Source organism: Eurosta solidaginis, chromosome 1 (genome assembly GCF_040869045.1).
Source record: "Eurosta solidaginis isolate ZX-2024a chromosome 1, ASM4086904v1, whole genome shotgun sequence".
NCBI lineage: Eukaryota > Metazoa > Arthropoda > Insecta > Diptera > Tephritidae > Eurosta > Eurosta solidaginis.
The window spans coordinates 394,559,440-394,847,797 of record NC_090319.1 but is presented as its reverse complement, the minus strand read 5'-3'; the positions used below and the strand labels follow the sequence as shown (position 1 = coordinate 394,847,797).

Genomic DNA, 288,358 nt, shown 5'->3' with positions numbered 1-288,358 from the left:
GCTCAATCAAATTTTTTTTCGATCCTGATTATTTTGATATATGGAAGTCTATATCTATCTCGATTCCTTTATATATGTACAACCAACCGTTATTCAATCAAACTTAATATACTCTGTGAGCTCTGATCAACTGAGTATAAAAATAGGTAGGTAATCTGTGTGTGCATGTAAAAACTATGACTACGAATCACGTATTTCAAAAATATATGAAGTAAACGTAACTATTTGATGAAATTTGATGAATTTTGAAGCTTCTAGCCGTAAAAAAGGGGCAAAAATTGAGTTTATATGGGGTATATAATATGTATACCACCGATCTCTATGATTTTTTCAGACAACAATATATGCTATACACGTAAGCATTTGGTGAAATTTGAAGCGTCTAGCTGTTAAAAAGGGGCAGAAATTGCACACAGTTTCTTATCTGAACAATCGGTTGTATGAGATATATACTATATATACCACCGATCTTTATGATTTTTTCAGACAACAATATATGATATACACGTAAGCATTTGGTGAAAGTTGAAGCTTCTAGCTGTTAAAATGGGGAAGAAATTGCGCAATGTTTCTTATCTGAACAATCGGTAGTATGGGATATATACTATATATACCACCGGTATCTATGATTTTCTCAGACAACAATATATGCTATATACGTAAGCAATCGGTGAAATTTGAAGCTTATAGCTGTTAAAATGGGGTAGAAATTGCGAAAAGTTTCTTATCTGAACAATCGGTTGTATGAGATATGTACTATATATACAACCGATCTCTATGATTTTTTCAGACAACAATATATGCTATATACGTAAGTATTCGGTGAAATTTGAAGCTTCTAGCTGTTAAAATGGGGCTAAAATTTGCGAAAAAAAATATATATATATACTATATATACCACCATATATATACTATATATACCACCGATCTTTATGATTTTTTCAGACAACAATATATGCTATATACCTAAGCATTCGTTGAAATTTGAAGCCTCTAGCTCTTAAAATGGGGCAGTAATTACGAAAAGTTCCTAATCTGAACAAACGGTTGTGGGGGATATATACCATATATACGACCGATCTCATCAATTTTTTCAGGCAACAATATGTGCCATATACGAAAGTATATGGTGAAGTTTGAAGCTTCAATCTGTTAAATTGGGTAAGATATTACAAAAATCCTCTTTTTCTGAAAAATCGGTTGTATAGTGGTCCGATCCGGTCGGTTCCGACAAATGTCTAATCGGACACCCAAATACACCCGCTCACCAAATTTTATCAAGATATCTCAAAAATTTAGGGACTAGTTTGCATACAAACAGACAGACGGACAGACGGACATGGCTAAATCAACTCAGCTCTTCAACCTGATTATTTCGGTATACTTAATGGTGGGTCTATCTATTTTCCTTTAAGGACTTACAATTTTCGGTTTCGTGACGAAATTAATATACCATTTCATTTTCATGAAAGGTATAAAAAGTAGTACAATCTCAAATTTTAAATTATGCGCAATAGAAAACATGTACTTAATTAAATATTTTCGCGTTTATTTTTCAAATGAAACTACAATTTGAAAAAAAAGCGAAGTCTTTATATTTTATCTTGCATTTCCGAGATTCCGATATGACTCGCCTCCAGTTGAAAGTTGCTGCACTTTTCTTTTTGTTATTGCCTGCTCGTTTTTTAGGTAAAAGTCTAGTTGAGGGGTCGACTGCTAATACGTTACCAAAAATATCGAGAGAGGTATCAAACGACGGGTCTTGACAACAGTAATAATACTCCGAAGGCGGAAAATAAAAATTTTAGCTCGTTCAAAAGATATTAACGAAAAACCGAAAAAAGACCCGCGGGTACCTCCGAAACCGGGGGTGGTATCCATAGTATTTTTGAGCAAAACACCTTTCTGCGTTGGCGGCCTTCGGCCGCGCTTATAAAAAATTGCCCTGGGTGGGTCCAACACCGGTTTGGAGACCAAAACTATATCCGCACAAAACACTTATGTTCACAATTTTTTTTGTGGGTACACCAACATTACAACAACCACATGAAAATCGCCAACTTCAACTGCAAATATCTCCGCACAGAGATAAAATTTTTATTTTCCGCCTTCGGCTCATATTGTACAAGTACAGGTACACTTTGCTGCGGCTTATTGTTCTCGAGATTAATACGTGTCTTTTGACACCACTCTCGATATTTTTTGACGCGTATTAGCAGTCGACCCCTCAACTAGACTTTTACCGTTTTTTGTTTTATTTATGAAATTAAATCCTTTCGACGTTGCTGTGTTCCAGGCTGAAAAAAATTCAGAAGTCAAAATTCAGAAATTAATTAGACAGCAAGAACACATAAAATTTTGCGCATATTCGTTCCTTAGCTCCAGAGTATTTTTATACTCAGTTGAGCAGAGCTCACAGAGTATATTAACTTTGATTGCATAACGGTTGGTTGTACAGGTATAAAGGAATCGAGATAGATATAGACTTCCATATATCAAAATCATCAGTATCGAAAAAAAATTCGATTGAGCCATGTCCGTCCGTCCGTCCGTCCGTCTGTCCGTTAACACGATAACTTGAGTAAAATTAGAGGTATCTTGATGAAATTTGGTATGTAGGTTCCTGGGTACTCATCTCAGATCGCTATTTAAAATGAACGATATCGGACAATAACCACGCCCACTTTTTCGATATCGAAAATTTCGAAAAATCGAAAAAGTGCGATAATTCATTACCAAATACGCATTAAGCGATGAAACTTGGTAGGTGAGTTGAGCTTATGACGCAGAATATAAAACTAGTAAAATTTTGGACAATGCGCGTGGCACCGCCCACTTTTAAATGAAGGTAATTTAGAAGTTTTGCAAGCTGTAATTTGGCAGTCGTTGAAGATATCATGATGCAATTTGGCAGGAACGTTACTCTTATTACTTTATGTCTGCTTAATAAAAATTAGCAAAATCGAAGAACGACCACGCCCACTTTTTAAAAAAAAATTTTTTTAATTCAAATTTTAAAAGAAAAGTTAATATCTTTACAGCATATAAGTAAATTATGCCAACATTCAACTCCAGTAATGATATGGCGCAACAAAATACAAAAATAAAAGAAAATTTCAAAATGGGCGTGGCTGCGCCTTTTTCATTTAATTTGTCTAGGATGCTTTTAATGCCATAAGTCGAACAAAAATTAACCAATCCTTGTGAAATTTGGTAGAGACTTAGCTCCGAGGACGATAACTGTTTTCTGTGAAAAAGGGCGAAATCGGTTGAAGCCACGCCCAGTTTTTATACACAGTCGATCGTCTGTCCTTCCGCTCGGTCGTTAACACGATAACTTGAGCAAAAATCGATATATCTTTACTAAACTCAGTTCACGTACTTATCTGAACTCACTTTGTATTGGTATAAAAAATGACCGAAATCCGACTATGACCACGCCCACTTTTTCGATATCGAAAATTACGAAAAATGAAAAAAATGCCATAATTATATACCAAATACAAAAAAAGGAATGAAACATGGTAATTTTATTGGTCTATTGACGCAAAATATAACTTTAGAAAAAAACTTGGTAAAATGGGTGTGACACCTACCATATTAGATAGAAGAAAATGAAAAAGTTGTGCAGGGCGAAATCAAAAGCCCTTGGAATCTTGGAAGGAATACTGTACGTGGTATTACATATATAAATAAATTAGCGGTACCCGCACTCCTTTTTAATATACTCATTAACACCTTTCATTTGATACCCATATCGTACAAACAAATTCTAGAGTCACCCCTGGTCCACCTTCATGTCGATATCTCGAAAAGGCGTCCACCTATAGAACTAAGGCCCACTCCATTTTAAAATACTCATTAACACCTTTCATTTGATACCCATATCGTATAAACAAATTCTAGAGTCACCCCTGGTCCACCTTTATGTCGATATCTCGAAAAGGCGTCCACCTATAGAACTAAGGCCCACGCCCTTTTAAAATACTCGTTAACACCTTTCATTTGATACCCATATCGTACAAACAAATTCTAGAGTCACCCCTGGTCCACCTTTATGGCGATATCTCGAAAAGGCGTCCACCTATAGAACTAAGGCCCACACCCTTTTAAAATACTCATTAGCACCTTTCATTTGATACCCATATCGTACACAAAAATTCTAGAGTCACCCCTGGCCCACCTTTATGGCGATATCTCGAAAGGGCATCCACCTATAGATCTAAGGCCCACTCCCTTTTAAAATACTCACTAACACTTTTCATTTGATACCCATATCGTAAAAACAAATTCTAAAGTCACCCTGGTCTACCTTTATGGAGATATCTCGAAAAGCCGTCCACCTATAGAACTAAGACCCACACCCTTTTAAAATACTCATTAGCACCTTTCATTTGATACCCATATTGTACAAACGCATTCTAGAGTCACCCCTGGTCCACGTTTATGGCGATATCTCGAAAAGGCGTCCACATATAGAACTAAGGCCCACGCCCTCTTAAAATACTCATTAACACTTTTCATTTGATACTCATATCGTACAAACAAATTCTCGAGTCAGGCCTGGTCCACCTTTATGGCGATATCCCTAAATGGCGTCCATCTATAGATCTATGGCCCACTTCCTCTTAATATACTCTTTAATACCTTCCATTTGATACACATGTCATACAAACACATTCCAGGGTTACCCTAGGTTCCTGTTACAACATGGTGATTTCTCTTACTTTGTCTCCACAGCTCTCAACTGAGTATGTAATGTTCGGTTACACCCGAACTTAGCCTTCCTTACTTGTTCAATATCGTTTTTAAATATTTGGACAGTTTGTAACATGGTGCCAATTTAAAATTAATGTTGTTGTTGTTGTAGCAGTGCTTCGCCCATCCAATAGGTGTGACCGATCACAAAATGTCATCAATATCGGGAGCCCAAGGAAACTTGCTGTTTCAACAGGGTGGACCATAATGAGAGGGGTGTTAGAGGCGTTGGTTCCCCAATACAGTTAAAGAGATGGTTGGTGTCATGTGGGTTTACATTACAAGCAGGACATATGTTTTGTATATCGGCGTTGATTCTGGATAGGTAAGAGTTTAACCTGTTCCAGTATCCAGATCGAAGTTGAGCTAGAGTGATGGGGGGGGGGGGGGGGGGGGCTAATGCGCAGACTACGGGACGCCCTTGGGCGTGAATAGGAAGGAGCCACAAAAGATGTATAAAAGTTACGAGGACGTCTGGTTTCGGGATCTAGCCCAGAACAACCTCATAGGAGTGTCCGGCTTGTGAATCTTTGGTAGCTCAATCAGTGGAGGAGCCGAAGGGTTCATTTGGACCAATCTATGTGCCATGTTAAAATCTACTATATTGTTGCATTTTTTATAGCATCATCCGCGGGATCCTATATGCTTTATAGCCGTCCGATTTGACTTTTTTTGAAGTTAATGGAAATGCGGCGGTCAAATGTAATGAAATCGAGTTGGTTCTTATGAAAGGAACATGGGCAGGTGGTCGGCTTGAGGTATCATTGTCTAAATTTCCTGCCACACTTCTGGAGGGCGCCGGCAATCACCGCGCTGAGCGTTTAATCGTAAACTTGTTCCCCTGGCTGTCTACTGGAAAATCGGAAGACCAGGGGACGTGATGGGCGGGGTTGTATATGAGGTAAAAGCTATCTAAGATAAATTCCAGGACCTTTGCCTTGTTCAAAGTCGATTTCATAGGAACTGCAATGGGGATACCCAATTTTAATTTTACTTCTTCCTACTTTGAGATAAATTTCCCGTGACTTACCTTGTTATTGTATTATTGCATTTAAATTTACGAAATAGAGAATTAGTTCATATATTTTTACGTCTACAAAAGTGCAGCATGATTCAACAGTAAATTTACATTTATTTTTGTTGTTGTTGTAGCGATAAGGACACTCCCCGAAGGCCTTGGGGTTACGTCCACTTAGTCGAATTTTGTGAAATTTCGACCATACTCAAAAAATTTAAAGAACTCCTTTCTGAGGAATTTTTTTCGAAAACATTTTTCGATTGGCTTGCATTGTTTCAGTTACAAAATTCATAAGACGTTATTTCTTAGTCGAATTTTGTGAAATTTCTAGTGTGTAATTTGATTCAAATCAATAATTTATTTAATACTCTTTCGAGGTTGCTTGATTTTGTGTTTGTCGATGAGAATTTAATATTTGATCTCTCTGAGAGTACTCTTCCTGTGTGTCCATCCGATAGATATCACTTGCCGCTTGTCATTCAATTAAATATCTTTGCTGCTATCCCTACGCTGATGCCATTGGATAACTCACCTTTTAACTTTCGATTTACTGATTTCAGTGAGTTGAACAATGTCTTACTTGCACTTAATTGGGCAATTATATTTCTTTCTAATGACGTCAGCATGTGTTATGATCTTTTCTTATCGAAGTTGTCTGACATATTTCACAGTACAGTGCCTCGTTTTAGGCGTAGGTTGCATAAATTACCTTGGTATAACATTTAAGAGGTTGAAAAACAAGCGTAACAAATTCAATAAATTATATAAGGCAAATAAGGAAAACATTTCTCTTAGGGAACAGTACTTTAATAGTGTGCGGCAGTTTAACGTTTTCGACAAATTTCTTTATATTCGCTACATGCGTAGGCGCGAAAATGAGCTTAAAGGAAATCCAAAAGCCTTTTGGAACTTTATCCGCTCCAAACGTGGTTCAACGAATATTCCGATCTGTTTGACCTTTAACGAGGTAAGCTCCCAATCGCTAACTGAAACAGGTTTGGCTGGCTTTCATTCGCGCTCGGGACTTTGTGATCAGATAGATTTTGGCTCCCTCATTATCTCCGAGGATGATGTTCGCAATGCTATGCTTTCCCTTAAACCCTCGCTAAGTTGTGACACTGATGGCCTCTGCGCCTTTGTACTGAAGCACTGTAGTTTGACTCTGCGCCCCCATTTGCCATATCTTCAATTTATCTCTGTCCTCTGGCACTTTTATCGATAGATGGATAAAGAGCTCAATTTGTCCTATTTTCAAATCCGGTAATAAAAATGACATCTCTAACTATAGGCCTGATGCCAAACTCACAGTATGCTCAAAGCTTTTCCGAAAAAATCATAAAGGAGAAGTTGTCATTTGTCATTAAAAGAGTGATTAACCCGCGTCAGCATGGGTTTGTTGCTGGTCGCTCTACTGTTACTAATCTTGGGTCGTTTTCTGATTTCTGCTACCAGGTTGATACCATATATACTGACTTCTCAAAGGCTTTTGATAAAGTCTCACATCAAATCTTATTATCTAAACTTGAGTATATTGGATTTCATTCTGTATTCTTATCTTGGTTAAAATCGTATCTGTCGGTCTCTATGTGTTAAAATCGAGGGCTGCAATTCCCTTCCTTTTTATGCAACGTCCGGAGTTCCTCAGGGTAGCATTCTCGGACCTTTATTGTTTATGCTTTTTGTAAATGATATTGGTTCCTGTTTTTTGTCGTCCTCTTTCCTTCTATATGCAGATGATTTAAAGTTATTTCATAGAATTAATGGCGAGTCGGATTTCCTACTGCTACAAAATGACCTAAATAATCTTATCGAATGGTGTAAAGCCAATAATCTCTTCCTCAATGTGAAGAAATGTTTTCACATGTCTTTTGCTAAATCATCTAACTTACATTCCGCCCTCTATGATATCTCAGGTACTCGACTGGTTTCGGTTAATGAATTTAATGACTTAGGTGTTGTTTTTGATACCTGTTGTTGTTGTTGTAGCAGTGCTTCGCCCTACCTAACAGCTGCGACCGAACACAAATTGTCATCAATATCCTCTAACGGGAGTCGAAGGAAACTTGCTGTTTCAACAGGGGTGGACCATAAAGCCGGAGTCATTGGTGCCGTATGTCGTATCGCTGTATCCGTATCCCTAACGTAATCAGCTGTTTATCGTTACGACGGTTAACCAAAACCCAATTGGTTGGCTACGATACGGTTACGACCTTAGCGGCACCAATAATCGATTGCATTGATTCTCATAAGATTGGTCGAATCAGCTGTTATAAGGTTACCGATACGGTTACCGATAAAGCACCAATGTCTCCAGCTTAATGAAAGGGGTGTTACGAGGCGTTGGTTCCACATTACAATTAAAGAGATGGTTGGTGTCATGTGGGGACACATTGCAAGCGGGGCATACATTTTGTATGTCGGGGTAGATTCTGGATAGGTAAGAGCTTAACCTGTTGCAGTATCCAGAACGAACTTGAGCAAGAGTGACACGCGTTTCCCTTGGGAGTATGCGTTCCTCTTCCGCAAGTTTTGGGTACTTTTCTTTGAGTACTGGATTCACCGGGCAATTCCCGGCATAAAGGTCCGACGCTTATTTGTGGAGTTCACCAAGGACCTGCTTGTTTTTTTGCTTCATACTGCTGGGTTCTCAGGTGCCGTATTTCCTCAAAATGCTTACGAAGATGACTCCTTAAGCCCCTAGGCGGTGTTGGCTCATCAATCAGATGTCTGTTGGGATGCGCAGGTTTCTGGGTATTCAACAGGAACTGTTTGGTTAGCATCTCATTTCTCTCCCTGATGGGGAGTATTCTCGCCTCATTATGTAGATGGTGTTCTGGGGACATAAGAAGACAGCCCGTGGCGATTCTGAGAGCAGTATTTTGGCAGGCCTGTAGCTTCTTCCAGTTTGTAGCTTTTAGGCTTGGCGACCATATGGGTGACGCGTAGTACGTAATCGGCTGGCCAATTGCTTTGAATGTAGTAATGAGCGTTTCTTTATCTTTTCCCCAAGTACTGCCAGCAAGGGATTTGAGGATTTTATTACGGCTCTGGATTTTCGGAACAATTGCGGCTACGTGCTCACCAAAATGTAGATCCTGATCAAACGTCACACCCAAGATTTTGGGGTGTAGGAGTCGGTAACGTACTGCCATCGACGTGGATGTTCAAAATGGTCGACATTTGGGACGTCCATGTTGTAAATAAAGTCGCGGAAGATTTATTCGGTGATAATGCCAGGTTTCGCGAGGCGAAAAAACTGGAGAGATCAGGGGGGTAGCCGTTTATTCTGTTGCAGAGCTCATCGATCTGTGGGCCTGGGCCTGTGGCCATTATTGTGCAGTCATCGGCGTAGGAAACGATAGTGACTCCTTCTGGTGGTGAAGGTAGCTTAGATATGTAGAAATTAAACAAAAGTGGAGATAGGACACCACCCTGTGGGATCCCTTGTTTAATTCTTCTTGGTTTTGATGTTTCGTTTCTAAACTGCACCGATGCCTGCCGACCACCCAGATAATTTGCGGTCCACCTTTTAAGACATGAGGGAAGGGTAGACCCTTCCAGGTTTTGCAGGAACGAGCCAGGGTTGACGGTATCAAAAGCTTTTGGTAGGTCTAGCGCTACTAGTACTGTTCTATGGTGGGGATTTTGATTTTTTCATACCTCTTTCTCTTTTGTCAATCATATCTCTTATATGCTTCCCAAAGCTTACAGAAACCTTGCCTTTCTTCGTAGATATGCAAAAGACTTTAAGGATCCTTATACAAGGAAGGCTCTTTATACCTCTCTCGTTCGTTCAAAACTAGAATACGCTTCAATTGTTTGGAATCCTGTCTATAGCAGCTATGCTGCCAGAATAGAAAGGGTTCAAAGAAAATTTATTCGTTTTTGTTTATTCACTCAACTTTGACGACCCAATTCCATCCTATTACTCGCGCTGCATGCTTATAAATCTCCAACCTCACGAATCCAGAAGGGTAGTACATCTGCTAATGTTCGTCTATGATCTAATAGTTGGCTCTCTTGATTGCCCAGCTCTGTTAGCGAAGGTGTCATTTAATGTACCTAATCGGAGTCTTCGAACATTTTTTCCATTTTACACGCGTGCTTGCAGGGCTAATTATTGTAGTTTTGACCCAATTTTTCAGGCACTTACTGAATTGAATAGTCTCAAGGTTTTTTTATTGATTTTTCTTTGTCGAGAAATATCTCCAAGTCAACTCTGGAAGAGTACCTCTAATCTTAACTTGCAATATCTTTTTTGTTTTTTGATTATTTGTTTTAAGTTTTTAATTTACTTTTGTATTCTAGTCTGTAAGATTATTTCTTATCGTAGACTGAATAAATTAAACATAAACATAATCTCTACATAATAGAAAACAGCATTAACACTAAAATGGGTAAAATTCAATGAAGCTTCTCATGCTCTCATTTGAATTACATAACCTAATGACTAATTATACTAGGACTATTGAATTAACTCACAATAACAAATATGAAAACACTTAACTAATATACATGAAAACAACCCATTTTAACATTAGTTTTCTAATATATAGAAATTTTAATAACATTTATTTCATAACCTTTTAGCTCATAGCAATTTGAATATAATAAATTCAACAAAATTTCAAGAGAACGTAATTCATATAATTAGTTTGAATAATTCAAAATTTTACCTACATATATAAAACATTTAGTTAATTCATAGTTGTATATTTAAAACTATGAATTAAATAAATGTTTTATACATGTAGGTAAAATTTTGAATATTTTAAACTAATTATATGAATTACGTTCTCTTGAAATTAAAAATTAAATATATTTGCGTTTTTCATAACAATATACCAGCATACGCCGTCTAGCTTTATAAATTCTGCAGGATTTGGCCAAATGCGAATATGTTGCAATTTTTGCTAGTTAACAACAATGTCCAGGGAGCATAACAGATCATGTTAAGACGATAAGTTAAAAATTACTTGTTACTTCTGTTCAAACATTTTCGTTGGCTTAATGGGCAGTCGAGCTTGACTGTTTTTTTCTTCTAATTATTTACTGTCTTGCATTGACAATTTGTACGAATTCCGGCTTTAAAGATGCGCCACCTACCAAAAAACCATCAATGTCAGGTTGTTTGGCCAACTCTTTGCAATTCGCCCCAGTAACTGAACCACCATATTCAATACGAAGGGTATCAGAAACATCTTTGGATATGTTTTCCGTTAGCCATTGCCGAAGGTACGCATGAACTTCTTGGGCCTGTAAATACAATAAGATATCAGTCAGTATGTATTTACTATTACTATATATTTATACTTTAAACAAATTTTAAGACTAACACAAAAGAGCACTAGCACCTGAGTTGTTGTTGTTGTAGCGATAAGGTTGCTCCCCGAAGGCTTTGGGGAGTGCTATGGATGTAATGGTCCTTTGCCGGATACAGATCCGGTACCACAGCACCATTAGGTGCTAGCCCGATCATCTCGGGAACGATTTATGTGGCCACATTAAACCGTCAGGCCATCCCCTCCCTCCCCACCCTCAAGTTCCATGTGGAGCTTGGGGCGCCAGAGCCTCGTCTGTTAATCAAACAGGATTCGCCGCGGATAGGTGAGGTTGACAATTCGGTTTGGAGAAGCTATATTTTGCGCTGGCAACCTGAAGGGTTGCGCTACACAGCCCCTTGAATCTGGTATTTTAGTCGCCTCTTACGACAGGCATACCTACCGCGGGAATATTCTGACCCCCTAACCCGCTGGGGTACAACAACAACAACAGCACCTGAGTCACTATATAAATCTTAACTTAACTTAACCTATGTTCTTTGAGTTAACCTACCTGCTCTGGTGTAGCAGTTTTGCCTGTACCAATAGCCCATACTGGCTCATACGCTATTACCACGTTATTCCAATCCTTAACTTTTTTAGCTATCGCACACATCTGCCTCGCAACTACCTCTTGTGTCTTATCGCACTCGCGTTCTTCGAGTGTTTCACCAATACAGGCAACTACCTTCAAACCGGATGCCAGTGCGTGTTCAACTTTCTCAGCAATAAGCTCATCACTCTCCTTGAAGATTTGACGACGTTCCGAATGGCCTAAAATTACCCAACAAGCACCGGTATCTTTAATCATTGCTGGTGAGATTTCGCCGGTAAAAGCGCCTTTTTCCACTTTGTAGCAATTCTGCGCAGCCACGTTAATAGTGGGGGGTAATAGGTCACGTACGAATTTAAGGTAAGGAGCGGGCACACCGACATACACCTCAGTATTGGGATCCAATGGTCCTTCTGATAGAACTTTGCATAATTCGGAAATGGATTTTTGATCGCCATTCATCTTCCAGTTACCACCGACACAGAATTTACGTGACATTTTCTTACTTCCTTTGCCTTTATCGCAGCTGCTAAGTGACCGTGAAATTCGCAAACCAATAAACTAAAAACGTTTTTTATTTATTAATATTATTTTAAACATTTACGCCAAGAACGAAAATTTTGCACTTACTTTGCAATGCAATGTACGATTGAATAACCTTGCAATGACCGCTCCGCTAGCTGTCACCATTTGCATATTCCTCTTTGTTCTAATATTCTTAAGAAATGTGCAGTGCTGCCACGCAGTCAGAAATATTCTGCACACAGATGTCACTACTGCATTATCAAAATCAACTTAGAAATGAAAAAAAAAAAAAAAAATTGTTGAGTGGTTTTTCGTTGTCGAAATATAAAATTTTTTTTTTATATTTTCAAACAAGTATTTACAGGGAAGGTGTTTGTTTGCAATTTGGAGGAATTATAAAATGGGTCAAAAAAGTTACAGCTACGTATAGGTTTCAAACTATTTGTCGTTTTTTGCAACGTTTTAAATATTTTTCGGACTAAATATTAAACTCTCCAATTTACTAGGTACAACTTCTTTTAATTTCACCGTCTTAAATCGTAGTTTCAGGCTCATTATCTTCCTAGTTTGGGGATGCTATTATTTTGTGGTAGAAGTTGATGCTGAGGGGAGCTTTTTCTTACAAGTCTCGCAACTAAATATGGATGTAAATACAAGGCGAGATATACCTCCGAAGAGAATTTAGGCCGAACTTCTAAACCAATTTGCATCGTACTCCTTTGTTTGCAAAACCACTGCCGGGCGGACCCGCTTTTTTAATGACCAAATTGAAAAACTTTCAAAAACCAGGACCTACGTTATTAAATCCATTTCTAGATCTGATAGCTGTACCACTCATAACAGCTGGAGTCTCAGAATGGCGAGCGCAGGACACAAGCACAAAACCTCCTCCAACCCGCCCTTCCTAAATATGTATGTTATCACTAACTAGGCCTAATTTGAACTCATGTGACGCCGAGGCAGTTGCCAGTCAGAATACCCGTCATGCACCTACATTTCTTTCTTGTGAAAGATACCTTTTTTGGTCTAAGGTTGTAAGACCTGCACCTGACCTTCGATAGTATCCCACACGGCAAACAATATTGTCAAAATATTGCTAAAACATTTAGGCACAATATACACACTTTTGGATTTTATGCTCTAAGGGATATTGCCTTAATTGCTGCTTGGCTGTCAATGTAAAAATTGAAGCGGCTGTAGTCTAAGCTTTCAACTTTTCTACTGCTTTGGCCACCGCGGCCGTTTTAGGAACAGGTTTTTCAACTAGAAGACAATTGAAATTTCAAAGCAGGGTCGCCCCTCGGCAGCGTTTGGCAAGCACTCCGAGTGTATTTCTGCAATGAAAAGCTCTCAGTGAAAACTCATCTGCCTTGCAGATGCCGTTCAGCGTCGGCATGAAACATATAGGTCCCTAACTGCCAGTTTGTAGGAAAAATTAAAATGGAGCTCGACGCAAATTCGAAGAGAAGGTCGGCCTAAAATCTCTTCGGAGGTTATCGCGCCTTACATTTTTTTATTGCTTTGGACGGCTACTACTTCCATCTAAACATAAAACTAACTCTAAAACCTGAAGTTTTAGATTAAAATCTAAAGACTTTCTCGCGTTTTCTGAACATTGCGATTGTTCGAGTTGATCGCTGTTTTAATGTAGGTGCGTGATATATTCGCATTGCTCATGCATTCGGTCTGACAACCGCCTTGTACTGTCAGGGAGCAGATGTGAAAGCCAAAGTCATTGTGGGTAATGTGTGTATACACAATGGCCAAGATGCTTAGTACATGACAGGATGTTGCGATTGGGACTGTTCGCAGTCTAAAAGTCCTTGTGTATTTTGTTGTACACTTTTTGCAGCTGCGACGAGATAGTAATCTGACTCGATGTCGATCGTGCAAGTATTTAAAACCTTTTTCGATCTGGGAATAGCCAAGTATCTATCTTGACTAATTTGGATATGACCCGTTTCAACTTAACTGTCAGGCGGGGTGGACCTCAAAATCGCCAAGAATAAGGTGGTTTTCGCCTCTATGTAGTACACTGAAATCAGGACGATAGCATCTTTTACAGCAGATTTGTCGCTGTGCGGCTGCTGCCAGTGTACCATGTATTATTGCGATTTGTGTTATGAACGCCTCTACCACCAGCAGCAAGGGTACAGCTCTGTTGTAACTGCAAGCTTCCTTCGATTCCCGTTGAAGGACTTAGATGACAATTTTTGAGTGGTCGCGTCTATTGAATGGGGCAAAACCCTGCTAATACAACAATAACAACTACTGTAGTGATAGCATCTTTTACAGCAGATTTGTCGCTGTGCGGCTGCTGCCAGTGTACCATGTATTATTGCGATTTGTGTTATGAACGCCTCTACCACCAGCAGCAAGGGTACAGCTCTGTTGTAACTGCAAGCTTCCTTCGATTCCCGTTGAAGGACTTAGATGACAATTTTTGAGTGGTCGCGTCTATTGAATGGGGCAAAACCCTGCTAATACAACAATAACAACTACTGTAGTGAATAACATTTGTTTTAATGGTCTTGCTTTTATATTTCGTCATCTCACCAGGACATTACCGAGCGGCCCCATTAAGGGGCCGGACATACTACGTGTATGTCCTCAAATCGTCAAAGCGTGGACCTTAAGACGTTTACAGTGTTCATTATCAAAAAAAGAATTGATTTGTTACCGACACTTTTTGCTTCTTTTTACTGCAGTGAAGTTTTGCGTGACGGGTACCAATCTCGGACAACCCGCTCTGTTGGGATGCTCGCTTGCTGCCGCATCTCAAGGTGCATATCGAAACCTGAATCCAAATAGCAACCAACTTAGAAAAAAAAAAACAAAGCGTTTAGAAAAGGGCCAAAACCAACTGCATCTATCATCCACGCTACAAGAACTCTTAGTTCTTATCAAGCTTTCCCGATGTGTAGGCAATTATTGAAATAATTTTACAAATCGGTCAGTATTAGATTGAGAAATTAAAGATTTTTGAGTTAGCTTTGTTTAGATACAATTGTTTGTCATGTAAAGACATAATTCACATTTTTTTATGAAATGTGAGAACCACGAGGGCAATCCCACATTTGGCGACACTTTGTCTTTAATGCAGATAGTTGAGCTTATGGGCTGTGAGTTAAGTAATGTAATGCACATAAACACATACATACAAAAAAATTTGTCATCGGCGGATGTATAAAATAGCGTATCAAATAAATTCAAAAGTGTGTAAGAAAGATTTGTATCCAAATGTTCTAAGGCTCCTGGATTTATTTCCATTAAAGCTAAGCGGTAGGTATTTTGTTCAATAATGAAACATATTAATTTAAAGTGATAAAATCGCCTAAAAGATGCCATCAAATAAGAAATAATGGAAAAGCGTGATACGCGGTTTTGCCAGTTCAAAATGTATTTTTATATTTAAGTATGCAAATGCAGATGTTTGCCAGACTGCATTTGTCCATACTTCACCCATCGTCGCACATAGAATTTAATATGGATTACATTTTCATTCAAATCTCTCGAGCTTTAGTTATACCCAGTAGTGGTAGCACTATATTCTAACGGCGAAAGGTTTCTGGGCTCAGTGCGCATGGATTAGGCGTTACAATGCAAAAAACCCAGCAAGTTTATTTACTGCTGAAAATCTATGAATAAAAATTTTTACTTGTGATAGTTCTTGTGATATTTCTGTGGTCACAAGCAATAATAGCCTAAGTCGTGAAATGTGCTTCCGAGAAAAATGACGTTTTATACACAGAAGAGCTTTTGAAAAAAATAAAAAAGGGTTTAAAAAAAATGCAATGCAAAATTAAATATATATATACGTAGTATGCTTAGTTCAAAAATTAGAAAGAAACTTTTCTTTGTTTAGGAGATAATTAATAAAATTAAATGAAAATGCTTAAGACAAACGTAAAATATGAGATAGGAATAACTATGTTGACTTAGGCTTTAGGCTTTTATTGTAAAATAATTTTTTGCTTTTTTCCCGACACATATTGATTTAAGCAACTATTGCATATTTTAATTGAGCAAGTCAACGACTTAAATCACTTTAAGATAATAGTAGTTTATTTAAAACAAAGTAAGTTAACAAATTCATTATTTTAAACTTAATCAGATTTAAAAAAAATTGATCATATGCTATATGAACGGCCAGCGATGAAAATGGGATTTATTTTAAGGCGAATAAAAGTAAAACTTATTAAAGTATTTGTAAAAATGTGGGGAAAAACCTGGACTTATCGTTAAAAAAAACAACGGCAAGTCCAGTTTTATAGCCCTTCTTTTTTATTCCACACTTTTACAAATACTTTAATAAGTTTTACTTTTATTCGCCCTTAAAATAAATCTATTTTTTTTGCTGACCGTTCATTTATAATGAGAATTTTACGTGAATATTAATAGAATATATCTATCTAAATCACTCAACTTCTGATTCGTCTTCGACTAAGTCGGGATGTATATCTGAAGATTTATCGGTTTACAAACTTTTATGAAAAGGATGAAAACATGGATTTACAAATGGCAGTAAATCGAGCAGATCTTTTTTCTTTTTTGAACTGATTTTAGCATCGTCTGTTAATAAAGGTAGGTCGGCTTTAACTATTGATTTTACTCCACGTTTCAATAAGTTTAATGTTTTAAAAGGAGCATCTTCATCTAAAGTAGTTTTATAAAGAATTTTTGCAAAATTGGCCTCTTTAAATCTAAGCCATCTAATATCTTTCCAAACCAATTTTTCCCCATTTTGATTTGTACTTCTTCACACTAACTTTGTTTTTAGCAAAAGACGATAATCAAAGAAATCTTCTAAATTCATTTCAATTACGTTGAATGCACTCCTGGAACGTGCACTTCTCACAAAATTGTACCAGTCATGTGGATGGTGTATTTGTGCCTCAGTTCTTTTCTTTTTTCTTTCTATCACAGAGTGATCGACATCGCATTCCATATGAGTGTGCCTCGGTTTTAAGAATTTATGATCAATAGTTTCTAAAGCCGAGTTAATTTCCATAGCCAGTATGAACATTGCGCAAACGAAAGAATTCTTATTTTGTATACAAGAATGACTGTAAAAGAAGGCGTGATTAACTTCTGAAAGGTTATTTATATGACTAACCAAACGCGAAGCGATTTGGTTGCCGCCACGAGCAGATAGTGCCGCATGTCACATAAAACAATGTGGGATACCAGTTGTGCAGTCGTGCATAGTTATATTATACGTCCATAGCTGTCTTTTATAGAAATTTATTGAGTTTCCCAAGAACGGGGTAGGCAAACACTGCTGCAAATCAAAAGTATACACTTTCGCTGTGGGATCATCGGATGCAGAGGTTTTGTCATTCCTTTTCGATTCATATGCTAAGCCCGCTTTATTTTGATGAGCTGGGAGTGCATTTTCTAAATCACCTAGAAGCATACTATCGCCTTCTTCTTTTGCAATACCAATTTTAGCTCTCAATTTCTCACATGAAGAACAAGTATCAAGTTTTGGCTTCTTAAATTGTATATTCATGGCTGTAAAGTATTTCTAAATTAAATAATTATAAAAGGCGTTAAAGAAGCAACTTACTCTTGAAAATACTACTGTATGCCGAGATGCTAATTGCGTCGTGCTTGTATTTATCGCAAAATAAATTATACATTTGGCTCAGGGATACATCGGCGTGGAAATATTCTATACTTGTGTCTCCCCTGGCGTAGTGACTTTCATATTTTGGAAAGCTGTTTATGTGGTCAATTATATCTAGGAATAACAACTAACAACTTATGTGGTCTTTTACAAGTTGAATTTTTTCATGTGTGGGTTTATTTTTTCCTCCACCCGACCCACGCTTATTATCAGGATAAAATAATTTTTTCTTCAAACCAGTTTTGACAAAACTGGCACTTTCATCAAAGCATTGCAGAAATCACTTTTGGCATACTTGGACTCTTTGGCCTTCATACTCCACATAATAAGCAGTTTGAAATTTTCGCTCACGAGGTTTTTCAGGGTGCTTTTGTATATTTTGTGTTTTTTTGTTGCTGATGTCAATTAAAGAACTAATGAACAAAATTCTCTGATCGTACGTGCCCAAAGTCCAATATTTCTTGAAGATACTTCTTTGAAGCTCAAGCGGTACCTTCGTCTTACACTTCATGGGGCAATAAATCACAAAAGGTCTTAATTTTCTTTCTGGTACAACATTACCCTTAACGTTTACATACGTTTTTCCCTGGTTTCTTCTTGTATATGAGATTTTCCGTTAGTAAGCTCTTTTAGACGTAGCTGGTGCTTCGTTGAGCAGTTCATCATTTTCTATATTAGTGCTATTTATATCCTCATCAGAAATTTAAGCTTCGTAGTCGGGATCCTGGACAGAGTTGTCACTGTCGAAATGCGTACCTTCATTACGAGATAATTTTTCCTCCTCATTTTCATCTCGTTGGCGAGTATCGGAAACATTTATTGTTAAATCGCTGTTTTCTAAAAAAGACATGTGGCTGCGTTCATTAAAACCTAAATAAAATAAATAAATAAAGGCAATGCATTTTGTTTTCTATTTCTTACCTGTAACGTTTCTTTCATTACCGATTTCATCCATTTTATATACATATGTTCAGTAATTAATTTATTATATTATTTATTTAAATTAAGAAGACATTAAATTTAAATCGCACAATCACTTTTCTCCTTTCCAGGGCTCTTATAACCTCTTCATTAATAACACGAAATTGCTTAAGCAAAATAATTTTAAAACGGTACTTTAGTTATAATAACCTAGTTGCACTTAGTACTCAAACAAAGAGAATATTTCATTCACATTTTTCGCTTACGTTGACATAGCTCTCTTTAAAATGCACCAACAAACACGCATTAACGGCTTTTGTAGTGATAGTGTACGCCATTTTATATTCTCAATAATGAATGATGGTCTATCTTCTCTTAGACTTTTATGTAAACTCTCTTGTTTATGGCAAACTATTAAAAAATATAATGTGCAAAAACAGCTTAAGTCTTTGTAAGGCATTTTAGTAAAACAATACTGTGTGGGTGAATTTTATTAAGTGTATTTTAAATCCTATTGTAAATGTAACAGGGAGTGATTAAGAGTTAAGCTTATATGTCTTTTTTCACATTTTCTTAAAAACGGAAGTTAAAGAGTCAGGACTTTCACATAAATATAAAGTTTTATCAGGGGAATATCGTAGAATATATAACTCCATTCATTCTTAAGTCGACTTAGGCGGTTATTGCTTGTGACCACAGATTTATCCCCTATAGTCCTGCCTTCGAGTTTATTACGATCGGAGTAGATTTTGCTTTACGCTTAGAAACATACGTAATACCTCTATAAACCTCTACCAGAATCTCTTGGACAAAAATTTTAACGTAACTTTGTGTTCCACAAAAGAATATCGAAACAATTTTACAGAAAACTAATTTTTTTGAAGAAATTTGTACGAAAAATTAAGCAATCAAAATTGCAATCCGACCCAAAAAGTGAGGTTATGTTGTTGACACCACCTTTAGAAAGAGCGCCCGCCCTCAAATTATACTCGAACGTCGACACAAAATGTAAGGAATGTTCGCACCCCATAACGACGCCTTAAATCTCTCACTATGAGTTTCCTTCTATTCTTTTACGTGTGGTGTACCGAAAAGCAATGTTAGCTGATGGATCGACGATTGATGTTTCTAAAATATTCTACTGGGTATACTACTGCTAGTTCAGCGCGACCTTGGCTTGGCTTAATTTTTTTGAATATACATTTTCTTAGTTTTATTCTTTTAACCGATCTGTTTAGCCTATATATACATATAAATATGACAGCTATATGCATACATTTATATTTTGTACAATTAATATTAAATGTATGTAGGTGCTACTTTATTTTGTTCTGTTATTTGTTATTATTTATGTTTTTATTATCTACTTAATGCTCGTAATTAATACGATAAACGGTTGAGTGCGGGATACGGGTGCGCAGTTTACGATCAACCCGCTTTGGCTTAAGATGTGTGGCGCACAAAAAATATTTATTATTATAATCGGATGTCAAGGTCCATCTTCGTAGTCGGAAGCTATCCAAACAATTAAATAAAGAAGTACAACTTTTTCTATTTAAATCATGCGTTGGTCCCAGAATATTTATAATCAGTCGGGAAAATCGTTGGATCCTCCAATTACACTTTGAGAGGTCCAACATTTCGATAGCATTCTCCAAATTGACATACATATTTACATCACGATTAGTTCAGATAGCCGGTGCACGCAACCAGTTATCTCATCATCATTACGATCGTCAATCGCTTGTTGTTGTGCCATCATCCACAATGTGCTGGTGTTTACGCGTCTATTGGACCGTTTTGCATAATTTATTCACACGCTTCATAACAAATGTGATCAATTCTGTCTACAACAGCGACTTATGTTCGTGTTTTTCGTGCTGCTCTCACTCAGAATGTTGTTCTTGTGATTACTGTTTGGACTATAAACAAACACAGCGTGTTCCAGACCAAGAGAATGAGATCGATTGCAATGAAAGTGAACTCGATATTGGTGGAAGGGGGCTAGCTTCAACAAGATCATTGTCAACATATCAACACCACGATTACGTCATAGTTGGTGAGTGACCTCAGAGGGTGAAGCAATTTGTTCTTAAATATAAGTTAGAGATATCTGTTAAACTTTTAACATATAGCCCCGCTTATCGGTCTAAGCCAAAGTTTGAGCCAGCGGGTTTATTGTTTTTATACCCAGCTGTACTTGTACACAGGGTATTATAACTTTGATTGGATAACGGTTGTTTGTACAGGTATAAAGGAATCGAGATAGATATATACTTCCATATATCAAAATCATCAGTATCGAAAAAAATTTGATTGAGCTATGTCCGTCTGTCCGTCTATCCGTTAACACGATAACTTGTGCAAATATTGAGATATCTTCACCAAATTTGGTACACGAGCTTATCTGGACCCAGAATAGATTGGTATAGAAAATGAGCGAAATCTGATGATAACCACGCCTACTTTTTATATCTATACCATTTTGGAGAACACAAAAAACCTGATTATTTAGTAAATAATACACCTAGAATGTTGAAATTTGACGTGTGGACTGATATTGAGACTTGATCAAAATTTGAAAAAAAAAAATAAATTTAAATGGGCATCGGACCGCCCACTTGTGATAAAATCAATTTTACAAATATTATTAATCATAAATCAAAAATCGTTAATCTTATCGTAACAAAATTTTTGTTCAGAATAGAACCATATGTATATGTATTATTGCGCAGCCTTGTAACACTATTAAGCGCACAAAACAAACAAACAACAACAGCATTTCAAGTGTACAGCTGGGTATGTAATATTCGGTTTCACCCGAACTTAGACTTCCTTACTTGTTTTTTTTTTTTTTTATACATTTTTTTAATAACTTGGTGTAAAATTGCTGGACCTAAAAAAAGATTTTCTGAAAAAGTTATGCCAATAAATAATCAAAAGCTTAAGTTTCTTTATTTCAAAGAAAAAATTTTATATTTTTATATCCATCGGCTTTTATATAAACTCGTAACCATTACCAGATTATTAAAACAAAACTTACTCAGTTGGCGCTTAACCGTTTAAATGATTAAGTCGCGCCAGTCGCTTCTACGTTCTGCCAACTGGCGCTAATTGGTCATACCAAAGGAGTTTAAATGGTTTTCCACCTGGTTCTTCCAGCGGAGTGGGGAGGGATAAAAATATTAAAACAAAAAACTTCAAAAAATATTCAATTAAAATAAAAAAAATAATAATAATAAATTATAAAATAAATTCTTTAAAAAACAGTGAATTGAAAAACAAATTCTCAAGTCGGACAATTTTTCCCCAAGTTGCCAAAAAAAGATATTTAAAAAAATACCGAATTTTGTAAAAGGTAATGAGGGAACGAAAAAATTTAAATGAACTCATACAGCCATGTTACGGAGAACTCGATTTGATACCGCTATCGAAAACCAATTTCACTCAAATGATGCTTATGAATCTGGCAACCTTTTCGTAAAAATGATTATATTATGAGTGTATAAGTACTTGTAGGCACTATTTCACGTACTACTTCAATCCCAACCACCATTTCAGTGGTACATATTCCGACTTAAGAAATCGAATTCGATCATGAATCGTATAACACGATACGGGCCCAGTTATGGCTTCTCAAAAACGAGAAAAATTTCGATATACATAAATTCAAAGTATATTGAAAGTAGTTGAATAATTGGAATGCGGGTGCCAAATGAAAATAGTACGAAGCGGATTCAATATTGACTAGAATATTTTTGTGAAAACCAGATCAGTAAGTCGATCGTCTAACCAAATTAAACAACATACATACATATATAGTTAAAATAATTTAATTTTAACGAGACTTGAATTTAAGACGCATTTTTCGCCTGTGATGCCACATTTCAACTTCCTAAACAGTAAGCAAAACATTATTGTTAAGAAAGGATTAGGGAATCGCCAAGTTGTTAGTGCAAACGAAAAAATTTGTTCACTAAGCTAACTGCATTTTTTATTGTTAAAGGTAAAATAATCGACTGACAGACCGGCAAGCTGTTTCTGTAATCGATCATCGTCGACTATGGTGACAGTAAATCGAGTACTTTAAAATGTTTTAATCGAGAATTTCGATCGAGTAAAGTTACATCGCTCTACTGATAGAAACATTTTTCAAAGGCTTCAAAAAAGCTGTCCAAATTTCAGAGAAATTGTGATAATTAGGCGGTTGAGGTTGGCATGGAATGTCCCATATCTTAATACATAAATACTTACATTTACATACTCATTTATAAAAACATTTTTTATATTTATAATTTGTAGATGACATCGATGCGAATTATCTTGAGATTGAGCAGCGCAAAATAGAAACGGAACAATATTATCGGCTCGTTGATAGAGCGTCTGCTGAGGATATTTTGAGTGGAAGAGATGATGGCTCATGCTTAGTACGGCCTTTCAAAGAAACGGTATAGTTTGAATTCTAGAGCTTCCATATAAAATTTATTAGGGAAAAAATCTGGCTGTCAGAAGTTAATACTTTCGACCCAGTTTAATGTAATACGGTATAATTATAACAAAATTATAGGGTCCTTAAAAAAATTGCAACTAGGAAATATTTATTTTTATTTTTAAATTTTGTTTTGGGGGATCAAATTAGATTGTTTGCGAGTTTTACATATCTCACTAAAATTCAATCACTTATAGCTCTGTATGTACTGGTAAAACAGCTCAACAGGAAGAAAAGGTCGAGTTTTATACCCACAAAAAATATTTTTTCTATATCTCTGAAACTGACTTCGTGGTATTGCCAAATGTAAATGCAAATGCTATGCAAAAGTCTCAGGATTTCGACAAAATTGTACATTTGGGCTTTTTTACATAGGAAGTGGGACATAAAAAATTTCATTTCCGTTGCTTCTATGTTATATATTGTGACAAAATGCATTTTGTCAACATATACATCGGAAAGATAACATAAGAAATATACTACATGTATATTACTAAAATGTTACAAAAACTACAACAACAAAAATGCTATATCTCCTGAAATTCTTAGAACACGAATATCTCAAAACATAATTTTCATAGAAGATCCCTTTTTGCCTGCAACTCCTAAATTAATACCATTGTCGGAAATATAACACACAAAAATTGTTTCCTTTTGGTGAAAATTAATTTTAAATTAAAAAAACGTATCATATACCAATATATATGTATATACCAATTTGTCAATCAAAAACCTGAATTGAAATAATTGAATTGTATAAATATGAAATATGCCATGGTAATGGAATGAAATGAAATCCTACGAACGAATTTTTTTTTTTAATTTCCATATTCCATATTATTATTTTATTTAACAGGATCTCTCAATTAAATATATTGTGACCGTATTTGCTCAACAACAATATTTCCATCTCTTCATAAGACAAATCAACGGCAAAAATTTGTATGGCATTGGGCAGCAAAAACCAAATGAGAAGACTTTCAATTCACCAAGTGATATTGTGGATTTTTATAGCTGTAATCCATTACAATGTACAAATAAAAATTCAAGTATAAGTTTATTATTAAAACCAATAGTTTCATAAGAAATCTACATTCTAAGCATAATTTTATAAATAAATTTAAATTAATTTGTATATATGTATATTTATTATTATATCGTTAGCTTAATGTGAAAATGTGCTAAGTCACTTTTTTTGAATTGTATTTTAATGCAGTTTTAAAACTGAATTCAAAATACATCGATCAGAAAAAAAATGTTTTAATTTTTCATTTTTACGTGCTGTGGGCAATGATGTGTAAATGTGCTAAGTCGTCAGTTGTTAAAAAGAATGTGCTAAGTCAACCTGTCAATAATATCAATCTGATTTACTAGTCATTTCTTTGTGCGCGCATTTTATTTATTTAATTCATTCAGTCTAAAAGTACATGCTTTGTTGTTGTTGTTGTGTTAACGATAAAGACACTCCCCGAAGGCTTTGGGGAGTGTTACCGATGTTGATGGTCCTTTACCGGATATAGATCCGGTACGTTCCGGTAACAAAGCACTATTAAGGTACTAGCCCGACCATCTTGGGAAGTATTTATGTCTATGACCACATTAAACCTTCTAGGCCATCCCGCCCTCCCCATCCCCTAGTTTCATGACGAACTTGGGGTCGCCAGAGCCTCGGCTGTTATTAAAACAGGATTCGACACGGTTAGGTGAGGCTGACAATTGGGTTGGAGAAGCTATATATGGCGCTGGCAACCCCTTGAAATTGGATTCACCCAGTTGAGACATGCCTTTGGTGTTTGATAAATGCTTTACGCTGACCATAATCTACTTAAATTCTTACATGTCGATAACCACATGCTTTCTTACAGACTAGTGAATAGAAAACAATTCAAGCTTAAACTTATATAAGCTGTTATTAAAACTAATAACACTACTGAATCGATTTGCTATATCTATAGTCCGAGTTATAAGTTCATTCATAGCATAATTCGTTTTATGAGTTATTTCGATAAATAATCTATAATGCCGAAGATCACGCAGTGGAATATATGGAATGAACAAATTTGATAAATCAGAGCAATTCGTGCTAAAGTTTATTGCATTATAGGCAAGCATGAGTGAGATAAAAGTTCTTCTGTCATGAAAAGCCTGAAGACCAAGCAATTTGTGCCTGCTTATATATGATGGGATGTCGTCTGGCCAGTGAAGCACACGTAAAGCAATTTTTGCAAAAATGTTTGGAACTTTCTCAATTTTATAGGAGTTAGATTCATAGAAAGCATTCCATATTATTGAGCAATATTCAAGACCACTTCTGACCTAGGATATAGTAAGTGCCTTCAACGTCATAGGGTCCTTAAAGTCACTGGTGTTACGTCTACTGAACCAAACCATTGCAACAAATTTTGAAACATTGAAGTCGATGTGACTAGAAGACAGCATTTGTTTGAATTTAAAAATAAGTTATTGTCTGCGCACCATCCGGCAAAAGAGTCCAGATCAGAACCGTTAGAAATAGTTTGAAAAGTAAATAGTATTTTTTGTGAAATATATAGTTTTAGTGTTATATTTCAATCATTAAAGGGGAGGAGTGATGAGGAAACATATTGAGTAAAAAGTGCTAAGTCAGGAGAAAAAACTTGTTTTGAGTGCGGAAATTGCGCCAAGTCATAAAATAGCTGCTGGGTTAGCAGACATGATTTTTATTTATCTTATTTCTTCGTCTCCTGTAAAATTCGTAAAAGTTGACTTAGCACATTTTCACATTAAACTAACGATATATTTCTTAATTAATTTATTTATGTAAATAAATATTATAATTAGATTTATGGACAAATTAATTAGAAGAGTTTTAGGCACTATTGAATGATTTCTATTTATGTATGTATTCCGCTGTTTGTAGGAGAAGTGCAGGTTCATGGATCGGACTAAGTAGCAACAATCGCTTTGAAAACGCAACGATTATTTTGCATCAGCGCTGGCCATATGAATGCTTTAATCAGATCGGAGCGGCGATCGGACTGTAGGTGTCGCTCATGTTTCTCTGGACGTAAAAATCCTACAATAAGTACAGAAAGAAATTTAATAATATTTTTTGTAAATTATATAACGTAATATGTATATTTTACCAAGATTAAAGTCACTGTCAAGATAATAAGGTGACTTCTGATTGACCATACGCCAAGCTAAGCGCACACAGGTGCTTACGAAGTGTGTTAGAGCGGGACAGGAATGCAAGCAGGGATATTCGTGTAACGTAGAAAGTACCTGTAAATTGATAAATGAAAACTGATTAATTGGAAAAAATCCCAGATGTCTTTGCTGATACCTGATTAAAAACAGAACGCTCGATATCACCTAGTGGAAAGGACTCAACAGTTTCGTTCAAATATGTTCGCACCGACCGATCTAAGCTGAGCGTTGTCTCACTTGATGCGTCTAACGGACAATTTAATATACGACGCACCTCCAGTACTTTTCGTTCTCGCATACCATGACATAGACGAAATGATAACTGAAAAAAGAAGAAGCAGAAGCTTTATAATCTTTGGTGAAAGTACTATAAAGCATAAGCAACATTCGTAAAACATCGAGAGTATATGTGCTTAAACCAAAGAGGATAAATTATAATAAGAGCCACCAGTTTACTACGAGTGGCGCGTAACTCGCTGGAAATCAAAAAATTTATGTCGAATGTTTTCTATGAGGGACATTTTTGTATTGTCTCCAATTTATCCATGCGGTGTAGGAACTTTATGCAACTGTGATTTTTGGAAAGATAATTAATTAATTAATTAAATACAGTCGGTAAAATAAACAAAAATACCCCACGAAAATGTATAGAAGACATTTTATGCACATCTCGCCCAAAAAAACCAGCGACTTCCTCATAGAAAACATCGAGCAAACTGCTACGAGTAGCAGATTGACGTCTCTTATTATAATTTATCCTCTTTGACCAAACACATATTAAATGCATTGGAGTAAATGGGTGAACAACAGAAAAAGAGTTAAAAAAAAGATAGCACTTACACATGGGCTTCGGATAAACTTGTCAATTTGCTTTTAAAAAACTTGCAGAGGCTTTTATTGCCAGCTGCGGTAGATTTAGTAGCTACATATATCTTACACCATCTACCTGAAAGCGTGCTTGTAGGGTTACAACTATTTATGGATGTATGTACCTATTATATGTTATAAATTATATATTTCGCTTTTCCATATACATATACATACATAAGTGTAAAAGCTCATATACACTTGTAAATTAACAGTCTCCCTTTAACACTTAACAATACTTCTGAGAATATAAGTAGGTGCGACAAAAAAAAAGCGTTTTACCGAAACCGCCTAATATTAATAATATATATTCGATCTTTTACTGAACTACAACCAGATCACTTAAACAATGTTCAATGACCACCACTTTCGTATCGACGATAAATGAATTTATAAATTCCTACCTTTTGGCAATCGCCGCAAATGCAACATTTCGAACACCTTACATATTTTTTTTTTTTAATTATAAATTATCAGTATGAACTTGAAAATAAGTGCGTATCCCAAGGCGTTTGCAATTACTGCTTTCTATCCTATTTATCAGCAATAGTTTTTGTGCATAATTTTTTTTATTGAATGTCTTTTTTCCTTCAAATTAAATTTATAATTTATACTAACGGGCGTGTTCAACTTAGGCATTTCAACCGAATTCGGGCACTCAATTGAATGCCAATCAACGAAATGGAAGGTAAATTTTCTTGCTTATAAAAGCTCACTTAACTGTTAAATGCACTAACTAAAGACTTTTGTTGCATAGTTATATACGATAGAATGGCCCGTTGAAAAATGGTCAAATGTTTTGGGCCTTAAATGAATAGGTCGATCCTGCCAGGAATTATTGAATCTCATTGCTGAGCTGCAACAATATTGTTGTTTTTTTTTTCACAAATTTACTTTTGTGTCACTTACACCACATAAAGCCTACGAAGAAATGGTGTCCATTCATAACAAATCATTCAGTAACAATTTCAAGAAAGTTCAAGATAAGCTTTATCGATATTTATCAGATAATATTTGATTGCCCAACTGCAAATATTTTAGACTTACCACAATGATTGAGAAAAGTACTTTCATTTTTAAATTTTGAGCATTTTTCAGTTGTGGTAACCAATCTAAAGCTTCCAACGTATCCACTCTGTCCTCCATGTATAGTCTACGATAATACGTCACCATTTCACTGTAAATACCGTGATAATATTTAACTTAAAACCCCGTAACATACGCAGCTTTTCATATAGATGCGTTTAACTCAATCTTATGCATTATGAGTAGAATGCACCTATTTTTATGGCAAACGGGAGATTAAGGATCACTGGCGCCATCTGACATCAAAAAGTAGCCAAGCGTAAGAACAAGAATTTGACATTTGCTTTGGCTAAGGGTGCACACTTTGGAAGTGAAATAAATTTTCCCACTCGTTGGTAACTTTTCTAAAATTTTTCGCGATTAAAATTAGCAATATAACAAATGAATACGACACAAAATATGTTGGCAAGTATTTTTGTTGTATAGCGAGAATGTTTATAACAGTGCTTCGCTAAATTTTGTATGTGAATGAGCGAGGCAAAATAAACTTTAATTGACAAGTCTTAAGTTCCTTCATATTGCAAACGCAAGATCTTCGTTGATCTTGCGATGTTTCTAGAATGCATAAGCTTGTGTTCAACGCATCAATATGAAAAATTTCATTGTGCCGCGGCCTTTACATATGTACAAAACAATAAACGCAACCACATTATACCTTGTTTCTTCGTTGGCGGAATCATCGGAGTGATATCCATCACTGCAACTGCTGCTGCCGCCAGCAAGCATTCCCATCGGAATAGCAGGTACGCATTCAGTTACCATCAGCTGTAGAACTATTTCACAACCTCGTGAGAAATTCATTAACAAACCCGCTGCTGGTCGTTTTTCTATACTCGCTTGACCATCCAAACGTTTGACCAGACCAACACATTTTAGCACTTCTTTATCGTTTTCCACACGTTGACTTAGATTTTCCACAAGGCTAGCCAGTTGCTTTAAAGCTGGCTTGTCCACCATGGTAAGCAGGGTTTTATTTTCGATAAGTCTTTGCTGTATGTCGCCATAGTTGATGGCTAATAAACGCTGATGAGAAGAGTTGGCCGGATCTTGATGCGAAGTATTGATGCTCAATTCTTCAAGTTTGTGTATGGCAATTTTATATGTGTCCACATGTCTTTGAAGTTCTGTTTTAAGTGCAACATGTAGTGATACAAACTGTCCAGTGGGATCTGTTGTGAGGCCATGCACTCCTAGTCCTTGAACTGCATTATCGAAAGATCTTCGGCGCTCTCGCAGAGTTTTTCGTAAATTTGGTTCGTATTGTGATATGGCTTGTATAAGCTTGAAGCATCGTTGCCGCATTCCCGATTCGTGTGTATGTGAGAAGAGTCGCACAAGTTGCCAAACAACTGACTCGATTGGTACCTCAGGCATTGGTGAAGGATTCACGGTGAGTAATCTACGGTTGTTGAATAACAGAAGCTTTGTTTATATAATAATTTCTTTAAAAACCTAGAATAGTATATATGTTTATACTAGCGTACCCATCAGACGTTTTTCGGCTCGGAAATTGGATTTCTTATATTCACTCTCAATCCAGTCGCCTGCTTTGTCTTAAAAAACTCCTTGTATTCCCTTTTATTCAATATTTCATTTCTTTACATTCGCTTCTCCGTCGGTCTCACCTTCCCACTCCCATCGTCACTCCCATTTCCTCTAAAACTCATACTCCCACTTCCTCTACCATTTTCGTTTACTTCACACCCACTACCGCTCCCACCTCAAGTTTCTCATATAAGAACCTATATACCTGCTTAAATCATGACATTACCCCTATAAGTAAAAATTTAAATTCGCTATATATCCGCAATTGATTTAAGCAGGTATATAGGTTTTTATATGAGAAACTTTTCCCAAATTCAATAAAGATTTATATATAGAAAACATCCGCAAATATCAATAGTTGTAGCCAAACAGACTCGGATTTTTGGTTAAATGAAATTTCTATTGTTAACTCTCCGAACAACATTTTCCAGTGGACCAAATCTGAACCATTCTCATATCCCCATAAAGGCACTCAAATAGTCTCTTCAAAATCGGTCCAGTCGTCAAGAGGAGTTCAAAGACATATGTACATACGCAGACAGTATATACATACATAATATGTAAATGTACATTTTTTTAAAATTACCTTGTGAAAAACGATTCCAGCAAATACGCACTGTGTGGTAAGTTTTCCAAAAGCAAATCGATTGGCAACTCTGCAATTACTGACCGCAACACGGATGGTCCCAGACGACCAACCACTCCCGCAGCTTCCCTATATTGGCGCCCTTCAGAAAGCAGCATCAAACGACGCAACACTTGCCTGGGGCTGGTGAGAAATTCACGCCCATCTCGCGATGGTCCACGGATACGTTCCCGGCTGTCGGCCATTCTGGCAATTAATGTAACTCCTCAAATTTTTTCAGTAAAATCTTATTTGCTCCAATAATTTTTATACTAAGGTTCTTTCTGATGTGGTCCTGAGTAATGTGAATTTTAGCAAAAGTTGTGTGGACGTCAAGACTATAATAAAAATTTCAAATAGTATATTTCTGAAATTTGATAATTCTACCTCACTAATTCTGTATTTTATATTAGCTTAACTTAAAACGAATGTATAATTTCAATTACGAAAACAAACTGCCAACCTTTTAATAAACGTACTAATCCTAAACAATAGAGCAATACTTATAACGAGGACGTAGTGCTCGCAGTTCACGAATTAAGCTAAAACTGAAAAAAAACGAATATGTTAAATAACACAAGGTTACAAATAAGAAAAAAACTGAAAATACCTGGGAAGTGATCCCATTTTTCTTGTAGATCTTGAAAACCTAATGGACTACATACAAGACTTTCTGAACACCTGCGAAATCGTTAGTTACGGTACCGGTTTTCGAACCTTTTCAGTTTTACAAGCCTATAACTTAGTTGGTTATCAAACGATTCTTAGTTTCTTTCGGATCTTTTAGGAAGCGATGTAGGCCTTTCCAATGATATTTATAAACTAAGAAAACAACACAAAAAAGGTGAGGAAAATTGTTTCATTGTTTCCTATTGATATGCATGTATGTATGTATGTTGTTTAAAACTTCGCAATATCTTCTTATAAGATTCGGAAATAAACTGAGAATCGGTTTATAACCAACAAAGTTATAGGCTCGTAAGGGTCCAAAGGTACGAAAAACCGCCTTCTACCAGTAACGCACGAATTTGGAGGTGTCCGGGGAAAATCTTGTATGCAGTCATTCTGATCTTCAAAATTGCAATTACGCTAACTATATAAAAATTTTAAGCAGAACTCGTATAAAAATTGTGTTGAAGTAAACAAATGAAAGTATCTTAGAACGATGAACTAATTATCGGAACAAACAAGCCAGTCGTAACCGCGATTCACATCGTAATTGCCAATTGTTTAACAATAAACGTATGTATCAAAACGTACCACTAGATATGTAGCCCAATTCTAAATATTCCCCCGGAATTTCGTTTTCGTCGATTTTGTTTATTCCCGCCGAAATAAACAAAATCGATATTTCTTCATGAAGCGATATTTCTTCACTCGATTGTGTTTACTTTTAGCTAGTTTGCTCTTTCAGGCGACGTTATTTTGAATTGATATTTTTATAAACGACGTTTTGATCTGGTTGGCTGCGAAAATTTGGTTGTATTAATTTATTTAAAATCTGTTTTAATACCGAGTGAAAGATGACGGAAAATTATAGTAAAAAAATAAGTGAAATGTTACAATTTTATGAGCCCATAAATGAAACGCATGCAAAGCCCGATGATAATTGTAAAAGTCCCCGTTCATATAAATATTTCATGAAGTGTATAAGAGAGATTAAATGACTGAATTTTTTCATTTTTAATTACAAATGACGCCAAATAGACCTCGGTCTTTAGACTCGGTCTAAGATTGGTTGCCTGTGCAATTCCTAAGTTAATACTTCTAGGCAGTAGCCGTTAGCAGTTTTATAAAATTTGTGTTTTTGATGGAAAAATAAAAGAATTATAGAAATATATATCACTCGTCTTATTGTAAACAGATGTAACTCAAAATTTAAGTTTTTTGGGAGAATGCATTTCAAGTTTTCTCATATTATATGGTTGGATTCTCCGGCTAATTTCTAGGGCACTGAAATGGGTGGCTAATTTTCTGTTAAAAAATATTTTTATAATAGTTTGAAGAATTTGCTTTATTTTTGCTCTGCATTTTTCATTTAAAATTAATTCACTTTACTATAAAAACAATATGCAGCCAAATACAACTTTCAGAATAAATTCATACGGAGTATTTCGGAATACATCGGTGTAGTATAAATATAATATTAAATAAATCATGTTTTATGGTGTTACATATACAGATTTATTTCGGATTGATTCATCTTACATTAAAAAATTAAAACATTTTCAATTAGAAAAATTTATAAAACAAAGATGCATAGACATCTATTTCCGCTAGTTTCTTCTCATTGAGTGTAATACGAGACTGAACATAATCTCGTCAGCTAGTTTCACATTACATCAGTTTACAATAAAAGGTACATATTTTTTCTTTTATTCCAATTTTGGTTCATATATTCTGTATACTAAACTAAATTAATGTATAACATTCAATCTACTCCGGTAAACAAACTTAAACATTACTTTTTTATATCCAAGTATACAAATTGCACATTCGCTTATTACAAATAAATTGAAGCGATCGCTATAGCTATAAAAAATAGCCGCGATTCAAAAATCGCCATCACTATTTTCACTGATAGTTCAAAATCGCTATATCGGCCATCACTACTTCGCAGTAGAAAAGAAATTGAACCTAAAACTCCATTAGAATTACTTACTTTTATAATCTCGTATGGCGAAGATGTTGTTCCAAACTTGTGAGTGGCACTTCAAATACTCTTGACTATCGCAGAATCAAGCTGCGAACGTTCATTCATCAAATTAAAACTGACGAAAGTGACCTAACATTATTAAGTGTGGAAAAAGAAAAATTTGAAATGATAAATTTTGATGATGTCATTGATATATTTGCTTCCTCAAAGGCAAGCGCATATTAGTTTTACTAATGTATTATAATCAGATTATTATTAAATATGTATTTGAGTCTACTTGTAGATGATATCTTCAGCATACGACTTTATTGGTTTATTAATAATATAACGGGTCGTGTCTGTCGTTTAGGACAGAATTAATGTATCATTGCATAGCTCTTTTGTCTACATGCGGATTTAGAAAACTAATCAATTTTTTTTCTGAAATTAAAGACTCAATTTCGCTCGGAAGCAGATCGACAGCCAATCGAATCGAGTGGCAAACACACGGAACGAAAACAATATTAGGTCGAAATTACTTTAATAAAGTTACTGAGCCTCGATTTCTGCCTACCATAATGCTAGCATTATCTGTCCCTTAGCCCCTCAAATTTTTAAAACCTAACCCGAATTCATTCAGTGTCTTTAAATTGATCAAGATACACCAAACTGTCTATCTAGATTTTCTAAAATTTTGATCTAAAGCTAGAAAAAGAGCTCAAAAATTTCGGAAAAAACAGAAAAAAGCTAAGCGGGGAAAAAAGCTTAATATAGCTTGAAAAAAGCTAAAATGGCAACACTGTTTGTATGTTATAAAAAACCCGAGCGTGCGTACCAAAAGAAATATATACATACATACATACACACGTACATATGTACACATGTGCATTAACAAAATAAAAATTTAAATAATGCATCATAGTGTACAAGTACAAGTGTGTTGACTTCTTTCTGACAGGTACTCGCTTAAGTGGGCATAACGGGAAAATCTGGGTTGCCATTGTTGTTTCGGTTGAAAAAGGTCAATTAGGGTTCTGTGCAGAGACGTAAAAGATTGAAACATGGTTTATGTAGTCGCAAAAGTGTTGCTCCTGTTCCACAGCATTTTAATTTTATATCATGGCGAAAAGTGTTCAGTTCAGAGTTATTGGTTTTCATTAAGTTTAATTTATTACGGAGGGTTACTCCTTTAATTGTAAAAAGCAGAGAAAACGTAGTTTTTCAAATTATTGTGAAAAACTTTTTAATTTGAATTTCTGTACCCAAGTTCACTATGAAAACTGAAAAATGTGCACTTATTGAAAACTCATTTGCACACAAAACGTCAAAACTACAAACAGCCTCGCTCACCTGATGCAAATCTCAGGTCTAGAGTTACATTTTTGGTACCTAAGAGTACTTCAAGCTGAGTTGCATTTAATAGTTAAATAAAACTTTGTAGTATTTACAGATGTAATAGTTGCATATATTTCCGCGGAAATAAGAATACTAGATTTGTAGCCTGCAACAATGCGGAAACATACGGAAAGCAAAATTTATTTAAATTAGAGTCAAAATATAAAGCGCCACACGTGTAACATGGAAAAATTTCACTTCTAAGGCTGTTTACACAAATGCATAAGGGCAAAATTATATAAAACGCTTTGGTCACTTCAAAAGCATATATGGCACTACTTTATTTTTGCTTGGATTTCAAGCTAAAAAAACTAACGAAACTTTATCGGAACTTCAAAACACAAAAAAAATTTCTATCATGAAAAAGCGAGACCACTATTCCCCCATAATTAGCGAGTTTGTTGTGTTTTTGTTTATGTTTTACATTTCATTCTTACATTAACATTTTTAACAATAAAAAAACGCAAATAACACGCGCAAATTATTTCTTTCTCTAATGGTTCACTTTTTTCACAAGAAACCTGATTCTAATTGTGTTTTTATCTCCAAATTTTCAAACTAAGAAAAAAACTTTCATTTGTCTGAAAAAAATAAAGAAAAAACGGCCGAATGTCAAAAAAACTTATCGAAAAACAAACTGGCTCGTTTGTTTTTAATGAAAGGTTGTATTTTTCTTATATTTCGTTAGTTTTTTGAAATATAGTTTAGCGTAGGCACGCAACCAAAGCATTTATGTAAATTTTTCGATACTTCGCTCGACAGATGAATTAATGAATGCAACAAAACCAAAGCGTCTGTTTAAATCCGCCTTAATTTTTGTAGCTGTGAAAGCCTCCTGCAAATATAATGGTGCTGTAATTGCAAACAAATCAAACTCCTATATGACGCTTCTTTATTTTCTATGTATTTTTCTTGTATTTTCTCTTATATTTTTTGTCGAGTGAGCCAATAAGGTTTCAATACTGGTGAAAGTATGTGAACTATATTTGAAAAACTAACGAAATACAAGAAAAATTCAACGTAGTTCATTAAAAACAAACAAGCCAGTTTGTATTTCGATAGGGTTTTTTGACATTAGGCAGTTTTTTCTTTATTTTTTCTGACAAATGAAAATTTTGTTTTTAGTTTCAAAATTTTGTGCATAAAAACACAATTAAATTCAAAGTGTAAATTGTGTGTGCAAATGAGTTTTCAATAAGTGTACATTTTTCAGTTTTCATAGTGAACTTGGGTACAGAAATTCAAATTAAAAAGTTTTTCACAATAATTTGAAAAACTCTACGTTTTCTCTGCTTTTTACAATTAAAGGAGTAACCCTCCGTAATAAATTAAACTTTTAATGAAAACCAATAACTCTGAACTGAACACTTTTCGCCATGATATAAAATTAAAATGCTGTGGAACAGGAGCAACACTTTTGTGACTACATAAACCCTGTTTCAATCTTTTACGTCTCTGCACAGAACCCTAATTGACCTTTTTCAACCGAAACAACAATGGCAACCCAGATTTTCCCGTTATGCCCACTTAAGCGAGTGCCTGTCAGAAAGAAGTCAACACACTTGTACTTGTACACTATGAACTTTGCTCTATCATTTTAATGGAGTCCAGAAATCCAGTACAAGGTGTTATCAGAACAAATTTAATCATAACAGTAGGACACTAAAACGAACTGAAAGGTGCTTCGCATATATCGCACCACCAAATAAAGAAGGAAGCGGAGTATATGCTGTACTCAGAGCAAAAATAATACATATTGTCACGGATATTAGTATCACTAAGCTATACCATCACTAAGGCGATGCTAAGGCCATGCCAAGCAGTATTTACGTCAATAATCAAATCATGTATACACATATATAAGGCAGCCGAAAGAGATGTCACACACAGATGCATTTACCTATACGCCAAGTGTACTCGAGAGACTGTAAACTACAAACATTCACATCAATAATTCAATCATTATGTATCTACATAAACGAATAAATAATTGCGTCTACACATATGTACGTCAACCTCCAACACAGTAAGGCGTTGTCGAGCGAGCTCCTCTTTATTATTGAAGAGGATTTCCTGTTCACTGGTTCATTGTCTCTCGAAGTTTTCATAAATCTTTAATTTTCCATCAGCCACTATTAAAGTTTCGATTTTTACTGAGGGTATGGTTCCGGTGAAATAAACTAATGGTAAGGTAATGTCAGATTAGTGCCAAAATTCGGCAGATAACTCCCACAAAATTATTCTGTATTAAAGTATAATATGTACTACCTTGACAAGATTTGTCTCTAGGTAGTTTGCGTTATTGTTGTGAGAATGGTCATTAAAAAGTTACAGAATACAGAACACTGGTGTGTTATAATATTTGGATTCGCATTTGCTCCATCGACGTTTTTTATAATGCACAATCGACGGCATTCATAAAACGTGAAAAAGTGCAGTGAATTTGCTATAAATGGAGGAAAAAATTAGAGAAGAACTTGATTTATATAGTAATTCATAGACTAGCACGGAATTTAAGAATATGTTAATGATTATTATATTATTACGTTTTATTCCAACTTTGTTTTTGTGTTGCAATAAACAAATCAAAGACCTAATGGGTCAGAAAATAAAAATTCAATGCTGCTCAAATCAATTTTACATGACTGTTAGCGAGATGGACTTTCTATTGCGGCTGATATTATAATAAACTAGAAGACCCGGCAGACGTTGTCCTGCCCTAAATTTGGCCAATCTGCATACATTTTAATAAGCTTTTTCCGTCTGACTCTGCCCTCTCCCCTCTTCACTTTTTCCTAATCCTTTTATTCACTCCTCCCTCCGTCTTTTTCGCTTCATCTATCTCCATCTTCGTCTAATTCTATCTCTTTGTTAATCCCCTTCTCCTTCTCTCTTTTCTCTTCTCTCAATTTCTTCTCATTCTTCTGCATCACTTATTGCCTGTTCCAGAAGGTGGTATGTATTTTATTCCAGTCCCAGTCCCAGTCCCATTCCGAGTCTCAGTCCAACTCCTAGTCTCAGTCCCAGTCCTAGTCCTAATCCCAGTCCGTCTATGGATAATATATTACTCTGTACTAAAGCACTCATCAGCAGCTTTCATTTGATATCCATATTGTATAAACATTGTCTAGGCATTCACTGGCCCACTTTTTGGCCTATAGCTCGAGACCCTAGTCACCCAGGGGTATGAAAATTACACTCTACTAAAGCACTCATCAACAGCTTTCATTTGATATCCATATTCTATACACACATTCTAGGGGTACTCAGGTCCACGTTTTGGCCTATATCTCGAGTCACCCAGGGACATGAAAATTACCCTCTTCTAAAGCACTCATCAACAGCTTTCATTTGATATCCATATTCTATAAACACATTCTAGGGGTACCCGGGTCCACGTTTTGGCCTATATCTCGAGACCCTAGTCACCCAGTCACCTATCCTATATTTCAAGTTAGATCAAGCTACACACGGGGAGCAAAACAAATTCAAAATCGGTTCAGTAGTTTAGGAGTCCATTGGCCTCAATTGTGTGACACGTGTTTTTTATATATTAAGGTTTATTAAAGATACATATCTACGTATATTCTACAAAAATCTTATATATGTATGTATGTATGTAATATTTGTGAATTGAAGTCGGATGCACAGTAGCCTAAAACTCATTCAAAATTGTATTCTTAATTTTTTGGTGTATGTTCTTTCTGGCCGTACCTGATACATACTTAAATGTGTGTATGTTTGTATGGTTTTATTAAGGCCATGGAAATTTATTTACTATCCAGGTGTGCACTAACGTAGAATTCTTAGTGATTGAGTTGTAAAGCGTGGGAAATTATTTTATTCCAGTCAATGATTATATTTTCGTGTCAGCCAACGACAACGAACAAGCACTAAGAAATAAGAACAAAATATTAAAAAAAGATTAATTGATTCGAGTCAAGTTTACATTGCCAAGTCATTCACGTGTGTATTTTCAAATCTAAAGAGAGAAAAATTAACGCGATTTTTTTTTTATTAAGAAGACTTATGTATGTGCGTTTGCTGTTAATCATAACTCAAAACTTTGTTCATGATATTAACTATTATACAATTATTTAGAGTTTAGAACTTTTTCTTCGTGGTCGTTCTGCTGAAAAGAAGACGCACATCTGTCACTGAGTGTAAATACAATTACATACACGCGCACTTACGTAAATATGTATATATATATGTATATATGTAAATATTTACAAATACTCACCATATCATTTTCACTTCTACTTACCTACATTCATGCCTAAATGAACTTTTCTTAACATTCTTATCTGACTTCCATTTTATTTAATATAGATTAAGTCAGGAAGCTTGAGTTAGAAAAAATTGTGGTTATTTACCCAGCTGTGAAGAAATGTATTGCGCTGATTCCTTCTGCATGAGTGGCGATTATGATTATTTATGTCCAGCAGGAACGTTAACCCAACAAGACCAAGACCATCATTTTAAATTATGCACAATAGATCTACACAAAGGTCGCAGTGCTTCCAGGTCTAATAATAATAATTTAAAATTTGATGTGGAAACAAAAACTTTGCCAGCAACTTTCTTTTGGTTCAACCCTGTTGGATGTGCTCTGAAAATGCACCAAGATGAACGCTATTATCCCAAATTGTTTATTAATAATGCTCTACGGCCAATTCTAGCTTTATTAACATTCACACTAAAATAAAAAGATCTGCTGGCAGTTTTCCAACTCCGTAAGCTCGAAAGAAAACAAAATCCTGGAAACGTTTGTATTGAATTTTCTAGATTAATAAGAATGGCCCCAATATTTTTCGGACTAGTTTATTATTGGCTAGAGAATTCTAGTTCTAAACAGACCAGTTTATGGTTTCAATGTATTTTACTTACATGAAGGCATATAAGAGGCGCCTTAATTGCAGTGATGTGAATAACCATAATAATGGAAGCAGCAACCAATTGGCGACACATTTAAGAGTGTTGATAATTGTCAACAAACAGTAAATGATAAATAAGAACTCTATATAGAAACAAGTAATTAGTGAGATAAGCTTGGAAGAATGATGAAAGTAAATAAAATGAGATTACATAATTTTACTTTTTATATGTTAGTATCAATGCAGTAGGCATCTCTTCACATTCTCACGTGTACATGTAAATACATCTGTAATCTTGCGGTTACACTCAACTGTAAATTATATAGGTCATTATATCTACTGCCAAGTATAGCTCTCGGGCTGCCCTATTTCAGTCAACTTTTGAAAAACACCTTAGATCAGAGTTTGAACAGAAGAACCCAACTCAGATTATAAATTCAAATTTGAGCTGTCTACTCAAAACCACCCTTACTCAGAATTTGTCCCACAAACGCGCTATACGACTTGAATTCAAAACGTTTGAGCTGAGACAGAGCATTCTTCTAACAATTTTTTTTAACTTTTTTTATCGATATCGTGCATGTCCTGTCGGCTTCAACACGATCTGTCAGTTTAACGCCTATGAGTGCCCTTCAAAACACAGCCTTTTTGGCCTTATTGAATAAATGATGATCAGGCATCATATGTTGACATTGTTTACTAATACTGAGTGCGATATACTGAAAGGTGTGAATTTTATTCCAGAATGTGTGTTTTACTTACTCACTTAATTGGCGCCGAACCGTCCAACAAGACGCGTCAGTCGCTTCTTCGCTCTGCCAACTGGCGCCAATTGGGAGAGTAAATCGTTTTCCACCTGCTTCCATTGGCGGGTTCCGATAAAAATACTTTCTTAGCCGGAGTGTCATTTTTCATTCGCATAACATGGCCTAGCCAGCATAGCTGCAACGATTTAATTCGCTGGAGTATGTTCATGTCTGCATAAAGCTCGTACAGCTCATCACCGTCGATACTCGCCATCGCCAATGTGTATAGGTCCGTAAATCTTTCGAAGAACTTTTCGCTCGAACACTCCCAAAGCCGCTTCATCTGATGGTCATGGTCCATGCTTCTGCGCCATAAAGCAGGACGGGTACGATAAGTGACTTGTAGGGCATGCTTTTCGTTTGCTAAGAGAGGACTTTATTTTCAATTGCCTACCAAGTCCAAAGTAGCATTTATTGGCAACAGTGATAATTCGCTGGATTTCAGAGCTGATGTTGTTGTTTGTGTTAATACTGGTTCAAAACGAAATCTTTTACTAACAACTTTGCTCGATGACAGCAGGAACTTCGTTTTGTCATCATTCACCATCAAGCCCATCTGTTTCGCTTCTTGTTCCAGCAGAACTTACGGCGCAGGTGTCCACGCCGATGATATCAATGCCATCAGCATACGCCAGTAATTGCACGCTTTTATAGAATATTGTTCCACAGCGGTTAAGTTCTGTGGCTATTATAATTTTCTCCTCTTTTTTTCTGAAACCTCGTTTAGTTTTCAGAGAGTTCGTTTCCAATTCTGACTGAGCTGTAAAAGAGTAAACTTTTCAGCATGATTTTATTTCTTCTAGTGGGATTCTTACCGAATCTATAAATGTGCCCCATTAATTTATAAAATAAGGCGTAGTATGTATAAAGGATGTCGGATATAATGGAACTACAAAGAAAACATCAATTCCCATATTATAATCTACTTGAACAAGGGAAATAAGCTTAAATGAGGTGCACATTTTTTTTTGGTTTGGAGCTGCATACATAAATACTTATATACTTATATAGTAAGAATAAAATAAACATTAGTAATCTCAATGTTGGACTTTGCATAATAAAGGAAATGGACTCATGTAAATAGTCCGCATTCGAGCGTAACCTGAGTGTATGGAAAATGAGCCAGTTTACCATTGTTAGAATTTAACTACACACCTAACTCTGTAAAAAAATATACATTAATACAATATATAAGTATGTATGTATGTATTCTTACTACTGTATGACTAATTAACAACAACAAAAAGTATATTTACAACTAGTCCTGCACCTAGATATTTCCGTATCGTTCCGCTGTAGTAGGCAATGATATTTTTTTATACTCAGTTGAGCAGAGCTCACAGAGTATATTAAGTTTGATTGGATAACGGTTGGTTGTACATATATAAAGGAATCGAGATAGATATAGACTTCCATATATCAAAATAATCAGGATCGAAAAAAAATTTGATTGAGCCATGTCCGTCCGTCCGTCCGTCCGTCCGTCCGTCCGTCCGTCCGTCCGTCCGTCCGTTAACACGATAACTTGAGTAAATTTTGAGGTATCTTGATGAAATTTGGTATGTAGGTTCCTGAGCACTCATCTCAGATCGCTATTTAAAATGAACGATATCGGACTATAACCACGCCCACTTTTTCGATATCGAAAATTTCGAAAAACCGAAAAAGTGCGATAATTCATTACAAAAGACCGATAAAGCGACGAAACTTGGTAGGTTAGTTGAACTTATGACGCAAAATATAAAATTAGTAAAATTTTGGACAATGGGCGTGGCACCGCCCACTTTTTAAAGAAGGTAATTTAAAATTTTGCAAGCTGTAATTTGGCAGTCGTTGAAGATATCATGATGAAATTTGGCAGGAGCGTTACTCTTATTACTGCATGTACGATTAATAAAAATTAGCAAAATCGGAGAAGGACCACGCCCACTTTAAAAAAAAAAATTTTTTTAAAGTAAAATTTTAACAAAAAATTTAATATCTTTACAGTATATAAGTAAATTATGTCAAGATTCAACTCCAGTAATGATATGGTGCAACAAAATACAAAAATAAAAGAAAATTTAAAAATGGGCGTGGCTCCGCCCTTTTTAATTTAATTTGTCTAGGATACTTTTAATGCCATAAATCGAACAAAAATTAAGCAATCCTTTTGAAATTTGGTAGGGGCATAGATTTTATGGCGCTAACTGTTTTCTGTGAAAATGGGCGAAATCGGTTGATGCCACGCCCAGTTTTTATACACAGTCGTCCGTCTGTCCTTCCGCATGGCCGTTAACACGATAACTTGAGCAAAAATCGATATATCTTTACTAAACTCAGTTCACGTACTTATCTGAACCCACTTTACCTTGGCATGAAAAATGAACGAAATCCGACTATGACCACGCCCACTTTTTCGATATCGAAAATTGCGAAAAATGAAAAAAATGCCATAATTCTATACCAAATACGAAAAAAGGGATGAAACATGGTAAGGTAATTGGATTGTTTTATTGACGCGAAATATAACTTTAGAAAAAACTTTATAAAATGGTTGTGACACCTACCATATTAAGTAGAAGAAAATGAAAAAGTTCTGCAGGGCGAAACAAAAAACCCTTAAAATCTTGCCAGGTATTACATATATAAATAAATTAGCGGTATCCAACCGATAATGTTCTGGGTCACCCTAGTCCACATTTTGGTCGATATCTGGAAAAAGCCTTCACATATACAACTACCTCCACTCCCTTTTAAAACTCTCATTAATACCTTTAATTTGATACCCAAATCGTACAAACTCATTCTAGAGTCACCCCTGGTCCACCTTTATGGCGATATCTCGAAAAGGCGTCCACCTATAGAACTAAGCCCCACACCCTTTTAAAATACTCATTAGCACCTTTCTTTTGATACCCATATTGTACAAACAAATTCTAGGGTCACCCCTGCTCCACCTTTATGGCGATATCTCGAAACGGCGTCCACCTATGGAACTAAGGAATACTCCCTTTTAAAATACTCATTATCACCTTTCTTTTGATGGCCATATCGTACAAACACATTCTATAGTCACCCCTGGTCCACCTTTGTGGCGATATTCCGAAAAGGTGTCCACCTATAGAACTAAGCCCCACACCCTTTTAAAATACTCATTAACACCTTTCTTTTGATACCCATATTGTACAAATAAATTCTAGGGTCACCCCTGGTCCACCTTTATGGCGATATCTCGAAACGGCGTCCACCTATGGAACTAAGGATTACTCCCTTTTAAAATACTCATTAACACCTTTCTTTTGATACCCATATCGTACAAACAAATTCTAGGGTCACCCCTGGTCCACCTTTATGGCGATATCTCGAAACGGCGTCCACCTATGGAACTAAGGATTACTCCCTTTTAAAATACTCATTAATACCTTTAATTTGATATCCATATCGTACAAACGCATTCTAGAGTCACCCCTGGTCCACATTTATGGCGATATTTCGAAAAGGCGACCACCTATAGAACTAAGGCCCACTCCCTTTTAAAATACTCATTAACACCATTCGTTTGATGCCCATATTGTACAAACAAATTCTAGGGTCACCCCTGGTCCACCTTTATGGCGATATCTCGAAACGGCGTCCACCTATGGAACTAAGGATTACTCCCTTTTAAAATACTCATTAACACCTTTCATTTGATACCCATATCGTACAAACGCATTCTAGAGTCACCCCTGGTCCACCTTTATGACGATATCTCGAAACGGCGTCCACCTATAGAACTAAGGCCCACTCCCTTTTAAAATACTCATTAACACCTTTCGTTTGATGCCCATATTGTGCAAACGCATTCTAGAGTCACCCCTGGTCCATCTTTATGGCGATATCTCGAAAAGGCGTCCATCTATAGATCTATGGCCCACTCCCTCATAAAATACTCTTTAATGCCTTTCATTTGATACACATGTCATACAAACACATTCCAGGGTTTCCCTCGGTTCATTTTCCTACATGGTTATTTTCCCTTATGTTGTCACCATAGCTCTCAACTGAGTATGTAATGTTCGGTTACACCCGAACTTAACCTTCCTTACTTGTTTGCTTTTGTTATTGCATAAAATGCAGGTCCGGTCTGACGGGCATGTGATATTCCAGTCAGCAATGGATAAAAAAACTTTGATTCTTCTGCGTGTAACATAATTTCGTGGTACTAAGGATTTTTCTGACTTTCTACCTCTCTTGCGTTGAAACAAATGGAGGAAAACTAAAAAAGTAAATTTTTCCCATTTAGTTGATCAATTAATTATAGATAAGTTTCCACCTACTTTCAAACAAAACTAACAAATATTTTAATTTATATAAATAAAAATGTGTGAGTACCTTAAATGTACCTAATTCCGTGGTAAAAAATGGAAAAAATAGTTATAATTGATTTTAAACGCAAATTCCTAAAGATATACAAATTGATTTACTGAAATTCATATTCGGAAATTTAAAACAGTTTTTTTTATTGTTATTTTATTTATGAAAAGAAAGAGTTTTAAGACCAAAATAAATAAGTAAAAAAAATTTTGTTTAACCCTTTCACTACCGCCAGCGAGTACGCATTACAAATATATTTCTAAGTAATGGTGATTACTGTAAGCAGTTTCGGAAGCACTTTAGTGAAAGCAAAAATCGCCTCCTTATATGGGCGTCCACCTGAGTGGACATGGGTAGCCAAGGTAGTCAACTTAAATGCAGTAAGGTATATGAATATTCGAAAAGAGATAAACAATTGAAATAATTTTACAACCAAATTCATTTTTATTAGAGTAAAAATAACAACCAAATTCATTTTTATTAGAGAAAAAATAACTATACCTTACAGTTTATGAGTTTAACGGTTTATTTTAAATAAAAAAAAATTTGAATGGTATTCATAAAAACAGTCAAAATTTCGACGAATGCAGAGGTGGGCGTTGCATTTCGTGAAATAAAAGTGCGTGTTTTCCTTGCATCCTTCCATTTTACAACGAACTGCATTGGCCGTGAAGAATCAAACTTCGGTAAATGGCCGCTTTGATCATAACGCGTATCAATCAGTGATTGGTGGAAATACATCAATGTCTTCGACGTCGTTTACTTGCATTTTGAGTATATTGAGGGTATGTGCATTATATTTTCAAAAGAGTATAAGCCAATCTTTTTCTGAAAGCAATAAAATCCATTTGTTTGAAGCACCAAAACCAAGTTTGTTTATAACATTTACATTTACAATTAAATTTCTGTGGAGGACCCCTGCTACGCAACGAAATGATAGGCATTCCACTTTTTCCACAAAGAACATAAAGTTTTATTCCCCATGGACAAGGATTACCACGTATATATTCTTGCTCCAATAACCGTTTCCGAATAAAATCCATTATATATCTTACGCTATATAATTTATCTTGGGTTTGTGGGGGTAGTCTATGGGCGCTGATGGATTGCCTGCGGAGCTATTCAAGTACGGCGGCGAGGAGTTGGTAAGGCGCATGCAGCAACTTCTTAGCAAAATATGGGCGGACGAGTGCATGCCCGACGGTTGGAATCTAAGTGTTCTTTGCCCAGTCCACAAGAAGGGGGATACTGCAAAATGCACCAAATATCGTGGAATCAGCATTCTTAATATCGCATATAAGGTCCTTTCAAGTGTATTGTGCGAAAGATTGAAGCCCACCGTGAACCGGCTGATTGGACCTTATCAGTGCGGCTTCAGACCTGGTAAATCTACCATCGACCAGATTTTCACAAAGCGCGAAATCTTTGAAAAAACCTTTGAAAAGAGAATCGACACACATCACCTCTTCGTCGACTTTAAAGCCGCCTTCGACAACACGAAAAGGAGCTGCCTATATGCCGCTATGTCTGAATTTGGTTTCCCCGCAAAACTTATACGGCTGTGCAAAATGACGTTGAGTAACACCATCAGCTCAGTCAGAATTGGGAAGGACCTCTCCGAGCCGTTCGAAACTAAACGAGGTTTCAGACAGGGTGACCCCTTATCGTGCGATTTCTTTAATTTGATGCTGGAGAAAATTATACTAGCTGCAGAACTTAACCGCACTGGAACAATATACTATACAAGTGTGCAATTACTGGCATATGCTTATGACATTGATATCATCGGCCTAAACACCCGCGCAGTTAGTTCTGCTTACTCCAAACTGGAAAAAGAAGCGGTAAAAATGGGTTTGATCGTGAATGAGGACAAAACGAAGTACCTGCTGTCATCGAGCAAAGAGTCAGCGCATACACGCCTTGGCAACCACACTACTGTTGACAGCCATAATTTCGAAATAGTAAAAGACTTCGTTTATTTGGGAACCAGCATCAATACTAGCAACAACATCAGCACTGAAATCCAGCTAAGAATCAATCTTGTCAATAAATGTTACTTTGGACTAGGCAGGCAATTGAAAAGTGAAGTCCTCTCTCGGCGAACGAAAATCATACTCTACAAGTCACTTATCGTACCCGTCCTGCTATATGGGGCAGAAGCATGGGCCATGACAACAGCAGATGAAGCGGCTTTGGGAGTGTTCGAGAGAAAAGTTCTTCGAAAGATTTATGGACCTCTACGCGTTGGCGAGTACCGGAGAAGATTTAATGATGAGCTGTACGAGCTATACGCAGACATCAACATAGTCCAGCGAATTAAAACGCAGCGGCTGCGCTGGCTAGGCCATGTTATGCGAAGGAATGATGATGCTCCGGCCAAGAAAGTGTTTCTATCGGAACCCGCCTATGGAAGCAGAGGTAGAGGGCGGCCCCACTCCGGTGGAAGGACCAGGTGGAAAAAGATTTAAACTCCCTTGGTGTGACCAATTGGCGCCGGTTGGCGGAGCGACTGGCGCGCCTTGTTGGACGGCCATAACCGTTTAGACGGTTAAGCGCCAATTAAGTAAGTATGTTGTGGGGGTAGACTAGTATCCACTAAATGCAAATGTATTCACAGCCAATAAGAAAGATTACGTGTTATATTGTTAGCAAATAGTGGTAGTGCTGAACTTCGGAATTTTCCCAGGACTAGTTGGTCGACGGTTGGATTCTTTCTGCACACGATAAAGATTAGTGAAGTTGGATGCGTCTTCGAAAAATTGAAATAGTCGTACTCACTTTTGACCCCACAGATGGGGTAAAATTAAAATTATCAATTCGGTCATTACTGCGGGAGTGCCTCCATTTAATATCACTTTTCTGAGTTCTATATGGCCAATCAAAACATTCATTTCCCGCGTCTGCTTCTAATGTACTTATTTTCCTAGTAGAAACTAAAATTGAACGCAATACTCTCACGAAAAAAACTCATTTTGTGGAGCATTCTCTTCGCTCTTTATTGAGGATGGTGTTGATAAAGAGGAAAATTGAGGGCGTGCCTCTGGTTGATTTTCAAATGCTGGACTCAGCTCACGTTTCATTTCACTTTCCCACTTCCCACCTCTTCATCTTCTTCATAACGATTCCTAGTTACGAATCAATTTCATCACTCATCGCCGAAATCTAAGAAATTATTTAGAAGGTCAAATATCTCGTTTTCTTACAGCACTCTGTGCCTAGCTGTCGTAACTTTTGCCTACAAAGTAATATTATCTTCCCTTAACTCACAACTCTTGACTACTCATGTCCATTATAAAGGACATAAGGTTTTATGTTTCTAGAAAACTTACCTGAATTCCAATCATCTCCCACTTACAACAGTTCAAAAAGAGAATTTAGAGCTAAAAAAAAATCGTTGACACAAGTAAACATAAAAACTTTGTATGATAAAGAATTAAAGAACAAACACACCAAATATAATATTTAAACCTTCCTTCACAAAAGCCTGCACAATACCGACAATTTTTTAAAGCAACTAGCGGGAATATGATTTTAATACTCGCAATAAACCACTAGGCCCGTTTTCACTGAAAATAATGCCTAAAGTTTTAAATTCTTCAAAGTCATGTCCACTGCAGTGGACATCAGCAGCGAAAGGGTTAATGTAAGTACTTTTCAAACACGTTTTACTTATATTTTTTTGTTTTTATTTTCTTTTTGAATTTTTTTTGTTTTTTTTTATTTTTTTATTTTTTTCATTAAATCTAAGAGTTCTTAGAACTTTAGACGTTATTGAAATGAAATAAGTAACATTAAATGAAAAAGGTTTAAAACAAAAATAAACAATAAAAAAAAATTATTCAATTGATATAACTTGTTACTTTTCTAAAAATTACTTTTATTTATTAATACCTGTAAATCCGAATACTCCGCGGCTGTTGAGTGATACTGACGGCTGTAATTGTTTCAAGACATCGTAAGCATCATAAAAGAGTACATCCACTTTGTCAGGCCAGCGCCAGTTTGCCGCACTCATCTGCATAGTTTTCACCTCGAACCTTTTTCTTGATGGTCCTTCGATTATTGTCAGTCCCACACCAGGGACATGTTCTTCCTCTTAAGTTATGAGGACATAATCGCCAACTGCGATGTGTTTATGTGAAACGGGGCCTATATTAGGTGATATATCTTTTTAGCGTTTTTTTTATTGGATTTTGTTTGTGTTTACTTGGGTCGGCTAACTTGGCTCTTCTTTTCCCGTCTCTGCGACGTTTTTTCTAATTTGATTTTTTTCTTCTTCGACACGGCGCTGATGTTCGGTGAAGTCTGAAGCTATAGCCACTGTGGGTGTTACCCTTTTCACATTTCTTTTTGCCACAGATCCTGTAGGTGTTTGGGGCCTCAATAAGGCATTCTTGAACGGGGTTGGAAACCCTGCTTTTCTATCATCGTTATTATTAGCATTGTGATTAGAACTTGGTTGTGCCACAGCATCCCGCATACAGCAGACTCAATATTTTGAGGACTCTGTTCATTGATAGTTCTTCTTTGGTCAGTTGCCAGAGTTGAGTATGGTGTACCTTTGGGAGTCGAGCTAATCAATGAACCAACAGGCTGCAGTGTGAAAATCTCAAATGAACCATTCTCCGTGTTTAGCAAATCAGAGATCTGTAGTTCAAGGGAAGCATCTAGGGCGTTGTTAGCCGCGAGTGTAATGGCACTAAAGTTCAAGCCGTTATTAACATTTTCTCCCGTTTTATTGCGTATTTTTCTCCAAAAGTGAAACAGATTTTCTTCCTTTATGTCACCCAGCCATACCTGATCTTCGCATTCTTGAAACGACCTTATTTTTGGACTACCTACGAGCTTCTCAAATTGAGGTATAAATTCCTCGCCTGGGGTTTCTGGAGAGTTGCTGTCATTGAGAGCATCTGGCAAGGCTACCGAAGTCTCACTAGCATGTGGTTTGACAAGCCGTTCGTAGTTTGGAGCATCAGGAATAAATGGGTAAAGTCCACAAGCTTTAAAACCCTGCTTTATAGTTTCCGTTTTTACTGCGGAAATGCATTCCTGCAGAAGCGGCGCAAACTCTTCTCGCTTAATATGACTTCCACCGTTCTGTACTCTCCAGTCGTGGATTCTTTTCATTCAGGCTACTTTAAGAGGATGGAAAACAGCTGCGGCTGCAAAATATGAGTAGAATTAGCTGCCGAAGCAATTAAAATGATTCCCTTATATTTGCAAAATTCGCTTAATGCAAGTGACAAATGGGGCGAGTGGCCGTCCATGAAAAGTATCACTGGCAGCTTAATTTTCTCTTTTACCAAATATTGGTAAAATACATTCGTCATATACTCGTAAAACGTTTCGCAAGTCATCCATTGTCGGACTTACCAATGGCCCAATCTTTTGGGTATTTATTCAAAATATTTAGAGGCATGCGTTTATAAGGAAACAATGCGAAAATCGGCATTAGTTTTCCACTTGCAGAGGCTCCAAAAAGCAAGGTCAGGTTTTCTTTTTCGTCATTCCCTGAATTAATATAAACAGTTTTGGCACCTTTGTGAGTCAAAACCTTCTGATCTTTTGGGCACATAAAAAATGCGGACTCGTCGCAGTTGAATATTCTCGTTGGGTCATTTAGAATATCCAGTTCATTATGTTCTTGTAAATAATGTAAGACTCTGTCAAACCAACCTCCTCGGTTGCTCCGATGCGTGCTGTTGTAAGTGGCTGAGCCACCCTGAGAGATATTGATGGATTTTGCATTAAAAAGCCTTCATACCAACGTCTCCCAGGTACGCCATTAGTAAAATCAATTTTTCGGTCAATTTCTTTTGCTAGTCTACCAACCGACCTTCTGCTGGTGCTGGTCGCCTTGTCGCTGGCGAGGGGGCTTAAACGACTGCCCGAGGAATCTCTCTTTTAGAGAACCTCAGACGGTGGTGAACTAAGAGGAAAGCCTATCGTGGCTTGCAACCGTGGGATTGTAAACAGATCTCAACAGGTCATTTTACGTCTCCTGCGACTGTAAGCGAGGGGAGGATTGCCGCACCAGCACCACCCCAAGCCAAAGTGTTGAGGTACCCGTGCCGATGGATGAATGGTCAGCGGGTGGGTTATTAGGATTGCTGATCCCGAACGGTCCCATCCAACGCCCGGGCAAAGTCGGTTGTATAAGTGCCTTCTCAACGACCGGCTCTGTGGACGAGTGACCAACCCTTTCTGGCTTACTCGTGGGACCAACATGAACGAAAACATAACTAATAAACAAAAAAAACAAAAAAAAACATAAACTCGGACATAACGACAATGGACATAATCGACTCCGCAACGGACGTAACGCTGACGGAGACGGTGACGACGGTAAGGACAATGACTACGAACTTTGACACTCACAGGGCCCCGTTGCCACATGCGACGGAGTCTGAAGAGGAGCAGTACTTGCGGTAGAACCATCTACAGTACACCAAAGGCGCAATCGATATCAGTGACAACAACAACAGAAAAAAAGGTTCAGATGGGTACCAACCACAGAACCCAGGGACCAACTCCTAACTGCAAGGAGGCTGGCGGTACCGTACTGTGGTTGGTACCAGGCCTCCAAAGGAAAGAAGAAAAAGAAAAGCCAAGGACAGATTAGGCGTAATAGGTACCAGCGAGCGCTGTATACTCTACGGAGGATACTATCTGGCGAGATCGCAAGCGGTTCCGCGGACGTCGCATCCCTCACATAGGTGGTGGAGGAGTACGAACGCTTCCAAAGGGAGCATCCGACTCCTCAACAGCCAAGACAACCAAGCTCGGCTGGGGATGTTTCTCAAAAGAGAAATAGATCCGGCCTTGAAAACGGCAATGAAGCTGTCTCGAAGAAACCCAAACGGGCGGACACGGAACAGACATCCAGGAGACACTTCAGCGAAGTCGCCAGAGACCACCTACAAGTGGCCATAGTGGATGCTGACAGCCGATCGCCAGCAACGATTCAACAGAACTCGGTGGATCGAGGTCGGTTTGTCGAAACTTGCTATGCGGCACGTGCGCGACAACCCGAATGGACCTCTCCCAGTCTTTGACTCCTCCGAGACCCTGAGAGGATACAGCATCATGAGGTGCGCGGACCAGGTCTCGTTGGAATTTCTGACAAGGTGTGTAGCACAAATTAGCGGAGAGGTAAACAACCTCCAGCTAAAGCTAATACCTGCCTCAGAGGTTCCAAAAGGAGCTCGTGCGCGCAGCTGGCTCCCCCCCCCCCCCCCCTCCCCTGGAGGACTCGAGAGAGGAGTTGCTGGACTGCATCAAATTGTACAACAGCAGCATTCCGGCTATTGCAGAATGGCAGTTGATAAAAGAGGAAACGCCGTCGAAAACCAGTAAACCAATCCTGGTGGCCATCTGCGAGGAGTCCCTAGAGGCTCTGGCCAAGGCGGACTACAAAATCGCCTTTGCGTTTCGCATGGCCAAGGTAAAGGTATTCCGCGGCGACACAATCCCTGGTGAAGACGACCCTGATGAAGTTGAAGGGGCAGGTAATCTGCTGCAGGGTGTCAACATCAAGGACGGGGACACAACAAAATACTAAGTGTATACAGATTAATCTGCAGCACTCTAAAAGTGGTACAGATAGTCTTAAAATCCTTCTCGGTGAGGAGGATATCAACATCAGCCTAATCCAAGAGCCCTGGGTCCACAATCAGGAAATCAGGGGGCCAAACATCAGCACACACAATCTGTTCTACAAAACGGATGCAGGTAAGCCAAGAGCAGGCATTTTTAGTATTTTTTTAGTATTTATTTATTTAGCCAATTAGAATACAAAATCTTACAGGCTAAGTAGAAATATGTGGTAACAGTAGGCAAATTACTAGTATAAATAAATGGCTTACTTATAAAAAGGGTTTATTGTATTTAAAAAGCGCTCTTTTGAGCAAGAAAAATCGATTTCCAAATAATTTAAAATTCTATTAAACTCGATCAAGGTTCTAGTAATTGGAGCATTGATTGCATAAAGAGCTTTGAAAAGACGAACATTGAAGAATTCAGAGTTCCTAAGCGGTCTGGCAGGAATGTTTATGAAAATCCTCTCAAGGAGCATGCCCAGTCGCACCGCGAAAAACGTCAAAAATAAACGACAGCGATAAAATTAGTCTCCTGTTCTGCAGTGACTTTAAATTAATCAATAGGTATCTAGCTTCATAAGTCGGAATGGGTTCAGAGAAGCGTAAGCTGCGCAAAGCAAAACATAAGAATACTTTCTGGATCCGCTCGATTATTGCAATGTGGCACTGATAATACGGCGACCAAATGAAACAGGCATACTCAAGTTAAGAGCGCACAAACGCTGTATACAAAAGCTTTAGCGTGTAAGAGTCAGTAAACTCCGAGCTATGGTATACATGCTTTCTTATGTTCAAATTACAACACAGCAGACCTAACAGTAGTAAAGCTGGAGAGCGTGTCCTACCAGGCCATCTACGTGGTCTCGGCCTACATGGCCCATGACAGGATGGCTCCACCACCAGAACTGGAAAGCTTCATTAATAATAGCGGCGGGTGCAGCATAATTATCGGCTGCGACGCCAATGCAAGAAACACGATATGGGGCAGCTCCTTAACCAACGAGAGGGGTGAGTCACTTCTACATTTTATTCTTAACTCCAAACTCAGTATTTGCAACAACGGCAACAAACCCACTTTTATATTTCTTAGTTCAGACAGGTATCAGTGCTGGGAGGATTTCCTAGATCTAACTTTGACAACCGACGATGACCCGGCGTTAGTGGAATACTGGAGAGTGTCAGACAAAGCCTCTCTCTCGGACCACCGCTGGATCTTCTTCGACATCAGATTTGGATCTGGCCAGACTCACCGCTATAGAAACCCAAGAAGAACAAAGCGGGATAAATTTGTAAGGCTAACTAAGCCAGCTTTAGAAATAAGCGAACCAAACATAAACTGCTCTCAAAAGCTCGATGAGCTAGTCAAGAGTCAAGCAAGTGCACCCCATTTAGTATTCGTAAAAAGAAGTCCCCATCCTGGTGGATCGGGGACCTTAGAAAACTTAGAACGACAGTACGGAAGGCATTTAATGAGTGTCTTACAACCAAGGAGTGGCAGCCATGTAGGGAGGCGCTCAAAACATATAAAAAAGCTATAAGGGTAGCGAAGGCTGTATCCTGGCAGTCCTTCTTCTCCAGCCTGAGTAAAATTCTGTCCAAAGAACACCACAACAATCACTTCGTAAGAAGCGAGGTAGGCCTACGGACAAACTCAGCAGAGGACTCCCTGGGCACACTCATCAATACTCACTTCCCTGGATGCGATCTAACACCAGTAAAAGAATCTCTCTGCAGGGACTCTCAGCCCTCAGAGGGCTTACTGGACAGGATAATAGACAGCCAAAAGATCAGTTTTGCTATCAATGGCTTCTCTCCATTCAAATCGCCCGGTCTGGATGGCATTATCCCGGTAATGCTACAAAAACTAGATGATCCAATGATCCCCTGGCTGGAAACGGTATACAGAGCGAGTATAGCCCTGACCTATATTCCACAAAGCTGGAGAAAAACAAAAGTAATCTTTCTGGCAAAATCGGGCAGGCGCACACACGAAAACGCCAAAGACTACAGGCCAATAAGCCTCACATCCTTCATGCTCAAGGCCCTTGAGAGGCTTCTGGATATCTATATTAGATCAATAATAACAGGACCAAATCTGTCAAAGGCACATCACGCCTACATGAAGGTAGATCTACGGAGACTGCCCTCCATGAGCTAACGGGTTTTGTGCAAAGATCACTACACTACAAACAATTCACACTAGCAGCTTTCTTAGATATAGAAGGCGCCTTCAACAATATCGAAACCGGCACAATTGTGGAAGCCCTGCAAAGGGCCGGAGTTGACAACCACATCTGTGGATGGACTCAATCAATGCTGGAAAACAGAACCATACAAGTGGATATGGGCTCAGTGACAATGACCCGCAAAGTGAGTCGAGGTACACCCCAGGGCGGGGTCCTCTCGCCACTACTCTGGGTCATTGCACTGAACGAGATACTACTCGAACTCGACAAGAATGGTGTTAAGGCAGTAGCATATGCAGACGATGTGGTCATGGCAGTCTCGGGGGCTTTTCCCTCCACGCCAAGCGACAGCCTTCAGGGCGTGCTAAGCAGACTGCACACCTGGGCAACATCGTGCGGCCTCAACATCAACCCTAGCAAAACATATCTGATACTGTTCAGTAACGGAACAAAAATACCAACTTTTCGACTACCCTCAATAGATGGAACGGAACTCTCGCTCTCTACTAGAGTTAATTACCTAGGCGTCGAAATTTACAACAAGTTAAATTGGAAAACCAATATCGAAAAAAGAATAGAGAAGGCGTATAGTCAGCAGAAATTGGGGGCTAAAGCCAAAACTTATGATGTGGCTCTACACGGCGGTCATAAGGCCCATCCTAGCGTACGGAGCCATAGCATGGTGGCCTGCCCTGAACAAGCAATACAACACTAAAAAACTAGACAAAATACGAAGGGAAGCATGCGCAGGGGTAACAGGTGCACTTAGATCGTGGCCGACGGATGCACTAAACGTTATACTTAACCTGCTGCCACTGACCCTCCACATCAGATATACAGCGATCAGCACAGCCATCAGACTAAGGGAGTCTAAATGCTGGAAAGAAAAAGGTTATGGCCACAGTGATATCCTAGCAATGCTCACCGATGTGGATTCGACAACAGATTACAGATTGATTTTCGACAGAAATTACAAGGTGCAGATACCCTCTAGAACGGATTGGGCGGACGACAGAGTTGGCAGGGAGGAGGCCACCTCAATCTACACTGACGGGTTCAAAATGGACTGCGGCGTCGGTGCAGGTGTCTACTCCAATTAACTAGAAGTCGCAATCCCCATCCGTCTTCCAAACACAGCCAGCATCTTCCAAGCAGATCTGCAAGGAATAGAGAGGGCCTGCATCTCCCTTTTGCAGAACCGGATAGACGGTGAGGTAGTTATATACTCCGAGAGCCAAGCGGCACTCAAAGCGCTAGAATCACCGTACACATCCTCTAAAGCCGTCGATAACTGTAAGAAGGTGCTACGTGAAGCAGCCAACCAGGCAGCTGTCACTCTCAGCTGGGTACCCGGTCACAGGAACATTGACGGCAACGAAAAAGCGGATGAAATAGTAAAGGAAGGAGCATCGTTAGACATCACGGAAGCAGTCGCGGTGCATCGACCACTCACATCAGTTCAAAGAGACATTCTCACCTATCTAAGGAAAACAGCAATCCGCGATTGGTTCCAGGAGGAAGTGCATCAAAATGGCGCCTAGAGCGCTACTTGGGCCCGGCTCCAAAGCCGGGCAGCACAGCAACTTACCAACCGAAAAAAGATGATCCTTGCTGACTGCAAACCAGACCTGTTAAATTTGAATTAGAATTAGTAATCAATTAATTAGATGCCTATTTTAATGGCCAATGATTATTTCAATTGTTTTCCGTAAAAAGCAATTACTAATTGATTACCATTAGAAAAAAATCAAAAAAAAATCATGATTTTTCCGATTATTGAAAAAAATCAAAAATAATCAAAAGTAATCAAAAAAGGCGTTTTTGATTACTTTTGATTTTTTCGATTATTTTTGATTTTTTTTTTTTTTTTGATTTTTTTTGATTATTTTTAATTATTTTCCTGTTTTGTTGAAAGAAAAATTCTGGTTTGTTGCATGCACGGAATAATTTCTTCATACAAGTACATTATAGGATGCAATATTAAATCGTAACCGCTTATAGAGGCAAATATATACGTGCAACATATAGGGCGAATGGTACATGAGCGTTGATCTAAACATATTCTCCGGTAAGTATATACAAGTGCATAATTTGCTACACTCATTATATAAAATAATAACGATCCTCTATGGTTCATCCTTAAGTCAAGCCAATTTTGTTTTGTATACAAAATTAATATATCCACTATTTTGGATTACGTTATGGCTATGCACTGATTGTTTTGTACATACAAGTACATTAGAGGTTGTACCGGTATATCGTGAGCGCTTATCTAGGCATATGGGTACATATGTATGTACATACCCACCTACAAATTATCGTGTTTATAAGTGTTTCCGATGAATACCTGGGGAGTGCGTATTGTTTTATGACAAAACAATATGCTCAAACAATATGTATGAGTAATACTACTTAGGTTGATGGTTGATAGCTTCACTTCCAACCGGAGCGATCCTCTAAGTTGTCATTCATCATCATGATTAGTTGTCTAACCAAAGGTTGTTATATTCCAGATAAATTTATTAACATATGTCCATGTGCATTAGATTAAAACTTCTTTTTATTTCCTTATTATTACGTCTTAAATCTTAAGTTTTGCATAGTGAGCCATATTTCTAGTATTAACAACGGAAATTACAGAAAGGTGAGGTTTCGTCCCAATCTAATGTACATGCTCAATGGTACAGTTAGAAAATGTAAGCTTTAGTAATTTCATGTTATTTTTTATTAATTATTTATATATATGTGTTTTTGTAAACATAAAAATTGCAAAAGTTGATGTTTTAAAAGAAGTGATGTTATGAAATGTGTATCTAATTAATAATTATTTGCATCAATTAAGAATTGTTTCATTAAATTAACATTGCCAAAAATAACGATATTTCGATGGAAATCAAAACTTAAAAGAAAGTAAAATAGGAGGTATTTATGTATATTCATTATCTAAAAGTTCTTTTAGTCATTATAACATATTTGCATGTGCTCTCAATAAAAATAAGGTTTCGAATGAAACGTCCGACAAAGACTGACGCCTTGGAGGATTTATAATTCCTGCAAAGGAAAATAGTCGCTCAACAGGAGCAGAAGAAGTTAAAGGCGTGTTGAAGAGTTTTGCAGTTTCTTTCAACGCTCTTCGTGTTTTCCAAATGTCCATGCTAGTATATGAATCACCCAGATAGCTATACAGCTCATTTTGTGCCAAATTTTTCTGCCCACCTTTTGTTGGAGAACATTGCCCCACACTGGCGATGGTATGAAACCAATATTACTAAAATAAAGCGAACAATGTGATAAACTTTGATTACAAAACAATCAGTGCATAGTCATAAATTAAAAAATAGCGGATATATTAATTTTGGAAACAAAACAAAATTGGCTTGACTTAAGTATGAAACCATTATTATTTTATATAAGGAGTGTAATAATGCACATGTATATATACTTACCGGAGAATATGTTTAGATCAACGCTCATATACCATTCGCCCTATATGTTGCACGTATATATTTGCCTCTATAAGCGGTTACGATTTAATATTGCATCCTATAATGTACTTGTATGAAGAAATTATTCCGTGCATGCAACAAACCAGAATTTTTCTTTCAACAAAACAGGAAAATAATTAAAAATAATCAAAAAAAATTAAAAAAGAAAAAATCTAAAATAATCGAAAAAATCAAAAATAATCAAAAGTAATCAAAAATCAAAACTAATCAAAAGTAATCAAAAACGCCTTTTTTGATTACTTTTGATAATTTTTGATTTTTTTCAATAATCGGAAAAATCATGATTTTTTTTTTGATTATTTTTTAATTAATTGAAAAGTAATCATTAAAAACAGAAAATAATGGCAAGTAATCATTAAATGGCGTTTAAAGAAAATAATCAATGAACGGCTAATAATTACCATTAGTAATCAATATTTAACAGGTCTGCTGCAAACCCACACTCAGCAACTGTCTTTACCCATTTAACCAGCATTTCTTCTTCTACGACAGTCAAAACTGTTGGTTTGTGTCCCTAACGGTTTCTTATGCCTATCAAATATTTTATCTCTAAGAGTCTGTTCAGGAATTTTATAAAGTTTTGCAGCTTTGTAAATACTTAATTTTTCATTAGTGACACCATTAAGCGCTGCTGCAAATCTTCTTTTGTGTAACGAGCTTTTGTCATTTTTTCTATAAAATTAAGTTATTAACCCAATAATCAGCGAATGGAGATCGAATTAAGTTTGAGGCAGTTTTCTTAAATTTTTTTGAAAAAATACGCGCATAAGTAACGCCTCTCCAAAAATGCGTGCTTGCCGTTTCACTGCTAAAATGTAAATGCGCCGTGGTATCGCTAAGCGGTAATTTGAGGTTTATATTCAATTTTTTTTTTTGCTATTATCAATATTCATTCAAAACAATAGTAAAGAATATATTCAATAGTAAAGAAGTTGAAATCTTGATACATTTATTTAAATTAAATGAAAAATTATTGAATAAACATTATTTCGTTAAAATGTTGTGCTTCGCAGAGCTTTTGATTACAATATTGACGAATAGAATAATAAAAGTGTACCACGAAATTACATCAAAATCTTCCTCGGAGGTTTATTTAATAATTAAAATACTTAAAAAATAGGGGTTCTTATGAAATATTAAAGAAAATATGAAAAACATAAAGTATTATATTACATCACAAAAAAAGTGTGTCCCTAATTTCGTGGGTTAGAAATACTAAAAAAAAAAAGTTATAAAAATTATTGGAATAAGTTTTGCAGTAATAGAAACGTTTAAGAAATGTTCACTAAATACCAAAAAATGATCATCATAAAAAAAATTTAACGATAAAATTTTTACAGGCTTAACAAAATACATTGGAATTCTTAACACTTTACTTAAGAGGCATCCTTACAACAGGCTCATTTTCCGAGCTACCAACTTTATATTGCTTGACATTTAATATTAGGTTTAATATTACAAAATTTGTAAAATATCAATTATTATACCGTAAAACCAATATTTATTATGAAATTTTCAGTTAAAAAAAAAAACTCCCCCAAATCCTTGTTTGGAAGAAAAAATCGAAATGCCACGAAATTAGGGACACTTACGTTAATTATTATTTTAAACAACCTTTATTAGGAAAATTATAAGTATTTAATAACAATATGAGAAAAATCGATTTTTGATAAAAATTTCAAAACTAAATATTGAAAAACGTTAAAAAAAAAATCATTTTGGGTTTGTTTACCGCGGCCACCGTGGTGTGATGACAGCCTTCTCCGCCTACCACACCGTATGCCCTGGGTTCACACCCCGGACAAAGCAACATCAAAATTTTAGAAATAAGGTTTTTCAATTAGAAGCAAATTTTTCTAAGCGGGGTCGCCCCTCGGCAGTGTTTGGCAAGCGCTCCGGGTGTATTTCTGCCATGAAAAGCTCTCAGTGAAAACTCATCTGCCTTGCAGATGCCGTTCGGAGTCGGCATAAAACATGTAGGTCCCGTCCGGCCAATTTGTAGGGAAAATCAAGAGGAGCACGACGCAAATTGGAAGAGAAGCTCGGCCTTAGATCTCTTTGGAGGTTATCGCGCCTTACATTTATTTTTTTTAATTGAAATAAACGCCTATTCTTCTTTAAACTCCATCGTGCTAGAGATTTTGAGTTGTTGAAGTAGAATTTGTAAAAAAAAGTATAGGTTACAACAGAAGTGTTTACTTTAAAAGTCGCTAAAACGTGTACGATTGATAGTGTATTGAATTTTTTAGGAAATTCCTGATTATTTTGCAGCTTCTGTTAACGTTCGAATTTCTGAACTGTCGAATAAATATCTCAAACGTTCTTTATTTAGACTGCTTTGGGAGTGGAACTTCACAATTACAATTATGGTGTACTTCACTGAAGAGTGTTCGCCTTCTTCTCCTAGGGTCTAGACTTTTCACGAAAAGCTTTCTAGAACAGCTGCTTATTTATTTCAGGCATGCTTAACGAACGAAACGATATCATTTCGTTACGATAATCAACGTTAATAAACGAAACGAAGTCATTTCGTTTCGTTTATTAACGTTAAGAACGACAAATTGACGTTAATTTGACGATCTTAACGTTAATAAACGAAACGAAGTGACTTCGTTTCGTTTATTAGCGTTGATTATCGTAACGAAATGATATCGTTTCGTTCGTTAAGCATGCCTGATTTATTTCTCTTTTATGTGTCTGGTATTTACATTTGTCTTCTAATCATATGCGTGTGGATGTGTGAGTAATAACTCCTGCTCTTAGGTGGTGGCTACATGTGTGTATGTGAAATAATCTCTTCGCTGTAAGCTTCGCTGTTTGCATGTATGTATGTGTGGCTGCTTGGTTTGAAATTGGCGTACGTATGATGAACATTTTTTTTGTTGATTTGACAGTCAATTCCGAATCAACAATTTGTGCGAAATTGATTCAACAGCTATTTGCGATGAGTTGCATTTTCGTATACAAGCTGTTAGAGTGGAAAACCCCTAAATATCTGTATAACAAGCTTCAACTAACCAGATCTCGGGGACTCAATACCTTGGTAATTCCCAGACATAGTACACTAGCATCCAACCGAATGATTTTGATTAGCGCTATCAAAATGTGGAACATGCTTCCAGAAAGTGTTAAAGCTCGTTTGAGTAGACACAACTTTAAAACGGAAATATACAGAGATTTTTGTAATCTGGCCTTTTGACTACATACCACTTACTGCCAATATCTTCCTTTTTCTATTCACTCGTCTTCTATTTTCAAGACTTCCTTTACTATCTGTCTTATTTCCTATTTTCATTTATTAAATTCTATTGTATTAGTATCAAGCGTTATATTTTTTACATAAATTTGTTATTATTATGTTTTATTACTATTAACTATTAATTTTCCAACTATTGTTAGAATAAGATAATATCCATTTGATGATGTATGTACATATAAAAGACCTATTAGTCTTAGTTGTACAAAAACGAAAAAGGAAATAAATTCAAAATAAATTCTAATTCAAATAAATTCAAATTCAAATTTCAGCTAAATTGACCCTCTAGCAAACAAACAAAAGAGAAATCATTAGCTGTTTATTCAATCCATTATGTTCTAAATGGCACAAAAGGTAATAAAAGAGTTGAAATAACTGTAAGGAATTTACATTTATCTTTGATCCCATGTCTATGGTTCACAATGGCAAACCAATTTTTATGGTTCCAACAAGTGATTTCATTTCAAAAATATTTTTGTCGCTGCAAATCATTACATTCAGTCTTAAATAAGTGTGTCCAAGTAATAGAATCATCTTAAATGAATTGGCATTACATACTTACAGTGTAGATCATAAACAAACAAATCTGAAGCAATTAGATTGAATGTTGAAAGATCGAAGTAAAATGAAGAGATCATCAGATCACAGAAACAAGAATAAAGACAACCAAATTTAAACGAGCCAAAGACCTACTTTTACAAATGCCACATTAACAAAAAGAAAATTGATTACTGCATTTGGTCTAAAACATCTAAAGCTGAAATGCCACCAGCTGTCCGGTAATTGCTACTACGATTAACTGAAATGTTTTTAGGTGGAAGAAAATTAAGAGCACGAGTAAAAGCAAATACATATTTACGAATGCATGCTTATTCTTGTACTTACATACATTTATACATATATGTACATATGTAGCTATGCACTTTTATTAAACCATGTCTCTGGCTTTGGTTTGGGTTATTTGTCTTAATTACTTAAGAACTTTCAAAGTTAATTTATAACCTCTGTGCGTTTCTAAATTTCTATCTGGAACAAATTTTAATTTTTGTTTACAGCTTCCGTTTTTCCGTTGTTGCCGTGCAGATTTTTTGGGTTTTTTATAATTGGGTGAAATTTTAATTGAGTAGAATTTCGGCTTAATTTATTTATTTTTATGTATGTATGTGTATGTCGGCGGCCACCGTGGTGTGATGGTAGCGTGCTCCGCCTATCACACCGTATGCCCTGGGTTCAACTCCCGGGCAAAGCAACATCAAAATTTTAGAAATAAGATTTTTCAATTAGAAGAAAATTTTTCTAAGCGGGGTCGCCCCTCGGCAGTGTCTGGCAAGCGCTCCGATTGTATTTCTGCCATGAAAAGCTCTCAGTGAAAACTCATCTGCCTTGCAGATGCCGTTCGGAGTCGGCATAAAACATGTAGGTCCCGTCCGGCCAATTTGTAGGGAAAAATCAAGAAGAGCACGACGCAAATTGGAAGAGAAGCTCGGCCTTAGATCTCTTCGGAAGTTATCGCGCCTTACATTTATTTTTTTTAATTTTATGTATGTAGGTAGGTGTGTAAAAAGATTTATGAATGCCACTACAATTTAATCATTAATTGCCAAAAAGCAAATATCTTCAGGCAAGAATTAATTTCCTACAAAAATATAAATATATAGTCTAAGAGCCCGTTGAAATTTCGTCAGTGCATACTTCCAATTGATGCAGGATCGTTGGTCTATTATAAAACTTGAGTCATAGTGATTTAACAGATATCGTGCAAGAATTTTGCAGTAAAATAGACCTTTCTTTTTTCATTTTATAAAGACTGATTTTCATATATGGTCCTCGTCACGATAGTAGAAGCAACTAGCCTCATTGCCAGACACTTTCCATAATGGCTTTGTCCAGCCAGACACTTTGTGTAATGCAAAACTGTACTTTTTCATAAAACGAAAGCTCAGTGTTTTACGGCAAACAAAATTTCAAAAGTTTTTTTTAAGATTTTGTATTCGAATTTCAGTATAAAATTGCTTCGATGCTCTTTGAAGTTTACAAGGATTAAAAGTGTCTGGCTACTCAAAGCCACTATGGAAAGTGTCTGGGTAATCAAAGCCATGATTTTTTCAGACAATAATCTATGCCCAATACGTAAGCTTATGGTAAAATTTGATGTTGCTAGCTGTTAAAATGAGGCAGAAATGGCGAAACCCCTCTTATTGAACAATCAATTGTATGGGAGGTATATGCTATAGTGGTCCGATCCGGTCGATTCCGACAAATGTCAAATCCCCCATCAAAATATGCCTGCTTATCAAATTTCATCAAGATATCTCAAAAATTGAGGGCCTATTTTGCGTTCAAACAAACGGACAGACGGACGGACATGGCTAAATAAACTTAGCTCGTCGCCTGATCATTTTGGTATACTTATTGGTGGGTCTAACGGAAACGTATACATAAAAAATGATTTGGAGCCTTGAAAATGAAAAAAATCGATTTCGACCAAAACAAGTCCCAAAAACAAAAAAAAATATTTTTTTGAAAAACTGTTAATGCCAACGTTTTTATCGCATAATTTTAAGTGGGATAGGAACTATGAGACAAATTCGTTTTCATCGGCAACACTTTTGCACGTTTCTGAAGAAACCCTTAAAAAAAATGGCGAAAAAATAAATTTTTTCATCAAAACACTCCTCAAAACCCAAAAAATATTTTTTTTTTTTTTTAAAACTGTTAACGCCAAAATTTTTAGCGGACAATTTTGAGTCGGACAGGCTATACATGAAAATTTTAAAATCAAATGAAATTTTTTTAAGTAGGTCATGAAAAAAACCTTAAAAATCAAAGAAAAAAAAAGTCAAAAAACTCAAATTTTGCAGGCTCGAAAATTATTTTTTTGTATGTAAGTTGTTTGGAAAAATTTTGTTTTGATATCTTTTGGTTTGTATAAACATCTAATTGGTCACCATTAAAAAATATTTTTACATGTCATTGTCAACATTTTTTGCGAAGTCTGATGATTCAAAAGTTATTTAAGGTCAATGTTGACTTAATTGAAAACTTTGGAAAAAAATTTCCTAATATAAAGTTTGAAGCAATCCATTTTAAACGTAACAAAATTCTAGTGGAACTAGTGACTAGTTTCAAAAACGGCTGCCTGTCTGTTTTTGGTGCTTCTTAAAATTTTGATTGTCCTTGAACGCGTTCAACGCTGTAATATAAATACCCAAATGTGCATATAAGCATATTCTAACATATGTACGTGTTGTATTCTTGCAGATTCCTTTCAAATCAGATTCATATACAAGTGTATATGTGTACGAATACCTGGGGAATAAAAGAGTTTATTATTCGAATAATTTTTTTTCAAATAGTCCGACCCCTAGTTGCTATTCATCCGGAAATACCTTTTTTTCATAATGAAGTATACACAAAAGAGAAAATAGAAGAAAACATAAAAATATTTTTTTATAAATTTGTATTCAAGTTCTATGAAAATAAGCACTGCCAAGAAAAACAAAAATTCTCCTAAAACAAAGTAAATTTCCGCTAAAGAATTTTCTCTAGAGGGTCTCGAATACAGGTGTTCAGCAAGGAAAGCAAATTACTCACAACACCATTATGACTGCCTCAGCGTTCTTTATGGAAACCTTCTTCTTAGGCTCAAGAGTGACATTATTGAGATTATGACACCTCATAAGCAGTGACATAATCCCAACTAAAAAGTATGTCTTGGCACCGAAAATACTCTCGCATACGATCTAAATATCTAAAAATATTGTAATGCGACTTAACAGGTTTACACTTTAATCTTATAATGTATATGTAGACATTGAACGGATTGGTTAAAAACGCATAGATTTTACCATATAATTAATAATTGCATTACTTACCAAAATTTGTCAACCAACCCAATAATGTATGTTCATACTTTATTTAAAATATTGCAGATTTTCCTAATTTTAAATTCATCGCATAGTTTATATACATGTACATATCTAGAAATGTTTACTTGTCCAAATACTTAGTTTTACATAACACACACTTTCACATTTATTTAAGCGTTCAAAATCAAAATCAATTTAAAGCTTTGGTCTAAGTCAGCAAAACTAATTTCCATTGTAGGAATCGTATATCTCCTCTTATTATACTCAGTTGAGCAGAGCTCACAGAGTATATTAACTTTGATTGCATAACGGTTGGTTGTACAGGTATAAAGGAATCGAGATAGATATAGACTTCCATATATCAAAATCATCAGTATCAAAAAGAAATTCGATTGAGCCATGTCCGTCCGTCCGTCCGTCCGTCCGTCTGTCCGTTAACACGATAACTTGAGTAAATTTTGAGGTATCTTGATGAAATTTGGTATGGAGGTTCCTGGGCACTCATCTCAGATCGCTATTTAAAATGAACGATATCGGACAATAACCACGCCCACTTTTTCGATATCGAAAATTTCGAAAAATCGAAAAAGTGCGATAATTCATTACCAAATACGCATTAAGCGATGAAACCTGGTAGGTGAGTTAAGCTTATGACGCAGAATAGAAAACTAGTACAATTTTGGACAACGTGCGTGGCACCGCCTACTTTTAAATGAAGGTAATTTAGAAGTTTTGCAAGCTGTAATTTGGCAGTCGTTGAAGATATCATGATGAAGTTTGGCAGGAACGTTACTCTTATTACTTTATGTCTGCATAATAAAAATTAGCAAAATCGGAGAACGACCACGCCCACTTTTTAAAAAAAATTTTTTTTTAATTCAAATTTTAAAAGAAAAGTTAATATCTTTACAGCATATAAGTAAATTATGCCAAAATTCAACTCCAGTAATGATATGGTGCAACAAAATACAAAAATAAAAGAAAATTTCAAAATGGGCGTGGCTCCGCCCTTTTTCATTTAATTTGTCTAGGATGCCATAAGTCGAACAAAAGTCAACCAATCATTGTGAAATTTGGTAGAGGCTTAGCTCCTAGGACGATAACTGTTTTCTGTGAAAAAGGGCGAAATCGGTTGAAGCCACGCCCAGTTTTTATACACAGTCGGCCGTCTGTCCTTCCGCTCGGCCTTTAACACGATAACTTGAGCAAAAATCGATATATCTTTACTAAACTCAGTTCACGTATTTATCTGGACTCACTTTGTATTGGTGTAAAAAATGGCCGAAATCCGACTATGACCACGCCCACTTTTTCGATATCGAAAATTACGAAAAATGAAAAAAATGCCATAATTATATACCAAATACGAAAAAAAGGAACGAAACATGGTAATTGTATTGGTCTATTGACGCAAAATATAACTTTAGAAAAAACTTGGTAAAATGGGTGTGACGCCTACCATATTAAGTAGAATAAAATGAAAAAGTTTTGCAGGGCGAAATCAAAAGCACTTGGAATCTTGGAAGGAATACTGTACGTGGTATTACATATATAAATAAATTAGCGGTACCCGACAGATGATGTTCTGGATCACACTGGTCCACATTTTGGTAGCTATCTCGAAAACGCCTTCACATATACAACTAAGGGCCACTCCCTTTTAAAACCCTCATTAATACCTTTAATTTGATACCCATATCATACAAACGCATTCTAGAGTCACCCCTGGTCCACGTTTATGGCGATATCGCGAAAAGGCGTCCACATATAGAACTAAGGCCCACTCCTTTTTAAAATACTCATTAACACCTTTCATTTGATACCCATATCGTACGAAAAAATTCTAGAGTCACCCCTGGCCCACCTTTATGGCGATATTTCGAAAAGGCGTCCACCTATAGAACTAAGGTCCACGCCCTTTTAAAATACTCATTAACACCTTTCATTTGATACCCATATCGTACAAACAAATTCTAGAGTCACCCCTGGTCCACCTTTATGGCGATATTTCGGAAAGGCGTCCACCTATAGAACTAAGGTCCACGCCCTTTTAAGATACTCATTAACAGCTTTCATTTGATACCCATATCGTACAAACAAATTCTAGAGTCACCCCTCGTCCACGTTTATGGCGATATCTCGAAAAGGCGTCCACACATAAAATTAAGGCCCACTCCTTTTTAAAATACTCATTAACACCTTTCATTTGATACCCATATCGTACAAACAAATTCTAGAGTCGCCCCTGGTCCACCTTTATGGCGATATTTCGAAAAGGCGTCCACCTATAGAACTAAGGCCCACGCCCTTTTAAAATACTCATTAACACCTTTCATTTGATACCCATATTGTACAAACGCATTCTAGAGTCACCCCTGGTCCACTTTTATAACGATATTCCGAAAAGGCGTCCACCTATAGAACTAAGGCCCACTCCCTTTTAAAACACTTATTAACACCTTTCGTTTGATACCCATATTGTACAAACGCATTCTACAGTCAACTCTGGTCCACTTTTATAACGATATTCCGAAAAGGCGTCCACCTATAGAGCTAAGGCCCACTCCCTTTTAAAATACCCATTAACACCTTTCATTTGATACCCATATAGTACAAACAAATTCTAGAGTCACCCCTGGTCCTCCTTTATGGCGATATTTCGAAAAGGCGTCCACCTATAGAACTAAAGCCCACTCCTTTTTAAAATACTCATTAACACCTTTCATTTGATACCCATATCGTACAAACAAATTCTAGAGTCGCCCCTGGTCCACCTTTATGGCGATATTTCGAAAAGGCGTCCACCTATAGAACTAAGGCCCACGTCCTTTTAAGATACTCATTAACACCTTTCATTTGATACCCATATCGTACAAACAAATTCTAGAGTCGCCCATGGTCCACCTTTATGGCGATATTTCGAAAAGGCGTCCACCTATAGAACTAAGGCCCACGTCCTTTTAAGATACTAACACCTTTCATTTGATACCCATATCGTACAAACAAATTCTAGAGTCACCCCTGGTCCACGTTTATGGCGATATCTCGAAAAGGCATCCACCTATAGAACTAAGGCCTACGCCCTTTTAAAATACTCATTAACACCTTTCACTTGATACCCATATTGTACAAACGCATTCTAGAGCCACCCCTGGTCCACGTTTATGGCGATATATCGAAAAGGCATCCACCTATAGAACTAAGACCCACGCCCTTTTAAAATACTCATTAACACCTTTCACTTGATACCCATATCGTACAAACAAATTCTAGAGTCACCCCTGGTCCACCTTTATGGCGATATCTTGAAAAGGCGTCCACCTATAGAACTAAGGCCCACGCCCTTTTAAAATACTCATTAACACCTTTCATGGATACCCATATCGTACAAACAAATTCTAGAGTCACCCCTGGTCCACCTTTATGGCGATATCTTGAAAAGGCGTCCACCTATAGAACTAAGGCCCACGCCTTTTTAAAATACTCATTAACACCTTTCATGGATACCCATATCGTACAAACAAATTCTAGAGTCACCCCTGGTCCACCTTTATGGCGATATCTCGAAAAGGCGTCCACCTATAGAACTTAGGCCCACTCCCTTTTAAAATACTCATCAACACCTTGCATTTGATACCCATATCGTACAAACAAATTCTAGAGTCACCCCTGGTCCACCTTTATGGCGATATCTTGAAAAGGCGTCCACCTATAGAACTAAGGCCCACGCCCTTTTAAAATACTCATTAACACCTTTCATGGATACCCATATCGTACAAACAAATTCTAGAGTCACCCCTGGTCCACCTTTATGGCGATATCTCGAAAAGGCGTCCACCTATAGAACTTAGGCCCACTCCCTTTTAAAATACTCATCAACACCTTTCATTTGATACCCATATCGTACAAACAAATTCTAGAGTCACCCCTGGTCCATCTTTATGGCGATATCTCGAAAAGGCGTCCACCTATAGAACTTAGGCCCACTCCCTTTTAAAATACTCATCAACACCTTTCATTTGATACCCATATCGTACAAACAAATTCTAGAGTCACCCCTGGTCCACCTTTATGGCGATATCTTGAAAAGGCGTCCACCTATAGAACTAAGGCCCACGTCCTTTTAAAATACTCATTAACACCTTTCATGGATACCCATATCGTACAAACAAATTCTAGAGTCACCCCTGGTCCACCTTTATGGCGATATCTCGAAAAGGCGTCCACCTATAGAACTTAGGCCCACTCCCTTTTAAAATTATCATTAACACCTTTAATTTGATACCCATATCATACAAACGCATTCTAGAGTCAACCCTGATCCACCTTTATGGCTATATCCCTAAATGGCGTCCATCTATAGAACTATGGCCCACTTCCTCTTAAAATACTCTTTAATACCTTCCATTTGATACACATGTCATACAACCACATTCCAGGGTTACCCTAGGTTCTTTTTACAACATGGTGATTTTCCCTTACTTTGTCTCCACAGCTCTCAACTGAGTATGTAATGTTCGGTTACACCCGAACTTAGCCTTCCTTACTTGTTCTTATTACAATTTTTTTCCCTCAACTTCTCATTTTGAGCGCCAGAAATCACGATTATATTTTATTTCAATCTATTGGGCTCCAAGAGTGTTTCAGCAGTGTCTTATTGTAATTTAAGTAAGAGTACTTAACGTATAATTACGCACCATTATTATACTTTTAAATATTTTTTAATTCCATATACAAATATATACATGTACGTCAATGTAATTGCAAAACTATTTTCATCAATTTTATAAAAAAAGTACGTGCATAAATCACTTTCATCAAATTCAGTTTAAAAAAGTTCAGTAAATTTTTTTATTGTTGAGAAGTTTACCGGCTGAGAAGGTAAATCAATATTAAGCCCGCACACGTTTTCCGTCAATCACAACCGTTAACTGCAAAAGTCTAGCAAAGACTGAAAGTCATGATCAAAGATTTGGTCTCCAAAGCATGGAACGTGAAACTTTCTTGAGCGATTAAATAGCAAGCAGTGTCAGCGCCACAACCATGGCGGAACGATACAAGGTGGCAGCATGGTTACATACCTACAAACATATATAAAAATTCTATGTACTTTGTTTTTGTAAATTCGATGGAGAAATGTCAAAATCGTACTGCGCCGGAAGTTGATGTACCAAATCAAATAAAAAAGTTTATAATCAGCTGTCCCATGCTGCCACCTTGTATCGTGCCGCCATGGCCACAACAACTCCAAACCCCATTATTTGAGGCATTGTTTGCTTGAGGTAAACAGCAGAGGTAGGGAGGAATGCACTCGAAAAACAAGTGACTAACAGCAAGCTTTGCGCAGGTGCAGGCGCTATTTACACTTACATACTTACATATGTATATTTGAACGGAGCTGCGTATTTATGTGGATGGAAGGTATTACTTGTTGCCACAGTTATTTTTTTGTTAATGCGATCTGCAATCTAACATACCAACATTATCAAAAAAATCAAAACAAAATAAACAAATAATAAATAAAGAATTAACAAGAATTAAGTCCCTATTATGTTCTGGTTTAGCACTGAGTTCTAAAGAAAATATATGTAGATATGTACACTAAGGCGCATCACAATCTTTGGAGAAGAAAGTAAATACAAAATTTTTCTTCAGTCGAGATGTTTCGAAAATTACAATAAATGTCCGTTTGGAATATTTTCTCTAATATAGAGGTATAACTGAATGAGTACAAAATTAAGTACTTGCTGTCATCGACTAAGAATTCGCGCATTGGGGCCTTGTCATCCACGCTACTGTTGGCAGCCATAATTTGGGAATAGAAAAAAGGTTGGAGTGGTGAAATAAGTTGCTTTTATTTGGACCAAACGCTCATGGTCAAAAGAGCCTAAGTAAGCCTCAGTAAATGTAAATGACTTCGTTTATTTGAGAACTAGCATCAACACAAACAACAACATCATCTCCGAAATCCAGCGAGGAATCACTCTTGCAAATAAATACTTCTTTGGACAAGGTAGGCAATTGAAAAGTTAAGTCCTCTCCTGCTCTACAAGTCACTTATCGTACCCGTCCTGCTATATGGTGCAGAGGCATGGACCAGAACAACATCAGATGAAGCGGTTCTGGGAGTTCTTCGAAAAATTTATGGCCCTCTACGCGTTGGCGACGGCGAATACCTGTCGTAAGAGGCGACTAAAATACCAAATTTATTCAAGGGGTTGTGTAGCGCAACCCTTAAAGGGGTTGCAAACGCAATATACAGCTGCTCCAACCTCACCTAACCGTGGCGAATACTGTTTCTTTAACAGCCGAAGCTGTGGTGACCCCAAGTTCCTCGTGAATCTGGAGGGTTCGAGAGCGGGTTGGCCTTGAAGATTTCCTGTGATCATCATCACTCCCAAGATGGCCGGGCTAGTGCCTTGATGGTGCTTGTTACCGAAACGTACCGGATCTGACCATCAATACCGATAATACTTCCCAAGGCCTTCTAACTTTTTTCTAGTTGAAAAACTTTTCCAATAGAGATTTTGATGTACAAGTCGAGCACACTAGCGCCACTCCGTAGAGGCCGCAGACATAAAACTTAAACACTCTCCTTCAATATGTATTTAAAACCCGTTAGGTACGTTAGATTAACAATTCATTGATAGCCGGTATAATAGTGCAACGAATTTACTGAAATTCCGCTTCTTCCAAATCTTCTACTAACGTTCAAATCACTAAACTGTTGAACAAATAACTCCACTATTCAATAATGCAAAATGGCCTTTATTAAAGTTCTTTACAATAACACTGCAACTGATTTTCAAAATAATACTGCTATTGCTCACTAGATAGCGTCTTAAATCCAACTGATTATCGCGCCTCTACTGTTGTTGCCTTTTATACTCTCTGATTTCCTCGTTCGCATCTTCTAGGCGCATCCATTTCCAGAATCTACTAGTTGGCCATCAGCTATCAAATTTCTCAGTTGTAACTACAGATGCACGATTTTATAGCTTCTCTCATTGCATACTTTCGGGAGTATCTCAGATATATGCATGTGGTTGTGCGTTGCTTCTCCGCTGCATGTACGTACCTATGTGTAGACATAATGATTGATTCGTGTATGTAGATACAAGTGACTGTCTGCTTTATTGTTGTTGTGACTTCATTTACTTAACATCAGACTAGGGATGAGAGTATCACTTAGTGTCACTAATATTCGTCACAATAGATAACTGTTGGATTGTTGTTTGAATTTACCGCAGCAACTTTTTTCTCATTGTTGCACTAGAAAATGAATTTCTCTTTCCTCTTGCGAAGGAATTTTTCAAATTACAAACATAATAATAGTAAGTATTCCACAAATACGCACTGATAATAATTATTAAAAATGCAACAATTGTTTAGGCAAATTCATTTGTATGCATGTGCGTAAATACGAGTAAATACAGAAACCCAGTAAAAATTTTTATTTTAAAAATTTGTCTTGTTTTTCTTTTATCTCATTTCTAAATGCATTGGAGAAGTAGTTTTATTCTCAAATATATCTCAAATAACCATTGGTAGCATCCTCCTACTAATGGGAAATATGGGTTTCTCGCTGCTTCCAAAGTTGCGAAATATTTCAAAATGTAAAAAAAAAATCCGGACGAATAATTTTTTGTTATAACTTTTTTTTTATTCGCCCGGAAGATTTATTTTAATTTTATTCTTCTCCAAGTTTTTTGTAATTTTTGCATTTTTCAAAATAAGAATTAATACCGATTTAGCTAAGTTTTAAAGCTGGCATTAATTTCATACATATGTGAAAGGTGAGCCAGAGATCATTTTACCATCTAAAACTCATTTTCGTTGAATTGTTCAAAATAAGTGCAAATTTCATTTCCATCCATTCTTCCATGAGAGGAGTATCACTTATAATATCAGAAATAGGGGAGTTGAGTAGGCTGCAGGCGCTCTTGACAATATAATAGACTGGTTTGCGTTTAAATATAAGCAAATGTTTTAGTATTTCATTTTCTAAAACCTTCTTCGTATCATGTTGGTGACTCTGTACTGAAGGATGTTAATGAAATTTCAGATCTTGGCGTAATTTCATATGCTAAACTTCTTTTTCACAGCCAACTCGATTATGTTATTGCAAAGTCATATTCTTCGCTTGCATTCATCCGCGGCTTCAACGCGGATTTCAATGGCCCTTATACATTAATATGCTGGCATATGCTGATGAAATTGATATCATCGGCCTAAACACCCGCGCGGTTTGTTCTGCTTACTCCAAACTGGAAAAAGAAGCGGTAAAGATGGGTTTGATGGTGGATGAGGACAAAACGAAGTACCTGCTGTCATCGAGCAAGGAGTCAGGACATATGCGCCTTGGCAACCACGCTACTGTTGGCAGCCATAATTTCGAAATAGTAAAAGACTTCGTTTATTTGGGAACCAGCATCAAGACTAGCAACAACATCAGCTCTGAAATCCAGCGAAGAATCACTCTTGCCAATAAATGCTACTTTGGACTAGGTAGGCAATTGAAAAGTAAAGTAATCTCTCGGCAAACGAAAATCATACTGTACAAGTCACTTATCGTTCCCGTCCAGCTATATGGTTCAGAAGCATGGACCATGACAACATCAGATGAAACGGCTCTGGGAATCTTCGAGAGAAAAGTTCTTCGAAAGATTTATGAACCTCTACGCGTTGGCGATGGCGGGTACCGAAGAAGATTTAACGATGAGCTGTACGAGCTATACGCAGACATCAACATGGTCCAGCGAATTAAAACGCAGCGGCTGCGCTGACCAGGCCATGTTATGCGAATGAAAGATGACGCTCCGGCCAAGGAAGTGTTTCTATCGGAACCCGCCTATGGAAGCAGAGGTAGAGGGCGGCCCCAACTCCCTTGGAAGGACCTTGTGGAAAACGATTTAAACTCCCTTAGTGCGACCAATTGGCGACGGTTGGCAGAGAGAAGGAGCGGTTGGCGCGTCGTGTTGGACGACCATAATCGTTTAAACGGTTAAGCGGCAATTAGGTAAGTAAGTTATACATTAAAAATACTATTCATATCCCTAATACAATTCAAGCTGGAATTCATAAGGTGGCTTGTCAAATAAGACGATTACAGCGTGTCCAAAAAAGATTTCTCCGATTTGCTCTTCGATCTTTAAATGTTCGAGATCCAGTCCCATCTTACAGTTCAAGGTGTCTTATTATTAACCTGAGATCATTAAATATTAGAGGACCTATCCTACCACTCACTTTTATTTATGATATTAGCCGGTGTTTTTTTTTACATGTATGTACATCTAAATTTTCGGATAAAAAAACGGTTATCATCACTTAGATAATGGTTAGGAGACCCATTTATCGGCGATTATTGAAGACTCGCGGCAGTTGTAAATAACTTGCTACAAACCGGGTATAACCTATAGCTGAATCGGTTACGATCGTGGACAATAGTGTAGAAGTGGAAAATAGTGTAGAGGTAAAATGGAGAGTTGCAACTGAGTGTAATGCATACTGAAACTCAGCAGTACTAATTTTTTGCGTAGCAATTTCACTTTTTTCGAACTAGTTCGATTCCGGCCAAAATATAACAGAATTCCGGCGTGAAAATGGCTGGAAAGTTTGTAATCGACAGTTTGAGTGTTGAGTACTATGAAATTCTTAAGTAGACTTTTATCTCAAGAAATATTTTCCATTTTATTGACAGAAGGATCAGTTTCAACAAACAGTTACATATGTCGAAAAATATGCAAAGAAAATTGCAGAGAAAGTGAAACAATAGCTGTTGTTGTTTAAAATCTTACCCAAACTAGTATTATGTTACAACAACCTTTCATAAAAAAGTTCGTGGTCGGTACATCCCTAGGGTGGGTATACTTATCTAAAGCCTAAAGGAAATGAGACTTTCTTCGAGTGATCTACAAATTTGTTGGTTAAGTAGTACATTTATTCTCTTATAAATATAAGTCCGAATTCATATTAACATTTTTATTTGACAATAAATATATAAGCCCAACCACACGAAACCTGATCAGTGATTAAGCCAATTGCAACATAAATCAAACCCTCAAACATCGATTGCCGCTCATACTCGTTTTAACGCAATCACTTTCACAGCTAGCGATCCAGTTTGCTTTTCGAAACATTCACCTAGTGGACACCATCAGAAAAGTAAGTAGCCTCTTACATATCCTACACGTCGAACGCGACATTGGCACACATTGCATGGTGAATTGGATGCTGTGTGCGTATTCCTCATGTTGTGGCGCAGTTCACACATTTTGATTAGGCTTAATTGGGCATGCGCGACCGGTGCGCCGGGGCGGCTGGGCGCAAACGATTTCGTTTTTCTTAGAAATGACAACGAAAGTAATTTTACCAGTAGTAATTTGAATTAAATTGAAATAAAATGCTTATAAGTATATCAACGCCAAGTTTGAAGCGATGATGCGATGCTGTCGTAGTGGACTAGGCAAGTAAAGCCAGTTGTATCACCACAAACGAGACTTTCCAGACTCTACAGATTTGATTTTACTTTCAGCGGCACTTTCAAGTGTAATCTTGGCAAATGTATCCTATGTAAGTTGCAAGTAATGAAAAAGTTGCATATGCATGTGTATATTTTCGAGAATGTGTTTGGCAATTTGTTTAAAGTTAAAATGAAAAATTCGATTCGACTTATTTTCTGGTATCTGCAAGCGCGAGTCACTCAGGCAAGCAAAACCGTGTATGTATGTTTGGTTACCTAGTATTAAAATTCGAGTTGGATTTATATCTGTGAGAGTGGGAGTTGTTGTTATTTGCAATAACATAAATTTATCATTACGTAAGAGCGGTGTTTTAAAATTCCGTGTTTTTGAATCTCATTCCAGATTATTTGGCAAAAATAGTTCTGAAACGGAAAATAGCCACAGAACTTTTTGAACATAATAAGTTATCTACATGAGCCTTATTACATTGAACAACTCACGATGGGCCGACATTTACTATGTTAGGACGGGTCGATTTTCCCCCAAAAAAATTGCTAGTGCGGAAGATGCTCTACGGACGATTCTGAGAAGTTGTTGGCTTAAGGCACTATGGATTTCAACGCCCATATTTTTAAGGAAAAGATAATTTTTAAAAAATATTTTTTGTTACCGGCGTGAAAGTTTTTTCTTGATTCGTAGAGCATTTTTCGCGAATTCGAATTGCCCTCTGTTTAATCCTATAGAAATCGACCCGCTCTAATGCATGTAGACATGAATATGTAAGTACGCTTATTAGGGAGCTTGCTATTTAAATCGTTCTCTTACAAAGCAGGTAATTTCTTAAAGTTGCAAACTCACGACATTCTGTACAAAAATGGCCTAGAAGGTTCAATATGGATATATTAAATCGTCCCTGCAATGGCCGGGCTGGTACCTAAATTAGTTATAGGAATCTTAATTAATTTTTTTAGTAGGTCATTAAAAAAAACCTTAAAAATCAAAGTTGAAAAAAAGTAAAAAAATTGAAATTTCGCAGGCTCGAAAATTATTTCTTTGTGTATGCGTAGTGAAACTTTTTTCCTAAGCCCAAATCCTATCGAAAAATCGATGGCGCGATATCGGCTAATAAATCGACCCAGTCTAATGTATATGCTATATAAATAATATTCTAAAATGTGCCCAATCGGCGATTGTCCCTCAAACAGTGCCTTTTTTTAAACGATTTTATTTAGGTTGACTTGATAGGCTGCACGGCCGGCCGGCCAGCGCGATTGTTGTAACTAAAATTTAAGTAACTTCCCGATAAGCTACAAGCTTTAAACTTGGAATATAGTTCAGAACCCGATGACAATGCAATAATAAGAAAAAAAAAAATCGCCGCTAGGATCGAGATATTCAAAAAAATCGTACTTGAGGTCCGATTTGTCTCATATTTGGAGCACATAATACATACAAGAATAGAAAACGACCTATGAAAAAAAATCGCCGCTAGGTGGCGCAAGGATCGAGATATTCACAAAAATCGTATTTGTGGTCCGATTTGGCTCATATTTGGAAATCATATTTGACATACAGAAATAGAAACCGCTTTAGTAAACAAAAATTCACGCTAGGTGTCGCAAAAATTGAGATATTCAAAAAACTCGTACTTGTCTGTCGGATTTGGCTCTTTGAACAAATATTATATACAGTACGGTAGAAGTGACATCAAGATACTTTGGAGCACATAAGTTCAAATTTTGCTAGTGAAATTTCAGTATAAAAATTCTATTCCCGTTAGAAGAGACGTCAAAATACTTTGGAGCACATAAGTTCAAATTTTGCTAGTGAACTTAAATTAAAAAAATGTTTGAGTTAAACGGTTTTCTTGAAAACAATACTTACATTAAGTAGTAATAATACTAAAAGATAGAAAATAATTAGGTAGGTCCTAGGTACTAGTCATCAAACTCCTCATCAATCTAGGGCATTGATCAGACAATTAAATAAAAGCGTTGGACGTGTCAGATTTCTATTGATAGTCACAAGTAAGACGAACTGAACCTTAATCAGGTTATGCTACGCCTCACATTTTCAGAAATTTCACGCGCCCAACGCTTTTATTTAATTGTCTGATCAACGCCCTAGATTGATGAGGAGTTTGATGACTAGTACCTAGGACCTACCTAATTATTTTCTATCTTTTAGTATTATTATTACTTCGTGTAAGTATTGTTTAACTTAAATATTTTTTTAAAATTATTTTATTAATTCTGAAATTAAATTGCATGAAAGTATTATTAGTATTGTACAATAATTAGCGTTAACAAGTAAGGAAGGCTAAGTTCGGGTGTAACCAAACATTACATACTCAGCTGAGAGCTTTGGAGACAAAATAAGGGAAAATCACCCTTTAGCAAAATGAACCTAGGGTAACCCTGGAATGTATTTGTATGCCATGGGTATCAAATGGAAGGTATTAAAGAGTATTTTAAAAGGGAGTGGTGGTAGTTGTATAGGTGGACGCCATTTCGGGATATCGCCATAAACGTGGACCATGAGTAACTCTAGAATGTGTGTTGTACGATATGGGTATCAAATTAAAGGTATTAATGAGGGTTTTAAAAGGCCCCAGCTGGTTAGGGGATCAGAATATACCAGCGGTAGGTATGCCTGTCGTAAGAGGCGACTAAAATACCAGATTCAAGGGGTTGTGTATCGCAACCCTTCAGGTTGCCAGCGCAATATATAGCTTCTCCGAACCCAATTGTCAACCTCACCTATCCGCGGCGAATCCTGTTTCACTAACAGACGAGGCTCTGGCGACCACAAGCTCCTCATGTAACTTGGGGGTGGGGAGGGGGGAATGGCCTGAAGGTTTAATGTGGCCACATAAATCGTTCCCGATATGGTCGGGCTAGCACCTTAATGGTGCTGTGGTACCGGAGCGTACCGGATCTTTATCGGGCAAATGACCATCACATCGATAACACTCCCCAAAGCATTCGGGGAGCAACCTTATCGCTACAACAACAACAACAACAACAGGGTTTTAAAAGGGAGTGTCCCTTAGTTGTGTATGTGAGGGCTTTTTCGAGATATCGACCAAAATATGGACCAGGGTGACCCAGAACATCATCTGTCGGGTACCGCTAATTTATTTATATATGCAATAACCCGCCCATTTTTAAAGTTTCTTTTATTTTTGTATTTGGTTACACCATATCAATGCTGGAGTTGAATGTTGACATAATTTACTTATTTACTGTAAAAATATTAAATTTTTTGTTAAAATTTGACTTAAAATTTTTTTTTTTAAGTGGGCGTGTTCGTCATCCGATTTAGCTAATTTTTATTTAGCACACATATAGTAATAGGAGTAACGTTCCTGCCAAATTGCATCATAATATCTTCAACGACTGCCAAATTACAGCTTGCAAAACTTTAAAATTTCCTTCTTTTATAAGTGGGCGGTGCCACGCCCATTGTGCAAAATTTGACTAATTTTATATTTTGCGTTATAAGGTCAACGCACCTACCAAGTTTCATTGCTTAATCCGTCTTTGGTAATGAATTATCGCACTTTTTCGGTTTTTCGAAATTTTCGATATCGAAAAAGTGGGCGTGGTTGTAGTACGATTTCGTTCATTTTAAATAGCGATCTGAGATCAGCGCCCAGGAACCCACATACCAAATTTCATCAAGATACCTCAAAATTTACTCAAATTATCGTGTTTACGGACGGACGGACGGACGGACATGACAAAATGAATTTCTTTTTTCGCCCAGATCATTTTGATATATAGAAGTCTATATCTCTCTCGAAGTTAATATACTCTGTGGGCTTTGCTCAGCTGAGTATAAAAATGCGTAAGTCCAGTTCTTTAAACGAGTTTAAATTACATCCAAAGTTAAATTTAGTTTAACATGGAAAGAACAAAAAATAAAAGCGCACAGTAATACTTGAAAAAAAAAAACATTCCACAAGTTGAGGAAATTTTCTATGAAATGAGTAAAACTTTGGAGTTTCAGAAGTACAAGTGGAGTATTTAGAGTGAAATTTTATAAAATTGTTTAAGGAGGCATTGGAAAATCTTTTGTTATTTCGATTGCATAAGAGGTTAAAAAATATTTATTTTTCAAATCGATGGAGAAGCAGAATTTAATGAAAAACTGCTGAGTACTAGAAGAAAAAGTTCTACCAAGAATATAAAAAAAAAAAATTGCTTCAAATTTAAAGTTCCACGATTTATTCAAAACTAAAAGTTAAAAATATCTTTACACGTCCAGAAGTTATGACCAATAGAAGAAAGAACAATTCCAATTTAAATTCGCAATCTTTTGCAAAAAATGAAGTTTCTATACAAACAATGTATATGGAAAATGCCAGTACTTGACCCTCCATCAAACAAGCTTTGGTTATACATCTAGTTTGATTATCAGTTTAAAAGTTATTTAAGGGGACCGCCTTAAAAATATAATTTAATCCCATTAAGGAAAAAAAGAAATACTATATTAAGGAAATTATTTTTTGACTAAATTGAGGAATGCATTTCTATGGCGAATATAGGAATATATTTCGATTGTGGGTTAAAGGTGCAGTAAGAAAAAGTGTGTTCGCTATGGCAATTCTGGTATTCTATTTTTGAATTTCTTCTGCTTATAAATGACTTAAAATTACTTTTCACAACATAAGATGAATCATATGAGAAGATCTTATTTCTGACAAAAGATCCACTATAAACTCTGGTCTCTGTTAGGACTATTCAAAAGCAATATTGACCTATTTGAAAAATAATATTTAAAATTTTGCCCTTTTAAATTCAAACGCATTTTTTGATTATTGAATGTTTAATTCGACGATTCACATCGGTGCTCAAATATAGCCAAACAATTAATGTTTACCAATAAACATATAAAACACTAACATTGAATTTTTTTACTGATAATATTGATAATTTAGTGTCCGTCCTCCTTATTTAAGTATATACATACATACGTACATATATGTACATCCAGATCAGTAAAATAACAAAATATAAACGTACATTACTATTAAAATGAACAAAAGATGTATTAAAAAAAATTCAATAGCCAATGTTAGAAGCAAAAGTGGATTTGAAATGCCGTAAGTTATTAATATAAACATTTCAGCATTCGCATTAATAATATTAAGCAAATAAGTAACTTTATCTTGTTAATTGTCGATGTATCTTTAAATATATATTCTTAGTATTGTTAGGTGTTTAAGTTTGATATAACAGAGGGAGCTTCTTACGGTGCAATTACTCTTGAACATATAACGATAATTGTTTGCTGCGTGAGCTCTCAAATCGATTTGGTGTCTTAATTTCCATTAATGCAATCAAACCAATGGACAAAATGCCAATCAGGAAAAATGTTACCAAAATACCAGCCCAGATGGGAGCTGTAGTGAAGCCAACGCAATCGTAAACGTCACCAAAGCGAGGTGCACCATTCAACCAGGGTTGAACCTAAAACATAAAAAATAATTAATATATATACTGTACTCGCAGACCCAGCAGACGTTGTTCTGCCCTACATTTGGTATATCTGCATACATTTTAATAAGCTTTTTCCGTCTAACTCTGCCCTCGCCCTTTACACTTTTTCCTAATCTTTGTATTCACTCCTCCCTCCGTATTTTTCGCTTCATCTATTTCCATCTTCGTCTCATTCTATCTCTTTCTCAGTCTCTTTCTCCTTCTCCCTTTTCTCTTCTCTCAAGTTTTTCTCATTCTTCTGCATACCTTATTGTCAGTCCCAGAGGGTGGTATGTATTTTATTCCAGTCCCATTCCGAGTCTCATTCTCAGTCCCACTCCGAGTCTCAGTCTCAGTCTCAGTCCCAGTCCTAGTCCTAATCCCAGTCCCAGTCCGTCTCTAGTCTACTTCCCGGAAAAAAGCATCGTAAATACTAATACAGCAAAATTTATATTCCGAATTTCAGGCAAATCGAATTGGACGTACGCGAATAAGTATGTGGGTATTATTAATTCATTTCTTTATTTCGGCTTCGCATGCATATTTATCAGTTTTGCTAGGTTGATGGGACTAAATCGAATATCACAATGAAAATTACTTTAAAGCTCTCAGCAACAGCTTTCATTTGATATCCATTATACACACACATTCTAGGGGTACCCGGGTCCACGTTTTGTGCTATATCTCGATAACCTAGCCTCCCAGTTGTATGAAAATTATCCTGTTCTATCTCTCTCCGCTACTTTGGGTGGTTACCGTCAACCAACTACTACGCCTCATGGAGGCAGAAGGTCACCAAGTGATCGCGTATGCAGATGACATCTGCATTACCATGCGGGGGAAATTTCCGCAAACTCTTTGCAACCTAATGGAAGGGGTACTATCCAAAATTTCGCACTGGGCCACAGCCACAGGTTTGGAAGTCAATCCGGATAAAACCGAGCTTGACCTCTTCACCAGGAGGTACAAAGTACCAAATCTTACACCGCCAAGAATTGGGGGTACGTTCTTAGCATTTAGCGATCAAGTCAAGTATTTGGGAGTCATTCTGGATAGGAAGCTATTATGGAGTGACCATATAGTGAAGCGATCCAAGAAGGCAGCAGCAGCGCTGTTCACCTGCAAAAGGGCAATTGGCACCTCCTGGGGATCCTCCCCTAAGGTTACGTACTGGATGTACACAGCCATTGTGCGCCCGATTCTTCTTTATGGTGCCTTAGTCTTGTGGCCTGCACTAGCTAAAAGTACCTATCTTAAAATGCTTCAAAAGGTGCAACGGAGTTCGGAGCTCTATCTACAATGCTATATCTTCCACCTCTTGACCTGATGGCGAAGGAAATAGCGGTCATCGCCGCTCTACGCATAAGGGAAACAGGTCTCTGATCAAATGGATCTAGGGACACGCAATAATCCTGGACACGAACGCCCCAGTCCCAATACCGGTACGCACTGACTACTGCACGCCAAAGAACGTCTTCGTTAAAAACTATAGTATATATATACCATCGCGACAAGACTGGAATACCAGACAACATACGGTACCGGGTGCCATCAACTTATTCACGGATGGTTCTAAGCTTGACGGGAAGGTGGAAGCAGGTCTCTTTTCACCGCATGCCGCAGATCTCTTAACGAGATGGCTCAGCACTTCAGTATCAGCCTTATAAGGGTACCTGGGCACAGGGATATTGAAGGCAACTGCAGAGCAGACGAGCTGGCCAGAAGAGGCACCACCGACAATATCCTTCCGGGAAATGATTCGGTAGGTATACCCATGGCCACTTTCAGGCTTCGTGTGAACACAAGCACTATAAGAATTGCAAATTGACTATGGTCAGCCATATCATCGTGTGAGACATCCAGGCTAACCTGGCCCTCATATGACAAAGGGCGCACAAGAGCGCTTCTGATTTTAAACAAATCAGCTCTGTCGTCCCTGATAAGGGTTCTAACAGGGCATTGTTTAATAGGCACGCATGGTGCTAGAATGGGGGTAATGATCTTCGACTATTGTCGCAGCTGCAGATGTACAAAAGAGAAGGGGAGTGTCCAGCACCTTCTCTGTCATTGTCCAGCACTTAGTAGGCGTAGGTTGGCCATCCTTGGTAAACCTTTTCTACATGACCTTGCTGAGATCTCTAGCTATGAAGTCAAGGCTCTAGCAATATATATAAATTCCACGAAGTGGTTTGACCCGCTTTAGGCAGGGTAGGGGTCCTCTTTGAGACCGTATAGGGTATTAAAATGGGCCCATTGGTGGCCTAAATAGTGAGCTGGTACCATAGTGCCCAGCTCAGCCCTCGCAACCTAACCTAACCTACTATATTATACATACGATTAGGACAGTCTCAAAGTTTCATATTGTCATAAAATCAGAAATTTCCCTTAACGAGCATAAGTGTTTGACATAATGACAATATAACGTGTTATGACACTTTGGGAATCTCGCAAAAATATTTACCTGAAAATCACTTATAGTGAGGGTATCACTGTCGTTGCCAAATTGTAAAATACGCGAGGAGCAACGGTATGAGAAGCCAATTGGTGCTGAAGGAATGCTATATTGTGATCCCAAAACTGGTAAAATGGACTTGAAGTCATTGTACTCCACTTCAACGGCCTTCATGTACCAGTAACCTCTACTGAGCGTAAAGTTGAAACGCAAAAATAGTTTTTGTGTGTCCACCGAGAATATAATATTGAGGCGTCCATAACCTTTGCCCTTTTGGTCATCGAAGGTGACATCCTTATTGTGCGATACAAGTTTTGTATTGTTCAGTTTTCCCGTTATGTTAATAATTGGAGCAGAGGTCACATAAAGCACCGCCTTGTTGCCTATAAAAAATAAATTACATTTACATACATAAACATTTGCTACATTACAGCTATAAGTTTTAGTAAATAGCTTTAAACATTTATTACACCTGAAAAAATATAATTTTACCAAAAAGGCAAAAGTGCAAATACATGGGAAGTAATACCATTTTTCTACATAATTGATCTTCAAGATCTAAGACGGACTGCAATTAAAAAAAAATGCAAACAAATGTCCACACATATCTCAAAAATTGTGTATGGGCTATTCCAAAGCTGTTAAAATGTTTAAAATCGGTTGAGAACAACATAAGTTACAGTCATAGTAGTCTGCAAGAGGTGATTCTAAATTAGACAACAATGGGCTAAGGAAACTCTTCTTGATCGTTTTCATAAAATTTAACTTTTTTTCAGATTTTGTTTACGTTCAAGTTTTAATAACTCAGTCAGTTTTCAGCATGTATAACAAAATGAACACTCGTTAAACTCTGGGCCCTCATATTCCTTTTAAAATAAAGGTCCGTCAGAAAAAATTATTTCTTGTTTCAGCAGAAAGCGGTGTAAAAGTATAAATCCAGTACTATGAGAGTTGGTTTTAGTTTTTCGGTGACAAATTTCAGGTATAAGTAACAAAAACTTCGAAATGACCATATAGGTTTAAAACCAAAACACTTACAAGAATCTATTTGTAAGAAATTCGTTTCATTTGTACGAGCCGTTCCATAGTTATAGGGCCGGACTTTTCTTTGTCCTATAAATAAACCGGTATATTACTTTTATCTGTGGACTTTTTTGAAAAAAGTAGAGCTTACGATTTCTTCTCGAACACAAGCGAGATTTTCGAGACCCGAGAAATCGAGAACTCGACTTATCGCGAGATTCTCGTGTCTCGAAGTACTCGCAAATCTCGCGAGCTTCTCGACATAAACTTAATTGCTGTGTGGACAGTATTTATACACTTGGTTTCTTCTACTTGTGATTTTTTTTTTGTTTGATTATATAGCTTTTCAAAGACATTTAACTCAAAACATAGTTATTATACATATAACTTTGTTCGCAATATTTGATTTTTTTAACGAGACATCGAGAATACGGCTTCTCGCGAGATTCTCGAATCTCGAAATACTCGCGAGCTTCTCGACCTTCAATTCAGTCGCTGCATTGGTAGTATTGTTACGAATATTAGTGACACTAAGTGATACTCCCATCACTAATCTGATACTAAGTAAATAAAGCCACAACAACAATAAAGCGAGCTGCTACACTTGTTTGTACGTAAACAAATTAATCATTATGTTGTAACGAAGCTTTTTCGTGCCCCGTTGCTTCTTTGATATTTGCTGGGGTATACTCGCCGTGCCCAGGGTTCGTTCACAATAAATTTGTATTAAAGGGGCACCTCGCAAATCGATTTAATATAAAAAACTTCACTCTCTTTATTGGTTCTAAATTCTATAATATAAAATAAAACGTGTTTGTATACTTCTTTTTCAATTTCACTTGGATAATCTTGCGGTATCCTTGATTGCGGTGGCGGGCCTTAGCGGCCCGGCCGTATTTCGTTAGCTGGGTCCCGGTAGTATGTGGGGTCGGTGCCTTGACGCGCCTTATGGCGGCGTCTCTCTCTGCTGCGGTGCTCTGTCGCGCCTTACGTCGGCGTCTACTTGTATTGCTGAGGCGATGCTCTGTCGCCGTGTTCCGTTAGACGGATCCCGTTAGTATGTGGCGTCGGTGCCTTGACGCGCCTTACGTCGGCGTTTACTTGCATTACTCTGCTGCGCCTTGCGTCGGCGTCTATTTGTATTGCTGGTTGCTGGGTGATTCTCTGCCACGCCTTGCGTCGGCGTCTACTTGTATTTGCTGGGCGATACTCTGTCACGCCCTACGTCGGCGTTTACTTGTGTTGCTGAGGCGATGCTCTGTCGCGCCCTACGTCGGCGCTTACTTGTATTACTCTCTCGGTGTACCTCTGCTGCGCTCTGCCGCCGCGCTTGGCGCTGGCTTAGCCTGGCTGCGCTATGCGTCGCCGCGTTGACGTGACCTCTGTCGGCGTACCTCTGCTGCCGCGGTTGACGTTTGGCTGAGCGCGGGATCACGATGCTGTGGAGGACGTTTGCTTACGAGGGAGCAATCGTGATCTAAAGCGTTGTAGAGCGGTCAAAACCTGCTTACCCACAATCTTCAGTCCACGACTTTCTCCTATGAAACGCACTGACTTGCAATGGTCAAAACCGATATGCCTCCCAGAGCGCTCCAATAGTAGCTCCGGTAGCAACCACAACCACGTGCTGACTCTGGTTACGTTGTGCGTATTCGTGGCTCTGCCAGCGTCGTATTTATGGGTGGCTCTGCTGCCAACGTCGTGTGTATGCGTGACTCTGCTGTGGCCAACGTTGTATATTTGCGTAGCTCTGCTGCGGCCAACGTCGTATGTAAGCGTGACTCTGCTGGCGTCGTGTGTATGCGTGACTCTGCCGCCGAGACTTATGGCAGTGGCGCGCGGGCTCGTGACGTTGTGGCCCTTCGCTTAGCGGGGAGCGAGCGTAGTTTAAGGCGTTGTAGAGCGGTCAAAACCAGCTTACCCACAATCCTCAACCCACGGCTCTCTCCTATGACGGGAACTGTCTTGCGATGGTCAAAACCGATACGCCTTTCAGATGCCCTTCAATTGCTGCTCAGGTGACAGTCGCAACTTTGCGTCCCGTTAGGTGAGATCCGTTAGCCTCGGTACAGTCACGTTGTTGCGTTTCACCTCGACTCACTCCTACTGCGGTTGCCGACGTACTTCTGCCGCGGATGATGTTTGGCTGAGCGCGGGATCACGATTCTGTGGAGGGCGTTTGCTTGCGAGGGAGCAAGCGTGATCTAAAGCGTTGTAGAGCGGTCAAAACCTGCTTACCCACAATCTTCAGTCCACGACTTTCCCCTATGAAACGCACTGGCTTGCAATGGTCAAAACCGATATGCCTTCCAGAGCGCTCCAATAGTAGCTCCGGTCGCAACCACAACCGCGTGCTGACTGCCTGCTGTCTTCTCGTGTTGCCCTTTTTATAGCCAATGCTCTTGATGTTGCTAGCATAGTTCGTTGCGTTGCCATGGTTACGGTGTTGCTGTGGCGTGTTGCGGCAACTTGTTGCGCTAGTGATGTTTCTGACACTTGTTTGTGTCCCGTGTTGTGTTGGCAATGTTGCTAATCGTGTTTTTATGATGTTTCAGAGATTTGTTTGTGTCTCGTGTTGTCTGTAGTACTGCTCCTGTGTTATGGGGCGGTGGTTTTGTGTGGGCCAAATTAATGGATTATATTTGATCCTCACAATGTCTGCACACATACATGCGGGGCAACAGAGAGATACTCACAAGCGCATGTAATTATCAGCCGCTCACATATACACACGCATATGGATACAAATTGCAATTATACGTGTATATAGCTCGTAAACAAGCATCAGGTTCACGAAATTACTAGCCCTTAGGAGAAATGGGTGAACGGGGAAACCGAAGAGTATAAAAGCGGCACATGCTGAGGCGTCACGAGTCAGTTTGAGTTAAGCAAGCTATCAGTAAACGAAGTATAAGTGTTTTTGTGAAGTACTTTAATAAAGGCCATTTTGCATTATTGAAAAGTGGAATTATTTATTCAACAGTTTAGTAATTCGAACTTAGCAGAAGATTTGAAATAAGCGGAATTCCAGTAAATTCGTTAAAATTGGTGTCAGAAGAATAAATTCCGAAGATTGGGAATACAACATGGACATGGCAAAGTTCAGTGAATTGACGATCCAGCAACTGAAGGAGCAGTTGGAAGTCCGTGGATTGGCTACTTTTGGAGATAAATCCCAGCTACAAAAACGACTAAGTGTAGCTATGGTATTTGAAGGAACCATCAATGCTGAGGAGTATGTCTTTCATTATGATAGCGACAAAACAACAACAAAAATGGAAGAAAAAACGAAACACCGCAGACAGTGATGAGCACAATATCTGTACAAACATCGACAATGGCATCTCAGCTGGAGTCACAGGAGGCACGCATTTCAGAAATGGCGTCGCAAATGTCATCTCAATTGGAAGAACAGAAGATATATATGTCATCTCTACTGGAAGCGCAAGAGGCACGTATATCTGGAATGTACAAAAATTTCGGAACCGGTATCATCGCAGCTCTTTGCGAAACTGGAAGAGCAGGATGCAAAAATTTTACAACTCGAGGACAAAATTGATGCCGAGTCTTGTGCAACAGTTACAACTAAATCGCCCAGCTGTTCCAGCGAGCAATCCGAAAGAAAAACTCCATCTTTTGACGGCTCTGTTCCTTTTGAGGTATTCAAGCTTCAATTTGAGAAGACGTCAGCCGTGAACAACTGAAATGCTGAAGATAAAGTTGCTGCTCTATTCGTAGCATTGAAGGGGCCAGCAGCCGAAATCATACAATCGATCCCCGAAGGAGAGCGGAACAACTATGAAGCATTGATGGCCGCTGTCGAGAGACGCTATGGAAGTGAGCATAGAAAACAGATATACCAAATTGAGTTGCAAAACCGTTACCAAAAAGCAAATGAGACATTACAGGAGTTTGCTTCGGATGTTGAAAGATTGGCTCATCTTGCAAATGCGGACGCACCCGTGGAATACACTGAAAGAGTAAAGATTCAGAGCTTTATTAACGGCATACGGGACGTCGAAACGAAGCGAGCCACATACGCGAACCCAAAGCCAATATTTGCTGAACCGGTATCCCATGCACTGATTCAGGAAACAGCGTCACTTTTGAGAAAGCCCGCATACAAAGCTCATCGCGTGGAAGTGGAAAGGCCAGATTGGGTAGACACAATTTTTGAAGCACTGAAGGGATTACAACAAAACAATGCCGGAGTTATGAAGTGTTTCAAGTGCGGTAACCCAAGTCACATTGCACGTCATTGCAGCACCGGTCATGGTAGTTCCAACTTAGCTGGTCGTAAACGCAAAGCTGGAGGAGATAAACAAGAGCGAGTCAAATGTAAAGATCGAGAGCTTGCCCCAGCTATTGAATGTCGTGTGATACCTATCTCGCAAACTGGAAGGAAATCGAGCAGTCTTACCGTCAAAGGAAATGTGGATGGCAAGGAGCGTGTACTGACTGTAGATACGGGCGCATCTCATTCCTTGATCCGATCTGATTTGGTCAACAGGAGAGTAAAGCCATTACCTGGAGCAAGATTGCGTACGATTACTGGCGAGTATAACCAAGTCCAGGGAGAAGTGGTATGTGAAGTCTTAATTGGGGAGGTCATGGTTCTACACAAATTCGTTGTGGCAGAGATCGTTGATGAAGTCATTTTGGGAGTGGATTTCTTAGTTGACTATAACATCAGGATTGATATGCAGAAAAGGATTACACAGTATAAGAACCAGGATATACTACTTAACTTTAGTTTGGAGAAAGGGTTCAGCAGTAATCGGGTTCTGGTGGAGAAGACTCGACAAAGACCACGAAAGTCAAAGGTAAAGGTTGATGGATCGAATGGGCCAAATAAATCGAAATCAAAAGTACCTGCGAGAGAAACACTGGCATTGACAAACCTTAATGGACGCACAAAAACGAAGGAACGAATTTCCCAGAAAGAATGCGAGGGTAGTTTCAAGCCAGGGCACACTACTGTTGTGAAACGTGGAAACGATACTGATTATGCGAAGCCAATCCGTCAAGCGCAAGCTCTACGAAGTAGTTCATTGGCCAAACAACAGAGTGTGAGGGAACGGCCCAGGGTAATGAGTAGTAAGATGAAACACAGGTACGACAAGAACAATAATTCGGAAGGTTTCTGGGAGGGAGGTTTGGTACCATTATACAACCCTCACCGGCGGAAAGGTGTTCCACCCAAATATCGGTGCAGTCGGGAAGGCCCGTACAGAGTTGTGAAGAGGATCAGTGATGTCACCTACCGCATACAAACAATAGGGAAACCACGAAATAGAAGAGTGGTTCAGTTGGAGAGGCTAGCAACGGTTAGATCGAGAGATTTGTCTGATCGGGACGATCAGACTTAGGTGGAGGGCAGTGTGACGAATATTAGTGACACTAAGTGATACTCCCCTCACTAATATGATACTAAGTAAATAAAGCTACAACAACAATAAAGCGAGTTGCTACACTTGTATGTACGTAAACAAATTAACCATTATGCCTGCCCACATACATGCGGGGCAACAGAGAGAGATACTCACAAGCGCATGCCATCATCAGCCGCTCACATATACACACGCACATGGATACAAATTGCAATTATACGTGTATATAGCTCGTAAACAAGCATCATGTTCACGAAATTACTAGACCTTAAGGGAAATGGGTGAAAGAGGAAACCGAAGAGTATAAAAGCGGCACAGGTTGAGGCATCACGAGTCAGTTTGAGTTAAGCAAGCTATCAGTAAAAAGTATAAGTGTTATTGTGAAGTACTTTAATAAAGGCCATTTTGCATTATTGAAGAGTGGAGTTATTTATTCGACAGTTTAGTGATTCGAACTTAGCAGAAGATTTGAAATAAGCGGAATTCCAGTAAATTCGTTACAGTATTCTATACATTTCGGTGTTTTTTATTTGTGATTTTGTGGAAATTTTCGCTTGTGCTCCAAGAGAAATCGTAAGCTCTATATAAAACAGCCAATGAGTCGATTAAATTGAATGTCGAGAAGCTTGCGAGTATTACGAGTATTTCGAGATTCGAGAATCTCTCGAGAAGGCGAGACTCGCGAGAAATCGTAAGCTCTAGAAAAAAGTCCGAAAAATATAACGGTTGCATGATTTGTTATTAAAATGCTATGGGTATCACCGGGTCCCCATAAATTTTCACCAAAGACCAACCGGGTGTTTTCCAGTAACCCCCAAAACCGTATGTCCAGAGCATATCTTGTAGGCAGTCATTCTTAGATCTTCGAGGTATTCTTGAAAAGTGGTATGACTTCCTAGGTATTTTTTGGTGTTGTTTTTGTATTAACGATAAAGGCATCTCCAAAGGTTTTAGGGAGCGTTATCTCTGTTGATGGCCGTTTGCCGGATATAGATCCGCTAAGTTCCAGTAACAAGCACCATAGAGGTACTAACCCGACCGATTTATGTGACCACATTAAACCTTCTGGCCATACCGCCCCCACACCCTAGTTCCATGAGGAACTTGATACTATCATCCATTCATATTTGTAACAGGTTTCCCTCGCTTAGTGAGGCTGACAATTTGGCTGCGGAAGCTCTGTAGCTATAAAAACTTTGTATTGCGCTTATCAACCCCTTGAACCCCTATTTTTTGTTTGTTTTTTTTTTTTGATGCCACCCAGTGTAATGAATCATGTAAATAATGGGTTATGTAAATAAAGAATATGTAGCAGAATGAATGTAGGATGAAAGGCTTTGGCTCCAGCCAATTAACCGAGAAACTATACTAGGGTATTACTCTCAGCGTATAAATGAACTAATAAAGCCAAATCAGATTTAGTAAACAATCAAGTTTTTCACCATACATGCTACATAAAACCCCATCGCTGGTGATAACCTGGCTGGAATGTATGTATGTTTTACGTTTTTATTCGACTAAATCATGTGCCAAAAGTCAAGACGGGGTAAATAAAAACCGTATTAGAAACCGTATTAACAAATTCAATGAATTGGTCGAACCCACTATTATATTTTATAGTAAAACTTTTATTGACAAACGCCTAAAAGTATATTTATATTTGATTATGATTTTTAACCGAATGAAAATTTTTGATATTTAAAAATTCAAAATAATGAAAATAAAATTGTTGAACATAAATTACTGAATTCACAAAGTATATAAAGTTAACAGGTAAAATGTATAATATAATAGAAACCCTACACTCAGACCTATAAGTCTTCCGTTGGGTGGTTTAAATAGTTTTAAAGATATTGTTACGAATATTAGCAAAACTAAGGAGTGCTGCCAGCTCTAAGCCGATGCTAAGCAGTGACGTGAATGCACATCAATAATTCAATCATCATGTATCTACATAAACGAAACAATAACTGCGTCTACATATATGTACTATGTACGTATACGAGCAGCGGAGATACTCCTATAAGTATGCAATGAGAAAAACTATAAAATTGTGCAATTGTAGTTACAGCTGAGAAGTTTGAGAGCTACTGGACTAGTAGATTCTAGAAGCGCCTAGAAGATGCGAAGGTTGAAATCAAAGAGTATAAAAGCGACAATTGTAGAGGCGCTGGAATTCAGTTTGATTTGAGTTGTCAAGCAGTTTCGATTAAGACGATATCTAGCAAGCAATAGCAGTATTATTTTGAAAGTTAGTTTCATTTAAGCTTGTGAAGTATTTTAATAAAGGCCATTTTTCCATTATTCAATATTGCAGTTATTTATTCAGCAGTTTAGCGATACGAACCTAGCAAAAGGGCAAATAAGAGGATTTGCAGCAAATTCGTTACAACATTCTGCTGAATTCGCGGTAGGTTAAATTCCTCGAAACTACCAACAGCCCACCATGCCCGTCTCAGAGTAGTTCAACATAAGTCGTCCAAATTGTGAAGAAACAGAAACGTTGTAATACTAGTTTCGGTTGTCATAACCACGAGCAAGAACATCCCAATATGCTTCCTGCTTCTTTTAATGGGCGTGAGCTAAGTCATTCTGAAAGTATCATATTCCTAAGAGGGTTCTGACGCCTAAGCTGAATTGGAGGCTATGTATCCCAGCAAACTATTCGCAGGCAAATAGTCGGGTCTAAGGTTTACATGTATGTAAACGGCGGTTATTTAAATAGTCCCAACATACGGAGCAATCCTTTGGCGGTAGTCGGTCGAAACGAATTATATAAATAAGGAATGGTCAACGATCAGCCAGCCTGTGAGATGATTCGTTCATGCTCTTCGTAGGCTTTAATTGTCAGGTGTATGTGTGTGTGTTTGTGGGAGTGTGTGTAGGCCACTCGATATATCAGTTTAAAGGAACAGTTTTAAAATGGCTTTAGGAGTTTAGGGGTAGTATCTGGAACATTCCTTCCAAGGTCATATGTATCCATGCGTCTTCCGGACACAGCGAGTGTGCTTCAGCCTAACATTTTCGCTATCCAGGAGGAATGCAACGCAGTACTGAATACAAATGAATTTCGTGAATCGACAAAGCGTTTGCTGATTTGTATGCGGGTAGATCGTGAAATATAGGGCAACAAGATGGGCTCATCAAGGCAGTCGGTTCTATGTACCGGAGCGACTCGGGATTTTTCCCGACCAAGGACTGTCATTTCAGTGTGACCCCATTTAATTTGTTTCGTCCCTCCCACAAATTGTCATCCTCCCAGCAGCTCCTTGCAGCAGGACTGCTACATATTCTCTTACTCCGGGAAGGTATCGAACCCAATCCGGGTCCGTCTCCTGACCCCGGTCCTGAGAAATGGGTTTGCTGCATTTGCCAGAAAAGAATCTTTTTAGGACGGTCATACTCTGTTCAGTGTGTCTCGTGCAAGGGATGGTTGCATCGGACAGGTTGTTCTGGGCTTGATCCCAAAACCCGACGTCCACGTAACTTTTATAAATCTTTTGTGGCTCCTTGCTGCTAACGCCCAAGGGCGTCCCGTAGTCTACGCCTAAGCGTATCCCCACTACCTTCCAGCAGCTTCGCTGCTCAGCAAGCCACAACTAGTACCCGCTGCTGCTCGCGCCCCACGGCGCCAACAACTCAAACAGCTGATACCACTCATAACTACTACCTTCGTAGTAGAGCTGGTAGCAATGCTGAGCATCAGCCCCTGCCCCCGTCTTCTTCTCCCCCCCTCTTTTCTGGCAGCAATCGTGCAGGTCAGGGAAACAGACTCTTAGTCCCTGCCTCCGTTTGCACCGTCTGCCGGCACAGAATATATAGGTTTGCGACATCCGCTCAATGCAGCTCCTGCCTTGGGTGGTGCCACTTTCCTAGATGTTCTGGTCTCCGCGACGGCAACCCCTCGACGGGTTTCATCGCGCCATGTTGCCAGGTCGCAAACCCAAATCATCCGGGTACCCCAATGCTTGCCCAAGGGCGCCCAGTCCCAAGGCCACAACAGCAATTGCGTCCTGGCCTTCCACAACCTAGGCGTAGTCACCCCTCACTTACCCCTAGAGTGGCGGCAGAATTCTGCAGTTCAAATGTAATGGACTAACTGGGAAGATTACGGAGATAGTCGATTTCATGAAGCGGCACAACATCCGCATTGCTGCGATTCAAGAGACTAAACTCACAGCAAGATCTGCATTGCAGACCTGCTCTGGTTATAATGTCCACAGGAAAGACCGCGAGAGCGGAAATGGAGGCGGCCTCGCGTTTATTATACACCACTCTGTGCAATATCATATATTTGATCCTGGCATCGACCGCAGTGACAATGTCTTAGAACGTCAATGCCTATCTGTCCGGTCAGGCGATGCAAATATAGAAATCATCAACATCTACATCCCTCCTGTCACCTGTTGCCCCAGTGGATACCGCCCTAATATCGAGGCCTTACTCACTGGCAACAATCGCATTATCTTAGGCGATTTCAATGCCCATCACGACCTATGGCATTCAAACTTGCGGGCGGACAGTAGGGGTGAGATGTTGGCGGATCAAATAGACGAAACGACGTTCTGCACAATAAACGGAGACGCCCCCACACGTATGGTAGGAAGCTGTCATAGCTCGCCAGATATCTCAATCGTGAGCGCAGAACTCGTAAACTGCGTCAACTGGCAGCCGATGGTAACATTGGCATCCGACCACCTGCCCATACTTATTTCGTTCGAGCGTACCGCCGACTTCATCGTCACCGAAAAACGCACTTTCATAAACTTCAAAAAAGGAAAGTGGGAAGAATATAAATCTGCAACAGACAGCAGCTTTGCTGCCCTCCCTATCCCGACTGATGCCCGCCAAGGGGAGCGTGCCTTGCGTAAGGTCATTGAATCCGCCTCGGCACATTTCATTCCCGCCGGGAGAATTCCCGAAATCCGGCCCCACTTCCCGGCGGAGGCCGCGAGCTTAGCGAGGGAACGCGACCTTATAAGACAGCTTGATCCAGGCGACCCCCAAATAAGGGATATAAACCAACGCATCAGATTGCTTGTGGACGAACACAAGCGGGCGAAATGGGAAGAGCACCTAAGAGGTTGTAACCTCTCTACCGGTGTAGGTAAACTTTGGTCCACCGTAAAGTCCCTATCGAATCCGACTAAGCACAAAGACAAAGTTTCCATCGCCTTTGGCGATAAGGTGCTGTCGGATGCGAAAAAATGCGCGAGCGCTTTCTGCCGACAATATATAATGCATCCTACGGTCGACGAAGATAGACGGAGAGCCAATAGACACGCACATAAACACAAACTCAGCGCGTCACCAATTACCATCACCGCTAGAGAGGTTGAGGACGCCATTGGTCGCGCTAACCCATCCAAAGCAGTGGGCCCAGACGGCATAGCCATGCCGATGCTTAAAAACCTAGGGAAAGAGGGTTTCAAATATTTAGCGCATGTCTTCAACCTGTCTCTTTCCACCTTTGTCATACCCGAGAAATGGAAAATGGCCAAGGTGGTCCCGCTACTAAAGCCTGGGAAACCAGCTAACGTAGGTGAGTCATATCGTCCGATATCTCTCCTATCGCCAGTGGCAAAGACGCTTGAAGCCATTTTGCTCCCTTATTTCCAAGCACATTTGCAGCTAGCCCCTCATCAGCATGGCTTCAGAAAACTCCATAGCACTACCTCCGCGCTAAATGTCATTAGCACCCAGATAAATTGCGGTTTGAATCAATATCCCCACCATAGAACAGTACTCGTAGCGTTAGACCTATCAAAAGCTTTTGATACGGTCAACCATGGCTCGTTACTGCAAGACCTGGAAGGGTCTACCCTTCCCCCATGTCTTAAAAGGTGGACCGCAAATTATCTGGGTGGTCGGCAGGCATCGGTGCAATTCAGAAACGAAACATCAAAACAAAGAAGAATTAAACAAGGGGTGCCACAGGGTGGTGTCCTGTCCCCGCTTTTGTTTAATTTCTACATATCTAAGCTACCTTCACCACCGGAAGGAGTCACAATCGTTTCCTACGCCGATGACTGCACAATAATGGCCACAGGCCCAGGCCCAAAGATCGATGAGCTATGCAATAAAATAAACGGCTATCTCCCTGATCTCTCCAGTTTTTTCGCCTCGCGAAACCTGGCATTGTCACCGACTAAATCTTCCGCGACCTTATTTACAACATGGACGCCCCAAATGTCGACCATATTGAACATCCACGTCGATGGCACTACGCTACCGACTGTCCTACAACCCAAAATCTTGGGTGTGACGTTTGATCAGGATCTACATTTTGGTGCGCACGCAACCGCAATTGTTCTAAGAATTCAGAGCCGTAATAAAATCCTCAAATCCCTTGCTGGCAGTACCTGGGGAAAAGATAAAGGAACGCTCTTGACCACATACAAAGCAATTAGCCAGCCGATTACGTGCTACGCGTCACCCATATGGTCGCCAAGCCTAAAAACAACCCACTGGAAGAAACTACAGGCCTGCCAAAATACTGCTCTCAGAATCGCCACGGGTTGTCTTCTTATGTCCCCAGAACACCATCTGCATAATGAGGCGAGAATACTCCCCATCAGGGAGAGAAATGAGATGCTGACCAAACAGTTTCTGTTGAATACCCAGAAACCTGGGCATCCCAACAGACATCTGATTGACGAACCAGCACCGCCTAGGGGCCTAAGGAGTCATCTCCGTAAGCATTTTGAGGAAATACGGCACCTGAGAACCCAGCCGTATGAAGCGAAAAAACACAAGCAGGTCCTTGGTGAACTCCATAGACAGGCGTCGGACCTTTATGTCGGGAATTGCCCGGTGAATCCAGTACTTGAAGAAAAATATCGAGAACTCGGAGAAGAGGAACGCATACTCCCCAGGGAAACGCGTGTCACTCTTGCTCAACTTCGTTCTGGATACTGTAACAGGTTAAACTCTTACCTATCCAGAATCAACCCCGACATACAAAATGTATGCCCTGCTTGTAATGTGTCCCCACATGACACCAATCATCTCTTTAATTGTAATGTGGACACAACGCCTCTAACACCCCTTTCCTTATGGTCCACCCCTGTTGAAACGGCAAGTTTCCTTGGACTCCCGTTAGAGGATATTGATGACAATTTGTGATCGGTCGCGGCTATTAGGTGGGGCGAGCATTGCTACAACAACAACAACATGGGCTCATCAGGGGTCGCATCCTATCAGCACTTGCGTGATATTTATAAAACTTAGTACTGTTTTCATCTGATCCTTAGCACAAAGACCTAAATAAAAACAACAATTGAAGTGTCTACCCACCAAGTGCTACATAAATAAAGCTTTTATCTTCTTCTTCAGCAGTTGGCGTTAGTGAGGTTGTCGTTGCTTCGTCAGTGCGATCTTCCCGTTCTTTGGCGTCTCTTTTGCCAATAAAATGAGTGTCTTCTTCCCGGCTTGCTAAAATTCCCAATACCTCGCCTTTGCCATAAATCGTGACAGCATCATCATAACCAGAAATTAGTGCCTCATCTTCATCTTCCACTGTGCCGCCAAGGTTTATGACCTTCGAACACAAAAAAAGGAAAAATTCAATTTACGCAAAAGAAATATTTTTAAAAATATTGAACAAATTTTACGAATGGATAAATATTCGTATAAATGCACCAATGCACGCACAAATGAATCGATTGCAATATGCGTGTATACTAGGGTGGATACATTTTTTGTTGGCGTCATCGTTTATAGCAGATTCAGGTTCTATATAAACTTCAATGAAAAATAAGTCCACTGGCCCTTAGGAATTCTAAGTTAGGACTAAAAGCTATTGAATTTGAAAGAAACTTTGCATGCTTAAAGTATTTATATAAAACTTTTTGTAGAATCCGAATAAACTACGAAAGATGTTCAATGCCACCCACCCTTAAGTGCGCATAGAAAATACATGTTCATATGTACATTAGACTGGGTCGATTTATTAACCGATATCGCGCCATCGATTTTTCGATAGGATTTGGGCTCAGGAAAAAAGTTCCACTAGGCATACCCAAAAAAATAATTTTCGAGCCTGCGAAATTTAATTCTTTTTTCGCTTTGATTTTTAAGGGTTTTTTCATGACCTAAAAAAAATTTAATTTGATTGTAAAATTTTCATGTATACCCTGTCCGACAACTACTATCGACAACGTTTTTAGCCGACATTTTTGGGTCGGACAGGGTATACATATGAACATTTTTTTAGTAGGTTATGAAAAAAACTTTAAAAATCAAAGGCGAAAAAAAGTCGAAAAGATGAAATTTCGCAGGCTCGAAAATTATTTTTTTGGGTATGCCTAGTGGAACTTTTTTAGCGCGATATCGGTTAACTTTCGTCCATACAAATCGACTCACCCTAATGTACATATGTATACGGATATACATATATGGGATAGATGTGAATTTTTCATGATAAATAAATTTAAGCACTAACACAACAACACACAAACTCAAAAGTATCCAAAAAACTTCACTGTTAGCGTTAATAAATATGTACCTCTATGTTGGCATTGTAGTTGAAGGGCTCCGTGACGAGCGCATGTTGGGGCAAATAGGCCCAAGCTGTACTCTTTACCAGCGGCTGGAACTTTGGATATAATTTTCCATCCAAGGGTCCCGTTGAGTTTCGTACGAAAACCACAATTGCTTTAACGTTCTGAAACAAATTGGTGAGGTCGTCTTCGCTTACCTCGACTAGAGCTCTTGGCTGTAAACTAAATACACTTTGATGCCCCCAAAAGAGGTAAGGACCACTAAGGCCATTGACACTGGAAATTGTAACGGCTAAACTAAAATAAATCACGGGAAAAATGCAATGCATTATTGAATTCGAAATATTTTATTTTTTAATTTTTGTACTGCTTTTTCGTCACAGCGGCCAAATATATAAATGACTTTTCACAATTGCTTATGGCCGCGCTCTTGGAACTTGGAGGTGTATAACTGATTTTGACCACATGTCAATCGATAAAAGAGGCAAATGTTCGCAACGCCGGCGCACTGAATTTGATAAGAGTAGTTTATGTATATTCAAAAAATGGGCGACATTAAGGGTGGAAAGTTTGCCGGCGTTGTTGGGCTGACAAATTGTAACGAAATTCATTTAAAGAGCGCAGCAAATTTTATGATTGGGAGAGCAAAATATAAACAAAATCGGCCAATTTTGCCAAAGGTGCGTTTTTTTATTTATTTATTTCCTTGCACAAACATAAACAAATTAAGAACACTGCAATATTTATCATTACTTGGACCACATTAAATCTGAATATATGAAAGTTCATTTGTTTATTTCGCGTTACGAATATAAATTCACTGCACATAAAATAACGAATAATATATTTCTTGGCATCAACTGATTGGATTTGCCGTTATAGAAGCCACCGGTGAATGACTTAGTACCTGGAACGAGAAGAGATTTGTATTACAGTTAAACATTAGGGTAACTTTTTTCGTAAAATTTTTCCTTTTAACCCTCTAAGCAAAAATTAGTTTTAACTATATAAAAAGCAACTGCCTTAAATGTTGAGTGCCTGATTACAAACTAAGTTCTTCACTGAAGTATTAGGAGGTTTTCATGAAATAAAAAAAAAACAGATACATAAATCACAACGAATTTTTCATTTTATAACGTAACTATACTAAAGAAAGAATAATAATTACAGATAACCATGTCAATATAAATTAAAAGATAACATACTTTTCTAAAATTAGATTTATATAAATGAGCTCAAATGTTTTGCGCTGCATTATGCAGGATTAAACTCTGGTCAACTTTGACTGAACTTTAAACTAGCACTGAAAAACCGAAAATTATAAGTCTGTTGATTTTTTCTAAGGTGAGTTTGCGTTTCTAATTTTTGACTTCCTTCCGACATTTTTTTGTATATGTACATAGGTATGCATTTATTTGTATTATTTTTTGTTTTATTTGATTTTTGGAAAAAGTAAGTATAATGCAGATTGTATGTGCCAAGTTAAGTCTGTGCTATGTCAGATTAATGGGGGACGCTTCGAAATTCCAAAAATAGCCATCGTAATCAACTGTATGAAACAAAACAGAGAAGCTAGCTGATGAAGAAGTGAGATTCAGAAACATGTCCTAGTAACCATCGCCGTTTGTAAACTTTGTAATTTTTCTCTAATATTAATGACAAAACAATTGTATAAAGCAATATGAGCAATATGTTTCGCTAATTAAATACAGATAAAACAGAAAGCCATTTAAAAATTTATCACAAGATTCCCAATTTCGTATAAAAGTGTTTTTATTATTTCGATGGCTGCGGCACCTATGGTAATGTGTTCCGTTTTTATTGCATTGCAACTACATATGAGGTATTATAACTATGGTTTTACGGCAAGTCTCTCAAAAATTAATAACAACGTTCCCTCCCTGTTCCCAACGACTTTGCTTAATACCTCAATCCGGCCACCCCTAGAGGAACTTTCTGTCCAATGTATTGCCCTCTGTACCCTTTTTAACGTAACATTGGACACGTGTTCACCGGAAAGTTACTGCACATCCAAATTTTGTCCTCATTTTGTATGTGCGAAGCTTCAAATTTCTAGCTCAGTTGGAATTTACTTAAAAAGCCGTCTAAATATCTCGCTCCTGTGTTACGTTGAAACTTTTTTATTTACAACTGATTGTTCTTCACTTGAAAGTGTTCTTTTTCACTTTCAATTGATATATTTAACATACGACGTTTTCGCATTTACTTTTTGTCAAATGTTGTAAACTTTTCTTTAAAAAGTCAAATATTTTAAAATTTTATTGAGCTCATTGCCGGTTTTCAAAAAAAACAAATAAATATGTTATTGTTTTAATTTATTTTTACTCAATATTTCGAATTCAGTCTGAATTCATCATCAGGAGCTAGAAATACACAAAACGAAAAAATACCTTTTTTATACACAAACAAAAAATTTTTAAAAACAAAACATCGCTACTTACTTCTTCAACTGTGATTAGAAGACTAAATCGTTTAACACTAATTATATGTAACAAAGGTATTGAACATAATAAAACAGAAAATATAAACAAAAAAAACATTTTAATATGTTCAATACCTTTGTTACATATAATTAGTGTTAAACGATTTAGTCTTCTAATCACAGTTCAAGAAGTAAGTAGCGATGTTTTGTTTTTAAAAATTTTTTGTTTGTGTATAAAAAAGGTCTTTTTTCGTTTTGTGTATTTCTAGCTCCTGATGATGAATTCAGACTGAATTCGAAATATTGAGTAAAAATAAATTAAAACAATAACATATTTATTTGTTTTATTGAAAACCGGCCTTGAGCTCAATAAAATTTTAAAATATTTTATATTAACGGTCAAAAACATTCTACATTAAAAAGTCAAAATGATGATGATTTCAATTAGATTTACATAGGCTTATGTAAATTTCACACAGACACCTAATCGAATCCCAAATTTATTTAATGAAATAATTAAGTTTTCCTTTTCACACAGAGCCACTTGCTTCAATAAGCGAAGATCTGTCAGCAGCTCCAAAAAATACTACGGTTTTACAAAAGTAGTTAAAATGGATAACAGCCGTTTCCTCCTTAACTATTAAGGCAATCAAAATAAAATGCATGGAATATGTGCCTACTTTAGAAACAGGCATTTATTCTTTTGCAGCAAATGTAGCGGAAATAAATTTTTGATTTTTTTTGTGTTCTATTTTTTGTAAATTACTAAAAAAAAATTTGATTCTTATTAATTACATTGATTTTTCACTCCATAGACATTCAATAAAGCCATAATGAGATAATTAAGAATTTGAAGAGTGAGTTCAATAAGGGCTTTAATGTAGAAAACTTGACTAATTATTTCATTAAGCATCTGTGTAAAATTAGTTGGTCAGTAAATTGCAACTCAGAAATTACAAAAAATCAAATCCAAAATTTTTTAAGGCCAGAAATTATTTGATGAAATAATTTTTTTAATAAAAGAAAATTGTTATGTTTCGTCTGCTTTGTTAATATTTGATTCCATATATTCCGGGATAAAACCCAGCAGTTGTATTTGAATGCATCGCAAATAAGGAATATTTTATTAAAACAGTTTAATATAACAGTTGGTAAAATTAGTTGACTATTAGGCCATTAACATACCGAGAGTCGTTTGGTTTCGAAGTTGAGTTCATAATATCGACATTTCTCAACTAAAGAACTAGTTTTTCCCGCTTTCAGAATTTTTCACCTTGTTTTTTGTTTTTTCTTTTTTTTTTAATTTGCATAAATTTTCTCAAAAATTAAAATTAATAAAATATATGTATAACACACGTTTTGTTTAAATAAAGTACAACCGACCGGCTTTGTGGTTACAATCGAATTTATTTTTTATTGTTTCTTTAAGATGGTTGACATCGGTGCTCACCAGTTACAATTATGTATTTCGTTTTCTCGAACAGCGATGGCAGATAGTCTGACTTACATATTTCGTACTAAAACCTTATACTTGGTTCTATACTACAATATTTAGTTCTACTACATTAAAAATATTTTTTTTTATGAATTTGTTCAAATAACTCGAACATGTAACAAACTTTTCACCGCTTTGAGTATAGCGTTATGAAAAAACCATGATGAAATGAATATTCAAGTGTTCTCCTCCCTTTGACGTTTTCCCTTAAGGGCTAATTAAACTTTCTTAACCCTAACGCCATAGTCGTAACCATACCCATATCCATAATCATCTCCAATGTGATCGATTAATAGTGCCTTAACCTAAAAATCGTGAAAATTTCATAAAAATGAAGAAAACGCAAAAAATTACAAACATATTCCACAAAAACTAAGTCTCTTTGTCATAACGTATCCAAAACAATGAATAAAATCTACAAAAAGTTATTAAATTCACCAACTCAAATATTTTTAGGTTATGGATATGGCGAGAAACCAAAAACCAATTGGTTGACTATGGTATGGTTATGGCGTTAGCGTTATGGTATGGCACCATTAATCGATTACATTGAGGTAGGTTCGATCAGCTGTTTTATCTGGTTATGGTGAAATGGTTATAAGTCACAATTAATTGGCCCTTTATTCTGACAAGCTCGGCATTCATAATTTAAAGGGTTGTCTATCATACATAACTGCCTATGAATTCTACTACGATCGGAGTAGATTTTACTATACGTCTAGAAATATAATAACAATATAAGCCGCTACCAGAATTTTTTAGACATAAATATTAATGTAACTTTGTATTCCCCAAAATATTATAGACAAAATTTAGCAGAAAACTTATTTTTTTTTGGGGAAACTTGTATGAAAAATGAAGGAATCAATATTTATTACTTTTGTAGTACAAGTAGATACTGGCAAATAGAGCTGCCGAAAAAGTGAGGTTATGTTGACATCACCTTTATTATTATATTATGTAAAAAATATTGATGAACGAGTTTGTAAACTGGGCCATGCGTGACTTTTTTGGTAATTTTGACAAGAAGCAACATATATTGCAGATATATGCCTTACCATACTATATGAATATGTACTATACTACTTTCTTTATCTTTTCGTATTCACCTTTGTCTTCCTTCCCCTCTCCATATTTTCCTTCTTACCATTCCTTTTTTCCTATCCAACCTACACCCTTTTGCCCACTCTTCTCCTTATCCTTTTACCTCAAGTTATCCACACAAAATCATAAGTTCCCACAGGAAAACATACGTTTCTCATTTGGATCCCGCACACCGCATGTCCTATAAGATATGGTTGCTTTCCTCTTTTGGTTTACGTAACCTGGAATGAAGAGACTTGGGGCATCCAAACGGCCAGCAGCAATAAGTCGCGACATGTCCTGTAAAAGAAATCGGAAGCAATTTAATTTATGTATATTCAGCTATCAGATCAACGAAGCCATATTAAAAATTTGCATGCACTTACTAATTCCAAGCGATGAGCTATAGGACCCTTAAAATGAATTATCATTTGAATACATGCTCCACCATGTAGCTCTTTTGTTTTACGAGCATCCACATCCAACATCCATTCTGGAATACCCATGACTGAACGTAGCTCTTCCAGAAATTGCGCTCTATGAAATTTTTCATTTCAGAATATTAAATTTTGAAAGTAAATCACATACTTACACAACAAATCTTGGTGGTTTCTGTAAATTAATATATTTAAAAACATTGTGATCCGGTTCAATATTGGCACAAGCGAAGCGCTCTGAAGAATAATCAGGTCCGAAAATGACAATGGAACGTCCAATAGCGCCCACTGGGCCCTCAAGAGGAAAATTTGTATCGGTAAAGACAACACGTTCAACGCCAAGATCTAAGAGTAAAGTGATTTATGTATATAGTTGCATTCCTTTAAAAGCGAGGGGTGTACTACTTAATGGTCCTAGACGAGCCCCAACATCACCAACATAACAACGTAACGGATTATCTGTACCGCACTCTTGATCGTACAATTCGCGCTGCAATTAAAATGTTTACTTTAAGTTCTCACGGTTCAAAATTTTTTAATCATGCATACATTTAAAGGATCCGCCAACTGTGTAAAATAAGGATTCCATACATAACCACCAGCGACACAGCGTGTAATTGTCGGTTTAACTGCAGCATCAACACCAACTGGATTTACAAATATTTGCCAATTGTGATTAAAAGTCTGACGGTAAGAAATTTTAAAAATGTTATTTTTTAACCTTTTACAAAAAAACGACGGCTTTTATTCAGAACTCAGTGGCTGATACTGAAATACTCAAAGCACATATTTATACCAGAGCCTCATATTAAATAGTTGTTTCCGAAATTTGCCAGAAAGTTATAAATTAAACCCAATTAACAGATAATTGTTTGAATGATTTCTATATATGTATGTTTTTATTTTTTTATGTCCGCTAGATCATAATATTTGTTTTTTTGAAACCAAAGGGGAAATAAATATGATTTGGAAATAGTCCCGGAATAGTCCGGCAGTAATCCAGAAAATGTACGTTCCCCAGTTAACGAGAGTTATAGAAAAAAAGACAAGTTTTGACTTAGACCTGACCATTAAACGAACCGTTAAAATCCCCAATTTTTACATATAGAATGTGGAGTGAAAACTTGTTAATAATTCGTCTAAGTATCGAATATAAGCCGACTTAAATATCATTTCAAACAACCATATTTCGATCGTTTTTGCCGGGATGCCTCAATTTCACTTCAATAACTGTCTCAGATTGACTACCATCCACATGTATTAATTGTGTCATTTTAACATAACCATAAGCATAACCAGTGGGATGATGAAATGAAGCAATAGCTCGTATCTCTCTAGCCTCACTTGGACTATAGCCGCGCTCAAGCGTACTGCAAGCCCAACGTGCATTGCGATGTTTTTTGTGTATGACCACGGATCGGCCGATTATGCTATTGTAACCGAATAATGGCAAATTGGTATCGTTATAGGCGTTTTCATATTGTGTGACACCATCAAGAGTACCAAATTTTCCACTCAAATCGCCCATTTCATATTGATCCGTTGTACCTTGTTTTGGTGGGGGCGATGATTTGACGTTGACATTAAAGGGATTCCAGTGACCATAAAGAGTAGTGTCTTCGCATGGAAATTCCAGATTAGCTTCAACGGGTGTCTTAAAAATATAAAACGGTTTTTCAACGAAACTTATTAAAAATCTTGCTTAATAATTTGAGCCCAAGATAATGGTGGTAAACGTACATGGTGGAAATGTTCATTAGTCTTACCATATGTATGTGATAACCACTGTTATCTTTCAAGCCCTTCAATTGCACTTCAACATTGCTAATGTCATATTCCGATTGCTGGGTAATTTCGAGGCGACCGCTCACTGTTAACTCATATCCGTTGGCGTACCAATCTTTTGCCACAACCTTTCTGCGAAAGCTTCCAATGATCCTGTGGATATAAAAGTTTATATAATTTTACTATCCTATTTTAATGTGCAAAATTTATTCTGGTTAATGTACATTGAGCAAGCCAGCCTTTCGCCTCGAGCAACCGGACCGAAGTCATCGTAGATTACCAGAGATTTCTCTAAAATGTTATGCCTCCCTGATAAAGGCAGATTTGAATCCGTGAACATCAAGCGACTTAAATGCTCGGCGTCCCTCTTTCTGCCCGCTATTGTCAAAGCTCCGACACGCGTATCTAATGCGCCAACTCGACACATCGCTGGTAAATACGGCTTACAATAATCATCAACCGAATGATTTCCCCAATTAACTTTATGTGGATTGAAAACATTTCCAGCTGAAAGGCAACGATTTTGCCACTCATAAAAATCTTTGCCTGGTGTATTGCTATGAATAGCCCAACGATGTCCGAATGTGTTATTTTGTGTCGAGCCATCGGCATGTATCAAATATTCAAATATGACTACGGTATCTTGCCATGGCTCTTCAGCTGGTTGACGGAAGAGCACACGACCAACCACCGGATATCGAAAAAGTGCCTGCGCTGTCATCATTGGCTTTTGATAAACTCCATTGTTGCGATATTGAGTTATAGGCGCACAGCTCCATGGTGTTTCGGTAATGTTATCAACATTGGTGCGATTATATGTAAAGATGACCATTCCACGATGTGCAATGCTATTTAGACCTTGCAGCGGTAAAAATGTATCCCAATAAAGGCCGGTTAGTTCAGAACTAGAAACAGGTAATAAATAATTGTGGTAGTAATCCTTATTGCGGCTTTGCAACTTTCCACTCAAATCTCCAATAGGATACTGATCCTGGGTGCCAAAGCCTGGCGGTGGAGTCGTATTGAGATCACGTGGATTATAGATTTTACCTGTGGATTCACAATAACTCGGCAGACCTTTACGATGCGGGATCGGCGGCAGACTATGTATACGAAATGCAGAGACATCTTCAGTAAATTTGCGATTTATAAGCCTCGACTGTTTACCCGCCGATTCAAGTGTGAAATTAAGAAAAGTGGGATCAAAGCGTGATCGTTGAGTGAATGTTATTTCACCTTTAATGCCACCAGAGTTCAAAAATGTTCTGCAAGCAAAACAAAGGTACATTACAAAAAAGAAATTGTACTTTAGTTAGTTTCCGTTAATTTTCTATATTTTTTGAAAAGATCGAACCCAGAGACCGTCTGTAGCATAGCGCCAAATAATTTAAAGTCTTTTGATCCCAAATATTCGAAAACTTCGGTGGGCTTTGTTTCATATCCGAGAAAAAGTTAAGCGTTAATTTTATCGTAAACGACACTGTAGGTAAAAAGTCGAATTCTCGATTTCTCGGGTCTCGAAAATTTCGTTTGTGTTCGAGAAGAAATCGCAAGCTCTAGTACCTAATGATAAGAGTACGGACCTAACTAAAACAAAATGGAATCACATTCAAGATATTCGAATAATATTTCACTGTCTTCCTATGTTATTGATTTATTTCTATATACATATGTATGTATGTATGTATGTCTAGACAATGCATTACAGCATTTTGTAAAATCCCAGCAAAAATCGCGAGTACTCTTCTCAGCATTACATCAGAGTAATCCATGGAGTACTCCAGTATGACACAAGTGGAGCTAAAAAAAAAGAAAAAGGAGCTATAGAGCCAAATATTTTTCAAAGAAAATCATAACTGAAGATTTTAGGTTAAGTTAGGTTGAACTGGCCAATCCATAAGGACCTCACATAGACTGAATGAGTCCGTAGTGTTACCAGTAGTTTGTTTTAACGACCAAACTGAAAACCCCTATAAGAAACCAGGACCTATGTTATAAAATAACTCCGTCCTCTTGGCAAATACTCGAAGCTTCCTAAGACTTAAGCCACATGCTGCTTCTAGATCTGACATCTGTATCACTCCTAATAGCTGGAGTCTTAGCCTGGCAAGCGCAGGGCACGAGCAGAGAACATGCTCGATCGTTTCCTTCTCCAACCCGCACTTCCTACATCTGTTATCACTGACACCAATCCTAATTTAAAGGCATGTGACGCCAGAAGGCGGTGTCCAGTCAGAATACCCGTCATGAATCTACAGTCCTCTCTTTTTATTGATAGAAGCAACTTTGTTAGTCTAAGGTTGTAAGATCTACACATTATCTTCCACACTTTACAGCCCGCGCTTGAAACCACGCCTTTCCCGCTTGGTCGATCATGTGCGCCTCTCGCCTTCGCTTAATCTCGCCCAGTCTAACAGGTACCTCTACGGAGCAAGCTTCGAGGGATGCGCCCTTGTTTCGTTAATTCATTGGTGGGTAATTCTTTTAAGTCTGCATAGATAATTCTCTTAATGTATTTATAACAAGAACAAATTAATCAGCCAGATGAAAAGACAGCTTATGGTAGCACGTTTAAAAAAAAATCAGAATAGTTTTGATTATGCATATTGACGATTTAGTGGGAAGTCACGATAGAGTATCCTTCAATTAAATTCTGAAATGGATTTTTTTTTTTGTTTCAGATTAAGCGCTCGAACCGAAATTATGTTCTGTAGTAGTGGCTTTGAAAAATAGTAGCAAAACTATCTAATGTGCCACCATCGATAAATTTTCCTACGAGAGTGTCCAAGAAAGCAAACCACTGATGCGACTATTTGAGCTGAATGGCAAAAGAAAAGAGATTCATCTTGCACCAAAATGACAAAACTGCTTGTAAAGAAGCTCCTCAAATGCCTTTACTCCTGGGAGTAGGGGTTGCTTTAAAAATGTTTCAATGCACTAACCAAGGGCAATCTCTGACTTGAAATAACAACCAACATGCAGTGCTAGTTTTTGTTGTACCTAACAACAAAGTCTTTATTTTATTGTCTTACTTGTATGTTAACTGTTGTACGTGACGGATCTGAGTACACGCCAAAAAATTATCCGGATGTTGATAATCGAACAGCACCAAATAAAGCGTCCGATGGGGTATTGATAAATCCGAAGGCAACAACACAAATTTATCATCCCTAAAAACAGCACGTTGTGGTGCACGCAATGCATTTTTAGCCACATTAATTTTTCCCAAACGTGCGTCAAGATCACCGATACCTTTATTCTCCCCATACCCTTGCGGATCAAACACTAACTGCAAAAAATTGCAGTTATCTTCAGTGCGATGGTGATCATTTTTCAATATGTCCGTGACAAAGATTTTCCAAATGTGTCGCGTCATTGGCTTACTGGGCTCATCATTGGACGGTTGGGCTTGTATATGATAGAGGTTGGAGTAGATAAGTGTATCCCCTGATGTACCATCTGATGGAGCTAACCAACGAAAGTGCACTGAGCCAGCAATTGGTGAATTGAAACGAGCTTCAGCCATATGCTCCACTGATCTTTGGATCGTCGTGATGGTGGCACAAATCCGCGCGTTTGAATAAGTTTCGGTTAACACAAGTGACTTGCCCCAAATGCCCAGATCGCCTAGAATTAGAGAAGGTGATAATAACAAAACATGTGATGTTAAAACAAACAACAGCCTACCTTACCTATTAATGTCATTTCACGTAGCCAAGTGGACGTCTCATTTCCTGGTAATACCAAATAATCGAGGCTTTCATCGAAATTCAAAATTTGGTCACCTAATTTCTGTAAACTGCAACGCGACTCCGGATCAATATCGGTATAGTCCACTGGAAACTTTCTAACACCCCAGCTCCATACTTGGTCTGGATATTGAAGTGTAGTCTCAAGCTTAGTTTTTATCTCCACAGTTGTTGTATTGAGTTGGCGAAAAATTATCTCACCATGCAGACCATGTTGAGATAGATAGGCAATAAGCTGTTGTGCGCTAACTGTTGACGAAGTGATTATGGGAAAGACCGAAACAATGAGCAGATAATGAGTTAGTAACCGAGAGCTAAACAATTAATTACGCTAACACAAATGAAAGCGGAAATTTGGAAGTATAGAATGTGCATATATAATAATCACACACGAGAAAAAAGTAGCAGCAAAACTGTTTTGCAAATTTTATCTGTTATTTTTCAGTTTTATTTGTTAATTTAAATACTACTTTAATAAGTTGTATAACTAAACCTACAAGCAGAAGACCGTGTCCAAGGACATAAGAACCGGTATGGCTCTTCTCGAATAAGCGTTAAGCTGCATGGGATCGTTAAGGGCCCAAAAGATAGATGAGAGCAGCGAATAGGGCCGACAAAATCCAGACGACACGAACGAACCTAGATTCCCATTCAGAAGACTTGGAAGCCAAAAATAAACGAGAAGAAGGAACAAATACGCTTCCACAAGTGAGTCTTGGTCTCATGTAATGCATCGGAGGCCGAAATAGCGGGCCCAACCAGCCAAGCAGGCAAGCCCCGTCCAAGTTCCTAAAGATCAAAAACCGCTTTATAACTGAAGCAGAAGCCCAAGACGCCATAAGAAGCGAGATCGGAGAAGAAGGAATTACCAAACACCTCCGTGTCTCTGTGTTCGCAGCGAGAACAGAAAATGGCGGTCGTCGACGTGAACGAGAATATTGGCAACGTCCTACTTAAAAGATGTAAAATTTCTATCGGATGGATGCAGTGCCAAATCAGACAGCGAACACCAGCTGGAAGTGCGGGCAAAGCGACCACAAAACTTCGACCTGTACCACAGTTCCAAAATAGTGATTAGTTTTATCCAAGGCAACTTAAACCGGAGCAGACTTGCTGATGAGCTACTCCAACAGTTGGTCCTAGACCATAAAGCTAACTGCGTTATCATCAAAGAACCTTATAGAGCCCGAAATGATTGGCACATAGACAACACCGTCACCGCCGGAATCTGGATAGCAGACGCAAATGCCAATATTGTGAATCATGTTGCAGGACAAGGCTACGTCCGCGTAACTAGGAATAATACCACAATAGTAAGCTGCTACTTGTCCCCGAATGATCCCATTCAAACGGTCAGGTACAAGCTTGAACTTATTGAAGACGACCCGAGGGACTTAACTAGTAACGTGGTTGTGACGGGAGACTTTAACGCAACAGCCGTCGAATGGGGAATGCCGCAGACTAACACCCGTGGAAGGTTAGTCCTTGAGATGGCAGCCAGGCTCGGTCCCCTATATAACACTATTCTCAGAAAGTCTGCTGCTGACCGCTGATGGATGGAGAGTCATAGAGGACCTCACTAGCAGCGATCTCAACTACATCACTTTCCACCCTAACGATCCCGGTCAGAGGCAGATTCCGAACGTGTCACGCAAAGGAATAGCATGGGACACATCCAAGGTCGACACTGCCATGTTCTCCGCATCAGTACTGGCGGATGACCGACGGATAATTGACAACTCCAGTGCGACGTAAGAGACGGTTGAAACATGAGCTGTGGAAAGCGCTTTGCAAGGGAGTGGATCGAGACCCCTGGGGGCAAGGATATAAGATAGTAATGAAGAAATTCCGTCCGCCAAGCCAGCTGAAGGACGAGAACAAAATAAGAAATATTGCGGATGTTCTGCCCCACCCCAGAATATCAGAAGTTATAGACGCAGTCAAGAAAGCCGAGAAAGCGTGCCACAGAGCAAGACCTATAGTGTTGCTGGTCACGTTGGATGTCAAAAACGCTTTTAACTCAGCCGGGGGGAATGACATGCTTGAGGCACTAGAAAGCAACTACCGCAACATTTGTTAGAAATTTTAAGGGACTCCTTAAGAGACAGGTATCTAATGTATGAAACCACTCACGGTCAAAAAAAGGTAAAAATAACAGCCCAGGGTTTCGTAATAGGTGCCCATCTCTGGAATATAACTTACGACAGTCTTCTTGGATTGGACATGCCAAAAAGCATCTTCCTCCTTGCTTTTGCAGACGACGTGGCAGCTGCGAGCTGGCACAGCTTAAATTAAACCAGGTCATGCGTAATGTAAATAGGTGGATGGCTGATCATGGTCTCCAGCTAGCAACAGCAAAATCGGAAATCGTCCTCCTCACAAAGAGGTGGAATCCCACTACCAGGAATATGACGGTTGGGTACCAGCCAATAAAAACACTCACTTCTAGGAAATCAGAGTGTAATTTTTGTATTTTAGGGGATTTCAATATAGGAGATGAGAGCTGGGCGCCAGTGGGCGAGAGTTTAACTTTGTACCCCAACAATGTAACTAGCTTTTCCGAAACGTATGTTGTTGACAACTTATTAAGCGTTAATCTTACCCAAATTAATGCAATTTTAAATAAACTTTTTACAACATTAGATCTATTTTTTTTAAGTGAAGATATGAGTTTTTCTTTGCAAGAATGTCTCAACCCTCTGTCATGCCCTGGCTTGCATCATGTTCCTTTTGTCCTGCAACTGGAGTTTTACGAATTTAGAAATGTGGACTAAGATTTGCTACCGGATAATTACTGTTTCAACTTTTGCAACTTTAATGCCATTAGCGATAGAATCAATTTGCATGATTGTGATATTATATTTTCTGGGAAAAGTGTAAATGAATGCTTTGATCTTTTCAAAGTTAAAGTCAATGAAATTTGCCCCACTTTAATTCCTCGAGCGAAAAGGAAATGTTACATAATACCTTGGTATACAAGAAAGTTGAAAAGACTTAAAAATTTAAGGAATACATTTTTTAAAAGGTATAAATTATCGAAAATGTGTCTTCATAAGGATAAATATTTATTATACTCAAGTAAGTTTAAATCTTTGAGTAAGAAACTTCATAAAGAGTATGTTGCTAAATTTGAAAGGGATATAAGGTTAAACCCTAAATTTTTTTGGCGTTACGTTAAGGCTAAAAAGTCGTATGCAAGTAACCCATCTCAAGTTTCTTATAATGGAAACTCTGCTCATTCCCTCGGCGAAGCTGTCAACCTCTTTGCTGATTTTTTCGGGGCGAATTTTGAGACTGAGACGATTCTCACCGAGGAACTAGATACGGAAAATGACCCCCCTATTAATTTTGGTCAATTGTCCCTGACTCTTGAAGATGTCATTTGTGGCATTTCGGTGATGAAGTCGTCAGTGCAAATGGATGTAGATGGGTTCTGTTCTTTTTTGTTTAAAAATATTGCAGCAGTTGCGTACCCAATCTTATTAATTTTTAATAAATCTCTCTATTACCCCGATATTCAAGAGTGGTAATAAAAGCAATATTGCCAACTACCGTCCTATTTCTAAACTTTCCACTGTTTCGAAATTGTAGTTAAGGATAAAATATTCTTCACAGTAAAGACCTTGATTTCACTTAATCAGAATGATTTCATGCCTGGCAGATCAACTGAAACTAATCTAGCAGTATTTTCTGAATTCTGTATTTCTTCATTTAATAGGAGGGCACAAGTTGATACTATCTATACCGATTTTTCGAAGGTTTTTGACAAAGTCAACAATTCATTACTAATATCTAAACTTGCTGGCTTGGGCTTCCATTCTAGTATGCTATCTTGGGTGAGGTCTTACTTGGCAGATCGTAGCTGTGTTGTTGTGGTAGATGGTATTTGTTCGCGGTCGTTTACTGCCACTTCTGGTGTACCCCAAGGGGGTGTGTTGGGTCCCTTATTATTTGTTATCTTTAATGTCATACGTCATTGTTTCAGACGGAATCGTCTGCTTTTAAATATAAGTAAATGTTTTAGTATTACCTTTGCTAAAACTCGAAATGTTCTTCCTATTTCTTATCATATTGGAGACTCTATGCTGAGGGTTGTTGATGAAATATCAGATCTTGGTGTAGTCTTTGATGTGAAGTTTCTATTTCACAGTCAGATTAATTATGTCATTGCGAAGTCTTATTCCACACTCGCATTCATTCGCCGTTTCAGTATGGATTTTAGTGATCCTTATACTTTAAAAGTTTTATTTACAACCCTAGTGCGGTCTAAACTAGAATATGCTGTTTTCATTTGGAGGCCGTACCATGCCTGCCATACAGACCGACTTGAGCGTATTCAAAAAATATTTTTGCGATTTGCCGTCCGGTCTTTGCGTTTTCACGATCCTGTTCCAATATACAGTTATAGTCTTTTAATTAACTTGAAATCTTTAGTGAGTAGAAGATCAATGCTTTGATTGACATTTTTATATGATATCATCAATGGGACGGTTGACTCGCCCTATCTTTTAGAACGTATACGGTTCAATGTACCATCGCGAACCCTTCGATATCATGATTTTTTCTGGTTAGATAGATTTAGAACGACTTATGTTTCCAATTCTCCAATTGCTATGGAAATGAGGGAGTTTAATTTGCTGTATTCTATAGATATTGATTTTGCATTAAATAAATTTAGGTTTAAACTGCTATTGAATGAAATAATTTGAATATTTAATATTTATTAGTTAAGATACATTTCTAAATAGTCTTTAAAGAAGTTCGATTGTCCTAGACTATAATATGAATAAATAAATAAATAAATAAATGTGAGTGAGGTTAACTCACCTTCTCGGATCACATATGAGGAGCCTGTGAAAGAGCTGAATTTAGCGAATTTGAGTAGGTAGGTAGGTTGAACTGGCCGGTCCATGAGGACCTCACATAGACTGATTGAGTCCGTAGTGTTACCAGAAGTTTGTTTTAACGACCAAACTGAAAAACCCTATCAAAAACCAGGACCTATGTTATAAAATAACTCCGTCCTCTTGGCAAATACTAGAAGCTTCCTAGGACTTAAGCCACTTGCTGCTTCTAGATCTGACAGCTGTATCACTCCTAATAGCTGGAGTCTTAGCCTGGCAAGTGCAGGGCACGAGCACAGAACGTGCTCGATCGTTTCCTCCTCCAACCCGCACTTCCTACACCTGCTACCATTGACCAAGCCTAATTTAAAGGCATGTGACGCCAGAAGGCAGTGTCCAGTCAGAATACCCGTCATGAGTCTACAGTCCTCTCTTTTTAATGATAGAAGCAACTGTGTTAGTCTAAGGTTGTAAGACCTACACATAATCTTCGACACTTTACAGCCCCGCGCTTGAACCCACGCCTTTTCTGCTTGGTCGATCATGTGCACCTCTCGCCTTCGCTTAATCTCGCCCAATCTAATTGGGACGTCTACGGAGCAAGCTTCAAGGGATGCGCCCTTTTTAGCTAATTCGTCCGCTTTTTCATTCCCATCTATTCCCATATGCCCTGGGACCCAATATAGATGTATGCTTCTCCCTGTCCCGATTCTCTCCAGAGACTGCTTACACTCTAACACGCATTTAGATGCTGTGCTATGCGAGATTATTGCCTTAATTGCTGCTTGACTGTCAATATAAAAGTTAACACGGTTGCAGCTTAAGCTATTCTCTTCCAGGGTTTCTACTGCTTTGGTTACGGCTAATATTTCCGCTTGGAAAACGCCACAGTAATCCGGCAGCCTGTAGGATCTGCTTAATTCCGGATCAGCGCAGTATACCGCAGACCCTACTCCTTCCACTATTTTGGAACCATCGGTGTACACATGTATCGCCTCGTCCGCCATTTGCGCACCCTTGCGCCAACCGTCCACCTCTATTGTGGCCTTAAGATCTCCCTCAAAGTGCAGGTAGGGAATCATGTAGTCTGTTCGTCTTGTGACTGAGGACGCTATACTACTATGGCCATATGGTCGGCGCTCAGCTGCCCCGAAGCATCGAGCCTGGTTGCGGTCGTTAACGCTTTGTTCTTTGCTACCAGGTCTACAGGTGGAATGTGCAGAATGGCATACAGTGCAGCCGTCGGGGTTGTTTCAGGGCTCCCGTAATGCAAAGCATCGATAGTCTGCATAAACCCTCTAATTTTTTGAGGTATGTTGTTTTTTGTGTGGCTTTCCACCAAACAAGAACTCCATAGTATAGAATAGGGCTTACAATCGCTGTAAAAACCCAATGAGAAAGAGAGGGCCCACGTACACCCCAGCATTCTTTTACATGCATAGAGTGCCGTTGAGGCCTTCTTGACCCTCTCCTCCACGTTGAGCTTCCATGACAGCTTACTGTCTAGGATGATTCCTAGATATTTTGTGCAAGGTTTCTCCTGTAAGGTCACCGCTCCTAACATAGGCCTGGTCCAATTTGGGACCTTGTACCTCTTTGTAAACAAGACCATATACGTCTTCTCCGCATTGACTTTCAGCCCGACATTAGATGCCCAGGTATGAATATCCCGAAGCTCCCGATCCATCAAAGAACTAATCGTTGGAAGGCATTTTCCACTTATGGCAACGTCATCTGCGTAAGCCGTAAGTTTTACGGGTCCCTCATCGAATTGCCTGAGCAGTTGGTTGATGACCAGTGTCCACAGCAGAGGTGATAGCACCCCTCCCTGCGGCGTGCCCCTGTCCACTGATTTCGTGGCCTCGTACAACCCCCATTGTGATGTAATCTTTCTGCAATTTAACATGCAGCCGATCCATCTGATTAAGGCAGGATGTACTTTAATGTAATTAAGACCATCCATAATCGCCCATTTTGCAACATTATTGAAAGCCCCGGCAATGTCCAAGAAGACGCCTAGAGCATACTCCTTATATTCCAGGGATTTCTCTATGCTTATTACCACCCTATGCAATGCGGTGTCTACCGACTTGCCTTTGGTGTACGCATGCTGTGTTGTGGAGAGCAGCTTTTCATCCACCTTGGACTTTATGTACACATCTATCAGCCTCTCAAAGGTTTTGAGCAGAAATGATGTTAAGCTAATGGGTCTATAGTCTTTGGGATACACGTGACCGATCTTCCCCGCCTTTGGTAGAAAAGCTACACGAGCAGTTCTCCAAGAGTGCGGTACATGATTCAGTCTTATGCACCCATCGAATATTATTTTAAGCCATTCCACGACCGCCCTACTTGAGACTTGTAGCATGGCCGGGAATATACCATCTGGGCCCGGCGATTTAAACTTAGAAAACGTCTTCACTGCCCACTCGATCTTGGTATCGGTTACCAAGCCCGGCACCACTAGCTCCGTGATCGAAGTGTGAGTGATGTCTGCTGGTTCTTCTAAACCGTCTCCCGATGGGAAATGTGTATCGAGAAGCACCTCAAGGGATTCCTCACTATCACGTGACCATTCCCCGTTATCTTTCTTTATTAGTCACTGGACTATGTTTCCCTTTGCTAGGACTTTTTTCAACCGTGCTGTTTCACTGGAGCACTCTATGTCCGTACAGAAACTTTTCCATGAGTTTCTCTTCGCCCTGGTAATTTCACGCTTGTAGATCCTCAGTAGATCCCTGTACTCGTTTAAACATTTCTTTTACCTGTCTTCTTAGAAGACTCAGCTCATTGCTCCACCATGGCGGCTTTGCTTTTCCTCTGAATCTTCTTAGAGGGCAAGCTTTGTTATACGCAGTCATAAGCGTCCTTGTTAGGAATTCATTCGACTCCTCCAGTTCCTCTACATTAGCAACCTCTTTGGGTTGTCCCAGTTTCGTTTCTACATGTTTCTGGAATTTAGTCCAATTCGTTGCCCTAGGGTTTCTAAAGGTTCCTTCCTTCTCTACCCTCTTTAGTGGGATGCTTATATACGCATGGTCCGAGAAGGATGGTCTATCGAGAACCATCCAATCATACCTTGATATATCACGCTCGGAGCTCAATGTAATATCCAGAACATTGCTGGATGTTGGACCAATGTATGTAGGAACATTTCCCCTGTTGGCTATCTGCAAATTGGTTTGCAGGATGTAACAAAATAGAGATTCGCCTCTCTCGTTCGTATCTGCTCCTCCCCACGCATTGTGGTGCGCATTTGCATCTGCGCCTATGACCAACCGCCCTTTGCGCCCTTCCTCCTGTACTAGCCTTTTGGACTCCATCGGTGGAACCTCCGCAGCATGGGCCATGTAGCAGGACGCCAGGATAAATGCCTGCTTATTCTTTTGCTCAACGGCCACCGCTACGAGATCCTCGGTGGTGTAATTAGGCAGCATATATGAATGCAGCTGTTTCCTTACCATTACTACAGCTCGCACCCGTCCTTCCGTTTGTGCGTAGTAAACGCCAAACCCGCGCGCGCTAAGTCCAGAAACCTTTCCTCCCGATGAGAGCCACGGCTCCTGGATCAGCGCCACGTCAAACGAACCCTCCTCAAGGATTAGGAGGAGTTCGCTCGAAGCCACTTTACTGTGTTGAAGGTTTATCTGTAGGACTCGCAGCACCATTGGGCTGTTTGTCCCCCTCCAGCACCTTCGTCTTGACGTCGTCGCCCTCCTCTTGCCCTTTTGATTTAGAGTATTCGAGGCCCCCTTCAGCCCCTCGTGAATGTTGTGCCGTGTGTTCCTCTGTGCGAGTCACAGCACCATTTAGCGGTTGGTCCTCTTCTAGCACGTTCGTGGTGACGTCGGGGACCTCCACCTGTCTTTTTTCCCTTAGGCTTCTAAGGTCCTTTTCGACTTCGCCCACTTCCAGCGTGTTAGGATTTTTATCCTCGAGACTTCTTTTCCCGAGTCGCATGTAAATTTTGCCAGTGCCAAAAGACATTTTGCCAAGCTGCGTGTACAAAATATCCTCCGCCTGCTTGTTTATTTGGAAGATGTAGAACTGACCATCCTCGGTAGGCCGAGATACAGTAAGTACCTTCCAATCCTGTGTCGGTATGTTCGGATTCTGATTCTGCAGAAGTCGCAGTGTATCCTCCGACTTCATCACGCATGGTATCCATACCTTAACTTTTGGTACCGTGGGGATTTGCGCTTTATCCACCACCTCAAACCGCGCATTCGTGCCTTGCCTTTGGAGGTTTGGAACGACTTCCTCCAGCCACCGCAAGCTCGCGATGTTGTCGCACGCTATCATCTTCACATCATTATACCATCCCCCCGAATCAAAGGTTGGAAGGGGCTTACTTGGTTGTTCCCGCATCATCTTAAGCATTCAACTAATAAGCTCCCTTTCCACAGATCTCCACCTTTCAGTAGTCATTTGTCCGAACGGACTGCTACGATCAACCAGCGCCACAGTCAGTGACTGCTTTGCCACATCACTCATCTTCTCGGGAAAAGGAGGAGTCTTAGTGTTATCTCCCTTTGGAACCTCCGAGAACACCGGAGTCTTCGCGTTAACTCCCTTTAGCGCCTCCGAGAAAGCCGGAGTCTTAGCGTTATCTCCCTTTGGCTTATCTCCTACTTCCGTAGTTGGAACTTCCCTCTGACTGGCAGCTTTCGAGGTAGTTGCTACCTCGCTATTGGAACCCATCTGTCTTACAGCTTTGGGCCTACTTGTCTTGTCTATGCGACTGCCCTGCCTCGCGGCTCTAGGACTGGGTCCTTTCTGCCTCTTGAAAGCAGGCTTGTCGCCTTCTGCCGAACGTTGCCTCTTCATTCTGCCATTCGTCGCTTCTTCCTCCTCGTACCGGTTGCAGAACCGAGGGTTTCTCGCAGCAAACCTTTTGAACTGCCTTCGACCTACTTCTACCGCTTCATGGGCCCATTCCAAGCGCTCGATCTCCACTTCTGTTGGGTCGACCACTGCTCCCAAGCGTTGTACAATTCTTAGTGCTGCACGGTACTGCGAGAGAGCTCTTTTACTTCCTCTGCTCCGTACCCTTCTCCACTCTTCTACTCCGTTTTCATTTGTGTGCTTCTCCAACACGGAGTTCATTGAATCAGCACTACTCTCGCTCCCCGAGTCCGACGCATCGCTTAATTCGTATTTGTCGTCCTTGGATTGCGACTCAGTCCTCCTCTTTACATCCTCCTTATTACATTCAGGTAATGAGTTGTTCATCTTGGTCGTACGACCACCTGCCCGACAAGGCGGGCTCAGCGGTCCAGTATTATATACGGGGAAAGAACCGTCCGCCACAGCAGCGCCCCTTACTGCGGTAAGGCCATAAATACTTCCCGAGATGGCCCGGTATCGGGAAGGCTCCGTTCGAATACAGCCGAATTTATCCCCTGGCTGCAAATCGTCCAATAGGCACGGTCCGCATAACACCCTGGATTAGGGGGTTGGCAGTTCTTGGTCACCGACATCCCGCCGCCCTCCTATGAGGCGAAACGGCGTAGATGTCAGTCCTAAACAGCTCCGCCTCATAGTCGGGCGCTATGGAGTTCGTCTAAGCCCTCACACCAACGACAAGGTGCCTACCCTAGTGAGGGCGAATTTGAGTAGATTAATGCCAAACACAGGTGGTCCAAAACCATGCCCAAGGAAGCAACTTGCATCAGCCTTGGATTCTATTCGCAGAAATCTGGGCGAACGCATTAAACTACCGCAAGAACCGAATCGCCCTCACCTCGGTCCAACGAAGAGGGGAGCTGCGAATAGCTTGGGCTTACTGAACGGTCTCGGCTGAAGCTGTCCTGGGCTCTGCGGGAACCATAACGATATATCTTCTTACTGAGGAAAGAAAAGCAATATACGACAACGGATCGCAAGCGAGTAGAGCTACAGTTGCCAGGCAGGCGCGAGAAGAATCTTATTCAACGCTGGCCAGAACAGTGGAGCAACAGCACCGTAGAAAAGTGGACTAGTGTAGTAATCCCTGAATTGAATCCATGATTGAAGCGACCACACGGAAAGGTACACTTCTACCTGACCCATTTTCTAACCGGACACGGTTACTTCCTCAAATACCTGCACAGAATGGGCAAGGTTGATAACCCGAACTGCCTGTACAGTGGGAAAACAGACGATGTATGCCACACCTTCTTCGAATGCGCGCAATTCTCCGACCAGCGAAGGAGAGTAGAAGAGATACTTGGCGACCTATCCCCGGGTAGTGTCATCAATAACATGACCTACCGAAGAGACAGATGGGATACGATCAGCACATATGTGAGGCATTCACTTATCAGTAAACGAGAAGGCGTATGCCTAGCCCATTACCGTGAGAGTAGCCATGGAGCTCGCGTAGTGCGCACCCATACCCGAAGTAATGGAAGAAGGGAGTCCTACACTAAGAGAGTCTCACAGGGAAGCTTAAATATCCCGGTTAGTGCATAAAGCTTTTCAACGTAACACAAAAGAAAACATCTATTTATGCACCCATTTCGAAAACGTTTTCAAAAACCTTCGAGAAGTTCTTGAGAATCTTCATTAAAATAATAAAAATTTTGTTTAGAATTTCGGTAAACAGTCTGGGTAAGCAAAAATTGGAATCCGAAGGAGTTTTAGACTTTAATATTTATTTATTTTTTCTCTATAGAAAAGCTTCAGAAAAAATGTGTAAAAATCAATTCGAATTTAATAAATAATAACATATAAATGTTCTATAATGTATATAATTTTTGATGCTATTATTTTTCTCGCTGGTGTAGATATTATATTTGTACTATGTATATGCAAATTTAAAGTAATAACAAAGCAAAAATGTTTTTAAGAAAATCAAATGCCGTCCTCCTTTTACACTAAATCTTAAACTTTTAGTAAATCTCCATTTTTTAAGAAGCACTAAGCATGTGCATATGTATGTATGTATGTGTGACTGCACTTACCAACATTTTGAAACAAAATAAAGGTTAAAATTACTAAGAACGACCAAATATTTAGTGGGAATTCCATTGTATTTCGTTGTGCCACTCTTTTATACTCCAGACGCCGTGAGCGAGTGTTGAAATTATTAATTTGCTTTGAATACACAAATTTCATTTTTAAATAAATTTTTTTATTGCACTTTCACATTGTGGTGTTGTTTTTTTTTACACTACATTGTCGTTAAGCGCACCTCTCCAAATATCGCTTCAGTGTTTCGCGTTCAACTAAATCTGGTTTCTTTAAACAAAATCCATTGAAGGCAGTTGACTTGAAAGTTAATATGGGCTGGCCGAGCAGAGAATTGGCTAAGTGTTGCGTTGAGCTAATGTTACTATCGTGACTAAGCTTTGAGCTGCTTGGCAACTTAAAACGGGTTTTATTTCCAACAGCTGATTTGTCCATTTATAAGTCGCTCCATTGTTGGCTAAACTTTTGTAAACAGTTTTTGTTTGCATAGGCATAGCATTTTTTGAGAAGAGCACGTTGCACATTTCGAGCTTTAGAAGAACTTTCTATGGTACGTACATATGTACATACATACTTTTGGTCTCATATCAGTGGCAACTTCGTAAAACTGTACTCTTATATAATGGTATGCCTTTCATCAGAGTTAATGGTTTGTGTTCTATAAATTACAATTTCTAGAACAGCTTTAATTGGTCGGACAGGACGTATGATCGGCATTTGATTTACCAATTCAACTTTCCTTATATGTACATATGTATATACATCGCAAGGCCGCCGTGGTTTGGTAGTAGCGTGCTCTGTCTAGCACACAACATAGCAACATCAAAAATTGAGAAACAATTTTAGAAAAAAATTTTCTTAACTGGGTCGCCCCTCAGCAGTGATTTGGTAAACACTCCCTCCGGGTGTATTTCGGCAATGAAAATCTTCACAGTGAGAACTCATCTGCACGATGAAAATTGACAGAGAATCTCGGAAGATAACATACATCGTACGGTTTATTGTAAACAGAAGTAGTCCAAAATTTAAAGTTTTTGGAAAAACGCAAACGAAGCTTTATTTTTTCCTACAGCTTCATTATAGAAATCAAATTCCAAGCCAGCTAAAGAGGACATTTTTGTCCCTTTAGATATTGTATATATGAAGAGCTCCCAACCAAAACGCAATAAGTGACTTATAACAAGTTCCAATATAAATGAGAAAAAGTACATAATCTTACATGGAGGCATATGTACATATTTCCAAGCGATGGAAGAACGAACACACATGCAGCCAAAAAATTAGAAATCATATTATTTGGACAACTAGATTTGAAGTTAAGACCAATAGTTCTTTGTAATTATTGCGTCTGAAAAATGTATTTATTGTGTTCTGGTTTGGAAGTTATTGAATTGTGTGCTTTTTGCACATGGTGCCATCATTTCAGCGACCCTGGAAAAAATGCTTAGACCATGTGTACCAGTTTTGTCTTATTAGTACTACAATTATAAGTACATCGTCCTGCTCTAACGTTGCTTCTAAGTAGTCCATTAAGCAATTTATTAGGATTTCTTGGAAAGTTCTTGCCCTCAAGTGTTCCATTAGTGTTTTCCGAGTTGAATAAGGTGATCCTGGCCCAGAACATCGCAATGTAAATTGTATGACTTATTTATACGTATGATGATCAGTTAGGGGGTACTCGTAAAGTAGTATAGAGTGCTCTATAACTTATCTTCACTCATATAAATAAAACTAAGATCACAAGAATTACAATTGTAACCTCATCAATTGTCAGTGCATTGAATCGCCTTTCATGCTCTCCAAAAGGTGTTCTATCAGCCCTTATTACGATTTTGTGATTATAAGATGGCATACGATCGAGAGCAGTTTTAAATTGAACTAATGCTTTATGCTGATAGAAAAACCTTTGTAGCTCACAAATAATTTCTCGTCTTGTATTCAAAGCACTTGCACAACGTTGATCCAATTCACGATTTTCATCACCGATAAATTTATAATCAGCGTCGGGGTATGGCAATAACGAACCAGCTTGATGATAAATTTGGCCCTGAATCTGTAACATGTATGCAATTTTAGGTATATGTTGCATAATAATTTTTAAAACTATAGAATACTTTTATGATTCAGATTGATTGGGACAATCCTGTTTAAATATTTACCTTAAACGTCGGCATAAAATTATCTCTAATAATGTTAGTAGCACCAAAAGAAGTTATTTGAAATGCCGAATTGTATTGTTGAATATGACTCAAAAAGTGCTTCGAATTTTCAGAAGTCCCAAAAATTAATGAAGACAATTGTTCGGGTGGAGTTTCTAATGCTGGCAAATCTCACTATGCCATTAGCACAACACATGCCGGGAAAATTAGCCGCATCACAATGTCGACATATTGCGTCCATTATTCCAATATATCCGTACATACTGTAATCAATCTGACTGTTGTAATTAAAAGCAGCACGCATAATTTCAGGTACAACAGATCTATTTCATGCATTACGTTCACGCTGCGATGCATTAGCTTGTGCTCGTTCATCTGGAGTCTGTGATCGCCTTTGTAATGCCGCAGCATTTGCATGACGCGTTCGGCGACCTATATTTCCTCGTGTGGGTCGTGGCATTTTTCTTTCAATTAAAAAAGAATAAATTAAATTTAAAAAATGTCTACATTAATAGTGGTACGACATATGTTTTTTCAAATAAGGAAACACACTTGCATTCGTGTAATTCACTTCAACAGTTCAAAACTTGCCGTTTTTTGCTCGGAAATTCGCTTTGCGCTATATTTCTTCTTTTCACAAATTCACACAAACTTCAATAATTATTAAACAAAAACACTATGTGCATTTTTATGTAATAATTTGCACCGCGGTAATTTTGGACACTACTGAACGTATTGGGCTGCTTCTTTTATTCTGCTAACGAATGGTGTTGAGGCCAAAGAAAACGCTCCAGCGATGTTTACACTCCAATATCATTTATTCTCCTAATTTGAATTTTCTTAATGCTAAAAGCCATAGTAGCTCTATATACCTATCTATACAAAATATTCATGTATTTTTCTATGCAAAAAAAATGCACCGTAATATTATTCGATGTCTTTTCAAAGCCTACTTTGTTTGTCGATCTGCCTGCTACATACATATATGTTGATATAAATATAATGCAAGTAAGTTTGTAGGTGGGAATAATAAGTAAGCCAGTTAAGACGAATTTTGAGAGCGAAAGAGCGTAGCTAAGGTAACAAATCGTTTAGTAAATGATTAAACTATTATTGATGTATGTATGTTAATATGAAAACGTATAATCCGCTGGCTAAGTGGGATGAATCTGACCAAACAAATGGGTTTTTGGTGTGTTTTTCAAAATAATTTCACCATACATTGAGCGCTTTTCAGCGCCTTCAGGTAAAAAGATTATATTGTTATGTGATTGAATATACCATTTTAACTGGTTGTAGTATATAAGAATACAATAGCTTAACCTGAAGGCGAGTTCCCAATTGGTCTATATCTCGAGTCCTTAGTTAAACAGCGAAAAGAAAATACAAATAACGCTAAAAAGAATAATTATCCTGACTATCTTATATCTGACCTTGTAGAACAAAAATTAAATCAAATTCAGCAAAACCAATCACTAGCAACAACAACAAACAATGAAACAAAGCAATATCACAGTGGGCTTCATTCTGTATTGCGAACGATAGCTCAGACGAACGATTCGCCTCCAAATTATTTCCTCTATCAATGGTATTCTTTATCTTTTTCGTTCGGCCTTTACGTTTATTACTTTATGTCAAACAGGAAGGCGAAATCCATAGTCAAATGATATGTTGCCATCGTTTAACATAGTGCAAATACACTATCGATTCGTCTCTGAGGCGACACGAATTTTCGTTTCGTAATAGAGAATGAGGCTCAGTGTCACTCATATTCCCAGGCTAACAGAAAATTTAACACAAGACATAATTAAACAAAAGAACATCATACTAGCTTACAAATCCAACCAAACATTATCAAGATGCTTTACAAAAACTTAAACCCCTATAAACAGAGAACAACAAGGCAATGTGGTTTACAAAATAGAATGCAAAGGGAATAACGAAGAAAAATGCAACAAAGTTTATATAGGAACAACTAAGCGCGCTTTGGGTACACGATTAGCCGAACATGAAGCTGATATTAGGAAACAAAAACAAAACCATCGTTTACTATATAGTTTGGCAGCTTAAGTAGAGGTTATGTTGCGAATAGAGTGGAAGGCAGTGGACTAGGCAGTCGAATGTCATATAATGAAGGAATGGTGTTCGGAGATTTTTCAAAGTTAAAAAAAAAAATGATAAAAGCTTTAATATAAAAATAAAACTATTGTTTTAATAACATCAAAAACGCCATACATATTCTGTATACATAAATTTGTAAGGATTATCTCACTTTAAAATTTGAATTAAATAATCTAAAGTTTTTTTTTTGAAACTGAGTCGAGAACTGTGCGTGTGAATGTGCAAATTTTTACCGATCAACTGTTAGTTGCGCTACTTGGTAAAATTTACAATGAACAAAACACAGCTCTCTCACAACAAGCAATAACACACAACCACCCGGCTGACTTCGAAAACACGAAAATAATAGACAAAGAAGCTAGAGAGAAAACACGATACACCTTGGAAAGCCTACGAATTTTGCAAAATAAGGAAAAGACTATGAATAAGAAAGAGGACACAGATGGTATCGCTGCCACCTACATATTATATTTATAACATTTTACTTTTGGTATGACAAGTGGCGGCCACTGTGGTGTGATGGTAGCGTGCTCCGCCTACCACACCTTATGCCCTGGGTTCACACCCTGGGCAAAGCAATATCAAAATTTTAGCAATAAGGTTTTTCAATTAGAAGCAAATTTTTCTAAGCGGGGTCGCCCCTCGGCAGTGTTTGGCAAGCGCTCCGGGTGTATTCCTGCCATGAAAAGCTCTCAGTGAAAACTCATCTGCCTTGCAGATGCCGTTCGGAGTCGACATAAAACATGTAGGTCCCGTCCGGCCAATTTGTAGGGAAAATCAAGAGGAGCACGACGCAAATTGGAAAAGAAGCTCGGCCTTAGATCTCTTCGGAGGTTATCGCGCCTTACATTTTTTTTTTAAGCTATTGCATAGATTTTATCGCGGGCTTGGCGACTAAATCAAAAAAACCGTAACGGATATTTGTCAAAAAAGATCCGAAAAGGCTCAAAAAGGTTCGAAAAGGTTCGTAAAGGTTCGAAAAGGTTCGTAAAGGTTCGGTGTTAGCAACAGGCCAAATACATAAAATTGGATCTCTATCATAAACAGCGGTGGGCACCACTACATTTAAATGGTTACCAAATTGAGAATGTGTTAGTAAACACGAACGCGTAGCGAGCACGAAAGCAAAATCAATTATTTATTTAGTTTGATTTCAATGCTTGAACGGTGAACGCTTGTCACACGCACTCTATGGTACTCTGTTTTAAGCGCGCGTGCGACACTTCCTCACCGTACGTCCATCGAAATCAAACTAAAAGAGCTGTCGTTGATTTTCACGAAGTAGCCATTGTGCTATCGCTTGTCGTATACATATATGGTCGCTTACAAGCCAACCTAATAAAACCGCACTGCGTTTTTTTAGCGCACGCAAACAACCGGCGTTTTTTGCCCTAACCCAAATAAGCATGCGTTGCGACAATGTAAAGCATGTGTGCAAACGTCAAATCTAAATGTCACGCAGAACAAAAATTGGAAATCGAGTTAGGTTTTCACGCAGCAAATTCAATTTGAGTTGCTCTCATACAAGTTGTATGTGCATGAGACGTTTTTGACAGAAAATGAATTGCGTGCGTTTATATTAGGTTGGCTTGTTAGCAGGTGCTAAGCTCACGCCCACCCCGGATCATAAAGTTAAAGCGAAAGTTAAAGTTAAAAATAAAGTTAAAGTTAAAGTGAAAGTTAAAGTTAAGGTTAAAGTTAAAGTTAAATTTAAGGTTAAAGTTAAAGCTAAAGTTAAAGTTAAAATTAAAGATAAGGTTAAAGTTAAATTTAAAGTTAAAGTTAAAGTTAAGGTTAAAGTTAAGGTTAAAGTTAAAGTTAAAGCTAAAGTTAAAGTTTTTTTTTTTTTTTTTTTTTTTTTTTTGTGTTTCGTGGAAGGAGGAAATGCTTTATGCACTGACCGGGATATTTAAGCCTCACTGCGAGACTCTCCGAGTGTAGGACTCCCTTCTGCCATGAAGGCCTACCCACTAAAACCTAACCTCCCACGGCCCGCGCAAATCCCCGTACCTGGGACCGCGTTTAGCATTACTTCGGGTACGGGTGCGCGCTACGTGAGCTCTATGGCTACTCTCACGCTAATGGGCTAGGCATCCGTCTTCTCGTTTAATGGTAAGTATATGCCTCACATATGTGCTGACCGTATCCCATCTGTCTCTTCGACAGGTCATGTTATTAATGACACTGCCCGGGGATAGGTCGCCAAGTACCTCTTCTACCCTCCTTCGCTGATGGGAGAAGTGCCTGCATTCGAAGAAGGTGTGGCGTACATCGTCTATTTCCCCACAGTACAGACAGCTCGGGCTATCAACCTTACCCATTCTGTGTAGGTATTTGCGGAAGTAACCATGTCCCGTTAGAAACTGGGTCAGGTAAAAGTCTACCTCTCCGTGCGGTCGCTTCAACCATGGATCAAGTTCAGGGATTAGTTCCCTAGTCCACTTTCCTACGATGCTGTTGCTCCACTGATCTTGCCAACGTCGGATCGATTCTTCTCGCGCCTGCATGGCAACAGCAGCTCTACTTGCTTGCGATCCGTTGTCATATATTGTTTTTCTTTCCTCAACGAGAAGATATATCGGTATGGTTCCCGCAACGACCAGGACAGCTTCAGCTGAGACCGTGCGGTAAGCCGAAGATATTCGCAGCGCCCCTCTGCGTTGGACCGAGGTGAGGGCGACTCGGTTCTTCCGGTATTTCATTGCGTCCGCCCAGATTTCTGCACCATATAAGAGTATAGAATCCGAGGCTGATGCAAGCAACTTCCTTGTGCATGGTTTTGGGCCACCTGTGTTTGCCATTAATCTACTCAACTGCGCTATTATGCGCGCAGCTCTTTCGCAGGTCCCTCGTATGTGATCCGAGAAGTTGAGTTTGCTGTCTAACCTCACTCCCAGATATTTCGCTGAAGCGAGTGTTTCTATTGGCTGGTCCCCAACCATCATGTTCCTGGTAGTGGGAATACGTCTCTTTGTGAGGATGACGATCTCCGTTTTGGCTGTTGCTAACTGGAGACCGTGCTCAGCCATCCACCTATTTACATTACGCATGACCTGGTTTAATTTTAGCTGTGCCAGCTCGCAGCTTGGTGCTGTTATCACAGCTGCCACGTCGTCTGCAAATGCAACGAGGAAGGTGCTTTCTGGCATGTCTAACCGAAGAAGACTGTCGTAAGTTATATTCCAGAGATCGGGAGCTAGTACCGAACCCTGGGCTGCTCCACCTGTTATTTTTACCTTTTTTTGACCGTGAGTACTTTCATATATTAGATACCTCTCTCTTAGGTAGTCCCTTAAAATTTCTAACAAATATTGCGGTACTTTGAAAGTGCTTTCTAGTGCCTCAAGTATGTCCTCCCACCTAGCTGAGTTAAAAGCGTTTTTGACGTCCAGCGTGACCAGCAACACTATAGGTCTTGCTCTGTGGCACGCTGTCTCGGCTTTCTTGACTGCGTCTATAACTTCTGCTATGGCATCCATTGTAGAGTGCCCTCTCCGAAAACCATGCTGTCTGGGCGACAGTCCTCCGGCGTCCTGTAACGCTCTGGTGAGGCGTTGCTTCAGGAGACTCTCCATCAATTTCCCTGCTGTGTCCTACATACATAGGGGACGGTAGGATGATGGAGAGTTGGGATCTCCTTTCCCTTTTGGAATGAGAACCAGTCGTGCTGTCTTCCATATGGTGGGGAAAATTCTTTCTTCGAGACATTTGTTGTACATGTGCAACATAAGTTCTGGGCAGTCGTTTGCAGCTAGTCTAATTGCCTCCGCGGGTATTCCGTCGGGCCCAGAAGCTTTCCTAGGTTTCATAGTTCGCACGGCAGTTTTAAGCTCTTCTTCTTGGAATGGTTCCACGTTGCGATCTTCATGGGTAACGTACCCGCCCTCCCTAGGCAGTTGGGTGGGAAACAGGCCATCCACAATGTTCCTTATTTGGTTCTCGTCCATCAGCTGGTTTGGCGGACGGAACTTCTTCATTACTATCTTATATCCCTGCCCCCATGGGTCTCGATCCACTTCCTCGCAAAGCGCTTTCCAGCACTTAAGCTTGCTTTGCTTAATGGCAGCACTAAGAGCTTTCTTCGCTCCTTTGTACGCTTCCGACTTTTCTAGAGCCTCAGGCCTGCCGCGCGCGCGAGTTGCTATCCTTCGCATCCTGTGGCATATTTTCCGCAGCTCCGCGATTTCGCTATTCCACCAGTATACCTGCTTTTTACCCCTCCACACTCCCCTCCGTGGCATAGAGAGGTTGCAAGCGTGGCGAAGACAGCTCATTGTCTTTTCAACCGTCTCTTCCGTCGGACTGGAGTTGTTGATTATCCGTCGGGCATCCCACAGTACTGATGCGGAGAACGTGGCAGAGTCGACCTTGGATGCGTCCCATGCTTTTGTTCTGCGTGGCCCGTTCGGAATCTGCCTCTGACCGGGATCGTTTAGGTGGAAAGTGATGTAGTTGTGATCGCTGCCAGTCAGATCCTCTATGACTCTCCATCCAGCAGCGGTCAGCAGCAGGCTTTCTGACACTAGTGTTACATCGGGGATCGAGTATCCAAAGCCTGGCCGTCGGTATGTAGGGGTCGTACCAGTGTTAAGCACGTTCAAACCGAGCCTGGCTGCCATCTCAAGGACTAACCTTCCACGGGTGTTAGTCTGCGGCATTCCCCATTCGACGGCTCTTGCGTTAAAGTCTCCCGCCACAACCAGGTTACTAGTTAAGTCCCTCAGGTCGTCTTCAATAAGTTCAAGCTTCTCCCTGAACGTTTGAATGGGATCATTCGGGGACAAGTAGCAGCTTACTATTGTGGTATTATTCGTAGTTAGGCGGACGTAGCCTTGTCCGGCAACACGGTTCACAATATTGGCGTTTGCATCTGTCATCCAGATTGCGGCGGTGCCGGTGTTGTCTATATGCCAATCATTTCGGGCTCTATAGGGTTCGCTGATGATAACGCTGTTAGCTTTATGGTCTAAGACCAACTGTTGTAGTAGCTCATCAGCAAGTCTGCTCCGGTTTAGGTTGCCTTGGATAAAACTAATCACTATTGAATTGAGACTTTGGCCTTTGCAACAGCGAGTGCCGCTCTGAAAATGCTGCATGCTCCAGATCCAGGGACATGATCGAGCTTCTGTGTATTACACAGGTAACATTTTGGAGCTGCGGTACAGGCCGAAGCTTTGTGGCCGCTTTGCCCACACTTCCAGCAGGCGTTACTCCTGTCTGGACCCTTGCATTCTGCCTTCCGGTGTCCGTAGCCGAGACACCTAAAGCAGCGTTGTACTTCTGCTCGCTGTCTGATTCGGCACTGTATCCATCCGATCGGAATTTTACCTTTTTTGAGTAGGGCGTTGCCAATATTCTCGTCCACTTCGACGACCGCCATTTTCTGTTCTCTTTGGTTTGCTGCGAACACAGAGACACGGAGAGGTCTAGTGATTTCTTCTTTTCCGACCTCCCTCCTTATTGCGTCTTGGATTTCTGTTTCAGTTGTGAGACAGTCCATGCCAAGTACTTCCAACTTCATCCGCTTGGAGAGCTGTTGTGCTTCACCGACCTCTCCTACTGCACTACCTATAGCTGCTCTGAAGGCCGTCTGGTCACTGCAGCGCGCCGTTTCAATCAGTACGTTACCAGATTTGGTTTTTCGTACTGACCGTACCACCGTACCTGTGTCATTAGGGCGGAGCTGGCCGCGTATGGCCCCTAGTACCTGGGCATAGCTTTTGCCTTCCACAGGTTTTACCACAAAAGTTGCTGCTTGTCTCCTCTTTCTCGCCCGTTTTTGAGCTTTAGGAGCTTGGACGGGGGTTGCCTGCTTGGCTGGCTGGGCCCGCTGTTTCAGCCTCCGGCGCGCTACATTGGACCAAGACTCACCTTGTGAAAGCGTATTTGTTCTTTCATCTCGTTTCTTTTTGGCTTCCAAGTCCTCCGAGTGGGGATCTGAGCTCGTTCGTGCCCTCTTGCTTTTTCGGCCCGATTCTCTGCTCTCATCTACCTTTTGGGCCCTTAACGATCCCATGCAGCTTAACGCTTCCTCGAGAAGAGCCATACCGGTTTTTATGTCCTTGGACACGGTCTTCTGCTTGAGAGCGGTTTCCTGCATCTCGCGCAGCACTGATACCGCGTACTCCAGCAGTTCGTCTTGGCTCTTCCCTTCGAGGCTTGTGTATGAGAGTGAGCCTCTTGGCGGAGTCGCACGTTTCTCCTTCCCAACAGCGCGCTGTGCAACGACATTGGGTGAGCTGACCGACGCTTTTTCCCTTGCAGTAGCAGGTGTTGACTGGCTGGGGTTATTGCGCAGCTGTGCTTTCGCTGCCTTTGTCTTTTCCGCCGATTCGGTGCCTTGTGTGGGCATTACCGACAAGGTCGCTTTAGCGGGGGTTGTTAAAAAAAAAGTTAAAGTTAAAGTTGAAGTTAAAGTTAAAGTTAAAATTAAAGTTAAAGTTAAGGTTAAAGTTAAAGTTAAAGTTAAAATTAAAGTTAAAGTTAAAGTTAAAGTTAAAGTTAAAGTTAATGTTAAAGTTAAAGTTAAGGTTAAAGTTAAAGCTAAAGTTGAAGTGAATGTTAAAGTTAAAGCGAAAGTTAAAGTTAAAAATAAAGTTAAAGTTAAAGTTAAAATTAAAGTTAAAGTCAAAGATAAGGTTAAAGTTAAGGTTAAAGTTAAAGTTAAAGTTAAAGTTAAAGTTAAAGTTAAGGTTAAAGTTAAAGTTAAATTTAAATTTAAAGTTAAAGTTACAGTTAAAGTTAAAGTTAAAGTTAAGGTTAAAGTTAAAGTTAAAGTTAAGGTTAAAGTTAAAGTTAAAGCTAAAGCTAAAGTTAAAGTTAAAGTTAAGGTTAAAGTTAAAGCTAAAGTTAAAGTTAAAGTTAAAGTTAAAGCTAAAGTTAAAGTTGAAGTTAAAGTTAAAGTTAAAGTTAAAGTTAAAGTTAAAGTTAAAGTTAAAATTAAAGTTAAAGTTAAAGTTAAGGTTAAAGTTAAAGTAAAAGTTAAAGTTAATGTTAAAGTTAAAGTTAAGGTTAAAGTTAAAGTTAAAGTTGAAGTGAATGTTAAAGTTAAAGCGAAAGTTAAAGTTAAAAATAAAGCTAAAGTTAAAATGAAAGTTAAAGTTAAAGTCAAAGTTAAAGTCAAGGTTAAAGTTAAAGTTAAATTTAAAGATAAAGTTACAGTTAAAGTTAAAGTGAATGTTAAAGTTAAAGTGAATGTTAAAGTTAAAGTGAAAGTTAAAGTTAAAGTTAAAGTCAAAGTTAAAGTTAATGTTAAAGTTAAAGTTAAATTTAAAGTTAAAGCTACAGTTAAAGTTAAAGTTAAAGTTAAAGTTAAAGTTAAAATTAAAGTTAAAGTTAAAGTTAAAGTGAATGTTAAAGTTAAAGTGAATGTTAAAGTTAAAGTGAAAGTTAAAGTTAAAAATAAAGTTAAAGTTAAAGTGAAAGTTAAATATTAACTTCTCATTTATTCAATAAAAGTGAAAAATTTGTTTTCTTATCGGTCACCACGCTTAAAAAGGTTAACTTGAATTAATATCAAAAAAACAAAATGTTGCATAAATATTATAATTGCATAAGTTGATAATATGCAATAGCTTTACCGCGGCAGTCCCCGAGTGCCACACGTCCCTTTTTTATGACAAGTGTACCACAGTAGATGGTATTAGAGATATACGCCGCTGACAAACGCCGCCGCCGCCGCCGCCGATTTTGGCCGTTTTTCGCACGCCACCGCCGAATGTCAAAAATATCGGCGTGGCGGCGCGGCGTCCGGCGCGTTACTATATTTTATACTCGTTTAAGACCGTTTAGGCCATTTATTGTTCATGTCGAAAATTGGTCAGATATGGTCGAAAGTGGTATCAACGGATGCGCATCACTGCCAGTTATAAGAAACTAATTGCGAAATTTAACTCTATAAAACTCTAAATCTTATAAAAATTCAAAAGTTATTTAAAAAAACAGGCGCTTTCGATGTCAGCTTAACACGGAGTTTGCATCACCCAATTCAGCAAGTTATTAAAACAAAATACTAAAAGAAATGTTATATAATAAATTTATATGCTCACTTTGCATTTTTGAAAAAATTAATAATGAACAATTAATTCAAATAAAATGACCCAAGGCGGACATGTTTTTAAATTGCCCTCTAGAATAAGCGAAATCATTGATGCAAAATCCTTTAGTAGGTTCTAGGGAAATAAACACTCCTTTGAAATGATTCTTACCTCACACTTAAGTTGAGGATATATGTACGTATGAGAGAGGTTTGAAAAATCACTTGGGCTTTCACTCAAACATCTATTGTTTATTTACGAAACTATACAATAGCGTCTGAAATGTTAATCTTGATTTTCACACTTCATCCTTCAACACCCAAGTCTCTCGGTTTGACATTTCCTAAAGTTGGCGGCCCTATCCAAAACTAGTCCCTTGGAGTGAATCACATTGATTATAGCCCATCAACCAAGTTTAAATATCACCTACACGTTACGGCTCCTTTTACAATTGTGAATACGTAGGCACATATATCTACCAGGTGAGGCTTTGTCCTTCGCAAGAACACTCAAAGTGGTGAAGCAAAAGCTTTCCCAAGACAGTGGAACTAATGACCGTGTGTGATACTACCCTAACGTAGTGGACAGTCGAACTTGTCTGAAAACTGAAGCTACGCGGTCATCCATAATGAGCTCCTATATCGTAAGGCCGGAAAACAGTAGTTAACAACTTTCAACTTAAAATCCGTCGACTTTCATTCTAAATTTGATTTAACGAAGACTATTGAAATCAATGTTGTGAACACAAACGTCTGCAATCTTTGGACTACATTTTAAAAATTTTATCCAGGGTCCTTGTAAAATTTTAATTGTGTAGATGCGCCGAGGATTATACGGATTTCCACCCATGACGCAATGACATCCACTTAGACTGCTTATGATTTCGAGGGCGGCATCTTTGGCCGAATAGTCATTCCCTAACGTTTCAAAGTGTAGCTCGGCAGCATAGCGCGACAAAAGCATCCGTTGGAAAGTCTTCGGAGCTACACCTAGAGCTTCTAGCAAAGTGACGTCGACGAAGGTATGAGTTCGAAGTCGCAGTCATATAGCTTCTGTACTGGCATATGGTGTGAGGCTCAGGAGGCGTGGTAGCGACTGGTGGTAGGGATTCCTACTGTTCGCACATCGGAAATTTTAGCTCTTAAAAACAGCCGAAAAAACTGGAGGCGCCCTGTGCCATGATAGTCATGAGTATTAATAGATCATTCATAGCAACCCTAAGTCCCCTTTATGCGTGACCGCCAAGGAGCGACAAATTATTTAAAGAAATTGTGTTCGCGACGATTATTAGGAGTTAACCCTAGGTGAAACCACGCTTTGCACGAGATATACAGGCAAAAGTGTGACTATTTTATGTATCTCTATTTCTTTTCAGCAGACGCAGCAGTACCAATTCCAAAGACCGGGGTTAGGTTCGAAGCCTATCTGGAGCATGCGAACGAGGGATAATCCCTTCGCAAGGAGCCACTCCTGAAAAATTTTGAGCGGTCTGCGAGATTTTGATGCAAAAACCCCGGATCTTTCCGAAATGGCCAACACGTTGATTTCCTTAAATACATATAAACAAAACCTTTCCTGGATATTATTTTTTTAAATAGAAAAATCAAGATTTAAAGTAAGAACACCGGCGTACGCCGGCGCGCCGCCTACGCCGCCGCCGCCGGTATATAATAGAGCCTACGCTGCCGCCGCCGATAAAGTGATCGGCGTAAACCTCTAGATGGTATCATTTATTTTATATTTTTTAATCTTCTATAGTTTCTATATCTTATTCTTGTAAATTATGTTTTATTCCTTTAATTTAATGCCGTAATCCAAATGTAAGTGAAAATTTAAAAAATTATAAATCAATGTTAAATGTTAATATGTGTAATTGTGATAATTTCAAATTAATGTTGTTATTGTTTTTGTGTTTTTATTGTTGACAAATACAGAATTGCTCCAGAAGAAGCCAAGAAAATTTGGCGAAACCTCGAGCTGTAGGGTGAGATAAGTTGTTTTATTTGCACTACTCCCGAATAGATAGGAAAAGCATACCAAAAATATATAAAAAAGGAAAGCCCTTTTTTCATTTGCATTTATCAACAACTTACAATGGATACTCATGTGGTTCAAACACATCCTAGGGTTATCCGGGTCCACGTTTTGGTGTATATCTTGAGACGCTAGTCACGAAGGGGCATGAAAAATAATCTATACTATAGCAATCATCAACAGCTCCCATTTGCTACCCATATTGTACAAACACATCCTAAAGTTATCCGGGTCCCTAGTCACGGAGCGGCATGAAAAATACTATATAATCTAGCATCCATCAACACCTTCCATTTGATGCCCATATTGTACAAACACATCCTAGGGTTACTCGGGTCCACGTTTTGGCCTATATCTCGAGACCCTGTTATCCGATTTTTAAAGTTTCAAAACGCAAACCATCTGCTGAATAGTCAGAACAAAGCCTAAAAATTTGGTTTGGATAGGTGAGCCCGTTCTTGAGTTATAAAATCACAATGGCATTCATTTTTATATATATAGATAAATAATATATATCGTCGCCGGCTTGCCAGAAACATGAGTGTGCCAAAATGAAAATGTTAGGAAATCGAGTTTCAAAGTTTATTGCTCTCTCAAAATTAGGAGAATTAGTTTCTAGTGTAAAAATGTACTTATATATCATACTCACACTATGCTCTTTTAACTGAGATAATTGTTCTGATCGCATCCCTTCTATTCTCCGAGATTTAGCATAGCATTTTTCTGGCATAAAAAAAACGTAAAAACCTGTTATATTTTTTGTTAACACATCTATACAAAAAAATTTAAAGTAGTCGGATCAGGTTAATCTACGTATCCTTCCTATGCATTTTGATACGCTTAATCCGAATGGGCTATAAGAATTGGCCCAACTGGTCATGGTATGGCCTTAACCACAAAAGACGTAAAAAAATCCCTACATATTGATTTTTAAATAACGTTAGGGCCAAGGCAAGACCTGCTAGGCCAATTCCGTTGTCGGATTGGGATTCGGAGCCTCACAGTACTTTGGAAAACATCCGTGGCTTTGACTTATCGAAAGTATGTACACTGAAAGAAATGGTGCTAGTAAAATCAACAAATCGGTTCTGCTGTTCTTGACTTAAGGGAGATTCAGTGAAATTGATCGAATTATGGTTAATTCGACCGAGTTCTTTGTCAAGCGAACAAATTAGTTTAGTCATTTCAACAGAAGAGAAATTGTCGCTCTTAAGTTAACAATATTTTGTAAAATTGACAGTTTCCTAATCAATCTAACTGATTTTTTTGTTAACACAACTGATCTTACAGGCCATTTCAACGGCGATCAACTGTCAATATATGAGCAAATTTCAAAGAGAATTTTACGCTCACTGCGCTCTCTACTTTGTATTTATGACGATGGTGCCACTTTAAAAAAAAAAAAGCACCAAAATAAGAAAACCATCAAATCGAAAAAACACACAAAATGGGAAAACAACAAAAAACTAGTTTTTTAGTTATCAATACAAAATGAAAAAACCCTTTTTTGAATTTACTGTGCAAAAATTATGAGATACCGGGACATCTATCTATCGGGTACAATTTTGCAACTTCTCGTCCCAGCGAGGTCCAAGTTTTGTTTGAACGAACAGGATATTTCAAAAGTTAGTAACATTTTGTACAAGTTTTTACGAATTTTCACTCACGCGAACGAATTTAATAAGATAATAAATGACATCCTTTTTTAATGTTGATGTTTCCGACAAAATAAAAGTTTGAGTTGTTTTGGAATCGTTTCAACTTTAAGTGTTACGAAAATTAAACTTGCCGAATTACTGCCGAGTTACTCCAGTGGTGAATTACCTTCCTGCGATTTCATTCTTTACTTTTCTATAACTTACAAGTTCTCTTTTAAAAATGTTACGTCAAACATTTATACTACAAGTTTTGTTCGAAACAATCAAGTGAAAGAATCAAATCGCAGGAAAGTAATGCACCACTGGAGTAACTCAGCAGTAATTCGGCAAGTTTAATTTTCGTAACACTTTAAGTTGAAACGATTCCAAAGCAACTCAAACTTTTATGCTTTCGGAAACATCAACATTAAATAAAATTAAAGAAAAACAAGTAAGGACGGGTCTGTCTTCGGCTGTGCCGAAGACTTCATACCTTTCATGAATGGGGCTGAACAATAATCTTATCCCATTCGTAATCTCCAAATAATGCGCTGTATAAGATAAGAAATATATAGTGAGCAGATGTACATACCTAAACAATTTTAAGATTAATATAAAAAAATGGCAAACGAACCCCTTATCTGAACGATCGGTTGTATGGGATATATATTATATATAGCTCCGATCGAAATGATTTTGACAGGAAATCTTCCATGATATATGAGAATAAATATCACCAAGTTTAACGTTTTTGTATTGAAAATTAAGGGAGAAATTGCCAGAAATCTTTCTATCTGAACATCGGTTGTATGGGATATATACTATATATAGCTCCGATCAAAGTGATTTTTTCAGAAAATCTTCCATGATGTATTGATATATATATCACCGAGTTTCACGTTTATACTTTCTAAATTAAAGGAGAAATGGCCAAAAATCTTTCTATCTGAACGATCGGTTGTATGGGATAGGTATATATTATATACATATAGCTCCGATCAAAGTCACTTTTTCAGGAAATCTTCTATGATATATTAGAATATACAACACCGAGTTTCACGTTTATACTTTCTAAATTGCGGCAGGAATGAGCAAAATCGTCTTATCTGAACGATCGGTTGTATGGGAGAGATATGTTATAGTGGTCCGATCCTACCGGATCCGAAAAATGTTTAATATAATACAAAAATACATCCTTGTGCCAAATTTCATTGATATATCTCAAAATTTGAGGGACTAGTTTTCGTTCAAACAGACAGACGGACGAACAGGCGGACATGGCTATATCAACTCAGTTCGTCGCCCTGATCAATTCGGTACACTTAATGGTGAGTCTATCTTCTATATTTCTCAACGTTACAAACATCGGACCAAAGTTAATATACCATTTCATGTTCATGAAAGGTATAAAAAACTTGTTTAAATAATATAAGCTTTTATTATTGGTTAACAAAATTAACTAAAAAGTAAAAAATAAATTGACTGTAAAGAAATATAACACTTTAGAAGTTCATTGTAACTTTTAACGATAATTAGGCTTTTTCGTCTGCGACAAAAAAGTTCCATATTGTAAATAATTATATATTTTTAACATTAAAACTTTACACCTAAATTATTAAATCTTACAGTTTATATCACAGTCCTAATTATTCTAATAAAAGCGTGTTGTGATAGCAAGAAAAGGAGGTCCTAAATGTTCTTAATTATACCATCAAAATTTAACACGCTTTTATTAGAAAAATAGAACCTTATTTTTAAAAAAGTTTTTTTTTTCTTTACTTTTTAGTGCTTTTTATTAACAAGTAATAGAAGCTTCTTCTTAGAAAAGCCTTTTTCTTAAATTTAATTTAAATATGGATTTTTTTAATTTTTAGTAGGTTAAAATATTGTTTAAATTAGTTATGTAATCTTTACAAGAGTTATTTGCAACGTTTCTCATCCTAACCATTTCTTTTAATGCATCAACATTACAAGGTTTCTTCGAAGTCAACTTTGAACAGTCATGTTCTTCTATTCGAGTGTTAACTAACTTAAAATCATATTTTATTGTGGCTTTCCGTATGTCGCGTTCAGTTTACAACTACTCATTGCAGATCTCTGCACTGTACCATCGCCAAAAATCTGTAAAACAAAATCAAGTGCGCAGAAAAGTACGCAATATTTAGGGATAACAGCCTAACTTCTACGTTTGTTGCATACACAAACAAAGCGAAGTTACTTGTGTTTTTGAGGACTTAGGCTTTTATTCCCTTGTGAACACAAATCTTTACCGATAACTCTGTTATCGATTAATTTATCGAATTCTCGCAAAGTAATATTGCATTGTCATCGGAGTTATACATGTGTGCAAAATTTCAGCTCAATCGGACACCGGGAAGTGTATCAAATTTAACTTGCAAGATTTGATTACAGACAACAGCCAAGTGAAAGTAAATAAAAGCTTATAATAAAATAAAAAGGATGTTTTTTATTATCTTATTAGATTCGTTCGCGTGGTTGAAATTTCGTAAAAACTTGAACAAAATGTTACTAATTTTGGAAAAATCCTGTTCGTTCAAACAAATCTTTTGTAACAAGAGGGCGCAATTTTGCATTTCGCTTGGACGAGAAGTTGCAAAATTGTACCCGATAAATAAGTGTCCCGGTATCTCATAATTTTTTGCACAGTAAATTCAAAAAAGGGTTTTTTCGTTTTGTATTGATAACTATAAAACTAGTTTTTTGTTTTTCAATTAGAAGAAAATTTGTTTAAGCGGGGTCGCCCCTCGGCAGTGTTTGGCAAGCGCTCCTGGTGTATTTCTGCCATGAAAAGCTCTCAGTGAAAACTCATCTGGCTTGCAGATGTCGTTCGGAGTCGGCATAAAACATGTAGGTCCCGTCCGGCCAATTTGTAGGGAAAATCAAGAGGAGCGCGACGCAGATTGGAAGAGAAGCCCGGCCTTAGATCTCTTCGGAGGTTATCGCGCCTTACATCTATTTTATTTTTTTATAACACAGTTTGTTCCCGGAGTTGTAAAATATTGCAAAGAAATATGCATGTAGTTCCCTGTTAGTTAGAGCTTCACAGCTTCAAACCATCACTGTTTTTAGACTAAATTCAATTTTTCATATTCTTTAAAGTAGTCGGAAAGCAGAGAAAGACTGACTGAGGGCATATTATATATGTATATACACCACCTTTATGATTCGAGAGAACGGATCCGCTAAGTGTCGCAAACGAGTTACGGAATGTACCGAGTCTAGCTATCCATATCATTTATACTATGAGCAAACTTATATACCATATTTAATGAAACGAAATGTACGAAATGAAAATACAATTCAGCAATGTGGTGGCGTGGTTGTCGATATTTCGGCGTGGGACTCATGATTCGTGTAATTCGCACGACTTAGCGAGTCCCCTTATATCCAATATTCGGCATTTGTGAAGTTGTTGCATTTATTCGGCGCTTAGTTCTTAGTCTACTTAAAAATACTTACCACGGATTGTCTTCAGGCATCGCTCTTAAAGGTCTCTAGCAATGATAGAATATTTACATATATTCAAAAAAAAAAAAATATTTTTAGGGCATTGAGCTCGGTTCGAACCTATATCTTTCTCATTAATAGGCTCATAAGACAACAACAAAACTATTGACTATATGTGTCTCTTTATATAACTTCTACATTCACTTAATAAGAATGGTCATAGATTTGTGATTAAGCCAATTGTAGAATGCAAAACATAGTAGGAAGGGCAGGTTCTTTGGAAGAGCTTTGGAAGAGGGATCTATTGATTTCAATATTTTACGAACAAGTTTATGCATAAACCATTTTCGCGGGTAATTTCTGATAAAATATAAAAAATTATAATTATGAGTATAGTAAATCCTGTTTGTATTACTTCAACATTATTTTGCAGAATGGTACTGGCTTTGATGTCCGTCTGTGAGAACTAGTTTTAAGTTGTTTGTGTTTCTTTCGAAATATAACAAAGCTCGTATTATGGTTAAGAAGAACTAACCGGCGTTTTATAATTTTTGAAATGACATTGCTTGAGTATGATTATTTTATATAATTTGTACTAAATAGCAACATAATTAAAGAATTCAAGGATATATTATTTGAAATTTTGACATGAATATGACGGTGGGAATCACAATGATTGATTAGTTTTATTTCAATACGAGATTAAAAATTTACAAAAATTATGATTTCATTAATGAGTTGTATGTATGAAAATTGTTTGAATTCATATGAATTTGCAAAAACCTGCGAAGCAAATATAAATGAGGAAAAAGAGGTTAATAAAGACGCAATAACCGTTTAAGAGCGTGCAAAATAGACAAATGCTCTCATAAATGAAACAAGCGTTATTTTTTTTTTTTTTATTTTGCTGTTCTTCAGATGACTTTAGATGTTTTATTTACCTTGTTTTTATGTTGCTGTTCCTTTTTCTAATTTTTTTTTTTATAAGTCATCGCATTCGGTTTACTTTTTTTCACAGAATTTGTTTAAATTATCTTAATCGGTTGACTATGTATATATTATGTATATATATACGATGGATATCAATGTTTTTGTTCAGTTGTATGTTGTTGTTTCAACTGCCGGTTTTTATATAATAATTCTCTCATAATATTAATAATGATTATATAGTTTGGATTAATGTTTTCATAACTAGGATCTTAGCCATTTTCATGTTTAGTGACGTCTATAAAATTAATATATTTAGTATTTATGCATAGTTATTTCAATGTTTCGTTGTCCTCTTTTTTGGATTATACTTTGGTTTTTTGTTTTAAGAGTAAATATATATGAACGCTTTCGCGTCGTCGGTTATAGTATATATTTATGTATATATATTGTTTATAGAGTTAATGAGTTATCCGCACGCATTAAAAATATCCAATACCCAATGCACAATTCTAAATTTGTTTTTTTTTTTCTTTCAACTATCGCAGATTTTTTTGTTTTTAATGAAACTAGTAATTTCAAATATAATTGGAGCTTGCATTTTAATGTTGTTGGTATTGTAAGATAGTATGATGTACCCGTACCTACATACATATGTATGTGCATTTGTGTATGTATGTTATGAAGGTATTGAATATTTTTTAAAACGCGTGGAAAATCAAAAGGGATATTTAGGGTTAGTAAATACATAAAAATATATACATAAATACATATGTATGTATGTATTTATATATGGGATATTAATATATTTTATTAGTTAATAACCAAAACTCTTATTTGTGTAAATTTTTAGTTTGTTCAATAGCGTCGTTCGGATTTGCCGCTTTTAATGTACTCATTCATTGTACTATATAACATATACATACATATGTATATGTATATGAAGATACTATGCATATACAAATAAAATTCTCTTATGCATTTAAAGTTGTTGTTGTTTTCAATAATGTTCGTTGCTTGCTTGCATGCGAAAATAAAAAATTTATATATTTGAAAGTAAAACACTTAGTCTAAAAATTGATTAGTAAATATTTATATATGTCATGCGAAATTATTGCGAATAACCAATATTATTTAAGTATATGTTTATATATGTAAATAAATATTTATATTATTATTGAAATTCGCCATCTTACATTTTGATGAATATATTTTTGATTTAATTTGAGTTTTTTCTCTTTTCAAATAATAAAATTCTTCTACAGCCGTGCGTATCTACGAAGGCATAATTAAAATGTTAGGAAATAAAGCAATTACAATTTTTGTATATGCTTTAATTGCAAAAATAATATAATATATATATAATTATATAATCCGCATAAAAGCGTATTTAATAAATAAAATGTACGAATATTGTTTAAACTTGTTTGTTCTCAGTAGTTAAAAATCAATCTCTCATTAAATATATATTCCATCAAGGGAGTCTAACTATAAATAAGCAAAAAAGGGTGTAATAAGTTCTCCAAGGAATATTGTTCATTTTTTTTTGTTGAATAAATAATTATAAAACTGTTAAACATCAATGAATAGTTGAATAAAACATTTAAAAATTTAAATTGTTATTCAAATCTTCTACCTCAAAATTATCAATTTATATTTCAAATATGTAATATTCTGTACTTAAATTTCATAAGTTATAGTTAAAAATAAATAATTTAAATATATTTAAAAAAACATGCAACGTTTTAGTAACTCATGTAATCATAATAATAAAAACAATATGTATAATTGTCATAGGATTAGTTTTCAAGAACATATATAATAAATATAAAGTGGATATTAATATTCCCAAAAAAACTTCAATAAATATATTGGTAGGGGTTTAGATTTCCCTCAATAAAATTGTAAGTATTTGGTAAATTAAGTGCATGCGTAAATTTCGATAAGTGGATTTGATAAGTGATAAATGACTAGTGATTTGTGTTTTGTATTTTTATTGATATTTATGAGTGATAGCTGTACGTAAACTGTGAAATGGGCCAAAGCCTTTAATTGACGCCGTAATTCCCGTGCTTGATTCCAAAATCATATCCCTAAGCTGAGCATTCCTGCAAAGTTTGTTGTAATTTGACAAAAATTTCTTTTTTGCCACAATTTGTTTAGAAGCCGACGCATACAATTTCTTCTTCAAATAAAAATCTGCGAAAATTCAGTTTTGAAAAGTTTTTTTGTTGATTTCTTTCATCTTTTATAAATAAAATAGTTTTTGCTTTTCCTCTTTTTTTATAAATAAAAAATTTTAAAAATAATATATCAACTAAAAAAACTAACTGTCACTAACGTCGATAGTTCTTCATCAGCTTGTAGATTGTGTATTAAAACTGTTTGATTTGTTTTTTTGGTTTGGGCTTTTGGTTTTGTGACGGCCCAATTAACTTTTTCGCTGCTCACTAATATAGGGACCACATATTTCTCAAAATCACTTTTCTATGAAAAGCGAATGTCGTTTCTTTTGAAAAAAATGAATGCGTAAATTTACACACAAATTATGCATGTTGTTAATTATTTAAAAAAAAAAAAATTCATATACATTTTTTTGGTTTTTTTTTTTCTCAAAACAAGTTGTCCGGGTTTTGTATTACTTTTTTATATAATTTGTTTGCTGATGTTTTTAGCAAGATTTCAGTTAGCTGTGAAGCCGTTTGTGTTTATGCTGCGGCTTCTTCTTCCTCTTCCTCACCCTTGCCGGTGAGCATTTCAATCAGAGCGGCTGTATCGATTTGATTTTTGTCATCGATAACAAACTGATCCCAGGCGTCGTCGCATTCCTTGGCTGTGAATTTATCGCCAAAGTTCATGAGAGTTTCACGGAATTTATCACCATCAATAAGACCATCAACATCGAATGTTTTGAAAGCTGCAATAACAACGTCGTCTTCGTCGTTGGCACCAGCTTGGGCCATACGGTTGGCGAACAAGGTCAACAATTGAGTGAAGTTGATGGGACCTGAGGCCTCACCTAACATCTGGTCAAGTTCCTTGTCGGCGGCGATTTTACCAACGGAATCGAAGGCAGCGCGCAGATCGTTCTTACCAATAATGCCATCTTTGTCGGCATCCATTAGTTGGAAAGCCTGAAAACAAAAATTAAAAATGGAATGCGTTAAGGTCAGCACATAGAATGTAAAGCGGTTTGAGACGTTCAGAACTTTGAATCAAATGTCGGAAATGCCGTTTTTTAAGCCCATAAAATATTATTCCAACAAAGTTTATGGATCTCCTTCCTAATTTTTTCCAAAATTTTTGCCCAAATCAATATAGTTTTTATACCAACACACAAAAAATTTGAATCATTTCTGGCAAAAACATTTAGTATTGAGGACAAACTTCGTACTTTGGTTTTCTTTACTACATAAGCATATTAATTTTATATGTTATCAAGATTTGTATTTTACTTACCTCTTTGAATTCGGCAATCTGTTTCTGAGAGAAAACAGAGAACACACTGGAACCAGCGCGCTTCGATTTCTTTGAGCCACGTGAGCCACCTGACGCTCTCTTTGATCCAGTGGTTGAGGCTGGAGCTGGAGTTGCAGCTGGTGCTGGGGTTGCCGCCTCGGATGCGGCTTCAGAAGCGGTTTCAGAAGTACCTCCCTCTTCCTTGGTCTTCTTCTTCTTAACCTTCTTCTTCTCATCGGCCTATTCAATAGAAAATAGTAAATAGCGCGAAAAAAATATATATTGTGGTAAAATTACAAACACACAATTGAAAGTCTATTTTAAAATAATAAAATGTATAAGGCTATTCTATTAATCGAGTATGTTGAATAATCACTGGACTAATTAATCAACACCGGTGACTAAAAACAATTCTTTGTGTAACAAGTGAGCCAACAATATTTTTTATTTTTATGATTTTCCGGTCAATTTATTTTTGTAGATTTTTGTTGGTAATAGGCTTTTTTGACCAATCGTTTCTTAATTGCAAATAAAGATATTTATTTCAATTTTTCCAACTAACGTTTCGCTAGACTTCCTAGCATCTTCAGAGGTGATCTAATTTATTAACAACAATAAAGATAAAAAATAAACGGCGACCACCGTGGTGTGATGGTAGCGTGCTCCGCCTATCACACCGTATGCCCTGGGTTCAACTCCCGGGCAAAGCAACATCAAAATTTTAGAAATAAGATTTTTCAATTAGAAGAAAATTTTTCTAAGCGGGGTCGCCCCTCGGCAGTGTCTGGCAAGCGCTCCGATTGTATTTCTGCCATGAAAAGCTCTCAGTGAAAACTCATCTGCCTTGCAGATGCCGTTCGGAGTCGGCATAAAACATGTAGGTCCCGTCCGGCCAATTTGTAGGGAAAAATCAAGAGGAGCACGACGCAAATTGGAAGAGAAGCTCGGCCTTAGATCTCTTCGGAGGTTATCGCGCCTTACATTTATTTTTTATTTATTACATTAATTTGTGGTATAAAGATTACATTAATTTATATATATAAATTTACTTTATATATGTAACAAGAACAACACTAACATTGATTTACATACGTACAAACATAGACAACACTTACGTAATATATTTGTTATTTAACTATTAAAACTAAAAGCATCAGTACCATTTAACACTGGTATCATTGTCATACTGATTCTTAACTATAAAGCAGCTGTTTACCTTTTATGTTTATAGTAAAGAATCAGTATGACAATGAATTTAAATGGTACTAATGCTTTTAGTTTTAATAGTTAAATAACAAATATATTACGTAAGTGTTGTCTATGTTTGTACGTATGTAAATCAATGTTAGTGTTGTTCTTGTTACATATATAAAGTAAATTTATATATATAAATTAATGTAATCTTTATACCACAAATTAATGTAATATTTTTATCTTTATTGTTGTTAATAAATTAGATCACCTCTGAAGATGCTAGGAAGTCTAGCGAAACGTTAGGTGGAAAAATTTAAATAAATATCTTTATTTGCAATTAAGACCCGATTGGTCAAAAAAGCTTATTACCAACAAAAATATTTTTTATTTATTTATAAACATAAGCTATACGCCAATATTTGCAAAGTTATCAAAAAAAAAAAAAAAAATTGTATAGGTTCACACCAAAACAAAAAATGTGTGTATATTTTCATATTAAAAAAGTTTCGTTCTTCCACAATTAGAAACAAAAAGATTTACATACATATTTAACCCTCCGATTAGCGGTGAATAAATTCAACACATCTTAGTGTTGTCGCCTGGCCAGACGAAATTTTACACTTTGAACTTTATCCACAAATATTTGCATTTTAATTTAAATTTTGAAGAAAACTCGTCGCACACTGATAATTGAATTTTTATTGATAAATTTTTAAATGAATTCGATCTATGAGGTTTTATAGGCTTAAAAATATGTTCGTCTAGCCAGATGACAACGCTAAAATGTGACATAATCAACTTTGGTACAAAAAAACAGATAAAGTAAAAAGAAACAAATTTCGATTTCGGAATTATTATAAAGACCGCCTCTAAACTTAAAAAGTCACTAAAGTTTTTCATGATCGGGTGGGTAGCAGTAAAGTTATCCACGAAAATAAAGTCTTCTCGACTGGCCAGACGCCACAATCTATCGGAGGGTTAAGGCTGTCGACAGGGTGGAAGTGAGAAGCGTTGCTCGCCTAGCATAGCTTATAGCAAACACTCTGCCGTCATCCTAAGACTTGAAATCACTGTTTTAGAAGCAAGTCATCTTATAACAATTTTCTTCTTAAATCTTTTTTATTATAAGAAAATGAAATTTCATGACCATTTAATTCATTGTAATTTATGAGTTTATTTTAAACATCAAGGAAGAATATCATTGCAGCTATATGAGACCTACATATTTAGGTACAATTTTTGTATCAAATGAGTTTGTTTATGTAAAGAGGAAGCTATTCTACAGGCTCTTCAAAATTTGGATAGTGAAATTCGGCCATTAGTTGATTAGTTTTAAAAATCGTTAATCAAAATCTGCTCCCAACTCTAGTCAATTTTAACTTTAGTTTAAACTCGCACTGAAAAACCAGGCATTAATAAAAAAATTTAGTTAACAAATTAAATTAATAAATCGAAATAAAATTTTGTTGCTTTCAAAATTATAAAAAAAACAAAAATACGCTTTTAGATAAGAGTAGATATATTTTTATTATAAAACACGCACATTTAAACTTTCGACTATTGTGTTATTCCGAAGTTAATAATTACGCAATATATTCACTTTGCACTTAAATAAGCCATTAGGCATGATATTTCCGTACGTGTGTGAGTGTGCGTGTACGCATATATTATATACATATATATATATATATATATATCATGTTACGCATTCCATTTTTAGCACATACTGTGAAACTATGAAATAACACAATGAAGGATTGATTGCGAAACAGATTTCGGCTAACTAAAAGTGCATACTAATTTCTAGTCCGAAGAGCAATCTCATTGTATTCGTATTTACACGAACCTGCTTACATTTGTATTAAAAAATGATGTGTGCTCGAATTTTCAAAAACGTTATTTTTATATCAGAAGATATACATACATACATATGTATGTACGTATATTTTAAATTATTTTCTTGGCATGAAAAAAGTTATTTTTACTTCATTATTATTTTATATCGGTATTTCTTTTTCCTACTATTTCTTGCGTGTATTGGCACAGTTCTCACAAAAATATGTATAAACACCCTTTTTATATAGATACATTTTCTTTTTTTTAATTTCGGAATTCATTAAACACCCGGCACACTTTCTTTCTTGGGATAAATATTTAACACATTTTTTTTTTAAATCAGTCCTTTTTATATATTCGAGTAGTCCTTACCATCTTGCTGTGCTTGTTTCTGTGTTGTCTGAACGGATCGAGCGGTCAGAGCACACTGAGTGGTCTGGCTGATTTTATCGGCAAGACATTATTTCTTTTGTAGAATTTTCGATGGTTCTTCCGAAACGCACACATTCATCTTCATACTCATACACACGCAAAGTTAAAATGTAAATATGTTGAATGTGGTAATACTTCGTCCCCTCCCACTAATGGCATGATCGAGCCATTGAATGTGGTGTTGGGCTTTCGGGCCATATTTTCTTGTCTTGATTGTTACTGCCTTGGACTTTGGTTCGTATTAGCGCATTCGTGCTGCTTTTGTAGTAGCTATGCAATGGTGTGGTGTGCCTGGTTTTTGGACAGGCCGTATGGGCTATGTGAGCAAAATTCATGCTGTGGTGCTCTGAACACATCTTAAATGTATATACATACATATGTGTGTATTTCTTTATTGTGTGTGCTTAAGGGAAGGTGCACATACATACACATTGTGATATACATACATATTTCTAATTGTGTGCTGTATGTATACGCACTTTTCCTGCGCATTTATTCGATGCTCTATAAAAATCTATTTTTAAAAAAATTTCACTTTTGTTTTTTTTTTGCTTGTTTTCGTAAGCTGAGTGTATGTGTATGTACAGCTTGGAACACAAAAATAGCAGCAAACATTATTAACAAATTTTATAAATTTTCTTTTTTATGTATATTTCTTAAAAAACATTGTGGATAAGACAAGTATGATATCTTCTGCATATACATATGTCAAAATTAATAATTGTATCTCTTTCCATCACCCGCTGAAGACGTGTGCGTCGCTATATTGAACATCCTGTCAAAATGCTCCCAAAATGCAAAAATGTAGCCATATTAGCGGCTCTGGGAGTGTTCGAAAGAAAAGTTTTTCGAAAGATTTATGGACCTCTACGCGTTGGCGATGGCGAGTACCGAAGAAGATTTAACGATGAGCTGTATGAGCTTTACGCAGACATCAACATAGTCCAGCAAATTAAAACGCAGCGGCTGCACTGGCCAGGCCATGTTATGCGAATGAAAAATGACGCTCCCGCTAAGAAAGTATTTCCATCCGAACCCGCCTATTGAAGCAGAGGAAGAGGGTGACCCCCACTCCGCAGGAAGGACCAAGTGAAAAACGATTTAAACTCCCTTGGTGTGACCAATTGGCGCAAGTTAGCAGAGAGAAGAAACGATTGTCGCGCCTTTTTGGACGCCCATAACCGTTTAAATGGTTAAGCGCTAATTAAGTAAGTAAGTAAGTAAGCCATATTGAACATCCTGTCAGGCAGTTAACTGATAAGATATCACACTTGTTTTGTACACAATGCATTAAAAAAATCTTAATTGCGTTTTGTAACAAAAACTAAGTTTTCATAAAATGTTTTAACCCAGATATGCCGAACGTACTACATGTAGTACACCTGTTATTTTCAAAATATTTCGTAAACAGTAATTTAAACTAAATAACCAACCTATCGCTGTGCTACTGTACAACATCGGCATCATAGTTGGCTTTGAAAACAATTCTGTTGCTATTCCTTGATTGCTTTTTTCAATATCAAAAATGCGAATTTTGTAAAATTGTCAAAAGTGTGAAGATTACGCGACACAATCGGTAAGAAACAAATATCTAAGCCTATTTTGTTTGTTCTTATAAAAAAAACAACACATTTTTTTGTTTTCAGTTTTTATTTTTAAATGAAATAATAAGTACTCCAGAAGAATAAAAACGATTTTTGCTATATAGCCAAAAATTACTCCTTTTTCCTTGTGCACCTACAAAATCGTTTAAAAAATAATTTATCTTAATTTCTGTAATATTTTATGTTAAAAGAACGGTATTAAAAAAAATTGTGGAAATTGCTTCACCAGGAGGTCCATCAGCATATCTGGGTTAAAATTAATGTTCAGTATACATAATTTTCTTTGAACAATTTATTAAAGTTTTTTCAAAAATAAATAAAAACAAGAATAAATGATAAAAACCGTTAAGAATTTCGCACTGCAATTTTCCGTTTGAATCCATAAATATACATAAAATAAATATGTATATAAAAGTATGTATGTATATTATGTATGTGGCATTTATAATCTTACTTTATGTTTTGTAATGCTTTTGTCTAAAATTCTTATTAAATAAAAACAAAAAAATGTTTTCGATTCCGAAATAATTGTGAACTAAATCTAAACATTTATTAAAGGGAAATAGTACTTGCATACATACATATATATGTACATATACATATTTTTTGCATTTAATATACATATGCTTCAACAATAAATAATACACATGAAAACTTGCTTCCCTTACTCTTACCGGGCCGGCAGGTTGAATGAGGTATTATCCCGAGCCTGTGGCATTCAAATGGAATTCCGCTGCGTTACGCAATCGGTAGTCACTAATACAGTTGAATTTCGCTATAGTGTATTTACACGTGATCAAGAAATTAATCGTCGTCTGACTGTCAATCTAAGAGTTGAATAGGCTGCACTTTACTCAGTTTTTCTCCGGTATTTCTGCTGCCGGAGTTAGTAGCGGGTTTGAGGAGGAGGGGGCAGGGGGGGCGAAGGGGCGATTTCCCACCCTCCCCCAGACTAGATTTTTTTTCCAAAATTTATTCGGAACAAAATTTTTTTCACGAAGTCCCAGAAACCCACTAGTTATATGCAGTATTTGTATAAATATAATAATGGATATTTCATTGTTACTTTTCATAATGCAGTTTTTGTATGCATCCTTTAATGGAGTATCAATTTTCAAATAATATTAGCGCTCAACAGTAAGAATGCTCATGCAAATCAGTGCAATGCTCAGAAATATTTGCGCTGTTGATAATATACTGAATCAAACCTTACTTTGTTGAATAAAGTTTATTCAAAATCTTCACTATCACTCTACACATTTTTCACCATTTTCTACTGGGCATTTGTCATCTCTGTAGAAACTGCAGTGCACATATTCAATTACAGTAGAATCGCGAGAAAGTTAATCGCCAGTTTTCGAACTTCTACCACTAAAGTGGTAGATCTACCACTATTTTTTCTTTTATTTGAAGTTCTACCACTTCTACCACGCAAGATCGGAAAAAGGTGGTATTTTTTTATAGAAGTTTTTTGAAGAAACCTTTGCTTTTCCACAATTTTTTGAGAGGAGAAACAATATTATTTGTAGAAGAATAGTTTTATAAAACTCAAAATACCACCTAGCGATGCTTTGATCACCATTTAATCTCTTTTCCTTTAGGTTTTTAGTACATAACTGCCACTTCCACATACCTATGTATATATAGGAAAAGAAGTGAGTAATATTCACTACTTAAAAATATTTCATATAAAACCCAATGCTACCACTTTTTTCATAAATCTACCACTATTTTGTGAAAAATCTACCACTAAACAAAATTTTAAAGTCCGCACACTGTTAATCGCTCGGCTAAGTTGACCGAGTATGAGCGTCCACGTCCCGCTCTAAAAAGTTAACTATGTATTAGTTAACTTTTCTCGAGCTCATCAATTTTTTCAAATCTAACCGTTTGTTTGGCAATAAAAAAAGTGCGGGCATTCCCCGAATTCCTGTGTGAAAAATTATTGTCGGTGTCGCGTGGCGCAAATGTAGTTAGTCATGGGCATTTAAACTTGTGAGTTGTGTACTTGTGTTAACTTGTGTTAAATGTTGTGTTTTGGTTAACTTTTTCGCGATTCTACTGTATTAAGCTTAGAATATAAAAAATTTTTACCTAATTCATTCGATTTACCGACTCGTGCGGCATCGTGAACTATTAAATATGTTTAATTAATCGACAATTGGAAGTTCGAGTGACAAATAACCAGCAAACTAAAAGATCGAGGGCGGAGGAACTCGAAAATGGTATGTACGAATTTTCCATTAAAGTGTGATTCGGGTTTTTCCATCGAGCTATTATTGCTATTTTCATATAATCGTTAAACATTTAATAAAATCTCATGAATCAGACTGATTTTTAACAGAGTATAAATAACAGTAGCGAGCAATATATTTGCACTAGCTTTTTTTCGTGAGATCACTCGGATATAGTATGTTTATGCATATACTGAAGTCGCGGCTTTTTTTTAATATCAAAAGAGGAATCTTGTGTCTACGTATTTCTAATTCGCTACATCAATCAGCATCAAAAAAAATTCAAGTAGATAAACTTCATAACATGCAAATGTTGCTCACTGCTTCTACGTGAATCAAAGAGAATTCTTAAATAACGTGAAATAAATATTTACAGGACGGAAACTCTGATGGCAAAGATAATAAGAAGCGACGAGCTATAAAGAGCATCAAAGAATATTTTTGCAAGCTGCCAAAACTTCAAGAACAGGTCTGCGATGATACAAATGTAGAAAACGGAAGTACTGTTCCACTTTTAACTCATTCTGATCGCGATGCTAATACATTGTTGGTTGATAATAATAATGAGAAAACGTTGCATTCAACATCTATGAATACTGAATCGGGTTCGAATGTACCTATATCACTTTCACAAAATTCTATTGTTGAAAAATACGGCATAGGTAATTTTGTGGGAAAAAACATTTATTAGATGATTATACAAAGTACAACTTACTAAAATATCCTTGGGTACCAAAGGAAAAATAGAAAAGCGATACTTTAAACATCATTTTTTAACTGAATATGAGTGGCTTGTTTCTTCTGAACAAAAAAAGGATGTTTTTATAAAGTAATACTGGTGACTAGAAATCGAATGTTCCTCTCAATGCACTTGTCAAAGTTCCTGTCACATCTTATATGAGTTTGCCGGGGATTGCCCGTATCGCTTTTAAATGTATGAAAACATTTATTTCAAGCAATTTTTAATTTTATAATTTATTTAATAATTTGGGAAAAATTTAAACAACGTGATATCAGGACGTGACATCGTTTGCAAAGTTGTCCGGTAAAGGTGTACTAAATAACCACGCTATTAATAAATACCACTCTAAGTCAGCCCTTTTTAGTCAAGATGTCATAAATACTTATAAAAATCCAGGAAAGGAAATCACTAATTTGCTTTCTTCTCATCGCATGGAACAAGTTGAGAAAGATAGAAGATTGTTGGAGATTATTATAAAAACTATTCACCCCTATTTTTTTTTTATTCACCCCTATTCTGCATTTCGACTTGGATTGGAATTTTTTCGATTTTTCAAATTTGGTATTCTCTGTTCCAATCTCTTTCGATCGAACTTCGAATCGTTCGATTTTGTATATTCTGCATTTCGATCGTAGTTCCGTTTTTCTAAGTTGCAAATTTGTTGGCGGAAAAATATTTTCTTTTTATTTTTTTATTAATTTATAACAGAGTTTTAACAAAAATGTAAATAAAACTTGTTGAAAAACGTAAAAGGCTTGATGGTGATTGTTTTTTACATGTTTCCAACGCAAGTGCAGTATGAGACGTTGGCTAATTTAATGGCAACAAAGCGGGATATGATGACTCCTGGGAAGCCAGCCTTCGCATAAAATTCTTGCTTCGCTTGTATTTTCTCCTGTTGTTGTTGTTGTTGTAGCGATAAGGTTGCTCCCCGAAGGCTTTGGGGAGTGTTATCGATGTGATGGTCCTTTGCCGGATACAAATCCGGTACGCTCCGGTACCATAGCACCATTAAGGTGCTAGCCCGACCATCTCGGGAACGATTTATGTGGCCACATTAAACCTTCAGGCCATTCCCTCCCTCCCTACCCCCAAGTTCCATGAGGAGCTTGGGGTCGCCAGAGCCTCGTCTGTTAGTGAAACAGGATTCGCCGCGGATAGGTGAGGTTGACGATTGGGTTTGGAGAAGCTATATATTGCGCTGGCAACCTAAAAGGTTGCGCTACACAGCCCTTTTAATCTGGTATTTTAGTCGCCTCTTACGACAGGCATACCTACCGCGGGTATATTCTAATCCCCTAACCCGCTGGGGTACCTCCTCCTCTTCACTTTGTTCAAATGTTATCCACTGAGGGCATAATTTTGGTTGCATTACATCCAGAAACGTAGGCAGTGACTTTGAACCTGTTGACTCTCCCATTCCTGCATTATAATCCGCCCCTATTCCACACTGGTAACTGCCTTTTGCAAAAAATCTCAAAGCAGCTACTACAATATTAAGGGCAGATGTCGATGCCGAAGTCCATGGACGAATTTGCCCCGCAAAAGTATCTAACACATACTTCAAAGCATCCTTATTAAGTCGAGTTTTTTTTAAACCTAAATAAGAAAATAAGTCATTAAACTTTACCACTTTTAAGTTCAATTTCTTACAATTCGTCACTCATCTGAAATGGATTACACAAATCTCGCAATATATGCCTTTCCATTCTCGCCTGGCCATTTTCGTATGCGTTGTTTTCCAACTCCACAAATAATGCCGCGGCTATTGATTCCATTATAATAGACAGGTATAATTTGTGTCTGTTCGTTGGGTCCGGTTATATGCCAAAGCAAGCTGCCGGAGTAGAGGAAGGTTAAGCGAAAACGTAAACAATCCTTGCGGAAAGAATAAATAAATATTCATAAAGTATTTTAGGCCAGTGCAATGAAATTAGCATCCATAAAATTCAGAAAATGTCAACTATATTCGTGCAGGAATCCGTTTTAACAAAACTTGCTGGCCACGGCAGGGAATTGGCCAAAAGAACGACAAAAACACACTTACAATTATGAAAACACTTCACTCAAAAAAATATAAAACGGCGGCAATATATTCTATTACTTTTTTTGTACAAAATGGCGTGGATAATAAAATATAAACGTTTTTCAGTGTGTTTTACAATTTTTCTTTAATTTATTTTGTTCCAATGTTCACACATTCCGTACAAACAGCGGATTTGGAAAAATTATTTGCTCTTCCTCTTATCGTTACGATTCCGTCGTAATGCAGGATACCCAACATCGATTAAAGCGGAGCGTAGAACGGGAACGTAATCGAAATGCAGAATAGGGGCAATTTAGGGCAATTTTGAAATTTTTAGTCGATGCAGGTCATAAAGAGCTTGAAGAACTTCTAAATTCTACACATCCAAGAGCTACTTATATAAGCAACACGACTCAAAATGATCTTATTCAATGCTGCAAAGATGAAATTCAATCTCTTTTAATAGAAAGGGTTGAAAAAGCTAGATATTTTGCAATTATTTACGATGAAACTACTGATTGTAGTCATAGAGAGCAACTCAGCAATTGTTTGCGGTATTTAAATGATGGCAATGTAAGAGAAGATTTTTTAACTTTCCTTGATGCGTACGATTCGATCCGAGAAGAAGATGTTATAAATGGAGAAAAAAAATTTACAGGTGTAGCCTTGGCACACATAATGATCGATATTTTTAATAATTTAGGACTACCCTTCGAAGATTGCGTTGGAATTGGAAGGGATGGATATTCTGTAATGACATCAGAAGTTAAGGGAGCTGTGCAGGAACTCTTTAAAATATGTACCAATGCTAATCATTGTCCGTGTTTCACCCATTGTCTTAATAACTCGCTTGCGAAAAGGTCGAAAGTTCTTCAAACAAAGGATTGTATTGCGTTGATGAAAAAAATTATCAGTTTTCCAAATCAGTATCCGAAACGTACCATAGTTTTCAAAAAACATCTGCAGGAATCATTAAGTGGACTATGTGAAATGCGATGGTCTGAAAAACACGATGGTATAATGCAGTTTGAAGAAAACATCACAAAAATTGTTGCCTCGTTTCAAGAAATTTCTACTTGGCAAGATTCAACAAGTTCTGAGGCCCGTTTTATGTTGAAATCTATTTGCGAGACTGAGTTCGTGATCTCAATGATTTGTTTGAGCAATGTACTTTCTGTTACACGACCACTAAGCTTACTTTTGCAAACACCATCAATAGATTTGAATCAAGCTTCTGAAGCATTGAGTGACACTTTGCGAACATTAAAAAACCATAGACTTGAAGCAGAAAGTCGTTTTTCGGGACTTTACAAAAAAAATAGTCGCTTTAGCAGATGAGTTGAAGTTTGATATTGTCCTCCCACGAATTGCTAAAACGCAAATACATCAAGCGAATTACACTTCATCAGACGCTGAAGAGTAAAAGCAATTTATATACCTCTTCTTGATCATATAATTCTTGATGTACAAGGTAGATTACCTGAAGATACATTACAAGTTTTTATACTCAGTTGAGCAGAGCTCACAGAGTATATTAAGTTTGATTGGATAACGGTTGGTTGTACATATATAAAGGAATCGAGATAGATATAGACTTCCATATATCAAAATAATCAGGATCGAAAAAAAATTTGATTGAGCCATGTCCGTCCGTCCGTCCGTCCGTTAACACGATAACTTGAGTAAATTTTGAGGTATCTTGATGAAATTTGATATGTAGGTTCCTGAGCACTCATCTCAGATCGCTATTTAAAATGAACGATATCGGACTATAACCACGCCCACTTTTTCGATATCGAAAATTTCGAAAAACCGAAAAAGTGCGATAATTCATTACAAAAGACCGATAAAGCGACGAAACTTGGTAGATGAGTTGAACTTATGACGCAAAATAGAAAATTAGTAAAATTTTGGACAATGGGCGTGGCACCGCCCACTTTTAAAAGAAGGTAATTTAAAATTTTTGCAAGCTGTAATTTGGCAGTAGTTGAAGATATCATGATGAAATTTGGCAGGAACGTTACTGTTATTACTATATGTACGCTTTATAAAAATTAGCAAAATCGGAGAAGGACCACGCCCACTTTTAAAAAAAAATTTTTTAAAAGTAAAATTTTAACAAAAAATTTAATATCTTTACAGTATATAAGTAAATTATGTCAAGATTCAACTCCAGTAATGATATGGTGCAACAAAATACAAAAATAAAAGAAAATTTAAAAATGGGCGTGGCTCCGCCCTTTTTCCTTTAATTTGTCTAGGATACTTTTAACGCCATAAGTCGAACAAAAATTAACCAATCCTTTTGAAATTTGGTAGGGGCATAGATTTTATGGCGCTAACTGTTTTCTGTGAAAATGGGCGAAATAGGTTGATGCTACGCCCAGTTTTTATACACAGTCGTCCGTCTGTCCTTCCGAATGGCCGTTAACACGATAACTTGAGCAAAAATCGATATATCTTTACTAAACTCAGTTCACGTACTTATCTGAACTCACTTTATCTTGGTATGAAAAATGAACGAAATCCGACTATGACCACGCCCACTTTTTCGATATCGAAAATTACGAAAAATGAAAAAAATGCCATAATTCTATACCAAATACGAAAAAAGGGATGCAATATGGTAAGGTAATTGGATTGTTTTATTGACGCGAAATATAACTTTAGAAAAAATTTATAAAATGGTTGTGACACCTACCATATTAAGTAGAAGAAAATGAAAAAGTTCTGCAGGGCGAAATAAAAAACCCTTAAAATCTTGGCAGGTATTACATATATAAATAAATTAGCGGTATCCAACAGATGATGTTCTGGGTCACCCTGGTCCACATTTTGGTCGATATCTGGAAAACGCCTTCACATATACAACTACCACCACTCCCTTTTAAAACTCTCATTAATACCTTTAATTTGATACCCATATCGTACAAACTCATTCTAGAGTCACCCCTGGTCCACCTTTATGGCGATATTTCGAAAAGGCGAACACCTATAGAACGAAGGCCCACCCCCTTTTAAAAATACTCATTAACACCTTTCATTTGATACCCATATCGTACAAACAAAGTCTAGAGTCACCCCTGGTCCAGAAAGGCCCACTCCCTCTTAAAATACTCATTAACTCCTTTCGTTTGATACCCATATTGCACAAACGAATTCTAGGGCACCCCTGGTCCACCTTTATGGCGATATCTCGAAACGGCGTCCACCTATGGAACTAAGGATTACTCCCTTTTAAAATACTCATTAACAGCTTTCATTTGATACCCATATCGTACAAACGCATTTTAGAGTCACAACTGGTCCATCTTTATGGCGATATCTCGAAAAGGCGTCCACCTATAGAACTAAGGCCCACTCCCTCTTAAAATACTCATTAACTCCTTTCGTTTGATACCCATATTGCACAAACGAATTCTAGAGTCACCCCTGGTCCACCTTTATGGCGATATCTCAAAAAGGGGTCCACCTATAGAACTAAGCCCCACGCCCTTTTAAAATAATCATTAACACCTTTCATTTGATACCCATATCATACAAACAAATTCTAAAGTCACCCCTGGTCCACCTTTATGGCGATATCTCGAAAAGGCGAACACCTATAAAACGAAGGCCCACTCTCTTTTAAAAATACTCATTAACACCTTTCATTTGATACCCATATCATACAAACAAAGTCTAGAGTCACCCCTGGTCCACCTTTATTGCGATACCTCGAAAATGCGTCCACCTATAGAACTAAGGCCCACTCCCTCTTAAAATACTCATTAACTCCTTTCGTTTGATCCCCATATTGCACAAACGAATTCTAGAGTCACCCCTGGCCCACCTTTATGGCGATATCTCGAAACGGCGTCCACCTATAGAACTAAGGCCCACTCCCTTTTAAAATACTCATTAACACCTTTCGTTTGATGCCCATATTGTGCAAACAAATTCTAGGGTCACCCCTGGTCCACCTTTATGGCGATATCTCGAAACGGCGTCCACCTATGGAACTAAGGATTACTTCCTTTTAAAATGCTCATTAACACCTTTCATTTGATACCCATATCGTACAAACGCATTCTAGAGTCACCCCTGGTCCATCTTTACGGCGATATCTCGAAAAGGCGTCCATCTATAGAACTTAGGTCCACGCCCTTTTAAAATACTCATTAATACCACCTATGGAACTAAGGATTACTCCCTTTTAAAATGCTCATTAACACCTTTCATTTGATACCCATATCGTACAAACGCATTCTAGAGTCACCCCTGGTCCATCTTTACGGCGATATCTCGAAAAGGCGTCCATCTATAGAACTTAGGTCCACGCCCTTTTAAAATACTCATTAATACCTTTCATTTGATACCCATATCGTACAAACGCATTCTAGAGTCAACCCTGATCCACCTTTATGGCTATATCCCTAAATGGCGTCCACCTATAGAACTATGGCCCACTCCCTCATAAAATACTCTTTAATGCCTTTCATTTGATACACATGTCATACAAACACATTCCAGGGTTTCCCTCGGTTCATTTTCCTACATGGTTATTTTCCCTTATGTTGTCACCATAGCTCTCAACTGAGTATGTAATGTTCGGTTACACCCGAACTTAACCTTCCTTACTTGTTAATCTTAATTTGCTACTCCCATCGCGAATCATTAAAGATAATACACTGCAAAAAAAGAATTTGTCTAAAGAGCTAGTCCAAGATCTTGGTAAACGATACGCATCTCTTATTGGAGGAAATAAAATTAATCTAGATGGAGAGTACGAAGTGAAGTCAGAACGCTGGTCTGATAAGCAACACAAAACATCAATTCCACTATCAGCTGAAAAAGTTTTAAATGATTGCAATGAATATGCGTTTCCATCAATAAATGCTCTTATCAAAATTCTGGCCACGCTTCCAGCTAGCAATGCTTGTGCTGAAAGGAGTTTTTCGACACTTCGCCGATTGAAAACGTGGTTACGGTCCACAATGTCCCAGAACAGACTCACTGGTCTTGCACTTTTAAATACCCATTTCGATATTGCGATTGATATTGATCATATAATTGAAAGATATGTAAGAAAAGGGAAGCATAGAATTAAATTTACTGTGTGAATATGAACTATGCAGAAGATAAAAATGATGTCAAAAAATTGGATGTACTATTGTTAATTTGAATAACTAAATAAAACCAAATATGTGTATGAAATTATTAAACAATGCAAAAAAATACTAATAAATTTACCCCTAAAAAATAACGGTATGCTATACGTTTCCCTTGTTGCTTTTTCTTGCATTTTCACGTATAAAGTATCTTGATGTGAACTTTGTTCCGAACACATCAGCTATTGGGAGAAACAATTGCTGACTAAAATCGCCCCCCTCAAAAAGCAGCCTGGATCCGCCAATGGCCAGAGTACGGCTACTACTTTAGTCAGGAGGTAATTAAAGTATTGTGTCAGCTTGTACAGGCTACTTATTACCAGCTCAGCACGGTTCACCGCATACCCCACACCTACCTTTTGTTTTGAACCATCGGTACATCGTATCATCCACAATTTCCGCGACCTTACACCACCCTTCCATCTAATTGTGGCTCGGGATTCGCTCTTCAGAATGCTGTCTAGGCCGTTAAGAGATTACTTAGAAATTTTTTTGAAGTGTTACCGGTATCTGTTTGATTACAAGTCGGTAACCCGTCGATAGCTATGCTATGGATGACAAACCGATAAGAAACGACGATAACACGCCGACTATAAACCGATGATAACTGGTCGATAACAGATCGATAATACCTCCATGTTTTTTTTTCCTTCGGTGAAACTACGCTTTGCACGAGACGTACGACAAAAGTGAGACCATTTTATGTATGTATTTGTATGGTTTTTTCGGTAGACGCAGCAGTACCAGTCCCTAGGACCGGGGTAGAGTTCGAAGCCTCCCTGGAGTAAGTGAATGAAGGACAGCCATTTCGCAAGGATCTACCCCTGACGATCCGCGAGAAATTGAACCGCGTTACATTGAAACGTCGACCGTTGGTTCTGGCAAAAACACCGGATCACTTTAGAGTATAGATTTCCTTAAATACTTATAAAGAAAGCCTTTCCTAAATATTATTTTTTTAAATAAAAAAGAAAATCAAGTTGTTAAAAGTAAGGACGCCGAAGTCGCCGCCGCCGATGAAATGAGAACCGCTAGTGTGAATAACTTCAAAATTTAATATTTTTTCCTTAGCTCTTTATTGCTCTAGATGTGCGTTATTATATTATATAGATTTAAGTCTTTTACGAATTGTGAAAGCGTATTTAGTTTAATTAAATTCAACTTTCAAAAACCAAAAATTTATTATATCACTCACATCGTTTTAGTCCGCCTCCTAAGATACGACTATATTAATGATTTCCTGATATACGACCTTGTTAATAAATCTTTTAAGTAACGACCTTTCTGTTATCAGAAACGGTTATACCTTGTAGGTGTTCTTGCCATAAGTATTTCTATTTTCTTTGTTCGGAGTGTTGTATTAAAATTTTTTTATATCTACAAATACATTGAAATCAATTCACTTTCGCATGCGACGGAAATATTGATTTATTACGATGATAGAAGAGACACAATGGAATTTAAAAAATCCACACCCACAAAGTGTCGTGGCAAATATATGTAAGTAGAAATTTTTGATTTTAGAACCACAAAACTGTACACATCGAATTCATATAAAATGTATGCAAATATATTTCTAGCTTAGTAGTCATACAAGCAAATATACATGAATACATTTATTTTTAAACTCGATGATGCACCTTAGCATCCTCATTGGCATGGATCCAAAATATTTGATGGGCCAAGTAACAGAATTTTGTTTGTCTGTTAAAATTATTTTGTAATCACACCTGCAAGTGAATAAATAGCAGCAAACATTTTTTCAAATTCTTTCACTTCTTCCTTGGTTCGGTAGTTAAATTTTTTTTTTTTAATATTTGTATGGCGAAGGCTATGTAAACCACTATCCAAAATTAAGAAGCGAATCGTGAAGCAATTTCGAAATATTATCAGAGGCTGAAACCTGGCGTGCCTAAGAATTGGACCTGCTTGTATTTGTTTGTTTGTCTTGTAACGAAGCTTTTCCTTGCCCCGGTGCTTCTTCAATAAGTGCTGGGGTATACTCGCCGTGTCCAAGGTTCGCTTACAATAAATTTGTATTTCGGGGCACCTTGCAAATCGTTTTCATATAAAATTCACTTTATTGCTTTAACTCTATATACTATAATATACAATATAATAAAAGAATGATGTGTATGTAATCTTCACTTCGTTTGAGGCTTGCTCTATGATTAGTGGTGGGCTAACGGTCCTCGTGTCCCTTTAGGATCGTTCCGTTAGGGCGCCTTGCTGGTCGTTGCCTGGGTGTGTGTAAATGTATGTCTATGACGCCCTGCGTCGGCGTGTTTCTCTTACGGTTAGCGACTGCGCTGTTTCTGCTGCGGCTTATGTCAGTGCGTCTGCGTGAGTGTAACCCTGGTTTGGTTGGCGTCGTATATTTGCGTTTCTCTGCTGCGGCCAACAACGTATGTTAGCGTGACTCTGCTGTGGTCAACGTCGTATACTCGTATAATTCTGCTGCGGCCAACGTCGTATGCTTGCGTGACTCTGCTGTGGCCAACGTCGTATGTTTGCATGACTCTGCTGCGGCCAACGTCGTATGTTAGCGTGGCTCTGCCGTGGCCAACATCGTATGTTAGCGTGACTCTGCTGTGGTCAACGTCGTATGCTCGTATAATTCTGCTGCGGCCAACGTCGTATGCATGCGTATCTCTGCTGCGGCCAACGTCGTATGTTTGCGTAGCGCTGCTGCGGCCAGCGTCGTATGTTAGCGTCTCGCTGTTGTGGCCAACGTCGTGTGCTTGCGTGACTCTGCTGTTTCTGCCGAGGCTTACTGCGGTGGTGCGCGGGCTCGTGACGCTGTGGGCCTTCACTTAGCAGGGAGCGAACGTACTCTAAGGCGTTGTAGAGCGGTCAAAACCAGCTTACCCACAATCCTCAGCCCACGGCTTTCTCCTATGAAGGGAACTGTCTTGCGATGGTCAAAACCGATACGCCTTTCAGATGCCCTTCAATTGCTGCTCGGGTAACAACCACAACTTTGGGTCCCGTTAGGTGAAATCCGTTAGCCTCGGTACAGTCACGTTGTGGCGTTTCACTTCGATTCACTTCTACTGCAGATGCCGACGTACTTCTGCCACGGTTAACGTTTGGTTGAGCGCGAGATCACGATGCTGTGGAGGACGTTTGCTTACGAGAGAGCGAGCGTTGGCTAAAGCGTTGTAGAGCGGTCAAAACCAGCTTACCCACAATTCTTAGTCCACGCCTTTCTCCTATGAACCGCACTGGCTTGCAATGGTCAAAACCGATATGCCTTCCAGAGCGCTCCAATAGTAGCTCCGGTCGCAACCACAACCGCGTGCTGACTGACTGCTGTCTTCTTGTGTTACCTTTTTCATAGCCAATGCTCTTCATGTTGCTAGCTTAGTTCTTTGCGTTGCCATGGTTACGGTGTTGCTGTGAGGTGTTGCGGCTACTTGTTGCTCTAGTGATGTTTCAGAGACTTATTTGTGTTTCGTGTTGTGTTGGCTATGTTGCTGATCGTGTTGTTATGTAGAGTTTTATATGTGTTGCGTTGTCTATGTTACTGATCCTGTTGTGGGGCGATGGTTTTGTGTGGGCCAAATTAAGGGCTTATGTTTGGTCCTAGTCAACATTTGCTTTCGAAGGCAGTGCTGCTATGCGCTTTCGGATTTCTCGGGTAGTGCCTGTCTGCTCAATACCCAATTCCTGTGTGATGGATATCAGCTGCTCCTTTGAAATTTTGTATAACCACGTGGTATCAATCTGGTCGACCATTTTCCGGTTAGGTTTCTAGTCAGGAATGTTCTTTCTGACGTTGTACGATTTGCAGGGCTCCTGCTCGGACGCCAATTGTAACGAAGCTTTTCCTTGCCCCGGTGCTTCTTCAATAAGTGCTGGGGTATACTCGCCGTGTCCAAGATTCGCTTACAATAAATTTGTATTTCGGGCACCTTGCAAATCGTTTTCATATAAAATTCACTTTATTGCTTTAACTATATATACTATAACTATAATATAAAATATAATAAAGGAATGATGTGTATGTATTCTTCACTTCATTTGATGCTTGCTCTATGATTAGTGGTGGGCTAACGGTCCTCGTGTCCCGTTAGGATCGTTCCGTTAGGACGCCTTGCTGGTCGTCGCCTGGGTGTGTGTAAATGTATCTGTGTGACGCCCGGGGTCGGCGTGTTTCTCTTACGGTTAGCGACTGCGCTGTCTCTGCTGCGGCTTATGTCAGTGCGTCTGCGTGAGTGTAACTCTGGTATGGTTGGCGTCGTATATTTGCGTTTCTCTGCTGCGGCCAACTTCGTATGTTAGCGTGACTGCTGTGGTCAACGTCGTATGCTCGTATAATTCTGCTGCGGCCAACGTCGTATGCTTGCGTGACTCTGCTGTGGCCAACGTCGTATGTTTGCATGACTCTGCTGTGGCCAACGTCGTATGCTCGTGTAATTCTGCTGCGACCAACGTCGTATGGTAGCGTGACTCTGCTGTGGCCAACGTCGTATGTTTTCGTAGCGCAGCTGCGGCCAGCGTCGTATGCTTGCGTATCTCTGCTGCGGCCAACGTCGTATGTTTGCGTAGCGCAGCTGCGGCCAACGTCATATGCTTGCGTATCTCTGCTGCGGCCAACGTCGTATGTTTGCGTAGCGCTGCTGCGGCCAACGTCGTGTGCTTGCGTGACTCTGCTGTTTCTGCCGAGGCTTACGGCGGTGGTGCGCCGGCTCGTGACGCTGTGGGCCTTCACTTAGCAGGGAGCGAGCGTGGTATAAGGCGTTGTAGAGCGGTCAAAACCAGCTTACCCACAATCCTCAGCCCACGGCTTTCTACTATGAAGGGAACTGTCTTGCGATGGTCAAAACCGATACGCCTTTCAGATGCCCTTCAATTGCTGCTCGGGTAACAACCACAACTTCGCGTCGCGTTAGGTGAAATCCGTTAGTTTCGGTACAGTCACGTTGTGGCGTTTCACTTCGATTCACTTCTACTGCAGATGCCGACGTACTTCTGCCACGGTTGACGTTTGGTTGAGCGCGAGATCACGGTGCTGTGAGGACGTTTGCTTACGAGAGAGCGAGCGTTGGCTAAAGCGTTGTAGAGCGGTCAAAACCAGCTTACTCACAATTCTTAGTCCACGCCTTTCTCCTATGAACCGCACTGGCTTGCAATAGTCAAAACCGATATGCCTTCCAGAGCGCTCCAATAGTAGCTCCGGTCACAACCACAACCGCGTGCTGACTGTTTGTGTTTCATGTTGCGTTGGCTGTGTTGCTGATCGTGTTGTTATGTAGAGTTTTATTTATGTTGCGTTGTCTATGTTACTGATCCTGTGTTGTGGGGCGATGGTTTTGTGTGGGCCAAATTAAGGGCTTATATTTGGTCCTCACAGTCTATATCAGCGTTTTCCTATTTTTATTACAGCAAGACATTGAAGGACATTCTTTGAAGTCCCAAGCACGATACACATAAGTTCGTCTGGAGTATATAGTAAGTACAGGGTTTTTTTTTTTTGATCATTTTTGGAGTATGTCTGATATACTTGTGTATACATATATATGGACATATGTACTTAAACTTTTAAATTCAAATATGTACTGTGGTAGGTGTACACTTGAAGTACTTCTGGACTTGTACATTAACAACATTAAAAATGTACTAACGGCAACCCAAAAAGTTACTATTTTTAATAATGTTTGCTGCTAGTTTTCTACTCGTAGGTGCATGCAGGTATATATCTAACTATCCGAATTGAAAGTTGGTTACTTAAAAACTTTGTTGAATAATAAGGCCGTATCTGGGCGAAATCGTTAATAAAGTGGTATCTCAAGAGATCGGATGTCCCTCTAGTCCGAACCTTTACCTTTTCAAGATTTCAAAAATGACAAATGTTTTCGCAAATGCTTTATCCACTGTTTTGAAATACAACACCCTTGGCAGCTTTACAATTATGATTTTTCCAATATTACATGTTTAACCATACTTTGCAAAGCAATTATGTATAAGAAATTAACTTACCGAAAGCTAAATTAGAAAATTTACTTGAACAAAATCAGGAGCACATACTGAGTAGAGATGGTAACCCGACATAGGCCTGCGCCAATTTTGCCGTTACAAAAAAGAATGTGGGTATCTTCATTGTTACTGAAACTGACATATTGAACTTAACTTGTTTGTAACTTTCAACATATGCTGTTTTTTTTTGTTGAAAATTAGTATTTTGGATTACTCTTGATGTGATCTTTCTATTTACGCCAAAAAAAAATCATATTTTTATTCAAAAATCATATTTTTATTTTATTTATTAAGTTAGCACAATACTGCGTAATTCACGAAATATAAAAGACGTAATAATCCTCCGAATTGAGACAAAACAAAAAAATGTTAAGTTACAAGTTATAAATGGTATATTTTGCACTAAAGTTCGAAAGTTCGACAAATTATTTTGCCGAACTCGAAAGGAGAACATCATAGCTAAATTCCGTTTTTACAATAATAAAGTTTTCCTCAATTTCTCAAGAGTATAATTTCGCCTACAAATAGCTTTTATGTTGAGAAACATACATAGAACGTTTTTATGTATGTATGTTGGTGCATCTTTTCAGTAAAAGATTTAAACAAAACAAGCGTGCAACAAAACATTTTAAGATTTAAAGAATAGGTCATTTACATTTTGACCTATGTCTCCGAACTCAGTCAGAGAAAAGCAGAGGATAATCGAAAACATTTTAAATCATATACCATTTTGCTATCATTAAATATTAGTATTGTACGAATATTAGCAAAACTAAGGGGTGCTGCTATCTCTAGGCCGATGCTAAGCAGTCACGTGAATTCACATCAATAATTCAATCATTATGTATCTACATAACCGAAACAATAATCGCGTCTACACAAATGTACCATGTACGTATACGAGCAGCGGAGAGTCAATGCTCAAACACATGCATATATCTGAGCTACTCCTGAAAGTATGCAATTAGAGAAGCTATAAAATCGTGCAATTGTAGTTACAGCTAAGAAGTTTGAGAGCTGATGGCAACTAGTAGATTCTGGAAGCGCCTAGAAGATGCGAACGTTGAAATCAGAGAGTATAAACGGCAGCAAATGTAGAGGCGCTGGAATTCAGTTTGATTTGAGCTATCAAGCAGTTATTGATTAAGCACGCAATCTGGCGGGCAATAGTAGAGTTTTCATTTGAGCTATCAATCAGTTTGGTTATTAAGCAAACTATTCGTTGCAAAGTATAAGTGTTATTGTGAAGTTCTTTAATAAAGGCCATTTTTCCATTATTCAATATTGGAGTTATTTATTCAACAGTTTAGCGATACGAACGTTGGCAGAAAATTGCAAATAAGGGGAATTGCAGTAAATTCGTTACAATTGGTGTCAGAAGAGGAATTGTTGAATAAATTCCAGCGGACAACAAGGACATGGCAAAGTTCAGTAAATTGAACATCCAGCAACTGAAAAAGGAGTTGGAGAACCGTGGATTAAATACAACCGGCAATAAGATCGAACTTCAAGCACGGCTACGAGAGGTAATGGAATCGCAAGGAATTGATGTGGACGAGTTTGTCTTTTATCCTGATGGGGACGAGACAACAGCAAAAATTGAAGAGAAAAACGAAACATCGCAGACAGTTACGAGCACAGACTTGGACATGATATTGGCTGCAATAACTGTTCAAACATCGACAGTGGCATCTCAGCTGGAATCGCGGGAGACACGTTTAACATCCAAGATGGAAGCACAGGAGGCACGCATTTCAGAAATGTCGTCACAAATGTCATCTCAACTGGAATCGCAGGAGACACGCATAACATCAAAGATTGAAGCACGAGAAATGCGTATGTCAGAAATGTCGACACAGATTACATCCAAGATGGAAACTCAACTGGAAGAGCAAATGACATATATGACATCTCAGTTGGCTGAGCAGTTGAAAGCACAGGAGGCCCGCATATCCTCGCAGCTGGAGGCACAGGAGATAAGGGTAACATCAAAGCTGGAAGCACAGGATACAAAAATTGTGCAGCTCGAGGACAAAATTGATGCCGAGATAGAAGCTTTGAGAGGTCGTATACAGGAGTTGCAAATGAATCGACCAGCAGTTTCAGCAAGCAATTCAAAGGTAAAAACACCATCCTTTAACGGTTCTGTTCCTTTCCAGGTGTTTAAGATTCAGTTTGAGAAGACCGCAGCAGTGAACAACTGGAGTGCTGAAGATAAAGTTGCTGCACTATTTATGGCGTTGAAAGGGCCTGCAGCTGAGATTTTACAAACCATTCCAGAGGGCGAACGGAACTGTTATGAAGCATTGATGGGCGCTCTAGAGAGACGATACGGAAATGAGCATAGGAGACAGATATACCAAATGGAGTTGCTGAACCGCTTCCAGAGGACTGGTGAAACATTGCAAAAGTTTGCGTCGGATATTGAAAGGCTAGCACATATAGCGAATGCGGGCGCACCCGTGCAATATACTGAAAGGGTAAAGATTCAGAGCTTTATAAATGGCATACGGGACGCCGAAACAAATCGAGATACATACGCAAACCCAAAGCCAACATTCGCAGAAACGGCGTCACAAGCTCTGATTCAGGAAACGGCGTCGCTTCTGTGTAAGCCAGTTTTCAAAGCACGCCGTGTGGAAGTAGAAAGGCCAGAGTGGGTAGACGCAATATTGGAGGCGCTGAAAGGATCGCAAAAGCGGAGTGAAAAAGTTATCAAATGCGGTCCGGTCACATTGCACGTCATTGCGATCTTGGTCCTAATAGTTCCAACAATGTGGGTGGCCGTAAACGCAAAGCTGGAGATGAGCAAGAGCGAGTAAGAGGTAGAGATCGAGAGCTAGATCCAGCTATTGAATGCCCTGTGATATCTGTGTTGCAAATTGGTAGAAAATCGAGCAGTCTTACCGTCAGAGGGAATGTGGATGGTAAAGAACGTGTACTGACTGTAGATACAAGCGCATGTTGTTGTTGTTGTTGTAGCGATAAGGTTGATCCCCGAAGGCTTTAGGGAGTGTTATCGATGTGATGGTCCTTTGCCGGATACAAATCCGGTACGCTCTGGTACCATAGCACCATTAAGGTGCTAGCCCGACCATCTCGGGAACGGGCGCATCTCATTCCTTGATCCGATCTGACTTGGTCAACAGGAGAATAAAACCGTTAGCTGGAGCAAGGTTGCGTACGGTCACTGGCGAGTATAACCAAGTTCAGGGAGAAGTGATATGTGAAGTCTTGATTGGAAAGGTCACGGTTCTACACAAATTCGTTGTGGCGAAGATCATTGAAGAAGTCATATTGGGAGTGGACTTCTTGGTTGCCCATGACGTCAGGATCGATATGCGGAGGAAAATTATGCGCTATAAGAACCAGGACATACCACTCAACTTTAGTTTGGAAAAAGGGTTCAGAAGTAATCGGGTACTGGTGGAAGAGAGTCAGCAAATACCACCAAAATCAGAAGCACTCATCTGGTCAAAGGTTGATAGATCGAATGGGCCAAATAAATCAAAATTAAAAATACCTGCGAGAGAAACACTGGCATTGAAAAAACCTAAACGACGCAGAAAAACGAAGCAACGAATTTCCGAGAAAGAATGCGAGGGTGCTTTCAAGCCAGCGCGCACTACTGTTGTGAAACGTTCAGACGATAATGATGATGCAAAGTCAATCCGTCAAGTGCAAGCTCTGCGAAGAAGTTCATTGGCCAAACAACAGAGTGCGGGGGAAAGATCAAGAATAATGAGTAGTAAGATGAAACGCAGGTACAATGAGAACAAAAATTCGGAAGGTTTCTTGGAAGGAGATTTGGTACTGTTATACAACCCTCACCGGCGGAAAGGCATACCATCCAAGATTCGGTGCAGTTGGGAAGTCCCGTACAAAGTTGTGAAGAAGATCAGTGATACCATCTACCGCATACAAACCACTGAGAAACCACGGAGTAGAAGAGTGGTACATCTGGAGATGGTAGCGGCGTTTAGATCGGGAGATTTGTCTGATCGGGACGATCAGACTTAGGTGGAGGGCAGTGTTACGAATATTAGGAAAACTAAGGGGTGCTGCTATCTCTAGGCCGATGCTAAGCAGTGACGTGAATTCACATCAATAATTCAATCATTATGTATCTACATAACCGAAACAATAATCGCGTCTACACAAATGTACCATGTCCGTATACGAGCAGCGGAGAGTCAATGCTCAAACACATGCATATATCTGAGCTACTCCTGAAAGTATGCAATTAGAGAAGCTATAAAATCGTGCAATTGTAGTTACAGCTAAGAAGTTTGAGAGCTGATGGCAACTAGTAGATTCTGGAAGCGCCTAGAAGATGCGAACGTTGAAATCAGAGAGTATAAACGGCAGCAAATGTAGAGGCGCTGGAATTCAGTTTAAGTTGAGCTATCAAGCAGTTATTGATTAAGCACGCAATCTGGCGGGCAATAGTAGAGTTTTCATTTGAGCTATCAATCACTTTGGTTATTAAGCAAGCTATTCGTTGCAAAGTATAAGTGTTATTGTGAAGTACTTTAATAAAGGCCATTTTTCCATTATTCAATATTGGAGTTTAGCGATACGAACGTTGGCAGAAAATTGCAAATAAGGGGAATTGCAGTAAATTCGTTACAGTATATAAGCATCAGTCAGCTCGGTATAGCTATGTATGTATATTATTTTCAGTTCTGATAGTTACGATAGCTATCACGGAAAAGTGTAAACAAAGCAAATAATAAAAATAAATTTTTTCTCAGCACCTGTACATAACATAACTCCATAAGCTTGTGTGGGGATGTAACTGTGTTAGTTAGAAGCGATGAAAAAGAAAAAATCGGTAACTTGACACTTTTGAAAAAATCGCGAAATGGTCCCCATTAATTTTAATAATAGGGCAATCATATTCTGATTTGTAGTTAAATTTTAGTATCATAACTAATTTAAAACCCAGACTACATTTTTTTCTCAGGTATAAGTATGCAGCTTTGATAAGACATAACTTTATATAACCAAATTTTTGTAAACAGCAGCTATCATTATATACGACGAATAATAGGCCTTGTGAGCTCCGATATTGTATTTGGGCAAATGTTAGTTAAAGTTGCTGCCAATATTGGTTAATTAATCCATTCAATGACTTAGACATTTTTCTTGGCTCGAAAACCAAAAATCGCACTTCCAACGCGCACAATGGTGCTGCCACCTTCTATCTGTAATAGTAAGGAATTAAGTATGCGTAGACAGCAACGGTTTTGCAACAAACAAATGTACTCATGCACATACAGCGTTTTCGAAATCGTCAGACATTCCCATGGATACTTGCACAGAATCTGGTTCCAGCGTATTCTGTTCACATATTTCTTTGTACACATTAATCAGTGATATGAAATCTGGATTTGGTCCCGTCGCGTAATCAAATCCAAATGCACCAATCGTCATAACACCCTCTGGTTGGAGATATTTCAAATTTTCTGTTATATGTTTGTACAAAGCTGGGGCCTCACTTGGTAACACGCCATTTTTAGCTAACAAAATTTTAAAATAAATTTAAATTTATTGTTTACAAATCATTTACTGCATTTTTCTTTTAGTTTCTACCTTCTTCACCGCTCGTATTGACTTGAATCAGTATCGAAAGGAGTTTGTTATCATCACTATGTATCTTCTGCCACGCACTATTCAATCCTGTAGCCAATTTTTCACTATCAACAGTTTGAATCATATATAGATTGGGTAGTTTGAGAATCTAAAATTAAAATACAAAAAAAGGACAGTCATGTTCCTTAACTTGCATACCTAGGAATCATTGGAAATACATTGTAAAATATAACAATAGTAGTATAACATCAAGATTAGAAGCAAATAAGCATTAGATCACTCAGCTTAAGTTAATATAGCAGCGATCCATGAAGAATCCGAGTCTGAATATAAAAAAGTTCTAAAATGTTGGTAAAAATCTAGGACAGGGGTTGTTGTTGTATTAACGATAAAGACAATCCCCGAAAGCTTCTCCAAACCCAATTGTCAACCTCACCTATCCGCGGCGAATCCTGTTTCACTAACAGACGAGGCTCTGGCGACCCCAAGCTCCTCATGGAACTTGGCGGTAGGGAGGGAGCGAATGGCCTGAAGGTTTAATGTGGCCACATAAATCGTTCCCGAGATGGTCGGGCTAGCACCTTAATGGTGCTATGGTACCGGAGCGTACCGGATTTGTATCCGGCAAAGGACCATCACATCGATAACACTCCCCAAAGCCTTCGGGGAGCAACCTTATCGCTACAACAACAACAACACTCCCGAAGGGGGTGTTATCGATGTTAATGGTCCTTTGATATAGATCTGGCACGCTCCGGTAACAAAGAACCATTAAGGCACTAGTCCGACCATCTCGGGAACGATTTACATGACCGCATTAAACTTTCAGGCCATCCCTTCCTCCCCACCCAAGTTCCATAAGGAGCTTGTGGTCGCCGCAGCCTCGTCTGTTAGTGAAACGGGATTCGCCGCTCGAGGGTGAGGTTGACAATTGGGTTTGGACAAGCTATATATTGCACCGGCAACCTGAAAAGGTTGCGCTAAACAACCCCTTGAATCTGGTATTTTAGTCGCCTCTTACGACAGGCATACCTACCTCGGGTATATTCTAACCCCCTAACTCGCTGGGTGGTTGTTGTAATGTTGTTGTGTGTAGAGTGATTTTGCACGGATTAAATTTTGATCTCGCCCCACTGGCGGACCGACCAGGGTAATTTCTTATAAGCGCGACCGAAGGCCGTCAGCGGGTTTAGGGGGTCATAATATACCCGCGGTAGGTTGAGGCGACTGTTGTGTGTGGGCTCTGTAGCGCAACCCTTCAGGTTGCCAGCGCAATATATAGCTTCTCCAAACCCAATTGTCAACCTCACCCATCCGCGGCGAATCCTGTTTCGCTAACAGACGAGGCTCTGGCGACCCCAAACTCCTCATGGAACTTGGTGGTGGGGAGGGAGGGATGGCCTGAAGGTTTAATGTGGCCACATAAATCGGTCCAGGGATGGTCGGGCTAGCACCTTAATGGTTCTGTTACCGGCGCGTATCGGATCTGTATCCGGCAAAGCACCAGCACATCGATAACACTCCCCAAAGCCTTCGGGCAGCAACCTATCGCTACAACAACAACAACAAGGCCGCCAACGCAGAAAGTTGTTCTGCGCAATAAAGCCATTGATCCCCCCCTTTTGGAGGGACCCGGAGTAATTTTTCGCTTTTTCGTTAATATGTTTTGAAATTTTTAATTTAATACTCATGTCAAGACACGTCGTTTGACACTTTTCCTGTTCTTTTTGGCCTCGTATTAGCAGTCGACCCCTGTTCTAGACTATTACCAAATTTTTTTACAATTTGAGCACACACACAAAATTTCATCAAATCGGTCTAGCCGTTTAAGGGGAGTTATGCCCCAATCACACGCACAGGCGATGTATAAAAATAAATTTTCTCCAAATAGATCAATATCTGTTAGGTCAATGAAAGGAATCGACACTTTCAACTAAAGTGTAGATCAACTAGTATAATCTAGAATCAAGTAGGTACCTACTTTATTGATTTTATTGTTTTGCAGATGACCAATAAAATGCCATTTGATGTCTGGGCATTGTTGTAGAATATCTGGATGCTGGGTCTTTTCCACTAACTCTTGCACATAATTTTCACCAAAATGTCGTTGGCCGGCCTGGTATGCTTCGATTATCATCTCAACAGGCTTCGTTTTACTAACTGCTACCAGTAAAGGTTTAGGCGCCTTAATATGCTATTTACACAGGGAAATAATTAAGATCTCATTAAAATATTGTAATATTTATAAAAATAACAGTTTGGAGTATTACCGTCGGGCGCCTTGCGTATGCTTCATCGATTCGTCGCAAAATGCTTTCAATGCCAGCTTTAATGTTCACCTCGGTCATCATGCGTATCATAGAATCAAAGATATCCTTTAACTTGGATCTATGGTATTAACTGCTGGAAACTTTTCAAGATGAAAATATATCTATCATTGTTTTTTTTTTTTTTTTGCTTATAAATTGTAAATGAATAAATGATTAGATATGTTCATGGCGGAACGATATGGATATGTCAAAATCATAATTTGTCAAAATAACATGTGAAAACTATGGCTGCCAGCTTTCCCTATCCTCACTAAATTTTGTGTTTTTAACTGTTGGTAGAATGATGGAACAATTCGGATTCTAGTTAGTAAATTTGTTACCCTAAAATCTTTCATTTCAGTTATTTACCAATATATTATGAGAATACGACAGCATGACACTGCTAATACGCGTCCAAAAATATCGAAGGAGGTGTCAAAAGACGCGTATTAATCTCGAAAATAAAGTCCGAAGCCGGAAAATTAATATTTTGACTCTGTCCCGAGATATTTGCAGGTGAAGTTGACGATTTTCATGTGGTTGTTGTAATGCTGTATACACACAAAAAAAAATGTGAACATAAGTGTTTTGGGCGGATATAATTTTGGTCTCCAAACCAGTGTTGGAGCCACCCAGAGTATTTTTTTATAATGTGGCCGAAGGCCGCCAACGCAGAAAGGTGTTCTGCGCAAAAATACTATGGATACCACCCCCGTTTTGGGAGGGACCCGCGGGTTTTTCGTTAATACGAATTTCGTTTGAACGAATTAAAATTTTTATTTTCCGGTTTCGGATTATTAATACTGATATCAAGACGCGTCGTTTGACACCTTTCTTTATATTTTTGGAACAGTATTAGCAGTGTCATGCCGTCCTACAAAATTACCGTATTATGTATCATCCGGTCGCAAATAGCCTAGCGAGATAAGTTATTCTGCATGTAAATGCAACAATATCCATCATCCGGTTGCAAAGAGCCTGAGACAGATAAATAATTTTGCATGTAAATGCAACAACAACGATTTGAGCCAGATAAATCCAGATAGAAGTCTGGTTCAATTTGTGAACCAGATAATTTGTTAATTACTTGTCTTTAGTTTGGCAACGCTGCCTTTAATAAATCTACTTTTTCAAAGATAGATGTCGCTTCTTAGCCTTTCGCCGTATGAGTTAAATGAAAAACAGCGGCAACATCTGCCTATCACATTTCACGTGTGCGAAAATATCACGACATCTGCTTCTCAAGTCTCTCAAAGATCCAGAGCATTCCCGTGAGAATTCAGCGTGAGCCGGAGCTGTAAAACTCACTGGATGACGGCAAGTGACTTACCTACACTCAAATAAATCCCATAGAGGTTTAGTTCAACTTGTGAGTTAGATAATTTGCATATTTTTTTATTAGTTTGGCAACATTGCCTTTGGTAAACATACTTTTCAAAAACAGATGTCAGGGAAATACAGCGGCGACATCTGCATATTACAACTCATATGTACAATATTACGACCTCTGCTTTTCAAGTCTGCAAGGTTTGTGTATTCGATGTCTTGCGATTCACCATGTTTCCCCTTTCCACTGTCACATGTTAACTTAACTGTCCTGCTGTCCTGTTCATGAATAATTTTCTCCTTAGTGCGCATGGCTGGGTACCCGGGTACCACAAGGCAGTTCATACGTGAGAACTACTAGTGATACCTGGGTATCCCGGCCATGAGAACTAGTAAGAAAAAACTAATTTTAGTAATAAAAAACTAATTTATTAAAAAACAATCTTTATGAAAGTATATTTGAAAAAATTGTCTTTCCTTTTTGTATACAACTTATTTATTCCCATAGGATGCCACAAAATTTAACTCGTTTCTATTTGTAGATTGTTTAAAAATGGTTTTTGAATATGAAAAAGGTACCCGGGTACCCATCTATGCACAGGACGGTTAAAGCTTAAGTGTTCCAAGACATATTCTCTGTTGTTCGTCTGTTAACGCATTATTTGTCAATGTAATGTACGTTACGGAACGATTAGAAAACGAATCGAACTCTGATTATTTCTCTAAGGTAGATGGTTACAGGACTTTGTTCTCGATATCGAGAAAAGGATTAGAATGCTAACGTCAATTTTTAATTGGTTTCTAATATATTGAACCCAATTATTTAGAATTACTTCAATTGTCATTGTTTTTTTGTATCAAATACATGTAATGTGTTATAAGCTTATATACTTAGTTGGGCAATTCATAAAGTCTTTAATTGTCTTATGGAGTTTTTTTAAATACGCCCCTTGTGAACACTACAAAGAGTTGTATGTTGTATTCAAATATATACCCGTAAGACGAGCCCTCAGTAAAAGCATTGAAAAATCAAAATTTATGGAACCCCTAATATTTTCGTTGCTACTAACAGCTTTTCTTTGTTTTTTTGCATTTTGTATGAAAATTCTTTGAAATTTTTAAAATCAAATAAATAATTTGTTTGACAATAATTTAGCACACTTGATATACATACGCTGTTGAACTGTGGTTTTTTATGAGAACAACAATGCGCTTATGACAGGTTTAAAATCATAGCACATATCGTTAGCTTAATGTGAAATTGACGCTCGAGAAAATTAAGCAGAGATTCTATTGGGTTGGTTGCCGTCAGTCGGTCACCGAGTGGATTGCCAACTGCGAGGTTTGCCACAGAGCGAAAAGGCCCAAAACACGAAGTCATGGCCAGATGAAACAATATATTTCAGGTGCACCATTTTAAAGGATCGCCATGGATGTCGCAGGTCCATTTCCTACTAGCAACCGCGGAAACAAATACGTACTGATGGTTATGGATTATTTCAGTAAATGGCCAGAGGTATACATAATTCCAAACCAAGAAGCGGAAACAGTAGCAGTGGTTACAAACGCTTGGGATGCAAGGTATGGTGTACCAATGGAGTTACATTCTGACCAAGGCAGGAATTTTGAATCAGCTGTGTTCCAAGAAATGTGTAAGAAGTTGGGCATTCGAAAAACATGGACAACTGCATTGCATCCTCACTCCGATGGTATGGTGGAACGTTTCAATAGAACCTTGGAGCAGCATTTAAGGAAAGTAGTAGACAAGTACCATAAGGAGTGGGATACACACATATCATTATTCTTGATGGCTTACCGATCGGCAGGCCATGAGACAACGGGCCAAACTCCCGCAAAGGTAATTTTTCGCAATGACCTTCGATTGCCAGCTAATTTGAAGTTTGAGATAGATGCCGATGCGGAGAGAAATATCAAGAAATCCACTGGTGTCTTGGAAGAAGAGCTGAGAGAGATACACGATCTCGTAAGGCAACGAGCAAAGATTATGAGTGACAAGATGAAAGCCAGATACGATAAAGCAATTAATTCGGAAGGCTATCAGGAAGGAGATTTGGTGCTGTTATACAACCCACAACGAAAAAAAGGTTTGTTCCTGAAATTGCAGTGTAATTGGGAAGGCCCATACAAAGTTGTAAAACGGATCAACGATGTAGTGTACCGCATACAAACCATTGGCAAGCCATAAACCAAAATGAAAGTGGTTCATTTGAAAAGGCTGGCAGTGTTTATATCGAGAGATTTGTCTGATCGGGACGATCAGACTTAAGTGGAGGTCGGTGTGACGAATATTAGCAACACTAAGGGATACTATCATCTCTAAGCCGATACTAAGCAGTGACTCGTATGCACATCAACAAATAAATCATTATGTCTACCCATTAGCGTTGCCAAATGTCCCGTATTGGCCGGGACATCCCGTATTTTTCAGAAATATACATGCGCTTGGGCTATGAGAGAAGCTATGAAATCGTGCATCTGTAGTTATAGCGAAGAAATTTAAAGCTGATAACTAACTAGTAAATTCTAGAAATAGAAGCTCTAAGAAATATGTCAATGAGGAAACCAAACAGTATAAAATGCGGCACGACAATCAGTTTGATTTAAGCACGCTATCTGTCGAGAAATAGTAGTGTTAAATACTTGAATAAAGGCCATTTTGCATTATTGAATAGTGGAGTTATTTATTCAACAGTTTAGTGATTCAAACGTTAGTAGAAGGTTGCAAATAAGCGGAATTGCAGTAAATTCGTTACAATATATACTTGGTCAGAAGTGGTCTTGAATATTGCTCAATAATATGGTATCCTTTCTATGAATCTTAACTCCTATAAAATTGAGAAAATTCAAAAATTTTTTACAAAAATTGCTTTACGTATGCTTCACTGGCCAGACGGTCTGCCATCATATACCAGCTGGCACAAATTGCCTAGAAGGTTTAATGTGGGCATATAAATGGTTCCCAAGATGGTCGGGCTAGTACCTTAATAGTGCTTTGTTAGCGGGACGTACCGGATCTATGTATATCCGGCAAAGGACCATCAACATCGGTAACAATCCCCAAAGCCTTCGGGTGGTGTCTTTATCGTTAGTACAACAACAACAAAGCATGCGCGCACAAAGAAATGACTAGTAATTCAGATTGATATTGTTGACAGGTTGACTTAGCAACTTTTTAACAACTGACGACTTAGCACATTTACACATCATTGCCCACAGCACGTAAAAATGAAAAATAAAAATATTTTTTTTTTTGTGATCGATGCATTTTGAATTCAGTTTTAAAACTGCATTAAAATACAATTTTCCAAAAAAAGTGACTTAGCACATTTTCACATTAAGCTAACGATATTTCACATAAGGCAGCTTGTGAATTGTCTGAGTAGTATGAATATAATTAAAAGGTTCTTATAACAATTCCAAATCTAATTTAAACGAAATTTTCGCTGACATGTATTCCTTCAGTTTTTAGCTCTGCGTTGATTTGAGATATGGATAAGTGTAAGGTTTCTTCATAATGCCTGTCAAAAAGCATGTCAACAGTTTGCTCACTTTCCCTCTTCAACCTTTTTTTATTAGGCGAATTATCTCAGACCATGAAACGTTGTAATCGTAGAAAATAATCTACGTTTTCTAGATCAAATATACAATACTCGGAGAACGCACCACGTACACAACTAATATCCTTTCCATCTGATCCTGCACGTAGTGCCAAATGTTAAATATGAAATCTATATATGTATTATGCATGTAATACAGACAGGACAGTTTTTATTTTAATTGAAATTTCAGCATTGTGAATTCATACAAGTGGCGAATATTTGACAAAAACGTTCACAATAGTAACCCAGCCAGCATTTTTTGAAAATTTTGATCAAAAAATATTTAAATATCATACCCCAAAATGATTAAAAACGTTCAAATTTAAAAGCATTTTATGTTCGGAAATTGACGTATCGTCGGGAGAAAAATGTACCATAAATGTGATTATTCTTGAATAATCATTTATGATTCCTATTTCGAAACGCTCTTTATTCATATCTGATATCATTGTAAAATTGAGCTTTAATAGTTTTAGAGGAATATTTGACTGCTTTTCACAGTCATTTTCTGATCATATTCGTGAATATATTTCAATCGTTTTGGTTGAGATTTTTGAATGCCATTATAATGCATTTATTCTTCATATCTCATTCAAAATAGGATACTACATAATAATCTTATTTCATCAGGGGAAGAAAGCATGCGAAAGTGAGCTATTCGAACCACAGCTAACTCGCAAACAAACTTGACCGATATACACCTGCGACTACAACATCCAACATCAGCATTACCGTCTGCATCTTAAAATACGGATACGATACGGGATGTTGAAGCCGTATCCAGGTATGTCAAGATAGTTTCACTTACCTGGGGTTCAAATAGCTCACAACCTATGTATTGACCAATCATTATGTATTTTCTGGGAAGCTGAAGGGGAGAAATGGTTGGGGAAATCTTCGTTCACGAGCAGCATTACATTATTTTTGTCTTGAAGAATATCTTTCGCATAAATAATACAATTTTTATATAGTTTTTCTTAGCTTCATGATTGAAAAAATATGTGTATGTGAAAAAAATAAAATTTTTAATGAAAAGGAAAATTTCAACAAGTATAAATTCATTATTCAGTCAACAAATATATCCATAACAGATTCAGAAAGCTGAATGAAAAATGATTATAAATTTTTGATCAGCTAAAGTAAAAACATTTGATTCAAATATGATGCCAAAATGTGATTGAAAAACTATATTCAGTTTTTTGATCATCAAAGGTAAGCATATTTGATTATTCTTTTTGTTGGTTTTTATGAAATATTATAATTTAGTCATTAAAGGACTTCAAAAATGATTCCAAAAAGTGATCGAAAAATGCTTTTTAGTTTTTCATCATCAAAAGTATTCATATTTGATTATTCCTTTTGTTCAATTGTATGATAACTCATTATTTAGTCAGAAAGAGTAATCGAATTGTATTGATATGTAGGGAAACAGCCTCGATCACTTGTTCAATCGCTGTTCGATTACTTAAATTATTTGCTCAATAGTGTTTTTCAAAAATTTTTGTAAACGACTGGTTTATTGCATTATTTACATATTTTAAAATGTCTGCTTAATAGAAATATGTAGTCTGATTTTCAGTATACACATTTAAAAGAAAAGCTGATTTGAGACACAAATGGGCAATTCATAGCAGTTCAATTTAATAACCGCGAGCAATTCTCTGGCCATTCGCGGCAGCCATTCTCTCTATCAGCTATTATTTGACAGGTAGGTATGGAAATGGAGGAATATAAAGATTTTTCACTTGTATGAATTCACAATGAATTTCAGTCTCTACGTTCTTGTCACATTTATAAATTTTCTATTCAAATATACAGGAGTTTGGATAAAGAAAATGTAGAAACCGTATACAATTTTTCACAAATGTATTTTGGTGTTGCGTGGAGAAATCTTCTGACACTAAAATGGTGAACTTTCTACGTTTTCTATGGATTCTAGACAGAGAGAATACCACTATTCATTTTCATATACCAATTTTAATTAATACAAATGAAAAACTGATTTTGCTACTACCAATATTTTCGCACAACTTTTCACGTTTTTTTTCTTTTGTATACCACTACGGATGAGTGGTCACGTCGTCCAAATAATCGATAACTGTGACCACATCGCATATCTGGTGTTTCTCAAATCTTTCTCTAATTGAATTCTAACCTTGTTTTCTAACCTAGTTTTCGAGAAGAGATGCATTAGAGAACTACTTTAGAGTTCTAACATTAAACTACAATATTCCTTTAATGTCAAAAATTGTGTTTTTTGGTTTCGTAGTAACGCTAGTACATATTTTTCAAATAAATATAAATATATTTTTGTTGTTTCTTGTTGTGTTTAATAAACTTTGATTATCTGAGATTAGACTAAAAATCTGCTCCTTTTTCTAAAAAGAGAAGTAAGGTCCTGATGTGGGTACTTTCAGTACAGAACCTTTTAGTGTCACATGCTTATAATTTGGGGCATGCAGATGTAGGAAATTCCGAGAAATAAAGGGTTGAGTACGTTTTGTGTTGGTTTAGAGCCTTCGTGCTAATAGGAGCGGCGGAGTTATCGGTACACTTACTGAAATAAGTTTATCGGTTTTTTTGAATGCTATGTAAGTATACCATTTACTATGCCAAGACGTAGTTCTGATATAATAAGGAAGAAGGCATGAACAAAAAGTTTTCAATTAAAAAAAAAAAAATTGTGAACAACAGTGTTTTGTGCGGATATAGTTTTGATCTCCAAACCGATGTTAGACCCACCCAGGGTAGTTTTTTATATTCGCGGCTAAAGGTTTCCAAGGCAGAAAGGTGTTCTGCGCAAAAATACTATGGAGAACACCTCTGGATTCGGAGTGGTCCGGGGTAATATGTCGGTTTTTCGCGAATGTTTGCGGACTCGGGATCCGGATCCAAAACCCGTCTTCCAATCTCGATCATTTTAGACGTGAATGAAGAGTGTTATGCTTTCGTATAGAATTAAGTATGAACAGTGATGTGAAAATGCAGGTATTCGAAAATAGTTAAGGTATCTATCTGAAAGCTCACAAGCATTTTCCAGTAAACTTCAAACAAAATCAAGAAAACGTAAAAAGTAAACATAAAAATTAAACTGTCGTTAGAAAAATTAAAATATAAATTTATTTATTTTCCCACGGAGGAGTAGCGCCAAGTGCTTGGCAAATGGATTGCGGAATAGAAAAATTGGTTTGGTTTATAAAAGCCACCATTATTAAGTTAACAGTAGATCCAGTTACATTTGTACTTGTGCAAATAACTAAATTTGTATTGGTGCTGGCGTTGGCTTTTTGGATAACAGTTGGAATATTTTTAATGGTACGGAGGAAAGATCGAATTTATCGAAAATTATATAAAGGGGTATAAGGACCTCCGTGTGGACTTTTGATTTTTGTCTAAAGATATTTGAAACCCAAAAAATAACCCAGGGTTGATCCAATATCTGCGGCGGAATCTACTGGATTTCCGAGCAGAAGGACTTTCTGTATGCTGTCTGTGTGTGCTCAAAACAGTATGAAAAATACAGCCATATCAAATTTGCAGTTATTTTTTGCAAACATATCTTGACAGAAATAAAATTTTCATTGCGTAGGTCAAAATTAATCTTTTGCTACCCCCATCTTTTAAGCTGTAACCAAGAATAATTTTTTCTTTATAGTGGGAAGGCATAATGCCTGAAACTGCCCGACGTCTCTCTGCGACAGCTGCAGCAGTTGTTGGGAACTCGGCTGGCCTTCTGCCAAAAGACGAATATAAAGATATTACAGGTGAGCAGGGAAATTATCCATATATTGTAGACTTGCCAAAGGCAACATCGTCAACTATGGAAAAGGACGCGAAGAAACAGACGACAATTCCTTCAGAATTACAAAGTGAAGAACCTGGTTCGTATGCAAAGAACCCATTGGCGGATCCTCCCTCAAAAGCACCAGTTGACGTCACATTAGATCCGGAAGCAACGTCCACTCCTAAAAACTCTGCAGCCGAAGTTGGTGATCAGGAGACTGCAGTTGTATCGGACAAACAACCAGAGGATCAACCTTCAATAGCAGCAGAGTAAAACAAATGCTAATGTACAATGTTAAGTCTTTTAGCGGATCATGAAAGCTACTATATGTACCTCATTCTGAAGAGTTTGGAAAGCCATTTCGTCTCATATTACAAGTCCCAATTCTTAAACGGAAACTAAACTTTTAAAAATCTCCATCATTTTAGACATTTGTGATTCCTGTACGTCTTTGTATCAATTGGAGCGAAATTAGCCATACCTGGTATTTTTAGGCCACCATAAACTTTAATATATTTGGAAAGTAAAAGTGGATGGAGTTATTGAAAATCTTAGTCGACATTTTAAGAATGATTAACAATAAAACTTAATAAATTAAAATAATTAATTGTTAAATAAGGAGTTTAAGACTCGCATTAAAGAATGAGTTAAGGAACGTTATTGGATTTTCGTTGTTTGATGCATGCAAAGATTTTGGTTCTAGGCCAAGCCCTTGCAAGGATGTTAATGAACCACCAAGCAAAAGTAGCAGGCGAATTTGACTCCAAATATGGGAATGCCAACGACGAACCCATCGGCCACCTCAAGGATACCAGGCTGTGGTGAAATAAGACCAGATCTGACGACTACATCTGAAAGCATATTTCAAGTCATTATCATCGTCCCTATTGGCACGTTTCACCGTCTCATTAGAATTCATACATGGTACCCCTTGGTTTGCGATTACTGGAGCCAAGTGGGAGGTCTTCCTCCACCAACCTAGCATTAAAACTTTTGACGAGGTAAACTACTAAGCTATGAAAGTGGACTCTAGACCTACGTATTTTAAAAAATACCTATACATAATGAAACGGTTTTTTTAGCCCACGGACAGATGGTTCCTGCATTCGGCATTTTTTCATTCACACCAACACACAAGTCCCGTTGTACATACAAATTACAAACTCAGGTTTGTTAGACAATTTAAACTTCCATATGGTTAAATTCATTATTTTGGCTAAAGATTAAAAGTAAAGGTCGAAAATACCTTATAAAAGGGTGTTAACGTGATCCTGCCAGCCGCACCAGATACCGAAGAATAAAAAAAAATATTTTATGTATCTTAAACGATTCATAGCTGTGTATATGTGTGTGTGTAAATCCGCTGAAATTAAACATCTACTTTCGATAAATTAAAAAAAAAAAAACTTCTGCAAGCAACATGTACATATTTCATCATAATAAATCAATCAATGAATTTTACATAATGCATTATTTCTGGGTCAAGCTTAAGAAGAGCCGAAGTAATAACCAGCGGTCAAAACGCACCGATTCGGTTTTAGTACTCCAAAGACCGGTTTCAGTTAAAACGCAGATGACTGTTTGAATGCCCTTTTGTACTTATGGGCTATTGAAAAATACAAACATTCATACATACATATGTACAGTTCGCGATAATATTATGGAACGTTCAGCTTGGGGTAATTAGGTATTTATATTTTTCAATATTTCTATAAAAAATATAAGGGATTGCGCTGTGGCCACCGTGGTCTTCGTTTTCAGTACAAATGTTATTATCTTGTGTTAATGGGTGGATTTAGCAGCTTTGACAGCGGGATCTACGATATATAAATCAGGAGCCCGTGTGCTGTCATTTTGTTGCTGACTGTATGGGCATAAACAGACCAGTGAAGTCTTTTGTGGTTTTTCTTTGGCATCATATACTTATGTATGTATGAGTATTTACTTGTGTCTGCTTTTGCATAGCTTTCTTTTTTATCTTGAAAGCTTTTTGCCAGTGACCAACACAATTCAAAGACTTTCAACGTTATTTTTTTAGTTGGTGCTGTAACTTTTTCGTCAGAGCGTTATAACTTTTGTTAAAATTTGTCACATATGAGATAAAGTCTGTATAAAAAAAGTGATAATTTCATCCTCGTCTTAATTTATTGATAAACTGAACTTTATCTGAATATTGCAAAGTAAACTTATTTTATTTAAAACAGCTTGTGTGTAAAATTGGTAAAAGTCATATTTTAGCTTTGCTCTAAATTAAAAATATTGATCTAACGGTAAACTACGGAAGCATCTAATCAGGGGCAAACAAAACAGCTCTGTTGAATAGCCTAAAAATATTTCACATTCTTTAGTGTATGTTTGATGTTTGTATCAAAGGTTTGATTAAAAAGAAAATCAACAATGGCAAAATTACATGGCCAGAAGTGCTTGGCTTTAATACCAAACACTAATGTAGATACTCAGATTAGCTTTAGGATACTTTGAATCACAACAATGTACGTTGATAAACTGACCAATTGGTATGAGTATCTTAAATATTGGTTGACGTTTAATTCATTGCATTGTGCATATCTTTTTCAACTGAAAACATAAGTATTTACATACATATGTATATGCAAATGTGAACTGTAGGCGACAAATAAGTATGTATGAATTTTCTATACAAAATTTATTCTGGTCCCATTTATTGCAACATAGAAAAATGTGGTAGTACTGGTGATTTATGTTAAAAATAAAATATGCACTTCGATCTTCCGGTACGCACATCCATAGGTAAACGCAAATGTGTCACATTTACATATTATTTAAAGTTCACATTTTCTTGTAAAGTTTGAGATCGCCCCTTCAACGCATTCTCCATATAAAGCATTTGCAAGGCAATCGAATTCATTTTTGGTTAAAAACAAATAAAAAAACATTTAAAATGACCCTACATTGCAACCAACCACGCGCTGATTTAATTCATGGCTAATTTGAGATATATGGACTTAGACTGTAATTAACATACATACATATAAAACTCGCAATCTAAGACATACAAGTAAATATTGCCTATACGTTATTTTCGATATTTGAACCGATTAATGAACTCTGTTATCCCTCACTTATGAAATAATGTCAAGCCGATGTTATTGCCAAAATTGGTCTAAATAAATTAAAATAAATTCGAGGTCGTAGAAGTAAATCAGAGCTAACTTCAGCGTATGCTCAGTAGTTTAACACATTTTTTCTAGTTTTTATTTATTTAATAAATTTTTTGTTGTCAAATACTTCAAAGCCTACCTGCAGATTTGAATACGCCGTTCTGCACATTCCACCTGGGCAAGAATATAGCGTTAATAACTGTAACAAAGCTTAAGTCCTTGGGAAAAGCTTGAGTGCAGGCCGTATGGCCATAGCCATTTCGAAAGCAGTACACATGCTAGAGGAAGCGTGCTTAAGCTGCAGGCGCCATTAAGGCCAAGTTTTTCAGTACAAAGCCAACCTACTTTATTATTTAAACTAAACGCCTACATCTATTATGCAGTTTTCCTAGTCAACTTTAACGCAGTTTAAGCTGAGCTTAAGCGGTCGATGTGTTAAGCGTTAGTTAATCAGTTATTTGCGTTCTTGTTTGTTTTGAACTATGTATACTTTTTTTTACATTTATGTACATCTTAATATATAAAAATCATGCGTCACTATGTTTAACCGCGATGGACTCCTAAACTACTGAACCGATTTTGAATTTGTTTTGTGCCCCGTGTGTAGTTTGATCTAACTTGAAATATAGGATAGGTTATATCTCAGTTTATAGTCGCAATATTATTTTATTGCAAATTCTTTTATTTGTTTATACGTAATAATAAAATGTTACGTATACGCAGCGGCACTCACATTTTCAGGCATGCGGATATATTTCCGTGTAATTGGTTGGTGTTTAATTAAACAACGCGCTTATCAATAAAAAATATTATAGCGAATGATATCAAGTATAGCACATCACCAGGCCGCCGAGAGGGTGGGGGGGGGGGGGGGGGGTTTCTGAGGGGGCCCGCGATTTAGAGGTACTATGACATTTTTTTTAATTCAGGAGAGTCTTTAGTTGTTCCATGTGCAATTTTTAAACCGAATTTCAAAAGCAACGAAAATCTGCATTTCGTTTTAATATTCTAGTGAGGTGCGAAAAATAAAAATCTATATACATATATAAAAAGAAAGGCTAAAATGTGTGTTAGTTGGTCGCCGGTGTTTGAAGAGATGCGTTGGTCGATTTTGTTCAAACTTTCACACAAGTTGCGTAAACCTCACGCGGTGGTTACTACATAGGTTTGGTTGCGATCGACGTACAGGGTCTCGAGATATAGGCCGAAACGTGGACCCGAGTACCCCTAGAATGTGTTTATGGATAACAAATGAAAGCTGTTGATGAGTGCTTTAGTAGAGGGTAATTTTCATACCCCTGGGTGACTAGGGTCTCGAGATATAGGCCAAAACGTGGACCCGGGTATATCAACATTCAAGTTGATATTTTAAAAAACTTTTATTTTGGTTTGCAATAAAAAATTTATTTTTGTTTATTTTTGAGTTTAGATATTTTCCAACTAATTAGAATTTTCTTTTTTTGAAGTTATTCAAAATTTTAAGTTAACACGAAAACTCAATTAAAATTATTTTAAAAATTAAAGTAAAGAGTACAAAGTAGTTAACACTATATTTACTCCCCCTCCAAGAAAATTTGAAACAAACAAATTATTAATTAATATTAAATGTAACCTTTTTTTGTTTTTTGTTGTTTAATGTATTTGTATTTAAATTAGTGTTAATAAGTATGTTTGCTGGTTTAAGTAAATCAATTGAAATATTTTTAATAGTATTATTGTATTGAATTGTAAATGTTTTATGTTTCTTAGATATAACTTTAAAAGGTCCTTCATAAGGTGATTCTAAATTAGATTTACGAAGAACTTTAACAAAAACATACTCACAATTTTCTAATTGTTTAGGAACGAAAACATTTTCTTTGTTATGATGAAAAACTTTAGAACGAACAAGTGAAAAATATTCTCTTATTTTATGAAGAGCGTCATTAGAAAAATCATGTTCTTTATTACTATTTGAAATAATTAATTCACCAGGTATTCTAAGTGTTTGGCCATAAACAAGTTCAGCAGATGAACATTTTAAATCTTCTTTAATAGAAGTTCGTAAACCAAGTAGAATGAATGGTAAAATGTCAGACCAATGAACCGAGTCGTTTGATGCTATAATTGCTGCTTTTAAAGTTCGATGAAATCTCTCTATCATGCCATTTGCTTGGGGATGGTAAGGAGATGTATGAATTTTATGAGAACCTAAAAGTTTAGTTAATTCTGTAAAAAATTTTGAGGTGAATTGTGAACCTTGATCTACTGTAATATTTAATGGTATACCAAATCGTGGTATATAATTTTGAATAAAAGTTTTTACTATAGTATTTGTTGAAATATCTTTAAGCGGATAAGCTTCAGGCCAACGTGAAAATCTGTCAATAATTGTTAAAATATAACAATTTCCATTTGAAATTGGAAGAGGTCCAACAATATCCATATGAATATGTTCAAAACGACCTGATGGTATTTGAATTTTTTGAATAGGAGATTTAGTATGTCTTGAAATTTTGGATTTTTGACAATTGATGCAAGATGAAGTCCAATCGTTAATTTCTTTACGCATGTTAGGCCAATAATATTTATTTTGAATTAATTTTCTAGTTGTTCTTATACTTGGATGAGATAATGAGTGAATTTTGTCAAATATAATTCTTCTCATAGAATGTGGAACATAAGGTCGAAAAGGTTGTAGAGAAACATCACACCATATGTTTAAATTAATAATTGGAATATGAATTTCTTTTAAATTATTTTTAGAATTTGGATCAGAAATGGTTTTTTGTAAAGATGTATCAGTTTGCTGTTCTTTATATAAAGTTTCTAAATTTATATCTTGAGTAGAAATTGCATTTATTTCTGGAATACGGGAAAGTGTGTCGGCAACTATGTTGTCTTTTCCGCGTATATATTGAATATCATTTGTAAATTGAGCAATATATTCAAGATGGCGTAGTTGACGAGGAGATCTATCTACTTTAGAATTTAGAACATGAATTAAAGGTTTATGATCAGTATAAATTGTAAAAGTTCTACCTTCAAGAAAATGTTTAAAATGTTTAATTGAATTATAAATTGCCAAAAGTTCACGATCAAATGTTGAATATTTAGTTTCTGTTGTAGTTAATTTTCTTGAAAAATAAGCTAAGGGTTCTAGTATATTATTGCTAGTTTGTTGAAGAACTGCTCCAATAGCAACATTTGATGCATCTACTGCTAATGATAAAGTACCATTTTTGTCGAAATGTGTAAGTAAAGTATTTTTAGCAAAAAGTTTTTTAACATTTTCGAAAGCTGTTGTGGTTTCATTTGTCCAATTTAATTGTTTGAGTTTGTTTTTAATTGCATGTGTTAACATTTCATGCAGAGGACTAAGTTCTGTTGCTAGCATTTTAATATATCTGTGATAGTAATTTATCATACCTAAAAATTTTTGTAATTTATTTATAGAAATTGGTTTTTCAAAATTTGTTATGATTTCAATTCTATCTAAAGATGGTTTAATACCTTCGCCTGAAATTTCGTAACTTAAAAAATTTAATTTATTTACACCGAGAGTACATTTTGAAGGTTTGATATTTAAATTATATTCTTCAAGTCTTTTGAAAACTGATTTTAAATGATTTATATGTTGATCTTCATTATCACTGGCAATAAGAATGTCATCAATGTATGTAAATACAAAATCGAAATCAGAAAATACTTCATTAATAAAGCGTTGGAAAGTTTGAGCACTGTTTCGTAAACCGAAAGGCATTCTTACGAATTCAAACATTCCAAAAGGGGTAGTTATTGCAGTTTTATGAATGTCTTCTTCTGCCATTGGAATTTGGTGGTAAGCACGCACAAGATCAATTTTGGAAAAAAATTGTTTGTTTTTTAAATCAATTGTTAAATCGTGAATATGTGGTAAAGGATACCGATCTGGTGTAGTAATAAAATTAAGTCTTCGATAGTCTCCGCAAGGTCTCCAATCATTTGGTTCTTTTTTAGGAACGAGATGAAGTGGAGATGCAATAGGAGAATTTGAGGGTCTGCATATACCAGTTTTAACTAAAAATTCAAATTCAGTTTTAGCAATTTTAAGTTTGATTGGATCAAGACGTCTGGGTTTCGAAAATGGTAAAATACCTTTTGTTTCTATCCTGTGAACCGTATGGTGTTTAACTTTTTTAGTATAATCTGGTTCACAGGTAATAGACGGAAATTCATTAAGTAATTTTGAAAACTTATTTTCGACAATAGGAATTTTTAGTGAGAAAATATCAGAAAATCCAGAAGATCCAGTAACTTTAATTTTTGTAGTAGAATCCATTATTTCTTTATTTTTAATATTGACAATAATTCCGAATTTTTCTAAAAAGTTTGTTCCTAAAATTGGTGTATCAATATTCGCAATAATGAATGGAAATTCAAAATCTCTTCTTAAACCTAAATCAATTTTAAGTAGTTTTGTACCGAAAGTTTCAATTGAAGAACCGTTTGCTGCAGTCAAAGTAAGATCCGAATTTCTTTTATAAATTTTAAATTTAGAAAAAGGAATAACTGATACAACTGCGCCGGTATCGATAAGAAAATTAAGTTTATTGAATTTATCAAATATGAATAGGCGACGAGTAGGTTTAATAATAGTTCCATTATCCGTCACCGTCATAATGGATCGTTTAAGTTTAAATTTTGTTCGTAATTTGAATTATGATTTTGATTAAAATTGCATGGGGGTATACATTTGAGAGCGTTATTCTTAAATTTTTTGTGATACCAACAAATAGTTGTTTGTGAATTAAAATTACGATTGTTTGAAAAATTTCTAGATCCTGAAAAATTTCGAGATTTAGATCTATTTCTATCTTTAGATCTTGAACGGATTTGTAATTGATTAATATCATTAGAAATTTTATTTAAATTTTGATAAATAGCCGTAGTTAATTCAGTTAAATTTTTAACGCATTGTTCTAAAATATTATTATTTATACTTGAGACTACAGGAGATTTGGAAGAATGAGGTTTATTGATTAAATCAAAAAGTTTGTCAGCTAAAATAATAATTTCATCTCTGTTTTGATTATTATTGGAAGTCAAATGAATTTGTATTTCTTGTGGTAATTTACGAATCCACAATTTAAAGAGTAATTCTTGGCTAACTATGGAGGCAGAACCTATAAGTGATTTCATAAATCTGAATAATTCAGATGGTGAACGATCACCAAGTTCAGTTTTTGAAAATAATTGTTCTAATCGTTTTTCTTCGCTAAGAGAAAATCTTTCACATAGAATTTTTTTGATTGTATCATATTTATTAAAAAGAAGAGGAGGGTTAATAACATCTAAAATTTTAGATATAGTATCTCGTTGAAGAGTAATTAGAATATTTTGAAATTTTAAATTATCATCATTGATATTATTAATTTCAAATTGTCCTTCAACAAGTAAAAACCAGGCATCAGGAGAATCTTGCCAAAATTGTGGTAATTTAATACATTTAGTAGAAGAAAAATTTGTAAAGTTATCTTGTCTTGAAGTATCTTGTGTTATATTAGAGATGATATTTTGTGTTGTATTAATGTTAGAATTTTGAGTTGTATTGTGAGTCATGATGTTATTTGTATGGTTGATATTTTGATTTTCTGAATTTGTAAATTTACGAGTTCGTATTGGTGAACGTAGAACCATATGAAAAGAAATTTAAATGAAAAATTAGAAAATAAGAAAATATTTAAGATTTTTTTTGGAAAGGGAGTTAACAATTTAAATAAAATATTTAATTTTATATAAAAAATAAGTAAATTTAAATAACTATATTAAAATTGTTAAAATATAAAAATTATCTTAAAATAAATTTAAAAGTTTAAAAGGTTTAAATTTTAATTTAAATTATAATTGGAAAATTTGTAATATGATATTAAAATAAAAATTATACTTACATAAAATTAAATTAGTAAAAAAATATTCAAATTAATAAGTATTTGATTGATGATTGTAGAGATTTTGAGGGAATAAATGACGTTTTTTGGGCGTGATAACAATTAAATTCATTGTTGTTGCTGTTTATGCAATGGCTTTGTTGTTTTCTTTATGAATCTCATCATTTTCATCGTGATGTCTTATACTTTAAATCCGTTCTTGTGTGTATTTTGCGTAAAATTGTTGTAATAGCTCTTGTTGTAGTGAAGTGGAAAACTTAACTATTGTTTTAAGCGTAGTATATTGTTTTTTAGAGTTCTTTATTAATTAACGATTCGTAGAAAAATTTTATTTTTATTTATGTTGCATAAAATTTATAGCATGTCTACTAGTAAATTTCTGCTATAAGTACTTTATGTTTTATTTGATTGTCCGCACTTATTTTTTGTTTTTGTTTCGTATATAGAATTTACAGCGACTGTTATATGAAATTTGCACAGAATGTTGTTGTATTGCTTCCTGTTCACAAATGTATAGGGAACACAAACATAGTTATATTACCTGCACAAGAATTTCAATAGTGCTATTTATAATTTTTTTTTTTTTTTTTTTGATTTAGTTAATTCTTCAAAACTTTGAACAATACAGCTCACTAAATGGTAAGATCATTATACTGGTACTACTAATTTATGTTTTACATTTATTTTGATCTTTTTAAATTTAAAAAAAGTTGAATTTTTAAAAATAAATTGTTGTACGTTACACTAAGTTTAGTATAGTTTTTGAGAAATTGAAGCGATTGAGGCAATGTTTCGAGAAGATTTTTAGATAAATTAACGTATGTAGCTAATATGCTCTCCTCTGATTTCGTTTGGAATACCTCATCAAGAATTGTTGAAAGATATTGCATTGTCATTACAGTCGTCAGTTGGACGACGTGGGTTATTCAAACTATCTACACTCATGTTATATGAACTATTTGGTATAAATGAAATTGTCGATGATGTCGATGATGTATCACTTTGATAAAGATGTTGTTGTTTTTCGATAAAGGCACACGCACGTTCACATAATGTTCATAGAATACGCGTAGTATGGATTTAATCGAATTGCCGTCGATTTGTAAGTTAATTAAATGTGCCAAGGAGGTCAATGACAATGGTAGATTAGTTGTTGAATTATTCGTAAAATCAAGTTTTATTAGATTTTTTAACAGCGAAATTTCATCCGGAATTTTCGTAATTTTGTTATCGCGTAAATCGAGAGTAGGTCAGAAGGATCGTTGGTAGGATCGCCAATATATCAACATTCAAGTTGATATTTTAAAAAACTTTTATTTTGGTTTGCAATAAAAAATTTATTTTTGTTTATTTTTGAGTTTAGATATTTTCCAACTAATTAGAATTTTCTTTTTTTGAAGTTATTCAAAATTTTAAGTTAACACGAAAACTCAATTAAAATTATTTTAAAAATTAAAGTAAAGAGTACAAAGTAGTTAACACTATACCGGGTACCCCTAGAATGTGTTTATAGAATGTGGATATCAAATGAAAGCTGTAGATGAGTGCTTTAGCAGAGGGTTATTTTCGTACCCCTGGGTGACTAGGGTCTCGAGATATAGCCCAAAACGTGGGCCAGTGAATGCCTAGACAGTGTTTATACAATATGGATATCAAATGAAAGCTGTTGATGAGTGCTTTAGTACAGAGTAGATAATATATTATCCAGAGACGGACTGGGACTGGGATTAGGACTAGGACTGGGACTGAGACTCGGAGTGGGACTGGGACTGGGACTGGAATAAAATACATACCACCCTACGGGACAGGCAATAAGGGATGCAGAAGAATGAGAAGGAATTGAGAAAAGAGAAAAGAGAGAAGGAGATTGAGAAAGAGATAGAATGGGACGAAGATGAAGATAGATGAAGCGAAAAATACGGAGGGAGGAGTGAATAAAAGGATTAGGAAAAAGTTAAGAGGGGGGAGGGCAGAGTCAGACGGAAAAAGCTTATTAAAATGTATGCAGATAGGCCAAATTTAGGGCAAGACAACGTCTGCCGGGTCTTCTAGTATGTATGTATATAAAAATTAATATTTCTTCTGAGGAAGTGATCATAGTTTTTTAATTTATACTGGGATTTTTTTTATCTAAAGCTTCAAAAGTTTTTCTGCTCGCTTAGAAAAAAATTTAATTGGAAAACTATAACAAATTTAGCGAGTACTTTAATTTGTTTTTGCTTTTCAATTGAAATTTTTTTCTAAGTCGCTGTTTACACACATAATGTTTTGTTTCTGACTATCGTGACTATCGGCAACTTCTCCTTTGTACTTGCGTATCATATTTACACGCGGCGACTCTTTTTAAGCAACAGCTTGACATTTTTAAACTGTTTTATTTAGCATGACTTGACAGGCTGGCCGGCACGAATTTTTTAATTGAAATTTAAGTAATATCCCGATAAGCTACAGCTACAAACTTGAAACTTGGAATATATTTCAGAACCCGATGACAATGCAATAATAAGAAAAAAACTCCGATAGGTGGCGCAAGGATCGAGATATTCAAAAAATCGTATTTGTGGTCCGATTTGACTCATATTTGGAACAAATATTACATACGGTCCGGTAGAAGTGACATCAAAATATTTTGGTGTTCGAGGAGGGACAAGCATACGTGGCGCAGAGTCGAGTAAAGTCTTTGGAAGGATTATGTATTTAGGACTTAGATTGTAACAAATAATGAGTCACTAAATGAACTACATAAAATGAGAAATAATAGGCAATTAAACAAAGATTAAATACTTTAAAATAAAATAATAAAAAAAATCTTAGGTTAAACGGTTTTATTGAAAACAATACTTACATGAAGTAATAATATAAAATAAAAGCTAGAAAATAATTAGGTAGGTCCTAGTACCTAGGGCGATGATCAGACAATTAAATAAAAGCGTTGGACGCGTAATTTTTCTATTGATAGTAATAGGTAAGGCCAACTGCACCTTAATCAGCTTATGCCACGCCTCACACATTTAGAAATTTTACGAACCTAATGTTTTTATTTAATTGTCTGATCAATGCCTTAGATTGGTGAGGAGTGTAATGACTAGTACCTAGGACCTACCTAATTATTTTCTAGCTTTTAGTATTATTATTACTTCATGTAAGTATAGTTTTCAATAAAGCCGATTAACTTAAAATTTTTTAAAAATTTATTTTATTACCTATGTGATAAAATACATCGTTTTTCTCTTGGCAGTGGCGTCGAAAATGTCAATTGACTTAAGTGTCCTTTGGGACTATTTAACGCCGCCCCCGCAAAAAGGAGCTGGCGTATTCGCTTAAATCTCCATAATTTGGAATAAAAACTTGCGCAATTTTCGGTTCAAAATTTTCGTTTCATATTCTTCTTCGATATTAAGATATTTTATATATTTATATTATTAAAAAAAAGCGCACAGGCGAAAATTTGGAATAAAAAATTGCGCGCTTTTTAATTCCACATTTTAATTTCGTGCTATGATACGAGATGTGTACTAGCATTAATTTCCAAAATATCCAAAGTTAAAAAAATTGCCTTTATTAACTAAAAAGAAAATTTACAATTAAAAATCGCACCATTTTTGATTCCAAAATTTGCCTGCGGCGCTTTATTTGTTTTAATAGTTAATGCTATTAAAATTTTGAAGGTCTTATCGTTATAGACAACTAATATTTGGAATCGAAGTTTGTGCGACTTTTATTCGAAAGTTCGGCGGAGGTGTCCATAAGAAGTTCTGACATTAATTAACTTTCTAAAAAAAAAAAAAAAATTTATATCAATGACATGAAAAAGTTTTTCTGACATTAATTCGCTTTTGTTAAGAGCATTGTGAACTCATACAAGTGGCGAATGTTTTATAAAAACGTTCACAATAGTAAACAGCCTCGATCACTTGTTCAATCGCTGTTCGATTACTTAAATCATTTGCTCAATAGTGTTTTTCAAACATTTTTGTAGACGACTGGTATATTGCATTATTTACATATTTTAAAATGTTTGCTTAACTGGCTGCTCACATTTAATCTATTAACTAGTTTTTGGGAATCAATATTGATATGTAGTCTGATTTTGTATATACACATTTAAAAGAAAAGCTGATTTGAAACACAAATGGGCAATGCATGGCACTTCAAATTAATAAACCTTTCTTCCATTCCCTGGCTATTCGCGACAGCCGTTCTCCCTGTCAGCTATTATTTGACAGGTAGGTATGGCAATGGAGGAATAGAAAGATTCTTCACTTGTAGGAATTCACAATGGTTAAGAGAATGAATGTCAATGACGTTGATTTTAATGTTATTCTAAAATTAATGCTCTTTCGGATTTGAAATTAAAGTCATTGACATTAGTTCTCTTTCCAAAGCAAATTAAATTCCAATGACACTAAGCGATTTTTTTTTCAACTCAACTACAACTCGATGTCCGATGTAGGATATCAACTGGAGCAATTTGCTGGATATTCATTTAAGACCTATGCGATTTTCTACGAGGGTGGATAATAATTTGAGAACGATTTTCGAAATCAACTTGAGAACTATCATGCCTTTGAATAATTTGAAAACGATATCAGTTTCAGAACTACGTATATATTTCCCGAAGGTTTATTGGGTAGAAAAATTACAGCTTTTGCCGTACCTACAAATTATCTAGATAACCAAAAACCAATGTTGCCGTCAAAAAAGCCTACTCCAAAGGCGGTCTTAAGCTGTGACTGAAAAACTGCTCTCTAGAGTTTAAATTTGACTATAGTTTGAGCAAACTTGGGTTAAGCTTAGCTTCATCATCTACTGAAGAAACCGGGCCTGAGGCAATAGTTTCGTGCAACGCTTTATTCAGATGTGTCCTAGAATACTAACAAGCTTTATAGATAATTCACTCAGACCACAGCGTATCTAATTACTGAGGTCTGGCCATAAGGTGTAGAAGGTAATGAAAATGGGAGAGCCAATAAATCCTTAAAACAAAACCCCAAAACAAAATTTCTATCTTGAAAAAAAAACCCCAAACACAAAATCCCAGAATCAAAAACCCGCGAAGTCCCCGCACGTTCGCTTGATTCGTACATGTGTAGATGCATACATTATATATATAAAAAAAAATAAATAAATGTTAGGCGCGATAACCTCCGAAGAGATCTAAGGCCGAGTTTCTCTTCCATTTGCCTCGTGCTCCTCTTGATTTTTCCCTACAAATTGGCCGGACGGGACTTACATGTTTTATGCCTACTCCGAACGGCATCTGCAAAGCAGATGAGTTTTCACAGAGCGCTTTTCATGACAGAAATGCACCCGGAGCACTTGCCAAACACTGCCGAGGGGCGACCCCGCTTAGAAAAATTTTCTTCAAATTGAAAAACCTTATTTCTAAAATTTTGATGTTGGTTTGCCCGGGGTGTGAAACCAGGGCATACGGTGTGGTAGGCGGAGCATGCTACCATCACACCACGGTGGCCGCGATTACACACCGCACATATGTAATATATATCTATGATAAAAGCAAATCATGCAAAAAATTAGGCCCGGTTTATCAGTGGTTGGTTAAGCTAAGCTTAAACTAAGCTTGCTTAAACTCTAGTCAAATTTAAACTCCAGTTAAACTACTGAACAGTTTTTCAGTCACAGTTTAAGGCCGCCTTTGTGGTATGCTGCTTTGTGCGGCAACATTGGTTTTTTTATTATCTAGATAATTTGTAGATACGGCAACAGCTGGATTTTGTTTACCCAACAAACATGGAAAAAAATTCTCCGGCGAATTATACATCTAGTTCCGGAAGTGATATACAACATCATTATTTAATTATTCTTAAACCAGATAATTCTCGAGTTGATATCCAACTTCATTCTCCAATCACTATCCAACCTTTGAGAAATTTTGTAAAATTAAAAGTTTTCCAGTTAATCTCCAACGTCATTAGTATTTTCCAAATATTATCCTGATTTCGAGATATTTTGAGAAATGTACAGTTTTCAAATGAATATTCCAGCTAATTCTCCAGTTGATATCTTACATTATATATCGAGTTTAGGTGGAGTTAATAAAAATCTCCAAGGAGGTACCACCAAAACCAACAGCTGTTTATTGTGAGAAATAAACACCTGGCTGATAGCAGTAATGAAGTGTAATTTATCAAGAATAAATTATATAGGTGGCCGTCGTGGTGTGATGGTAGCGTGCTTCGCCTACCACGCCGAAGATCCTACATCAACATCATTGATTCTTACATTTGAGTCCAGTTAGAGAACAACAAGTTGTTAATTACATTTTTGCAACTTAAGTAATAGCATATTTTGCTTTATAAAAAGTTCCCTCTTTTGCTGAGTACGCTATGATTAATGAGTTGAGCCACTGTTTCGAAACAACTCTTCAGATTTTAGAAGTATGCCTAGTTATCAGCTCTAATGGTACTCAACTCCAAATGCTTGTTGGGTATATTCGACGCCATTTCGTACGAACGTAAATAACTGATAGGTTAACTAGAGTTTAAACCTGGCAGATCGGCCGCTTAAGCTTAGTTTAAACTTCAGTTAAAGTAGACTGAAAAACTGCAGATTAGGTTTAAGTGTAGTTTAACTGACAAACTCAGTTGAACTTGTACTGAAAAACCGGGCCTTAATATAGTAAAATGATTGCGAGTAACGTGATTTTTTTTCTAATCGATAACAATACTAATGTTATGCTATGTTAATTGGTATGTTTTCTCATTCATAGAAGTGGCTAGGGTCTTCAACTATACTGTCTTTCCGAAATCAAAAAACTGTTTTCGGTGTTTATTTGAAAAGCAGTGATTGCATATTTTGTTTGATATAAGTCAAATTTCCGCGATATTAAACCTAATTTGAATGTATTTCACATAGAAAATGGGCTTCCGATTAGGGGATAAAGCGAGTAACCCGATGAATATACTGTAGATGTCCCGATACGATTTGGAGAAATTAATGGGAAATTGGAATTGAATACTATCACTCAATCAGGGGAGGCATGTATCGATCGCGGAGCTGCTACATTTCTAAGATCATGTGCAAGTCTTACGGTTTAATACTCACAAGGTTCCTTATATCTTAAAACAGGATGGCTCATTGTGATCGTACTTACTGTACACTGTCTTCAGGCATCACAGATTGTTAAAAATTTAAACCAAATTTGGTTTCAAATATACATAGATTATACCGTTCTTCTTTAAAATAAGTGCACAGATCAGTTTGAAACTTGAGAATTCTCAACTAGCAGTTGAAAAAAAGAACTAGTGGGCGGTGGCCTGGCTTCGGACCGCCGAGCCAGGGATTCCACAAGCTTGCTCTAACTACTAAGCTATCACATATATGTAAGGAAATATATCACAACACGTTAAATACATAACAAAATGTTTTGAAAAGGAGTCTATGACTTGCAGCACTTTGCACAGATACAATTTTTTATTTTCAGCACAAACTCTTGGGGTTTCTTTTAAAACCAGACTGTATACATGTTTCTATTTATACATTTTTGAGACTTCTTACTTTTGTGTTGAAACAATTTTCAGTTTTCAAACCAATTGTTCAAATAAGTTTTAAATTGGAATAGAATAAATTTAAAAGACAGTAGTAAATTGAGAGGCTTCGAGTTTAGTACAAAAATGTTGTCAAAATGTACTTAAACCGATATGGTTTAAAATTTAGGCACAAATTTCTAATGTAAACGGTTGATCACATTATGTGTTCGTGTCCTGAGATTTCGATGTCAAAACTTTAGCTTCAAGTACGACGGAGTTTTTAAATTTCGAACAGCAACTATGGAGCTCCAAGAAAACTTTCCATGTTTGCAATGGCGACGCAGTTATTTTAAAACAAAAAACATAAAAGTGTTTTTCTTTTGGCCGTCAAAAGAATTCTGGTAACACTATGACCAAATTCAGTCCATATGAGGTCTTAATATCTGAACAGCCCAACCTGACCTATCTATTGTATTGTTTTGTATTTAAGTTTAGTCATTAGACAATTGGTTAAATACTTTTCTAACAGCTGTAAGTATAAATATAAAAGCCATATGAAGTCATAATTACTTTGAAGGAAATAATTTGAACATAAATCCTAAAAGAATGTGAGCTTATATATTTAAAACTAGAAATAAACGGAAAAAGAGTTAAAATTTAATCTACTAAAACATATACATACGTACATATGCACATATTATTGTATTACATGAAAATTTAATTCATGGTCTTCCTTTATAAAAGCACTTTCAGCATAGAAGAATACAAAACTTAATGACGGATCGTATGTATTGTCCTACGTCATACACGCATTTGCAAATGTGAATGGTCTAAATGTATGTACGAGTATGTGACCAATAAATAAACATAAAATGAATATGTATATAAACAAATTGTGCAAAATCGCAGGAAAAAAGTATTTAATATGCAATACTATCAGCATATTTATATTTGCATTTATGCATTCTTTTTTTTTTTAAAGGATGCACATTTCATTCGTACGTATACTTTAGGGTAGTCCTTATAATCGAATGTAGTATTTTTTCCAGTCTCATCCCATAGATCGGTTGCACCACGGTCAACTATATCGCACAAAAATTTTTATCCCGATTGAAGATGGTTTAGGCGTGTCGCAGGGGGGTCAAAGTTGAAATTGCTCTATGGAGACTCAAAAAATAAAAGTGATTTTTCTTTTTATCTAATACTCGAAATCGGCAGCCCTATGGTAGAAAATATCAGATGCAAATTCTGGTCCCGATTGGAAACGCCTAAGGGGTGTCGCAGGGGGGTTGAAGTTCAGATTAACCAATGGAGGCTCAAAGAGTTTTCAAGTTATATATAAAATAACAATAAATTCATCTTCGTTCATTTTTTTTTCTTATATATAAATAGACAAGATGAAAAAATGTGGAACCGTTTTCTGCTAAACTATAATTCTAAGGTATACAAATTATATATTTATTGATAGTAAATTTTGAGCTGCACTGTTATCCATAAATAAAAAAATTTGAAAAATCATTTTAATATAAAAAATTTAACATAAAAGTCACACCAATACACATACACTTATTCATACTATAGACACGCTGTGTGTGTGTACTATGTCGAATCGTGAGCCGAGGAGTTGCTTTGTAGGGAAAAAGTAAACAACAATAAAAATGAAACAAAAATATTAAAATGACAAATTGTATTAAAATGTCAAATTTAGCAATATATTAATATTAATAAAAATGTTAATGTTTTTAAATAACTCTTTTTCTTACTAAGGTAAATATCGTTAAGTATGAACAATAAAAATTCTATATATTATTTTAACTGCTTATTTGGTTGAATTTCAACCACTCGGCGAACTCTAGTCATATTTAAACAATAAATTTCTAAATAACCAATGGTTGTGATAAAGATTGCTTTGTAGCGTTTGGGTATTTTTCTTTATAGCATTTGACTACCTGCAATATGTATTGGTTGTCCTCTTCGTTTTTGGATAAGATTTTGTTGTGCTCTTTCCCAAGTTTCCTCTATCTACCGTGTCGTTTACGACTTTCAAATTTTTTAATCTATCAACAGCTTTAATATAATTTTCGTTAGTTGCTCAACAATTTGGGACTGAATGAAGAAACTCTTTATTTATGCAAAACCTATCGAAAAAATCTAAGCTGCTTTTACTTACAAACTGATCTAGATCATTGGCAAATACTCTTTCTTCACTTCCTATTACAAAGTCATACTTTTTTCTACAAAGTAATTGTCTTTTCCTAGAGCTGCAACCATTTTTTGCTTTGTTTCTTTTAAAATTTTTTCATCAAATAGTGCCAAACAAACTGTTTCCGGTGAGAGATACCATAAATGATTTTTGAACTTCGAGAACGTGGCTTCACCTATCACCTTGTCAAAGTTTTTGTATCGGTATAACTCATTAACAAAAAAGGAGTCAGCGCCTGGGGCAGCTATGGATTTAGAGGCGTGCATCCAATTCTCTACATAAATTTTAATTATAAAAATGCATAAATTCCGAAGTGCTATTTCTAGATTTTTTTCCAATATGTACTCTTCTCGAAAGATATGTAATTTTAGAGTATAAATACCCTTTGCCATCCACCGAGCGTGGTGGAAGGCGCCTGGTGCCGAAAATATATAGCTCTTTGGAGAACAACCAAGAAAAACAAGTGCTAGTTCTACAAATTTTTTATAGTTTTCACGAGGCTGTCTTGATACTAAAATGTGATGGAAGCTATCTACAAGCTCTTCTTTATTAGGTATTGCTGTTCTGACGAAGCCGTCCTCAATTCCAGCTTTGAAATTACGTTCGTCTAAATTGGACCAGGCGTCTCTAAAGTTTTTAAAAATCTCAACATTATTTTTGGTTCGAAAGCGCTGCGTAACACTATTTCGTATATATGGTGACGACACGGCAAATGCAACAAGCTTTTACCAAGTTTTTGTTCCAAGAAAACAAAAGCTCCCTGTAACCTGCCCATATTCGACGCCGTTGTATCACAACACACCGCTTCAACTTTGTCGTGTACTTTCCACCTAACAAGTAAGTCGTATACAACAGAAGCTTGTGCTTTTCCACTTCCGTTCGAAATTGCTGGAGCACCGAGTAGTTGTTCTCCATCTTCCCAGGAAATAATTGTTGGAAGCCTATTTTCCGTGTTCCTTCTGTTGCAGGCAACAACTTCCCATCTGACGTAATAGCTTTGGATTCAAACGTTCGTTTTAGCTGCTTCATTATGTATCGGCGCTTTCGTAGACGCCATCGTCGGATACTACTCCGGTTTACGGTTAGAGTTTTTACATTTGCACCAAGGGCTTCGGATACTGCTATTAGTATTCTGACTGCATTTCGATCGCTGACTTTACAATTGTCAAGAACTGTTACTAGTTTGGGTGTAATAAAATTTGTTTGCCCTCGTTTGTTTTTTGCCACTTTTCGACTTGATCGTTCTAGTGAGCAACTTACTTTACGCTTATCACGAACTGATACTTGTTTGGGTGTAATTAAACTTTTCTGCCCTCTTTTGTTTTTTGGTTCATTTCGACTTTATATTTCTGGGGAGCAATTGCTTCCCCGATCAAAATCTACATTTTCGCTTTCTTCAGCGGCTTCTTCTAACGCAGTATTGAAATGATGTTTGGAATTACATAATTGTAAAAAGTAACAAAGAATGTTTATTACCTCCAGGCGAGTCTACATCGCAGCTTTTTTAAGCACTTTTTTATTATTTCCGGTACAATTTATTCTTGAAGATGCGCCTAAACGTTCTTTCTTTCTCTGATTGATAAAAAATTCCTTATCAGTTTGGTTGCTGATCATGTTCAATGCTTTTTCGTGAGCTGTATGAAATAAATTTTTCAATTCTTCGCAAAATCTCGACTCTTTCACTTTTTGGTTTGCAGAATGGCGTTTACTGCTTTTAAAAAGCGAACGCCATCTCACATATAACGCTTCTAACTTCGCAACACTATGATGTTTAGGCGGGAGAGGGATGCGTGCTCTTTGCCAAAACACTTCCGTCTCTTTCATCACAAGATATGCACTCTCGCGAACACTCAGATTTAATTTTCTAATATTGTAGAAAAACCCCGTAACATTTGCCCATTAGAAGGCAACTTGGCACCCGTAATTTGGTTGTCGATGAGGCCCACTAAATATATCTTAATTTTTTGTCGCGATACCATATTGAAACGAAATATCAACTTCAGTTCTTGATCACTTGAAAACGTAATTTATTTTATGCAATTAATTTGCTTATAATATTGACAAAAAACCCATAAGTTACTATATATAGACCATTCCTCTCTTTTCTCTTTCTCTTTTATTTTGCGAGTCTTCATAGGGTAGTCTGAACTTCAACCCCCCTGTGACACCCCTTAGGCGTTTCCAATCGGGACCAGAATTTGCATCTGATATTTTCTACCATAGGGCTACGGATTTCGAGTATTAGATAAAAAGAAAAATCACTTTTATTTTTTGAGTCTCCATAGAGCAATTTCAACTTTGACCCCCCTGCGACACGCCTAAACCATCTCCAATCGGGATGCAATTTTATGTGTGATATCTTCGGCTATATTACTATCGATTTAGGGGTTGAGACTTTAAAAATCTGATGATAAAATTTTCTCCATACAAATAAGGACCACCCTAATGTACCCGTTATTATGAAATTCGTCTAAGTCATTTCACATATATGTATGTATGTATGTATAATTCGGACATAAGGATATACCAGAGACGTAAAGACATAGAGAATAACCAATGAGTAACAGCAATGAAAGGTCGCAAACCGCATTACATGCCTGAATATTATCAAATAAACACTGTGTTTTATTTAAAATCTCACATAAAAGTTATTGAATAAGTTGCGAAATTGTCAACTTTTTATTATTAACTAAAAATTAAAGTGCTTTATGCATTTAAATTAGTGAATTGCAACTTAAAATGTTTCAGGGGTAAATAACCTATCCGCATTTTTCATGGTTTACTGTTTTCCTCTATTCGCCGCGTTGGTGCTTTAAATTTTTTGGTTATACAAAATTGTTAACAATTATTCAAAAGACTTAAGACACGAACTTGCTCTTCGTAAATACGGCTTGATGACTTTGTCGCTAAATATCAATTTGTGTTTTTTATATATATGTTTAAAGTTCTAAATTGTCTATTTAATATTCATCTCAATGTTAATATTTCATTCATGAATATTTTCGTACCTGGTAGCATATTTTTTCAAATATTAGCTTTTGAATACAAACATAAATTACGTTCTCTACATCAATGTCATACGCAAGTAACGTGAGTTACCTTATTCCCTTCATGTATATGAAAAACATTATCACTTCCTCTAAGAAAAAATTGTTTAGGAAGCAACGACACACTACCCACTAAAATCTGTCTGAAAAAAAAGTTGTTAAAGGCCGCCCGACGTCGGTACATTAGTCCATCATACATATCCATATGTGCCTTCAGGTTGAAGCCAACATGTCGACCAAATAATATATAAATAAATATAAACAGAAAATAAAAATTTTATTCATCTTGCGAAGCCTTCTAGCTCAACATCTCTAGCAATTTACAATATTTAAGGCTATTAACTTTTGTCAAAAAAGAAAAAAAAAAAAAAACACACACGGAAATAAGGAAGAATTTCGAGCATCACTTAAAAATCACCAAAATTGTATTTATAAATATGATATCCCAGTATCTTAGCTAGGGTTGAAATTGATGTGGGTTTATCATAATCAAAACTTACAAATTAGGTTTATCGGAAAAATATGGAAAATGCCCGAAATATACGGATATTAAATCGGACGGTGCTCCTTACATCTATCCAGCATTTCATCATACAACATTTTAGATTTTCCCATTATCAAATTCTTTTGATGTTGCATGTAGAAAGCTTTTAACAGGTAGTTTAGGGTAGGTAAGATTGAACTGGTCGGTCCTTGAGGACATCAATAGACTGAGTGAGTTCATAGTATTACGTGAAGTTTTCTCAACGAACAAACTGACAAATCCTATCAAAAACCAGAACCTATATTATAAAATAGCATCGTCCTCTTGGCAACGACTAAAACCTTTGTAGGACCTACGCTACTTGCTGATTATAGATCTGATAGCTGCGTCACTTCTAATAGCTTGAGTCTTAGCCTGGCGCGCGTAGAGCATGAGCACGCGTGCTCGATCAATTCCCCCTCCAACCCGCCCTTCCTTCGTCGGCAATTACTGATGGGGCCTAATTTAAAAGCAGTGTCCAGTCAGAATATCCATCATGAGTTTACCGTCCCCTCTTTTCATTGATAAGAGTAACTTTGTTAGTCTAAGGACGACCTGCATATGATCTTAAACGCTTTGCAGAGCCGCGGTTGGTTCCATGCCATTCAGGCTTGGTTGATCGTGTGCAACTCTCGGCTTATATCAATCTCGCCAAATCTAATCGGCTCATCCGCTTTTTCGTTTACATCTGGGATCCAATATGTTTCTTTTCAGAGACTGCTTACAATCTATACTCTTTCAACAGTAAAATGCAAATACTTGTACATTTTCTATGGTTTCTAGAGAGAGATAAAACCTTATTTTTTAGGCAAACATTTCGATTTCTGCTGGAACTATCATTAGCTGCATAATAGGTCAAAGTAGTGTACTCAAATAAATGTTTGTAGATAACCGTGCACACATACATACATATGAATAATTTGCCAGGTTAGTAAACTTAACCGCCTACCCAGCGTTTAGTGGTATTGCCAAAACAAAGATAGATACTCATATTTGTGGTCGATAGAAAATAAATTAAAAATTGTTGCAAAATTTAGTTTTTACCAAAAATTTAAAAGATTTTGACCTTCAACACATTGGATGCATCATCTGAAATCTGTGCTGTACCCACTAACATATATATGTTTACGGAAATGTCAATGCCAAACTTATTTGTTTACATACATATATATTTTAAAATTTTAAAATTACGCATTAATGATTATGTCTCCAATTGGAACCTCATAATGATCCAATTAAGAAGTTGTTTAATGTTCCTTGTAATTTCTGCATTGATGAGGCGCAAAGACGACCAGAAAATTCCATAGAAAAGTAGAACAAGAAATTGTACATCTATGAACAAGGCGTACATATAACGAAAGATAATTACAATGCAGTCAATTCATTGGTACTGCATAAAAAATGAGGCGCATCTGTTCTTCGGCACGTAGGCCAGTTCATGCAACTTGACTGCACATTGAATCTGAAGTGCACTTTTGATGCTTCAAAACATTTTTTTCTTTTAGATTTCAAAGTTCTTGGATACATTTGGCGAATTTTATGCGAACGCGTACGTGAGTTTTGCACGTATGCCACCAAAGTTAATAGTAGAAAACAAAAATCCCACAAGAATTTATAAATATCGATATGTAGGTTTCTTTGTATATATGGCTGTGAATTCGCAAAGCATTTTGCCATGTTTTCGCCTAAGCTTATTTTTATCATCATGACGCGCACATTCAAATGTATCTACACGGTGGCCAAAAAACTTGAATATATAACCCAAGCCCTTTTAAAAGAAAATTTTAGGGTTTTTATTATATTTAATCCCGCCTCCTATAATCAAACGATTAAGAAGCGTAACGAACTATATTCGTCGACATTTTGACAATGGTTGATCAATTTGCTTTCTTGATAAAAACATTTATCAAGCATTGCTGGCTATTGGCTCATTGTGTCGGCTTCGAATCAATAATTAGATAAACGGAGGATTATTTGGAAATGTAAATTTTATTATAATTAAATATCGATATTAACGAGGCACAACTAGGTCTAGTAATCTTAAGATGAACTTTAAGAATTTAACTTTAAAGAATAACCTTTCGATTAAATTATCATTTATTGATGCTTCTTTCTATTAGTTCAATCTATGCGTTGGCTTAGCAACAAATTAATGCGAAACTTGTTTTTTTTTATTCTTTCCATTGTATCGCTAATTTTGCACGCGCAGATTCATAAAATATTAATGAATTTAAAAATAATTTTTCGCATATGCATGAGTATCATAAATTCTTCGTTATATAAATATTCATTATATAATTGACAATATTTCGGCGCAGCGACATAAAGTTACAATAGTGGGATTCACTCTTTTGTATATTCAGTGTTTGTATTTTAAGTGTAACATCGACGAGTGTGAGTATAACTTTTTGTGATCCACTTACAAAAACGCTGGAAAATATGGAAATGAAAAAAAATATGTATTTCATTTACTAAAATATATGGGATAAGATCTATTTGCTTTAATTTACTTGTAAGTGTAAGTGTAGCATCAATGTGACTCTAAGACAATATACATAAACAAATTAGTTTGACAAAAATTTTTTTAGTAAAATTGGCTCTTTGAAAACTGGTTCGATTTTCGGTTCTGGGCAAATATTTGTGGATGATTTTCATTCTAGACTATTTCAGTTATTTAAAAGCAGTTTTTGGTTGAAAACCATCTCACGTCCATGTTTTCAGTACATACATTGAATACCCAAAAGAGTGAATACCACTTATTAAAATAAAAGGTGGTTTTCGGGGCGAATTTAAAAAATTATAAATACCGCGAAAGCGCTGTTTACGACTTGGATTGCCGGTAAACTTAAAGAGAGGCCAACTTTAAACTAATTAATCGAAATTATTTATATATGCAAAACAAAAATTAAAAGACGCTTTTGTAGGTAGAGGGAATAACCTCTTATAGTTATACGTACATTCATCACATGAATGTGTACATACTTATTAAGTACGAATGCGCCAGTTATAGTTTCGAGGCAGTTATCATTAAAACGTTTCGGAAAGTTCGGCTGTGGCTAACAAACCTTCCGATTCTGCGATGAAAACCTCCCAAGGAAAAAATTCGTTGCAGTTATGTAGTGTCCAAGTAAACAGCCTGTCAAATTCTAGACCCAGAAATAAGCTTATAATTTTTAGAAGGACTTGAGTACTCTGTACCTGAATCCTGTATTTGAAATTGGTAAAATTTTATTTAACTAATAAAGCAAACACTTAAGTTAAAAGCAGTTATATCGGCAACTTTCTTTGCTGTACAGATCCAAAATTATATTTAAGAAGACCTGCCTGAAATCAAACATAGTGCTTTTGTTCGCAACAATCAATATTTAATAAACGTTACTTAAAACAAGTAAAAGTGCCTAAGTTCGGGTGTAACCGAATATTATATAAAATAAAACAAGTAAGGACGCGGCTGTGCCGAAGACTTCACACCTTTCATGAATGGGGCTGAACAATAATCTTATCCCGTTCGTAATCTCCAAATAATCAGATGTATAAGATAAGACATATATAGTGAACAGATGTACATACCTAACCGATTTTTAAGATAAATATAAAATAAAAAATGGCAAAAATCCCCTTATCTGAACGATCGGTTGTATGGGAGATATATGTTATAGTGGTCCGATGTTACCGGATCCGACAAATGTCTAATATAATACAAAACAAGTAAGGAAGGTTAAGTTCGGGTGTAACCGAACATTACATACTCAGTTGAGAGCTATGGTGACAACATAAGGGAAAATAACCATGTAGGAAAATGAACCGAGGGAAACCCTGGAATGAGTTTGTATGACATGTGTATCAAATGAAAGGCATTAAAGAGTATTTTATGAGGGAGTGGGCCATAGTTCTATAGGTGGATGCCATTTAGGGATATAGCCATAAAGGTGGATCAGGGTTGACTCTAGAATGTGTTTGTACGATATGGGTATCAAATGAAAGGTATTAATGAGTATTTTAAAAGGGCGTGGACCTAAGTTCTATAGATGGACGCCTTTTCGAGATATCGCCGTAAAGATGGACCAGGGGTGACTCTAGAATGCGTTTGTACGATATGGGTATCAAACGAAAGGTGTTAATGAGTGTTTTAAAAGGGAGTGGGCCTTAGTTCTATAGGTGGACGCCGTTTCGAGATATCGCCATAAAGGTGGGCCAGGGATGACTCTAGAATTCGTTTGTGCAATATGGGTATCAAACGAAAGGAGTTAATGAATATTTTAAGAGGGAGTGGGCCTTAGTTCTATAGGTGGACGCATTTTCGAGGTATCGCAATAAAGGTGGACCAGGGGTGACTCTAGACTTTGTTTGTACGATATGGGTATCAAATCAAAGGTGTTAATGAGTATTTTTAAAAGGGAGTGGGCCTTCGTTTTATAGGTGTTCGCCTTTTCGAGATATCGCCATAAAGGTGGACCAGGGGTGACTTTAGAATTTGTTTGTATGATATGGGAATCAAACGAAAGGAGTTAATGAGTATTTTAAGAGGGAGTGGGCCTTAGTTCTATAGGTGGACGCATTTTCGAGGTATCGCAATAAAGGTGGACCAGGGGTGACTCTAGACTTTGTTTGTACGATATGGGTATCAAATCAAAGGTGTTAATGAGTATTTTTAAAAGGGAGTGGGCCTTCGTTTTATAGGTGTTCGCCTTTTCGAGATATCGCCATAAAGGTGGACCAGGGGTGACTTTAGAATTTGTTTGTATGATATGGGAATCAAATGAAAGGTGTTAATGATTATTTTAAAAGGGCGTGGGGCTTAGTTCTATAGGTGGACCCCTTTTCGAGATATCGCCATAAAGGTGGACCAGGGGTGACTCTAGAATTCGTTTGTGCAATATGGGTATCAAACGAAAGGAGTTAATGAGTATTTTAAGAGGGAGTGGGCCTTAGTTCTATAGGTGGACGCCTTTTCGAGATATCGCCATAAAGATGGACCAGGTGTGACTCTAGAATGCGTTTGTACGATATGGGTATCAAATGAAAAGTGTTAATGAGTATTTTAAAAGGGAGTAATCATTAGTTCCATAGGTGGACGCCGTTTCGAGATATCGCCATAAAGGTGGGCCAGGGGTGACTCTAGAATTCGTTTGTGCAATATGGGTATCAAACGAAAGGAGTTAATGAATATTTTAAGAGGGAGTGGGCCTTTCTGGACCAGGGGTGACTCTAGACTTTGTTTGTACGATATGGGTATCAAATGAAAGGTGTTAATGAGTATTTTTAAAAGGGAGTGGGCCTTCGTTCTATAGGTGTTCGCCTTTTCGAAATATCGCCATAAAGGTGGACCAGGGGTGACTCTAGAATGAGTTTGTACGATATGGGTATCAAATTAAAGGTATTAATGAGAGTTTTAAAAGGGAGTGGTGGTAGTTGTATATGTGAAGGCGTTTTCCAGATATCGACCAAAATGTGGACCAGGGTGACCCAGAACATCATCTGTTGGATACCGCTACTTTATTTATATATGTAATACCTGCCAAGATTTTAAGGGTTTTTTATTTCGTCCTGCAGAACTTTTTCATTTTCTTCTACTTAATATGGTAGGTGTCACAACCATTTTATAAAGTTTTTTCTAAAGTTATATTTCGCGTCAATAAAACAATCCAATTACCTTACCATATTTCATCCCTTTTTTCGTATTTGGTATAGAATTATGGCATTTTTTTCATTTTTCGTAATTTTCGATATCGAAAAAGTGGGCGTGGTCATAGTCGGATTTCTTTCATTTTTCATACCAAGATAAAGTGAGTTCAGATAAGTACGTGAACTGAGTTTAGTAAAGATATATCGATTTTTGCTCAAGTTATCGTGTTAACGGCCATGCGGAAGGACCGACGGACGACTGTGTATAAAAACTGGGCGTGACATCAACCGATTTCGCCCATTTTCACAGAAAACAGTTAACGCCATAAAATCTATGCCCCTACCAAATTTCAAAAGGATTGGTTAATTTTTGTTCGACTTATGGCGTTAAAAGTATCCTAGACAAATTAAATGAAAAAGGGCGGAGCCACGCCCATTTTTAAATTTTCTTTTATTTTTGTATTTTGTTGCACCATATCATTACTGGAGTTGAATCTTGACATAATTTACTTATATACTGTAAAGATATAAAATTTTTTGTTAAAATTTTACTTTAAAAAAAAAAATTTTTTAAAAGTGGGCGTGGTCCTTCTCCGATTTTGCTATTTTTTATTAAGCGTACATATAGTAATAAGAGTAACGTTCCTGCCAAATTTCATCATGATATCTTCAACGACTGCCAAATTACAGCTTGCAAAAGTTTTAAATTACCTTCTTTTAAAAGTGGGCGGTGCCACGCCCATTGTCCAAAATTTTATAATTTTCTATTTTGCGTCATAAGTTCAACTCATCTACCAAGTTTCGTCGCTTTATCGGTCTTTTGTAATGAATTATCGCACTTTTTCGGTTTTTCGAAATTTTCGATATCGATAAAGTGGGCGTGGTTATAATCCGATATCGTTCATTTTAAATAGCGATCTGAGATGAGTGCTCAGGAACCTACATACCAAATTTCATCAAGATATCTCAAAATTTACTCAAGTTATCGTGTTAACGGGCGGACGGACGGACGGACGGACATGGCTCAATCAAATTTTTTTTCGATCCTGATTATTTTGATATATGGAAGTCTATATCTATCTCGATTCCTTTATATATGTACAACCAACCGCTATCCAATCAAACTTAATATACTCTGTGAGCTCTGCTCAACTGAGTATAAATACATCCTTGTGCCAAATTTCATTGAGATATCTAAAAGTTTGAGGGGCTAGTTTGCGTTCAAACAGACTGACGGACGGACGGACAGACGGACATGGCTATAACTATCAACTCAGTTCGTCGCCCTGATCAATTCGGTATACTTAATGGTGAGTTTATCTTCTATATTTCTCAACGTTACAATCATCTGACCAAAGTTAATATACCATTTCATGCTCATGAAAGGTATAACAAGTAAAGGTGTCTAAGTTCGGGTGTAACCGAACATTATATACTCAGCGTGAGCTTCAATTGTACATTTCATTTCAGATAAATTACTTTTCTACATATCACGTGGCAACATCCGTTAAAAAAAAATGTCTCCCCATTTCCTCTTACAGTAAAACTTGATAAGTGAAATTTCATTGATTCAAACAAGTTTTTGCTAAGTTATAGCTTATTATTCTAGTCTATGACCCTTTTAAATTTGCTTTATATTTAAGTTGCCGTGGTCTTTAACGGATCCTGTCCATTTTTACTAGAAATATTTTCTGCTATAAGGAAAATATGTGTACACAATTTCATTACGATATGTTAATTTTTCTTCGAGCTATGGCTCCCGAAACATAGAAAAATGCTTAATATTAAAAGGGGCGGTGGCACGCCCATTTTTTAAAATTTGAAGTGTTTCCTATTTACTGTTATAAATCCACTTGGGATATGAAATGCTATTGATATAAAGCTCTTTTTCTTATTTTATTCGTGCACGACCGTTTTAAAAATCTTTTATATGAAAGTGGGCGTGGTCCTTAACCGATTTCGTTAATTTCTTCAAAGCATTCCTTATAGTAAAGGCAACCTCTCTGCCGATTTTTTTTAAAATAGGTTGAACGATTTTTGATTTTTGATTAATAATATTTGTAAAACTGATTTTATCACAAGTGGGCGGTGCCGCGCCCATTTAAAAATATTTTTTTTAATTTTTATCAAGAGTCTCAATATCAGCCCACATATCAAATTCCAAGATTCTAGGTAATAATACACTAAATAATCAGGTTTTTTGTGTTTTCGAAAATGTTATATATATAAAAAGTGGGCATGGTTATCATCCGATTTCGCTTATTTTTAATACCAATCTATTATGAGTCCAGATAAGCTCGTGTACCAAATTTGGTGAAGATATCTCAATATTTACTCCAGTTAACGTGTTAACGGACAGACGGACGGACCGACGGACTTGGCTCAATCACATTTTTTTTCGATACTGATGTTTTTGATATGTGGAAGTCTATATCTATCTCGATTCCTTTATACCTGTACAACTAACCGTTATCCAATCAAAGTTAATATACTCTGTGTGAACTAAGATGATAACTAAAATTTTCGTAAATTTAATTCTTTTGTGTGTCAAACAGCATCTAAATATTACAATACCAAAATTTCAATAGGAAATGTTAGATCGTTATTATTTTTTTTATACATGTCGCGACAGTAACATTTGGTACATTTCGTTCATAATGTCGCCCGCTTGCCAGAAGCATGAATGTGCCTAAGTGAAAATATTGCGAAATCGAGTTTCAACGTTTATTGATCCCTTAAAATCAAAAGTATTAGTTTTTAATGTAAAAATGTATCAATAAATTATACTCACAATATGCTCCTTCAACTGAGATAGCTGTTTTGCTCGCATCCCGTTTATTCTCCGAAATTTAGCACATTAATTTTTCTGGCACAACAAAAGTTTTAAAAACTGATCTAATTTTTTGTTAACACAGCTATATAAAAAATGCAGAGTAGTCGGATCACGTAATGCGGCTCTTGTTTTATGTGCCTTTTTATGCGCTGAGTCCGAATACGCTATAAGAATTGGCTCAACTTGTGGTATGGCCTTAACTTCAAAAGACGTAAAAAAATTCGGATTCGGGTTCAGAGCATCACAATACTTGGGAAAACATCCGTGGCTGTGACTCATAGGAAGTATGTAAATGAAAACAGCTACACATTAAATTAAATTTCATATCCACTAATGTGTTTTTATCTAAGATATTATTGCAAACTTAGAACTATTTCTCATTTTCGGAATCAGAATCTTCTGTAATGTTGCGTTCGGGTAAAGCGTCACGAACCTCACTGTTGCCCTTTAGATTTTTATAAAAAGAATGATATTCTTTTAGTATAAGCAGTTTTTCGCACATTTTTCCCAAGTCTTTTAGTTTTGCCTATGCGGTAGGCAACGTTTTCGGATAATCCGGTTTGCCTTCAATTAAACAACGACGCCTTTTTTTCGGGTAGCAAGTATTGCCGAACACCATTTTTATAATTATAATAGAAATAATTAAATATATAAAATAATTATAATTATTAGTAAATATGAGTACGAGTGTGTGATATTCTGAATTTTTTTCAAAAATTGTTGAGCCAAACCACGAATATTCATACAAACAGGAAAAGCATTAGTTTGTTGCCAGCCAGAAACATGAATGTCCCACATTCATTTTTCTGGCCCAATTTTCTGGGATTGAATTATACATTCATGGACACTGCATTGCAAATTATTGGGGTTTCCATGTAAAGTAGGAAGCTGTCGATTTAAGTAGCACCTAAAGAATCTAAAGGGTAATCCATCGAAGCTTCTAACACAAAATTGGAAAATTTGCACATTCATGTTTCTAGATAGCGAGCGACGATAATTAGGGCACACTTTTTAAACCAAAAATTCTTTTTTAATCAAGCGGGAAACGGTGCAAATACTACCAATTCAATAACCCGTTTTCAGTTTTCTTTAAAAATATAAAAATTTTGCACAAAAGTGTTGCGACCATAACAATGGAAAATCCCATATGTACAATACATACCCACTAGCAAATAACGGGAAAATGTAACGTCGCTAATGATGGTGCTATCAAACAATGTATGTATATAAATTTTAAATTAAATTTGTTTTCGGTGCTGATTATCTTTCATTCATGTAAAAATATCTCGAAGAAATAAAATTAAAACGATACCCATATCTACCAAACACATTCTAGACTCACCCCTGGTCCAACTTTATGGCGATATCTCGAAAAGGCGTCCACCTATAGAACTACGGCCCACTCCCTCATAAAATACTCTTTAATGCCTTTCATTTGATACACTGTCATACAAAAACATTCCAGGGCTACCCTCGGTTCATTTTCCTACATGCTTATTTTCCCTTATTTTGTCTCCAAAGCTCTCAGCTGAGTATGTAATGTTCGGTGACACCCGAACTTAGCCTTCTTTACTTGTTCTTTTTTACATTCGATAAACATTTTGCATTTCACGATGACAAATTAAGTGTCAGTTGCGAATTAATTACTCAAAAAACACTGATATTAAGTTTTGCTTATGATAAATAATAATTTTTAATTGTAATGGGTAGTGATTTTATTGGTACTTTTCTTGGGGCGCTCCTTATTGACTAACTAACGTTACTTACAATTCCTAAATTATTATTTTGCAATTAATTAAAAAAACAAGTAAGGAAGGGTTAAGTTCGGGTGTCAGCGAACATTACATACTCAGCTGAGAGCTTTGGAGACAAAATAAGGGAAAATAAGCATGTAGGAAAATGAACAGAGGGCAACCCTGGAATGTGTTTGTATGACACTGTATCAAATGAAAGGCTTTAAAGAGTATTTTATGAGGGAGTGGGCCATAGTTCTATAGGTGGACGCCTTTTCGAGATATCGCCATAAAGGTGGACCAGGGGTGAGTCTAGAATGTGTTTGTACGATATGGGTATCAAATGAAAGGTATTAATGAGGGTTTTAAAAGGGAGTGGTGGTAGTTTTATATGTGAAGGCATTTTCCAGATATCGATAAAAATGTGGACCAGGGTGACTGTTAAACACCGCTAATTTATTTATATATGTAATACCACGAACAGTATTCCTGCCAAGATTCCAAGAGCTTTTGATTTCGCCCTGCAGAACTTTCTCATTTTCTTCTACTTAATATGGTAGGTGTCACAACCATTTTACAAAGTTTTTTCTAAAGTTATATTTCGCGTCAATAAACCAATCCAATTACCATGTTTCATCCCTTTTTTCGTATTTGGTATAGAATTATGGCATTTTTTTCATTTTTCGTAATTTTCGATATCGAAAAAGTGGGTGTGGTCATAGTCGGATTTCGGCCATTTTTTATACCAATTCAAAGTGAGTTCGGATAAGTACGTGAACTGAGTTTAATAAAGATATATCGATTTTTGCTCAGATTTTTGCTGGACAGACGGTCGACTGTGTATAAAAACTGGGCGTAGCTTCAACCGAATTCGCTCTTTTTCACAGAAATAAGTTATCGTCCTAGAATCTAAGCCCCTACCAAATTTCACAAGGATTGGAAAATATTTGCTCGACTTATGGCATTTAAAGTTTCCTAGACAAATTAAATGAAAACGGGCGGATCCACGCCCATTTAGAAATTTTATTTTATTTTTGTATTTTGTTGCACCATATCATTACTCTAATTGAATGTTGACATAATATACTTATATACTGTAAAGATATTAAATTTTTTGTTAAAATTTTACTTTAAAAAAAAATTTTTTTAAAGTGGGCGTGGTCGTTCTCTGATTTTGCTAATTTTTATTAGGCATACATATAGTAATAGGAGTAACGTTCCTTCCACATTTCGTCATGATATCTTCAACGACTGCCAAATTACAGCTTGCAAAACTTTTAAATTTCCTTCTTTTAAAAGTGGGCGGTGCCACGCCCATTGTCCAAAATTTGACTAATTTTATATTTTATGTCATAAGGTCAACGCACCTACCAAGTTTCATCGCTTTATCCGTCTTTGGTAATGAATTATCGCCCTTTTTCGGTTTTTCGAAATTTTCGATATCGAAAAAGTGGGCGTGGTTATAGTCCGATATCGTTCATTTTGAATAGCGATCTGAGATGAGTGCCCAGCAACCTTCATACCAAATTTCATCAAGATACCTCAAAATTTACTCAAGTTATCGTGTTAACGGACAGACGGACGGACATGGCTCAATCGAATTTTTTTTTCGATCCTGATTATTTTGATATATGGAAGCCTATATCTATCTCGATTCCTTTATACCTGTACAACCAACCGTTATCCAATCAAAGTTAATATACTCTGTGAGCTCTGCTCAACTGAGTATAAAAAAAACGGGACAAAAATTATAGTTTGTCAACGTTTATTTTTTACGTTGCTTTATGATTAATAAAAATGTTTTTTTCTTTGGGATTAAAAATTGTAATTTTAATAGATTTTAGGTTAGATGATATTGATTTCTTTGCTTTACAGCTTTTAGTTTACAATGCTGGTAGAGACAACTTTCTCCATCCACAAGAAAAGCACGTCAGCAATCTCTTCCAAAAAAAGCCGACGCTTATTGATTGATTAGCCGGGAAACCAAGTTGTTAATGATCTGTTCATCCCAGTTCAGTCGAAACTTCCACCGGAGTATACCAAGATCACTTATCCAGCAAAGTCTTCGAACTGTCATTTGTTTTGCATAATTCAAGATGTTATGCCGGTTTATAAGCAGCTCGTTATCGGGCTCTACTCTACTGTTACCAAAGAGTATATATTTGTTAAGAGGCGTCACTCGATACTTTTGTTGTTGTCAAAGCAACCCTGTTATGACGAATGTGATTCTCAAGGAAGTTTTGTTTAGTTTTCTTTAACTGCAACCTATATATTTATGCGGTGAAGTGACTTTGCATAATTACGATTTTTGGAAAGAGAATTAATTAATTAATTTAATACAATCAATAAAATAAACACAAATACCCCACGAAAATGTATAGAAAGCGTTTTTATAAATACATCTGACAAAAAAACCAACGACTACCTTGAGAAAACATCGAGTAATTTGCTTTGGCAACAACAAAAGTATCGAGTGACGCCTCTTAACAATTGAATAACATGGTGGATGCTCCCAAAGGCTTTTAGAAAATTTTACCGAATAGATTCATTACAGTTTGGTTCAGCTTTTGAAAAATACTAGGTTATTTGAGATACGGCTTATGTTATGTTAGAAGTCATCATGAAAAGAATCTTCAAAATTTCGTCTTGGTGACCACGTTAATGTTTGTTTCCATAATTTCGAAAAACCAAAGGGCTTTATGGGGTAACTGGAAGAAGAAGGCAATTTAAAGGTAAAGTCCCTTTACGCCTTGATCTATGGGCATCAGCATTATCAGGTACCAGATCGGAAAAACCTACCAAGGTACTTGGTTTTGTCCTGATCAAAACTCCCGGAACGAAATCTATGGTTCAATGATCGATCAATGAAAAAATGATCGCTGTCTCCAGAAGATCGAAATGTCTACTGGGGCCATCATATTGAGCATCATGAACACAAAACAAAATTGCCGCTTGAGCAAGATTCGGAGGCTGATCGGGACAATGAACAAAAATACAACAACTAAATTCTGCGAATGACGAAAGGTCTTAAGACCGGTGTGCAGAGGGTATATAATTTATGGAGGTAACACTTTTTCTCATTACTAATGGGCAAGGGCGATGATAAATAGGGCCGACTGACTAATTCCATAAAATGAACAAAACCGGCGGACTATAAAAAAATTAAAATGTTAGTATTTCGGTTGGTATGGAATACTGACCCAGGAAATTATGCACTACTTGGCGATATGTCGCACGATCGCATGCCTCCCGTGCTTACTCCAATCCTTAAGAAATATGATCACATACATAACAGGTCACATGATGCCAACAACACACATTATTATAAACAAAAGAAATCTTCAAATTATTTTTCTATTGCCAACGAAAAAAATACTTAACATTTATAATAATCAGAGCTGTTCAACCCGTATACACTTGTAGCACTTTTGTTTTTCTTTTTCCCTGAAGAATAGGCACAAATACAAATTCACACTTTGGATAAAAAAAACTCCATAGCACTCCATTATGCCCACACATATAAATTCGATCCATATGAAAGTGCTGAATAAATAAATTGAACCACCTAGAGGTCGTATGAAAATTATCTATGGTATGCTAACGGTAGCCTAAAAGACCATCCCGACAGCAACATTGAAAGGTATTCTGCACATCCCGCTTCTAAATTTAGTGGCTATTAACACATCGTTAACAACTGCAACAATGCCGTGTGTCCAAAGTAGTATTTTAACATTGGCTAGACATACTACGTGCTGTAATTCCTGAGTTTCGTACACGTGAATAACTATGGTTCTCCGTTAATGGAACCGATCCAGAAATAAGTCGATCTCAAGGTTTCTTAAGGTTGACAGATCACTGTTGTGTTTTTGAGCAAAAATTGTATTACTGGAAGAAATGAGCTTGAACTACATTTGGGTATCCTGCAGCGAATATGGGAGACAGTAACGCCAAGCATAGTAGAAGAACGATACGAGTACTGAGTGAGTAGTATCGATACTCTTCCAAAAAATACTCGAGTATTTCGTACTCGATGCTTCTTTCCAAATAATGAGTAAAGTATCGATACTATACCTCGATACTTTTCCCCGATACTTTACCAAGTGCCGATGGTCTACATGTCCATTAACACCATAGCTTGAGCATTAAAAGTTCCGAATTTAACTTAAACCGACATTTTGATAATGGTGGAGTGGGAGAAGTTTTCTGCATATGGTGGTAAAAGTATGTGCGTATGGTCCAGAATCACTAACTCCAACAATATATTGGTATTGAAAATGGTCTAAATCAAATTATATACACGCATACTTTCAAAAATGGGAAAAAGGAACAATAATTTAACAGTTACTGCTGAAGTGGTGAAACTTGATGAGGGGATAAAAAGAAGAGTACGATGTACAATATAAATTCCCCTTCAATGTTGGTCGCCTTGTCGTGGAGAAGGGGCTTAAGTTTCATGTTGGAATCTCCTCTGCGTAGGGGTCCCAACACGAGACGAACTAAGAGAAAAGCCCCATATGTCCTACAGTATCGATGGCGTGTTCAGAAGAACGCATCACTTGTCGCTGCAGGAGATGTGACGATTGCGGCACCAACAACACCCAAGCCAAGGTGTTGAGGTACCCGTGCCGATGGCTGTGTGGTCAGCGGGTGTATATTGAAAGGCTGATCGCGAACGGTACCCTCCGATGCCCAGGCAAGGTCGGTTGTATAAGTGCCTTACCCCCGGTATGCTGGCTCTGCCGGGGGCTGACTAAACATTCCATGCAAACTCGTGCGAACTGTATACCTAAAGCAAATAAAAATAATAAAAAGGAGGGGGAGAAAGGGAGCGTTCTGGGAATGCTCTCTGAAGACGATCTTCTGGCGACGCCGACAAACTCCTGAGGGAGCTCAACCTGGCGGAGCTGGGTGAGGATGGGTCGTCAATCCTCGGGAGGCGAGCTGGTGAGTCTAAACCCAATGATCAGGGTGGCTCAAATTAACCTGCAGCACTCAAAAGTCGCCTCGGATAACCTGCTGGTCCTCCTCAGGGAGGAGGACATTGATGTCTGCCTAGTGCAGGAACCATGGGTCTTGCGGTCACATGTTATGGGCCTAAAGACCCGAAACTATAACCTTTTTTACACACATGGAGAAGGTAAACAGAGGGCTTGTATCCTCGTTAGGAATACCTTAGGCCCTCCCACCGTGGTGGGACAAAAATTTCACCGACCTGAGGTCAAAGCTGAGGAGGGTCTTCAACGACTTTCACTTCGGGAACGATTTCCAGGAGTACAGGACGGCTCTGAGGGAGTATAAGAAAGCCATATGGACAGCACAATCAAGCTCCTGGCGAGAACACTGCGAATCGATTGAGTCTACGAAGGACTCAGCGAGGCTGGGAAAATTTCTTGCCAAGAGTCATTCAAACAAGACATTTGTCAAGCGCGCCGATGGAACATGAACAAGATCGGCGACTGAGACTCTAAACATCCTTGTAAATGCCCACTTTCCGGATGGATCGGGGGAGGGAGCACGCGATACAGAGATGGCACATCAGGAAGTATCTGTTAGCCTCATAGACAACCTTTTAGAGGAGAAGAAAATTGCATGGGCAATAGATAGCTTCTCTCCATATAAATCACCGGGCGTGGATGGTATTCTACCTATTATGCTGCAGAAGACTCAGAAATCTTTGGTTAAGGAACTAAAGGAGATTTTCGAGGCATGCATTCGTTTCAATCACATTCCGGTCTCGTGGACGAAAACAAGGGTGGTTTTCATCCCTAAGGCCGGCAGAAGGGGGCATGAAGTAGCCAAAGACTTTCGGCCAATAAGTCTCACGTCCTTTGTTCTGAAAACGTTCGAAAGGATGCTAGAAATACATATACGGGAGCTTCTAGGCGAGGCTCCACTTTCCATGGCACAGCACGCGTACCTGAGAGGGAAATCCACAGAAACCGCGCTACATGAGGTAGTTCGGTAGAAAAGTTGTGGTGGTACGGTGGAAAGGTCCCTTCATCACAAGCAGTTCACTCTGGCTGCGTTTGTTGATGTGGAAGGCGCGGTAGGGCAGGGGTTGAAAAGCCACTACGGCTTTGGATTTCAACCCTGCTCATGGAAAGGGCCTTGGCTAAACTCAGCAGGTGGGCACAGGGATGTGGCCTTAGGTTAAATCCCTCTTCACGAGGAAGTAAAAGCCACCTGCCTTCAGACTACCATTCTTAAACGGCCAGAAACTAAACCTGTCATCGAGTACCAAGTATCTGGGACTAACAATTGACTGCAAGTTGAATTGGAAAGTATGCATCGAAGAGCGGGTACGGAAGGCCCGCATCGCCTTCTATGCCTGCAAATCAAGATTTGGTAAGAAATGGGGACTCAAGCCAAGCATGGTACTTTGGATGTACGCGGCGGTGGTGCGGAAGTGCAGGCGTTTTGGGACTCCACAAATATTTAATAAACTTGAATTTCTGTATACTTTAAGCTTATACACATTTTTCTGAATTGTACCTTTGAATTGCATATTTAAATTTTATAACATGAAGTACAACCACATTAATTTAAACTATGTCTTTTTATACATATATATATATTATATACAATATAAGTTCTATTTAGTATACACCTAGTATAAATTACTTGAAGAATAGATTATTGATAAGCAGCAGCGACCGACTACCAAAATCGTATAAAAGGAGCGGCCACCACCAAACAAAAGTTAGTTCGGGGCTGACCAGCCAAAGAGTAGGCATATAGTGGGACGCGTAGCGACCACTACGGAGCAACTGGTAGTGACCACTCAAGTTGCTTAAGTTACGTATATTACAAGGCAGGAAAGTATAGGTATATAGTGGGACGCGTAGCGACCACTGCGGAGCAACTGGTAGTGACCACTCAGGTTGCTTAAGTTACGTATATTACAAGGAAGGAAAGTATAGGTATATAGTGGGACGCGTAGCGACCACTACGGAACAACTGGCAGTGACCACTCAGGTTGTTTAAATTACGCATTTTTCGAGTTAAGAAGATATAGGCATATAGTGGGACGCGTAGCGACCATTACGGAAAATCCATACCCTAATAAGAACCGAATAAATTAATTGGATATTTTAATTTAACATAGAGGAATTATTTTCTTTGTAAGGGAACCCATCGACCGAGTTATACCCTGGCTATAGACCCGGACGACCGGGGTTCGTTACAAATGGCGCCCGAGCAGGGACACTTATAAGGTAAAAGAAAACGATAGGAACACTAAAATCAACAGAGAGAGAAGGTGGAAAATAAATTGCAGAAGGACCATCAGCTGAAAGACAGAACAAAGCAATCATGGTAAAGGTAAGGTGGATCTACTACCTCAATAAGGAGGACCTGGTAACATACGCAGGTGAATTTGGCTTCGGAAGCACGGGAACTGTCGACGAACTGAGGAAGGAGTTCGTCAATTTCGTTAATCAAAACCCATCGTACGAGAGTCGCTTCGCAGAGTTGGAAGCAAAACACACGAAACAGGCGGGTACGCTAGAGCCGCCCAACCAACAAGGTGGTAGTGTAAGTCCAGGACGATCAACGACGGCCACCAGCTCAACGAGGCCCAGGCAGGACTAAATACAACGGAGCTAAGCAATGCCACAGGCTTGTATAATCGATCGGGTAAGGAAGTGGGGTGTGAAGTATGATGGTAGAGGAGATCCACTGGCATTCATCGAGAGAGTCGAGTAGACCAAAACCTACTACCACGAGCGTTACCCGAACTTCTTAAAGATCGAGCGTTAGTATGGCTCAGAAACAACAATCGGCATTGGGCACAATGGCGGATGTTCAAGCAGGATTTTCTCCGTTTCTTCTTGAGCGGCCGATACTTCGAGAGGCTAGACGACGAAATACGGCAACCTCTTCAGCGACCAAAAGAAACATTCAAGGATTACGTCTTAGAACTGCAGAGCTTGATGCGGCACGCCAATCTAACAGAGGAACAGAAATTAGATCGCATTTATCGTAATAGTCGTAGTGAGTATCAACTTTATGCCAAACGTAACGAGTTCATTACGCTCGACGAGCTGGTAAGTCTTGTCGAAGATCTTGAAAATATAATTACAGAGAGAGAACAACCACGGCCAGTATTACGGCCAAACCCACCGCTTCGCACAGAAGGGCGCTACCCCCAAACTCAAAGGTATACAACTGCACACAAGGCAGCAACGAGAAGAGACGCCCAATTACGACAACTCCAAGAAACTGAACCACCAGGAAGTCAGAAACGTGTCGTAGATCCGAGGAATGCATGTAGGCGATGCGGCGAAACGGGTCATTTTGCATACGAATGTCGCAACGAGCAACGACAATTCTGCTGGGAGTGTGGTCGATGTGATGTACTGACGCGAAATTGCTGTCGCAGATCGATGGGAAACGACCAGAAACCATACCAGAACCGAGGGGTAGGGTCTCAAGTCGTGCAAACTCGGTATGTTTAAACATTTTGAAACAGGCAGAAGGGCGAGTTTTGGCAGAGGCAACAGTAAACGGCGAAGAGGTGATGGCAACAATAGACACGGGAGCAACCAGAAGCTTCATGAGCGAGGCTTGGGCAAAGAATATACGTACAAGTAATGTTAAACAGGTGCAAAGGCATGTGGTAATGGGGGATGGCAGACCAAGGACGGTATTACAAGCAATAGATGTAGAGGTGAGAATTGGTGATAAGACACACAGAAGTGAGGTACTTGTGCTAATATGACATTAAGCTGCGGAGGCCACTCTCTGACACTACAGGAGAAAGGGGTGGCGCGAGAAGTGATCGCGTGCACATCAATAATAGAGGACAATAACGGTCGTAACGAACCAAGCAGCAACGAAGGAATTGTAAGTTTAGAACATACATCATGTAAAGATACCAAAAGAATCAAAACTTTCTTAGACGAAGAGCTGCGTCGATTCGAGAACATGAGTGTGATATCGAATATCGCCATGCACAAGATAGTAATGCGGGATGGCCGCCCCATTAAGCAGAGGTACTTCCCACGTAACCCTAAGATGCAAGAGGCAATCAATAAAGAGCTCGACGAACTATTAGAAAAGAAATGCATAGAGCCATCGCGGAGTCTCCACAGCGCCCCGATAGTACTGGTAAAGAAGAAAAATGGAAGTTGGAGATTATGTGTCGACTACCGACAGCTGAACGCACGGTCAATCCCCGACGCATATCCTCTCCCACGCATACAGCACATACTGGACCGATTGCGAAGTGCAAAGTTCATAAGCAGTCTAGACTTGAAGAACGGCTACTGGCAAATCCAAATGGAAGAAGCGAGTAAGCAGTACCCGGCATTCACCGTACCAGGGCGAGGCTTATTCCAGTGGAGAGTAATGCCATTCGGCCTACACTCGGCACCAGCGACATTCCAAAGAGCGTTAGATCACGTTATCGGCCCAGAACTCGAGCCACATGCATTCGCCTATTTGGGCGACATCATTGTCACAAGCACAACGCTAGAAGATCACATCAGACACCTTACCGAAGTGTTTCACCGCCTAAGACAAGCCAACCTCCGAATAAATCCAGAAAAATGCGAGTTTTTCAGAAAACGGCTGAAATATTTTGGCCACGTGGTAAGCGAAGAAGGTATCCACACGGACCCCGACAAAATTTCAGCAATTAGAGAACTTAAGGCGCCCACGAATATAAGAGAATTACGAAGATTTTTAGGCATCGCATCCTGGTACCGACGGTTCGTGCCAGACTTTTCACGCATAGCACACCCCCTCACCACGATGTTAAAGAAAGGTAACAGATGGAAGTGGTCTGAACAACAACAGGAGGCATTAGAGAACTTAAAGTGTTCGCATACTGAAGCACCGGTGTTGGCCTGTCCATTCTTCACACAAAAATTTACCCTGCAAACGGACGCAAGCGCTTTCGGATTAGGAGCAGTTCTCACTCAAGAGCTAGAGGGTGAAGAACGAGTCATCGCGTATGCTAGCCGCCGTCTTAACAAGGCAGAACAGAACTATTCATCCACAGAGAAGGAGTGTTTGGCCATCATATGGGCCATCCGAAAGATGAGACCTTATTTAGAAGGATACAAATTCACCGTAATTACCGACCATATGTCCCTGAAGTGGTTAAACGCGATCGAGAGTCCCTCTGGTCGTATAGCAAGATGGGCATTAGAGTTACAGCAACATTTGTTTGACATTCAGTATCGTAAGGGAAAACTTAATGTAGTCGCCGGCGCACTCTCACGCCAACCCCAAGGTGCACAACTCTGCGTGCTGGGACAAGCAAAGGAAATACCAACATGCAAATGGTTAAGATCTAAAATAGAAGACGTGAAGGGGAATCCGGAGAAGTTCCCGGATTATATTATCGAGAATGGTGAGTTATATCGTCACTTCACATTTCAGGTAGACGACGACGACGGGATGCCATGGAAGTTATGTGTGGGCAAACCTATGCGAGACAGAATACTCCAAGAAGTTCACGATAGTCCAACGGCTGGGCACATGGGGGTCCGGAAAACAATCATACGAGCGGCTAATAGATATTATTGGCCTGGAATGCACCGAGATATAAAACTGTACGTACAACAGTGCCCAACCTGCCAAATATATAAACCCAATCAACAGAAAACCGCTGGTAGGATGCTGACGAAGATAGCGGAGGAACCTTGGGCTACAGTATGCGCCGATTTTGTAGGACCGCTACCTAGATCAAAACACGGAAATACCATGGTACTCGTATTTCAAGACAACAAAGCGTTTCGAGAACGGATATTGTCAAGATTCGGCATACCGAAGGTCATAATCACCGATAACGGAGCACAATTCACGAGTAAACAGTTCAAGAAACTCCTAGAGAATTATGGAGTCAAACATCAGCTAACCGCACCTTACACGCCACAGGAAAACCCAACGGAGAGGGCCAACCGAAATATTAAGAGAATGCTATCACAATTCACAGGCAATGACCAGCGAAACTGGGACGACTTATTACTAGAGATTATGCTAGCACTCAACACAAGCGTAAGCGAAGCAACCGTGTATAGCCCTGCCTTCATAATACAAGGACGAGAACCACGAATGCTGAGTACACTCTACGATGAAAAAACGTTTGGAACAGGTGAGACCGTAACAAAACCCAATGAGAGAGCTGAAAAAATGAAGGAGATATTCAAGATGGTACAAAGGAATCAACAGCGCGCATCTACGGAACAGGCGCGGCACTATAATTTACGCCGGAGAAGATGGCATCCAGCGATTGGAGATAAAGTTTTGGTGAAGGAGCACAATTTGTCCAAAGCAATATACAACTACGCTGCCAAACTGGCACCAAGATTCAGCGGCCCATATCAAGTCACGGACTTCATATCACCAGTAATCGTCCAACTAGACAAAACTCACAACGGCAGAAGAAGAACCGCACACGTAAGTGAAATAAAACCATTTTATGAAGACAGGACCGACCAAGAGACCAAAGCGAGACCCGCCCTTGGCACCCCTCTGAACCTAATCCACCGACGAGCGGAGAAGGACAAATAAGCACAAAGGATTACGAAGAACGCCGGAAGCGGAAGCTTCAAAGAGCGAAGAAGAAGAAGCACGAATAATTACGCGGAACATAATTAAGCAACCAACTACACGGATGGCGGAGAGTCACAAAATTAACCGAGGAAAAGAAGAACTATAAGAAGGAGAAGAAGAGCAAAGTTAAGACTTATCACACACACAATGTTGTAAGAAGAAGCACAAGCAGCCCCAATTACAATTTTTATTAATAAGCATATTAAATACAAACACTTATTTACATATGCACGCACCAACAATGCTAATACAATTTATTTTGTTTAATAAATCCCTTTCTAGTAAAGGAAAATGACAACACGGCAACAACAACGCGTTACCCCAAAAGGCAACACTACGGATAATCATCCACTCCGTTAATATTATCAGCAGAACAAGAACAACCAAGAAAGTTGAAATTCCATAGGAACAGAAAAGAACAACAAGTACAACGCAAGCAATAACGATCAGCAGCAACGCCAACACTAGCGCCAGGACAATAACAAACAAGAAGGTGAAGATGAAGTACGATCCAAGAAACAAATTGGTGGCCAGCGACAACAACGAGAAACCAAACAACACAAACAACACACTGAGCAGGTACTTAACGTAGGCAAGCGCAGTTGTCACATAAAGGAAGCTGCAATTAACTATACACCATAATAACATTCATTAACAAATCGCAGTCATGGACAGACGACAAAAATTTATGGCAGAGAGCTCAACCGATGGTAGTCTGCGCATCCGGCTGCGCCGCATCAACAACGAGGATATCGAGGAATGAAACTCAAGCTACGGCAGTAGTAGTGAGCATAACAGCACCTCGGAATACGGACACCTTGCCCCGAGCAGCGCCGCCAACGAAGGGTTAAACGAACCTCTTATAATCATCCCGTCAGACGAAAGCGACAACGAAGAGGCCGGAGCAATAACGAGAGCCACCACACCGATCAGCATTTCCTCCGAAGAAGAGCCAAGGAGACGAGGTACGGTAGAGGTGAGGGAGGTCGAAAACACACGGGCAGGCAACGGGTACATCGAGTACTCCAAACAGATGGATGTACGCATCCGGCTATACAATGAGGGAGTAACCGAAGAAGACCCTCCCCCGCAGAAACTACAAATATGCGGTGTACCAACAAACGAACCAGAGGGTGACACACTAAGCCTATGCGCAGAAGGAAGGCTGGAAGGCTGGCTAGACGAGGTCATCAACGCAGAGGAAGAACCGGTAAGCCCGGAAACCATCGAAGAGGTGGAAAAGTGGCTCTTGGAAGGAGTGAGTCCGACCGATCCAACACCGCCTATAAAAAACGTTAGCGGAGTCGAACCGGTGCCAAAAGAAGTCACAAGAGAAATAGCCAAACAAACCATACAACGGCCGGGGAAGCGCCAAACGTTCCAGGTACACGTAGCGGGAAAAATCTTCAGGGTGCGGATCAATAAGAGTGGTGCGGTAACAGTCACGCTCCGTGGAAGTAACGGGGGGATGTGAAGACCCCAAAGTGCAGGCGTTTTGGGACTCTACAAATATTTAATAAACCTGAATTTCTGTATACTTTAAGCTTATACACATTTTTCTGAATTGTACCTTTGAATTGCATATTTTAATTTTATAACATGAAGTACAACCACATTAATTTAAACTATGTCTTTTTATACATATATATATATTATATACAATATAAGTTCTATTTAGTATACACCTAGTATAAATTACTTGAAGTTTTAGGCGAATACTTTTGGCACAGCCTATAGGAAGTCATGAACATACATATGTACACATAGATAAGGAATGTGAAAAAGCACAGCAAGAACATTGTTGTTGTAAAGCCAATAGATTATTGATAAGCAGCAGCGACCGACTACCAAAATCGTATAAAAGGAGCGGCCACCACCAAACAAAAGTTAGTTAGGGGCTGACCAGCCAAAGAGTAGGCATAGAATGGGACGCGTAGCCACCACTACGGAGCAACTGGTAGTGACCACTCAGGTTGCTTAAGTTACGTATATTACAAGGCAGGAAAGTATAGGTATATAGTGGGACGCGTAGCGACCACTACGGAAAAACTGGCAGTGACCACTCAGGTTGTTTAAATTACGCATTTTTCGAGTTAAGAAGATATAGGCATATAGTGGGACGCGTAGCGACCATTACGGAAAATCCATACCCTAATAAGAACCGAATAAATAAATTGGATATTTTAATTTAACATAGAGGAATTCTTTTCTTTGTAAGGGAACCCATCGACCGAGTTATACCCTGGCTATAGACCCGGACGACCGGGGTTCGTTACAACCGGTGCTTACCTATGGTTCCATAGTTTGGTGGGAAGCTCTAAGTAAGAGCTACAATCTCATCAGCCTGCAAAACGTCCAGCGCACTGCGTGCGTTGGTACCATAGGGGCCGGACGCACTTGCCCCACAGCTGCTTCAGACCCCATTTTGCACCTGCTTCCGATCGACTTGCATATACTTTGTACATCGTCATAAACCGTACTGAGATTCAGGGAGTCTGGGTGTTGGAAGGATACTCAGCAAGGGCATAATAGTATCCTAAAGAAACTTCCGGATGGTACATGTAGTACCGAGACAGATTACTACCCTCGCAAACTGAAGTTTGAGTACGGTTGTAATACCGCCATTCCAAGCAGGAATGAGTGGAAGAGAAACCCGGGCATAAGGGTCGACGACATCCAAATCTACACTGACGGCTCCAAGATGGAATCGGGAGTGGGGACCGGAGTCTTCTCTGAGTCCCTAGATTTGTCTGCATCATTCAGACTCCCATCGCACTGCAGCGTTTTTTAAGCAGAAATCCTCGCGTATTGGCAAGCCTGAAAATCACTGGAGGGCTTGAATGTAGCTGGTAAAGTTTGCATCCTGTCGGATAGCCAAGCAGCGATAAAAGCGCTTTCCTCGCCACACATTAACTCAAAATTAGTGTGGGCTTGTAAGCGACTCATATCCCAGTTATCCACCAATCTAGAACTACGCGTTATCTGGGTCTCGGGTCATAGGGGGATAGAGGGTAACGAGAAGGCCGACGAGCTAGCGCGCAGGGGCTTATCGGAGATGAACGAGGAAATAACCAGTGTCGAAGTAGGCACACCCTTATCAGTAGCCAAGGGGAATATCCAAAGCTTCTACTTGAAGAAAGCACAAACAAAGTGGAATAACATCACCACCTGTGCACTATCAAAATCGATTTGGCCAAACTATGATGGAAAGAGGACGAGAAGTCTTCTCAACAAATCCAGGGCTAACACACGAAAACTCGTAGCAGTCTGCACTGGTCATTGGGCAGTAGGTACGCATGCGCAAAATATGGGAATTCCGTATAACGCCTACTGCAGAAGCTGCAAAGATCCAAATTCCAGGGAGACAGTAGATCACTTTATGTGTAAATGCCCGGCTCTAGCTAGGACCCGGCTAAGGTTCCTTGGAACCTCGTTTCTAGAAGAACTCAGAGGGTTATCTGTGATAGTAATCCCGAATATTCTTAATTTTATCAACAACTCTGGCTGGTTGTAATAAATTGACCGTAACATTCCGTAAGTTTTTAGACGAGTTACATGGCATCAAAACGGCTTTAAATAGCTACTTGGGCGACCAGGGTCGCAGCCATTTCACCTACTTACCTACCTACAATATAAATTCATTACAATTTTTTAAAATTGGTGTGGCGCCGCCTACATTAGGCAGCAGCAAATTAAAAGTTTTGCAAACCGATAACAAAAGCCGTTGATCACTTTGCAATGTGGCGGGAATAAATGTAAGGGGTGATAACCTCCGAAGAGATTTAAACCGATCTTCTCCTCCGATTTGCGTCGTGCTACTTATAATTTTTCCTACACATTGGCGGGATTGGACCTACTTGTTTAATGCCGACTCCGAACGGAATCTGCTAGACAGATGAGTTTTCAATGAGAGCTTTTCATGGCAGAAATATACTCGGAGTAGTTGCCAAACACTGCCAAGGGGCGACCCCGCCTAGAAAAGTTTTCTTATAAATGAAAAAACATATTTCTAAAATTTTGATGTTGTTTTGCCCGGGCCGTGAACCCAGGATCTTTGGTGTAGTAGGCGGAGCACGCTACCATCACGCCGCCGCGATCGGAAATATGGTCCTTTGTATTATATATTGTGGCGAATTTTAGCATTACTAAGCTGGCACAACAACAAAAACATTAAAGCAAGCTACACTTATGTACATGAACACATCAATCAGCATTTATACACATACATAGAAGGCGACGAAGAGAAGTCTCACACACACACATGTAGCCATCAGCCGAAGTAGTTACTCACACATACACTCGCATATGGCTATTAACTACAAATATACATGTACATATAGGTGGTAACAAATTATATCATTTTATTATTATATTATTTTTACGGGTGAAATCGGTTAAAGCCACGCCCCAGTTTTTATACACAGTCGTCCGTCTGTCTTCCGCTCGGCCGTTAACACGATAACTTGAGCAAAAATCGACATATCGTTACTAAAATTAGTTCACGTACTTATCTGAACTCACCTTATCTTGGTATAAAAAATGGCCGATATCCGACTATGACCACGCCCACTTTTTGGATATCGAAAATTACGAAAAATTAAAAAAAAAATGCCATAATTCTATAACAAATATGAAAAAAGAGATGAAACATGGTAATTGGATTGGTTTATTGCCGCAAAATATAACTTTAGAAAAAACTTTGTAAAATGGGTGTGACACCTACCATATTAAGTGGAAGAAAATGAAAAAGTTCTGCAGGGCGAAATCAAACGCCCTTGGAATCTTTGCATGAATACTGTTCCTGGTATTACATATAGAAATAAATTAGCGGTACCCGACCCATGATGTTCTGGGTCACCCTGGTCCACATTTTGGTCGTAATCTCGAAAACGCCTTCACATATACAACTAAGGGCCACTCCCTTTTAAAACCCTCGTTAATACCTTTAATTTGATACTTATATCGTACAAACACATTCTAGAGTCACCCCTGGTCCACCCTTATGGCGATGTCTCAAAAAGGCGTCCACCTATTGAACTAAGGCCCACTCCCTTTTAAAATACTCATTAACACCTTTCATTTGATACCGATATCGTACAAGCACATTCTAGAATGACCTCTGGTCCACCGTTATGGCGATATCTCGAAAAGGCGTCCACCTATAGCACTAAGGTCCACTCCCTTTTAAAATACTCTTTAATACCTTCCATTTGAAACTCATGTCATACAAACACATTCCAGGGTTACCCTAGGTTAATTTTGCTAAATGGTGTTTTTCCCTCATTTTGTCTCCAAATCTCTCAGCTGAGTATGTAATGTTCGGTTACACCCGAAGTTAGCCTTCCTTACTTGTTCAAAATGGAATTTTTTATAAACGCCATAAATCGATCAAACATGTTTTCAAATGTATCCTTAAAATTTTGTGTGCTACAAATGGGTATATAATGTTCGGTTTTGCCCAAGCTTAAACTGCCTTACTTGTTTTCTATTAAAATCCAAACATACGATCTCATTTAAAAAAAAAAAGTTTCTTCGCTTTTGGTAAAAATTCCGAAGTAGTCATTTGGATCGAGTATATTGGATACCTTTTACTGAGTATGAATACTAGCATCAATACTTTAATCCGAGTATTTTATATGAGTACCGGCCACCGTGGTGTGATGGTAGCATGCTCCGCCTACCACACCGTACGCCCTGGGTTCACACCCCGGGTAAAGCAACATAAAAATTTTAGAAATAAGGTTTTTCAATTAGAAGAAAATTTTTCTAGCGGGGTCGCCCCTCTGCAGTGTTTGGCAAGCGATCCGGGTGTATTTCTTCCATAAAAATCTCTCAGTGAAAACTGATCTGCCTAGCAGATGCCGTCGGAGTCGGCATAAAACATGTAGGTCCCACATGTTTTATGCCGACTCCGACGGCATTTGCTAGGCAGATCAGGCCGGCCAATTTGTAGGGGAAATCAAGAGGAGCACGACGCAAATTGGAAGAGAAGCTCGCCCTTAGATCTCTTCGGAGGTTATAGCGCCTTACATTTTTTTTTTGGTTACCGGTATCGATACTTTTTCTAAAGGTTCTATTACTGGACAGAACTAGAGCTAGTAACGTCTTTAAACGCAATAGTTTTGCGCTAGTTCGGAAATAGTGCGATTCTTTTCAGGGTATGAATAACCAGGCAGTTTTAGGGCTATAATCTCACATAGCACTTAATCCACATACAGAAAAAAGTGAAATGCAGTATTAAGACTAATTTGTTGTCAAGGTTTTTGCTCGTTGTATTGAGTAATACCAGATGTGAACAGCAAGTTGCCGTGGTGTTGTGGTGGCGTGATCCGCCTTCACACATACGGTCCTTAGTTCAAGTCACCACCGAAGCAACATCAACTTTATTATTATTATTATTTTTAATTTAGGTTTTTTAGCAGTTCTTGGGGATATTAGTGCAACTTTGACACCAACATTTTTTTATGTGTATGTGGAATGTATTTTGGTCATGAACTAACGTACACTTGCACTGCGTTTATGATATTAGGGAGGTAGGTACTGAAAATACCGATGTGCACGAATGGCGCAGTCTAAATTTAATATTAGATCATATACTATGTGATGTCTTAAATGGATTTGGCTCATATTTCGTGTAATTCGTTGTGAGAGTGACTCCTATGAACCACGTCTTATTGGGCAGGAAATATTAAAAAAGGCAGCCTTACTTACCTCGGGTTAAAACGCGCGATTTTTTTTAATAAAAAGTTCACAAATTTATTTTATGTTTTGGTTTCGAATATATGTATCTTTTTATTATAAAATAAATTTTCGGTGCACAAAATTTATAAAAATAAAATTAATTCTAAAACATTTTTCGGCAAAAAAGCGGTTTAATCAAAGCTTCATTCAACTTAAATGTAATAATAATTTTAGTTCTTTTCTTGCAAAACTAATCCATTTACAAGAATTTGTGTGTGTGTGTGTTTCTATTTGCATAGTACAATAGAGCTTATTAAATAAAAGTTTTTACATACTAAAATTATGTACTTCCATAACTGTGCACGTATTATCTTAAGTCCGCATACCCGCATATATAACATTATTATATATTCCTTTTTAGTAAATAAAACTTGTATCTAAATTTTTATTTAAATAGCATACACATGACTTAATATGTATCTATAAAAATATATTTATGCAATAAACAAACAGCCAGCCAGCCACACGTCTATATTTTTAAGAGCCCGACGTCATCCGCTCACCTCAGCCAAATCACTATATAACCTGTCAAACTGACATCTACTAATTATGTTTTACGTCTGCACTTTCTTCTTCAAATTATCATTCTCATCTAGTTTAGTGCTTTCTGTGCTACTAGATTCAGCATCAGAATTCTCGAATTCGGGATCGGGAACCTCCGAATAATGATAATTACCAACTGATGTAGTATGCGCTGTCTTATCGTTCGATGTATGTGTACCATCACCGTACTTCTCAATAACGCGACGTACCAAATCTTTGGACGGTTCCTTCATATCCCAAGCCCAGCCAATACGATGGAAGGCGTCTAGGACCATGGTAGTGAAATTTCCAAGATAATCACCAAGCTCAGCTGCTTTATAGTCCCAAGGGAAGACGTGATGATAGTTGTGCCAACCCTCGCCCATAGCAATTATGGATACGTAAATGTTCTCACTTGGTCTGATGCGCCTATATAAACGAAAAACAAATGACACTTATGTACATTGGTGTAAATAATTAAAAACTAATTTTCTAGATCACGGATAGTAATAACAAAATATAAAAATAAGTGAATTACTTACTTATCATAGGGACGGGTTCCCCACATGTGAGCTGCACTATTTACCGACCATGTAAAGTTCAAGCTGCAGACATAACGAAATAGGCATTGAGTAATGAATGCCATCTTCAATTCTTCACCCCAGAAGTAAATGGGCACCATGGTGGGTAAAATGAAGCATAACATAATTTTTAATGGTATGAAATATTTCTGATGAAATTGTACAACCGGATCACTCATAACGTCGCTCATGTCCAACTGGCGACCGCGACGTAAGACCTCTGGATGTTTCAACATCATTAGCCATCCAACATGCGCAAAGAAGAAGCCACGATTGGAATTGTGGGGATCCGCATCAGTTTCAGAATATTTGTGGTGTACACGATGATCACGCACCCAATCGTACAGAGTGTTCTGAAATACATGACATGGATAAACAAAAACTAATTAGAGTTCAAGAGCAATCTTTTTCGCCTGTATTGGAAATATTGCATAGAGCTCATGATTTTTTATCGAACATAAGCGATAGTTTGAAGGAATAATACATATAACTTTGCCCACGTAGACACTAAATTGAGTATCGTGAGGTTAACGAGTATTTCGAGATTCAATAATATCGCGAGAAGCGAAGACTTCGATTTCGCGAGCCTCGAAATTCTCGCTTGTGTTCGACAAGTAATTGTAAACTTTAGTTTAAAATAGCCTAACTACACAATTATGTATTGGATCTTGGAAATAAGAAATCTTTGATATTTTTAAACTCACAAATATTGGTAAAAGCCATTACAATATTGGCGGTTTTTTTTTACAAATAAACAGTTACAATTTACTTTCCTTAAAAACTCCATTTATGTAAAACAGTTAACTATTGTAATACTTTTTTTCGATTGTGAAACAATTTTGCGTTTTTGTACAGACTCAATTGCAATCTCCGCCAAACAATTGACCCCAATCACCGTCGATAGCTAGGCACTTAAGATATTTTGCACATATGGAAATAACATATCCACGTATCCATATGTAGATAGGTTTATGTGTACATGCCCAACAAAAAATTTGAGCCCTATAGAAGGCTTATTTCAGATTGCCAAAAGACTTATGGCAGCAGGCTTTAATTCTATAAGGAATATTATTTGTATGGCGTATTTTTTATAATGCTTCTTATTTTTCTGTACTTATGTCATCAGGCCTTAGATCTCTTCGGAGGTTATCGCGCCTTACATTTTTTTTTTTTATTTATATAAAGAATAACAACCTTGTTATAAGGTTTACGCACCAAACAAAAAAAGGCTTACATAAGGCGTTGTAGTAAGGTAAGGCATTGAGTAAAATAAATAAAAATGTACATATTATCTGTAATTCTTGCAAGCAATTTTCATCAATTTCACAAATGTTAACTATCGAAATATCTTAAATAAAGTTCCAAGTCCAGTTTCCTTAAAAATATTGCGACAATGTATGGACTGTTAGGTTTTATTTATCATGTCTACCGTTTAAGGTTGGGCAACGTTTATTTTTTGTTTTCATTTACCTTGGCTTATTTGTAGCTTATTCTAAGGGTGATCTGTCAAGAATGAGACCAGTAGTGGAATTCACTAACTTATACCGATGCGATTTGTCGAGATCTTAATTAACGATTTTGTCGCTTGCCTTGTCGATTGTAGTATTTACTAACTTAGTTTTAACGACTCGAAATAGTTGATATCTAAATTTCGTTTTAATAGTAGAAAGGAGCAGCTTAACGAAACCTAAAAAATGCGAAAATCACAAAAAGAATGCCAAAAATAAATAAGTTTCGTATACTAACTGCTTTTCAAAGTAATTATTGCAATTTTAACAAAAGGTAAGTAAATGCGGAAATGGGGTATTTCTTTCATATTTCTCGACATAATCAACTCCTCACATTAAAATAGAATGGCGTCAACAAGTAATAGCACTCAAAGAAGCCATAACGCAGCAGAGCAGCTAAGTCAGATGGTGGACTATTTGATGGAAACTCCACAGGATTAGCGGGATCTAGGTTTTTAAAGCTGCATGGAAAAGCCGGATGCGACAAAAAGTGGAACGAATTGTTCATCTTGCGATAAAACGTACGCCAAGTACTCAAATGCCATTTGATTTGTAAATAACGCAGCTTTTCGTGTTTGAAAGTATTTAATTAAAGTCCCGATTTTCTTTTTTAACTAAATTTACCAGAAATATTAATTTCATGATTTTTAACACAGCCAATTTACTTGCCGTTTATTTAACAACACACCTGATCGTCGATAAACAAATATCGATACAAAATAGTTACTGAATAACGAAATCGCTATAGTTATCGATTCGCAAATAAAGCGACGGCAAATGTGGTTAAAAAAGTCAGTGAATTCCACTACAGTATTCCTCATTACTTACAACCGTTTATGCCAGTTTTTGATGGGTGTAGTCGCTTCACAACACCAAAGTTTTGTTTTATTAGTATCAATTCATAGGCTTGTCTCAAACAAATTACAATAACAATTACAATTGAACTTCGATTGAGTGGGAGGCTCAATCTTTTCATAACATTTGCAAATTGTTGATGAAGATTTTAAAGAAAGATATGATAATTATCATTAATAAGATGCATGGTTAATGTAATGAACTATTAAATAACGTTAATTACTTGAGAGTAAAACAACAAAATATATTTATGTGAAGAACTATGCAATTTACCAAGTTTTTGGTTAAAAGTGTTCACATTTAAACAAGAGTGATATAAATGAGAAACACTAATTGATTTTTTCGAAGTCCAAGAGTTGGAAACCCTGTAATTTTAAATAGCTAAAATGGGAGAAATAGCCGTTGCTATGGTTCTTAAAAATGTCAAGAATCTTTGAACTGCCTAAAGTAATGACCGAATTCATATAACCGTTTGACTAAAGTACAGCATGTGAAGATTCATAGTAAGAACAATGTATTACTTCTCAGGTCATTGACAGTTTTCTATATAATTTTGAATACGACATGTTGATCTATAGTTATTAGCTTATAAGGTGAACTATTTTACAAAATACAAGATTATTAAAATATATCGATATAACTGAGTATAAAAGAAGGTGTTTGAACATAAAATCTTAGGATTTCGGATAAATTTACAGCCGTTTTCCTATTTTTCATACAATAGTGCAGAGGTTACTGAAATAAGTCAGTATATTTCTTTATGTAAAATTATTACATCATATGGGAGTGGTAATTTCTACTTTGGATAAGAAATTTAGATCTACATAGTTAATCCTGGGTTTGTATCTGTTGGTCAAATCTCTTAATTATGGTAATTTTCATTTTTCAGTATTCAGCCTAAATATAACTAAGTGAAAAAGGGGTAAATTATATTTTAGAGAGCAAAAATTTTGTGAAATTTTAAAGGTCGCCACAGGTTCAAAATATATAAAAGGCGATATTTACTGCAGTAAAATATGCAACACATTTTATAATAAACCTCTCATTGCTTTGTTGATTCCTATAAAGATATATATTTTATATTTCATATATTTGTTAGGTTGCCACACCCAATCAAAATATAGCATAGGTATAGGAAATATGAACGATTAATTTATAGAATAATTACCTGTCCAGCAATAGAGAAGCAAATCATTAATATGGAACGCAGCGGCACATTGGCCTTGAAAGAGCGATGTGTCCAGAACCGATGGGCACCAGCAGTTACGCCAAAACCAGCAACTCCACCCATGAAGAAAGCTGAAAAAAAAAAAAAACAAACATAAAAATCTCACAACTTTAAACTTAGTTTAGGGTTTAGTTTGTAATTTTGCTTAGTTTTATATCTAGATGATTGTTTTTTTTTTTTTTTTTTTTGTATTTAAAAAAGTTCCTTCCAATTAGGGTAAACCTACTAAGGCTTACTTACAATAACATAAAATACTAAATAAATCTAAATGCTGAATACCTTTCTCAAGGACCAAGTCCTTTCTCGGTAGCAAGTGGAAATATTATTGAATCTAAATATTGGTAGATTTAAAGTTTAACTCTGAAAACTGATGGGTGGAATATTGACTTATTTATAGAACAAGATGACAAATTTAGTGATATATTAGGATCTTAGTAACAGTTTAAAAGAACATAAAATATTCATATTTTATATTTTGATTTGCACTCTTATGGGTTTTATGTTCATTCACGAAGTGAGAAACGAACCTTCAAAGCGATCATTTTAACAAAGTTAATTTTTTTATTGTTTTATTAAATTAATATTTAATTATGACTATATCGAACTTGGCAAATAACTCAAACTGGTTGATAACATAGAGTGATTGGTAAAGCAAAAGCATTATAAAACATTTGTATGTACCCAAGATCGACCAATACGAGGGCATATCGCGTGGCAAATTTGTTTACCAAAATTTTTTTTCGTCTTTGTTTGATTTATTAAAAAAAAAAACAGGTCGTCTGCATATATACATAGATATGTATGTATCTCGATAAATATTTAATTGTTCATTGACACGCCATCTAACTAAAGCTGACATATATAAATCATTAAAAGTTACGCAAATTCCGAAATTTGTTTTTGAATGAATAGGAATGCGAAAATTGGAAACGCATTTTTTAATTTGCTTCCATCGTGTTTAATATGATGCTTATCTTTACGACTTATAGGAGCACTCATTTACAGAGATATATCCGCTCAATGTAAATACAAAAATTTTTTGACATTGTCGATTGTGTAGCACTTCAGGCCAGGCATCAGTTCTACGCGATAACTTCATCCAATTAGAAGCACCAAAGAAGATCAATACTTCCTTTACCTTTTAGTCCAACTCAATGGAGGTTTGCCCTTCCTGTGTTACCAAATATGGGTTTCGATAGCAATAATTTTGGTGATGCATCCTCATATATGTACATAGATACAAATATGAACAAATAATAGCATACCTAAATGTATTTATACCTAAATGTATTTCCCCTTATTTCACGTTTTTATTTTTCAGATTCCTCAAACAAAAACAATTCATTGTTTTTATAATATCGTCGGATTAGTGTGGAAACCTGGTAAGTCCCATTTGGCCAAAAATTACTTTTTCATGCAGCTCGATAGCGAACCAGGCAAAACTGTAATGCCTAACATTGGCGAAAGGCAAACAATAAAAAAAACACTTTATAATGAGTTTATTTCCTATGCTTTCAATGAAAAATGCAAATCGTTTATAGTTTGTCATGCCAAATATTAAATATATATATATCATGTTAGTAAGCAGGCTTATACACTTCAAGGTATATATATGTAATTGTTTATACCCACATGCAGGGGATTTCCCTATCAAAATTGTTCTTGTTGATTCATGATCTTATCTCTTTTAAGAGAAAACTAGTTTTTTTAAATTAAACTTTTTGGCTATTACTAATTTGGCTATTCAATAAGACTTATAAAGAGAACAGAATATAAAATTTTGTTGAGTATTCACCTATAATGGTAATTTTTTAGGGACGTTGATGTTATGTGTCACTTTTTGCAAACATACCTACATACTTCAATAAATTGAACAAAATACAACAAATACAAATAAGTTCAAAATCCGGTTCATGCAGGTCCTGAAATATTATTAATTATTTAAAAGTTTTCCATAATGTAGACAAAAAATTAAAAACTTAACTTTGTTCGTTATTAATTCCACTACAATCAATTGGTATCGAAATAGAAACTCTTTTTTTGACACTTTGTACAAATTATTTTACTATCTACAACATGGAACGAATTTGCCTTCTTTGAATTCCATAAAGCTGTCACAAACATTTTATAGTCAATACTACGTATTATGGCTCAGAATCGAGCTATAAACTCCTGTGCAATTTGTTTCTGCCTAAACTGCCCACACGTTTCTTTCCTGACTTCTTTCCGGGCTTAGCGCATAAATCAATTGTTTACGATCAAAGACGATGTTTTTTTCAGTTTTTCTTTAAACCAATCCACTCAAAAATTTTTTTAGTGTTTGTTAGATTAAACCAAAAAAATCATTTCATTCATAAACTTTACCCCGAAATATTGTTCCTTGCCATAAAAAATAGATGCGCTTTTTATTTAAAAACTAATTTTGCAATAAAGCTACCCGTTTTTGCTTTGGATTAAAACGGGGAAACTAAAAACCAAACGGCAAGATTATTTAATGTCTTTGGTTCAAGTTCGGCACAAGGGGATTTATGATGTCGCTGATTACGAATCCAATCTCAGATTTTCAAAAGTTGAGCTGGCGGATTCAATATTTGACATTTGTTAACCATTTTGGGAAGTTTTTGATTCTTTTGAAACTTAGCACCCTTGGGCTAATAGCTGCGCTTAGCGCCTGTGGGTTAGGAAAGTGTTGCCGATGTTTTTCAGCAACGTGTTCCTCTTCTTCCTAGCTTTTCGAGTAGCCCGACCTCTAAAAAAATGTCGAGCTAAAAAACAGGTATCTCTGTCATGCTCTCGCATTATTTGTATGGTGATCTACTGCCATGAGTGAAAGGCGTTAAAAAATTCCAATCATTTTTTTAAAGAAAATTCTTTGGAATCTTTAAAAAATAAATAAATTATTTGACAATATTATACTATGTACAAAAACACACCAAATGGCAATTTATACCATATGGGCAATTTATACACAATTTATCATATAATAAATTGTAATAACAAATTGCCAATTTAAAAAAATTGTGTAATAAATTGTTTCAAACTGCAAATGCAACCTTGTAAATCAGTTAAACGTCAGTTTTACGAAAAAACCCAAATGTCAAAGTCACAAAACGTCGAATAAAAATAAAATAAATCAATATTTTGTTAAAAATGACGGCGAACAACCTAAATGGTGAGTAAATTTAAAATTTTAAAAGCCAACCGCGAATCCAAACTGCATTCTGTGGCTTTAAATAACAACACACGTTTAGAATTTTCCATATTTTTAAAATTATTATTATTTTTCACAAAAATATATTTAAATTAAAAACGCCACCACCTGTCAAACTACTATTGTGTAAGCTAAATTGAGTTGTATGAACATCCACTCAATTTAAATCGAAATTGACTCAATTTAATTTTCTGTTTGAACATGGTATTAGCCAGACTGCTGAATTATATTTGTATACATACATTTTTCATATGCGAGGAAATAACAAAGCACGTATGTACATATGAACGGCCAACAATAGAAAATAAATTTACAAAGCTTTTTATAACACCAAAATTCAATCGCAAATCGAAAATACTTGTTCTTAATATAATATTTCAATGTTCTCAAAATATGTAGTAAACAAGCAAATTCATTTGAACTGCATATCTTTAACCTCACCATGTATGTAAATAGCAATATAAACAAAAAAGTTTAACATAACATTTTAATTATTATCAACATTTACGCATATATGTAAATATGTGTATGTACATTTAGAAACGTACAAAATGGATATTGATCAACTTAAGTGACTTCAAACAAAGACAGCATCAAAACTCCAATGAAGCGCAACGCTTTAACCCAAAGTAGATAATAAAAACGAAAACCAATAAAATTTTCGCGCAACCACATGATTATTCATGGGTATGCATATATACTTAAGACAGCAAGTTTGTAAAACTGGAGACTCTTGCAATCCATTTTGAGTAACTTCCCGAAGAGCCAGAGTCTTAAAATTTGGAACACACATCGGAACCCGATGACAACTTGACGTGAGAAAAAAACTTTGCTAGGCGGTTCAAGGGTCGTGAAAATTCCAAAAAGCGTCCGAACTTGAAAACGTTGCTTATCTACATATGTATATGAATAACTGCTTATATGACTGGCTTTTAGTTCGGGTCACCTTGACAATGCAACAAAAGAAGAAAATAAGAAGACGATAACAAATTTTCAGCACGTCCTTTATATAAATGGACCAGAAGAAACGAAAAATGTCTCTTTAAACAATGATATTAAAATATTTTAACACAATCACTGTATAAGTTTTATGAGGAACACATATATAAAGGTGGAGTGCAATAAAAGGCTTTCGATATAATCTTTACCAAAGTCCGGTACTTTGCGCTCCACCTTTGTAATTTTTTTCCCCATAAAAATACGTACGACGGTTATGTTAAAATTCGAATATCAAAGTTCAACAAGATTATGTTTTGGTTTAAAGATACATTTTTCGTTTCTGCTGGTCCATTTATATAAAGGAAGTGCTTAAAAATGTTTTATCCACTTTTTATTTGGTTTAAAAATAAACAAACATTAAATTCAGTTAAAAATTTCAAGCACCAAACGGAAATTTTAAGTTAGCTGCATTGGTTCATGTGAAACGTTCGATCGTATTTCTGAAAACATATCACCTCAAATACAAATACACAAACCGTTTTTTATTACCTACATACATATGTACATGTAATAACAACAACACGCATTCATACGCTTCGCACGTGAGGCTGACCATTGAGGCTAAACGCATGAAGTGCATCGAAACTGTTTTGACTGATTTCTTACGCACTTTTTCACTGTCTCAATGTCAACCAACAAAAAAATAAATAAAAAGAATTAATTGTGACCGAAAATCAAAAACGTAATGATCTTAAAAAAGACAATATATTGAGTTTTTGAATAAATTGATTCATTGTTTTATTTGCTTCATCTACAGATGCAGACGTAACTAATGGATTCACCAGTACTTATGTATGTATGTATGGACGTACATATATACAAACATGCAGTTAGTTAGCCACAGCATACAATGCAAGTTGTCAGGTAAAGACAAGAGCTGCTGCTTCAAGCTACCGATGACTCTGCTTTGACGCATACTTCTTAGCGAGACTAAAGGGCGATTTGAGAGCAAGATTGCCATTACTTTTGTAAAATAAAATTTGAAACATGACGAAATAAGAACTAGAGTGTGGTATTAATTTTGGGGTGAGAGTATAAAATAGTCAGGACACTATTGGCACGAGAGGCGAATCCAGAGATAATCCAGGGTTTCAGATTTGCATATATGTAAGGGAACACGCAAATTAGAAAAGAAGCTCGGCTTAAATCTCCTCGCAAATAATTAGCGTCAAGTATTTGCTGTTTCCTTATGTATGGCAGATTTATAAATGTGCTGATGTGGGCCTCCATTTCAATTTAACTCTAAAAAATAATGCCCATCCCTCTCGGAGAACTCAGGCTACGCCACTCATTCTCAAATTTCCTTTAAAAATTTTCAAACATTGACAGATATGCCTTGCGTGTTAGAAGTAACGTTATAGGAGGAGGTACATATTTTCATTAACAAAATTATATTCTTTTGTTATTACCGTTAAAGTTCGAAATAAGCATGCTTATGACAAAACAAAGGAATCTGGTATCTTTAAAGTTTAACTTTGGCCTGCATATCTCATCAATACAGCAAGCTCGTGTAACTGTACGCGTTTGTAATATTATAAGGCCGCACCTACATTTATATATGTACATATGTATATGTACTTAAATGTAATACATATGTGCGTTGCAATGGATCGAAAAAAATTTCGCGGAAGACCGCATCTAAATTCGAGAGGGTCTCGGGAAAAATTATTTTTTTTTTTTGTTTCCATCCTTACAAATACAGCCAAAATTTTCTTTTTTTGTTTTTAAGTTAGTTATTTAAGATTCGAATAGGAGATTACTGTATCTCCTTTTAAACAAACCATACATTGAACTAATTTCTTAAACGCATAAGACGGGCAAAAATATCCCATAAAAATGATATTTGATATTCATCTAAAACATGACTGGAATTTGAAGGAATTCAAATATGAACTTTTTAACTTCTACTTAAGTTGTAAATAAACACCTGAGAAGAGTTTGAGTAAACCTGAGTTTGCGATGAGTATTAAAAGTGTCTCAAACCTTTGCAAATTTTTGTTCTCTATGTAGAATATAAAACTAAGCGAAAAGTGTAGATATTCTTGGAACTAGGGTTGGGAACTGGTGCATTAATGCACCAGCCTTTACCCACAGTTGAGTTGTAATGCTAAAAAAATCAGCCTCAGTGAAGCTGAAAATTCGTTCACTGAATTTTAGAACCTGGTAGTGAAAATATTATCAGCTTCAGCTTAGTGAACAAACATTTTTCTTCACTCAGTTGAGTGTAGGCATTAAAAACTTCCATTCAATTTTTTTCACTCAGCAGAGTGGTAGTGAAAAAATAAAATGACTGCAATAATTTTGTTCAGTCGTAGCAGCAGCACTATCACTAAGCTAGAAGAAAAATATGTGCACTCAAATTTTTCAAATACAGTGTAATTCAATTAAAATTTAGTGCACTTCCCCCAACAATGATTTGAACATATGGTATGGTTATTTATTAAGGTCGAAATTACCGGTGGATCTGTAACCGGTGAGCAGATAGCTGTTGTCCGAAACGACCCGACTAACTACCCGCTGCTGCTCGCGCCCCACGGCGCCAACAACTCAAACAGCTGATACCACTCATAACTACTACCTTCGTAGTAGAGCTGGTAGCAATGCTGAGCATCAGCCCCTGCCCCCGTATTCTTCTCCTCCCCTCTTTTCTGGCAGCAATCGTGCAGGTCAGGGAAACAGACTCTTAGTCCCTGCCTCCGTTTGCACCGTCTGCCAGCACAGAATATATAGGTTTGCGACATCCGCTCAATGCAGCTCCTGCCTTGGGTGGTGCCACTTTCCTAGATGTTCTGGTCTCCGCGACGGCAACCCCTCGACGGGTTTCATCGCGCCATGTTGCCAGGTCGCAAACCCAAATCATCCGGGTACCCCAATGCTTGCCCAAGGGCGCCCAGTCCCAAGGCCAGAACAGCAATTGCGTCCTGGCCTTCCACAACCTAGGCGTAGTCACCCCTCACTTACCCCTAGAGTGGCGGCGTCACCCCTCATGCACTTCAGAATTCTGCAGTTCAACTGTAATGGGCTAACTGGGAAGATTACGGAGATAGTCGATTTCATGAAGCGGCACAACATCCGCATTGCTGCGATTCAAGAGACTAAACTCACAGCAAGATCTGCATTGCAGACCTGCTCTGGTTATAATGTCCACAGGAAAGACCGCGAGAGCGGAAATGGAGGCGGCCTCGCGTTTATTATACACCACTCTGTGCAATATCATATATTTGATCCTGGCATCGACGGCAGTGACAATGTCTTAGAACGTCAAGGCCTATCTGTCCGGTCAGGCGATGCAAATCTAGAAATCATCAACATCTACATCCCTCCTGTCACCTGTTGCCCCAGTGGATACCGCCCTAATATCGAGGCCTTACTCACTGGCAACAATCGCATTATCTTAGGCGATTTCAATGCCCCTCACGACCTATGGCATTCAAACTTGCGCGCGGACAGTAGGGGTGAGATGTTGGCGGATCAAATAGACGAAACGACGTTCTGCACAATTAACGGAGACGCCCCCACACGTATGGTAGGAAGCTGTCATAGCTCGCCAGATATCTCAATCGTGAGCGCAGACCTCGTAAACTGCGTCAACTGGCAGCCGATGGTAACATTGGCATCCGACCACCTGCCCATACTTATTTCGTTCGAGCGTACCGCCGACTTCATCGTCACCGAAAAACGCACTTTCATAAACTTCAAAAAAGGAAAGTGGGAAGAATATAAATCTGCAACAGACAGCAGCTTTGCTGCCCTCCCTATCCCGACTGATGCCCGCCAAGGGGAGCGTGCCTTCCGTAAGGTCATTGAATCCGCCTCGGCACATTTCATTCCCGCCGGGAGAATTCCCGAAAACCGGCCTCACTTCCCGGCGGAGGCCGCGAGCTTAGCGAGGGAACGCGACCTTATAAGACAGCTTGATCCAGGCGACCCCCAAATAAGGGATATAAACCAACGCATCAGATTGCTTGTGGACGAACACAAGCGGGCGAAATGGGAAGAGCACCTAAGAGGTTGTAACCTCTCTACCGGTGTAGGTAAACTTTGGTCCACCGTAAAGTCCCTATCGAATCCGACTAAGCACAAAGACAAAGTTTCCATCGCCTTTGGCGATAAGGTGCTGTCGGATGCGAAAAAATGCGCGAGCGCTTTCTGCCGACAATATATAATGCATCCTACGGTCGACAAAGATAGACGGAGAGCCAATAGACGTGCACATAAACACAAACTCAGCGCGTCACCAATTACCATCACCGCTAGAGAGGTTGAGGACGCCATTGGTCGCGCTAAACCATCCAAAGCAGTGGGCCCAGACGGCATAGCCATGCCGATGCTTAAAAACCTAGGGAAAGAGGGTTTCAAATATTTAGCGCATGTCTTCAACCTGTCTCTTTCCACCTTTGTCATACCCGAGAAATGGAAAATGGCCAAGGTGGTCCCGCTACTAAAGCCTGGGAAACCAGCTAACGTAGGTGAGTCATATCGTCCGATATCTCTCCTATCGCCAGTGGCAAAGACGCTTGAAGCCATTTTGCTCCCTCATTTCCAAGCACATTTGCAGCTAGCCCCTCATCAGCATGGCTTCAGAAAACTCCATAGCACTACCTCCGCGCTAAATGTCATTAGCACCCAGATAAATTGCGGTTTGAATCAATATCCCCACCATAGAACAGTACTCGTAGCGTTAGACCTATCAAAAGCTTTTGATACGGTCAACCATGGCTCGTTACTGGAAGACCTGGAAGGGTCTACCCTTCCCCCATGTCTTAAAAGGTGGACCGCAAATTATCTGGGTGGTCGGCAGGCATCGGTGCAATTCAGAAACGAAACATCAAAACAAAGGAGAATTAAACAAGGGGTGCCACAGGGTGGTGTCCTATCCCCGCTTTTGTTTAATTTCTACATATCTAAGCTACCTTCACCACCGGAAGGAGTCACAATCGTTTCCTACGCCGATGACTGCACAATAATGGCCACAGGCCCAGGCCCAAAGATCGATGAGCTATGCAATAAAATAAACGGCTATCTCCCTGATCTCTCCAGTTTTTTCGCCTCGCGAAACCTGTCATTGTCACCGACTAAATCTTCCGCGACCTTATTTACAACATGGACGCCCCAAATGTCGACAATATTGAACATCCACGTCGATGGCACTACGCTACCGACTGTCCTACACCCCAAAATCTTGGGTGTGACGTTTGATCAGGATCTACATTTTGGTGCGCACGCAACCGCAATTGTTCCAAGAATTCAGAGCCGTAATAAAATCCTCAAATCCCTTGCTGGCAGTACCTGGGGAAAAGATAAAGAAACGCTCTTGACCACATACAAAGCAATTAGCCAGCCGATTACGTGCTACGCGTCACCCATATGGTCGCCAAGCCTAAAAACCACCCACTGGAAGAAACTACAGGCCTGCCAAAATACTGCTCTCAGAATCGCCACGGGCTGTCTTCTTATGTCCCCAGAACACCATCTGCATAATGAGGCGAGAATACTCCCCATCAGGGAGAGAAATGAGATGCTGACCAAACAGTTTCTGTTGAATACCCAGAAACCTGGGCATCCCAACAGACATCTGATTGACGAACCAGCACCGCCTAGGGGCCTAAGGAGTCATCTCCGTAAGCATTTTGAGGAAATACGGCACCTGAGAACCCAGCCGTATGAAGCGGAAAAACACAAGCAGGTCCTTGGTGAACTCCATAGACAGGCGTCGGACCTTTACGTCGGGAATTGCCCGGTGAATCCAGTACTTGAAGAAAAATATCCAGAACTCGCAGAAGAGGAACGCATACTCGCCAGGGAAACGCGTGTCACTCTTGCTCAACTTCGTTCTGGATACTGTAACAGGTTAAACTCTTACCTATCCAGAATCAACCCCGACATACAAAATGTATGCCCTGCTTGCAATGTGTCCCCACATGACACCAACCATCTCTTTAATTGTAATGTGGAACCAACGCCTCTAACACCCCTTTCCTTATGGTCCACCCCTGTTGAAACGGCAAGTTTCCTTGGACTCCCGTTAGAGGATATTGATGACAATTTGTGATCGGTCGCGGCTATTAGGTGGGGCGAGCATTGCTACAACAACAACAACAACCGGTAGAGCGAAGTTATCTGCGTACTTCTGGGTCTTTATTCAACATTTCAGGTTAATTTTAGAATTTCATAAAACAATAATATGGACCGTTTTAGTTCCAATAGAAATCCTCTGCCGCCTTGACTACAATTTATTGTTACTATGTATGATATTAATTCGAGCCAAATTCTAGTCTTAAGTAAACAGGTCTCATAAGATGTAATGAATCCCTGTTAAACCTTTTGACTTAAAATAATTTCTCAAGACAAGTTTTTTGTAATTTTAATGCAACTGGAATACAATTTGTAATTTTCAAAATTGCGACACACTGCCAAAACTGGGTAACAAGCAATCGACATTCTTGGGTTAATTTACCAAAATACAAAAATAAAAAATAATAATTTCTCGTGAAATTAATTTAAGTTTGTAGTAAATCGAAGACCTCGCATAGCTGCTACGTCGTTTTTTATTTAGCAGACACGTTTTTGCTGAATTCGTTTATTTCATTTTCGATGACATTGTAAAGAGAATAAGAAAGAAACCAAACAAAACCTTAAAATGAAAACAAAGGTAAAAAAACAGAACAAAACCAAAAGAAGTAAAAAGTAAACAAGAGAAATTGAAGCCAAAATGGTTTGTACGGGAATGAGTGCCCAGTATCCAAAGTGACACAATTTTGCTACGAGCAAATCAATTAATTTGACCAACAAATTGCTGTCAAGAGCACAAAATGTACACACACACATGGACATATCGTCAATGGTGCAACCGATAGTAATGATGACGGGAAGATTGTTGTTGCATCATTTCATAATTACATATTTGAAGTGAACAAAGGTAAAGGCTGTAAGTTGAAATGTGTGCGTCTGTGAATGGGCGTAGTTCGATTACTTTTGTTTGTAGGAGCTACGCTTTTACGCATCACTTGGCTCTTATAAAATGCCCACACGGAAACTCTTTTCGTAGTTCGCTCTCTCATTCCTTATTCGACTCTATGCCGAGCTACGTCACATTCCATACAAAATTTTCAGAGTGGACAAAGCAAAGATACCGTATTTCCATGATTTTAATCAGAAATTCATCAAAACTGTTAAAAAAATAAGATTGAATTATATTATTATATAACCAAACTGACATAACATCTAAGGCATAACTACATAACCAAATGCAGTAAGGCCCCTTCCCCTCAAAAAATGCTTGAAATAAATATGGCTACAACGGTGATGTGAAGCTGGAGATTGATAGTGGGGCGGTAGAAAGCGTCATATCCGTGAATTAGCCATTGATATGCCGTATTGCAAATACTCTGGCGATTTCAATACATTCATATTTCACACCTACATACATACATATATACAAGTGAAGTTCTAAATAACGATCTATTCAAAAAGCACGCATGTGGGTGATGATAATATTGTTGAATCTGTTTACAAATCGGTTGGTAATGATCTATGCATAGCTTCAAAATTTTGGTAGTTTTAATTCGTTGTTTTGAGATTCAGGTGCTGGAAATATATCTACATATGTACATACATACATTCATATGCAGTTTGTCATCGCCGTAAACAATACATTCATAGGTATTTTTACAGTTATGTACGGGCTGTTGAAGAATTTGTGTTAACTCGGACCTAAAATGTTTTTTTTTTTTTAAGCAAATCCATGCATTCACAATGTTTATATGCACACATACTCGTATTCATTGGTGTTGGTACAACAATCCTACAGTAAATCCGCGCTGACAGCACAAATTTGTCGTGGCAGATATTACAAACAGCAAACAGACAAAAACCTAACAAAACATAACATAAAAGCAGTATAAAGAAAAGAAGAAACAAAAAATGACTTCAAGTCAAGGCAAAAAAGCCAAAGACCAACTAATGGGCTGCGTTCACAAAAGTAACAAAGGTGGCATAAAGTGTTGAAAATCTCGGAAACTTATATTTTGGCACTTTTGACGGTTGGGTTGCCGGTTACATAACCGCACAGGCACAACAATCAAATAATTATGACGTAAACATCAGCAGCGTGTATATATACATATGTATGTACATATGTATATAGGTACTTAATACCAGGCGGATCTAGGAGGGAGTTGAACGCGATCGTAGAGCTGCAAAAGTATCGATATTCGGCTTACTCGATATTTAAGAGGGAGGGTATCGATATATCGCGATATATATCGAACTATTTTTATAGTGAAAAGCGCTTGCTCAATTTAAAAGCAATATCAGGTATATATCAGAAATTTATGTGAATACAATAAAATAAACAAGTAAGGAAGGCTAAGTTCGGGTGTAACCGAACATTACATACTCAGTTGAGAGCTGTGGAGACAAAGTAAGGGAAATCACCATGTTGTAAAAGGAACCTAGAGTAACCCTGGAATGTGTTTGTATGACATGTGTATCAAATGGAAGGTATTAAAGAGTATTTTAAGAGGAAGTGGGCCATAGATCTATAGATGGACGCCATTTAGGGATATCGCCATAAAGGCGGACCAGGCCTGACTCGAGAATTTGTTTGTACGATATGGGTATCAAATGAAATGTGTTAATGATAATTTTAAAAGGGAGTGGGCCTAAGTTCTATAGGTGGACGTCTTTTCGAGATATCGCCATAAAGGTGGACCAGGGGTGACTCTAGAATTTATTTTGTACGATATGGGTATCAAATAAAAGGTATTAATGAGTATTTTAAAAGAGCGTGGGCCTAAGTTCTATAGATGGACGCCTTTTCGAGATATCGCCATAAAGATGGACCAGGAGTGACTCTAGAATTTGTTTGTACGATATGAGTATCAAATGAAAGGTGTTAATGAGTATTTTAAGAGGGCGTGGGCCTTAGTTCTATATGTGGACGCCTTTTCGAGATATCGCCATAAACGTGGACCAGGGGCGACTGTAGAATTTGTTTGTACTATATGGCTATCAAATGAAAGGTGTTAATGAGTATTTTAAAAGGGAGTGGGCCTTAGTTCTATAGGTGGACGCCTTTTCGGAATATCGTTATAAAAGTGGACCTGGCTTGACTCTAGAATGCGTTTGTACAATATGGGTGTCAAACGAAAAGTGTAATAAGTTTTTTAAAAGGGAGTGGGCCTTTGTTCTATGGGTGGACGCCTTTTCGGGATATCGCCATAAACGTGGACCAGGGGTGACTCTAGAATTTGTTTGTACGATATGGGTATCAAATGAAAGGTGTTAATAACTATTTTAAAAGGGCGTGGGTCTTAGTTCTATAGGTGGACGCCTTTTCGAGATATCTCCATAAAGGTAGACCAGGGGTGACTCTAGAATTTGTTTGTACGATATGGGTATCAAATGAAAGGTGTTAATGAGTATTTTAAAAGGGAGTGGGCCTTAGTTCTATAGGTGGATGCCTTTCGAGATATCGCCATAAAGGTGGGCCAGGGGTGACTAGAACTTTTGTGTACGATATGGGTATCAAATGAAAGGTGTTAATGAGTATTTTAAAAGGGAGTGGGCCTTAGTTCTATAGGTGGATGCCTTTTCGAGATATCGCCATAAACGTGGACCAGGGGTGACTCTAGAATGTGTTTGTACGATATGGGTATCAAATTAAAGGTATTAATGAGGGTTTTAAAAGGGAGTGGTCCTTAGTTGTATATGTGAAGGCGTTTTCGAGATATCTACCAAAATGTGGACCAGGGTGATCCAGAACATCATCTGTCGGGTACCGCTAGTTTATTTATATATGTAATACCACGTACAGTATTCCTTTCAAGATTCCAAGAGCTTTTGATTTCGCCCTGCAAAACTTTTTCATTTTCTTCTACTTAATATGGTAGGTGTCACACCCATTTTACCAAGTTTTTTTCTAAAGTTATATTTTGCGTCAATAGACCAATACAATTACCATGTTTCATCCATTTTTTCGTATTTGGTATATAATTATGGCATTTTTTTCATTTTTCGTAATTTTCGATATCGAAAAAGTGGGCGTGGTCATAGTCGGATTTCGGCCATTTTTTACACCAATACAAAGTGAGTTCAGATAAGTACGTGAACTGAGTTTAGTAAAGATATATCAATTTTTGCTCAAGTTATCGTGTTAACGGCCGAGCGGAAGGACAGACGGTCGACTGTGTATAAAAACTGGGCGTGACTTCAACCGATTTCGCCCTTTTTCACAGAAAACAGTTACCGTCCTAGAAGCTAAGCCTCTACCAATATTTCACAAGGATTGGTTAATTTTTGTTCGACTTATGGCATTACAAGCATCCTAGACAAATTAAATGAAAAAGGGCGAGGCCACGCCCATTTTGAAATTTTCTTTTATTTTTGTTATTTTTTTGCATCATATTATTACTGGAGTTGAATGTTGGCATGTTGTTGTTGTTGTTGTAGCAATGCTCGTACCCCACCTAATACCCGCGACCGATCACAAATTGTCATCAATATCCTCTAACGGGAGTCCAAGGAAACTTGCCGTTTCAACAGGGGTGGACCATAAGGAAAGGGTGTTAGAGGCGTTGGTTCCACATTACAATTGAAGAGATGGTTGGTGTCATGTGGGGGACACATTGCAAGCGGGGCATACATTTTGTATGTCAGGGTTGATTCTGGATAGGTAAGAGTTTAACCTGTTACAGTATCCAGAACGAGAGTTGAGCAAGAGTGACACGCGTTTCCCTGGGAGTATGCGTTCCTCTTCCGCAAGTTTTGGATAATTTTCGTTAAGTACTGGATTCACCGGGCAAAGGTCCGACGCCTGTTTATGGAGTTCACCAAGGACTGCTTGTGTTTTTTCACTTCATACGGCTGGGTTCTCAGGTGCCGTATTTCCTCAAAATGCTTACGGAGATGACTCCTTAATCCCTTAGGCGGTGCTGGTTCATCAATCAGATGTCTGTTGGGATGCCCCAGGTTTCTGGGTATTCAACAGGAACTGTTTGGTCAGCATCTCATTTCTCTCCCTGATGGGGAGTATTCTCGCCTCATTATGCAGATGGTGTTCTGGGGACATAAGAAGACAGCCCGTGGCGATTCTGAGAGCAGTATTTTGGCAGGCCTGTAGTTTCTTCCAGTGGTGATTTTTAGGCTTGGCGACCATATGGGTGACGCGTAGCACGTAATCGGCTGGCTAATTGCTTTGTATGTAGTCATGAGCGTTTCTTTATCTTATCCCCAAGTACTGCCAGCGAGGGATTTGAGGATTTTGTTACGGCTCTGAATTCTCGGAACAATTGCGGCTGCGTGCTCAACAAATGTAGATCCTGATCAAACGTCACACCCAAGATTTTGGGGTGTCGGACAGTCGGTAGACGTAGTGCCATCGACGTGGATGTTCAAAATGGTCGACATTTGGGGCGTCCATGTTGTAAATAAGGTCGCGAAGATTTAGTCGGTGATAATGCCAGGTTTCGCGAGGCGAAAAAACTGGAGAGATCATGGAGGTAGCCGTTTATTTTATTGCATAGCGCATCGATCTTTGGGCCTGGGCCTGTGGCCATTATTGTGCAGTCATCGGCGTAGGAAACGATTGTGACTCCTTCCGGTGGTGAAGGTAGCTTAGATATGTAGAAATTAAACAAAGAGCGGGGATAGGACACCAACCCTGTGGCACCCCTTGTTTAATTCTCCTTTGTTTTGATGTTTCGTTCTGAATTGCACCGATGCCTGCTGACCACCCAGATAATTTGCGGTCCACCATTTAAGACATGGGGGAAGGGTGGACCTTTCCAGGTCTTGCAGTAACGAGCCATGGTTGACCGTATCAAAAGCTTTTGATAGGTCTAACGCTACGAGTACTGTTTCTATGGTGGGGGTATTGGTTTAAAACCGCAATTTAACTGGGTGCTAATGGCAATTCAGCGCGGTGGTAGTGCTATGGAGTTTTCTGAAGCCATGCTGACGACGAGGCTAGCTGCAAATTTGCTTGGAAATAAGGGAGCAGAATGGCTTCAAGCGTCTTTGCCACTGGCGATAGGAGAGATATCGGACGATACGACTCACCTATGTTAGCTGGTTTCCCAGGCTTTTAGTAGCGGGACCTTGGCCATTTTCCATTTCTCAGGTATGACAAAGGTGGAAAGAGACAGATTGAAGACATGTGCTAAATATTTGAACCCCTCTTTCCCTAGGTTTTTAAGCATCGGCATGGCTATGCCGTCTGGGCCCACTGCTTTGGATGGTTTAGCACGACCAATGGCGTCCTCAACCTCTTTAGCGGTGATGGTGATTGGTGACGCGCTGAATTTGTGTTTATGTGCGCGTCTATTGGCTCTCCGTCTATCTTTGTCGACCGTAGGATGCATTATATATTGTCGGCAGAAAGCGCTCGCGCATTTTTTCGCGTCCGACAGCACTTTGTCGCCAAAGGCGATGGAAACTTTGTCTTTGTGCTTAGTCGGATTCGATAGGGACTTTACGGTGGACCAAAGTTTACCCACACCGGTAGAGAGGTTACAACCTCTTAGGTGCTCCTCCCATTTCGCCCGCTTGTGTTCATCTACAAGCAATCTGATGCGTTGGTTTATATCCCTTATTTGGGGGTCGCCTGGGTCAAGCTGTCTTATAAGGTAACGTTCTCTCGCTAAGTTTGCGGCCTCCGCCGGGAAGTGGGGCCGGATTTCGGGAATTCTCCCGGCGGGAATGAAATGTGCCGAGGCGGATTTAATGACCTTACGGAAGGCACGCTCCCCTTGGCGGGCATCAGTCAGGATAGGGAGGGCAGCTAGGCGGCTGTCTGTAAAGGATATATATTCTTCCCACTTTCCTTTTTTGAAGTTTATGAAAGTGCGTTTTTCAGTGACGATGAAGTCGGCGTTACGCTCAAGCGAAATAAGTATGGGCAGGTGGTCGGATGCCAATGTTACCATCGGCTGCCAGTTGACGCAGTTTACGAGTTCTGCACTCACGATTGAGATATCTGGCGAGCTGTGACAGCTTCCTACCATACGTGTGGGGGCGTCTCCGTTTATTGTGCAGAACGTCGTTTCTTCTATTTGATCCGCCAACATCTCACCCCTACTGTCCGCCCGCAAGTTTGAATGCCATAGATCATGATGGGCATTGAAATCGCCTAAGATAATGCGATTGTTGCCAGTGAGTAAGGCCCTGATATTAGGGCGGTACCCACTGGGGCAACAGGTGGCAGGAGGGATGTAGATGTTGATGATTTCTAGGTTTGCATCGCCTGACCGGACAGATAGGCCTTGACGTTCTAAGACATTGTCCCTGCGGTCGATGCCAGGATCAAATATACAATATTGCACAGAGTGGTGTATGATAAACGCGAGACCGCCTCCATTTCCGCTTTCGCGGTCTTTCCTGTGGACGTTATACCCAGAGCAGGTCTGCAATGCAGATCTTGCTGTGAGTTTAGTCTCTTGAATCGCAGCAATGCGGATGTTGTGCCGCTTCATGAAATCGACTATCTCCGTAATCTTCCCAGTTAGTCCATTACAGTATAACTGCAGAATTCTGAAGTGCATAAGGGGAGATGTCGCCACTTTGGGGGTAAGTGACGGGTGACTACGCCTGGGTTGGGGAAGGCCAGGACGCAATTGCTGTTGTGGCCCTAGGACTGGGCGTCCTTGGGCAAGCTTTGGGGTACCCGGATGATTTGGGTTTGCGGCCTGGCAACATGGCGCAAAGAAACCCGTCGGGGGGTTGCCGTCGCGGAGACCAGAACATCTAGGGAAGTGGCACCACCCAAGGCAGGAGCTGCATTGGGCGGATGTCGCAAACATATATGTATATTCTGTGCTGGCAAACGGTGCAAACGGAGGTAGGGACTAAGAGTCTGTTTCCCTGACCTACACGATTGCTGCCGGAAAAGAGGGGGGGGGGGGGGGGAGAAGACGGGGCAGCAGCTGCTGCTCAGCATTGCTTCCGACTCTACAACGAAGATTGTAGTTATGAGTGGTAGCAGCTGTTTGAGTTGTTGGCGCCGTGGGGCGCGAGCAGCAGCGGGTACTTGTTGTGGCTTGCTGAGCAGCGGGGCTCCTGGAGGGTAGTGGGCGGCGCTTAGACGTAGACTACGGGACGCCCTTGGGCGTGAACAGCAAGGAGCCACAAAAGATTTATAAAAGTTACGTGGACGTCGGGTTTTGGGATCAAGCCCAGAACAACCTGTCCGATGCAACCATCCCTTGCACGAGACACACTGAACAGAGTATGACCGTCCTAAAAAGATTCTTTTCCCGCAGATGCAGCAAAACCATTGCTCAGGACCGGGGTCAGGAGACGGACCCGGATTGGATTCGATGCCTTCCCGGAGTAAGAGAATATGGAGCAGTCCTGCTGCAAGGAGCTGCTGGGAGGATGACAATTTGTGGGAGGGACGAAACAAATTAGATGGGGTCACACTGAAATGACAGTCCTTGGTCGGGAAAAATCCCGAGTCGCTCCGGTACATAGAACCGACTGCCTTGGGAAGCGTTGAATGTTGGCATAATTTACTTATATGCTGTAAAGATAATAACTTTTCTTTTAAAATTTGAATTTAAAAACAAATTTTTTTAAAAAGTGGGCGTGGTCGTTCTCCGATTTTGCTAATTTTTATCAAGCAGACATAAAGTAATAAGAGTAACGTTCCTGCCAAATTTCATCATGATATCTTCAACGACTGCCAAATTACAGCTTGCAAAACTTCTAAATTACCTTCATTTAAAAGTGGGCGGTGCCACGCCGATTGTCCAAAATTTTACTATTTTTCTATTCTGCGTCATAAGCTCAACTCACCTACCAAGTTTCATCGCTTAATGCGTATTTGGTAATGAATTATTGCACTTTTTCGATTTTTCGAAATTTTCGATATCAAAAAAGTGGGCGTGGTTATTGTCCGATATCGTTCATTTTAAATTGCGATCTGAGATGAGTGCCCAGGAACCTACGTACCAAATTTCATCAAGATACCTCAAAATTTTCTCAAGTTATCGTGTTAACGGACAGACAGACGGACGGACGGACGGACATGGCTCAATCGAATTTTTTTTCGATACTGATGATTTTGATATATGGAAGTCTATATCTATCTCGATTCCTTTATACCTGTACAACCAACCGTTATGCAATCAAAGTTAATATACTCTGTGAGCTCTGCTCAACAGATCGCTATTTAAAATGAACGATATCGGACTATAACCACGCCCACTTTTTCGATATCGAAAATTTCGAAAAACCGAAAAAGGGCAATAATTCATTACCAAAGACAGATAAAGCGATGAAATTTGGTAGGTGCGTTGAACGTATGACGCAGAATAGAAAATTGGAAAAATTTTGGACAATGGGCGTGGCACCGCCCACTTTTAAAAGAAGGTAATTTAAAATTTTGCAAGCTGTAATTTGGCAGTCGTTGAAGATATCATGATGAAATTTGGCAGGAACGTTACCCCTATTACTATATGTACGCTTAATAAAAAATAGCAAAATCGGAGAAAGACCACGCCCACTTTAAAAAAAAATTTTTTTTTTAAGTAAAATTTTAACAAAAATTTTAATATCTTTACAGTATATAAGTAAATTATGTCAACATTCAACTCCAGTAATGATATGGTGCAACAAAATACAAAAGTAAAAGAAAATTTCAAAATGGGCGTGGCTTCGCCCTTTCCCATTTAATTTGACTAGGATACTTTTATATGGCATTAAAACAAACGAACAAAAATTTACGAATCCTTTTGAAATTTGGTAGGGGCATAGATTTTATGACGTTAACTGTTTTCTGTGAAAATGGGCGAAATCGGTTGAAGCCACGCCCAGTTTTTATACACAGTCGTCCGTCTGTCCTTCCGCATGGCCGTTAACACGATAACTACAGCAAAAATCTACATATCTTTACTGAACGTAGTTCACGTACTTATCTGAACGCACTTTATCTTGGTATAAAAAATGAACGAAATCCGACTATGACCACGCCCACTTTTTCGATATCGAAAAATGAAAAAAATGCCGTAATTCTATACCAAATACGAAAAAAGGGATGAAACGTGGTAATTGGATTGGTTTATTGACGCGAAATATAACTTTAGAAAAAACTTTGTAAAATGGTTGTGACACCTACCATATTAAGTAGAAGAAAATGAGTAAGTTCTGCAGGGCGAAATAAAAAACCCTTGAAATCTTTGCAGGTATTACATATATAAATAAATTAGCGGTATCCAACAGATGATGTTCTGGGTCACCCTGGTCCACATTTTGGTCGATATCCCTAAATGGCGTCCACCTATAGAACTATGGCCCACTTCCTCATAAAATACTCTTTAATGCCTTTCATTTGATACACATGTCACACAAACACATTCCAGGGTTTCCCTCGGTTCATTTTCCTACATGGTTATTTTCCCTTATGTTGTCACCATAGCTCTCAACTGAGTATGTAATGTTCGGTTACACCCGAACTTAACCTTCCTTACTTGTTTCCTACAAAATTGAGGAATGGGACCTACTTTGTTTAATGCCGACTCCGAACGGCATTTGCAAGGCAGATGAGTTTTCACTTAGAGCTTTTCATAGCAGAAATACAATATGTACATATATATTTATATATATGTAATATTGTCTTCATAACTTTGTAACGATCATAAAACACATTCTGCAAAGTTGTCCGCGATGGTAGCTTATACAGCGAAACGGGGGTATATACAATGTTACGACACCCTTTCTCATTAACTATGGGAAAAGGTCGAACGTCTGCGGTGGCTAAACCCTAGTAGGGTGCTGTCAAAAGCCTTTTTTACGTGATGATGGATCTTCATATGTTTTTTTTTTTTTCATATAAAAATCAATCTTATTTGGCGAGCTATGTGAATCTAAATTTGCAGTTGTAAATGGATCCAAATGCATCTTCACTACCTGAGATTGAAGTTAAAAATAAATTCTGTAAAATAAATTTTGAGCGCGGGTTTGATGAGCAAGTAATAAAAATCTCCCGGCTTCGCTATTTCAGTTCGTTTAAGCCATGAGAACTGTTTTGTTGTGAAGAGCAGAGGAAGGAAATATTAAATTATGAATTAAACCCAATGTTGTTCCGATACCAGCAGCATTTTCGAGATACTCTAGTACCTTGCACAAACACCGAACACATTTGGAAGTCGGTTGAGTAGTACGATTGCTTTCATAGATATTGAGTACGTGGATACAGTATCGTGGTATCGATTCCTTATTACTTAGCGTTGTAATGTATACGATACAAGTAGGTATCGATTAATTTTCAACAATTTTCTTTTGATAATGATTCTTTTCCCCGATTTCTTTAAATGTGTAGAGGTACCGAGTACAAGGGTGTATCGGAACAAGACTAATTATACGACAGTTGTAGAGGGATGAGTCTGTGCTGTGCATAGCTCGACCCTTCGGAAGTATCATTATCATACTAAATAATTTTCTAGAATTTTTTTTGAAATTAGTAGTTTTTATCCATATGGGGTATTCACGTCAGCTCGTTAGCAACTTATTTGCCTTAAAATAATTTGCCTCAAGTGCATTTTGTTTTTGTAAACTGCGTTGACAGTATAGCCATGTAAGCAGATAAGCTGATAACCAGGTTCACGTAAATACCCCAAATAGTTTTCTTCAATATTTTTATATTTGCTATATTTAGCCGGACTTCATCTAGACTTCACTCAATATCGTATAGCTCTAAAAAAGTGTCTTAAATTCCTTCCCAGCCAAGTTGTTGGATCTGGCATTGCGCATTGCTTTATACATTCATTTGATTTAATGACATTTTCTCTCCAAAACCAAAAATGATTGCAAAATAGAAATAAAAATCTATACAAATATGATAGCATATGTACATATATTTATACGCATGCATATACATAAGCACTTGAGGAAAATGAGTAGGTATATTTTGTAAACAATGTATTACATTGTTTCACTCTACAATTACCCTGCAAAAACCGCTATGGACCAAGCGAGTGCTCCAAAATTAACCACAATTCATACAAAAAATTTAGTCCAACTAACATATTGCGATGTCCTAGGACTGGACCATATAGTCCATCTCAGCATTACATCAGAGTAATCCATGGACCACATGATCCAACGATTTTTGCAGGGTAAAATCAAATCGGGTCATTCTGTTGCATACAAATTATACAAGTTATGGTCAAAGATATAACAATAAGTTTCTAGAATAAGGTACACGTTGGTATAGGATGGACCATCTTCAATACATATACAAATAAAAGTAGTTTTTATAAATATCATACACACATTTAAACATATGTACATATGTAAATATGATCTTTAAAAAGGAGGTTTAAAAGCAGTCGTAATATTATAAGACACAAAAAATTTAACTACTAAGAATGTTTACTTCATATATTTAAGTAAACAGAAAATCAAATTGGTATGTATATATCTTTTAGTATTTGCTTAATTATCAGTGTTTTTTGAAATATCTTTTAGTTTCGCAAAAGTTTTAAACTTCCATCATGCAGATGCTAATACATATGTATGTACATGCCACAAAAATGGATACGTATGTAAGGAAATAGTAATATATGATTGTTTTTTTTTTTGCAGATTACCACTAAAAAAACCTCCTATTTAGCCCAAAAACCTAAACTCGCCAAATATAGCTCTAAAAATACTATGAAAAGTATGCAAAAAAGAAGCATTTAACGTAAAATATGCGAAAACAAATTTTTTTGTGAAATACATGATCTGTTTAATGTTTGCGTGTCATATAGAAAATGTGCTTTTGCATACTTTGGGTTGCCCTGTTTATTACTTATATTAATAATTTAGTGATAAGCGGCTATCGCGGTAAAATATTTTCAAGAGAATAGAATACATTTTTCCCCTTTATTTGTGGATAAAATAATAGGAACAAAATTTTTAATGGAATTTGAGTGGTTAGTTTTGGCGTTTCCCATAAAGTATGAAACATAAAAATTCTCAAATTGCCCCATTTTTTTATTCTGACTTTGAAATTTCGTAAATATCTACGAATGGCCACGTATTCCGTAATTGTGAGTTTTGAATTGTACACTTTCCTGTCATATAATTTTTATATCGAAACCTAAGATAAATTCACAGACATCCATACAAAGACTTACGGGGATGAAGCGAGCGTTTGCTCAAACTCGATTTTTCGACCAAAATTTTTGTTTTGTATGCTTAAAAATGAGTATTTGATCTCTTGTAGAAAAAATGTTAGAGAATTTAAGCTTACTTTCGTGTGCATTCCCTGCAAAAATCGCGAGTACTCCATGCATGCATGTATGGAGTGCTCGCTATGGACCAACCGAGTGCTCCAAATTAACCATATACTCGAGCTCCGCATTACACCAGAGTAATCCGTGGAGTACCCACAGTCCAATAAACATCGTGTAGTGTTTACAATCGTTAAAAGTGGACCACATGATCCAACGATTTCTGCAGGGCAGTGCTCACTTTTTCAAAATCAATCCTACAATCGAGTGAGTCTGCTTTTAGCCGACTCGATTTACTGTAAACGTAAATATGAAATATTTTTTCTTCAAGCCGGACATAATATATAAACACAATCAGAGTTATATTACAAACATATACGTAGATTGGCTGATAAAAGAGAATGTTTGAAATTCTGTTCTTGTTCATACAGTTTTTTGATCCAGCTTCTTGAAATAGGATAAGAGTATACAATAGAATGCAATTAAGAGCGGTGTGAAATACATTGAAAAAGTATAAATAATAGAGCTTACGATGTCTTTTCGAATACAGCGAGAATTTCGAGGCTCGATAAATCGTGAGATTCTCGAATCTCGCAATACTCATAAAACCCTCGAGATTCTCCTTTCCAATGATATTTCAATTAATACATGCATATGTATATGTATAATTTTATCCATAATATTTTTTTTTTTTTCAATTCAATATTTACTTTTTACAATGCCAGAAAGCTAGATATGGATGGCAGCACTCAACAATAACGAATATTAGGTCCTCTTGACTTAACTATCCAAGAAATCTAAATTCTCAAAATTGTTTTAAAACAAAACTCAAAGAGTTTAAAAAATCTAAAAATATGTATAAACTTCTACTTATTTTTGGATTTAAATCAAACACCGAAAGTTTAAACTTACTGCTGAAAATCTAAAGATGAAAAAATTATTCAAATTTCCGAGCTCAAGGCCACGCATAAAAAACCAAATATTTTATATGTTGTCAGGCACAGCAAAGAGTTCCTGAAGATGGTCTCAGATTGAGGTCGAAATATCGATCAATTATTGAGCAAATATATTTATTGAAACATATAAAATATTTGGTTTTTTATTTATGCGTGACCTTGAGCTCGGAAATTGGAATAATTTAATTATTGATGACCGAAAAACAACAATTAAAAAGATGAAAAATTTAATTTGTAAAAAGAGTTGCCAGAGAAACCAGGCCACAAGGGGTTCCTTTTTCTATAACGATAATTGTTAACTTTTCTAGATTAAAATTGAAACTAAGTTCCGCGCACTCGTTTTCACGATTCTAAATCTTAACCCACCGGCGGCCACCGTGGTGTGATGGTAGCGTGCTCCGCCTATCATGCCGTATGCCCTGGGTTCAACTCCCGGGCAAAGCAACATCAAAATTTTAGAAATAAGATTTTTCAATTAGAAGAAAATTTTTCTAAGCGGGGTCGCCCCTCGGCAGTGTCTGGCAAGCGCTCCGATTGTATTTCTGCCATGAAAAGCTCTCAGTGAAAACTCATCTGCCTTGCAGATGCCGTTCGGAGTCGGCATAAAACATGTAGGTCCCGTCCGGCCAATTTGTAGGGAAAAATCAAGAGGAGCACGACGCAAATTGGAAGAGAAGCTCGGCCTTAGATCTCTTCGGAGGTTATCGCGCCTTACATTTATTTATTTTTTTTAAATCTTAACCCAAATTTGGCTTGGCCATCTACATATGGATGTAATACGAACAAGTTTCAGAATTTGGCTCAAACTTTTAACCGTGCGACATCTTCATTTATCGTTTTCAACTAAAAGTTTTTTTTAACATAAGTCCATGACAACTTATGTCAAAAAAAAATGTTCACTTTTGTCGGTACTCCATAATCGTTATAGCCTCAAAGTGTAAATGTATGAATTAAATGATGTATGACAAATGTCTAAACTTTTAATTATGTTTGATTTCAGAAAAAAAAAGAGATTTATAGGTTTATTTAACTCAACCCAGTACTGTAATTCTTAAAAATATTTGTACAATTTAAAAAAAGTTTAAAATTTAGAATCAAATTTTTAACCGTGAACATGAATTTAACAAGTTTTCCGAATTATTTTCCGTGATATAGACTGGTTTGCTCTCCAACATGAAATATAAACTTTGCAAAAGGCCGCCCCCAAATTTAAGTCTTACGTTGAGAGGGTCTCGCACAATTCATATCTATTTTTTTCATCCATGCAAATATAGCCAAAATGATTTTGTTTTTATTGTAAGTTGGTTTTTGGACAACCAATTTTGAGAGCCCAAATGGAAATTATAAGGACTTATAGACCTTTAGGCTGAATTTACAAGGATCCAAAATTTTGCTGAGGATCGATACAGACGACAGTCCTACTATTTTATTGTGAGGATTTCCGTCTTGAAAATTGCAGAAGAGCGAGACAGATTAGAAAGTGGAAAACAAACATACTGAATTTTAAAAGTCAATTATTTTATTATTCATATATGTAATTTAGTAGCAGCGCTAATATTATTTTTGTTGTTATTTGAAACCAGTCAATCATTATTAAGAAAATTTATTTAAAACAAGTAAGGAAGGCTAAGTTCGGGTGTAACCGAACATTACATACTCAGCCTTTTCGAGATATCGCCATAAAGGTGGAACAGAGATGACTCTAGAATGCGTTTGTACGATATGGGTATCAAATGAAAGACGTTAATGAGTATTTTAAAAGGGAGTATGCCTTAGTTCTATAGGTGGACGCCTTTTCGATATGGATATTATGAGGTGGGTTTTGTCTAAGGCTGGGGTAACGCTCAGTCAATCCAGAGTCAAGTAAAGGTCCCACAAACCCCTACTGAATAAATACACGATATTTATGTGTTACGAACACACGCACACACGGCTGGAGATATTAGGCGGGCAGCAGCTTGCCGTCACAAGATGGCGAGGGGGCGGAGCGGCGGCTAACGGTCGTTGGAGTAGAGGAGGTTCGGTAGGGCGGTTGAACGGTCGGGTAACGGACGGCCTGGTACGGCGGTACGGAAGCAGCGGCGGGATAGAAGCAGCGGCTTGACGGCGGTAGGATGGCAGGCGGCCAACGGTCGTCGTAGCAGCGACGGGACGGATGCACGGCTTAACGGCGGTAGGGTGGCAAACGGCCGACGGTCGTCGTAGCAGCGGCGGCACGTATGCAGCGGCTTAACGGCGGTAGGATGGCAAGCGGCCAACGGTCAACGCAGCGGCGGCGTGACGGATGCAGCAGCTTAACGGCGGTAGGATGGCGAACGGCCAACGGTCGTCGTAGCAGCGGCTTAACGGCGTTAGGGTGGCGAACGGCCAACGGTCGTCGTAGCAGCGGCGGGACGGATGCAGCGGCTTAACGGCCGTAGGATGGCAGACGGCCAACGGTCGTCGTAGCATCGGCGTGACGGATGCAACGGCGATGGGCTACGGAGCACGTACCAGGGCTGAGAGGCTGACGACGGGGTTTACCTGGACAGCGGCTGCGCGTTCCGGGCGGGATAGGAGGGGCGTACCAGCGGGCTTGTGTTAGTCGGTCGGCTTCGGCAGGATCGGGCTGATCGAACGTCTTCGGCAGGCTCGGCAATCGGCGGGGTCAGTCACCTGCGGGAGAAACTGCGAGAAGTCGTTTAGTGCTGGTTTCACCGCTGGACACCCCCGCCTCCCTACTTGCACGCTAATAGAAGGTGCGTAAGAGGGGCGGGCTGTACCAGCCGAGACACCGTGGGTCGATCCGTGCGCGGAGGGGAAGCGCACCTTAACGGGACAGCGATAGCCCCTGTGCGCACGCATCGGCTCACGGCTGAAACCAGAGCTATGGAGAGGGGTCGTGCGATCGTTCTGGCAGCGGGTCATTGCTTACCAGACCAGGGCGACGGAGGGAAAAGTAGCCCGAAGACACCACTCTCGTCGTCCTCGTGCAGCAAGGGTTGACTCACGCCACGGCCGCACCCTCTTCTCCCTAGCTAACTAGTGGGAGTGGTCCCACCGCTCCGGCCAGCCTATTAAACCAGAGCTGGGGGGAGGGGTGCTTTGGGTCAATGAGGCAGCGGGCCGCTCAACACCAGGGTGGGCGATGGAGGGAAAAGTAGTCCGAAGACACCGCTCTCGTCGTCCAGCCCTGGTGGAGGGTGACCCGCGCCATGACGGAGCCCCTGCCATGCAACCCGAGCTGAGGGGAAAAGTGGTATGAGGTCATTGAGGCAGCGGGCCGCTCAAGCACCAAGGTGGGCGACGGAGGGAAAAATAGTCCGAAGACACCGCTCTCGTCGTCCAGCCCTGGTGGAGGGTGACACGCGCCATGACAGCACCCCTTCCACTCAGCTAGCTAGCCGGAGAGGTTATTTTGTCTTTAACAAGACAACCACTCCCGCTGGCTCACCTGCGAGGACTGAATTGCAAAAATGCAAAGTCGATGTTTATATGGGTGGTGCCGCAAACTGGTTGAGAAGTCAACGCACCATTATTGTGCTTTTCATTGGTTTGCTATCAGTGGTTGTTGACTATGCTATACAGTCATAAGTACAAGGAGGTTCAGGTTTAAGTGAATAAGGAAATACAGGGGGTGGTTACGTTATTTTAACGCTACGTTACAGTATCAAATGAAAGATGTTAATGATTATTTAAAAGGGACTATGCCTTAGTTCTATAGGTGGACGCCTTTTCGAGATATCGCCATAAAAGTGGACCAGGGGTGACTAGAATGCGTTTGTACGATATGGGTGTCAAATGGAAGGTGTTAATGATTATTTAAAAGGGAGTGGGCCTTAGTTCTATAGGTGGACGCCTTTTCGAGATATCGCCATAAAGGTGGAACAGAGATGACTCTAGAATATGTTTGTACGATATGGGTATCAAATGGAAGGTGTTAATGATTATTTAAAAGGGAGTGGTCCTTAGTTCTATAGGTGGACGCCTTTTCGAGATATCGCCATAAAGGTGGACCAGGGGTGACTAGAATGCGTTTGTACGATATGGGTATCAAATGAAAGGTGTTAATGAGTATTTTAAAAGGGACTATGCCTTAGTTCTATAGGTGGACGCCTTTTCGAGATACCGCCCTAAAGGTGGACCAGGGGTGACTAGAATGCGTTTGTACGATATGGGTATCAAATGAAAGGTGCTAATGAGTATTTTAAAAGGGACTATGCCTTAGTTCTATAGGTGGACGCCTTTTCGAGATACCGCCATAAAGGTGAAACAGAGATGACTCTAGAATATGTTTGTACGATATGGGTATCAAATGGAAGGTGTTAATGATTATTTAAAAGGGAGTGGGCCTTAGTTCTATAGGTGGACGCCTTTTCGAGATATCGCCATAAAGGTGGACCAGGGGTGACTAGAATGCGTTTGTATGATATGGGTATCAAATGAAAGGTGTTAATGAGTATTTTAAAAGGGACTATGCCTTAGTTCTATAGGTGGACGCTTTTTCGAGACACCGCCATAAAGGTGGAACAGAGATGACTCTAGAATATGTTTGTACGATATGGGTATCAAATGGAAGGTGTTAATGATTATTTAAAAGGGAGTGGGCCTTAGTTCTATAGGCGGACGCCTTTTCGAGATATCGCCATAAAGGTGGACCAGGGGTGACTAGAATGCGTTTGTACGATATGGGTATCAAATGAAAGGTGTTAATGAGTATTTTAAAAGGGATTATGCCTTAGTTCTATAGGTGGACGCCTTTTCGAGATACCGCCATAAAGGTGGACCAGGGGTGACTAGAATGCGTTTGTACGATATGGGTATCAAATGAAAGGTGCTAATGAGTATTTTAAAAGGGACTATGCCTTAGTTCTATAGGTGGACGCCTTTTCGAGATACCGCCATAAAGGTGAAACAGAGATGACTCTAGAATATGTTTGTACGATATGGGTATCAAATGGAAGGTGTTAATGATTATTTAAAAGGGAGTGGGCCTTAGTTCTATAGGTGGACGCCTTTTCGAGATATCGCCATAAAGGTGGACCAGGGGTGACTAGAATGCGTTTGTATGATATGGGTATCAAATGAAAGGTGTTAATGAGTATTTTAAAAGGGACTATGCCTTAGTTCTATAGGTGGACGCTTTTTCGAGATACCGCCATAAAGGTGGAACAGAGATGACTCTAGAATATGTTTGTACGATATGGGTATCAAATGGAAGGTGTTAATGATTATTTAAAAGGGAGTGGGCCTTAGTTCTATAGGTGGACGCCTTTCCGAGATATCGCCATAAAGGTGGACCAGGGGTGACTGGAATGCGTTTGTACGATATGGGTATCAAATGAAAGGTGTTAATGAGTATTTTAAAAGGGACTATGCCTTAGTTCTATAGGTGGACGCTTTTTCGAGATACCGCCATAAAGGTGGAACAGAGATGACTCTAGAATATGTTTGTACGATATGGGTATCAAATGGAAGGTGTTAATAATTATTTAAAAGGGAGTGGGCCTTAGTTCTATAGGTGGACGCCTTTCCGAGATATCGCCATAAAGGTGGACCAGGGGTGACTGGAATGCGTTTGTACGATATGGGTATCAAATGAAAGGTGTTAATGGGTATTTTAAAAGGGACTATGCCTTAGTTCTATAGGTGGACGCTTTTTCGAGATACCGCCTTAAAGGTGGAACAGAGATGACTCTAGAATATGTTTGTACGATATGGGTATCAAACGGAAGGTGCTAATGATTATTTAAAAGGGAGTGGGCCTTAGTTCTATAGGTGGACGCCTTTTCGAGATATCGTCATAAAGGTGGACCAGGGGTGACTAGAATGCATTTGTACGATATGGGTATCAAATGAAATTTGTGAATGAGTATTTTAAAAGGGACTATGCCTTAGTTCTATAGGTGGACGCCTTTTCGAGATACCGCCATAAAGGTGGAACAGAGATGACTCTAGAATATGTTTGTACGATATGGATATCAAATGGAAGGTGTTAATGATTATTTAAAACGTAGTGGGCCTTAGTTCTATAGGTGGACGCCTTTTCGAGATATCGCCATAAAGGTGGACCAGGGGTGACTAGAATGCGTTTGTACGATATGGGTATCAAATGAAAGGTGTTTATGAGTATTTGAAAAGGGACTATGCCTTAGTTCTATAGGTGGACGCCTTTTCGAGATACCGCCATAAAGGTGAAACAGAGATGACTCTAGAATATGTTTGTACGATATGGGTATCAAATGGAAGGTGTTAATGATTATTTAAAAGGGAGTGGGCCTTAGTTCTATAGGTGGACGCCTTTTCGAGATATCGCCATAAAGGTGGACCAGGGGTGACTAGAATGCGTTTGTACGATATGGGTATCAAATGAAAGGTGTTAATGAGTATTTTAAAAGGGATTATGCCTTAGTTCTATAGGTGGACGCCTTTTCGAGATACCGCCATAAAGGTGGACCAGGGGTGACTAGAATGCGTTTGTACGATATGGGTATCAAATGAAAGGTGCTAATGAGTATTTTAAAAGGGACTATGCCTTAGTTCTATAGGTGGACGCCTTTTCGAGATACCGCCATAAAGGTGAAACAGAGATGACTCTAGAATATGTTTGTACGATATGGGTATCAAATGGAAGGTGTTAATGATTATTTAAAAGGGAGTGGGCCTTAGTTCTATAGGTGGACGCCTTTTCGAGATATCGCCATAAAGGTGGACCAGGGGTGACTAGAATGCGTTTGTACGATATGGGTATCAAATGAAAGGTGTTAATGAGTATTTTAAAAGGGATTATGCCTTAGTTCTATAGGTGGACGCCTTTTCGAGATACCGCCATAAAGGTGGAACAGAGATGACTCTAGAATATGTTTGTACGATATGGGTATCAAATTAAATGTATTAATGAGGGTTTTAAAGGGGAGTGGCCCTTAGTTGTATATGCGAAAGCGTTTTCGAGATATCGACCAAAATGTGGACCAGGGTGACCCAGAACATCCTCTGTCGGGTACCGCTAATTTATTTATATATGTTATACCACGAAGAGTATTCCTGCCAAGATTCCAAGGACTTTTGATTTCGCCCTGCAGAACTTTTTCATTTTCTTCTACTTAATATGGTAGGTGTCACACCCATTTTACAAAGTTTTTTCTAAAGTTATATTTTGCGTCAATAAACCAATCCAATTACCATGTTGCATCCCTTTTTTCGTATTTGGTATAGAATTATGGCATTTTTTTCATTTTTCGTAATTTTCGATATCGAAAAAGTGGGCGTGGTCATAGTCGGATTTCGGCCATTTTTTATACCAAGATAAAGTGAGTTCAGATAAGTACGTGAACTAAGTTTAGTAAAGATATATCGATTTTTGCTCAAGTTATCGTGTTAATGGCCGAGCGGAAGGACACACGGTCGACTGTGTATAAAAACTGGGCGTGGCTTCAACCGATTTCGCCCATATTCACAGAAAACAGTTGTCATAAAATCTATGCCCCTACCAAATTTCACAAGGATTGGTAAATTTTTGTTCGACTTATGGCATTAAAAGTATTCTAGGCGAATTAAATGAAAAAGGGCGGAGCCACGCCCATTTTGAAATTTTCTTTTATTTTTGTATTTTGTTGCACCATATCATTACTGGAGTTGAATTTTGACATAATTTACTTGGCGGCGACCGTGGTGTGATGGTAGCGTGCTCCGCCTACCACACCGTATGCCCTGGGTTCACACCCCGGGCAAAGCAACATCAAAATTTTAGAAATAAGGTTTTTCAATTAGAAGAACATTTTTCTAAGCTGGGTCGCCCCTCGGCAGTGTTTGGCAAGCGCTCCGGGTGTATTTCTGCTCGGCCTTAGATCTCTTCGGATGTTATCGCGCCTTACATTTATTTTTTATTTTTTTATTACTTATATACTGTAAAGATATTAAATTTTTTGTTACTTTTAAATTACCTTCTTTTAAAAGTGGGCGGTGCCACGCCCGTTATCCAAAATTTTACTAATTTTCTATTTTGCGTCATAAGGTTAACGCACCTACCAAGTTTCATCGCTTTATCCGTCTTTGGTAATGAATTATCGCACTTTTTCTGTTTTTTGAAATTTTCGTTATCCAAAAAGTGGGCGTGGTTGTAGTCCTATTTCGTTTATTTTAAGTAGCGATCTGGATGAGCCCCCAGGAACCTACACACCAAATTTCATCAAGATACCTCAAAATTTACTCAAGTTATCGTGTTTACGGACGGACGGACGAAAGGACGGATGGACGGACATGGCTAAATGAATTTCTTTTTTCGCCCAGATCATTTTGATATATAGAAGTCTATATCTATCTCGATTAGTTCATGCCGTTACGGATTACCGTTATGCGAACAAAGTTTCTGTGAGCTCTGCTCAGCTGAGTATTAAAATGTCTTAAAGTGTAAAGTCTATTAAGTCCTTTTTTTCTTAACTCGTGACTTCTTTGAAAAACAGTTTTTCCAATCACACCGTATGTATTTTTTGACCACTTTGGTATTGATGTGTGAACCTTCTGTGCTCATTTCAAGCACTACTTGGGCTTGATTTAAGATTTTGCGTTCTCACGCTTCGAGAACAATTTGTGGTCGATTTAACATTTTTCGGTGCCAGTTCAAGAACGGTTTGTGGGGAATAAATAATTTTTTCGTCATTAATACAAAATATTAATAACAAAGCAAATTATTATTAAAATTCTAAAAAGTTTTGAAAAAACGCATAATACTCATTTTTTCATATATTCCTCCTATCGAGAAATTTTTCTTATTTGATAATGCAATCTGAATATATATTTAAAACATTTCATAACAACTTTGAGAATTACCTGTGCATTTGTGAATGGAGCTGAACGAAAAATAAGAGTTAAAAAAATAGAATAAAAAAAATTGTTTTAAAAAACTTCAGAGTTTGACGGCGATCGAACTCCCGTCACCCGATCGCAACCGCAACATCATAGCCGCTGGGCCAGTACAACTGCTTGGTAGCTTGTGCCAAATGTTGTATTTATCATTGTAGTGCACACGAATTATACCGTTTCTTTTTTCTTGAACTTAATTTAAGAACATTGTTCTCATTAATAGAACATTTGTTCATATTTTAAGACCAGCCGTTCTCTTTTCAAGAAAATGGTTGTCAGTTCAAAAACACGGTTTTTGCTTTGAGAACAGGTCGTTCGCTTTTCAAGAACAAAAAAGTAAGAACATGAAAAGCTTGAATTGAGTCCGGTGGTGCTGGATTTTAGAACGGCGTTTTTCTCTGTGTAATGAAGTCGCCGGCAACAAAGGTAAAATAATTATAACTTAATAACGGAAGATTTACAGAAATAATCGATTAAACGCATTAAAAAACAAAACAAAAAATTAAAAAACACAAATTTATTAGGAAACGGCATAATTACTTAGTTTTCATAAACAAAACTAAAAACATATACTAAATACGTGCCATTTCTAAATAATAAAGAGCTATTTTCTCAACTATTGATTTAACCTTGGGTTCATTACTTACCCCAGAGTATTGTATAAATATTGATCTTGTCCAAGGGATAAGTGATCAAACACACCAGACTGACAATATGCACCAAAAATATTTGTATAACTTTATCCCATTTTAGCGGTGCTTTAAATTCGATACCAAAGACTTTGTCGCCCTTGAATGTGGTTTTGTATTTTTCCAAATCTACATGATAAACAGGCTCATAGAGGCCGATCTTCTTGAGTGGATTGCATGCTTGCGGTAACTCATCGACATGTCCGTTACCATTTGCAAGCGGTGCTTTGATTTGATCGTCGGGTTTTGTTATGCCATTGACACGATTCTTGAGCGCATCTTCGTCATTGGACAACATCGCGTTGGCGCCAACGTGGCTAGATGAAATCAGTGGATGGCCCATGTCTAGTTGAGAGTGAGTGCGATTTTTTTTAAATAATTAAATTTATACTTTGTAATAATTAATTGGTTAGCTTCTTTAAGAACCAGAAACTTGTATTGTAATTTTGTAAGTATATTTAAATATTTTTTCGGTAAAACAAGAATGAAATTATTTAAATTTATATTTCCTTATATCATTGTGTTGATATTAGAACTATTATGTTTTTGAAATATTCAAATTCAACAACTCGGAATTTGAACAGTTTTTGCACTCTTAAGATAACTTTTTTTTTTTTATTAACCACTCAACATTTTCATTATTTTACACTTTTTGAATATTTTACTTAAAGTCCGTATGATTCATAGCTTTTCACAAATTTACAGAAGATTTTTTTCTGATATCGTTTGCCAATATTTCAAGTTCGTATTATTTACTATTTCACCATAATATTTTTTTTTGTTAGCTCTTGCATTTGGCCCATAAGGCAAGCACTTTGTTAAACGAAAAAACCTCCAAACTTCAGTACTATTTCTTTTTTTTTCATCCGCACCAATCTTATAATGGTCTTTACATGCCGCCGTTCCGTAGACAAGTGAACACTATCGAGTCAAAAATTTCATATCTATTGGATTATTGACGAATTGCCGTAGTAGTGAGATTCTGCCATCCGAGTAACATACACATGGGCGCACTAGCTCCAATACAAATACACGCAAGTCAAAGTAGTGAAGCGACCATACTTCTTCAACTCAGCAATGTAACGAAGCATTGGAGTCAAACCAAAAAAAAAATTTAAATATACATAGCTCAGTAACAGGTGCCAACCGCAACATTCGTAAGCTATGAGCTATGATACAAACACTTCAACATATCCAATTTTGTGTGCATGTATGTAGGTATGTATGGCGGTGAGTTAGCGAGTAGCATCTGCCCCATGTGAAAGTTTGCGATTCGATTGCATATGAGCATATATCCCAATAAACATTAAAACGAGGATAATTTCAGTTTATAAAATAAGGTATCCTCGATTTTAATTTTTTGGACTCCGGTCGAGGCTGAGCAATTTTGAAAAAAGGGAAAGGTTTTGTTTTATATTAATTGGTCCTAAGTACTACATATGTATATTATTTTTGGTTAAATAATCGAATCCCCAAAGAGCTAAATACACTGGATCACAAATTCCAATTTTTTGTCTGCACCAGAGAAGCCATTACGAAATTTCTATGTAAAATCACCTCCTGATTCCGAAAATCAAGGTTATTTTTAATTCTATGGTAACGTTTTTGAGATATTTACGAATAACGCTTTGTCAAAAAAAAAAAAAACAAATTGGGTCCACTTAATCATATGTATATATCTCAAGAACGAATTGAGCAATTCCAAAACGGTTTGAAGCCTTTAAAAGGTAATAAATAAATTTGCTATAAACTGTGCATACAACACTTTTTGCTAGACCCTGCAGATTCAAAGATAACGAACAATCATTACGACTTTTTTCAATTTTTTTTTGTAAAAATATAAAAAAAATTGTACTTTGCCAGGAAGGATCTCGCTCGCTAAGCTTTCATTCAACAAAATCGATAGACTAATACAAAAGTTATAAACATTCAAGTAAATATATCCATTTAATACTTAAGTACGCTACTGGTACATATGTGTTAGTATTCGTATATCAGTTAGTTATCAGGTAGATTTTCGAAGGGTTATTAAATACAAAAAACTAGTAGTGTGTGTGGGTTTGAGAAAACGCCCAGGTACATTTCAAGCAAGAGCATATTTTTAAAGCAGGTAGTGTTTTCTTTGTAGAACTAGGGAACCTTTTTGTCTAGGTAGGCTATAATTTTTACTTGATCTAAGTATAAATAATAGTACATGCGCCGTGTTCCTTCATAATATCTGCAAGGCTCGCCGGATACTGTTCAGTTTATAATTGCAGTTTATAACCCGTCATTTACTTAAAAATATAATATGAATAAAAGGCCGCGAGAGTTTGAGTCTACAAATGATTCAGATATGTTCTGTTTCATCTCCGGTCAATTTATCGAGTCGAATTGATTTTTTCGGAAACCGGAACAAAGAGGTGCGTTTTAAAATTGGGAATTTGCTACCTTTTAATGCATAGCTGACTAATTTCTGAAACTATCTATTTGGGCGACATATGAAATTTATTACACCAATGAAGTGGAGGGAACCAACTTGCCATTCAACTGCTATATTTGTACTACAAAAGTAATTGGGGTTGGAAAGTCAAGAAAAGTAACCTATGCGAGCGTATCTACAGTGTCATTACCAGAACTAAATTCAACGGAAGCTACATTGCCAGAATCAAATTTAATTTAGTTCCGGCTCCAGTTTCATTATCAACAGCAGTATCTGATTTCGCGGCATCATGTTGTACTTGATTTCAAACGGAAAACGAAAGAAACTCTTTGTCACAAGCACAACTTAATTATTGCATAAGGGATTTGGAATTTTCAAAGGAAAAGGCCGAACAACACGCTTCTCGTATGCAACAATTTAAATTTGTTTCATCCGATTTTTCACGAACAATTTTCCAAGTACTATACGAAGGAGGACAGTGTTTGTTACTGCAAAAACATTGCTAGTCTATTTAAACAGTTTGGTGAACCATATGATTCAAAAGAATGGCGATTGTTCATAGACGACAATAAATTAAGCTTAAAGGCCGTATTATTGCATATTGGCAACCAAAAGCCATCTATCCCGATCGCGGATGCAGTAAATACGAAGGAAACGTATGAGATAATGCAAAAATTGCTCAAATTAATCAAACACGAAGAACATGATTGGAAAATATGTGCCGATCTTAAAGTCATTGGAATGCTATATGGTCTACAAAGTGGATACACAAAATACTGTTGCCTTCTATGCAAATGGGATAGCCGAGCTCATCAAGACCACTACATCATAAAGGATTGGCCAGAACGAATCAAGTTTCAATACTCCCCACTTATAAAGAAGAAAAAGTAATTCTACCTCCGTTCCACATCAAGCTCGGCCTTATCAAAAACTTTGTCAAGGCTTTGGACAAAGAAAGCGAAGGTTTTCATCATTTGAAGACAATCTTTTCAAGGATTTCAGAAGAAAAAATAAAGGGGTGGGGGGGGGGGGGGATTTTTTTGGGACCGCAAATAAGGAAAATTATGACCAATAACCATTTCAAAGAGCTATTGTCACCAGTGGAGGCAGCAGCGTGGGATTCTTTTGAAAAGGTTGTTACTTCTTTTTTAGGCAAACACAAAAGTCCTAACTACGAGATGATAGTGAACAACTTAATCAAAAACTATGCGGAAATGGGTAAATAAGAAAACATATTTAAGACAGTTTTATTTAAAACCTATCTGCCCGATAAACAAAAATTTGTATGAAAATTTTTAAATTTACATGACAATATATAGCCCTAAATCCGAATTCATTGTCCAGTTCAGAACAAACAAGAACGAGAGAAATGTAAACAAAAAATTTGTTCTGAATTGAAAGATAAATCCAGCCTAAGAAAATTAGTATTCTGTGATGTCGCTATGATGGGTGACTACTGTTGGCTTCTCATAAGAGAAACTGATCCTAATCTAAATAAGCGTCAAAACAAGACACATAACTTTTGCAATTATAAAATAAGATCATAGAGTTAAGACAGAAACATATTGTAACGAATTTGCTGCAAATCCTCTTATTTGCCTTTTTGCCAAGTTCGTATCACTAACTGTTGAATAAGTTTTCAAGATCCTTCCTCGCAAAGTACACATTTTTTTATATTTTTACAAAAAAAATTAAAAAAATCCGTAATGATTGTTCGTTATCTTTAAATATGGAGGGCCTAGCACAGTTGCGCAGTTTATAGCAAATTTGATTACCTTTCAAAATCTTCAAACCGTTTTCGAATTGCTCAATTCGTTCTTGAGATATATAAGATTATTGGGTCCACATTTTTTATTTTTTTTGTTTTTGTTTTTTTTTTGAAAACACGGTTATTCCTAAATATCTCATAAACGTTACCATAGAATTAAAAATAACCTTGATTTTCGGAATCAGGGGGTGATTTTACATAGGAATTTCATAATTGCCCCTCACTAGGGTAGGCAGTCTTCGGTGTGAGGGCTTAGCCGAACTCCATAGCGCACGACTATGAGGCGGAGCTGTTTAGGACTGACATCTACGTCGTTTCGCCTCATACGAGGGCGGCGGGATGTCGGTGACCAAGAACTGCCAACCCCCTAATCCAGGGTGTTATGCGGACCGTGCCTATTGGACGATTTGCAGCCAGGGGATAAATTCGGCTGTATTCGAACGGAGCCTTCCCGATACCGGGCCACCTCGGGAAGTATTAATGGCCTTACCACAGTAAGGGGCGCTGCTGTGGTGGACGGTTCTTTCCCCGTATATAATACTGGACCGCTGAGCCCGCCTTGTCGGGCAGGTGGTCGTACGACCAAGATGAACGACTCATTACCTGACTGTAATAAGGACGATGTAAAGAGGAGGACTGAGTCGCAATCCAAGGACGACTAATACGAATTAAGCGATGCGTCGGACTCGGGGAGCGAGAGTAGTGCTGATTCAATGAACTCCGTGTTGGAGAAGCACACAAATGAAAACGGAGTAGAAGAGTGGAGAAGGGTACGGAGCAGAGGAAGTAAAAGAGCTCTCTCGCAGTACCGTGCAGCACTAAGAATTATTCGATGCTTGGGAGCAGCGGTCGACCCATCAGAAGTGGAGATCGAGCGCTTGGAATGGGCCCATGAAGCGGTAGAAGTAGGTCGAAGGCAGTTCAAAAGGTTTGCTGCGAGAAACCCTCGGTTCTGCAACCGGTACGAGGAGGAAGAAGCGTCGAATGGCAGAATGAAGAGGCAACGTTCGGCGGAAGGCGACAAGCCTGCTTTCAAGAGGCAGAAAGGACCCAGCTCCAATAGCGAGGTAGCAACTACCTCGAAAGCTGCGAGTCAGAGGGAAGTTCCAATTAAGGAAGTAGGAGATAAGCCAAAGGGAGATAACGCTAAGACTCCGACTTTCTCGGAGGCGCTAAAGGGAGTTAACGCTAAGACTCCGGCTTTCTCGGAGGTGCCAAAGGGAGATAACACTAAGACTCCTGCTTTTCCCGAGAAGATGAGTGATGTGGCAAAGCAGTCACTGACTGTGGCGCTGGTTGATCGTAGCAGTCCTTTCGGACAAATGACTACTGAAAGGTGGAGATCTGTGGAAAGGGAGATTATTAGCTTAATGCTTAAGATGATGCGGGAACAACCAAGTAAGTAATGGTGTGAAGATGATAGCGTGCGACAACATCGCGAGCTTGCGGTGGCTGGAAGAAGTGGTTCCAAACCTCCAAAGGCAAGGCACGAACGCGCGGTTTGAGGTGGTGGATAAAGCGCAAATCCCCACGGTACCAAAAGTTAAGGTATGGATACCATGCGTGATGAAGTCGGAGGATACACTGCGACTTCTGCAGAATCAGAATCCGAACATACCGAAACAGGATTGGAAGGTACTTACTGTATCTCGGCCTACCGAAGATGGTCAGTTCTACATCTTCCAAATAAACAAGCAGGCGGAGGATATTTTGTACACGCAGCTTGGTAAAATATCCTTTGACACCGCCAAAATTTACATGCGACTCAGGAAAAGAAGTCCAGAGGATAAAAACCCTAACACGCTAGAAGTGGGCGAAGTCGAAAAGGACCTCAAAAGCCTAAGGGAAAAAAGATAGTTGGAGGTCCCCGACGTCACCACGAACGTGCTAGAAGAGGACCAACCGCTAAATGGTGCTGTGACTCATACAGAGGAACACCCTGCACAACAGTCACGAGAGGCTGAAGGGGGCCTCGAATACTCTAAACCAAAAGGGCAAGGGGAGGACGACGACGTCAAGACGAAGGTGCTGGAGGGGGACAAACAGCCCATGGTGCTGCGAGTCCTACAGATAAACCTCCAACACAGTAAAGTGGTGTCGAGCGAACTCCTCCTAACCCTTGAGGAGGGTTCGTTTGACGTGGCGCTGATCCAGGAGCCGTGGCTCTCATCGGGAGGAAAGGTTTCTGGACTTAGCGCGCGCGGGTTTGGCGTTTACTACGCGCAAACGGAAGTACGGGTGCGAGCTGTAGTAATGGTAAGGAAACAGCTGCATTCATATATGCTGCCTAATTACACCACTGAGGATCTCGTAGCGGTGGCCGTTGTGCAAAAGAATAAGCAGGCATCTATCCTGGCGTCCTGCTACATGGCCCATGCTGCGGAGGTCCCACCGATGGAGTGCAAAAGGCTAGTACAGGAGGAAGGGTGGTTGGTCATTGGCGCAGATTCAAATGTGCACCACAATGCGTGGGGAAGAGCAGATACGAACGAGAGAGGCAAATATCTGTTTTGTTACATCGTGCAAACCAATTTGCAGATAGTCAACAGGGGAAATGTCCCTACATACATTGGTCCAACATCCAGCAATGTTCTGGATATTACATTGAGCTCCGAGCGTGATATATCAAGGTATGATTGGATGGTTCTTGATAGACCATCCTTCTCCGACCATGCGTATATCAGCTTTAACATCCCCCTAAAGAGGGTAGAGAAGGGAGGAACCTTTAGAAACCCTAGGTCAACGAACTGGACTAAATTCCAGAAACATGTAGAAACAAAGCTGGGACAACCCAAAGAGGTTGCTAATATAGAGGAACTGGAGGAGGCGAATGAATTCCTAACAAGGACGCTTATGACTGCGTATAACAAAGAAGATTCAGAGGAAAAGCAAAGCCGCCATGGTGGAGCAATGAGCTGAGTCTTCTAAGAAGACAGGTAAAAGAAATGTTTAAGCTCGCAAAGACTGCGGAAAGCGAAGCGTGTCGGGACGAGTACAGGGATCTACTGAGGATCTACAAGCGTGAAATTACCAGGGCGAAGAGAAACTCATGGAAAAGTTTCTGTACGGATATAGAGTGCTCCAGCGAAACAGCACGGTTGAAGAAAGTCCTAGCAAAGGGAAACATAGTCCAGGGACTAATAAAGAAAGAGAACGGGGAATGGTCACGTAATAGTGAGCAATCCCTTGAGGCGCTTCTCGATACACATTTCCCATCGGGAGACGGTTTAGAGGAGCCAGCAGACATCACTCACATTTCGATCACGGAGCTAGTAGTGCCGGGCTTGGTGCCCGATACCAAGATCGAGTGAGCAGTGAAGACGTTTTCTAAGTTTAAATCGCCGGGCCCAGATGGTATATTCCCGGCCATGCTACAAGTCTCAAGTAGGGCGGTCGTGGAATGGCTTAAAATAATATTCGATGGGTGCATACGACTGAATCATGTACCGCACTCTTGGAGAACTGCTCGTGTAGCTTTTCTACCAAAGGCGGGGAAGATCGGTCACATGTATTCCAAAGACTATAGACCCATTAGCTTAACATCATTTCTGCTCAAAACCTTTGAGAGGCTGATAGATGTGTACATAAAGTCCAACGTGGATGAAAAGCTGCTCTCCACAACACAGCATGCGTACACCAAAGGCAAGTCGGTAGACACCGCATTGCATAGGCTGGTAGTAAGCATAGAGAAATCCCTGGAATATAAGGAGTATGCTCTAGGAGTCTTTTTGGACATTGCCGGGGCTTTCAATAATGTAGCAAAATGGGCGATTATGGATGGTCTTAATTACATTAAAGTACATCCTGCCTTTATCAGATGGATCGGCTGCATGTTAAATTGCAGAAAGATTACATCACAATGGGGATTGTACGAGGCCACGAAATCAGTGGACAGGGACACGCCGCAGGGAGGGTGCTATCACCTCTGCTGTGGACGCTGGTCATCAACCAACTGCTCAGGCAATTCGATGAGGGACCCGTAAAACTTACGGCTTACGCAGATGACGTTGCAATTGTCATAAGTGGAAAGTGCCTTCCAACGATTAGTTCTTTGATGGATCGGGCGCTTCGCGATATTCATACCTGGGCATCTAATGTCGGGTTGAAAGTCAATGCGGAGAAGACGGATATGGTCTTGTTTACAAAGAGGTACAAGGTCCCAAATTGGACCAGGCCTAAGTTAGGAGGGGTGGCCTTACAGGAGAAACCTTGCACAAAATATTTAGGAATCATCCTAGACAGTAAGCTGTCATGGAAGCTCAACGTAGAGGAGAGGGTCAAGAAGGCCTCAACGGCACTCTATGCATGTAAAAGAATGCTGGGGTGTACGTGGGGCCTATCGCCCTCTCTTTCTCATTGGGTTTTTACAGCGATTGTAAGCCCTATTCTATACTATGGAGTTCTTGTTTGGTGGAAAGCCACACAAAAAACAACATACCTCAAAAAATTAGAAGGGGTATGCAGACTATCGATGCTTAGCATTACGTTAGCCCTGAAAACAACCCCGACGGCTGCACTGTATGCCATTAGACCTGGTAGCAAAGAACAAAGCGTTAACTACCGCAACCAGGTTCGGTGCTTCGGGGCAGCTTGAGCGCCGACCATATGGCCATAGTAGTATAGCGTCATCAATCACAAGACGAACAGACTACATGATTCCCTATCTGCGCTTCGAGGGAGATCTTAAGGCCACAATAGAGGTGGACGCTTGGCGCAAGGGTGCGCAAATGACGGACGAGGCGATACATGTCTACACCGATGGTTTCAAAGTAGTGGAAGGAGTAGGGTCTGCAGTATACTGCGCTGATCCGGAAATAAGCAGATCCTACAAGCTGCCGGATTACTGTAGCGTTTTCCAAGCGGAAATATTAGCCGTAACCAAAGCAGTAGAAACCCTGGAAGAGAATAGCTTAAGCTGCAACCGTGTTAACTTTTATATTGACAGTCAAGCAGCAATTAAGGCAATAATATCGCAGAGCACAGCATCTAAATGCGTGTTAGAGTGTAAGCAGTCTCTGGAGAGAATCGGTACAGGGAGAAGCATACATCTATATTGGGTCCCAGGGCATATGGGAATAGATGGGAATGAAAAAGCGGACGAACTAGCTAAAAAGGGCGCATCCCTTGAAGCTTGCTCCGTAGATGTCCCAATTATATTGCGCGAGATTAAGCGAAGGCGAGAGGTGCACTTGATCGACCAAGTGGGAAAGGCGTGGGTTCAAGCGCGGGGCTGTAAAGTGTCGAAGATTATGTGTAGGTCTTACAACCTTAGACTAACACAGTTGCTCCTATCATTAAAAAGAGAGGACTGTAGACTCATGACGGGTATTCTGACTGGACACTGCTTTCTGGCGTCACATGTCTTTAAACTAGGCTAGGTCAGTGATAGCAGATGTAGGAAGTGCGGGGTGGAGGAGGAAACGATCGAGCACGTTCTGTGCTCGTGCCCTGCAATTGCCAGGCTAAGACTCCAGCTATTAGGAGTGATACAGCTGTCAGATCTAGAAGCAGCAAGTGGCTTAAGTCCTAGGAAGCTTCTAGTATTTGCCAAGAGGACGGAGTTATTTTATAACATAGGTCCTGGTTTTTGATAGGGTTTTTCAGTTCGGTCGTTAAAACAAACTTCTGGTAACACTACGGACTCAACCAGTCTATGTGAGGTCCTCATGGACCGGCCAGTTCAACCTACCTACCTTCATAATGGCGTCTCTGGTGCATTTTGGCTGTAACCCAGTTATATCAATTCGCCAATGATCCGCAAAAGTCAATAATTCGCAACGAATTCTGGAATATTTTTATAGAGAATGGCAGATCGAGCGAAACTAGTGCCATCTGACATGAAAAACCAACTTTCAACTTTTTTGCAAGCAAAACATAAGAAAATGTATTCGACATTTGCTTTGGGTGCGTTCAAACTTTGTACTGAAATTATTTTTCCCACTCATTGGTACTTGCAGTTTAACATTTTAATGGGAGACAAAATATGTTAGCAAGTATTTTTCTTGTATAGTGAGATTGTTTATAACAAGGCTTTGCGAAATATTCAAATGCCAAGTCTTAAGTTCCTTTACATTTACAAACGCAAAATCTTGCGTGATTGTGGCGATGATACTGGCGTGCATAACATTGCGTTGATCGCAATTGCATGCTTTACCTACCTTATTCCATTCACTTCATTTTTGCTTTCAAATACATGCATATACTCTCAACCGCTACATGTTATGTTTTAAATACAAAATTTATAAATTTTTAAATGTGAGAAAATATTTCAAAAATTAATGCAAAAGTTAATAAATGAATAAGTTAATAAAACCAACAAAAATATCAATAAAAATACTTTTTTAAATCAATTTTCGAAAGAAAAAATTTACCTCGCCAGAGAAAACAGAACAATAAGAACGAAAAATCAGAAATGAAGCACAAGTTGGCAGACGGTTAATCAAGATCAAAGGCACAAAAAATACGTTCTCAAACAATAACTTTCACGACTGTCATCACACCTTTTATATCTACTGGCAACTCTGTATATTCTCATTTTATTTAAAGTTCATTCTCCCTTGTGTACTCAATTTATCATATATTAAAATGTTCATTTTTTATTCTTGAAATGTAAAGAAAGAGTCAGTCATTAACTTGAATTGAATAAAGCGAGTGTCATTTTAAATTCTTTAAATCGGTTGTCTTGAATTCCGTCTGGGTGACACGACTTACAAAACTCTACAGACTTTCTTCATTGGGTGATCTTGGTTTCAAACTTTTTTTTTTACACCGATTTTTTCTCTGAGTGCAGAGAAGAGAAAAATCGCATCGAATTTAGCGCGAATCCTATCTGCTTGTTGGGATGCAGCGAAATCTATGAAAAAATTGGCATAATATCAATACAGGCACACATATGCAAGCTTCCAATATCCACAAACATCTATGCACTTATGCATACAGAAATATATTAATTTGTTTGACTTTCTCACTTAATCGCCAAAGCATCGTCGTTGTCAAAGGCTTCGGAAGGAAAAACTAAATATGTAGTTGTCTTTGGTTATATGTATGGTGCGTTACAGACTCAAAAATTTAAAATAATTTTTTTTTTTTTTCGTTTTGAAACATTTACTGACATATTGCGGCGGCACCATTTCGAAAATCGCCAAGTAATCATCGTCAGGCGAATTCGTAATTTTTTCAGAGGTTTCTCCGAAATTCGAACTATGGATAACTCTGTGAAACTGAAACTGCCTTTACCACAAGTCAATACCCGAAGTACCATTAAAGTACAAGCCCGACCAACCCCTAGTTCGATGGAACTTGGGGTCGCCAGAGCCTCGGCTGCTAAAGAAACAGGATTCGCCATGGGTAGATGAGGTTGACAATTGGATTAGAGATGCTAAAAATTGCGCTGGCAACCCTTTGAACGGTTGCGTTACTGAGCGGAGCTGTTTAGGACTGGCATCTACGCCGTTTCGCCTCATAAGTGGGCGGCGGGTCGGACGGTTCTTTCCCCGTATATAATACTGAACCGCTGAGCCAATAAGTATAGTAATAACTATATATTTTAATAAATCTTTATTTATTACTTAATTTAAATATCTTTACTTTTTAAAATTTTTAAATTAACTATCAATAAAATTTTCATTTTGAAATAATATACAAAATAAAATAATTCAAAAATAATTTACAAAAATAAAGTATCTTTAATTAAAGTAGATAACCCTACAGACTCATTACCTAATTGTAATAAGGACGACGATAAGAGGAGGACTGGGTCGCAAGCCAAGAACGAGAAATGCGCATTAAGCGATGCGTCGGACTCGGGGAGCGAGAGTAGTGCTGATTCAATGAAATCCGTGTTGGAAAAGCATACAAATGAGAACGGGAGCAGTGGTCGACCCAAGTGCTTGGAATGGGCCCATGAGGCGGTAGAAGTAGGTCGAAGGCAGTTCAAAAGGTTTGCTGCGAGAAAACCTCGGTTCTTGACAAAGCGTCGAATGGCAGAATGAAGAGGCAACGTTCGGCGGAAAGCGACAAGCCTGCTTTCAAGATGCAGAAAGGGCCCAGTTCCAGAGCAGCGAGGCAGGGCAGTCGCATAGACAAGACAAGTAAGCCGAAAGCTGTAGGACAGATGGGCTCCAATAGTGAGGTATCAACTACTGGTGTGCAGATGATAGCGTGCGACAACATCGCGAGCTTGCGGTGGCTGGAAGAAGTGGTTCCAAACCTCCAAAGGAAAGGCACGAACGCGCGGTTTGAGGTGGTGGATAAAGCTCAAATCCCCACGGTACCAACAGTTAAGGTATGGATACCATGCGTGCTGAAGTCGGAGGATACACTGCGACTTATGCAGGATCAGAATCCGAACATACCGACACAGGACTGGAAGGTACTTACTGTATCTCGGCCTACGGAGGAAGGTCAGTTCTACATCTTTCAAATAAACAAGCAGGCGGAGGATATATTGTACACGCAGCTTGGCAAAATGTCCTTTGGTACAGGCAAAATTTACATGCGAGTCAGGAAAAGAAGTCCCGAGGATAAAAATCCTAACACGCTAGAAGTGGGCCAAGTCGAAAAGGAACTCAAAATCCTAAGAGAAAAACGCAGGTGGAGATAGCCGACGTCACCACGAAGGTGTTAGAAGAGGACCAACAAACAAATGGTGCTGCGAGTCCTACAGGTAAACTCCCAATACTTGAGTAGGGTTCGTTTGACGTAGCGCTGATCCAGGAGCTGTAGCTCCCATCTGGAGGAAAGGTTTCTGGACTTAGGGCACGATTTTGGCGTTTACTACGCGGAAACGGAAGGACGGATGCGAGCTGTAGTAATGGTAAAGAAACAGCTGCATTCACATATGCTGCCTAATTACACTACTGAGAACTTCGTAGTGGTGGCCGTTGAGGAAAAGAATAAACAGGCATTTATCGTGGCATCCTGCTACATGGCCCATGCTGCGGAGGTTACACCGATGGAGTGCAAGGGGTTAGTACAGGACGAAGGGCGCAAAGGGCGCCTGGCCATACGCGCAGATGCAAATGCGCACCACAATGCATGGGGAGGAGCAGATACGAACGAGAGCGGCGAATCTCTATTATGTTACATCCTGCACACCAATTTGCAGATATCCAACAGGGGAAATGTCCATACATACATTGGTCCAACATCCAGCAATGTTCTGGATATTACATTGAGCGCCGTCCTTCTCTGAACATGCGTATATCAGCTTCATCATCCCCCTAAGGAGGGTAGAGAAGGGAGGAACCTTTAGAAACCCTAGGTCAACGAACTTGACTTAATTCCAGAAACAGGTAGAAACAAAACTGGGACAACCCAAAGAGGTTGCCAATGTGGAGGAACTGGAGGAGTGTAATGATGTCCTAACAAGGACGCTTATGACGGCGTATAACAAAGCTTGCCTTCTAAGAAGATTCAGAGGAAAAGCAAAGCCGCCATGGTCGAGCAATGATCTGAGTCTTCTAAGAAGACAGGTGAAAGAAATGTTTAAGTTAGCAAAGACCGCGGAAAGCGCAGCGTGTCGGGACGAGTACAGGGATTTACTGAGGATCTACAAGCGTGAAATTTCCAGAGCGAAGAGAATCTTATGGACAAGTTTCTGCGCGGACATAGAGTACTCCAAAGAAACAGCACGGTTGAAAAAAGTACTAGCAAGGGGAAACATAGTCTAGGGACTAATAAAGAAAGAGAATGGGAAATGGTCACATTATAGTGAGGAATCCCTTGAAGCGCTTTTCGATACACATTTCCCATGGGGAGATGGTTTAGAAGAGCCAACAGACAGAAATCACGCCTCTATCACGGAGCAGGTAGTGCCGGGCTTGGTGACCGATACCAAGATCGAATGGGCAGTGAAGACGTTTTCTAAGATTAAATCGCCGGTCCCAGATGGTATATTCCCGGCCATGCTACAAGTTTCAAGTAGAGCGGTCGTGGAAAGGCTTAAAATAATATTCGATGGGTGCATAAGACTGAATCATGTACCGCACTCTTGCAATAGCTTTCCTACCAAAGGCGGGGAAGATCGGTCACGTGTATCCCAAAGACTATAGACCCATTAGCTCAACATCATCTCTGCTCAAAATATTTGAGAGGCTGATTGATGTGTACATAAACACTGAAAGAAATGGTGCTAGTAATATCAAGAAATCGGTTCTATTGTTCTTGACTTAACGGAGATTCGGTTAAATTGATCGAATTATGGTTAATTCGACCTAGTTCTTTGTCAAGCGAACAAATTAGTTTAGTCATTTCAACAGAAGAGAAATTGTCGCTCTTAAGTTAACAAAATTTTGTAAAATTGACAGATTCCTAATCAATCTAACTGATTTTTTGTTAACACAACTGATCTTTCAGGTCATTTCAACGGCGATCAACTGTTAATACATGAGCAAATTTTAAAGAGAATTTTACGCTCTACTTTGTACTTGTGACGATGGTGCCACTTGTTAAAAAAAACACCAAAATAAGAAAACCATCAAATCGAAAAAACACACAAAATGGGAAAACAACAAAAAACTAGTTTTTCAGTTATCAATACAAAACGAAAAAACCCTTTTTTGAATTTACTGTGCAAAAAATTATGAGATACCGGGACACCTATTTATCGGGTACAATTTTGCAACTTCTCGTCCAAGCGAAATGCAAAATTGTTTGAACGAACAGGATTTTGCCAAAGTTAGTAACATTTTGTTCAAGTTTTTGCGAATTTTCACTGACCCGAATGAATCTAATAAGATAATAAAAAACATCCTTTTTTAATATTGACATTTGCGACCACATACAAGTTTGAGTTGTTTTGGAATCGTTTCAAAATAAAATGTTACGAGAATTTAACTTGCTGAATTACATTTAAAGTTACTCCAGTGGTGAATAACCTTCCCGCGATTTGATTCTTTACTTTTCTATAACTTACAAGTTCTCTATTTAAAATGTTATGTCAAACATTTATACTACACGTTTTTTTCGAAACAATCAAGTGGGTCAACTCTACATGAGAGAGGAGAAATTGAGGATGAGCTCCAACTGAAAGAATTGAGAATCAGTTTCGTGACTACTTCAAAATTATAAATTAAAAAAAAATTATAAAAAATAAAAGTTGGCTAAAGTGCGTTTAATAAAACAAAGTAATAGTGTGAAATGCTTAATGTGTGCCAGCATATTTGATGTACGCCCGATTGAAGTTCGGTTAGTAAGTACATGCATACATATGTAATTATGTACTTATTTGTCCGATTTTTGTTTTAAATTAAAAAAAGGGAGCCATTTTATATCAAATGTGCGTACACAAATATATGTAAATATAATTATAATATAACAATATGGTGAAAATATTTGAAGAAAACGTTGAAATAAAGTTCTTGAAACCGACAACAAACGGTGCAGTGCCGTTATTTTCTCTAGAGCATGTACTAACGCGTGTGTGAATACGTATGTAGCAAATATATATGTAGCAAGTATGCATATTTATTAGGGGTGGGACTGTTCGAATAAAAATTATTCGAATAATAATTTCTTTCATTCGCCAGGTATTGGTAATTCGAATAATATTTATTCGAACCTTTTATTCGAATTCCTTTCCTTACTATTCGAATAGTAAAATAAAAAACACACTTGTTTACTAATAAACAAAGTTCTATAATCAGTACAGTGGATAACGACCCCGATATTTCTAGCTTAAGACTCAAGCACAACTTTGGTTATATATATATAACTAAATAAATGAATATTAACAAAGCAACCCCAAAAAAACAAAAATGTATGCACATATGCATCTATACACACATATGAGCGTAAGATATACATACTTTTTTATTTTACTATTCGAATAAACGAATAAATTAAATTTTATTCGTTTATTCGAATAACGTTTATTCCGATATGATTCGAAAATAATCCCACCACTAGTATTTATGTATTCACATATTTACGTATATATATGGCAACATACTTTCGTACAAAGCTGTCGATGGTAATTCGGAACAAGTTTTGTTTA

At 37.9% G+C, this 288,358-nt stretch overlaps 9 protein-coding genes and 1 long non-coding RNA gene across 21 annotated transcripts; 2 read left to right on the top strand and 8 right to left on the bottom strand.

The window, feature by feature from the left end:
* Positions 1-9,929: 9,929 nt before the first annotated feature.
* On the bottom strand, positions 9,930-12,382 carry Tpi (triose phosphate isomerase). Its single transcript, XM_067763669.1, has 3 exons — positions 12,281-12,382; positions 11,612-12,211; positions 9,930-11,032 (listed from the first exon to the last, which is right to left on the bottom strand). Exons 1-3 carry the CDS (start codon positions 12,344-12,346, stop codon positions 10,826-10,828), a joined length of 873 nt encoding a protein of 290 aa, XP_067619770.1. The 5' UTR covers positions 12,347-12,382; the 3' UTR covers positions 9,930-10,825.
* Positions 12,383-20,070: 7,688 nt separating this feature from the next.
* LOC137238544 (uncharacterized) lies at positions 20,071-26,286 on the top strand. Its single transcript, XM_067763668.1, has 3 exons — positions 20,071-20,784; positions 23,028-23,173; positions 24,071-26,286. Exons 1-3 carry the CDS (start codon positions 20,493-20,495, stop codon positions 24,296-24,298), a joined length of 666 nt encoding a protein of 221 aa, XP_067619769.1. The 5' UTR covers positions 20,071-20,492; the 3' UTR covers positions 24,299-26,286.
* On the bottom strand, positions 24,196-70,087 carry LOC137238542 (uncharacterized). 11 transcript variants are annotated; one of them, XM_067763661.1, is made up of 9 exons: positions 31,551-32,848; positions 31,137-31,183; positions 30,990-31,074; positions 30,488-30,864; positions 29,012-29,755; positions 28,318-28,447; positions 26,540-26,725; positions 26,340-26,478; positions 24,196-26,269 (listed from the first exon to the last, which is right to left on the bottom strand). In XM_067763661.1, the coding sequence occupies exons 4-9, from the start codon at positions 30,730-30,732 to the stop codon at positions 26,139-26,141; spliced, it is 1,575 nt and encodes a 524-aa protein (XP_067619762.1). In that variant the 5' UTR covers positions 30,733-30,864; positions 30,990-31,074; positions 31,137-31,183; positions 31,551-32,848; the 3' UTR covers positions 24,196-26,138. The 11 variants fall into 11 exon arrangements, with proteins under 11 accessions (XP_067619762.1, XP_067619757.1, XP_067619767.1 ...); XM_067763656.1 differs by lacking the exons at positions 30,990-31,074; positions 31,137-31,183; positions 31,551-32,848 and adding exons at positions 64,999-65,214; positions 69,690-70,087; XM_067763666.1 differs by lacking the exons at positions 30,990-31,074; positions 31,137-31,183; positions 31,551-32,848 and adding exons at positions 64,999-65,214; positions 69,540-69,663.
* A 10,499-nt stretch (positions 70,088-80,586) lies between these two features.
* Positions 80,587-98,836, bottom strand: VhaAC45RP (VhaAC45-related protein). Its single transcript, XM_067763655.1, has 4 exons — positions 98,310-98,836; positions 97,100-97,343; positions 83,400-83,773; positions 80,587-80,929 (listed from the first exon to the last, which is right to left on the bottom strand). Exons 1-4 carry the CDS (start codon positions 98,631-98,633, stop codon positions 80,720-80,722), a joined length of 1,152 nt encoding a protein of 383 aa, XP_067619756.1. The 5' UTR covers positions 98,634-98,836; the 3' UTR covers positions 80,587-80,719.
* Positions 98,837-98,970: 134 nt separating this feature from the next.
* On the bottom strand, positions 98,971-121,380 carry Rsod (Related to Sod). Of its 2 annotated transcripts, none has more exons than XM_067763654.1 (12): positions 121,085-121,380; positions 109,240-109,545; positions 108,580-109,174; positions 105,772-106,812; positions 105,529-105,700; positions 104,946-105,416; positions 104,312-104,446; positions 104,168-104,252; positions 103,918-104,107; positions 103,712-103,862; positions 103,450-103,625; positions 98,971-99,211 (listed from the first exon to the last, which is right to left on the bottom strand). In XM_067763654.1, exons 1-11 carry the CDS (start codon positions 121,236-121,238, stop codon positions 103,470-103,472), a joined length of 3,456 nt encoding a protein of 1,151 aa, XP_067619755.1. In that variant the 5' UTR covers positions 121,239-121,380; the 3' UTR covers positions 98,971-99,211; positions 103,450-103,469. The 2 variants fall into 2 exon arrangements, with proteins under 2 accessions (XP_067619755.1, XP_067619754.1); XM_067763653.1 differs by having other exon boundaries at positions 103,496-103,625; positions 121,085-121,376.
* Positions 121,381-143,681: 22,301 nt separating this feature from the next.
* Positions 143,682-148,492, bottom strand: Mlc2 (myosin light chain 2). Its single transcript, XM_067763652.1, has 3 exons — positions 148,335-148,492; positions 144,933-145,172; positions 143,682-144,607 (listed from the first exon to the last, which is right to left on the bottom strand). Exons 1-3 carry the CDS (start codon positions 148,335-148,337, stop codon positions 144,182-144,184), a joined length of 669 nt encoding a protein of 222 aa, XP_067619753.1. The 5' UTR covers positions 148,338-148,492; the 3' UTR covers positions 143,682-144,181.
* Positions 148,493-154,625: 6,133 nt separating this feature from the next.
* Positions 154,626-155,434, bottom strand: LOC137238539 (uncharacterized). Its single transcript, XR_010949211.1, has 2 exons — positions 155,022-155,434; positions 154,626-154,811 (listed from the first exon to the last, which is right to left on the bottom strand). It is a non-coding gene; the product is annotated as an uncharacterized lncRNA (long non-coding RNA).
* Positions 155,435-171,029: 15,595 nt separating this feature from the next.
* LOC137238537 (pyridoxal phosphate homeostasis protein) lies at positions 171,030-174,246 on the bottom strand. The gene is made up of 5 exons (XM_067763651.1): positions 173,995-174,246; positions 173,706-173,918; positions 171,725-171,872; positions 171,410-171,651; positions 171,030-171,336 (listed from the first exon to the last, which is right to left on the bottom strand). Exons 1-5 carry the CDS (start codon positions 174,082-174,084, stop codon positions 171,265-171,267), a joined length of 765 nt encoding a protein of 254 aa, XP_067619752.1. The 5' UTR covers positions 174,085-174,246; the 3' UTR covers positions 171,030-171,264.
* A 7,895-nt stretch (positions 174,247-182,141) lies between these two features.
* Positions 182,142-183,036, top strand: LOC137253119 (uncharacterized). The gene is made up of 2 exons (XM_067789558.1): positions 182,142-182,294; positions 182,635-183,036. The coding sequence occupies exons 1-2, from the start codon at positions 182,142-182,144 to the stop codon at positions 183,034-183,036; spliced, it is 555 nt and encodes a 184-aa protein (XP_067645659.1).
* Positions 183,037-233,583: 50,547 nt separating this feature from the next.
* LOC137238536 (acyl-CoA Delta-9 desaturase) lies at positions 233,584-273,099 on the bottom strand. The gene is made up of 4 exons (XM_067763650.1): positions 272,132-273,099; positions 238,204-238,334; positions 234,634-235,025; positions 233,584-234,520 (listed from the first exon to the last, which is right to left on the bottom strand). Exons 1-4 carry the CDS (start codon positions 272,514-272,516, stop codon positions 234,124-234,126), a joined length of 1,305 nt encoding a protein of 434 aa, XP_067619751.1. The 5' UTR covers positions 272,517-273,099; the 3' UTR covers positions 233,584-234,123.
* Positions 273,100-288,358: the final 15,259 nt, after the last annotated feature.

Excerpts from the sequence above, each read along its gene's own strand:
- LOC137238537 (XM_067763651.1), bottom strand. The coding sequence starts at position 174,084 with ATGATACGCATGATGACCGAGGTGAACATTAAAGCTGGCATTGAAAGC. Across the intron at positions 173,919-173,994 it reads CATACGCAAGGCGCCCGACG|CATATTAAGGCGCCTAAACC; the intron begins GTAATACTCCAA and ends CTGTGTAAATAG. Across the intron at positions 171,873-173,705 it reads AAAACAATAAAATCAATAAA|ATTCTCAAACTACCCAATCT; the intron begins GTAGGTACCTAC and ends TTTTAATTTTAG.
- VhaAC45RP (XM_067763655.1), bottom strand. The coding sequence starts at position 98,633 with ATGCATTGCATTTTTCCCGTGATTTATTTTAGTTTAGCCGTTACAATT. Across the intron at positions 97,344-98,309 it reads ACTACAATGCCAACATAGAG|GTCATAAACCTTGGCGGCAC; the intron begins GTACATATTTAT and ends TTGTGTTCGAAG. Across the intron at positions 80,930-83,399 it reads TCACTATAAGTGATTTTCAG|GTTCAACCCTGGTTGAATGG; the intron begins GTAAATATTTTT and ends TTTATGTTTTAG.
- LOC137253119 (XM_067789558.1), top strand. The coding sequence starts at position 182,142 with ATGGATTGCGGAATAGAAAAATTGGTTTGGTTTATAAAAGCCACCATT. Across the intron at positions 182,295-182,634 it reads CAGTTGGAATATTTTTAATG|TGGGAAGGCATAATGCCTGA; the intron begins GTACGGAGGAAA and ends TTTTCTTTATAG.
- Tpi (XM_067763669.1), bottom strand. The coding sequence starts at position 12,346 with ATGCAAATGGTGACAGCTAGCGGAGCGGTCATTGCAAGGTTATTCAAT. Across the intron at positions 12,212-12,280 it reads ATCGTACATTGCATTGCAAA|TTTATTGGTTTGCGAATTTC; the intron begins GTAAGTGCAAAA and ends AAACGTTTTTAG. Across the intron at positions 11,033-11,611 it reads AAACTGCTACACCAGAGCAG|GCCCAAGAAGTTCATGCGTA; the intron begins GTAGGTTAACTC and ends TTGTATTTACAG.
- LOC137238542 (XM_067763656.1), bottom strand. The coding sequence starts at position 30,732 with ATGGCCGACAGCCGGGAACGTATCCGTGGACCATCGCGAGATGGGCGT. Across the intron at positions 28,448-29,011 it reads TCCGCCAACGAAGAAACAAG|TGAAATGGTGACGTATTATC; the intron begins GTATAATGTGGT and ends CGGTATTTACAG. Across the intron at positions 26,726-28,317 it reads TACTTTTCTCAATCATTGTG|TTATCATTTCGTCTATGTCA; the intron begins GTAAGTCTAAAA and ends TTCTTTTTTCAG.
- LOC137238544 (XM_067763668.1), top strand. The coding sequence starts at position 20,493 with ATGTGCTGGTGTTTACGCGTCTATTGGACCGTTTTGCATAATTTATTC. Across the intron at positions 20,785-23,027 it reads CCACGATTACGTCATAGTTG|ATGACATCGATGCGAATTAT; the intron begins GTGAGTGACCTC and ends TATAATTTGTAG. Across the intron at positions 23,174-24,070 it reads TACGGCCTTTCAAAGAAACG|GATCTCTCAATTAAATATAT; the intron begins GTATAGTTTGAA and ends TTTATTTAACAG.
- Mlc2 (XM_067763652.1), bottom strand. Across the intron at positions 144,608-144,932 it reads AGATTGCCGAATTCAAAGAG|GCTTTCCAACTAATGGATGC; the intron begins GTAAGTAAAATA and ends TTTTGTTTTCAG.
- Rsod (XM_067763653.1), bottom strand. The coding sequence starts at position 121,238 with ATGAAATTTGTGTATTCAAAGCAAATTAATAATTTCAACACTCGCTCA. Across the intron at positions 105,701-105,771 it reads GAAAGGCTGGCTTGCTCAAT|GATCATTGGAAGCTTTCGCA; the intron begins GTACATTAACCA and ends TTATATCCACAG. Across the intron at positions 104,447-104,945 it reads GCAAAAACGATCGAAATATG|ACTTTTAATCACAATTGGCA; the intron begins GTTGTTTGAAAT and ends TCTTACCGTCAG.
- LOC137238536 (XM_067763650.1), bottom strand. The coding sequence starts at position 272,516 with ATGGGCCATCCACTGATTTCATCTAGCCACGTTGGCGCCAACGCGATG. Across the intron at positions 238,335-272,131 it reads TATTTATACAATACTCTGGG|CTTTCTTCATGGGTGGAGTT; the intron begins GTAAGTAATGAA and ends TTTTTTTTTCAG. Across the intron at positions 235,026-238,203 it reads GCTTCTCTATTGCTGGACAG|AACACTCTGTACGATTGGGT; the intron begins GTAATTATTCTA and ends CATGTATTTCAG.